The 245,675-nt window shown below is 39.2% G+C and overlaps 2 protein-coding genes and 1 pseudogene across 9 annotated transcripts; 2 read left to right on the top strand and 1 right to left on the bottom strand.

Moving 5' to 3' along the window:
* Positions 1 to 2,942: 2,942 nt before the first annotated feature.
* On the top strand, positions 2,943 to 128,645 carry Akap9 (A-kinase anchoring protein 9). Of its 8 annotated transcripts, XM_027391597.2 has the most exons (50): positions 2,943 to 3,157; positions 9,268 to 9,498; positions 13,895 to 13,942; positions 17,116 to 17,286; positions 18,010 to 18,165; positions 19,456 to 19,653; positions 27,384 to 29,414; positions 35,110 to 35,323; positions 37,429 to 37,508; positions 38,678 to 38,810; positions 39,852 to 39,937; positions 43,509 to 43,620; positions 44,048 to 44,246; positions 44,551 to 44,641; positions 47,162 to 47,254; positions 53,463 to 53,813; positions 54,910 to 55,107; positions 56,075 to 56,215; positions 56,692 to 56,795; positions 59,508 to 59,713; positions 66,594 to 66,823; positions 78,464 to 78,626; positions 79,485 to 79,697; positions 82,778 to 83,010; positions 84,482 to 84,601; positions 88,650 to 88,826; positions 89,416 to 89,520; positions 93,688 to 93,840; positions 94,136 to 94,309; positions 95,677 to 96,738; positions 98,363 to 98,497; positions 98,975 to 99,342; positions 99,940 to 100,043; positions 100,451 to 100,516; positions 100,632 to 100,726; positions 101,872 to 102,063; positions 102,301 to 102,489; positions 108,090 to 108,234; positions 110,165 to 110,378; positions 111,031 to 111,166; positions 114,089 to 114,739; positions 115,146 to 115,357; positions 115,950 to 116,055; positions 117,655 to 117,837; positions 118,672 to 118,872; positions 119,592 to 119,824; positions 124,203 to 124,288; positions 125,439 to 125,565; positions 126,053 to 126,195; positions 128,088 to 128,645. In XM_027391597.2, exons 1-50 carry the CDS (start codon positions 3,110 to 3,112, stop codon positions 128,126 to 128,128), a joined length of 11,148 nt encoding a protein of 3,715 aa, XP_027247398.1. In that variant the 5' UTR covers positions 2,943 to 3,109; the 3' UTR covers positions 128,129 to 128,645. The 8 variants fall into 8 exon arrangements, with proteins under 8 accessions (XP_027247398.1, XP_027247392.1, XP_027247396.1 ...); XM_027391591.2 differs by lacking the exons at positions 98,975 to 99,342; positions 99,940 to 100,043 and having other exon boundaries at positions 2,944 to 3,157; positions 100,453 to 100,516; XM_027391595.2 differs by lacking the exons at positions 9,268 to 9,498; positions 98,975 to 99,342; positions 99,940 to 100,043 and having other exon boundaries at positions 2,944 to 3,157; positions 100,453 to 100,516.
* A 16,880-nt stretch (positions 128,646 to 145,525) lies between these two features.
* On the top strand, positions 145,526 to 146,409 carry LOC107980332 (annotated as a pseudogene).
* Positions 146,410 to 148,813: 2,404 nt separating this feature from the next.
* LOC103164241 (A-kinase anchor protein 9-like) lies at positions 148,814 to 162,983 on the bottom strand. Its single transcript, XM_027391599.2, has 4 exons — positions 162,484 to 162,983; positions 161,845 to 161,896; positions 149,437 to 150,066; positions 148,814 to 149,029 (listed from the first exon to the last, which is right to left on the bottom strand). The coding sequence occupies exons 1-4, from the start codon at positions 162,981 to 162,983 to the stop codon at positions 148,814 to 148,816; spliced, it is 1,398 nt and encodes a 465-aa protein (XP_027247400.2).
* Positions 162,984 to 245,675: the final 82,692 nt, after the last annotated feature.

The raw sequence follows: 245,675 nt of genomic DNA, 5'->3' as shown, positions 1-245,675 counted from the left end.
GATGAAGATTCTATGATGATAATTCAGGTAGTCATCAATCAGATTACAGGGAAAGGCTAGTTCAGGCACCCTCTACACTAATTCTTAGGGTCTTAGCTGGGGCCATCCTTGAGGATTCCTGGGAATTTCATTAGTGCCAGGATTCCTGATAGCCCCACAATGACTCCATCAATCAAGATATCTCTTCCTTGCTCTTGCTTGCTCTCTCTCATGCTCTCTCTCTCTCTCTCTCATGCTCTCTCTCTCTCTCTCCCTCATGCTCTCTCTCTCTCTCTCTCACTCCCCCCCATCTCAACCATCCTGTTCCTTCATGTTGTCCCTCCCCCTCCCCTTCTGTCGACCCTTCCCCTCCATGCTCTCAATTTTCTCAGATCGTGTGGTAATATATTATTTATGATTTATGAAATCTTGCATGAGGATTCAGAAAGCAAAGTGAGCCACAAGCCATATAAACCAGGCACACATATAAACCACACACCCTTAATCCCAGCAGCCAGAAGCTACAAGGTGGTGGTACACACCTTTAATCCTAAAACTCAGGATTAAGAGATAGATGGAACTCTCTGAGTTCAAGGCCACCTAGGGATACATGAGATTGAATCAGTCTAAAAGAGAAACAGTGCTCACGCCTTTAATCCCAGGATTAGGTATGTATATAAGACAGGAGCATTCATTCTCCAGCCATGATGAGGAAAGGCAGTAGGATCAGCCTATTCAGTCTGAGGTAGAGAAAAGAGCTAGTGGCTAGTTACTTTGCTTTTCTGACCTTCAGCTTGAAGTTTGAACTCCAGTATCAGTCTTTGGTTCTTTTATTTTTCATGTAACAAGATCATTTTCATGTATGTAAATACATGATGAGTGTGTGTTCATGATATGGAGAGTGCACATGATGGGGGGAGTCCTGTGTGCTGTGAATATGTTTCTCTTATTGTTGATGAATAAAACTGTTACAGCCAATGGTCAGGAAGGATATTACATAAAGGTCAACTGTCTTATTTAGTCCTTATGCCTTTAGCCTTGAAGGAGAATGAGTAGTTAGGTCATTAGAAGGTTCGGCAGGTATGACTAACTTCCAGGTAGACACCCCAGGTAATCAGGTAACCCAATGTAAAGGAAATTCTAAACAGAATGACATCCAAAGGGACCCTTCACTGTAGCTTCTCTACACAGTAATAGCAGAGACCATGAGACTTTCCCAGTGGCTTCTGATCTCAGAGAAAAGGCTACTGTTCTGATATGGCCTTCAGAATTCAATCTGGCATTCTGTCACCGCTGTGATCTCATGTCTAATCTCCCTCTCATCCATCCCATTCTTGTTTATTTTTGTTTTGTTTTTCGAGACAGAGTTTCTCTGTGTAGCTTTGGAGCCTATCCTGGCACTCTCTCTAGAGACCAGGCTGGCCTTGAACTCACAGAGATCTGCCTGCCTCTGTCTCCTGAGTTTTGGGATTAAAGGCAGTAGTAATTCCATAGACTTGCCCCTCTGATAGATGTCATCGAAGCTGACAATGTGTGATGTGTGTATCTTTTATATATGAAACAGACAGGTAGATGATTGGTGATTACTAACAGGAAATGCGGAAATAATCTTTCAACTTTAGCAGGAGATCATGAACATCTTTTGTCATAAAGAAGGAACAGATTGCAAGTTGACCTCCTGAGCCACTGAGAAAGTTGTGTCCATGAGCAAACGGGAAATCTATCAGCTATTCTGTACTTCTGCCTCCTAGGCAATCAGAATCAACAGATAATCACCCAATCCAGGCAGTTTAGAACACTTCATTCAAGATTTAGATCTATACAGGATGGTGGGTGACTGAGAAAAATCACTCCTTTCCCCACCCCCACTTTCAATTTCTTTTATTGCTATGATGAGTTGTCTAACCTCACATTCTCAATTCCTGCCATGATTACAGGGTAATATAGACTTGATTTAAGTTGGCACAATTATGTTTGACATATAGGCATCTCTAAATCACAGGTACTGGAAACATCATTGGTGTCTGATAGACATAAGGTTTTCCACTTTTTCATATGTATGTCCACTTAACACCACTTTTGTGATTAAATTTATCTTCAGTTTTTACCTGCTAATTTTTCAGTCCAAACGTTAAAACAAAGAAGTGATCAATCTGAGACATACTCCAGGAATGTTTTTTGAGGGAGGAGAAAGGAACGTATTGCTAGAGCAGATGGGGTTGGAATGACAGTAATATTTAATTTATAAGCACAGCTCAACTCAGTCTAACAAGTTTACTGGGCACAAAATTTCACACTAGTCATTTCAGTAAAGAATAGAAGCGACAAGGGTTAGGTTGTTTTCACCAGCCAGGAACAGTCACAAATATGAAACAGCTTGTACCAAAATTCCAGATAAAGTCAGAGAAGAAACCTAGCTGTTTTAAGGCCATTAAAAGCTGGGAAGTGAGTGTAGATGGGTTTGTTCTCAATTTATATTCCGAATTCCAGCTCCTTTAGGAGGAGCATGGTTCCCAAGGAGAAGCCCCCATGGGGGAGGAGTGTCTGTGCCTTGCTTCAGGGAACAAAGAGTTGGGAGAAGGCTGGGGCAGCAGGAGTTGCTCTCCTAGCAGAAGAACTTGGGTGGGCGGGACCGGCTGGGGCCAGAGGGAGGCACTTGGGGTGGGGACAAGGAAAGAGTGGGGTGTCCTCAGGGTTCCCCCTCACCTGGGTTGACAGAACATTGGCACCCGAGTCCCGCCCTCGCCACCATACTCCCCACTGCGGCCTGCCGTCCCTAGGCAGCTGCTACTTTTGAATTTGGAAACCACAGTGCTGTGCTAGAAGCTCCGAGTCCCGGGAGGAGTGGGTGTCGGCTCAGGCCAGAGCCTCAGACCGGGGCGAGCAGGACAGGCGGAGCACCTGCCGAGCCAGGCTCGCAGCTGCGCGGACCGCTCGCCCTCCCCACCGGCCCCGCCCTCCCCGTGTGTTTACGTGGGGACGAAGATGGCGGCGGTGATGGCGGGGCCCGTGAGGCCGGAACGAGCGGTTGGTTAGCGCCGAACTCGCCCCGGGCGGCCGCGGAGCTCGGTCTGCTGGCGTCCGAACAGATCTTTCCTCTCCCCCCGTACCCGCCTGGCCGGCAGACGCGATGGAGGACGAGGAGAGACAGAAGAAGCTGGAAGCCGGCAGGGCGAAGGTAGGAGCCGGCGGCCTGGCCGTCGGGAGGCGGTGTCCGGGGCCGGGGGCGGGGGTGGGAGAGGCTGGGCCTCCGGCCCGCAGGGCAGGGGCTGGGGCTGGGGAGAGCCGCCCCCTGTGGCTGCAGCAGGAGACCCGATGCCTGCACAGCCAGGCTCCTTTCTTTCTCCTGGGTGCCACACAAAACCCTCTCTTAGCCCCGCCGTAAACGGCCAGGAATTGCTTTGCAGCCTCCGCCCTTTCACTTTCTAAAGGGAGTTTTGTGAGTGCTTCGGGCTCTGAGCTTTCTGAGAGGGTGTCTAGGGGCTTCTCTATTCTGGGGGCCACCCGTGCGCTGGTCACCAGCCTGCTGCCCTAGGTGTCAGGGTGGCACTCTTGGGTGTGTGTGATTGGCCTGTGACAGCTGCCTCCCCAAGGCGTGACTTGAGTGTGCCACAAGTGCCAGCTGTGAACTTGGCTGTAGAGGCGTTTTTTAGAAGCGTTTTTTGTTTGTTTTTCTTCTTGTCTTGCATATCTGTGTAGAGGGTCTTTGTCACCTTTTGTAATGTGCGGAATGGAAATTCTGAGCACTGAAAGGTTCTATAACCTAAACAATACCTATAGAATTGGTATTAATGTATTTGTTATGTATTTCATGAGTTCGAGTTCATATGGGCATGCGTGTATGCCAAGGCAAGTGAACAATCCAAAATTATAGGTAGGTGTCCTTCAGTGGGTTCAATGGATATTTGACTCATGAATTGAATGCAGTGATTTCTTTCTGAAATTACCAGTTTGAGTTTAGCTTTTGCCCCCTTGCTCCCTAAAGTGAAGTTACCTTTAAGATATTACATTGTCTTTTTAAATACATAATTGTTAGCATTCATATGTGAGGATAATTAAGTTATGTTTTAAACTGTTATTCCTATTATACTGGCTGGCTTTGTGTCAACTTGACACAAGCTATAGTCATCCAAGAGGAGGGAGCCTCAATTGAGAAAATGTCTCCTTAAGTTCTGGCTATAGGCAAGCCCATAGGGCATTTTCTTAGTGATTGATGGGGGTTGAGCCCAACCCATTGTGAGTAGTGCCACTCTGGGCTGGTAGTCCTTGGTTTTTTAAGAAAGCAGGTTGAGCAAGCCATGTGGAGCAAACCAATAAGCAGCACCAAGGCCCCTTTACCAGCTCCTCCCTTCAGGTTCCCACCCTGCTTGAGTTCCTCCTGGACTTCCTTTGATGAGAACTGTGGTATGGGAATAGAAGCCCAAAAAAGCCTTTCCAAGTTGCTTTGGTCTGGGGGTTTCATCCTAGCAATAGTCACCCTAAGACACCTATGTTCCTATTTTCTTCTCTCACATTAACAGAGGAAAGCAGGTCAGTAATGAATGAAGGGTGATACTGCAGAGATATGGTGGTAGGTGCTCAGGATTAGTTTGTTACAGAGTATGTGCAGTAGCTAACTTTGTATTTCTAGAGTATGGTTAGCTGACTTTCTGATAAGTGCCCACTATGTAAGGTCTAGATTTGAATGTATCTGTGTCGTATTCTATGTATGCAGAGGAACAGGGGAATCAGCATCTTTAGAAGCCCAGCTTTGCTTACCATTGTGCAACCTGAGGGACTGAGCTCTTTCTGTACATCGAAGGAATTGAAGATGAAGTATGCATCTTTTCCAAACATGGAGACTTTGATTAGACAGCATTTTTCCAGCCATTACTCCTACCTCCCCTTCTTTCTTTTTTAGCAGTCTTAGACCATTTGTGAATGTACTTTTTGTTTTCATAGGCAAAGTGTCATGTAAGCCAGGCTGGCCTTGAGCTCCTGCTCCTCCTGGTCTATGCCTTCTCAGTGCTGGGACTATAGATCTGTGCCACCAGGCCCAGTGGATCTCCTTTTCACTTTTGTCTTTCTTAGTCTTTGTGCTTGCTGTCAGTTATGATTGCTTTGGATGTGGTCATCTGACCTTGTCCCTTTCATTTTCCTTTTCTCCTAATTAGCTGTTTTAGACAGCTAAAAAAACCCAGAATATAACTGGGTTTATTAGAGTAGTTCGTGAAAACTCCAAGGAGAACAGAGCCCAGGTAATGAGGAGCCACTGAACAAGGTTGCTTGTAAAAATAGTGGGAACTGTTAAAAAGAATGTGTGTTTGTCATGTCTGCCCCCTGAAAAAGTTCTTTCCAAGTAGGGCATCCATTTTCAGAGAGGTATGTTGCTACCAGAGTAGTAATACATTGAGGCAGGCAGGCACCCGTGTGTGTGAGCGCACGCGTGCGCGCGCGCGCGCGCACACACACACACACACACACACACACACACACACACACACACACAAATACGCATGCACGCTCGAGCGCACATGGTCTCCCTATGAATCCCTGGCTGCCCTGGAACTCACTAGATAGACCAAATTTGTCTCAAGTTGAACAGAGATCCGCCTGCCTCTGCCTCATGAGTGCTGTGAGTGCTGGGATCAAGGGTGTGCATCGCCATAGCCAACCCAACTCATGTTCAAACCTTTATCTTAGATTAATTTTCACAATTTGATGACATAATAGTCCGGCTTAGACTGAAAGGTCCTCATGTCAGGAACTCATATTTTAATTCATGAGCTTTGTTAACCCTTAGTCAACACACCTAAGCCCTAAGCAGATCATAAAGTCTTTCTTAAAATGACATTATAGCAATTAGCATCTTTTCATGTTTCATAGGATGTTCTGAAAATACTTTTTTTTTTTTTTTTTTTTCTGGGAATGATCATTTATGACACCGTAATTCTTGAGTTTAGGAAAACATGATTGTTTAGTCATTTATTCTTGTTCTGGTTATAGTAAGACATTTTCTTGGGATCTGAACCAGTTTTGAAAGACAAATGTATATGGACACAGTATCTTTCCAGTAAATCTTGTAACTATTTCTGTGACTACATATGTTAACATTTTTATAATTGGCTTCTAAATGGCAAACACAGATGGTTGGTGTCTGACTTTCCAGCCTGTTGTAGAATAAATGTTTTCTTAGTGAGTTAAAGTGTATGGTTCCAGTGTCAGGTGGTTATTTAACTGACTAGCTTTTTACTTATCTGTTAATTTACTATTTTCAGGTTTAAAATAAAAGTAAACAATGAAAAGAAACTGGATATATATGTTTTTGTTTTTCTTTCATTTTTAATTAAATAGAATTCTTCCCAGATTGCTTTTGTATATATTATTTTTCTGAGAACTGGAATTTTTATTTTTTTAAGAAAAACGTAAAAAGGGTAATTTCATGTTTTTCATTAATTTAATGAGTAACTGGAATTTTTTTTTTTAATCAAATTCTGAAGCCATGGTACTTGACTTGGTAGAGTTAGGCATGCTTTATGTTATCAAGATGTTTAAGTTACTGCTTAGAGGTGTCTTCCCTAAGTGATGGTTTTCTTCTTTTATTCCACAAACTGAGTACTGTTCTAGTTGTTGTTGAGTATAAAGAATTGAACTAAAGTCCTTGCTGTCATGGAGCCTTCTGCTTAGTTAGCCCCCCACCCCAAGACCTCATATAATCAATTAAAATAATGTTTGTAGTTTTATGTCTTTAGAACTGACCCATTCCAAATGCAGTTGGGGAATCAATTATTGTGCTTGTGTTTGTCCATGTATGTCTTGTCCATTGGATTGAGTAGTGTACACTGTTGCTCTGCATTTCAGTCAAACTCTCCATAATTTGGCGTTTTCGTTTTGCTTTTATCCATGCACTTATACACCTGAATAAACACTAGATAGATGATTTGTATGCACTAAACCAGTTTTTTTGTAGCAAAATCTTAATCCTCAAATTTTCTGTGGGTAATGAGTTTTAATGAGAGATTGATAGTGCAAACAGCTTCTGAAGTATGCTTAAAAGAATACCATTCTTAATATTTTTTGGCAATGCATTCTCCATGAGGGAACTTTTCTTCATATATGGTGAAGAAAAGTGGTTCTATTTACAGCTAGTATTTTAACAGCAATGCAGTCAGTTTATTTTTAAGAATGAATCTTCTACAGAGCACTTTAAGTGTATTGCAGGGGCTTAATACTGTACAAAGAAGCAGCTGACTCTGCACCTGTTTTCAAGCAGACAAGATATAGATAACTGCTGAGTTGCTAAATGACTTGGGGAAACCCTGGTGTAGTGTATTTTTATATTGTATGGCACTAGTAGCTGCTATATGTGATTGCTGAATTAATGTGTTTAAAAAATAGGGCGGCACTATTTATATTCTTCTATAATTGGTAAAGTTTAAAAATACTATATTTCTTCACAGTGTTTGTCACCTATTTTCATAGTAATAACATTATTAGTGCTATTGTGTTGTCAAATTATATAATAATTTACTACCTTTGTAATTTTTTTTTTGTTGTTTTGTTTTTTGAGACAGGGTTTCTCTGTGGCTTTTGGAGGCTGTCCTGGAACTAGCTCTTGTAGACCAGGCTGGTCTCGAACTCACAGAGATCCACCTGCCTCTGCCTCCCCACTGCTGGGATTAAAGGTGTGCGCCATCAACACCCGGTACTATCTTTGTAATTAGTGCAGTTAATAGTTATAGTTTTTTTTTGAAGGTCCTAGTTCTTACTTTTGGCTTTCTTTGGTGTGATTAAAGAACTCAAATTTAAGAAGTGGTGGTAGGTATTTGTTTCAGATAAACTAAATTTTATAAAAAAGGAAATTCAGGCTCAGTATGCTAAGTGCTTGCTTGTGCAAGCGAAGTTCAGGTCCCCAACATCGATATAAGGAGCTAGGCCTGGTTGTGTGAGTCTGTTATCTCATCAAAGGGAGACATAGATGGAGATAGGAAGATGCCTGGAACTTGCTGGCCAGCCTACCTAGCCAAGACTATGAGTTACTTCTTCAGTGGTGAGTGATACAGGATGGTACCTGTAGTCAACCTCTGGCCTCCCATGCACACACTCAGGCAAGCACACCTGCACACACACACACACACACACACACACTACTCACAAACACACTCAGAGAAATTAAATATAGGGGGAAACTGTAGTTCAAGTTGGGAAACACACCAAAGTTGTTATACCTTTTTTTCAAGATTTAATTATGCTGTGAGTATAGTGTTACTAAAATCCAAGCTAGATATAATTCTTGATGGCTGAAGCCTGAGTGAAGCCTGCTGTGTCTGTATTAAGAAGAGGTGTGATGATTTTCTTTTCATAATAATTATACTATGATACTGTTTTATAGCCACTACTCTGTCATAAGTATTGTCATGAGTGGTTTTCATCAATATTTTTAATAAGGGTTCACTATATTTCACCCATCATTGAGTTATATATGGGATGATAATTCGGTCTAGATGGTGGTATTTTATGTGACCTGGCCCCATAATATTAAAGAAGACTTTTACCTTTTACATTTTTCTTTCTACCATGGAAGCTTAAAGTGTTGCTGCTCTTTTATTCCTAAATGTTTTAATACTCATCCATTTCTCTTATGACTTTCATCAGTGTTTAACATTTTAGTGATAGCTGTGTCCTTGTTGGCTACGTTTTAAAAAAGAAACTACAAGTGCAAGAGGTGCCCAGGATTAAACATCTCTTTTATAAACAAATAAGAAAGGTACACTGATGTGGATGGTGAGTAAATTGTATGAATAGGTGGCACTAGGCTATGGGATTCTGGTGGTGATGTGCAAATGATTGAGGGCTAGAAAGCATCAGTCTCTGCAATTTAGTTTATTTCCATTATTTCCTTTATAGATAAGGCTACAAACCACACTTAGAGCTAAATCTTTTGGCGCAAGTCAAAAGTTAAAGTCCCAGAAATCCCCTGAAGGATGATGCACAAGACTTTCTTGAGTGTGTCATGCTTTGAGACATTTGAAAGCCACAGATAATACTCTTGAGTGCCTGCCGCACTCTCCAACTTCTGACTCTGAGCTGATTGTCTTCTTTCAGACATTTTCATTTCTTAGTCCTGATTCAGAAACATCCAGTCCCTGTGCAGTGCAATAGTAATTTCTCTATTAAAGACAGAATGAGTGTCCTTTGTTTTGTCACTCCTTTTTAGTGATAGTTTGAGTTCAATAAAAATGACCCAGAGCTTTAATAATGCTAAAAAAAACTTAGATGATAATGTTGCTTTCTTTTTCCCCCCTATAGCTTGTTGAGTATCGACAAAGAAAAGCCCGACGTGATGGGCAGACTACTAAGAAGACTAAAAAAATTTCAAGCTGTAAACAAGATGAACACAGCTCAAATATTAATGAAGGAACAGATGAGATGTCCATGAATGGTTCTCAAGGTGTAGAATCAGCCGGGAATCCTGATTCCACCATAATGAGAGCTCTTCCCACTGGACAAACAGAGAATCCTAATCAGGTCTTAGTTGAAGTGAGTGCTTCCAGATTTTCAGCATAGTTCTGAGTGGAACACCAGTGAAATGAGAGTGGCCATCAGCACACTGTGTAGTTTAATTGTGACTTTTGTCCCTTCTTTCAAATTTCAGCACTATGGTAGTAGCTAGACCTAAAATATTTAATAACCTGTGAGGGAGCTCTGTGGGCTTCATTCAACAGCTATTTATTGAGCACTCACAATGCAAAGATGAGGAAGGCAGATATATTGAAACCAGTGTACTCCTATCAGACCCATGCCAGCAACAGTACACCTGCTTCTCAAGAGTATGGAGGATGCCAAAGCCTGCCTCGTGTGTGTTACTTGGGTAGCTTTGGAAGGGTAATATCGGAAGGATGAGTGGGAATCAGCTAGAGGTTAACAAAAAAGCAAGGGAAACAACCTCTGTGCAGAAAGAAGAGAATTTGCAAAGATAAAAAGCAGAGTGTTCATCTGGAAACAGGAGATTCGATTTCATATGGATTCCTAAGTGAAAGGGTAGGGTGGGGGTAATTTTCAGGGTTTGGAAATTGTACTCAAGCCAACTCCCATAGAAAGTGCCCAATGAATCCTAATTTTCCAAGCCCCTCTCCCTTGTTTAATGGTACATCTTTCTGAAATGGAACAGTTAGAGTGGATTGAAATTGTTGGTAGGTGATCATTAACCAGGATGAGAAATAGAGGGATGGGTTGCTTAGGAGAGTAGTAGGAGGGTGGATATTAATTTGATTTTATGCTACAGCATATTTATGCAGAATTAAGTTTAGAATAGATGGGGATTAAAGGATATGATAGACTCTGATGACACCCTATGGAAGGGCTCACCATCCAGGGGAGCAGAAAGGATAGGTAGGGTTTTAGTTGGGGTTGGTGGTAGGGTAGGATGGGAGGTAGAAGGGACCTGGGATTGTCATGTAAAACCACCTTGTTTCTAATTCAAATAAAAAAATCTGCAAAAAAAAAAAAAAAAAAAAGGAAGATTAGATGGGGATTGTACTAGTCAGGGGTTCTATTCCTGGAACAAAATATCATCGAGCTGAGGAGGAAATGGTTTATTCGACTTAGGCTTCCACATTGCAGTTCATCACTGAAGGAGGTTAGGACAGAAACTCAAAGAGGACAGGAGCTGATGCAGAGGCCCTGGAGGGGTGGAGCTCACTGGTTTCCTTCCCATGGCTTGCTCAGCCTGTTTTCACATATCAGAAACTTCAGCACATGGGAGACTGAAGCGGGATGTCGTAGTTTCATTTCTGTTATTGTAATAAATACCCCAATAAAAGCAACTTAGGGGAAGAGTTTATTTGGCTTGTGATTCCAGGGTCTAGTCCAGCATTGCAGGGGAGTCAAATTTAAGGTAGCTAATCCTATTGCATCCCACAGCCCAGAGAGAATAAATGTGTGCATCCCTAAGTTTCAGCTCCCTTTCTCCACTCTTAAAAGGTCTAGGATTCAAGCCCAGGGAATAGTGCTACATAGAGTGGGCTCCATCTTTCTACATCAGTTAACCCAATTAAGAAAAAATTCTCACAGGCTCTCCACAGGCCACCCACATGTAGATTGAGTCCTCATTGAGCCTCTCCCAGGTGTTTCTAGGTTGTGTCTAGTTGACAGTTAAAGCTAAATGTCATATGGGAGGAGTGAGGAGGTAGAGGCATGGTTGGGCTGTGGAGTGAGGCTGTGTAGAGGGGGAAGGAGGAGAAAGGGAAGAGGGAGACACACTGAACATATAACTGTATGTCCTGTGGAACAGACATGTGTGATTCACATACAGGCAGCTTTACTTACATGCCTCAGCTGTGTTCTGTAAGGTTATTCCAGTGATGAATTAGTGTACACCATTTTTAGGAACCATTTTTCCTAATGACATCAGGGTGATTCTGTGAGTCACTGGTCCCATTTTGTTAAATGGTTGGTACAAGGCTGGCAAGAAGGCTTAGTGGGTAAAGGCACTTTCTTCACAGGCATGATGACCTGAGTTCAATGCCCAGAACCCATGGAAAGGGGAAAAAAAATGTATTGCCCCAAAATTTCAATTTAACCTCACGTTTGACATGGTGTGCATGCCCCCCCAAGCCTGTCATGCACATACAAGCTAATAAATAAATTAAAATATATAATTAAAATGGCAGTTGTTATACAGTCTTTTTATGTGTATTTATGTTTTCAAGTCTCCTTATTTAGGATATATTGTTAAATCATTAGAATTGTGGTTTGGCTCTCATGTATGTATTGAGTAAGAGGACTTGAAACAGAAACACACATGTCCAGGCACCCTAGAGACCATGCCTGAGCCAAACTTCACTAACTCACTTGTCCTCTTAAGGCACATCACAGCCTTGCTGTTCTCAGAAACATGAGGCAGCACTTCAACTTTATACTAGGGGTCATTTTTAAGCGGTGAAATTACTAATTCAAAAGTGCCAAAATGTGCCACCATGTCCTCTGCAAGGATACTGACTTTACATTGTGAGAAAAAGAACGGAAATTTTGCCCTGTTCTGTGTCATCTAGTATTATCTGTCTTGGGTCACTGTAAATTTTCCCACTTCTTCACATGTCCTCAAATGTCCCAGTAGATGTCATGAAAATTGATTTGTGGGCTAGCAAATAAAATTAAGGAGGTGAGTTTATGAAGAAAAGAGTCTGAATAACAAAATTCAACTATATTCTTATATATAATCTGTAAATATTATCTTGTTTTTTATATCTTGATAGCATTCATGATGTACAAATTTTTAACTTTTGAAAAGCGATATTGAGGGACTCCTGAGTTGATTCAGTCAATTTCTGACTGGACATAATGGCGCAGGTCTCTAATCCCAGAACTAAGAGGCAGAGGCAGGAAGTTCTCTGTGGGTTCCAGGCTAACCTGGCCTATAAAGTGAATTCCAGGACAGTCAGAGCTACATAGTTGTTCGGATAGATGTGATTGATGTAACTTGAGTTTGCTGGTTCTTCCCTGTACTGTGGTGGCATTCCCCCAGTGACATTTTATTCAGTGATTTTGTTGCTGTTAAATTACTTCAGCATTATTTCCTTTATTTATTTGACACATAGCATTTAACATAGCCAATTTTAAGGTTGTGACTGTTATATCCATAATCAAGAGCAGTTTCTCTCTAGGACCATTATTTTTCTTGTGAACAGGCCATACTCTCCCATTCTTTGTGTGCCTTCCAATTTTCAAAACATTATTAGTATATATAATTAGTATTTTGGCAAATATATTTTGGCAACTCTGGCATGGGATTTGGATTTTTTAACATTATAGTATATTAATGTTTGGATTCTTTTCTGTATTTATGATTTTGAATTCAATAACCTCTGTTAGTCTTTGTTCTTTTTTGAGACATGAGTCTATGTAGTCGTAGACATCCTCACAGAGATATACCTGTCTCTGCCTCCCAAGTGCTGGGATTAAAGGTGTGCACCACCATGGCTCTTTAATCATTCTGCTTATTCTTTTCTTTTCCTGCCAGTGTTAAATAATGTTTCTCTAGGAAGAGATTAGGAATTACAGTGATAGTATTTATAAACTCTGTGTTTCATGTAAGAGGTGTGTGTGTGTGTGTGTGTGTGTGTGTGTGTGTGTGTGTGTGTGTGTGTGTGTTGGACACTAAAATAGAAATTAGAAAAATTAAGATTCATTTCTTTATTCCTTACACACTTGAGAGGTGCTCCCAATTCCACTGACCTCATGCCTAAAATGTTGGATAAAGTAAAAATGTTTAATTTTTACTTTCTTATATATATGTATGGATATTTTGCCTATATGGGTTTATGCTTGCTTCCCACAAATGCAGTGCCCATGGAGGCCAGAAGAGAGCATCAGCTCTCTTGGAATTGGGGTTAGAGCTCCTTGTGGGTCACCATATGGGTGCTGAACCCTTCATTGCAAGAATAGCTAGTGCTCTTAACTGCTGAGCCATTTCTCTAGCCTCCAGAAAATGTGTTTAATCAGTGCTTTTCAAGTTGTAAAAGCATTGTAACAACAAAGCGTGTCATATCTCTTTAATTACTTTTAGCATCAAGATCTGAGAATACATTTGAGGAAATGATTCTTCTGATAGTAGCATTTTTGACTCTTTTATTTAGGAGTTATAAAGTTTAGAGAAATCATACTTTGGTGTTTTTGGCTTACAAAGGGGAGGTACTGTGTATAAGAATATGTCCTATTGATATTTTTTATATGGAGAAAAATTTACTGCTTAGACTCTAATTCATAGGTGAAATTTTAGAGCTCTGTATAATTTGTACTAGGTTTTGGTAGTGTATTACCTGGTTTTAGTATCATTGTATATAGTCGTTTTCATTATGCTATGAACAGTAGTTGCTTTGTGGAAGTAAAATATAGAGAAAAGGTGTAATCGTAAATTGTTTTACTTTTCTTTTAGCCTGAAAGTGAAATTTCTATTACAGGAAACCACTGCAGTTCACGAGAGGTAAGATTAACATGTCATAATTTCAAATTTTATAGGTAAAATTGTCATAGCATTAAAATTATTGATGTTTCTTAATTTCTTATACATTTTACATGCTTCTGTTGCACTTCTATAAATATAATAAACTAACAACAGCATAAATAGTTAGCAAACCATAGATACGTTTTACTGCTGCTATTTTTCACAATGCTATCGGATATCTTAACCATTTGGTAGAGTTATCTTTAAATACATAGAGATTCTGGTTAGTTTCTGAGATTTAGATTTCTAGGTAGACGTCCACAGTGAACTGGTTAGTGTCTGGAAGAGGCTGTGGTACTGGGCTACTAGATGGAAGACCACTGTGAAGTGGTTTCATTTATCACAGCAATTATTTTTTGATAATTTGTTTTGAGTAAAGCTCTTGACAAATGTGTGGATTTGCATTAACCATATGGACTTTTGTATTGGTACTAATGCTGTGGTGGTGACTTTAGGTGAGAAACTGTTAAGTGGAGGTGACCTCTTTATGACTTGCCCTCTTTATACAATGGTGATAGCTTTGTGTCCTTTGGCTTACTCTTTTAAATATGATCACCATTTCTTTGGTCCAGAGTTAGAGAACATGAAAACCTTTGTCTTACTCTAAATTACTCTAAATGTGTCAGCAAGTGGTGCATTTCATAAATTTCATTGTGTTATAGGTTTCAAATAGAAAAGAGAAGCATTAGTAATATGGGTTGAACCTTTGATAGGTAATAAATTTAATGTGCATTGGAGCTAATTATATGCTTACTAGTAGACTGACCAGGAAAATATCCAACAATGAATAAATAAATGGATATCTTATTCACACTATGTAAAATTTCCTCTGTGGTCTGTATGGATTTAAAATCACAATCTCTATAAACTACCTTTCAAGAATATATGTTAAAAAAGGATGGGAGAATTGGAGACTTTTAAAGATGAATACAAACTAAAGCTATTCGTGTCAAGCAAGCTAGCAATATAAAAGATACTCTGACAAGTGTCACACACAGAGGACAAGAGACAGTTTCTGTCACAAAAGCACAAGGAAGAGTAAGTAATCATAGAAAGTAGATGAATGGAGGGAAAAAAGGTAAAAAACATTTCTGTCTTACTCTGCAAATCAACAAACCCCTAATATGGAATGGGGGGAGGGGTTGGAAATGCAAAAAGACCAAACCAAAACTTGAAACCAGACAACACTCAACAGAGTCATAGGAAACAGCAAAGTGTTGTCAATAATAGCACTAATTGCAAATAGTCTCTACTTTCTAATTGGTTGAAAAAAAATAAAGAAGAGACAATTGTTTGTTGTCTTCGAAATACATCTCACTGGCAAAGACACACTAGACTGAAAGTGAATGCATCAGAGTCCACATACCAGGTAAGAGGAAGTTTAAAAAACAACACAGGAGTAGGTGTACTCATATCTGATGAAGTGCACTTTATACCAGAGTCAATCAGAAAGGAAAAAGATGGTTGCTGCTTGTTAATAAAGCAAGGATAATCCTTTCTAGTTCTTGCAGCCCTTTCAGTAAGCCTGAGAAAGTGAATTCTACTTAGCATGAGATGGAGACCTTTGAGTGATTGTCCATTTTACATGTTTGATCGTCATTACTGACTTATCCCAACAGGGATCTTTCCTTTACTCATGGAACTCTAATGCTTCTTATTTCTTATGCCTTAGTCAGGGTTGCTATCAGTCAGATGCTGGCAGGTTTTTCCAGGTTGAACTGTGGTAATGTACTGACTCATTCCCAGCCTTCAGTCCTCTGAATTTCATGGAGATGGGCATTGCTGTGACCACGGTTAACATCCTAAACAGTTTAGGAACCATTGCCAAATGTGGTGCGAAAGCATTTATGGAAGCTCTTTAGGTTGAGGCAAACATTTCTGTGATTAGACAATTGGGTTTCGGCTTTTTCACATGCCTGTCTGGCAGCAAGAAAGCAGTTGTGATTGTGAAACACCATGGTGAACAGTGTACTGAAGATCGTTTGCTGGGGGCTCCTTCACTGTGCCTGTACACTGGGCTATCAAAGTGATCTTTCTTTCCTCTTAGAGAATAGCAGACATTTGGAGAGGAGAGGAAAGTCAAAGAGGTGATGCAAAAGCCTTTTCAGGAGCTGGGGAGGTGGTGAAGCTTGAAAGTACTTGCTGTTCAAGCATGAGGTCCTGGATTTGGTTCCTCAGCACCCATGTGAAATCCAGGTGTGATTGTTAGTTTCTGTAATCACAGCTCTGGGGAGATCAAGACAGGAAGATCCCTGGGGTTTGGCTCAGCTAGTTTAGCTGAACCAGTGAGTTCCAGGTTCACACTTCATCTCCCTATCTCAAAATACTAAGGTGGAGAGTGATTTAGAAAGACACCTGACACGGAACTCTGACCTCACATACATACACTGAAAGCCAAAGCAGTCCAATTACCCTTTATAAAGAGAAGCAGTATGAGGGAAATTAGTGGTGATTGGAAGAGAAGAAGGTACATTGTAAGCACTCTGGTGTTTGAGGAATGATTAACCTTTGAACTTATAGTATGTCTTTTTGATGAGTAAAGTGCCTGCCACACAAGCATGAGCTTGGATCCCTAGCACCAACATACAATGTATGAAAATCTGTGTGTGTGTGTGTAGTTCCTACACTGAGGACACAGAGACAGAGGATGCCTAGGGCTAGCTGGCCAGTGAGAGTAGCTGAATTTGTGGTCCCCGGGCTCAGTGAAATGCTGTTGTCAGGTGAATTACATTCAGTTTTAGATCATAATAAATAAATCAAAAAATTATTTTTACACAGACAAATGTCTGCTGTTTTGTGACAAAAACAGCAAAGCCTAAAATTTATTAAGGATTTTTGTATTTAAACTATGTGTGATACTAATATTTTATAGTGTGTAAAGGTCCCCAGCTTAATAACAAAGCTTTCCTGTGGGTACTTCTATTTGCTTTTAGTACTTAATAAAACCAGTTATCTCCTGTTTGTAGTTGCAGAAATCTTGTTTATGCTGTTAAGGTTCTGTCTCATTACTAACAAAGCAGGTTTCTGTACTAATGAACTTACAGGAGGTAGGAATTTTTTGAAATGGACTTTGCTATGGAATCTTAAGTTTTATCCTTCTCCCTGAGGAATATTGCTAGTACTGAATTATTAAAAACTGTGGATTGATTTAGGGAGAAGAATTTGGCCTTGATAATTCTCATTCTGAACAAGGAGCTCTGTGCAGTCAGACTCATGTCGAGATAATGGAAAATGAATTGGCTGGAAAACAGCATGAAATTGAAGAACTAACTCAGCAGCTGGAAGGAATGAGAGCTACCTGTGGGACTGAAGTGCTGCAGAGGGTGCGCTCACCTCCTGGGGCTTTGGTTTGTTATACATGTGAATGGAAGTGTGTGTGCTCTTTACACATGGGGCTTTGCAATGGCAACCTAGGCCAGTGCATAATCTTGTTCTTGTACTTAGATATCATCTAAAAACCATTTAAAATGAGGATTGCAGAAATACAGCTGCAATATTCAGACTTTCAAAATTTAACTGTGTAAAGTAGCTAGAGTGAAATCACTCCTATAAGACAATTATCTTTTTGTCATCAGTCTGAGAGCAAATTTGTGTAAACCACAAAAAGTATGACTTAAACCCATTAAGAATGTCAGTAAGTCCTTGTAAGTCATCTCGCTGGTGACAATGACACCTTCTATGCAGGGAAGTCAAGATGAAGAGGGACACTGATAGAAACGATAGCATACTTCCATTCCATCCTACTAAGAAACAAACTGGGGTTAAACATGTCTGCTGGTGTTGCCTAGAATAAATCGGGGCAAAAGTATAAAGATGCTTCTTCTATAAGAACTCATGGAAAAGTCAACCCAGATATATATATTCTCTTCCTTCCTTAATGCAGATACATGTTTTCAAACTTGTATTTGAAATAGAACTGACTTGGACAGGCCAGTAGCTTTCATGAAAGATTACTTAACTCTGGGGGAAAAAACAAAAACAAAAACAAATAAACAAAAAACCACCTAAAATAGCTAATAATTACAGTTTTCACTGGTTTCTCTTAGTTATATGAATTTGAAGCTGCCATTAAACAACGAGACAGCATCATTACTCAGCTAATAGCTAATTTGCAGCAAGCAAGAAAAGAGAAGGATGAGACAATGAAAGAATTTTTCCAATTGACAGAACAAAGTCAGAAATTACAGATTCAATTCCAGCATGTAAGTATTATGAGTACAACATAGTTTATTTATTTTTTTAACCACAAAAGTGCACTACATTAGTGTACTTAAAAATATTGGTAAATTTGTGTTGTTATAGTAACCAATAATTTTTTTTTTTTGAGATTATCTTTGTGTAGCATCGGAGTCTTTCCTGGAAATCACTATGTAGACCATGCTGGCCTCTTCGCAGAGATCCGCATGCCTCTGCCTTCATAGTCCTGGGATTCAAGGTATACACTGCAACCACTGCACAGCATAACAAAGAAATATTCATATTTCATGAGTGGTTTCCTGCTATTATTTCTATTAAACTTCATATTTCAGTTTTGAAAGTCTACAAAATCTTACCAAGGTGGACTGAATGGATTTTTGCAGACATCACTCTGTAGTTGCATTGGACCTTTTCAATCCTGGCATGGTTTTAATTAGGCTCTAAATGGTAACTGGATCTACACCTTTCATTTACTTTATGTTTACCTTGGAATCCACCCTGGCTACTTTTATGTCAAGCTAGAGTTATCTGAAAGAAGGGAACCTCAATTGAGAAATTGCCTCCATAAGATTAGCCTATAAGACATTTTATTATTTAGTGATTTATGGGAGAGGGAGGGCTTGGCCCAGTATGAGTGGTGCCATCCTGGGGAGGTGGTCCTGTCTTCTCTAAGAAAGCAAGCTGAGCAATCCATGAGGAGCAAGCCACCAAGCAGCAATCCTCCATGGCCTCCTGCCTCCAGGATCCTGCCCTGTTTGAGTTCCTGGCTTGACTTCCTTTGATGATGAACTAAGAAGTGGAAGCATAAGGCAAATCAACCCTCCCCTCCCCAGCTTGCTTTGGCCATGGTGTTTTATCATTCAGCAGTAGAAACTCTGACTAACACGGTATCTGATTGCATTGATCAGAGTTTGATAGCAAGTATCACAAAACAACTTGAAATATCTTAAGCCAGCATCCTGCAGAATTTAGGGGCAGAAATATAATGAAGACTTTGAAAGAGATTGGAACTAGAGTCTGCAAAGTCACCAGGATGCAGCTGTATGTTCCTGTCCTGCTTCTCTTGCCCCTGTGGCCTCAGTCCTATTTCCCTCACTAGACCTGCATTCTCTGAACTATCATTTGAAAGATAATTTCATGGCTCAGTTATTCCAGTCATAGCACCAGCAGATCTCAAACCCCTGAAGTGAAGAGATGTCACAGAGAGCCAGTGTCAGCAGAATAACACTCCAGAAGTCTGTTCAGAAACAGTCACTTCAGCGTTCAGTATGTTGAAGGTTCTTTCTATTTTCAAGTTACAGGCCAGTGAGACATTGCGGAGCAGCACCCACAGCAGCACTGCTGCAGAGCTGGTTCTCGTGAAGCAGCAGCTCCACGCTCAGCAGCAGCAGGTGGAAAAGCAAAACCATCTGTTAAAGAATTATCAGAAAAAGGAGGTGGAATTAAAAAATCAAATCACCTTTTTACGAGAGAAAATTGAAGTATATGAAATGGTAAGGATGTCAGCTAGCTTGTCAGAACTTTGTAATTTTGTTATTGTGCATGTGAATTAGACACTTTTATAATTAAATCAAACTCTTTGAATATAGAAAATAATTTTTTCAAAGTAGTTGAGAATCATACACTAACTGTATATCTTACACTAATATAGTTGTTAAGAGAATACTGCCCACTATTGTATTCCTTAATGTGGTATGCTTTTGTTACCTGAAGTCTCAGTACAACCTAAATTTATAACTCAATTATCTTGTGCCGTGTGAAGTAATCCCATCTTTTTGGCTGTGATACTGAAATTGTCAAAATACTTTTGTCACAAGGTAAAATTCTATAGTTATTACAAAAAATAAATGCAGTTGATTGTTTATGCAAATTATGTTCCACTTCTTGGAAACATTTAGGTATTAGAGTTCTTTGAGTCAGGGGATGACATTATGTATTACATAGACTATGATCTTAAATTCCAAGAACAACTCATCCTGAACGGTTTGCTTTCACTGATTTTCAAATGAGAAATGAAAACTCAAAAGTGATTTGTTGCTGGCTGCTTTACTCCCATACCAGAATTAGGATTCAAATGGCTTGGGGCAGGGCAGAGCTCTTGCACCACACTGCCTTTTCATATGTAAAAAATGCCCTGTAATCCATAGCAAATCAAAAGCACAATCTGATTTTGAGTTGTAGGCTCAGAAAATTCATGTTAGGTATTATGTGGGTCCTGAGCTAGAGCAGAGGTGAATCAGGTTGTTGCAAGTTCAAGAGGCCGTTAAAAAGTTCTAATCTAAGATTATTAGTTTGCAGCCATTAACAATCATGGGGAACTGTGTATATTGGTCCTTTGGATTTTATTTTCTTTCCACGGACAAGTGAACTTAAAAAGACAAATACTTGTTTGGTCGTTCCTTAGTGAGTAGATGGAGGGTGTCAACCTTCAGATGTTGTGCCATTAGACAGAGATGAACTGATTTACGCATATTATTGTAGTGCAGTTTATACCTATGAGCTGCAGTTCTTCAGTCTTGTTTACCACTATTTCCAACATTGTTTTTTTTTTTTCTTAAATTGAGTATTTATATTGTGTATGGTTGGAAGATCCTGCTGCCTCTTGAGTGCTGTGACTATGTATATGCATGCCTGCCTCAGGGTATGGTGTTTCTAGAGGGACCATAATTGTCAAAGGCTGAAGGCACTATGGTGTTTTTCCATGAACTGTGCTTAGAGGGGCACTCTCAGCGCTTCCTTCAGTGGGCTTTCTTCTGTCTGAGCTGTGACATTTTTTTCTTTCAATGTGTTATTCGTTCCTTCAGAATCCCATTGAGCTCTGTTTGCCAAGGACCTTTGTAATATAATTCATCTGCCCATGACCAGTTCTGTATATTTTATTTCATGCTTAGTATTTGGGTCAGAAGCCCACAGAGAAAACTAAATAACAGATCCAAAACTATGCCTAGGCCTCTGCTCCACTTGGTGCTTTGATGTGATTGTGAATTGCCTGTGCTTAATGTATTTGTCTGTGCCCAGCTGTTACCTACAGTGGCATAATTGACCCCAAATGGGAACTGCACAAAAGTTTCTTTTTTGTTCTCAAGTCTGTTTGAGCTGAAATTGCAGTTCCAGCTCCATATGCTGTATTACTACAGTTGTCCTAGATGTCCCTATGTGTCAGACAGTGAAGTGAAGACAGACTCATGGAAATGACTCCTATAACTGGAACATCTTCAGATCACTAGAGTTCATGGGAATTACCTTTAGTTACTTTTAAATTATTTTCTGGGAGTAGTCTGAGAGTGATTAATATTATAATTAGCTGTCAAAAGATTAAATAATTAGGGTATTAGTTAATTTTAAAAGTGAAGCAAAGATTTAGTGGGTTTTTTTCCAAGACTACTCAATGCTTTATTTTCCAATGTATGAATCAATCTTAAATAGTTTTCATATGTTTATGGATAGCTCATTTAATGCTGGTTTTTTTTTTTTTTTGAGTTACAAACAGGATTGAATTACAGGACAATCCCAGTTCCCTTCTCCCTCCCCTCCTCCCCTATCACCCCCCCCAACTAAAACCCTACGTATTGCATATCCTTTCTTCCAATCTATACCTGTCTCAACCTTTCTGCTCCCTCATGACCTCTGCATCCTTCCTCTTCTTCTCTTCTCATTCTAGTTGCTCCCTCTGTTCGCTTCCCATGCTCTCAATTTTCTCAGAGGATCCTGTCCCTTTCCCCTTCTCCAGGGGACAAAGTTTGTCTCTTTTAGGGTTTTCCTTGTTTACTAGTTTCTCTGTCAGTGTGTATTGTAGGCTGGTAATCCCTTACTCTATGTTTAAAATCCACATATGAGTGAGTGCATATCATGTTTGTCTTTTTGTGATTGGGTTACTTTGTTCAGAATGGTTTCTTTGAGTTCCATCCATTTTCCCGAAAATTCAAGATTCCATTGTGTTCTTTTTTTTCTTTTTTCCTGCTGAGTAGTATTCCATTGTGTAAATGTACCACATTTTCTCTATCCATTCTTCAGTTGAGGGGCATCTAGGCTGCTTCCAGGTTCTGGCTATTACAAATAATGCTGCTATGAACATTATTGAACAGTTGTCTTATTGTATGAATGTGCTTCTTTTGGGTATATGCCTAAGAGTGGAATTGCTGGATCTTGTGGTAGACTGATTCCCATTTTCTTGAGGAGTCGCCATACTGATTTCCAAAGTGGCTGTACAAGTTGGCACTCCCACCAGAAGTGGAAAAGTGTTCCTCTTTCTCTACATCCTCTCCAGCATAAACTGTCATTGGTGTTTTTGATTTTAGCCATTCTGACAGGAGTAAGATGGTATCTCAGAGTTGTTTTGATTTGCATTTCCCTGATGGCTAAGGGTGTTGAACACTTCCTTATGTATGTTTCAGCCATTTTAGATTCCTCTATTGAGAATTGTCTATTTAGTTCTGTACCCCTCTTTTTAATTGGATTGTTTGGTGTTTTGGAGATTAGCTTCTTGTGTTCTTTGTATATTTCGGAGATCAGCCCTCTGTCAGATGTGGGTTTGGTGAATATCTTTTCCAGTCTGAGGGCTGCTGTTTTGTCTTGCTGACTGTGTCCTTTGCCTTACAGAAGCTTCTCAGTTTCAGGAGGTCCCATTTATTAATTGTTGATCTCAGTGTCTGTGCTACTGGTGTTATGTTCAGGAAAAGGTCTCCTGTACCAATTAATTCAAGGGTATTTCCCACTTTGTCTTCTAATAGGTTCAGTGTGGCTGCGTTTATGTTGAGGTCTTTGATCCATTTTTACTTAAGTTTTGTGCAAGGCGAAAGGGTTGGGTCTATCTGTAGTCTTCTATATGTTTGCATCCAGTTATGCCAGCAGCATTTGTTGAAGATGTTCTCTTTGTTCCAGAGTATGTATTTGGATTGTTTTCAAAAATCAGGTGTTTGTAGATGTGTGGGTTAATAACAGGTTTTTCAACTCTATTCCATTGGTCTTCCTGTCCATTTTTGTGTCAATACCAAGCTGTTTTCAGGACTATAGCTCTGCAATAGAGCTTGAAGTCAGGGATGGTGATGCCTCCAGAAGTTCCTCTATTGTACAGGGTTGTTTTGGCTATCCTGGGTCTTTTGTTTCTCCATATAAAGTTGAGGATTGTTCTTTCAAGGTCAGTGAAGAATTGTGTTGGGATTTTGATGGGGATTGCATTGAATCTGTAGATTGCTTTTGGCAAGATTGCCATTTTTACTATGTTGATCCTGCCTATCCAAGAGCATGGGGGATCTTTCCATTTTCTGGTATCCTCTTTTATTTCTTTCTTTAGATAGTCAAAATTCTTACAGTACACTTTCACTTTTTTTGGTTAGTGTTACCCCAAGGTATTTTATGTTGTTTGTGGCAATTGTAAAGGATGAGGTTTCTCTGATTTCTTTCTCTACCAATGTGTCATCCGTATATAGTAGGGCTACAGATTTTTTTGAGTTAATCTTGTATCCTGCTACTTTGCTGAAGGTGTTTATCAGCTGTAGGAGTTCCCTGGTAGAGTTTTTCGGGTTACATATGTAGACTATCATTATCATCTGCAAATAGTGAGAGTTTGACTTCTTCCTCTCCGATTTGTATTCCCTTGATCTCCTTTTGTTGTCTTATTGCTCTAGCTAGAACTTCAAGGACAATATTGAAGCAGTATGGAGAGAGTGGACAGCCTTGTCTTGTTCCTGATTTTAGAGGAATTTCATTGAATTTCTCTCCATTTAATTTGATGTTGGCTGTTGGCTTGCTGTATATTGCTTTTATTATGTTGAGGTATGTTCCTGTTATCCCTGATTTCTCCATGTCCTTTATCATGAAGGGGTGTTTGATTTTGTCAAAGGCTTTTTCAGCATCCAGTGAGATTATCATGTTTTTTTTTTTTTTTCCTCAGTCTGTTTATATGATGGAGTACATTGATGGATTTTCTTATGTTGAACCATCCTTGCATCCCTGGGATGAAGCCTCCTTGATCAGGATCTATGATTTCTCTGATGTGGTCTTCGATTTGATTTGCCAGTATTTTATTGAGAATTTTTGCATCAATGTTCATGAGGAATATTGGTCTGTAGTTCTCTTTCTTAGTTTTGTCTCTGTGTGGCTTAGGTTTCAAGGTTATTGAAGCCTCATAAAAAGAGTTTGGTAATGACCCTTCTGCTTCTATTCTGTGGAATACTTTGGGGAGAATTGGTATTAGCTGTGCTTTGAATTTCTGGTAGAATTCTGCACTGAAGCCATCTGGCCCTGGGCTTTTTTTGGTAGGGAGACTTCTGATGACTGCTTCAATTTCATTAGGGGTTATATGTCTACTTAAGTTGCTTATCTCTTCTTGATTTAATTTTGGTAAGTGAAATCTGCCCAGAAAATTGTCCATTTCCTTTAGATTTTCAAATTTTGCGGAATATTGCTTTTCGAAATAGGAACTGATGATTCTCTGGATTTCCTCTGTGTCTGTTGTTGTGTCTCCCTTTTCATTTCTGATTTTATTAATTTGTGTGTTCACTCTTTGTTGTTTGGTAAGTTTAGATAAAGGTTTGTCTATCTTGTTGATTTTCTCAAAGAACTAACTCTTTGTTAATATTGATTCTTTGTATTGTTTTCCTAGTTTCCATTTTATTGATTTCAGCCCTCAAATTGATTATTTCCTGGTGTGTGCTCCTCCGGGGTGTATTGGCTTCTTTGTTTTCTAAAGCTTTCAGTTGTGCTGTTAATTCTCTAGTGTGATTATTCTCCTGTTTCTTCATGTGGGCATTTAGTGCTATGAACTTTCCTCTTAGCACTGCTTTCAGAGTATCCCATAGGTTTGGATATGTTGTGTCCGAATTCTCAGTGAATTTTAGAAAATCTTTAATTTCTTTTTTTATTTCTTCCTGGACCCATGAATTGTGCAATTAGGTTTTTTTTTTTTTTCATTTGCATGTGTTTGTAGGTTTTCTGTAGTTGGTGTTGTTGTTGAATTCTAATTTTAAAGCATGGTGGTCTGATAAGACACAGGGGGTTATTTCAACTTTTTTGTACCTGTTGAGGTTTGCTATGTTGTCAAGTATGTGGATGATTTTAGAGAAGGTTCCATGTGTCGCTGAGAAGAAGGTAAATTGTTTTTTATTTGGATGGAATGTTCTATAGATATCTGTTAAGTCCAATTGCGCCATAACTCCTATTATTTCTTTTGTTTCTTTGTTAAGTTTCTGTCTTGTGTTCCTGTCCAGTGGATAGAGTGGGGTGTTGAAGTCTCCCAATATAAGTGTGTGTGGTTTTTTGTGTGATTTAAGTTTTAGTAATGTTTCTTTTACACACATGGATGCCTTTGTATTTGGGGCATAAATGTTCAGAATCGAGACTTCATCCTGATGGATTTCTACTGTGATGAGTAGGAAGTGACCTTCTTCATCTCTTTTGATTGATTTTAGTTTGAAGTCTAACTTGTTAGATACTAGGATAGCTACCCCAGCTCCTTTCTTGGGTCCATTTGATTGGAAAATCTTTTCCCAACCTTTAATTCTTAGGTACTGTCTGTACTGTTGAGGTGTGTTTCTTGTATGCAGCAAAAGGAAGGAGTCTGTCTCCTTATCCATTCTGCTAGTCTGTGTCTTTTTATAGGGGAGTTAAGACCATTAATGTTGATGGATATTACAGACCATTGATTGTTCATTCTTTTTTGTTTTAGGTTTGGTGATGCTGGCAAGATTATTTGTAGGATTCTATCCCATTTTCTTTTAAGCTGTTGGTAAAGGGGTTATTTATTGCCTATATTTTTCTGGTTTTAGTTAATTTCCTTGGGTTGTAGTTTTCTTTCCAGAACTTTCTGTAGGGCTGGATTGGTGAATATGTATTGTTTGAATCTGGTTTTGTCATGGAATATCTTGTTTTCTCCATCTATATTGATTGAAAACTTTGCTGGATATAGTAGTCTGGGCTGGCATCCATGTTCTCTTAGTGTAGGTAGAATATCTATCCAGGACCTTCTGGCTTTCAGAGTTTCTATTGAAAAGTAAGGTTTGATTCTGATAGGTTTGCCTTTATAGGTTACTTGGCCTTTTTCCTTTGCTGCTCCTAATATTTTCTCTTTGTTCTGTATGTTTGGTATTTTGATTATTATGTGGTGAGGAGACCTTTTTTTTTTTTTGGTTCAGTCTATTTGGGGTTCTGTAGGCTTCTTGTATTTTCATTGGCATGTCTCTCTTAAGGTTGGGAAGGTTTTCTTCTATGATTTTGTTGAATAAGTTTTCTGTGCCTTTGAGTTGGATTTCTTCACCTTCTTCTATGCCTATTATTCTTAGATTTTGTCTTTTCACAGTATCCCATATTTCCTGGATATTTTGTGTTAGGGATTTGTTGGACTTATGATTTTCTTTGGTTGATGAATCTATTTCCGCTAGTGTGTCTTCACCTCCTTAGATTTTCTCTTCCATCTCTTGTATTCTGTTGGTTATGCTTACATCTGTAGTTCCCGATCGTTTATCCAGCTTTTCTATTTCCAGCATTCACTCAGACTGTGCTTTCTTTATTGTCTGTATTTCAGATTTTAGGTCTTGAACTGTTTCTTTGAGAGATTTGTTGATATCTTGTTTTTTTCTTTTTTTTTGGTTTGTTTTTTCTTCCATTTCTTTAAGGGATTTTCTCATGTCCTCTTTGAGGTCCTCTATCATTTTCATGAAGATGTTTTTAAGGTCATTCTCTTCTGGCTCATCAGCATTGTGTTTAGTGGGTTTTTCAATTATTACAGTTATTTATTTGTCTGGAGAGTGAACTCAGGTCATCGGAGCTATCTCATCAGCCTGGCACTCTTTTCTTTTCCTTGTTTCTTTTCTTCATTCTTTTTGGCAGTGCTGGGAGTAGAATCCAGGATCTCATACATGCTAAGCAAATCAGGGTGTATAATTTTAATGTAAAAATTTGTTACATTTTTTTTATCATTTTTAAAGTTTTCATACAAAGTGTTATCATATTCCTTCCTGTTCTCCCAGATTGTCCCCACCTACCTTAGTTAAAATTTTCAATCACAGCAAATGTAATTCAGTATTTCTTCCTAAGAAGGTCTGAATTGCTGTAGACCTCTTGTTTGTAGGTACACAAGTCTTATCTTGGAGACAATTAAGGGGTGGGCCCAATAATTATGTTTTTATATAATGAATTAAAATTTGACTTTCATCTGATTTTTGTCAATGAAGTTAAGCAACAATGTTACCAGAAATTTTTATACTTTCCTTTTTTTCTTTTGAAGGAACAAGATAAAAAATTAGAAAATGCTAATAACAAAATACAAGAAAAGCAGGCAATCATTGAAGCCTTGAACAAAAGAAAAATGGAAGAAGACAAGAAAAGTGGTGCTCTGCAGAATCAGTTAGAAACTGCTGATAAATTAGTAGGAGACTTAAAACAACAGCTTACAGAAATGGACCAAGAGAACCAAAGCTTAAAACTGGAGCTAGCCAGTTGTAAAGAAAAAGAGAACCACTATGTTTCAGAAATTAAACAGTTCATGGGGATAGTTGAAGAACTGCAGCAGAGAAATTACAAAGAAAACCATACAGAGACTGGCATAGTGCAGAGAATGGAGAAAGAAACACAGCGGAAATTAGACCACCTCCAAGCGGAGCTAGATGAGATGTATGGGAAACAGATAGTGCACATGAAGGAAGAATTAATAAAGCAACACAAATCTCAGATAGAGGATCTTAAATCTCAGCATAAAGGAGAAATGGAGAATACTTTAAAGTCATATGCATGTACTACAGTTGGTACGTGCAATATGTATAAAGATTATAAAGAACAGTTAGAGTTATCAAATGTGCAGATAAATGAACTGAATAAAAAATTGCAAGATACTCTTTCTGAAAAGAAGAATCTCAGCGAAGAACTCTGTGTAGTTACGAGAGAAAAATGTGTGCTTCAGACTCAGTTTAATGATCTTTTAGAAGAGTTAAACTTTTTAAGAGACCAGATTCATAGAGCAAGGCAGACAATATCTGAACAAGAAATTAAACTAAATGATGCACGCAAGTCCCTCAGCACAGTTGAAGACTTGAAAGCTGAGATTTCTGCAGCGTCTGACTTCCGGAAGGAGCTGGAGTTAAAACATGAATCAGAAATTACAAATTACAAAATAAAACTTGAAATGCTAGAAAAAGAAAAGAACGAGGTACTAAACAGGATGGCAGAGTCCCAAGAAGCAGAGCTGGAGCGATTGAGAACACAGCTTCTCTTCAGTCATGAAGAAGAACTTTCCAAGTTAAAAGAAGATCTGGAAGTTGAACATCGAATAAATATTGAAAAACTTAAAGATCATTTGGGCATTTACCACAAGCATCAGCTAGACGACTTACAAAATGAAATGAGTAAGAAGATGGAAACTATGCAGTGCGAAAAAGACAACTTGATAAGTAAGCAGAATCAGCTAACTTTAGAAATTTCCGAGCTAAGAGATTTACAGCAGTCACGTTTTGATATGAAATCAGAACAAATGACCCTTCAGATTAATGAACTTAAAAAAGAAATTGATATCCTCAGACTTGAAGGAAAAGAAAAGGGTACGCTTGAACAGGAAATTCAAGAGTTACAACTTAAAACTGAACGACTAGAAAAACAACTGCAGCAAAAAGAGGAGGACCTTCAAGAAAAATGTACACAACTTGAAGCAGAGAATAGCATTCTTAAAGATGAGAAGAAAGTCCTCGAAGACCAGTTGAAATCTTACACTCCTAGTGACCAAGAAGAAAGATTAATTGCCTTAGATTCTAGTGCATACTTGTCAAAAGCTTGTAACTGCCAAAAAGAAATCAATACTCTTAGACAGGAAAAGGATGACCTGAAGCAGCAATGTATTCACCTCAACAAGGAGATCGAAAGGCAAAGGAATACATTTTCCTTTGCTGAAAAGAACTTTGAAGTTAATTATCAAGAGTTACAGGAGGAGTATGCTTGCCTTCTGAGGTCAAGAGATGATTTAGAAGACACCCAAACTAAGCAGGCTTTGGAATATGAAAATAAGCTCAAAGCGCTAACCGAAGAGCTCCATTTGCAGAGAGCAAGCTTGATGATACACAAAGAGAAGCCTTCTGACTTTATTGATGCCAAAGCTTTTATAGTGGAACCGTTGGAAGTCAGGGAGGTAGTTGAAAAAGATACTTCAGACATTAACAAAAGTGGGGGAGAAGAGTTGATGTTGCCAAGAACAACTACTGAAGCAGCTGATGGTATAGTTGAACCATGTGAAAAACTCCAGCAAGAGCTTTTTGCCCTCCAAGCCAAGCAGGTATGTCCATGTGCTCATGGAAAATCATAGTGAAAACACACATTTCACACAACAGTAGTTCCCACTTTCATGAAACAGTAATCCATATCCTTACCAGAAAGTGAAGGTGATCCCTTTCATGGTAGTCTCACTTTTGCAAATCAGTTGTCATTCTTACTTAAATATTGTTGCCTTTCTTTCAATTAATCTCTTATTTTTGCTGCTCAGAAAATAAGCTAAGCTAATCATATTTACATGGTATTTTTTTCTTTGTAAAGAGAAGAGTTAAGAGACTTGGTTTAATTTTTACATTATAATCATTTTGATTTAGCATCCAAGATTATTTTGTACGGTTTTTCATACTGATGTTTTCTAGTATGAAATTTCAAGTTCTCAGAATTCCACTACTGTTTAAAAGAAAAAAAAAAAAACTTAAATTTTCTACTGCTTTATATACTAGTCAGTGGTTATACAATTATATTTCTGGGACGTGGAGCTTAAGCCCTAGAGTTTTCTGTGTCTTATACCTGAATGAGCAAAGCATATTAACTGTCAATGTAAGTCAAAAATTTTAAAAATGTATATAATGTATGTTTTAGTTTCTTTTTGTTGCTTCATTAAAACTGAACAGAAGCAGCTGAGTTATGGAAAGTATTATTTGGCTTGTAAGTATTAATTGGCCACAGTTTATCATTAAGGAAGTGAGGGCAGAAAAATCAATCAGGATTAAAGTATAAAACCTCGGAAGAATGTCACTTGCTACCTTACTCATGGACTCATGCTTAGCTGGCTTTCCTTTGTAGCCTGGGACTACCTGCCCACATAATGGTGCTATTCACAGGGGCTCCTACATCAATTGACAGGCAAGGTGATCACCCACAGATGTGCTCACAGTCCAGTCTGAGCTGAGTATAACTTCAGTTGAGACCTTCTCATCTCTTCTCTGTTGACTCTAGACTGTTGTCAAGTTGACAAGTGATGCTTACTAAGACGATGACCAATAATGAATCAATCCTAATTACTTCTGTTTGTTAAATGCTGATACTAGGAGAAACAGGAGAGTTCTGGTAGGGTATCCACAGTATAAAAATGCTGACTAAAGTTTTATGTGTTTCTCTATTAGCGGAGCAGATTTTTATTGAATCTATTCCAGATATGCATACAGTGGTGAACAAGAGATAAGAGTCCTAGTCTCAGGGAGCATGTGTTCTAGAGGGAGTGTAAGTAATAATGAGAAATGTGTATGGTAGTTAGCAATAGTTTTGAGTCTGTGAAGAAAGAAAAAGGCGGGTGCGGCACAGTGATCAGGAAAGGTGTCTTGGAGGAATTAGAATTAGCCTTTGAACTGAGCTCTGTGTGACAGGGAGGGGCTTGCAATGGGGAAATTATAGCAATTGTAAGGATGCAGGTGAGCTTGAGGGCTAGGATATAGGCTTGTGTAGTTGACTTTGAAAAGAGGCGAAAGGGAAAAGCAGGCTTTGAAAAGGAAGAAAGAATGTGTAAAGCTAGAATTTTATTCTACGTAGGAAGCCATGGGAAGTTTTGTCTTTTATTTCTGATGATTTCCAATCACATTTATGATCTTATGTCAAATATAGAAATAATTTACTTTTACAATAACCTGAATAGAAGCAAGAAATCCAATTACTAATTAATATTTAAACATGTGGAATTGTTTTGAAATTGTGGTATATTGTGTGGTAATTACCCCAAAGGTTTTAAATACCATTTTAATTTTTTAAATAGGAGAGGACCTGATTTCCATTTTTAGCTGCCCTGATCTTGATACTATCTCTCGTTAAATTTAAAATAAACATGGTCTTTGTAGGCTTTCTTTTAAACTGAATAAACACACACACACACACACACACACACACACACACACACACACACACACACACACACGAAGTATAATTTCTGGGTTTTGTTTCATTTTTTTAAGTGTACTTAGCTAGTTTGGCTAGAGGAGAAAGAATAATATCATAGAAAGTCTGACCACTGTTGGCATGTGAAATAGCCAGAGCAGTGGCAGGAATTGATTGTTTCTTATGCTGAGAGACCTTAAAGTGAAGTGTTTGAATTTGAAGAGGCAATGAAGCATAGTAACCCCAGTAGGAACCACTAGTCTGTAGGTCCTAGAGGCCCTGTGTGCTGGACCTGCAGTACTTACAATAAATCTGATGCAAGACAGTAAATTTCTAAAAAGGAAGTAAAGCCCGTTTTTTAAGTGTCAATAGGGAAACAAAAGAGAACTTAACAAGAGGAAGAAGATGAGGCTAACTTTGTCATTTACTGTATGGCATTTTCTACAAGTCCTAACCATTGTAAAGACAAAAAAGATACATGACATCAACGAAGAGAAAGACAGTTAACTGCCATAATTCACAGGTGTAACTTAATAAATTAAGGAAATGAGTTAAAATCCTTAAAGTCAGATAATGTGGAACAAAAAACTTTAATGCCGAAATGTCTGATAGCCTGGGTATGGTGGCGTATACCATAATCTCAGCACTCGGGAGCAGAGGAAGGGGATGGTGAATTCAAGGCCAGACTAAACCACCTAGCAAGACCTCTTCCTAACACAGAAACAAAAAATAGCCCTGCTGAACATGAATGAAGAAGGATGAGTCCTGAATAAATGTAAATTTTCATTTCCGAATGGGAAATATTTAATCTGAAGCATTAGTTTGCTTTATGTCTTTCCAATGCAGTTCATGGTGAAAATATGTTGAAGTTTAATTGGTTTATAGATATCTGTAAGGACAGATGTAGAGGAGGCAAGAATATTTTTAAGCAGACTACATATCACATGACATATAGAGGACAACTTTAGACTTAAGTGCACCAATTTTTTATTCACATGTGTGCCCCACTGAGCATATGTGATGTGTGAATAACCTCAGAAGCCAGAAGAGGGCATCAGAAATCCCCTGAAAATGGAGTTACTGTTGGTTGTGAGGCACCTAAGCTGGAAACTGGGAACTGAACTTGGGTTTCCAGGAAGACAGCCCATGCTCTAAACCACTGAGCTATCTCCCTAGACCTTAAACATTCCAATGTGATAAGCACTGAGAATGAGTTAAGCTATTCAAAAAGATAAAGTAGTATCCAATTGTCCACATTTAAAGGAAGTAGGTAGAAATAAATAGCAAATTTAGAGCAGAAACAAATGGATTCAGATAATCAAAAGGGAAATTTTTGAAGAAGTTTGATCGTTTACCATTTGAAAAGATCAGTAGGTTGCAATTATTAGATCTCTAAGGATATTATCAAGGGTATTATCTAAGGGTATTATCAAGGATATTATCACAAACAAAATGAAGAATGGAAATAAAAACCAAAGTGCAGATTCCACAAGCATTTGAGTACTATAAATAAACTCTATTGATGAAATAGAAGTTACCCAGACTCACTCAAATAGAAATACAAAGCCTTAGTAAGCCAATAAACCATTACAGGATCTGGAACCGTAATCAGTTTTCCTTTTCACCTTTCCAGCTAAAACTGCTGCACCATGACTGTTGTACAAGTGGATGTCACCAACTCTCAGTGGCAAATATAGGTGCTTACTAAAATAGGATCCAAATGAGAATCTGAAAAGCAAGAAAGGAAAGAAAGAGCCCGTGTAAGCTAGTTAGTATCGAGAATTAGATCGGGCAAGAATGGCTCAAGAAAAGAAAATTATAGACTAACCTCACTTATGAATGGGACTGAATTCTTTGAAAAATATTGCCGGGTTATCCCAAGAATGGTTCAGCATCTGAAAATTTTGTTTATTAACCCTCAACATCCATACATAGCAGAAGACAGTCTGAACATTTTAAATTCCATTAGGAAAGAATCCCCAAAAGTTATCAGCTCATTTACAGTTTTAAGTTAATAAAAAGGGTGGGAGAGAGAACTATAGAAAATCAGGAATAGATTTGCTAAGGGCAACTATGGTTTCTAAGGTGGTGCTTAGAAGTATTCCCAGTAAAGACAAGTTGTCAGCTTTGCACTCTAGCAATGTTTTTATAGTTCTTAGCCAGTAATTATAATATGAATAAGAAATGAGAAAGCCCATCAACAAGTGAGACAAAACATTAAATCCTAGACAAGATCTTTGAAACTCACACAAGACTTGAAAGACCTGGTAGACATTGCCATGGTCTGGTCTTTACATTCTTTAGTGTAAAGGGATAACCCAAAGGTGAGACGGGAGGCTGTTCTGGTGAGGTAACATTTGAAAAGAGACTGGAACCAGCAAGCCAAGACAGCAGGGGAAGAGCTCAGAGAATTCAATCAATTGTTCCAAGACAACTGATTTTTGTATTACAGGTGAGAAGTTGGGAAAATTAGATCCTTAACCATTAGGAAAAACTAACTCTAGGTTAGTTGATGTCAGAAAGAAGGATTACAACCTTAAGACTGAAGAAACCTTTAAGTAAAAGAACAGACTGAAAGGAAAGCACTAAGTTTGATCATGTGTCTTTTATGAACAGTACCTAAAACAGGGTATATTATCAGGACCAGACATTTTCCACGTTACAAACAAAGCACTATAAAGATGGTGTAACTACATGAGGAAACACAAAGGATTTAATGAGCCAAAGATGAACAGATATATGTCTCAGATAAGAAACCAAAATGACAACATAGTATTTCAGCCTTACTAATTCTTATGAGTAAAACACCATTTTATCCCCATCACATTGGCAAAGTAACTCTGACAGATACAGATTCAAGGATGTGAACATTCACTTTTTTATTATAATTAAAGTAACGTTCAATTATATTGAACTGAATTGGCAAGATCTACTAAAGTTAAACCTGTGTATATCTATGAACAGCAGTTCCATTCCTGGGTAGATAAGTGTGATCACTGGACAGCTGCAGGACTTGGAAATATGCTAGAACTAGTATTTCTTAGACTTCTGAATCAGAAGTCAGAGGACACATACCATGAACTTGTGTCAGCAGGCATTCCAGATGAGTCTGATACATGCTGGGCAGTTCCCTGTCAAAACATTTACTTCTTTGTTTTAGTTGGATATATGTCATAATTTACTGCCTTTTGATTAAAAGTACCCCAAGTTTACCAATAATCCAGTTGATCTCCAGAAAGGAAAATGGCCCATTTGTGGTTCATTTATAGTACACGGCAATTAAAATAAATTAACCTGTCATCTGTATGGGTTGATTTCAGAACAAATGTGCAAAATAAGTGCCATTTGTATAAATACACAGAAATAGACAATATAATGTGCTATTTACATGTATACTGGGAAATGATAGTAGACACAATCCAAATTTTTGGTCACAGTTATTTGTGGGCAAGGAATAATCATGAATTAATTTTGTCTCTAATGGTTTATTTCTAAATCTAAAGAGATGTAGAGGAAATAGAATAAAAATATCATACTAGGATTTATTAGAGTTTTGAGTATATTGTTTTTATTACATTATTTTCATTTTTAGCATGTAAAATATTATTTAGAAAGTAAAAATCTTGCTAGTTATAATACCTATCCCAATTTACTATTACACTGAGATAATGAATAAATACCTGGGACTCCCTTTCTTGAGAAACAGGTAGGTCAGCCCATGTGGATGAAGACTAAAGCAGACCAGTTCCTTCATGTGAATTTTGCAACTCCTTTGAGGTTCAGTACATGTGAAGAAATAGAAGTTAAATTGTTATTTTTATTTTTCCTACTGTCTGTCTATTCACTTTAAGGATGATTTAAAGCTGCAGATGGAAGCCCAGCGGATATGCCTTTCCCTAGTTTATTCAACTCACGCAGATCAGATTCGTGAATATATGGAAAAGGAAAGAGATGAAGCTCTTTGTAGCCTTAAAGATGAGCTTGTTTCTGCTCAAGAAAGAAAACTGATGGAGCTTCAGAAAATGCACCAGTGCCAGCTTCAGGCACTTCGGAGACAGAAGACAGGTAAACAGCTTCTGACTATATCCATGAAACAAGTGAGCAGTTCTGAAAATGCAAGTCTGTAGTGCTTGTCTTGGGCCCTGTGGGGGTAAGGTGGTTCTACATCTATTCCTGGATTTGTTTATTCATATTGTCTTTGAGGTGTCCAAGAAAGTGACAGTCACTGTATCGTTTTTTTGAATGGAAGTATAATCCATCTGGAAAGTGAGCTGACAACCTGTAAACCCTGCTGAACCATACATGCTGAATCACCAGTAGAGAAACATTAGCACAGCTGTCTAGGGCATATTATAATGATTGGCTACATTATACATGAGGTATACCAGAATAAAAATAATCCAGTTGACCTCTAAGGTGAACACAAAGAATGGGAGAGAAAGGAGAGGAGATTAGTGCTTCCTGTGAAAATAAGGCAGGAGCAATTGGATTAGAAGTTTAGGGATCCAGGGCAGCCTTTAATCCCAATACTCGGGAGGCAGGCGGATCTCTGGGAGTTCAAGGCCATTCTGGTCTACAAAGTGAGTTCCAGGACAGGCTCCAAAGTAATAAAGGGAAACCCTGTCTCAGGTGGGTGGGGGTGGGGGGTGGGGGGTGAGGAGTTAGGGATCCATTTTGAAGAGGTGAAAGTTCAAGTTGTGTAAGAAAGTACCAGCAGACAAGCTGAAGAGCAGCAAGTACCTGATTAGAAGATTTATAAACATGGAAGGAAGCATACTTAAGCTTCCTGCTGCTGATCAGAAGACCTGCTGCAGGGTTTTTAAGTAGAGTAAGCAACAGTGATATTTTTATTTTATATGACCCAGTGTGATTAAGTGAGAGAAAATGAAATAATTTATGGGAAGATCAGTTAAACAACCTTGGCCATAATCCCAATAAAATGCTGAGCTAATTATCCTTGAGACTGGAAAGGGAATGACAGTGGAGTTGAACTCTTAAAGTTAAATGCTATCTTGGCAGTCTATAGCAGCAGTAAGGGGTGGGAGGGGTTGTGAATGACCTTGACATTTCTTACCTATGTAACTGGATAAATGTGGGTTCAGTTAAAAACCGGGGAGCAGACCATAGACAAATAATAAAGTCAGTTTAGAACATTCTAAGTTAAGTATGTGTGCTAACATGAAACAGAAATAGTTGCTACTGAGCTGAAAGGTGAAGTCTAAACCCAGGGCAGACTTTGAAGCTGCAAAGGAGCAATAGAATCACCCTGGAAGTAGAAGATAGAAGCCCTAAGGCCAAGGCCAAGAGTGACATCCAGGAGACAGAGCCTGAGTAGCAAACCTTGATGGATCTGTGGGAAGTACATTGAAGGAGCTATAGTGGAAGGTGGAACCTATTGTGGGGCAGCTATAGTTGAGGATTTGGTAATTTTATCACTCTGGCTTCCTGTCATTTAAACTCCTTTGGTTGCCATATTTACCATTAGGAATGAGGTACTTTTTTAAGTCTCCAGTAGAATTGCTCTGTTGAAAAAAGTAAAGAGTCAATTAAGAAGGATGCACGATTTTCGTTTCAAGACTTCTTTGGTTTTTTAATGTAGTAAAATTTTACTTGTATTTGCATGCATTGTTTGTATTGGTACTGTCTTCATATAGCCTGTCCACTATTTTCTATTGACAGTTGATTATTCTATTAGTAGGTAATAAAGCCGTTTAGTGAGTAATGATCACTGTTTCTGAAAAGAGGAGAAGACAACAAAGTGCACTTTTAAAATGTTTTAATTAATTGATTTTTGTGGCACTAGGAGTGAAACTAGTAGTGCAGGGCTTGCACATACTAGTCAAGGTACCACTGAACTATGTCCCTGTGCAAAAAAAGTCAAGACTCATTTGCAGAAGTTTTATTTGAGGTTTGCAATGATGTATTTATTGGATAAGTATATGGATATATTTCTTGTGTTGGAGTGTAGGTCACTGCTTTATACTCTTTTATAGAATACAGCCAATCTTAGATATTGATCTGAGACAATTACATTGCAGAATGGAAAATAAATTTGGAGGAAATTAAAATGTGTCTTGTTTTAGGGAAGCTTCTAGTGGGAACAGTTAATTCTGACAGTATGGCTTACACATGTACAGTGAATGGCTCACATGTGCTATATCTTCTGCCAGGTGATGGCAAAGAGCCTTTACAGGTGCTCATTGGACGACTTCAAAAGGCAGTGTCTGAGGAGTGCTGCTCTATTTCAAAGGTAAAATGTTACTTTAAAAGTGGTTTAGGACTAGAGGTGCCAAAGTTTAAATTGGTAATGTTTCACTGAGTGGAACCATCCTCCTATGAGGATTTCCCTGAATTTTGTAGGTATGGACTTAAAAAGTATTCCTGAGTTGTAAGCTTTAAATGAACATTTGGCTTTTTTTCTGATAGCCATTTGAGAACAAAAGGTATTAGTACTAGGGATGTGACTCAGTGACTCAGCGCTTGCTTGTGATGTTTAAGGTTTTGGATTCAATCTCTGTCAGCACAGAAAAAGAACAAAGAGTCAGATCAGTTGCATCTCCAGCAGAGCAGACAGCATAAGCATTGCTCTTGTCAGAGACATGCTAGTTAACCTTTCTGGGATGCAGTTTGTTCATTGAGGGTACCATAGGATAAAATGCTATCTTTGTGGCTGCGCTGAGAAGTTAATATGTACAAACACTAACCTACAGTGTGGTTTAACTTTAAAAAATGCAAGAAATAATAGCAATAATAATTGGCTTTTAAACCTTTTAAATCATTGACAGTTATTTCTAGTTGTGTGAGAGACAAAGGTAAAACTGACTTAGTTGTCTTATGAAGTCACGGAACATGAAACAGTATTTTAAATGATTGTGGGGCTATCAGTTGCTCTGCAGAACACTGTGCTGGATATTTCTAACTTTGTGTTTGTACAGGCCACAGGAAATATTATAGAAAGGACACTAGTATAATCTCTCCCTTGATAGATTATCATTTTGCAGAGAGGTGTGGCAGACTTTTTGAATTGTCAGTTTTGAACCTCTCCCCTTGTGATGTTTGCTCCAGGATAGTTGATATAGTCATGAGATATTTGCAAGGTAGAGAGTAGGAGTAGGAACCATGCTAGGGTGTAAACACCTACACTTCATGATATATTCAGTATTAACAGAATGCAGAAAAAAGACGTCATTTTGTGTAATTAAGATTATCAATCTTTTCCTGATAAAAGAATAATTTCATGTCAAAGAGAATCATGATTATTCTGCAGATGTTATATGTGGGGGAAGAGGGAATTAAGGTTCCATTCATACTCTTTTGACCTTTTGCCTTGTTAATGATTTTTTGCCATGTTAATGATGTTTTAATAGTATTTAGAAGAAATCAAAATTTTACTTTAAAATAATTCAATTTTGTTAACAGACTCTAAATACTTTCCTTGATGAACACTATTGTCCTTTAAAATGCGAAATGAATATAGAAGAGAAAGAGAATTCTGGTGTTTACAATGAAATTCCGAGGTTGAAATTACAAGACTATAGATACCAAGTTGAAGGTAAAAAGCTTACCATACTGTTAACACTGTATTTACTTTGCTTAACTTGATTATTTATAAACTTAGCTTTAATCACAACTTGGTTATAGATGGGTTTTCTATCTTAGTATCTTATCTTTAGGCTTGAAATTTATTTATGTAAATTGATGTACACTTTTAGTCTTTATAGTATAACAATCATACTCTGCAGATAATTGAAACATTCTACTTTCCTTGTTTCTTTCTCCTCTATTCCTACTAATTTCTTCATTCTACTTCTTTCTGTTAACGGTTCTAACTGTAGTTTCTTTTAAAGTCTTAAAAAAATACTGAATTTACTAAGTTTAAATTAATGGTTATAATTTTTCTTTTTCTTTTTTCTTTTTTCTTTTCTTTTTTTTTTTTTTTGAGACATGGTTTCTCTATATTATTTAGGAGGCTCTCCTGGAACTCACTCTGTAGATCAGACTGGCCTTGAACTCACAGAGATCCGCCTGCCTCTGCCTCTGGACTGTTGGGATTAAAGGCATGCACCACTAACACCCAGCGAATGGTTTATAATTTTTAAAGTGAATGACAAAAACATTGAGCAGTGAGCTACATTAAGAAATATCCATTGCCAAGGATTGCTCCTACTAGGTGGAGCTCTGTGAGTCCTCCGCCATCCGGTCTGCATAGCGATTCCAGGCCACCCATGGCTAAACAAAGAAAGAAATAATTTTCTTCATATGTGTTGTTAGTTTCTTTTTGTTCTTAGCAAATTGCAACTTGAGTTTGTTGGTGTTCCTTCACAGATGTATGTTCCCAGTATCTTTATTTGTATATGCAATGAGCAACCTGCCAATAAGTAGCTACAGAATGTATCTTGGGATGAAGCTTTCAAGTTAATGTTATACCACTTATTTCACAGTCATCATTTTTTAAAAAGTTTTTATTACTAGATATATGGGTCCTAAACTACCAGATGGTTTTCAAAAGTTACAATTAGGTAAATCATATTTTTTAAAAAGGTAAATTTGTACTGTGAAGTGAAATCATTATAATTGTTTGTTTTTCATCTAGATTTTCAACATAATATGGAAAATTTTCTGAGTAAAGTCAAGGATGAACACAACAAGCTTGTGACACTGCAGATGCACTTAAGGAAGGTCTGTGGGGTAGAAAATATAATGTTTGCATTTATTTTATTATCTGCTCTTCTGTCAGTCAAGAAGATCTAAAATAAGTGAGCATAGAAAAGGCTAGTGGAAATACAGCAACTATTTCCATGTTTATCTTAGAGCATTTGTATCAGTAAGCTGAAGAAACTTCCAGAGAGTATTATGTAACTCTCTGAGATGCTTTTTTAAGTCATGATGGAGTGTACATGAATGTCAAGTATTAAGCAAAGGAAACAGTAGAATTTAATTGTGTAGATACCTTTCCTCTTTTTGTTTACTGACGTTTGATCAAAGGCACTTTGTAGGACAGCTGTCTATCACTGAACTATACCCTCAGCCTGTTACATGTAACATTTCTTAAGGCAATGGTCTGTCTTTATAGTTTAAAGAAGATAATTAGTTGTTTTGCACATAACTTATATTGTTACATAGTATCATCTATGTTGGTTTTCTAATGCTATAGTTAGTTTATAATGTGTTCTTAAAAATCAGGTAAGATGACATGTACAACATAATATAAATTAGTAGTTGTATCACAGAAATAAAGCACATATTGTCAAATTTCTAATTGTCTATTCTAATATTTAAGTTGTAGAAAAATATGGCAAAAGACTCCTTCAATTATTTGAGATAGTTTTTGGCACTCAGTTCTGTTGGAATGTTTAGGTACATTTTCAAGATTTTTAGTTGTACATAGGACTAGGACCCATCACAGCAAAACCAAACAGGACAAAGTCAGCCTTGGAAAGACTTGAAAGGCTGCATGGCCAAAGTCCCAAGAGGAGCAGGTGCACTTGACACACTTTAGTTCTTCCAGTTTGAGTGTAATAACATGTTCACATTGTGTACCAACAGCGCTCCTTTGCCCTGAGGAGTCCAAAGTTTAATATTAAGTGCAGATAAGCAACCTTCACAAGTGTTCACATGGACTAATCCTTAGTGCTTTTCTATGTACACAATGCTTACCCACAGTTAGCTTTCAGGCAGGTATATTAGCATATAGAGCTCTGTGTTAGGTTTCTGAAGTACTGCCAAGAGAAAAGTTCATAAGCAGGCCCTTCTAAAGACAGATATCTAACACTGCTCTCTAAACTGTCCTCTGCACACTGGGTAATGAGTGCTTTTAACACAGCCAGTTAGTTGTGCATTGTATGATGGTTTTGCTCTTTTACTCTTCTGTCTTTTTGCATGGCCCACCATCCAGCTCCCAGATAAATCACAGACTCAGGCTTATTCTTTGTTCTGAGGGTCTGGCCTTACATTGCCTTGTCTGTAGTCCTTTTACCTTTTCCCTCTGGGCTTTTATCTTTCTCACTTCTGTATATCTTACTTTCCTTCTTACTCCATGACTGGGTGGATGGGTGGCAGGGTGGTTGGGTGGCAGGGTGGCTGGGTGGCAGGGTGGCTGGGTAGCTGGGTGGCAGGGTGGCTGGGTAGCTGGGTGGCAGGGTGGCTGGGTAGCTGGGTTCTGATGTCCTCCTCTCCTTTTCCTCTTGCTGCTCCTGTTCCTTTGTTCTCCATTTATGCTCTCTGCCTGCCATGCCCTCCTATCCTGCTCCTGCTTTGCCATTGGCCGTTCAGCTCTTTATTAGGACCACCAGGTGTTTTAGACAGACACAGTGGCTTCACAGAGTTAAACAAATGCAGCATAGACAAAAGTAACACACCTTAGAATAATAATCTAACACAGCTGTGACTTCAGGCCATGCCAGGTCCTTGAGTATCAGGTCAGGACGGCAATACATCAGCATCTCAGCCAGATGAACTGAAACTCTCCCTCCTGGTGTTGTTGAATGATATTCCTTTTTCCTAGTGTTACCCATCCTCCTCCAGTCTTTCCTACTTGTTCCTGTTTCTTGTTCCTGTTGGCTTAAATGTTACTTCCTTGTGTCATCTTCTCTTGCCTTCCTAGGCTTGGACATTTTTCCCTCTGTTCCTCTGAGCTTCTCTTAGCTCAGATACCTGGTTAGCCTTCTTTCTTTCAAAGCTCTCTGTCAAGCATATATTTGCATCATGTTACTTTTCATTTTATTATAACTTTATTCATCTACCAAGACTCTAAATTTTCAAATCAGACAATTCTGTGTTTATTCCTTCCTGTTACCCCAGTACTTGGATTGCACTTGTTAAAGGCTCAGTAGGTATTTATGAATGAATTGAGTAAAGATATAAAATATTAGGCTGTAAATTATGATATTATCTTGTGGTTTTTGTTATTTCCCCTGGGAAGTAATAGATAAGATTCCCCTGTTTAAGTGTCCTCAGCCTGGAGAATGGCTCAGTAAAGTGCTTGCTATGCAAGAAGAGGACCCGAGTTTAATCTTTCCAAACTCATGGCAAAGGTGGCATGTCCTGTAATCCAGTTTGAGGGAGGTAGAGACAGGAGGCTCCCTGGGGCTTGGTGACCAAGCAGTCTGGCCTAATTGAAAAGTTCCAAATGTGTTGAGAAACTGAAAGACGGAAACATCTGCTGATGACTTCCATGCCCATGCACCCCCATATAAATTGCATGTGCACAACCATGTCTGTACACACACATACACCCACAAGCAAGGCAATAGGAAACATTCAGGAGGTAGGCTTGTGGTAGAGGACAGGTAATAAAGAGAGTAGTGACCAATTAAAATAGCCTCCTAGAACATGGTTTTTATCCTGTTACTGACTGGTTTTCATGGCATCCTATATTCCATCTTGACCAGAAAGTCAAGACTCTTTCCCCTTGTAATTTAGATGTACTTTACTTAACTAGCTTTATTTTCCCTTTTCATTCAGTATAAGCCCCTGTCAACAGGTCATTGTTTTTACTCCTTAGAGCATAGGTCTTCTCACAGAGCCTTTCCAGAAAGTCATTGCTGTAAACTGTTAGTGCCCAGGTCAAATCTGGGTTCTTCCCCAGTTGCTCGGATGCACTTCAGTCTCTCTCCCCTCTGAGTCACTGCCATTGTATTCAGGCTTCACAGGTATTGCTTCTTGAAAAGTCTTATTTCTTCAGCTAGTTAATAAACTCTCTGAGGAGATAGATGCAAATATACTCACTTTCTCACTCGTTGTATATGTGTGTGTGTGTGTCTGTGAGTGTGTGTGTGTGGGGGGGGTAGGGGTGGGGGTGGGGTGGGTGTGCCTTTAAGCTGATTTTGTAATCTTCCTCTGCCTTGTCTTAATATTAGACATGCAGATGCAGATTCTTACATTTTTGGACAGTGTGTTTATTGTAATGAGCAGTATACAAATTGTCAGTTACCTGCTTAAACCCATCATCCGGAGGTAAATAAGAATTATGTTGTCAAGTATTGATAATAAAAATTTGTTGCTTGCACTAAAGTTTCAAAGGGCTTTCAGTTTAAATTCCTGTGAAACATTTGTTTCTGGAAAGTGAATGTTCCTCTGGGTATAAAAGAGCTTTCCTAATACAATTTCATTCCCATTATTATGACAGTCACTTGTCAAAAGGAAACAAAGTGTTTGATTGATTCAGAGCAACAAAGTTCTTTAATTGTTTTAATATAGATTTCAAAGTTCAGATTGTATCTTTATATCATCATTCCTTTGTTTCCAATAGATTCATGGACAGCAAACAGATGGTGTGAAACTTGAGTTTCCTGAAGAAAATGTGGCAGAAGAGGAAGCAGGGTCTTTGTCGGTTTGCTCTCAGGCTGGTTTACAGAACACTGGTAAATTTTAAGTGTAGAACATCGTAGTGTACTTTTATACCAGATGTTTACAAATATGTGCTGTTCTTAAAACTCTGTGGTAGTTTGATGACCTTAGGAATTGCATGGTCATCGTGTTCAGTTTTCTCTTCTTTAAAGAGAAAGTCCAGACTCCTCATTTCTTCTGTCCTTTATCATTTCTCACGTTCTATGTTTCTAAATTGTTTCAAATGGAATGATGTAATATTGTTAGATTTAGTGATTCTACAACCAGGAGGATAGAAAAAGTGATCTTGAATCACATTTTTGTTTTTAATGAGAATAAAAGGTTATCACTAAAAGCAAGGTTTTAAAAAATCACAAGCATTTTTGTACACACAAGTAACTCTGCTTTGTCAACAAGAAACTTGGACTAAAGTATGCCTTTGATTCTGTTCCTATGACACAGACATCAGTCCTGAGAGTGAGGTGTCTCCTCTGCCAAAGAGTGAAGAAAGTAAAGAACATGACAAGCAGGTTCAGGGGTCAGAGAGACTCGTGAACACCTTAGAGCAGCAGCTGAAGCCAACTGAAGTGCATTATGGAGCAGAGATCCCATATTTGCAGGGAAGCCTTCAGACCATCCATGGACTGTCAGCACAGCCGAGGTATCCATCTGTGTCCTGTGGGTCATGCATCAGTATATCCAGAGGTTATTTTAGAGGTTATTCTAAGAGTAAAATATAAGTTGATTAGAGTCATAAGATAAATACACAGGAGATGATTCTGTGACCATAGGAACTTTGAGTGCATTTTCATAAAGATGTTATTCTTCAGGATTAAATCAGACAGTGGGTGTACATTTGTTGTGTATTCTTTGCCTCGTCTTCACTACTTTGACATGGTCAATTCCCTAGCAGTGTATGACTCAGAATCCTTAGTAACATCAACCACTGTCTTGTTTATGTTTAGTGTTGATTCGGTTATATTACAAGAATGTGCTGCACAGGAATGTCTTCACTGTGGAAACTGTCTACATGAGCACATTGTCAGCATCACAGAGGTATTACATTTCTTATCTTTAGTTTTAAACATTTAAACACCCTGATTTTTCTTACTATCATTTTTATGAATATGTTTTGCTAACTTATCTACTCAGGAGAAAAGATTTAACATAAAGACTTGCATTTTTTCTTAGCGCAAGAAAAACTAAATAAGAGAGATTTGTTTCTTATCTAAGATTATTACCGATTTTAATTTTTCCTGATTTATTTAATTTTGATTGAAGTATAGTTACATTATCTCCTGTGTTCCTTTTCCATTCTCAGGTCTCCCCCATGTGCCCCACTTACTTCTCAGATTCATGGTCTCTTTTTCTTTATTATTATAACACACACACACACACACACACACACACAAACATACACAGGACTGACTTATGCATTGGAAATCAGTTTCATTGCTTTTCTCTTCCGACTGTGGGAAGCAGACCAGGCTATCTTTTCACCAGTGTTCACGCATCCCCCAGATCTCAGGTTGTGGTGCTTTTGGATGGATCCTCATGTAGCAGAAGTCATATCTTCTATAAAACTCTTGGAACAGTTCATGCCACACAGGGAAATATCTTGGAGCTCCACTCTTCAAATCTCCAGCAGTAGAACTGTGATCTTCATCTTCATTCAGAGAAGATCAAGATCATTGCTCTTTCCAACCTGTTCATCAAGGAGAGATAATAGCTAAATTCTATATGCTCCTGCACTCGTGTGAATCATTTGTTTGGATGAAATTCCCTAAATGGGTGTGGATTGTTGTTCTGTGGGTGACATGGAGGCAGCCTCCAGGGTTAGTGGGAATATGGCTAGCAAGAAAGACAGATGGCAGGCCAAGAGGAAGAATTGTGGTTGTAATGCAAAGAGGAGACCTTCCTTCCTACTGCCAGTGCCTCTCAAGTGCCATCTCTGAAGAAGAGGACCAGGGCCCTAGCTGGACCCAGAGGTCAAGGAGCTCTGACAGTTCCAAAGAAGCTAGAGCAAACCTGTGTGGTACCCCACCCCTGTGGATGTGGTCTAGAAGCTCTGTCATAGTGAGATATCTAAAAACCCACACAATTGAAGTCTAAAACTCAAAGCAAATGTGAGGTCCCTGAGGCTCAGGGAGTGTTGGTCTGTGCTGCGAATTGCTGAGGAACTCTGGACACAGGAAGGAGAAGATGGGGAGACAAAAAGATGCTGTAGACTAACATTGTGGGAGCTGGGGACACTGCAAATGCTGACAAGCACCTTGGCTTGGGTGTCCTCACTGAATACTTTCAGAACTGAGAGACACTTGCCTTTAGAAGAATATCTGGATCATGTGGCTGTCCTGGGTTGAGTGACAAAGTAGCTCATATACAAGATGAGCATCCTGGAAACACTGCTCACTGTGGCCCAGAACCACTGGCTTTACCCCTGTGGCCGACAACCAGGACATCTTGCCCCACTGTGACCATGTATTGCCACTTACATTCCTCCACTTCCTCCTGGCTCCAGCTTCGTGGACCTGGTTTGTGACCTATGTGAATGAGTCAGGGAAGATGATGATAGCTCTAAATTCTTGGGCTGGACAGCTCAGTCATGTCTCAGAACTTTACAATGCTCATCTATCCTGAACACATTAATAACACTGTCTGTATGCAGGGAAAATGAGTAGTGTTCAACATATAGGTAGACCTACCTCACCCATGTGCTCTCAGGCCATGTGCATGGACGAGAGCTCTGTCCCTTCTGAGATGTGCTGGAGATGGTTCAGAACAAGGGGCATCACTAGCATGCTGTTCCCTGGGGCTACTGAGCCCAACTTTGATTGCCTGAAATCCAAGCTAGACAAAAGTTGGAAGAAGCACGAGAACTGGAAGGTGAAGGCGCTATGGGAGAATATCCGTGCAGAGGTCATTGTCTGAATCTCCAAGCCCTGGCAGATAGGATCCTATTGGAGAAGCAGCAGAAGTAGCACATAGAGAAGCTACTTACTTCCCTTGTCCTAGGGCTGTCCTCTAGCCCAAGACAAAGCGAGAGTGATGAAACTCCACAGCAAGTCTGGTGAAGATGAAGAAGGCGTCCTGGACCAGGAGCGCAGCAAACAAGTCAGACAGAGTCTTCAGTAGCAACAGCAGCAGCAGCGGCAAAAAGTATCAAAGCAAAAGAAAGCTAAGCCCACCTGAATGTGAATGTCTGCACTGTGTAGGCTAGTATCCTGAGCCAGAGGCCACAACACCCGAAATGACTCATAAGGACTAGGAGACGGCACTAGCCTAAGGCACTTGCTGAAGACCCTAGCTTGATCCCCAGAAAACACATAGTAGAAGGACAAATCACACTTACACTTGACTTTTATATGCATATAGTGACACCCATGTCTGCCTTCCTCTGCCTCCGGAATGCTAGGATTAAGGCATGTGCCACCACTCCCTGGCTGAAATTTGCCTTTCTCAAAAAAGTATCTGTGAAGTTGCTGTTATTTTAGAAACATTTTTGGATTAAGAGTAAAAGTTGGTGGCAATACCAGTGGCTTAAACAAATATGTCATGTTTTACTTTTTCATTAAGTTTCCAGATGAATTTGAACGAAGTCAAGAAACAAATATGATTAAATTAATGGAAAAACAATATCAAGAGCGATTAGAAGAAGAAGTAGCTAAGGTAGGTGCGTAGTTGATGTAGAAATTGGTCTCTGTTCCCTTGAAGCCTTCACCTGGCAGATTTTAGGTATGTAATACATTTTGTGTCCTAAGTTTCTTATATAGTTTACCTGTAAGTTGTCAGGTAATAGTATCAACTATAGATATTTTAGATATTGCTATGCTCTCGTTCTCTCTCTGTGTCTCTGTCTCCCTTTTTGAGACAAGGTGTTGCTGTTTAGCCCAGGCCAGGTTCAATCAAACTCATCCTCCTCATGCCTCTGCTTCCCAAATTATTACAGGTATGCACCACCACACCTGGCACAATAACTGGTTTTAAGTGGACTACTGTGTAGATATTGTTGGTCTTAACCTGCCTTTTCAAGGAGTTTGGCCATCTTTAAAAATGTTTAACGTCAGGACAGTAACTCAAAGCAGTTACTGTGGTGTGAGATGGTTAGTTGAGGTACTGACAGGATTGCCACTGAGCTTGGTTCCTGGCTGAGTGAAGGAGTTTTAGCAATGTGGTGTTTGCTTGTCTTTGAATCTTCAGTTGCTGTGCTCAGAGCCCATCTTTTAGACTAGAGTGTAAACCACCCTAGGCCACTTTCTAGTTCCATTTATTTTGTCTTATTATTTTCTTTTAGAATACATATATTCATTTGCATTTTAATATTGGAATCATTAAATTTTGAGCTTTTTTCTCCTTTTTAAAAATAACTGTTCCAAAACAACAATCTGAGTGGAGACTACATATTTTTAAAAGGAAGACAATTGATAAAATGTAAAGAAAATACATGACATGTTAGTGTTAGAAGAAGACCTAGGGAAATATTTAAGCTGCGAGGACTCATTTATTCTTTGAGCAGAATTAATAGTTCTTTGAGATGTCAGTGAAATTCTTAGAGAAATGCAAGTCTTCTCTTGTTCTTAATGCCTACAAAGACTCTCAAATAGAGTGTTATATCAGTGGGTCTCAAAGTTAACATGAGAGTTGCTACTGAACATGTTATACTTACGTTACTTAACTTATTAATGTTAGTTTTCTCAATATAAAAAAAGATAATAGCAATTCTCATGAAGATAAAATGAGCCTCTGCATGTAAAGCACCTTCAGTCCATTTGATGCAGAAAGTTCTCAGTTGTAATAGTAGGAAAGAGAAGATGCAGTTTACTTACTGGATGCTGTCTAGAGGAAATCACAAGTCTTTATGGAGTGTTTTCTTTTTCCACAGTGTAGATGCCATAATCACTTTATTACATCAGCATTTGTATTTATCTTTGTTGTCAGACTGATTAGATTTAGAGTCACCTAGGAGGTTGATGAGACAAACCTTTGGGTGTGCCTGTGGATGTTTCCAGAGAGTAGGAGCTGTGGAGACTCTGGATGTAGTCTTGTAGGTTTTAAGCATAGACAGAATAAGAGGTGTAAAAGGAGAAAGCCAACCCAGTGTGTGCATCTCCTGTCTCTGTTTCCATACCCGTTGTGTTTGAAACAACTCTCCTCACATTCATGGCCACCGTGATGGTCCACCCACCCACCTAGAGTCAAGCAGTAATGAACCTAACTCTCTGGAAGTCAGGGTTGAAAGAAATCATTCCTCTTCAGTTTGTGTCTGTCAGGTATAATAGTCACAGCATGGGAAAAGGTCTTGAATACACCTATGTAACTTTTTCTGAAGTATTTTTTGTTTTGTTTGCTTTTTAATTTGCTTCGTGTGTTTAAAGTGGTGGGAATGAACCATGCCCCAGCTCTGTAACTTGTCTTTAGTTCCCTAACCTTTACTTGCATTTTATTTTCTGCTGTTTGAAAGATGTCCTTTTGAAGTTACTTTTCTGATGACCTCTTGGGAATAAGCTTAAACTTTAGAATCTTATTTTTCTTTTGCTCATGAAGTATGTCTCATAGCTATTAAAGTTGACAGTTGTTTTTATGTGAAAACTTTCAAATTATCATTCTGCTTTTTTGTGATCTTCTTGGTTCTGCTAAGAAGGTCCTCTTCAGGTGTTTTGAGGGCATATAATGGTAATGTCTTTGGAAACCTTTCTGTCCATTGCATATCTTGAGACTTTGGAACGTTGATATATTCTGCAAATGTCCCTGCCCTTTTAATGAAAGATTTCCATCATTCTCTATTAAACCATACTGGAACTGTAACAACAGTGAGATACATATTCAATATTTTGCTCTGTTTCCCATATCTTATTGTTTTTTGTTTTGTTTTGTGGTTCTTTCTTTGTTGTTTGTTTGGTAGGGCCTTGTGTACTAAATGAGAACTTAGATTCTCTGTATATCAGAGATGACTATATTTCTGATCCTGTTGTGTCCACTACCTGAGTGCTGAAATTACAGTCATGTGACATCATGTTCAGTTCTTTATGTGCTGTTATGAAATGACAGGCATGTTACAGCATGTGACATCATGCTCAGTTCTTTATGTGATGTTATGAACTGAACCCAGGGCTCCATGCCTATTAGGTAAGTACTACCCAGCTCATTTCATTTCTTCTTTTTGAATCAATCTTTAAATTAGAAATTACTAATTAATTAATTTGGTTTTTTGACATAGGGTTTCTTTGTGTGGCTTGGCTGTCCTGGAACTTGCTCTGTAGACCAGGCTGGCCTGGAACTCACAGAGATCTTCTGCCTCTGCCTCCTGAATGCTAGGATAGAAGGTGTGCGCCACCATCACCTGGCCTCTTTGCCTCTTTTTTTCATTTATAAATTATTTTTCTTTTCCTTTTCTCTGGATTCAATTCAGGGAATTACAGCAAAAGCCACTTTGAAGATCTTGACTATTAGTTAGAAAATGCTGTCTGTATGTTTTGCTAAGTTGTATTATTATTATTTATTAATTTATTATGCTTTTAAATCCCTATGGGACCACAATTTTCCCCTCTCTCCTCTCTTCCCAGTCTTCCCCTCTCTCCTTCAACCCTAATCCGCTCTTCTTCCTCCTTCATTTCTCTTCAGAAAAGGACAGTCGTCTTCGTTCCCGTCCCCATTTTCCCCCCAAATATCTACCAGCCCTGGTATATCAAGTTGGAGTGAGACTAGGCACCTCTTTCCTATTGAGGCTGGATGAGTCAACCTAGCATGAGGAATAGGGTCACAAAAGCAGGTTACAGAGTCAGGGACAGCCCCTGCTTCCACTATTTGGAGTCCCACAAGAAGACCAAACTACATAACTGTAGCATATACAGAGGGCATAGGTGAAGGTGAGGATGTCATTATATCACTAGACCCAAGATAAATGATAAATGGGTGTTTATTGGGGAACAATTACACAGACAAATACAAAGAACTGCTGGAGTGTTTTCCTGCTCTTCCTACCAGATCTGCTGACCCACCAGAAAGAGTGCACTAAAGGAAAGTCATGCCTCAAGCTCCCCTCTTTCTGATTCTGTCTACATGAAGCTACACCCAAAGTGGTGTGGCCACCATGGTTACAGGTCCATAGACCAGATGCATGCAATTCCCCTTTTAGTCTAAAAAGGAAGGCTTTAAGCCTGATGCAAAAACTATATACAATGATAACAAATGTCAATGAAAGGTAAACCTACACTAATTAAAACCTACTATTAGCAAGAGCAACATTAAGCAATAGATATATACTACATGTCCAGTGTACGTGCCCAGTCTCAGGGTAAAGGCATGACAGAGATTACTCTGATAGCTGTCTCAATCTGGAAAGTCTAAACCTTGTCTATCTAAGATAAGAGAGGATATTGCTGTGACTGTCTACTCTTCAATCTCATCAAAGACTTAAGAAGGAAAGTAACAATACTAGGGTAGGCTAGAAGAGCAAGTGTGTGACTTCCAAAGGTGCAAGCAAAGACAGCAGGCTACCTGGACAGTCACTCAAGGTCTCACAGCAATGTTGGGGCGACCAACTATGGCTAAAGCCTAATGCAACAGATGGATGTCTCAGAAGCCAGGAAATTTAAAAAACTGTCTTACCCTGAACTTGGCAAAGTTCAGCGGCTGTCTTTAAGTTTATCTCCTGCTAGCCCAGTTAGGAGAGTGTGTCCAAGGTCAGCAGTTGAGGTGGGGGCAGATCTTTGCCCAGGAGGCCAGTAGCCGAGGAGAGAATGAACTCCATTTGGAATGTCGTGCCCAACATACTGTCAGGAATAGCTCAGTGCTGTCAGCAGCAATTGTATCTCAAGTTAGCAGAGTACTAAATTATTAAGACATTTAAATGCCATATTCTGCAGGTCTTTGAAGTGCTTAAAGATCAAATATCTATGTCTGGCCAACAGGTTGAAGGTGTTTCTGTTATTCTTGGTGGAGCATTACTTCTATTAAAACAGGACTCTCACTTCTGGAGAGCATTGTATCTGGAAAGCAGTAGGCCAGGTAGAACCAGGTTCAAGACAGGAGATTAAATCAAAGTTCATTTGTATGGGCTAGATGACAGTTTTTGAAAGCTAGAAGTCAGGCACAATGGATTCAGACTCCAGGCATAATCTCACGCTGAGTTCATGACAGCCAGCTGTCCTAACCTCCGATGGTCTGTGGACACAGAACTTGATATAAAGCTTTTGAAACACTTGTTTCTCAAAGACTCAAGGCCTTCTCAGATTTTGAAGTACCCGTGCGAGGGGGAAATAGACAGTGATCCAGGGTCATAACTGTAGTGGAATGTCAGAACCTCCTTACCAGTTCATAGAACCAGTTACCCTGCAGCAGGTTGTTTCTTGCAGGGAAGTAAGAAAGGATGTGCATGATATTATAGTTAGACAGACTTCGTCATGGTGCTGCTTAAAATATCATAATGTAACCATGCCAGGGGCAGTGGTACTCTTCTGTAATTCAAGCCGCAGAAGACTGAAGCATTACAAGGCAGAAGCATTACAGGTTCATGGCCAGTTTGGACTACAAAGTAAGTCTGAGGTCTGCCCATGCTACATAACATTATTACAAAAGAAAAAAAAATAGCAAAAAAGTGAAAACCAGTCTTAAGTATTTACCAATCGAGAATTGATTAAAAGAATATATATAATAAATCTCCTTTTGACTCAGAAACATATTTACTATTTATAAGCTATGACCAAGTTATAGTTTAGAATATGATTACATTTTTTGTAGTCAATTTCTTACCTATATCTGTCCATATCTCTACACAAAGAGAAAGAAAAGAGCTTAGAAAAATATTTACTAAAAGTTATAGCAAATTGGTTTGGAAGAAACATTAAAACTTTATTATCCTTTTTTTTTTTAAAAAAAAAAAAAAACCTGAACACTTCTGGCTCTTGTTAAAAAGCTTTTTACTTTTTTTAAATTTAGGAGTACAGAACAATAATTATGTAGATATCCAGTTCATTGCAGAGAGTTTACCCAGGACTTTTTTTTTTTTATAGGATTTCTTTTCATCTAAATCCACGAGGCCAGGCCTTTTGTTTATTATAATAGAGTTTTTTCTTACATAATACATCCTGACTAAGGTTTGTTCCTCCTCTATCCTCCCAGTTGCTCCCCCCCCCACCTTAGATCTACCCCCTTTCTGTCTCTCAGTAGGAAAGAACAGGCTTCTAAGGTAACAACCAAACATAATAAGATAAAACACAAACTAACACATTGAAATTGGACAAAACAAACAAGAAAAAGAACCCAAGAGAGACATAATAATCCTTGAGATCCACTCATTCGGACAGTCAGGATTCCCATGAAAACTCTAAACTAGAAGCCATTTTACATGCAGAGGACCTGTTTGGGTCCTGAGTTCATATGTGCTTTGTTCTTAGTGATTTAGAGGGACTTTTTTTTCTTGGTGTCCTCAGTCCCCTCTGGCTCTTACACCCTTTCTGCCTCCGCTTCAACAGTTTCCCTGAGCACTTAGGGGAGGGATTTGATGGAGACCTCTCATTTAGTACTGAATGTTCCAAAGTGTTTCATTCTCTGCATAATGTCTGGCTGTGGGTCTCTATATGTGTTCCCATCTGCTGCAGGAGGAAGCTTCTCTGATGATGACTGAGCAAGGCACTGATCTATGAGTATAGCAAAATGTCTAGCAGTCATTTTGTAGCTGTAGTTTTTGTTGTTGGTTTTTACCCTAGGTCCTTGGGCTTTTTTACCCTCAGGCTCTTGGTTACCCAAGCATTGTTGGGTATGGTTTGAGGTCACACTTCTTAAAATGTATCCTCTTAAGTAATAATTTCCTTTTTCAGTTCCAGCTGATGTTTAAGAATTGAGTTGATCTTTTTGATTGTTTCTTTTATTCATTTAGGTCATCGTGTCAATGAGTGTAGCATTTGCTCAACAAACGGAACTGTCTAGAATATCCGAGGGGAAAGAGAACTCTATACAATCAGATCAAGCAAGCTCTCTATGTTCTCAAGAACATGCTTTTGATGACGTCACATCACAGGGTCGAGTATATCCGCAGACTCTTTCCAGAGTTGACAAGAATTTTAAAGAACAATTTAAACCACTTAGCAGTGAATTAGAAGAACACAGAAAAGCTCCTTTGTCTAACCATGATGATCTTAATAGTGATATATTAAAGTCAAAGGACCAAGGGCTGAGTGTTTCACAAGAAATATTTTCCAAAGATGAAACACTTACAGTTAAACCATGTGTAAGTATTACTTCTAGGATTTTTTTTAAAAAAGCAAACAATTCATAAAAGCAAAAATGGTTTTTCACTATTAATATATTATCAATAGTGTTGCTTAAGGAAGAAAAAAGTATCAATTTCAGCCTGAGTAGGACTCACATTATTTTAGTTTATTAGTGATAAAGCATATAGTAAAATGACATTAATCCTATTAAACATTGTCTGTAACAGTGAGATGGCTCAGTCCCCAAGCCTGATAGACTGAGTTTAGTCCCTGAGACTCACATGATAAATTGAGAGAACTAACTTCCCCAAGTTGTTCTCTGATATGTGTATACATACACACCTACACCCACCCACCACCCCTACACACACACACCCACACCCACACCCCACACACACACACACACAGAGAGAGAGAGAGAGAGAGAGAGAGAGAGAGAGAGAGAGAGAGATGAAATAAATGATAGGTACTAAAAGTACTGTATTGACTTTTTAAACAATGAAATCTCATAAGTTACAGCTGATTATCCTGTAATGTGGCAATATCTATGACTGAAAGATTTGCTCAGTTACATATAAGAACATATGAGGAAATAGTCATCTATTTAAGAATAATTTAAAACATTTTACTAAATCCTAATTTTCTTTTTCCTTACATATTCACAAATAGATGTATTTCCTCAACATTTTGCTATCTTTTTTGTGACTCAGCAGGATTTATTTATATATTTATCAATACATGTAATATATATTAAATCTATTATATATACACACACACATAAATTCTAAGAAAATGATGCTATGGTCTTGTGGATTTGGCTGCCTGATGGAGTTGTGGCTTCATTAAAAGTAGAGGGAATATTGAATGTCTTTATTATTTTTCCTTGAGAATTATAGTTTAGCTAAACTGACTGATAGATACTTTCCTCCTGTAAAATAACACAGTGCAATAATTAACTTACTACTGTTTTAGAATTGTGATTAAAAGAAATCCCCTTTAAATTCAGGTGCCCTATGGGTTTAGTAGAATTGCTTTCATGTTCGTTGAAAATATCAATAATGGTAAATTTTCACAATTCATGTGTGGTTGAACTTCTTGTTTCTACTTATAAAGATCCATGATGAGGTGTCATACACAGAGACTTGTAAACAGCTGGAAGATATGCGGCAAGAACTTGTACGCCAGTATGAAGAGCACCAGCAGGCAGCAGAACTGTTGAGGCTGGCACACATGAGACAGATGGAGAGGCAGCGAGAAGACCAAGAGCAGCTAGAGGAGGAGGTGAAGAGTCTCAAGGAGCAGTTAGCCCAGGTTGGCACTGAGAATCCCTTTTGTCCCCAACTAAAATAACATTATTTATGTAATCTTTTTTTAAACTTCAAAATTATTTTGCCAGATCTGAAAATAATTAGGAATATTTAACATTAGGATCTCCCCATCAGCCAACAGCTCTTGAGCTCAAGACAAGTCTGACTCTGGTTTGTAGTGTTCATCATTAGGCTTTTTTACATAGCAAAGGATGTGCAATGGACAGCTTGGGCAGTCTGCACTGAGGTGCTTGCTGAGGCAGCTCTCTTCCATAGTCAGGTGACCTCTGAGCCCGCCAGCTAGTAGTCACAGCGCACTTCTGTCTATCTGTAATCCACCTTGCTAATCAATGGGAATCTGGTGTAGCATGTCTCTGGAACTTTGTCTAGGGAAACATATCTGGTTGATTTGAAAAATGAAACATTCTTAACCCTTTCTTGACTATATTTAAAAATTCTTTGGTATTTGGAGCTATATTCTTACTGGTTGCTATGTAAAATATACTTGCAAAATCATTGCAGAAAAGCACATAAGAAAAAATTAAATTTAATTTTGAAAACTAAAAGAAAAAATAGAGAATCACTGACATGGATTCCTTCAGATATAAAATAATGAGAAATTTGGGGTTGGAGCATAAAATATGAATCATTTGAAAAAAATCAGTTTTGCTTTTCTTCATTGTATTTTGTGAATTCAGACTTCTGAATTTCTCAATGCAAATTTGACATATAAGTATTAACTGAAGTGTGTAAATCTCTGAATTTTAGAATTTCAATCAACTTTTTTCTAAAATTTCAAATTTTGCATTGAATTTTGTAATGCCTTTTAACCTCTTATAATGGAATCTTAATCATACATAGTTTGAAAAAAGGACCTTTGGTTCCAAGGGGTTAAAAGAATTCTGCTAATTGTTTCTGTGCTCTTCTCCTATCACCAATAATATTTGCTTACAACCATTTCTCTTATTTAGAGATCTTCAATAAATACTGAAAACGAGGTTTCTGAGAGAGAGAGGGTGCTTTTAGAGGAACTGGAAGCACTAAAGCAGCTGTCTTTAGCTGGAAGAGAGGAGCTGTGTTGTGAGCTGCGCAACAGCAGTACTCAAACACAGGTAGTGTGGACTTTGGCTCATCTAGGAGCAATGGATCAACAATGTAGTAGGCTTTGTTTGTCTTTCTTGTTGGTGTGAGATGTCATTTTTTTATGGGCATTAAGTTTAATGTGTTTGATTGCATCAGTAGAAAGAAGGTCACCTTGCATTGTACTGGTAATTTGATTCTGATATTGCAATAGCAGCAACTGTTGCTCCACTCTAGAACAGCCTAACAAATTTTACTGTCAGCATATACAGCATGCATTCCTTTGAACCCATTCCATTTTTTTCATCTGTGCATTAGAATGTTTTATCTTTTCTAGATAATGCTAATCTCTCCATAGCATAGTTAAACATTATTTCAAGCAGTGTGTACATCACACACAGAGGTTTCTGTTTTGTCTCGTACCAGTATAGAAGTATGACTTGCTGTTTCTAAAATGACAGGTTTTCTCTTTGTCTTGTCCTCTCTGCCTTTACATCAACTTACACAGGATGGAAATGATACTCAAGAAGTTGAGGAGCATACATTAAAAGAAGAGACACTGGAAAGAAAACCTGAAGCTTCAACTCTTGATGTCAGCTTGTCCAATGAAAGGTATGGAGTGTGTACTTGATCAGTAAGGGTTCAATGCTGCTTTCTCTTCAGTAAACACTGTCATACTTTTATCTTGTACCTTTGTGTTTTGTCTTAAAAGTTGTATTATGTATGAAATTTGTCCCTATAGGAAGGGTTGATATTTTTGTTGTTATAGTCTAATTTTTAAAAATCTTTTGCATACACTACAATTTTTATTAGATATTGATCTTGATTCTATTTAGGTATTATTTGAGTATTGGACTTTTCTTGATTAACTTTATTTTTCATAATGCTGTTTGAATACTAACAATAATTTCCTGTTGTGAGTTTTATATCTTGTTTTTTTTCATTAACTTAAAGGACATTCATTTAGTATTAGGTATTTCCTTGAGAAAATAGTACAATAAATATTTCACATATAGATTATTTTTGCACTTGCTGTATAACACATAAGTACTTTTAATTCATATTCAAGTTTTATAGAGGAGTAAATCACCCAATGGTATGAAAAACTGCTCTTTGAAATCACAGAGATTAATATAAAAATGTATTACACTGTATTCTACAAGACTAGATAGCCCATATTAAGTTAAAGACCTTTTTAAAAGTCACAGTGATTTAAATTTTGTTTTATTCAAATGGAAATAATTTATTTAAAATTAGAACTAGTATCCTCACAATTTCTGTGACTGCCAGTGTTCTGTGTCTTCCTCGCCTCTTTCCTCAGCTTGCATGGAGGTTAGACCATCACTATGAAACTCAAAAAGAAAGGCAGTGTATGAAAATTAGAATTACTATGGCAATGTAAAGTGTGTTATTTTGTTTATTTTATATTGCTTTTCACTATTTTATGTATTTTATACACCATGTAATATTTGGATTTAGTAATTTTTATGTAGCTTCATAAAATGAATATTAATTCTTATTTGTTTTAAACTATTATATTACTTTAATCTATTTTAAGTAAAAATAGTTCAATCATGGGATTTGACACTTGAATAAAACTTAAGAAAAAGTTCAGGAAGTAAGAACTTTTACTTCCTGTTATTTGGTCCTATTATTTTTAATACTTTATTTTGTAAGTAGATAACTTGATCTGGGCATAAATACAGAAGCCTGTCTTTCACTTGACACCTCCTAAAGAAAACAACTCCATTTATTACCTCGCCCTAAAATGTGCCTGGGCAACAGACAGCCATTAACCTGGTTGTTGGTGATCTGCAATGTGATGTGGGAAGATAAAACTTTCTTAAGCCAGAGCACCTTCACTTCAGAGTCTGTCATTTGTCCATGTGTGTTAAGTATAAAGTTTGCTAGTATTAGTACATGTGGAGAATTAAGCTGTTGAGATTAATCAGATAATCTTTTCCATCATCATTTATGGAAATACATTTTTTAAACAGTTTTAAAGGTTCATGTTACTCTAAAAAGAAACTTTATAAAAACACTTGGTCCAGGACAATCCTCATTTTTTGTTTTTTAAAAAATGTGTCTATTTATGAGTAAAATAGAGGGAAGGAGGGAATATCTGCAATACAGTTTTAATGATTGGGACATAAAGATGGCTCTGTGGTTAACAGTACTTTAATGCTGTTGCAAAGGACCTGGGTTCAGTTCGCAGATGCCACACTTGGAAGCTCACAGCAGCCTGTGACTCTAGTTCAAAGGTATCCAATGCCATCTTCTGGCTTCTGAGGGCTCCGTCATATGTGTAATGTAAACAACTCACACAGGCACATACATATGTACATAAATAAAAATGAATATAGAAGTCTTATTTTAATTCTAATGATTTTGTCTGAATGCTGAGACATTTCAGAGAAGAGTTAACCAGTAACATGTTTAAAAAAACAACTACAAAAACTTAAAAAGACTGTTCTTAATCTTTTTAAAAAGAAAGACATGATTTATTTCTGTTTAGTTGAAACTTTTCTTCCTCCAATTGTGTGAAATATCTAGTGTTGTGTGAAACTAGGTATAGTTTTGTCTCTAGAAACAAATATAATTGCTTTGGTGTTATCAGGCTGAAATGGCACTGTTGACCTTTAAAATCATGACTGTGTCTGTGCCTATTATGTCTGTTTAAATTTATGCATCCATTCGTCATCATCAAGTTGTAAAAACAGCCACATTTTTATAGTGGGCTTTTTAAAATTATACTTTAAAACATGCTGTTTGTCACATGAAAGGATGACATACAGAATGTCAGTCTGAGTAACCGTGAAAAGTATTACCAGCTGAATACCTTAATGGTTTTTAAATGTAGTCATTAATATAAAATCTTGGTTACTTGATTGGGGGGGTCAATAAAATGCGCACTTAAATAAAAACTTTTGTAATCTGTATAGAACTCCTAGAAGAATACAAATTCTTCTATAATATAATTTTAAAATAAGTTAAAAACTGGAAGAACTTCACTATGGTGCAATTACAGATTATTATATTTTCCAGTTAAAGCATTCTTTTTTTCCTTTTCTTATTCTATTTTGTTGTTGTTGTTTGTTTTTTCAAGACAGGGTTTATCTGTGCAGCCCTGGCTGTCCTGGAACTCGTTCTGTAGACCAGGCTGGCCTTGAACTCAGAGATCTGCCTGCCTCTGCCCTGAGTGCTGGAACTAAAGGCGTGCAACATCACTACCTGACTCTATAAAGCATTCTTGTGGCACAATAGCAGAATGTTTTGTTAAGTTTTTAATTAAGCATTTTATCAAATTATTCTTTTTCTGTACAGACATGCTCTCCTAAAAGCCAATAGTAGACTGCTAAAGATTCTGTTAGAAGTCGCCAAGACAACTGCAGCTGCTGAAGAAACAATTGGATGCCATGTTCTTGGCATTTTGGATAGATCTAGTAAAGTTAAGCCAGCTACCAGCCTGCTTTGGAGATCAGAAGCAGATGTATCTGCAAAGCCTTCTGTTCAAGAAGAAAGTGGAAGAGGTAATGGTTCCATATACTGTTGAAATAATCTGCATCTTCAACATAGGCTCAGTTCAAGGCACTCCCAATGTCTAGAAAAATACATAAGGAAACTAATGGACTGTCCCACATAGAGACCTTAAAGCTGCTCTTCTCAAACAACCTTACTATATAGCTCTTGCAAATGGGTGCCTCGGGGCTGTCACCATCCACATTTGGGGTTCCTCCTCTGTCTGTCTTCTTTTCTACCGATAAAGGATAATCATGCTCACTGCTCAGGGCTCTCACATCCACCTGTAAAATGAAGAGATTTATAGGAATCTAGCACTACTTAGAGGATTGAGACAAGTCTTTATAAAACATGACTTTATCTTGTTTTGGACTGTCCTCTGCTAGGTCCTCTCTGCCTTCTGGAAAGTGTGTCATGTTTGTATTTGGGGACTAAGTTTTGACTTTCTTTCACCATCTTCTTAGTTCTCTGGCTGTGTAGGCTGGGCTCTTCCTTAGGCTTCTTGCCGTCACCTTGCTGACCTCTAGTCTCTCTTATTTTTTCAGTCCCTTCTTCCCTGCTGAAGAAGAATCAGGGACTCAAAAGACAAGAAAGCTTGTCAGGTATAGAGAGATAGGGTCTGAAAACTTGGATTCACAGATCAAATCTAGTTACTCCCAGCACTCAACCTGAGCCCTCTCCCCAGCCAAAGGCAGCTCTTCCTAATGCTGCTTTTTAGGGAGCATTTGGCTTGCTAAGCTATCTGTGGAGAAATGGGAAGAAAACATTCCATTATAGATGGTTTGCTGAATTTCAGTTTGGTCATCAGTGTTATTTCTCAAAGAAAAACTTGATTTAAACTTTAAATAAAATTAACTTAAGAACACTTCAGTTGAGTTCAAAGATTTTTTTTAAATGCCTTTAGTACAGTAAGAATTGAAAATAATAATTTTTAAGCTTTCTTTTTAAGTTCATTCTTTTCATAGTTGGTAGATTTGAGATTAACGTTTTTTTCCTGAGTAATCTCCAGAGCAAAGGGTATTTTTTAATGTGTGTGGATCCTCATGTGTAAAGAAAAAGGTAACATTTAAACATGTAAAAGTCTTTAATGAAATTAAACTTATAAAAACAAAATAAAATGAATTGGTTTTACTTAGCCAGCTAGGGAAGAATTTTACTGTTCTACTAGGAAAGCTGAAACAGGGTTGATGCCTGCACTCAGAAACACCCTGAGGAGTGGATTGCAGATACTTGTGTGTCAGCAGTTGTCAGAGATACTAAAACAGTCAGCAAAGTCATTGGGCTCACCTGCCAAGCGGTTTGCTGGATGTAATAAAAGGGATAAATTGGCAATTTAACTTCAGCACAGAAGATTGTCTTGATGTTTATTTACTTGGAGGATGTAGACCTCAAAGGACATCTTATCCATGAGGGTTCTTAGAAGTTACATCTAATTTTTCCAGTGTAGGTGAAATATTCTTGTGTCCATTAAAAACAAAACAAAACAAAACAAAAAAAAAAACAAAAGAAAACCAACTAGTAGTTATTTCTCAATGATAAGTATCCCAGCTGAATCCTATAGACATGTCTTGAACTTCCATAACTATTATAGAGCATTTTATCCATCATTGCTGCTCTGTAATAATTCAGATTACTAATAGCAGGAAGCACTGGCATTCCCACCAGAGGCAAGATCAAAATATAACTGATATTTTGCTTAAAAACATTTTACATATATCTTAATCAAGTACGTCCTTAAAATGTTATTGAACTGGTAACCAGTTCTAAAAGAATAACACTGCAATATGAGAGGAAATGTATAGAATGTTATTTCAAGGATCATTTTGCTAACATTAGCATCACTGGTTATAAAGTGTGCTCTCCAGTTGACATTTTATGTTTTTATGTTTAGCAATTGCTGTTGACTTGCTAATAATTTGGTATGGCCATCAGTATCATTAAGGGACACTCACAGATCCAGTTTTCATTTTCATGTAAATATTGAATTAAAGTAACTTATGGTTTTAAAATGTTGAATTTTTCATAAACCCCAATAATGTACTGGCTTTAAAATATTATTAATGTGCTCTCTGTGTTAGAATTCATCCTTGCATTTCTTCATATTTTTTAATGGAAGCATTATAAAAGTTAAAACCCTTAAAGGTTTCTTTAATCTTTAAATTTGTCATAACAAAAATTAAGTTTTAATCTGACTATAAAGTGGCTTTTACTCTTCAGTTTTATGTATGGCTTTTTTTTTTTTTTTTTCTTGTAACAAATACTTGTGGCATTTTTTCAATCTTCAAGTCTGAACTTGTTTAGATTTTTAACAGGTATGGACATGCTAACATAAATAATTGATTTGTTAATATTTGCTTGCTTTCGAAAAATAAGCTAGTTTATGAAGTTGAAAGGTAAGGTTAAACTAGTGTGACTTCATTTCAGTCTGAAGGAATAGCAGATCACCTGATAAAATGAGTTCCTACAACTGTGCTGTAAGTTTCCTTTAGCTCTGAGATATCTTAGAGGATAGATGTTCCTCTCTCTACTTCAAAGGCAGCAATGGAAGTTTGTTTTCCATGGCTTCTTTTTGGCTTAGTGCTGTGCTGTAGAATAGTAATAGCTTACTAATAATGAGAAGGCATTCGCTCTTTTACGATTCATCATGTTCTTGAGCAAAGCAATTTAATAACTATCACAGATCTGTCTCCTTCTTCCTTCCTTTTTTTTTTTTTTTTTTTGAAATGCTTTTGCTTTGTGGATTAGCTAGCCTTGAACTCACTATGTGGCCCAGACAAGAACATCTAGGCAGGGTCACCCCTATGCCTGGACTACTACATAGAGGAGACATTTCCTAAAAATTAAAACCAAACCATGAAACAAAAACTCCTAAGTGTTTCATCTTTATCTTTGGGGTACTTTAGTACCTAGTTTTTAAATTACCCATTCCAGAAACACTGGTAGACCATGACTTTTACAATGTGCTTTGTTTTACATGTCCTCTGTGCTTTGTGCCTGAGATTTACTGCCATGTGTGTATAGTGTCTTCAGTCTTTTTCTATGATTGCTCCTCTGACCACAAGTCATGCACTCTTCATACTATTTTGGTATTTGTTTTGTTTTATTTATTTATTTATTTTTTTGCATGTTGGCAGAGTCAATTTCAGCACACTGAAAAGAAAATAGACTAATGCAGGCATTTACCCATCTTAGTAACATTGCCATTCTCAGAGAACCCTAACTAAACCATTAAATCCACACTAGCTTCTCCATGCTGGCCCATTTCTTCAGGTAAAAATTAAAGTTTATTCTTTTTAAATGCTTTCTTTCATCTCAGCTTTGCCTTTCCATTTGACTTTTTTTTCTTTTAATGAACTTCCTTTGTTAGCTTTTGATATGTATGATACTCCTTTTCCTTCTCATTGAATGCTGTCTCTATAACAAATGTGTCCATTTCAAGGTTTCAACTTTCACATTTATAAAAAAGACTTAAAAGTTGCAGACACAAATTTAAAGAATGCTATATGGCTGTACACATCCTGCAATTAGAGATTTTCGTGCCCACAGTTGAGTGTCTCCTGATCTGTTGGTATGTTTCTTAATGATAGCTGTCATTAAGAATTGTCCTAAGTTAAAAACCCAGGGTCATCTGTAACATGAAAAATAAAAGACTCAGAGACTGATATTAGGGCTCAGACATCAAGCTGAAGATCAGAAAAGCAAAGCAGCCAGACACTGGCTCTCACCTCTAGCTCAGGATGAAATGGCTGATCCACATATGAGCTCTTCACCAAGTCTCAAACTGCTGCTTCTCCTCTGTGGCTGGAGAATGAATGAATGCCTCTGTCTTCAGTGTGGCAGGAGAATGAATGAATCATATTGACCTGAAGTCCCTGCTTCTATCTTTTATACCCTTTTAGTACTGGGATTAAAGGTATGAACTATAATTCTCTTTTAGAGTGATTCGGTCTTGTGTAGATCTAGGTGGCTTGGGACTCACAGAGATCTATCCATCTCTTAATCCTGAGTCCTAGGATTAAAGGTGTGTGCCTGGCTTCTATGGCTTGTGACTTTGCTTTCTGAATCCTCAGTCAAGCTTTAATAAATCATAAATAATGTATCATTACAGTCATCTTATAGTTTTTTTCTTGCCTTGCCTTTTCATTCACTCATGTCCAACGTGTGTCCTGTCCCCTGTCCTATTTCACCACTTGTGTCCTTTTACACTGTCGTATTTCATCACTTCTCATTGTGTAGTTGAAACAGTCTTTTATTATCATTATCATTATCATTATTATTATTATTATTATTATTATTATTATTAATTCAAGTTAGGGAACAGGCTTGTTTCACATGTGATTCCCCTCTCCCTCTCCTTCCCCTCACCCCCATTCCTTCTCCCCCATCTCCAACCTACCCCCCACCCCATCCACCCACCACTCCCCAGGCAGGGTAGGGCCCCCAGCTGGGGCTCCAAGTCCACCAAATCTTCCTGTGCTGGGCCTAGGCCCCTCCCCATGTGTCCAGAGACAGAGCGCATCCCTTCAAGAGGGATGGACGGGCTCTCAAAGTACTCCCCACACACCAGGGCAAAACACCAATTCACCTCCGGAGGCTCCCAGGAGTGCAGGGGCCTCTCCATTGGCATCCATGATCAGGGGGCTGGATCAGTCCCGTACTGGCCTCCCAAAGAGAGTCTGGGATCGATATGCTTTCCCTTTTAAACAGCCTTTTAACCAGTCTATTCTTTTCTATAAATTCTTAAAATTTGCTTCCTGCTATAAAAATTTGCTATTATATTCCTATTTAAATATGTGATTAACCCTTCCTAATCTTTAGAAAACCTTCCAAAGTTCCAACAAAATCTAAGATAGATCCAGTCTACTTTCTAGTTATCTTCTTTTAAAATTCACCCCCATCTTATCCCCATTTCTCCATATATTTTTGTTTGTCAAAGACTAGTATTTCCATAATTTCAGAATGTTTTCTTTGCCTCAGATTTATCATATTCTCCAAACCCATGGAAAACAAATGTAACTAGAATGCACTCAGTTTCACAGATTAAGACAGTGTATCGCATAAGTGATTTTATTTCTTCAACATCAAGTAAAATCTCTTGTTCCTATAGCTTCTGCAAAAATATTGTATGTTCCCTAGACAGCTTCATTTGACTTACTGAATGTTACAGTATGTATTGTACTATACTGTTTGCATACTTTGTATACCATTTCTAATCCCAAGATCATCATGAACATATAACACTTTTGAAGTATTTGGTTTTAAGTACATGTATAATATGAAAAAATACTAGTATAGTAGTTGTGCTTTTTAAAATTTTTTTTAAATATGCAAAGTAAAAATTGCACTAGCTCCTATGCCAGTGATTAGAATTATATAAAGTTATGTGTAATAGTAAAATTTAGGGGGCTGTAGAGATGGTTGGGCTGTTAGAGCACTTGCTGTTCCTCTGAGAACTCAGGTTTGGTTCTCAGCACCTACACAGTGGCTCAGAACTTTGTATAGGCACACACATGGTACACACATACATACATGCAGGCAAACTTTATATATATATATATATATATATATATATATATATATATATATATATATATTTTTTAAGGCAGATGTTTAAAATTGTGCCCTAGAATGCACATCTTATAGTTTCCTATTCTAGTTTTGTAATCTGTCACCAATGATCTGTTCAGTAGAGGTTACTAGTAGATGTGGTTAGAAAAGCTGTGTCTGATTTCATGGCTCTAGCATGTTATCCCAGGTGACTGGCAAGCTCTAGGGTGTTGTCCTGGTGAGTGTGGTGAGCTCTAGAGCATGCTGTCCTGGTGAGTGTGACCAGCTCTAGCTCTGATTAACTCTTCCTTATATAAGGAATAATGAATCAATGCTATAAATAAAAATAAAGTATTCTATACTGTTTTCTTCATACCACTGCATATTTAGCACATAACAAAATAGTCTTCATCTATTACATTTTGTCACCAAATTAAATCAAATCAGTCACTCCCTGAATAGGCTCAAAAGTCAAAAGGTCTGGTCTAGATAAATATAAGCACTTGTTCTCTTCTTCATTGTACCTGGACTGCTCCACTGTATAATGAGTTGGGGAATGGGGTATAGTGGTAGATGGTGTGTGCTCAGTCACGTATGTTCATGTGGAAGCCAGAGGTCAACATCAGGGATTTTCCTCAGTCACTCTCCACCTTATTCTTTGAGACAAGGTCTTTCGTTGAACCTGGAGCAGGCCCCAAGAACTCCTGTCTGTGCAGCTCTCTCCCCTCCCTAGAACTAGGGTTACAGGTGTGTTCTACCACACCTGGCTTTTTATGGGTGCTGAGGGTAGAACCCGGGTACTCATGCTCATGTGGCAAGCACTTGATCAATAGAGCTACGTCCCCAGCCCCCTTTCATCTTTGTCATCTTGATGTGTTTACCTTCTCATTACACTGTAAAGTATGAGGAGATGGGAGCCAGGTCTGCTTACTTAAGAGTCCTCATCTCTTTTCAAACACTACTTGATATCATTTGGTTAAATATCTATTTTAAGTCATCTCAAAAGTTTTTTTTTTCTTTATAAGACTGTGAGTATGTCTCAGTACATAGTACACATAACTAAAGAGTTGATCCCCTGCACCAAAAAATAATTTTGCCATCAAAGAAAAGATGCTGACTAACCCAGATATTAATTTCTATGCTCTTATTAGCACAGCACTATCCTTTCCAGCTCTTATGTGCTTTCTAATCAATGCTCCTACTTTGCATATTCATTGTGCTTTTATTTGAAGACCTTGAAATTGTGATGATTCAAGTTTAATTTGATCTGATATCTTCAGTTACTTAATGTTGTAACTTTAAATATTCTGGTTAATTGATGCCTTTAATTTGCTATTATTTTAGTTACGGATGAGTCTGCACCCTCTCTTCCTGGAAGTGCCATAGCAAGAAATGACAGCAACTGGTCAAAAGTAGCTGAAGAAGGAGCAGACCTATCACAGCAATTTTGGACAAGTGGTTTTGCTAGCCCTGAACTAGATCCTGAAAATGTAGAGCTGATGTTGAATGTCAGCTCTCGACTACAAGCAGCAGTTGAAAAACTACTGGAGGCCATAAGTGAAACCAGCAGTCAGGTAACTTGTTACCTTCAAGTCTCTGCTGAGTTTGGTGTGGACTTAATGATTCTCTCCACTATTCCACAGAGTTTTGGTCAGACTTCCTTTTAATGATTGCATGTGTTCAAGCTGGGTCAAGTGGAACAAACTTATAATTCCATCTATTTGACAGGCCTGGGCAGCTTAATAAGACCCTTGGTTTAAAAAAGAAAATGTGTAAAAAACCATCCAGGACTATAATCCAGAGGTCAAGTGCTTACAAAACTTATGCAAGGTACACTCTCCAGTACTGAAAACTAAGTATACAAACAAACAAATAAGTATATCACAGAGATTTTTACTTCACGATTGTTGAAAATGTTCCGTTAAAATCTCTTTGAAAGCTTGTCTGGACTTTCAGTTCTGTAGACTATCCAACATAGTCCCATTACCTTAAACTTGGGATTCCTTTACTTTTTGTTTACATCCATTTTACATATATGAGTAGGTTAGTTTGCCTTAAAGTCTATTTCTGGGTAAGAAACTAGTTTGGGACAGTTCTTTTCTCCCTTTTTTTTTAAATATTTTTTTGTAAATTATTTTTTTATTTAAATTAGAAACAAGCTTATTTTACATGCCAGTAAATCTCATTTCCCTCTCCCTCCCCTCTTCTCCTGCCCCCCCATGTGTCTCCTATCCCAACCCCTTTCTGTTCCCCAGGAAGGGTGAGGCCTTCCATGGCGGGGGGGGGGGGGGGCGGAATCTTCAAAGTCTGTCCTTTTATTTGGATCAGGGCCTAGACTTTCCCCAGCGTGTCTAGTCTGAGAGAGTATCCCTCTATGTGGAGAGGGCTCCCAAAGTTCATTTGTATACTAGGGGTAAATGGTGATCCACTATCTTTGTCTGCATAGATTGTTCAGACCTCCAAACTGACTTTCTCCTTCAGGGGATCTGGAACAGTCCTATGCTGGTTTCCCAGCTGTCAGTCTGGGGTCCATGAGTAAGCCCTTGTTCAGGTCATCTGTTTCTGTGGGTTTCTGCAGCCTGGTCTTGACCCCTTTGCTCATCATTCCTCCCTCTCTGCAACTGGATTCCAGAGTTCAGCTCAGTGTTTAGCTGTGGATGTCTGCTTCTGCTTCCATCAGCTACTGGATGAAGGCTCTAGGATGGCATATAAGGTAGTCATCAATCTCATTATTGAAGAAGGGCATTTAAGGTAGCCTCTCAACTATTGCTTAGATTGTTAGTTGGGGTCATCCTGAACATTTCCTAGTGCCAGAATTCTCTTTAAACCTATACTGGCTCCCTCAATTGTGGTGTCTCTTTTCTTTCCCCCCTCCATTCCTCCCCTGACTAGATCTTCCTGCTCTCTCATGTCTTCCTCTCCTCCCCCCTTCTCCCCTTCTCTTTCTTAAAGTAGTTTTTAAAAATAAAAACCTTTCAAGGATTTTGCTACTGTATTTATAAGTTGGTGTTTTCTGTCTATAATTTTTTATTACACCTTTTATGATCATTGACTCTTAAATTACTATATGTAGAATATTCAAAATCATTTAGTTTTAAAATGAAAATTTACCTATTTTCAAAGTAAATTTATCTTACTTTATCTTAAGACAACTAGAATTTATATCTTTCATTATTGACTACACAGTAAATTAGCATTTTTATTATTGTCTCTACTCAAATCTTAAACCAGATTTTTTGGAACAAGTGGAGAGGTTGAACAGGTGACTCCTGTGTCATTGCTGATGTCTGACTCTTTGATATTCCTTCTCTAAGAAATTATTCAGTATAGCCTGTTCCTATAGTAGAGTAGCTATGGGAGAGCTACTGTGAAATACTGCTATGACTACATTTTAACTCCAGATTCAGTTCCTTTGCGGTTATTTGGTGGTTGTCATTTCTGGGGCCATTCACTGGAGCATAGTCACCTTACCCCTAAAGAGACCACACCCCTAAAGAAAACAGACTCTCCCTCCTAGCAGCCATAAAGTATGACTAGCTCTCATATGCACCTCCCTCATCACTGCAGGACTGTTGACTGGTATGATCTTGTGCAGGCAAGCACAGCTGCTGTGGGTTTATGAGTGCAGTGATCCTGGTATGTTTAGAAGACAGTTTTACCCCATTCCTCCCAAACTCTAGCTCTGACGTCTTTCCACCCCCTCTTCAGGAACACACACAGATTTTTGTATTCACTGTTGGATCTTGCCTATAGTCATGTTACTGTACTGGTCTAATGTTTTGCTTATCCATTTATTTATTCAGAATTTTTCTAAAGTGTGAGCTACCTGTCCTTTTCATTTTTATGCATTTAACCTATTCAGAATTATGGACTTGGGGCTGCTTTATTCTGGGTTATAATTGTATTCCATAGTTCCTTCTTTTATTCCAGCTTTAGCATTGAGAAGTCTTTCAGGTCAGCTTTTGTACTTTTTGAGAATTCTTTCTCTTTTGGACATTTGTCCTATAAGATGCACATGTTTTGTATTTTCTCTGCCCCAAACTGAAAAATGGGTTTCAAAATCCTGGCATCACTGGAAACCTTCCAAGAACCATTTCAGTGAAATAGCAGAAATGAAAGCCTGATTCAAGAGATAGTGAATTGAAATAAAGAAATGAAGAATTGAAGACAAGGAAAAACTAGGTGTGTGATCCAGAAGAAAATTTGTAAAACAGCCCTGTGTTGAAGAGTAATAGATGGTTCTATATCAGATTTTATAAATAGGTGGTGATCACAGGTCAGAGTCCTTTGTGAAATAAATTATTGTAGCTTTTCACTAAAAAAATAGATGTAGGAAGTAACTAAGATATTTTAGCAGGAAAAATCATACCAAATGTATATTTTTGAGAAGTTCCTGCAACAGTAAGTTTTCTAATGAACAGGAAGGTGGTAAGGAAAGAGGAACCAAATGTGGAAAGGTGGGAGACTCAGAACATTCCAGGTGAGAGATGCCAGAGACCAAGTTGGACAGGTGGGATTTGATTTGGAGTGTTTTTAGGAATGGAGTTGAGATTGGTATGATTCATTGATGAAGGTACACTGAAAATGAGGGGCACACCCCAGGCTTGAATACTATGAGGCATGAGAGAAGAGAAGCATGGGTTCCGTTTCACAGAAGCTGTGTTTTAATGCAGGGGTTAAGAAATGTGGGAAATTGTGGATGTTCTCAGACCTCTCATATTCTGAAGATAGTCTGAAGTTTGGAGAGGACTCAATTAGAATTGTCACCATTTCCAGGAGTTTGAAATTATGATTTGCCTTCTTTGTCTGTTTCCATGCCCTCTAGGATCACTCTGATAAAACACACTGTATGCGCTAAGTGTCTGAAATTAAGTTCATCACAAGCTTTATAGTCTTAGAGGAGTTATGAAATGATGGGGGGTGTTGTACTCATAGAATACTAGTATATAAGAAAGAGAAAAAAAGACATGAATCTAGGGTGTGTAAATCTACAGAAGATTTTGAGAATCAGAGGTGAGAAGAGAGCCATAGGAGTAACTTCATAAAAGATCAATGAGGAGTTTCCAAAAGTGTTAGAAACCAAGGAGAAATTAGGGATGCTTTGCACATTCCAGTATGGTTGTCATCAATGACTCTGGTGAGAACAGTTTAATAGAGTGATGCAGGAGAATTAACAGTTCAGACTTTAGTAGTTGGAGAAATAAATCAATCTCATGGCATCTGGTTTTAATGATACTAGAACTGGCATGAGAAGGCAGAGTGGGATTTTTATTTATTTTCAGATTGAAATCAGTTTGATTAGCAGTGACAGTTGCAGGACAGAGCATCAGTTTATATCCAACTCCTTGAGGGTGGGAAGACATGGAGCCCTCAGCACAAGGGGAAAGTATAAGCTCTGTGCCATACCTTGCTTCCATTAAGGACTATTACAGGTGATTATAAGGTGCTAAATTTCATTGTAAAAGTCCAAAAGTTTAAGTAAACATTGAATATTCAAAGTTCATTTGTTCCTCCCCTCCTTACTTCATCTCCTCCCTTCTTCTCTCCTTTTCCTCTTTTCTTCATTTTCTTTCTTAGTGGTCCTATATATTGTATAGTTTTAGTAGAAGAAAGTACATAATGAAACTTTGTACTTAATTTTAAGGTACATCCTGATTTAATAAAAGAACTAGGGGAATATTCCACTAAGTTTCAGGGAAGCAGACAAGTATCTACCTGCATTGTAACCCGTTTTCATAAAGTAGATCATTGTTTGGCTTTATGTATTAAACTTGAAAGGTAATTGACCCACTGGGAAGTCTAAGTCCATGTGTTTATTTTGATGAACTCTCATTTGCTCTCCTGGATCAGCATAAAGCATGTCTGTACTCTGTCCACATGTTTGCTGGGAAAGCCAGCCTGCCTTAGAGTGTGATGGAGATGCTTGGGAACAGTCTCTGGGCTTCTTTGGGAAGGAGCTTTGAGAGTCTGGTCCACAGATGCTTGCCTTTTGAATCAAATAGAAACACAGTTGTCTAGCTTAGGTGATTACATTTCTCATGACTCAGAGGCAGGTTACAGAGTAGACTGAGTGGGGGCATCACCTGTACAGACTGAGGTGACTTGTTCTCACTTTTAAAAATGGTGAACTCCGTGACACCTGCTTCTGTGTTTTCTCAAAGATGAGTCTGAGCATTAAAACAGTCTACTGAGATTTTGATTTGTCATTGTTATGTTTTAAATATAGCTGTCATTTTACCATCAAGAAGTGTTTCCTACTTGTTTGGCTTTGACAGGGCTGGGTAAGGTATTATGCAGTATTTAGTCCTCTCTTAAATAATGTAAATAAATAAAAAGAGTGGCAGACATTTCACAATTTGAAAGCAATAACTTACATAGAAAAAAGTTAAATAGCTTCACATTGTATGAGTATATCGAGAAATTTTTTTTGGGATAATAATCAGCTCTATACTGTAAATTAATAGCATATATGTATTAACTCTTGATCTTCTGGAATTTGGTGGCATGCATAAGTTAATCTGGATATTGATACTTCAAAAAAAATGAAGGTACTTTTTTTAGGACGCAAGGAGATTCCAGACAAGGTTTCTCTGTGTAACTTCTCTGGCTATCCTGGAACTCTCTTTGAAGTCCAGGCTGACCTCAGTATCACAGAGATTCACCTTCCTCTCTCTCCTGAGCATTGGGATTAAAGGTATGCCATCACCACCAGGCATATTTGACCTTTTTTTTTATTTTATTATCATTATTATTGTAAGGACAGTCATGCTTTTTGTATGTAAGTTGAATTATACCAGCATACTGATATTTTTCAGGGTTTTTTTCCCTCTAAATTATCTTGGGATGTGTGTATCAATGTGTTTGTGTGTTGTTTCTTTTTTTTTAAAGTATTATTTGATGTATATAGGTGTTTTGCCTGTACGTATGTGTACAGCATGCTTGCTGGTGTCCATAGAGGCTTAAAGAGGATGTCTTACAGAGTTTTATTTTGTATCAACAGAAGCAACATGTGCCTGCTTCTAAAAATGGGCAAAATCAGTAGAACATATTTTGAACTATTTTGAGGGTCTTCTTCCTGAATGTGAGTTATTAGAGTATATCATCAGTTACTGCACTGTTATTGTCTTAGTCACTGTTCTATTGCTATTAAGAGACACAGTGACCAGGGCAACTCTTGCAAAAGAAAGCATTTAATTGGGGGCTTGCTTACAGTTCCAGAGGCTTAGTCCATTATCAGACATGAGACAGTGCTGGAAAAGTAGCTGTAAACTACATTCTAATCTGCAGGCAGAGAGATCAGAAGAGAGGGAAGGAGGGGGAAAGAGCCCAATCCCAAGAACTTACTTACCCCAACAAGGCCACACCTACTCCAGTAAGGCCACACTTCATATCCTTCTAATCCTTTCAGACAGTTCCACTCAGTGATGAAGAAGCATTCAAATATATGAGCCTATGTGAGTCATTCTTATTCAAACCACCACAGTTATCAAGACCTTTCCTCATGCTGAGTCATCTTACTCTATTAGATATTCTTCTTGTCTCTTGCCAGTGTGCTTAATTCCTGATTTAAATGTTACTATGTATGAAGAATATGTTTTTTATCTACATGGTTTTATTCTTTCTTCAAAAAGGAGAAACAGAATGCTAGATTATCAAAATTAGCTGGTTGCAGAGAAAATTGGGAAAGAATATTTTAAAGGAGAATGTTTATGCTGGACATAATAGAGAGGCTGAGAAAATGCTCAGTGAATAAGAGTATTCTCAGACCCAATCACAAGAACCTGAATTTTCATCTCTAGTGACTCTGTAAACAGCCAGGCATGGCCCCATTCTCCTATAATCCCAGTGCTGGGGAGAGACAGGAGGATTACTAGGGTTTGCTGACTAACCATCATAGCCAAGTTCAGTAAAGACCATCTCAAGTAGTAAGAGAGCAGTGGAGGAGCACACCTGAAGTAGTTCTTCTGGTTTCAAATATTTTTAAATGTAAATTAAATGTAGGGCCAAAGCGATGCTCAGTTTTAAAGCACTTGCCACACAGGTCAGAGTTGAGATCCCCTAGAGTGTGTGTGTGTGGAGGGGGTGGGGGGGATTGGTGGCTGGTCTGTAAATCCAGTCCCAGAAGACAGAGATAGGGAATCCCTAGAGCATACTGGCCAGCAAGACAAGCCACACTGGCACTCTCTGGGTTTGAAGGAGAGACCCTGTCTCAACAGACAGGATGGAAGAGTAATTCAGGGTGGCTCCTGACTTCCACCTGGGGCTTCCACATATAAATGTGCCCCTCCCCTCCCCCACCCCCTCACCCCCACTACACACAAAAAAGTAAAAGTACTTTTAACTGCAGAAGTAGTGGGATTTTTCCCCCATCTTGTATAAATAATAAGACATCTCCAACAACTTGAGGATATAAGCATCTGTAACAAACAAGAGTGCCCAACATGTGGAGATCTTTCTGCTTCACCGCTATCCAACCACAGCCATCACCCTAGGTTCCTGGGGCTTCCGGCTTCCTATGGAAAATCTCTCTCTGTCTCTCTGTCTCTCTGTCTCTCTGTCTCTCTGTCTCTGTCTCTCTGTCTCTGTCTCTCTCTCTCTCTCTCTCTCTCTCTCTCTCTCTCTCTCTCTCCCCTTTCTACTGTTATCCCTCCCTCTCAGATAGATAGATAGATAGATAGATAGATAGATAGATAGATAAATAGATAGTCATGTGTGTAGGGGAGTAGTGATAGTGTTCTGTTTTTGTTTTTCTTGCCCTGTTTGCTAGTTTGCTAGGAAGAATTTGAATGCCAGCACAGACTATGCAATGAGAATGACTATAAAACCAATTTTCATGGCATTACCTGCTTGCTTTAGGATAGGTTTTTCCATTTAGATGAAGATTTTTGTGGGTTTAACATGTTTAGTTACAGAATAGAAAACAAAAGTATCAAAATGAATGTCTGTTATTTAATGCAACTGTCATTGAGAATCTAATTATCAGGTATATTTTTTATGTAAGTTATTTATCTTTTTTATTTTGAGTGGCTGTCTTACTCATCCTTACTTCCATTTTTGGAGCTACCAGAGACTGGCTGTTGATCAAAACTTGGGCTTTAATGTCAGGGCTTACAATCTGCTGTAATTGCTAAGTATTATATATAATACAGCTTCACAAAGGAAAATTTCTTTATCATGCACTCTAGAAACTGAAACTGGGTTGTAACCAAAACATGGATAGGTCAGTGGCTTCTTAAATGTCTTGTTTATAAGGAAATACCAACCAGGCTCTAAATCAGTTTTTAAGTAATATTTTGATATACTTGAATTAGTAATGTGAACACAACCATACTTTCTATTTTATATTCTTCAAGCAACATTTTAGTGGGATGGAAAAACACTAGCTTATCTCCGAAGCATTATAAACTTGTCTAAATACCCTTTTCAAAGCTCTGACATGGAACTTGTATCCTGGTAGGCAGGCTTTTGTGTGGGCGTGCTTCCATTCCACCTGTCCATGTGTCTATAGGTACAGTCTTTAACCACACCCTCTGGCCTCTTACTGAGGGGACACTGACTGAGACCTTTGGCTCAGCATGGTGTTTATTTGAATAGCTCAGTTCAGAGGAGATTTTCCTTGTGAATTGTGAGGCTTGAATAGCAAGAGAAATTCAGCACCACTTCTCAGAAGTGCTACCATGGAGATTTGCAAGCCGACCTTGACTGCCAAGATCTACTTGGAAGGTCTACTTAACCTTAGACACATTGGATACTGAGCACAGTTCTATTGCTTGGCTAATTAGATCTTTATGATTTTATTCTTTCATTTGTCAATGATTTAATTATTTTCATTGGAACTATTTATGTTGTATTTATTATTGGGTTTGTTTCTGTTTTGGTTTTTGACTTGATGGACTTTTGTAGGGGTTGTGTTTTGTTTTGTTATGTAAGTTGAACTGTGTATGAGCTTTTTGTTGTTCAATTTATATGAATTTACTTTTGAATACTAAAAAGAAAATTTTATAGTAGTATAGAATGTCTTAATAAATTAAAAGGAACTTTGTAATGTAGTAAAAATGAAATAAAATAAACTGATGGAATAGAAGAAGCTAGGCAGCCTTATCTAGAATGGATTCTTATAGGACCTATTTGGCTACTGTCCAGCTCAGTGGCCCTTGGTTGGAAGAACAGGAAGGAGACATTTATGAAGTTGAATCTCATGTGCCTTTGCCATATCCTTATCCTCCATCTGAACATTTGGATGAAAATAACTCAATAATTGTCAATATTTCCATTTGTCATTTTATTCACAAAAGAGATGGACACGTCTTAAAACTTCTTTCTAAAATTTCACTACCTACCCCTCCTTATTCAGTAAGTATATATACAATAGTACTTTAGAAATGTAGTAAACTGTAATGAGTAGAAAATCTCTGTGGGGGTTGAATGGAACAGACTCTTGCTTTGCTATAGGTGCTTGTACTGCTCACACACCTGAGGTGGGCAGAAGTGCTAAACTTTTGTTCAATGAACCCCAGCTTCACTGCTTTTCACTTCAGATAGTACAATGAGCTAAATAGTAGATTTCGTCAGTACCAGTCAAGCTATTGAGAAAGATCCTTCCTGTCCTTAAGATTGGGTGTGTCTGTCTGTAATGCTGATCCAAACGTAAAAGAAAAAAAATGGAATAAATGTGTTTGAGAGAATGGCTATTATGCTGCCTAAGACTGCCTAGTGAATGGCTGTGCCTATTGTGGCTTGTTTACAGTCTTATGTCTTATTGGCTGTAGCTTGTATTCTGAATTTTTTAGCAACCCAAGAGACTTGTTTCTGTTTTGGTAAGCTTATTAAGTCTATAAAGAAATAGACTTCAGCTTTTACATGAAATATATTTTGTAAACAGAGTTAAGGTTAAATGCTCGCTGTAAAAATTCCTGCATGTTCAGGATTTCTGGTTCATAGGATCTTTATATATTTTGTGAATGTCCTTTACAGGCGGTTCAGCATTTTTTTTTCAATGACTTGCATGGCTTTAGCTGTAAATCTTAGCTAATATTTAACATGCCATATGGTTTTCAGAATAGTTTTGCTACCTCACCAACAATTTTTAAAGTGACAGAATATTTACTAATGCTTTACCCATAGTGTAATGTGTTTGCTGAAAAGTGAAAGCTCTGAATTTTATTTTACTGTTTTGTAGATTTCATGTTGTTGCACATAGTAGGAATCGGTCATGTCCTACTTGGGTGGGAGAAATTCAAGTGTACATTATTTAGGTAAAAATTTGAAGAGCATCTTTTATCCCAGTCAAGTGTGAAGCCAGTGTGCTATCCTAATTTGTTTCGTAGCTTTATTCAGTTTTATTGCTTCAACTTTTTTGTTTTGCTTTTCTTGTTCTTATTGTAAACTTTTAAGTGTACAGTCATGCTAACCAGCTTAAATTTTGTGAAATGACAGATAAAATTAAGGATTTGGCAATTTACTCACATAAAGCAGGATTTTATTTTATTTAAATTCTTTTTTGAATTTCTGTTGTAAATTTGAAATATGGAAAGAAATGAACCTGTGTTGGTTACAACTCTGAACTCTTAGAGAGTTCACACATTTCATAGGTATCAATTAAGTAATTTACTGGAGAGATTTACATGTGCACATGCAGAAGTGATTGGTACTTTTGGAAATAGCTGTTGCAATTCAATTAAAAAGGGATTTGTGTACAGATGAGTTCATACTTTCTGGCCATGTTTCTTTGCAATCTCCAGAAATGTGTATTTTACATTTAAAAAGAATAAACCTTTTCCCAATTAAAGGTGTTTATATAAAGCTTTATTCTTCTGTGGTGATATATTTTCCATTTCATATGAATTCTTACTGAAATGATGTTTTAAGTAGTATTTTAAACCTCCTATTAAAACAAGAATAGTTGCATGTGGATATTTTGGACATTTATTTAGATCAGAGTTTCAATAACTTTATGGTTAGGGGTCACTGCAACATGAGGGACTATATGACAGGGTAGCAGCATTAGAAAGATTGAGAACCACTGATTTAGAGTGACCTTAAGTTTTAGTGACACTACAGTCTGTGTTTTACTGTAAATATTACTCAGATGTGAAGCACAGAAGTAATATTAAATATTATATATATTAACCATTGTATCAATCTATAATTAATTATATAAAATACATTTAATTATATTAATATATTGTTGGTTTATAATTGTATTTTTATATTTAGAATTATATAGTGATATCTTAATATTAATGTGTTTTATGAGACATTACTTATATTTAAGCTAGAAATCATTTACTATTTTAAATTTAAAACTGAAAACTTGGTAGTTATTATCTTGGAGATTCACAAAGTACATACTTACAGATTCCCAAGACTTGCTGTGACCCTTTTGCAGATATATACAGCTACTTGTTTTTGGAAGCTTCACATTCATACTGACTGAGTCAGGTAACAAGGAAGGCCCTTTAGGGGCCCAGATGACACAAGCAGGGACAATACCTTTCTTCGATTTCACACAGCTGAAACAGGACCCATTTACCTCCTGCTTCCAGTCTGGGCCTCCAGTCTGTTTTGCCATCTTTGCCATCCAGGAATGTGTGTGCTGATAGCATTTGAAGGGTACTGGATTTTTAATTTTTCTGTAGCCTATGGTTTTTCAATAAGTGGAATATCTTCAGAAGCTTTACAGTTATTTTATTATTATTATTTTGGCAAATTCTTTCAGAAGTACAAAGCTTTTATTTAGTAAGCATATATGTTACAGTTTCATTTGTGGCACCCCTGTGATTTTATTTTTCATGACATCTATTAGTCAGTGCAAAAGGAGTTAACAGTCAGGATGTTCAAGGTTTGTCCTGAAACACATAGTTCTCTGGAAGTCTATGGCAAATACAGAGAGCTTTGCTTCACTAGCTCTGCACCTCAATTGTATGATAGAATGTATGTCCACTGACTTTACACATTCTGTAGCCTAACAAAACTGGCATACATATATATATATATATATATATATATAATATATATATATATCTTACAGAAAGTGTGTATCTGGTATGACTTATCCTACCTGCTGTTAACATGTGCTGCAAGTATTTGTCTATAATTTAATAAGATGTCTTTATTTTAGATCTTTTAGTTGATTTTTTTTGATTGTTTATGAAAAATGACACTGATTTTCCAACAATTACCTTCCTGTGTGTTCTCTTGCCTTCCTGGTTTAGCTTGAGCATGCAAAAGCTACACAAACAGAATTGATACATGAGTCATTTAGACAAAAACAAGAGGCAACAGAGTCACTTAGGTGCCTAGAAGAACTGAATGAGCGTCTCCAAGAAGAGTCCAGGACCAGAGAGCAGCTAGCTGTTGAACTCAATAAAGCTGAAAGTAAGTGCCTTGCCTTTGGTCACTGAGATAGGAGAGGTTTCAGTCTTGCAATAGAGACTTTGATGTATAGCCAGGTTTGTAAACCCCCCAGTCTAATTTAAAGTGACCATTGAAAAATAGTTATAGTTTGTCCTCTGAGTTTCCAAAAGCAGTTAAAAACTTGAAGAATGCACACACAAACACACATGCACGTTATAAAAGGAATTTATAGAATTAGATGTAACATTTAAAAATTTAGATGACTCAAAAGTAGATCGTGATGAGACTGAGGTAGTTTCTTCAAAAAGAGCAATATATGACTAAATATGGTATAAGGTCATAATTAAATGTTATTGCAGGCTTTAACCTCTAAAACCCTCTTCTATTCTCTCAGGATGATGAGGGTGCTTGCCTGCTAGAATTGCTTACAGTATCAACTTTCTCTAGTATATTTAAATTCACAAGCATTTGATGTATTTTAGGCTCCTATCTATTTCCCATGTGTTTAATAAACTGAATTACATATGTGTGTTGGGGATTTTAGCAAAGTACTAGACAGTTTAGGGAGATTTCATGTTCATGTACAGTAAACAAGAAAACTTACTGCAACATGACAGTAAAGCTCAGCAGCAGGCTTTTAATAGGACAAAGTGATTGAAAGTTTTGCTACTAGGATGGTTTTATTGTTAATATTAGTATCTGATGGTAAGTTTGGCCCAGATGTACATGTCTGTTATCTCAACACTTAGAAGACTGAGGCAGGAGCATAGAAATGTTGAAGGCTAGCTTAAGGTATACTAGTGAGATGTCTCACACAACAAAGCCTAATGGTTTATTTAAATTAGAAGCAATTCCATTCTCCTACATTGTGTCTTACAGGTATTATTGATGGGTATTCGGATGAAAAAATTATTTTTGAAAGAGAAATTCAGGAAAAATCCTACATAATAGATCATCTAGAGCAGGAGTTGGTACGCGTGAGCAGTAGACTTCAGGAACTAGAGGAAGAGCAGCAGCAGGTGCAGGAGGAGCGGGAGCTGCTGTCCAGGCAAAAGGAGGCGATGAGAGCAGTTGCTGGCCCCGTGGAGCAGCGTACGTACTGAGACTGTGTCATATAGTTCTTCTCCTGGTTTTTTTATTCTTCAGACTCTCATGTGACAGACTATCCTTTTCTGTGCCATTATTTGTATGTTTTATAACAAACTTGGAAAAACATAAGGAAATACACTTTAAAGGCAAATGAATTCTTAGCCATTTTTATGGAATCCTATTTTCTATTCTGCCTTTTAAGGCTTTTAACCATTACCAGTAAAGGGAAGTATTTATTTATGCACAAATGAGTGCATCAAAAAGAAAAAAGCTAAAATTAAGGAGGCAGCATGTTGTGGGAAGAGGTAAAACAGAGTTCTTTTAGTGGGAGAGAGGTCATGAGAATGTGATGAACCCTGATCTGCTGCTGGTCATGAGCAGGTGTAGGCAGTGTGGGCTTGCAAGCCAGAGAGACCCAGAAGACATCTGACATCTCGTTTAGAAGGATTCAAAGATCATTTAACTTCATAATGGCTAATTTTTACATCTTGATTTTAAAGCTTGTTGAGTGACAAATATCTGTCTTGGTGACTATGAACTTTAAATCCTGCTTATCGAACCTTCTTTGATTTTAAATGCACAGTTGGGATCTATAAATATGGAGTTTCTCTAGTTTGATCAACTTAGAAATAAAACCTCCATTTTCTCCCTGAGGCTGGGGGGTGTTCAGATTAGATTGGTACAGGTTTAGGGCTGGAATTGAAGGTTTCAAGGTCTCATGTCATAGATAGAAAATGTGCAAGAGACATGGAACTGTGGGTAAGAGTGACAAGAGATTTCTACCGTGTGCAGGTCTGCATTGTCGTTTTTCGGGAGCAGGAGACATAACTGTAGTTTTGTCTTTACTCTCCTAGGGCCAGTGCATGCTGCAGTTGATGCAGCCCCTGGAGCAGGTGTGTGCACAGTTGCATGCACTGTTGTTGGGTGGTAGACTCACAACTCAAAGTTTGGGTGACCCTTGATTTCCAACTAACATTTCTAATTTATAGTTCTCTGTTGTGTTTCTTTCATTTTCTTTTAACAGAACACAGCTTAATTTACAATAAGAATATGTTTTGATTTGCTATTAACACCTGAGGTTCATAGTTACCATTATCTTATTTCATCTGCTTTTGCACAGAGCCTCAAACCATTGGGGTTTTTCAAAAGAAAACATTGAGTATCTTTAAGAAACAAAGTATTTTTGTTTCTAAAAATTCATTATTATTATTTTTATTTCTTTTTTCTTTTTAAAACAATCTTATTTACATGCCAATCCCAGTTCCCTCCCAGTTCCCTCTACTGCCCATCCTCCCTACCTCATCACCATCTACCCCCAACACCACCCACATCTACTGCTCAGGGAGAGTGAGGCCTCCCATGGGGTATCATCAAAGCCTGTCACATCATTTGGGGCAAGGCCAGGGCCCTGTCCCCTGTATCTCAGCCGAACAAGGTATCCATCTATAGGGAATGGGCTCCAAAAGCCAGTTTATGCTCTAGGGATAATTACTGATTTCACTGCCAGTGGCCCCATAGATTGCCCACATTCAGGAAGCCTGGTTGGTCTTATACAGGTTCCCCAGCTGTCAGTCTGGAGTCAGCTCCTACTCGCTCGGACCAGCTGTTTCTGTGGGTTTCCCCAACATGGTCTTGACCCCTTTGCTCATATAATGGCTCCTCCCTCTCTACAGCTGGACTCCAAGGGTTCGGCTCAGTGCTTAGCTGTGGATCTTTGTATCTACTTCCATCAGTTACTGGATGAAGGCCCTATCATGCCAATGAAGGTAGTCATCTATCTGATTATAGGGGAAGGGCAGTTAAGGTAGCCTCTCCACTATTGCTTAGATTCTTCATTGGGGTCATCCTTGTGGATTCTTGGGAATGTCCCTAGTGCCAGGTTTCTCGATGCCTCATAATGGTTTCTCGATGCCTCATAATGGCTCCCTCTATCAGTTTCTCTTTTCTTGCTCTCCCTCTCTGTCCTTCCCCTGCTGGAGCAAAGGCTTATCTGTTAAAGGCTAAGCTCACAACCGAAAGGAAACAAACTATTTTTGTGTTTGATTGCATTAAGCTCACTCGTCTCTGATGTTTTTCAGAGTTTTCCTTGCAAAAGAGAAAAGTGGGTAAGCTCATGGTATCAAATGGATCAATTTATTTACTAAGAGGCTTTTTGGCTGATTTGTTTTGATATTAACGTATACTAATGGCATTATTTTAGAAAAGATATTTTCTATAGATCCCAGATCTGAATACAGTGTTGGCACATCAATTAGTATAAAAATTCTACAAGGTTCTTTTCTCCTTTTCTTTTTGCTGTCTATACTTTAGCATCTACATTAACCACAGCTAATCCTCAAAGGTCCTTTCTATACCCCAGATATTAATTTTTATACGCAATAGTTCATTTTATCCCCAACTGCTCACATAACAAAGCTGAAGACCATCTTATCAAATGTCACCCAGGAGAAAAGTAGTAGAAGTAGGAAATGAATCTTCCCTTCATGCACTAACTACATAGATTCCCATATATGCTTGTGTTCCCTTGTTGCACTAACATGTAAATATGAAAAGGTAGTTCAGGGATATTGATCTAAGGTAATAAAGCAGAAGACTAATCGGAATTCCTGACTGACATCTCCTTCCTCTTTCTGTTCCCCTTTTCTTGGTTAATGTTTTAACAGTATTTGCTTACTGTACCATTGTGTATGCACATACAGGTGACTTTTGGCTTTGGAATGTATTTAGTTTTGCATATGGTCAAAAATGTGGTTAGTGTTTTATGTTTTAATTCTATTGAACTTTGTTCTCTTCCCAATCATAAGAATATATTATTCTGTATTTACTACATTGTTCTCACAAGGATACATTTTATAATAGGAATTCTTATTTATCTTAATTCTATGTAATAGTAGTTTGCTATCCTTTATAGGGATAAAATAGGTTGATATTTCCAGAAGAAAGTATTTACTTTTTAATGTATTTAAAGTAATTTGCAGCCTTTATTTCATTAAGATAAAGTTTTAAAATATTAGTCCATTACTTCATTATAATAACATTATGAATCATAATTTAACCAAGTATATTCTCACATTTGTAAACAGAATTTCTTCATGAGACAGAAAAATTAATGAAGGAAAAGCTGGAAATTCAGTGCCAAGCTGAAAAAGTACATAACAAACTTCAGAAGCAACTGAAAATTTTAGAAGTAGATGTTGAAGTAAAAACCAGTAAGTTAATAGAAATGGAGCAAGAGAGAAATGCTGAGCTCATAGATCTAAGACAGCAAAACCAAGTACTGGAAAAACAAATGGAAAAACTTAAAAGATTTATTGATGTAAGTAACTTCAGTTTGAGCTCCATTTTGGAACCACATCTTGGTTGTTTGGATGGACAGATATTTGGGTGGACAGACAGATGGGACAGGTAGATAACTGGGTAGTTGGGTGCTTAGGGTGGGTGGCTGGTGACCACTAAGGCTGACACCATCCATGCTTACTTAAAATTCAGGAGTCTTTGCGTCGAGTTCCTAGTAACAAAGCAAATAAGTGTTAATGCATAAGTATTGTAAAAGACAAATTAAAAGTACACATTGTTTGTGAATAACCTTGAGCAGCTCGGTTTTCCAAATTCAAAGTTAAGCTTTTTCTGGCTTTGCTTTTTACTAGTAACCAAAACAGTAAGAGTTAAAACTGATTCCTGCACAGCAGGTAAGCCCAGCTCCCCGTGTTACACATAGCACTGGGACTAGCACAGCTCTCATGCTGCCATGATTCTCACCCAAAATGTCATTGGTTTGAACTTTTCACACAGAACATCTTTAGGGTTTTAGAAGCTAAGTGTAGGTCCATATTTCTGTCCTGCCAAGCAGGTCCCAAATAACCACACACAGACTTATTATTAGTTACCAATACTCAGCCCTACATGGGCTTGTTACTAACTAACTCTTGAAACTTTAATTAACCCATATTTCTACCCTGTGTTCTACCACATTGCTCAGTACCTTTCCTCACTGTGGCATGCTCATCTTGCTTCTCTCCGCATCTGTGGGTGACTCTGCCCTACTTTGTCCCAGAGAGCTCGCTCTCCTGTCCTCAATTTGTGCTCCACCTCTTCCTGCCTAGCTACTGTCCTTTTGGGTCTTTGTTAAACCAATGAGAGCAACACATCTTCATTGTGTACAAAAAGATTATTCCACAACAGCCAGTGATCTTCACTTGTCAGAGAATCAGTAGAATTGGTTTTGTATTTTTAGGTGTAAGTCTAGAATAGCATTAAACAAACTAATTTATATTTCTTAACTGTTCTAACACTGAATTAGCCATAGATTCCTCTTTTGTACAATTTCATCCTGTTCCTATGCTGCATTTGGCATTATTTGAATAAAAAGGATAGTATTGTTGATGATTTTAAATACTCTAGTTTTTGTTTGAAGAGCCCAAATAGGCAATGTACTATAACCCATCTAAGTGTGTTTTCTTCTTAAACCCTTGTGGTTTTAGGTATTCTGTATCAGCACATAATCTTTAAACCTCTAGCTAAAGGGAAATAAGAAATATGGGACCATAAATATCATTTAAATAAATAATAGTGTCATAATTAAGTAAATATTTGATGTTTGTTTTTTAGACAGTCTCACCATGAAGCGCTGCTTAGTGTAGAACTCGTTAGATTAGACTGATGTCAAACTCACAAAATTTGCCCGCCTCTGCCTCCCGATCACTGAGATTAAAGGGGTGCACCACTATTTCCTACTCAGTGTCAACATTGTCATCATTGACATTGCTGTTGTCATTATCCAATTTCAGGAACAGGCAGTTGATAGGGAGCATGAGAGAGATGCTTTCCAATTGGAAATAGAGAAGCTGGAACAGCAGCTTAAGGTTGTACCTCGACTCCAGCCTGTCAGTGAGCAGCAAACCAGAGAGGTAAGAACTCAGTAATAGCATGCCCTCCCTTGTACTTATTTCTCTCTTGAGAGTAAAAGAAGGTATCTTGAAAAACTCAAAAGTGGATTCTTTATATTGTATATCATTGTCAAAAAATTTTTTAAAAGGTATTATATAAATGTAAGGTGCCTGTTAACTATAAAAATGTAGTGTATTGGGCTGAGAGTATGTCTCAGAGTGTTGAACTACCATGTTTGAAGCCCTTTGTTCAAAACCCAGTACTGGCGTGAGGTGGAGGAAGAAGTTTGAAATTTGAAATTACTCCCCTCCATGTATTACTCAATTAAGTAAACTTCTGTGTTCATTTCTCTATTCTCATTCCTGATAAAAGTGATTTGAAGTTTTTTTCTGTCTAGCAAGATGATTCAGTGGGTATACTGGCTAATTTTATATCAACTTGACCACAGCTAGTGTTATTTTAATAGGAGGGAACCTCGGTTGAGAAAATGTGTCCATAAGATCTGGCTGTAAGTCATTTTCTTATGATTGATAGAGGAAAGCCCAGCCCATTGTGGGTGGGGCCCATCCTGCGTTCTATAAGAAAGCAGGCTAAACAAGCCTTGGGAAGGAAGCCATTAAACAGCTCCCCTTCATGGCCTATGCATCAACTCCTGCTTCCAGGTTCCTGCCCTGTTTGAGTTCCTGTACTGATAAGACTGTAATGTGGAAGTATAAGCCACCATCCCCCCACTACCACCCACCCCAGCCCCACTTGTTTTGGTCATGGTATTTCATCACAGCATCAGTCATCATAAGACAGTTGGTAAAGGCTCTTGCGGCCAAGGCAAATAAGCTGTTCTTGGGAAGTTGAAGTAGAGAACTGACTCCTGCAACTGGATCTCTGATTTCACTAAGTGTGCTGTGACACACACATAAAGGATGGCTGAATACAATAAAAGGCCTTTTGTACTCACTCTTTGCCATTTAATCTCCCATTCTCTTTTGAATCTGCTCCAGGGAGGTGTAGGGAGACACCCTAGCCCCACCCCAGGCAACCAGGACAGGTGTGCCGGGACACGCCCCTGAGGGTGGGGTGAGGGGAAGTCTGAGGTGACATAAAGGAGGTTCTTAAAGGGCTGCACGTGGGGACCCCTTCCCTTCTCTCTGGCCTCCCTGCCTTGCTTGGTGGTGGTGTATCTGAATAAAGAAAACCTATACCCTATTGGTTGCTGGACGATCTCTAACAGGGAGGCCTTTAGTTCCTTTGTCTTTGGGTTTTCACCCTCTGCTCCATTTAAAGTGTTGCTGGGAAGATTACCCATTCCCTCTTGAGTTTTATCCTCTGTTCCATTTATAGCATTCCTGTAAAGGTTACGCTAGCATTTCTTGGCTCTCTAGAAATCACTCCTTCCTTTACTTACTCAGCTACACAGAGGCATTCCCTACAGTCTTCTTGAAGGATCTGCAATACACTTGCTCCCTTAGTCTTCTCTGTCATGTGTTTCTCTTCACATGCCACAGTTAGTGATGGAGCACCCCACGACAGAGGCTTAAGTCCCCTTTTCTTTTATGCTTTTATTTTCTTCCCAGCAGTCAAACATACAGCAGTGGCCACGGCTGTGCCCTCACTTCTGACATCTCTTTTGAGCTCCACACTTACTTAACTACTGTTTCCTTTCATTTACCTCAAAAACAATGTAGCCATAGAACAACTTGCCTTTCCCAGAAAATATAAAATACTCCTCTTCATCTCAGTAAGTTTCATATCTTTTACACATTCTCCATTGCTAAAACCTATATTCTTCAAATGTTCTTTTTCTCAGTCAGGTCACTATCCTGTTGGTAGGTCAAATTTGTACTATGTCTGTTTTTTTGTTCATTTTCATACATCCTATTTGTCATGATTATTTGTCTAGATAGCTGTGGTAGCATCCTAACCAACCCGTCCACTACTTTACTTTTTCTCTACTTTCTTCTCGTGTGTGTGTGTGTGTGTGTGTGTGTGTGTGTGTGTGTGTGTGTGTGTGTCTGTGTGTGTGTGTCTGTGTGTCTGTGTGTCTGTGTGTCTGTGTGTCTGTGTGTGTGTGTCTGTGGGCATGTATGTGTTCATGATAGGGGAATGCTGCCACCGTACACATGTGGGATCTCTTCTTGCATTCCAGGATGGAAGTTAGGTCAGTAGGCTTGCACCTGCTGATCCTTCTCACCAACCCTTTCACTTCCACTGTTCCTCTTCCATGTTCAGAAATGTAGCCAGAGCTCTGCTGACTGAATGAGTGCTATGTGAGTGTGGGAAGGCCCCCTATATTGACATAAAGATGGCTTGTCCTGTTAATAGCAAGATTGTACTTGAGGTAAATCAAGCTTTGTTGGAATCATTGCTCATTGAGTACTGGATATGTGACAATGATCAAGTTGTTTAGCCTCCTGAAAAGGTTACATTTTATAGGAGTATTGGCATGGCTTTAGTAGACACTTAGATTTGAGCATGGTGTTAGTATTTCTGGAAATAATTTAATTTTAAAAATTATAATTTCCATGCAGTTGACTTGGTTTCATTTACTTCCCAAGATGTCTAAGGAAATAAACATTAAATACTATGTCTTCTAGAGCACTAGAAAAGGAATATCCACTGTTTGTAGTCATTGCCTCTTATGCCTCTAAATGTATTTTTAGCTTTTGAACAAGTCAAAACTCCAAAGAAGTTTAAACTATAGAACTTAGTGCAGTTATTCTCAACCTTCCTAATGCTGGGATCCTTTAATATAGTTTTTCATGTTGGTGACCCCCAACCATAAAGTTGTTTCATTGCTATTTCATAACTGGAATTTTGCTGCTGTTGTGAATTGTAAGGTAAATGTGTGATATGCATCCCCTGTGGAAGGATCATTCAACCACCAAAGTGGATGGAACCCACAGGTTGAGAACCACAGGCCTAAATGGTCATTTCCTGTGACATAAGTTGCCTTAGCCTGATAAAATTGGTCGTGTCATTATGGAACTTGAGCCATCTGCCAAAGGTGTGCATACCTTCATTTGCTGCCTCCCTAGCTCTCTGATTTTCCTATGATCAGGAATCTGCCTGTAAATGTGTTGTATCATTTCATGACACCTGCTGTGTTGTCTGCCTTCCTGACTTTACTTAGTCCGCCTGTCCTTGCTACTCTTTCCTCAGAAGCTTTATTACTGCCATCTAAGAGCTTAGAGTTAGATTAAGTTTGTTTTTTTTTTTATGTTCTGAGAACAATGTTTGTTATTTTCATAATTTCTTGAAGATGTCTCACTGAAACGTAGTATTCCTCTATTGATTAGAATTACAATTTTTAGTCCTTTGTCCTTGATGAGTATGTCTATAAACTGTCTTATTAATCCTTTGTATATTCTTCCATTGCTATTATGCAACATTGAGGCTCTGTATATCAGCCCTAGAAGACAAATCTCAGAATACTTACTGTTTATTTTGGGCAGAGTAGAAGCATTTAAAGGAATTCCAATTCCTTCATATACTGCTCCTCATCTCTTCTAGCCCATAGAGTGTACAGTCTAACCTTTGCTAAATAACTGTTACAAAATGTAACACATGGAGAACTTAAAGGACATTGTTCTTCACCTAAGAGCTAGTCAAGAAAGCAAGCTGAAAGTCTGTTACCTTTATTACATCATTAGGCTATAGTGTGCTGTGGCTTTAAATAATTCTCATTATTCAAAATGTATTTTCCTTCTTTCTGCCAAGATAAAGCCAGGATGCTCTTAAGATAAACAATTTTTTAGATAACTTCTGTGAAAGCAGTAGTATTTCTTTTTTTACTAGTGTGTCCACTTTCATCAGTATGCAAAATTGTCACTTTTGCTAGAGATGGCCATTGTGATCCTTATTTTAAAATAAGATGAACATATTTTAAAATACCTTCTTTTGTTTTTGGTTCGGAGAATATGGAGGATCAAACCTCAAGGATTTGCATATATTAGGCAAGCAACACTCTACTAGTTGAGATACCTTTTCAAGCCCCAGAGAGCAGCTTTTAAGATATAAAGTGATTCATAATTATGAGTGCCCTACATCTGAAATTTTTCATTACATTTTCAGGTCGAACAGTTAACTGGTCATCTTAAAGAGAAAACAGACAAATGCAGTGAGCTGCTGTTGTGTAAAGAGCAGCTGCAGAGAGATGTGCAGGAGCGGAACGACGAGATAGAGAAGCTGGAGTGCCGAATACGAGCACTGGAACAAGCCCTGATTGCTAATACTGACTCCTTCCCAAAGGTGGGAGGACAAAGTGAACTCCATGGTGTCTTGTTCTAGTGACAGCCACTCTTAGTTACACAAGCCAGTTCTTTTAAGTAAAAGATACGTTACCTTGTAGACATTAGGATAGTGCGTCATTATAACTATTTTTGTTTATTTTCCTTCCAGATGTTGTTTGCATCCCTTCTTTCCTGTAGAGGAAGATTAGTAAGCCAGAAGAGTTAACTACAATATTAACTGTCACTTATGACTATGAGCTAAATTTTAGACTCTTGCCTGGCTCCAAAATAAGATGTAATGAAGTCCATTCCCATTATTCTACAGGAAACCAGCATGAATAGAAGAGTAGAATGAGAAAGCTGGAGGCAGACTGATGGGAAAAGACTTTTGATTTATCTGAGAAATCAGTTTTACATGTCAGCAATTTGTTTTTTATATGAAAAATGCATTCGAGACTGAATACCTGTACCTTTTTGAATATTCTCCAATGTAGCATTTCCTCCTTTTAAATTGAAGAAATAGAATTACTACTAAATAAGTAAAAATATTGCAATGAGTAATCAGTGTAATGTCTGAAGTTTTGAGAAAGTTCTTATGTATTTTTTAGATAAATGACCAGAAGCAGTCTGGAGGTATAGAGGCTAAATCTGAACTGTCTCTGGAAATTCAATTGCAGGCTGAGCGGGATGCTATAGAACGAAAAGAAAAAGAGGTAAGGAGTTTCTTTTTAAATGACAAATGTGTTTTGAATTATTTCACATTAATTACATCAAAAATAACATGTGAACACAATGGCATTATTGTCTGAAAACGAAGTTCAGTGTTTCTTAAGTTCACTGCCTTGAAAACTAACCTTGGAGATAATAAATTGAACAGATAAGCTGATAAAAGGCAGTGTTCATGGAAAGAGGATGAAAAAGGAACCAGTATAGATGGTGTGGACTGAGGGAAGAGGAGAATAGAGAGCTGGTAGTGTGAACCATGGTAAGCTCAAACCTCTCTCTTCTGCTGCCTGTAATATGGGTACTAAGTCCCTGCCACCCTGCTGAGTGTCTTCATCAGCTTGTGTTGTTTTATTATTATCATCATTTAAAATATTTCCTGGAGAAATTATTGCACTATTTCTTAAGTATGGGATTGAAAGAATGGGCTGAAGGTAAACTATCTGCAACTGAGCATGTAGCCTGTTCTTAGAGAGCACTTGCCCAGATTGTGCAAGCACCTAGGATTTCCCAGCGTACAAATAATAACAATAACAGCAACAGGAAGGATAACAGTCCTCCTATTTCTCTGTACCCCCTTATTTGAAGATAATCTCATCCAGGGGAGGAATGGTGGTATCTCCCAGTTGTTCAAGAGGCTGAGGTGGGTGGAAGGGTAGGGGCCAAGAGTTCTCAGTCAGATTGAGCAACATAGCAAGACCCTATCTTAAAAGAGAAAATTCATTATAATTACAAAAGTAAATTGGGCTTCCTACTTCATGTGTAATATATTTAAGCCCCTTTCTTCTGGAATACATCTTAATGATGTAGATAATGACTCTTATTAAAAGTATTTGTGCCGCCATGGTGGGCTTCTTCACTTGGATTCAGTAGAACTCATGCTTGTGCACCAAGTGCTTTACCAGCTGAGCTATTCTCCAGCCTGAATATTGTTCAAATTATAGTTTTTTTTCTCAGTGCAATTTCTCAGGACATTAGTATATTTCCAAACATTTGTTGTGTTCCAATAGTATAGTAGTATCAACACAAGCTTTAAAGGATACAGAAATAATTTAGACATCAGCTGAAGTGATGTTCAGAGAACTCAGAGAGAAAATGGCATCTGTGCAAATGCTTGTAGTGGAAAGGATCCTTTCTAGGACAGGAAGTATTTTTCTTACTGGAACCTAATACAAATAATTATCTGGAAAGTTCTTGTTTATTTTTGGTTTTGATATTTCGTGAAAGCAAAGAACATGCCTTTTATGTGTAATCACTTCTCTTATTACAAGAACTGATGGGGAAGGATTGATCTTGCATTAATTAGAAAGGTTAGTGAAGTTGTGTAGTGGTGGAGGATTAGTCTGGAGTATACAGGACATTGGTTTGGTTTCTGGCACCACAGAAAACCAAATGTCCACCTGGCTTTTGTATGAATGATATGGTCTGAACCTCAGTCTTGCTCTTTCACAGAAAGCACTGTCCTTTTTGTTTAGATGGTGCCTTACTGTGTTGCCTATGCTGAGCCCAAACTCTGCACCTTAGGGGACCTTCCTTATTCTGCCTATACACTTATGGGACTCCAGGCATGTGCCATCTATTTTTAGTAATTTTTAATATACTATAGCTTTACTACTACCTTAATTTCTTGAATTCAGTATTTAATAGATGTCTACTTTTCTCTCCAAATCAATAGTCATCTGGGACTGCTGAAAACCATAGAGAGCATATGTGAACCAGCTCCATTCTCTCCAGATAAGTGCAGAGAGCCACTGCCTTTTAATGAGTGACAAACTGACAGTGTTTACTAACAGTGGCAAGCATTTGGCAGTACCATTCATTGACCTGCAAAAGGAAAACCTCAAAGCACATATTATGAGTAGAGAAGTTTGAGGATTTGCTGTGAAAACTAGGCAGATATTTTTAGATAACTGATACAAAAATATGATGTTTCTGTGGATCAGTTTTAAATGACTTTACTAAGAGCCTAAGTTTGGACAAAAATATCTTTTAAAATTATACTTAAAGTTAAAATAATAGGTTTTTCTAGCTGGGTGTAGTGGTATACACTTTTAATCCCACCGCTTGGGAGGCAGAAGCAGGTGGATCTCTGTGAATTCAAGGCCAGCCTGGTCTATACAGTGAGTTCCAGGACAGTCAAGGCTACATAATGAGATCCTGTCTTGAGGAGTAAAAAGGAAAGAAAAAATAAAGATATTGGGTTTTCTTTGAGGGGAAAAAAAAAAAAAAAAGGTGCCTTCAAAAATTTTATGTCTTGTGTTGCTAATGTGCTTAAAGGCAGTAATAGTAAATAATAGTTAACTTTGTTAGAAACCTAGTGCTAGTAAGGACAGAGGAGTATTTTAAATACTCTTTCCTGGGGTCTTCATTTCACCCATGTGTAAACTGAATCTTAAGAGGAGTTAATACTTAGCATAGAGTATAGCAAATTCTCCCAGATCTCATTGATTTTAACATCCTTGTGATAAAATGTGACCAAACATTAGGAAAGGATTTGGCATGTTGGTGAGAAGCATGAAAACCATAGTGTGGCGTTTGGTGCTATAGGCCAGTGCTTCTGTGTTCTGATGTGCATTTCAGTCTCCAGGGACCTGCTGAAATACCGGCTTTATGTGTAGCATAAGCATCTGCACATCCAGTGTACATATCATGCTGCTAATTCTGCTGCTCCCTAGCTCACCTGAGTAGCAAAGCTTAGGTCAGAGAGGTAAGATTTTGCCTGTAAAATGCCACATCAAGAGGGGGCATGTCATGTAATGTAGGCAGCAGCTTTGAACTTTAATAACTATGTGTGTGTTTTCTAAAATCTTGTTTTACAAGTAGTTGTAGAAGATAGGAATTGTTGTGGGAGACAAGAATAGGCATACATACTAGTGCATAGCCTTGGTAAACGTGATCATAGCTGTTCTCAGCAATAAGCTGATAATCATATCTGCAGAATCACTAAATATATTGAAGTGCCTACAGAATTAAATAGCAGTGTTACAGAAAATATATAGATAGATAAAGTCTTCAACATTAGTTATTAAAAGCAGGATAAATGATAGTTTAGAAAGGAAGACTCCCAAAATCATGCGTTCAAGTTCCAAAGGTGGCTTTGCCATGTAGTATTTGTCCCTCTTCTCTATAATGGGGATGGTACAAAACAGATAGAATGGAGTTTGTGTGTGTGTGTTTGTGACATTGTGTAACTGTATGTGCTCATGGTGGAGCTGCATGTTAAAGGCCGGAGGGCCATCTCAGGTGTCAGTCCTCAGGAGCCATCTACCTCACATTTTGAGACAGAGTCTTTCACTGGCACCTGTGGTTCAACAGTTAGACTAGGCTGCTTGTCAACAAGCCCCAGGAATATTCTTGTCTCCAACTCGACAGTGCTATGATGGCAATCTCATAATACCACACTTGGCTTTTTACATGGGGTGTGGGGGTCAACTCAAGCCACATATTTGCTCATCTGACATCATCCCAGCCTCAGTTTTGGCTACTATTGCTAGTATTGTACTATTTATTGCAATTATTAGGCTGACTTTAAAGCCTTATCTTCTTGGTAATGGGATTCTAGTCCATGCATAAGCAACCATTTACTTCACTTTAAATTGTAAGGCAGTAAACGCCCCAGCTGCCACTTGGCTCTGCTCCTGCACCTCAAGTTGCTCTTAATGTAGCAGCTTTGATTCACTTTAATAGGCATTTGGAAATCCACCATTAAGCATCTATTAAGTAGGTACAGAGTAGTTGGTTAAATGGATGTTACTATTCTCGGTCAAACCCATATACACATAGTCAAAAATAATTTTAAAATCTTTTTTTGGAGTCTGAGGCCAGGTATGGTGACATACACCTTTATTCCCAACACTCAGGAAAGCAGAAGCAAGCAGATATCTCTGAGTTTGAGTCTAACCTGGTCTACATTGCAAGTTCCGGGACAGCCAAGGTTACATAGAAAAACCAAAATAGAAAAATATGGTTTTAGCATGTTTAGGAATTCAGCAGGTAAACACAGCTTAGAAAAGTATTTTCCTTTATTACCATTTACATGTCTTAAACATACATCCTTTGTAAATTAAATACAACTCTTTTCTGTTTGACAGTAGCATTTGTATGATCTGGGTTTTGCATTTTGTTTTTTTCCCCTATTGGGTAACTTTGGTTCAAAGATTTCTAACTTAGAAGAGCAATTAGAGCAATTTCGAGAAGAACTGGAAAATAAGAATGAAGAGGTTCAGGAGCTCCACATGCAGCTAGAAATACAGAGAAAGGAGTCTACCACTCACTTGCAAGAACTGCAGCAAGAAAATAAATTATTTAAGGTAATTAGCTTGTAAAAATAGTTCACACTTTTGATAATTTGTATTTTTCTAAGTATTTGCTAGTAGCAACATTAGTAGGCAAATTAATTTTCATGGGACTTATTTGCTGCTTAAGTTAGATATTTGAATTCATCATAAATGAAAATATTTGGATTGTTTATCAAAATATTTTTGGAATTATTGAAATAGAATATCTTCTTTTATGTCATTATATGCACCTTATGTTTTTGTAAGATTTAATTAAAGGAATGTAATGAAAATGTCGTATAATTGTGACAGTTATTTTTGTCCCTAGGATGAAATTAAAAAACTGGAGTTTTTCCTGAAAGACTATGATCCCCAGTTTTGTCATGATCAGCCCATGTTGCTTGGGGAATTCTCAAAGATAATTCAAGAAAAGGATGACAAAATTGACCGGTTAAATGAACAGCTTATTAAACTTCAGGAGCAAGTTGAAGCAGACAACCAGGTGTGCCCACTTTAAATTTGTTTGTCAGAATTGAGTAAGAGTTTTTGCTTTTTTTTTTTTTTCAGCTTATTTTACTTATTTGTTTTGGGGGTCAGAGCACAACTTGTGGGAGTCATTTCTCCTTATATTCTGAGAGCCACTGATGATGGAGGTTTCTGTTCTGCCTGGTCCTGCTTGTAGCTGTTTAGTACCAAATAAGTACACAGAGGCTTATATTAATTATAAACTGTTGGGCCAATGGCTCAGGCTACTTATTGGCTAACTCTCTCTTAACTAATAAACCATTTCTATTAATTTAAGTATCTCCATGTAGTCTTGGCTTACAGGAGAATACCCAGTGTCCTATCTTCCTGTTAGCTGCATGGCAACTGCTTCCCTGCCTCTTTCCTCCTCCCAGAATTGTAGTCTTGTACCCTCACCTATACTTCCTGCATGGCTACTGGCCAATCAGCATTTATTCATCAACCAATAAGAAAACATGTGTTTACATCATACATAAGGACATCCCCCATCAACCTACAGCTGTACCACTCAGCTTGTCAAGCCTGACAGTGAAAACCCTGGCCCACTAGGCTATCTTAGAGGCTCTACCTAAAATTTAAAACACAAAATAAATTTTCCCTTTCCTGTTGAAGTTTCCTGGGCGCTTGCACCTGAGTGCACAAATGTGTATACCCATGCCTGCATACAAAGTGGCCAGAGCAGGGTGTTGGTAGGTTCTGTTGCTCCTGCCTTACTTGCCTTGAGGCAGGATTTCTCACTGCTCAGCTTTCTGGTCAGTTAGTCTGGTTGACCAATGAGCTCTTAGATTCTGCCTGCCTCGATTTCTTGGAGTTGGAGTCACAGGCTCACATGGCCCTGTCCAGTTTTTCATATGTATGCTGGGACTTTGAACTCCGATTCTCGTTTTTTACAGAATAAGCATGCATAGCCACTGAGTCATCTCCCCTGCCCTTTCCAATGAATTTTAAAAACAAATACCATGGCCAGTGCAATGACTCAGCTGGGGAAGGTGCTTACTAAATATACTAAAATTTCCTCCGTTCAAGTTTTTACCTTTGGCAGCCATTCGCTGTCTCCACTGTTTTAGTATTTCACTCTTTTCAAGAGAATATACTGATACTATTTTTCTATTGGGAAATCAACAACTCAAGTTTGAGCCACTTCATACTTCATAAAACTTCCAGAGTGTAGTTCTAAATAAGAGGAGGCGTCTTGTTGGTTTATATTAAAACGAGCATTCCTATATCAGAGATAGGCTGTTGGTTTGGGACATACTCATCTCCATAAGGCCCTGCCATAAAATAGAATTTCCAAAATGAAATACATATTTATTGTGTATGTGTCTCTTTTTCATTAAATAATAGGCCATTAAAGAAAAAGATGAATGTATAAAGGGACCCGATACCCAAATCCAGTGTTTGATGTATGAGCAAGAATATGTGAAGAAAAATAGAGAGAAAGAAATAGAGCATCTGAAAGGAGTTATTGAAAATTGGCAGCAGGAGTTGGCAGGCATTGAGGAGAAGACAACAGAAATCACATCCCATCCCCCAGACACAGAAAGCCTCCAGTATACACTGGATAATGTGAGAGCTGAAGAAAAGGCTTCAGAACAAAAAGTAGAAGCCGGCAATGAGGAAATGGCCTACACAAAAAATACTGCTAAAGAAGCCAATTTTAAAATGGATCAGATAATGCAAGAACCATGCACACTGAACAAAGAAAACACGAACCAGGAGCAAGTGCACACTGTATCTATGGAAAGTGTTGGCATGGCTGTCGATGAGTGCCAGGCTGACGCACTGCAGCCAGAAGATGTCACTGCTCAGGACTCTTCTAAGCTTCTAAAAACCCTGATTTCTGTCGGATGCCTTAAACAAAACTCCAAAGGTTACAGAAGTCTAGAAACACAGTTACTAGGACTGGAGAGTTCTGTAAAAAGGAAGGATTTAGAACTAATGCAGTGTCATAAACAAATAAAAATCATGCACGAGCAAGGCCAGTCCAAAACAGAAATGCTTCAAAAGAAGATCAAAAATCTTCAGAATTTACTTGAAGAGAAGGTAGCCGCAGCCATCGTTAGTCAAGCACAACTGGAGGCCTTCCAGCAGTTTGTGAAGAACTTACAAGAGAAGAGACCATCAGAACCTGAAAGGACAGATAGGCACAATGTAAATCCTCTGACAGGAGACAACATAGACTCAGACGTCTACACATTAACTGTGCGAATAGCAGAGTTAGAGAACCAAGTAGCTGAAATGCAGTCTAGTTTTATATCAGAAAAACAACATGTGGAAATTACAGAGAAAAAGTGTTGTGATACAGAAAACGTGCTAGAGCTACAGATGCCTCCTGAAGAGGATACCAAGAAAAGACAGGAAGTTGAAGAAAAAGAAGGAAGCCTTCAAGATTTGGATATCTCCGAGGTTAGTTTTCAGTGCGATTTTTTTTTTCACTTAAATGTTCTAGTTAACTCTTTACCTTTGTTCATTAAGTTGATCGATAATTTACTAATAAATCTGGTGTTTAGTTCATATCAAACAACTTATATGTAATGAGACTTCAGGAAAATACACTGTTCCTAAAGGAGAGGCTTCAGTTCATTTGGATTGGGACTTGTGGTTCATGAGTTTTGTGGTACTCGGGCTCAGAAAGCTTTACTTGGAGACAGTGGGGTTACTTCCAGACACAGCCCTCAGTAAGGCACAGTGGTACCTGGAATGGTTATGGTGAAGGCTTTGGGGTGATCCGACTGACTGCCTGAAGCACAGATGCTCACAATTGGTCCCTTGAGACTTAGCTGTGTAATTCTTCCTATGTTAGGCTTTTCATTTGCTGACATATTAGATGCCATTCCCTACACTAGAACAAAAGCTATAGACACAGGTCAAATTATGTTTAACACTGTGTAGTTTTACTATCATTAGAGTAACAAGTGCAAACTATGTTCTGTGGTCTTCAAATATAATTATCAGTTGTGGTAGTAAAGTTATTCACTGAAACAAAAAAATATAAAAATACTACATATAAACTGTATTCTGTCAGACTTGTGTGGGATTTACTGCCTTAGGTTCTTTCTAGTACAGATTCTTTGTCACCATCCCTTTTAAGAAGTGAAAATTTTCACAGCAATGTTCCATTGAGTTAATGTGGGAATGTCATTGGCTCTTGGAAATTGTATACCTGGTGAGATTTCATTGTTCATAGGGGGAAAACAGTGTTGGAGATCTTATTAGGTAAAGATCTGAAACCACAGTTATTTTCTTACTATACAAAAGACAACACAAAGAATTTTAGCTTCTCAGTGTTTTACAAACTAAAGTAACACAAATATGGTATTTATAATATGTAATTTATATTTCAAATGGTAATATTTTCACAAATAGGACTTTTCCTACCAGCACTTGGCACTATTTTATTGTTGGTACTATCTATTAAAATAGTAATAAGACACTGGGCCTTGGTGGCACATGCCTTTAATCCCAGCTTTGATCCCAGCACTCGGAAGGCAGAGGCAGGCGGATCTCTGTGAGTTCGAGACCACCCTGGTCTACAAGAGCTAGTTCCAGGACAGCCTCCAAAGCCACAGAGAAACCCTGTCTCGAAAAAAAACAACAACAACAAAAAATAGTAATAAGACTTTCAATTATAGCATCTAAGAAATATCTTAGTCAAGTCTGGCACTGATTGAGAAACATGATATAAATTTGAATTTTGAATGGCAATAAAGTATGTTAATACACACACACTCACACACTTACACACACACTCACACACACACACACACACACACACACATACACACACACACATCATATATATATTTCTAATGACATGATTTACATTCATTCTCAGGAAATTGATTTTATTATCTTCATAGAAAGTGATGGTTCTGAAAAACATCCTTGCTGATTTTAACAAGCACTGGCATCTTGTCCTCTGATTGGAGGCAGTAATCCTTGGCAAAAGTACATTATAGTGTAGGAGTGCTTTGGACAGCCATGTTTCTCATGGTTTCTGAATGATCATCTCTTTCCAACTCTCACTCAGACAAGTGTTAAGTTGATTCATGCCAGTGGAGACTGTGGATTTTTGGATGAACTTGAAGCTTTTGGAGGCAGATTGGTGTCTCACAAAAAAGGAAACAGTTATAAAGAACAAGCAGAAAACTATGAAGAGCTTTTGGTAAGATGAGCAACACAGCTCCTAATTCATCCAGTTTTACCTATCTTCATTTCCTCTCAGTACATTCCCTAGATGTATGTACCTTAAGCATCAGTGGCAGGGAAAGCCTTTTTGGATTTAAAGAAAAATTCCATTGTTATATTTCTTTACCAGTGCCTCCTTGTTTGGTTTTCCTTGGGAATACTGGTTGAGGGGATGCTTTTTTATACTCTGTGATGGAGGAGAAAGGTGTGTGTTAAACAGAACCAAAGATCCCATGAGAACAAAAACTGATCATACAACTATACTTCTTCCACTGGTCCACTTATTGTGGACAAAAGTGTGTGGAAACTGTGAGGCCTGTGGGTGATTTACCTGTTTCAATGTAAGTGAGCCTTGAAGAATGAACTGTCCTCTGCCTGTATTCATCCTTTGTCCTACATTTGATGCACACAAAACTTCACTGATTTCTTTGCTGTTCTGTTCATTATGCTTTAGATAAAAGAACAACATATAACATCACTCTCAAGAGATTCAAATAAAGTTACTGGTCAGCTCACAAATACCAAAGAGAATTTATTGCACTTGTTAGAAATAGAAAATTGGACTGGAGACAAGCAAACTGGAAAATTCACCACATCAGAGCCAATTCCTGTAGATGGCTGCTCTGGGTTCCAGACAGAGGGAGACAGCATTGGTAGCAGCAGTAATCAGCTCCTCTTTAGACCTCCAGGAGCTCAGATTGACACATGGGCTGAGTGCTCCCCAGAAGTAGTCATGCAAATCATCAGTCAGTTTACTGAAAACATCGAACAAATGAAGGAGGTATATTCTGCAGAAATTTTGGATATGGAATCCAGAATATTTCAGAAGCTGATACTTGTTTTTTTATTATTTCAAATTAGGAACAAGCTTGCTTCACATGTCAATCCCTTCTCCTTCTCCCTCCCCTCCCCCCAGCTCCCCACCAGTCCTCCACCCCATTCCCACTCTGTTCCCCAGGGAGGGTAGGGCCCTCCATGGGAGCTCACCAGAGTTCACCACATAATTCTGGGCTAAGCCTAGGCCCTCCCCCATGTGTCCAGGCCAAGAGAATATCCCTTCACATGGGGATGGACTCTCAAAGTCCCTTATTACACCAGGGGAACATACTGATCCACTACCAGGGGCCCCTAGAGTGCAGAGGCCTCCTCATTGACATCCATGTTCAGGGGTCTGGATCAGTCTCATGTTGGCCTCTCAGACAGCAGTCTGGGGTCCATATGCTCCCCTTGCAGAAGCTGTGACTTTTGTTTTTTTTTTTTGTTTTTTTTTTTTTTTGGTTTTTCGAGACAGGGTTTCTCTGTAGCTTTGGAGCCTATCCTGGAACTTGCTCTGTAGACCAGGCTGGCCTTGAACTCACAGAGATCTGCCTGCCCCTGCCTCCCAAGTTCTGGGATTAAAGGTGTGCGCCACCAATGCCCAGCAGAAGCTGTGACTTTTAAGAGAGGATGTTATGTTGCAATCCAGTTACTGACTAGAGATTGTCATTCTTTAAAGAAAATGACCCAGTGTTTAAAATCTGAACAGATACCTGGTTTTCATAGAATATGTTTTTCAACCTCTTGTCATTTTCCTCTCAATACTGTGAGTGTTTAAGAGAAATTTTTGCATAAGGATCTGAGCAATAATACCCCTTTTCATGGCAAAATTACAATTTGGCATCTTCTTGTTGTGTGGTTGATAATGAAGTTCCTGTGTGGTTCTGGAGCCTGCTGTGATTTAGTAATTCTTGAGTGTTCCTTTCCATGGCAACATCCATGAGGAGGAAAATTACAGTCTTGTTATTTGTGAATTGTGACAGTATGACAGAATAAACTGATGCCTTTGTTTCTTCCTTAACTATATCACAAAATAGATGAATGATTCATTGGGTCTGGTTTTTCCTAAATCCATTTTAAAGTCTTATATTTTCTGTTGTTGTCTCCTTTAATTAGGTGTCCTCCATTCCTGCATTGAAGTATTCTAATGCTCATCAAACCAGAGAAATACGTTCAAGTGGTAAGTTGCCTAATTCTGGAACATTTAAACAAATGGAATAGTATTTGTTTAAAAAGTGTTATTTTGCATGAGCATGCACACGTGTAATTACAGAGGGTTGTTTTCTTAATTTTAGATTCTGAATCTGATTGGGGCCATGGGTTTGACACAGCATCAGAAGGTGGAGAAGAAGGTGAAAGTTCAACTGGAACAGTTCCAAGGGTCGTCAAGGTATTGGCGACAAAACCCCCTTAGTTAGCTTAGCCCATGCCATCCCTGCACTGAACAGGCTAGTCAATTTGAAGTTACAGAGAAAGGTCCTCTTCGAATAAAGAATTGCATAGTTAAAAGTATCCCTGGAGCTCCATAGCTACACAGAGAAACCCTGTCTCGAATAAAGCAAAAAAAAATAAAAAATAAAAAAAGCAAAACAAAACAAAAAACAAAGTATCCCTGGAAACGTTTTTCACTTTATTTATTTAAGTTTCATAAATGTTACAGTAGAATGTTGTAGAATTGATTTTTCTGGAATGTGTCTTGTAGTTAGCCTTCAGTCATATTTTTCCTAACCATGTGATCAAGTCATTTAGGTGCACTCCACTTGCTTGACTTACCTTTAAGAACAACAATGTAATTTAGATTACTATACCTTAACACTTCCCATGTAATCAGTGTTACAAGATAAGCTGCACATGAAGGTTTACTCTTAGACTGTGTTCTCTGTTTCTCCCTTGTAACCCTCTATATGTGTATGCCTCAATATGTGTATGTGTAAGGTATGGTCATGAAGTCTACAATCCCTGGTGGGAGCAAGGATGTTGAACGTAATGAATGGCCCACAAAAATAGCCTGTCAGCTTAGGACAATTCATTTATTTGTGGGTTTGCTTGCTCTTCTGGGTTCATGAAGTCAGATAATCAACTTCTTCTGTTATAAAAGATTTAAGAGAAAGTCCCTTGTTCCTTTCCATACCTCGCTTAATGTGCTGTCCAATAAGTAGAGAGGATGGCTCATTATAAGGGGGATTGGGCTCATTCTTAATTGTATGACACTGAGCTATTCTCTCATATGCAACAGTGTCACAATAACGTCATTTGTATGAAAGTAGTCTCAAGATGCAAGTCATTTCCCACATTATTTCTTTTGGTCAAATCAGTGACTAATCACTAAGTCTAGAATGAATGCAAGCTATAAAAAGACAGTTTTCACCCGCCACTCCACAGCAAGCAGCCATCCAGAAATGTTGGGATCCCATTTCTTGACTACAGTGGTCTTTCTAAATCAATTGAGGTTGATGAATATGTTTGTTTGACTTTGCATGTCTTGTTTTTCAGTCTTTGAAGTCATGATTTTATCTTCAATACTTTATTTTCTAGGGATTATTGAGAGCAGTCCATACTGAGGGCATGCAAATGCTTTCTCTCGCAGACTCTCCTGAGGATGATGGAGAGGACCAGCCTAAACAGAAAGTTTCAGAATCTTGGCTAGAAGAGAGAAAGACTTTCATCTCTACTATCTTATCTCTTAAAGATTTAATTTCCAAAATGCAAGTGCAAAGACAGACTGAGGTATTCAAAGAATATTTTGCTTCTAGATAGTTTTATATATTTTACTGACAATAATAAACCTTACAGAGTAAATTATCTTTTTATATGTGTTTCATGTGAATTATTTTGTTTCTTTCACACCCGAAAATATTCTTTTGAACTTTTGAAAAATTTATTTTGGTTAGCAGACTAGTATTTTGGAATATATCTCAAGCATGCTTATTGAAAAACTGACTTCTCACGTTTTGCACTGTGCAGGTTTCTGGCCAGACTGTGTCACTTGAGAGCCTCCCAGATTGGCGAGGTGAACTTTTGCTTGCCCTTCAGGATGTACTCTTGAAGGAACGGAGTGTATTACTAGCTGCCTTCCGAACAGAGCTGATGTCTTCTGGCACTAAAGACGCTGATGGATTACTGAACTGTTTGCAACAGAGAGTACAAGAACAGGTATCAAAACAAAACTATTTTCAAGAGTATTTTTGAATAGTAAGAAAAAGATGGGTTATTTGTTTTGGAGTGGTAAAGGTTGACATTTAATGGGAACCACTAAGAATGTATAAAGAAAACTATAACTTTATATATTTTACCTTATGCTAGAAAGTAAGAAACACTGAAAATTAATGAGCTAATCACCAAACTTAGGAAGTTAAAAATTGAGGTACAGAACAAACCCAAAGAAAATAGAAGGATAAAGTCACCATGCTCTGGCGCTAGAGAAAATCAGGGGCTAATTTCCTGTAACCTCTAGTCACAGCCTCATTGGCCAGTTAAAGTATGATCTTATTTTCTACGTGTATGTTCATCAGGCTTGCCATCTCTGGACAGAATGCAAACAATTTATACGAGGAAGGGATTAGAGCCAGATTCAGAGAATTTTGTCCATAGTCCTTCTCTCCATACAAGAGCATAATGTCATGGTACCAGCAGCAAGTGACAGATGCTATCACCTCATGGCAGACAAGAGAGAAAGAAAAAGGGGCTAAGGACCAAGTATAACCTACATGTCCAAGGACCTGCTTCCTCCACTGAGGTTCCCTACTCCTAAGGTTTCCAGAACCTTCCAAGATAGGATCTTCTCTGTTAGGGTACCACATGTTCCAAGTGCTCAACACATGAACATGTAAGAAACATTTCACATTGAAGGCAAAACATCAGTCATGTTTAAAGTTACTTTTTCTATTATTGCTTTGCTACTGTTGAACGTACCTAGAACAGTGTAACTTAGGTATAGGTGAGTGTTACCCAAGCACATGTATATATACCACACGTCCCCCAAATTTTTTAAATAATCATTAAATGCCATAAGTCTCTGTCACTCAATTTTAAAGCCACAAAATTAATTTTTTCTTTTTCTTTTTTTTTTTTTTTTAAAAAAAGCTATCAAATTCATGCAAGAGGGTTAGGCAGTGGTGTCAGATGCTTTTAATCCCAGCACTCAGAAGGCAGAGTTAAGTGGATCTCCAAGTTCAAGAACAGCTTGGTCTACAGAGAAAGTTCCAGGAAAGCCAGAGCTACACAGAGAAACCCTTTCTCAAAAAAAAAAAAAAAAAAACCAAACAACAACAAAAACAACAACAAAAAAATTCCTTCACGCTCATTGGCCTTTGTGACACAGCTGAGTTTTCTCTCTTAACCTGAGTTTTTTTAAAGGCTAGGATGTAGTTAAATGATACTTTATGCCTAGTATGATAAAGTCCTGTTCAATTCCCCAGTGTTTGGGGAAAAAAAAAATCAGGAAAATGAAAGCTTGAAAAGACCTCTGCCAGTAACCAAAACCAGTAATTAAAAATCTTATAGCATTAGTGTGCCCAAGTCTTGGCTTTTAAATACAGTCTCCCTTCAAAGGTATTGTAGTTCCTTAGAGACCTGGAGTTTCTGGAGCTGGAACATGGGAAGCACCATGCAAAACCTAGAATCTCCTGCTTTTCAGTAAAGAAATGTTCATAGAATAAAGAGAATGTGTAAAAAAGCTCACAAAAGCATACCTGGAGACTTTCTCACTGGCCAAATTTAGAACATTAAATATTAAACTATCTGAATGAGATAGCACATACCTGTAATCCCTACACTTAAGAGGCAGAGGCAGGCAGATCTCTGAATTCAAGGCTATTAGCCCAGTATTGTTTGATAAAACTTTTCCTGGGAGACCTACACACATACACACACACCCCAAAAGAAAAAAAAGATAAAAAACTAAATGATAGTGATAGATTATATCACAGTAGAATGCTACCTAGTCATTGTTCTAGAAGAAACAATTTAATTAAGTAGTCCTTTATTAAACATTTTTTTAAGTAATAATCAGTGGTAGATGATAAGGTTAGTGTGGAAACATTGTTTGGTGATATTTACATAATTGTGAAATAAGTCTCCAGAAGCTACCTTCTAATACAAAATGGAGAGACCTCACACACAACTCCCAGTCTAGCAGTGACATCAGCTAACTCCTGGTGGGAAAGACAGACTTTTGTGGTGCTAGCATTAAACGTATGAACAGACAGAAAAGCAATGACAGTGAGTACTGATGGACATGTAGAGAAGCAGCCTCAGGCAACAGTGTGGGAAGAGTGTCATAGTAGAGCAGTTCTGGCAGCCTATGAAATTACACATGCTTTTATCATATAGTCTAGCTGTCCCTCACACCACAAGTCAGACAACGATGGAAACTGAAATGTTGATGAGAACCTGTGTGTACACTGGAGAGGTGACTCAGCAGTGAGGAGCCCTTGTTGCTCTTGAAGAGGACCCTGATTCAATTCCCAGCACCCATATGGCTGTCAAGCCATTCATAATTCCAGTTCCAGGGGATCCAGGGACCTCTTCCAACCTCTGCTGGCAACAACCACACATGTAGTACATGTACATACATGCAAGCAAAACATACCCATAAAAGGGAATGAATAAATCATTTTTTAAAAAAATTAAGCTATACATAAGTATTCATAGCAGTTTTATTTGTAATTATTCCCAAACTAGGAACAACCCATTTGTCCTCCAATGGGAAATGAACCAGCTGTGGTATATCCTTTCAATCAATTATAACCTAGTAGGGGCTGGAGAGATAGTTCAGGGGTTAAGAGTTAAAAGTGCTGGCTGTTCTTCCAGAGGACCTGGTTCATTTCCCAGCGTGACAGCTCACAACTGTGTGTGATACCAGTTCCAAGGATTCAGTACCCTCTCTGGCTCTGATCCTACATGTTTGTGGGCACAGATAAGCTCACACAACCACACACATACACTTAAAATAAAAGATAATTTCTAAAAATAAAGAAGAGAATAGAAAAGCAGCTCACTAGCAAAAAAAAAAAAAAAACCAAGTTGTTGGTATTCTCAATATTCTGTATGCCATTTTAAAATAATACAATTTATAGTGATAAAGAACAGATGAGTTGGGCTGGAGAGATGACTTGGAAGTTAAGAGCACTGGCTGTTCTTCCAGAGGTCCTGAGTTCAATTCCCAGCAACCACATGATGGCTCACAAGATTTGGTACTGCCAGAACAGTGTATACATGATATATAAATACATCTTAAAAAAAAAACAAAACAAACAAACAAAAACCCAGATGAGTTCTTGCCAGGATTTGAGGCTGGGGAGAAGCTGTGACATCAAGAAGAGTCTTTGCTGAATTACTTCTGTACCCTGACTATGGCATATGAAATGAATCTCTGTACAAGTGATGCAATTCCATAGTGCTAGATGCCAAGAAAACAACATGCATATAAAAACTAATGGAGTTTAGTAACACTTTCAGCCTCCTTGTTTTAACAGTGTGCTGTTACCGAAATTTTTCAAGGCCCTTTGCTTCAAAAGCTTTCACACAGAGTTCAAAAAGAGACACCACCATGAGTGTAGGATCTAAGTCTGAGGGCTATAGAAAAAGAATCTTCTCACAACATGTTCATTCTATACATGTGTTCTTTATTGTTATCTCTTTACTGTTCTCTATTCTAATTCTTTTGTCCAAATTGTCATTTCTAAACTCTACTTCCAATTCTAATGCTCAATTTCTTCTTCATTTTTCTACTTTTCCTACATTCTTACCTTTAAATTTTTGCCAGCTTCTCTCTCCAGGTACTATCTCTTTCCTCTAGTCTTCCCAAATTTCTCTATCATCAAAGACTTGAAACAAAGGATAAGAATTACAGAGTTAGCTTTTCATTGGTCAGGAGGACATTCCTAGACTAAAGGATAAAGGAAGATCCATTGCCATGGCAACATAAGGTCCCAAGGCCATATGATCAAATCTGTGACCAGACAGGGAGGGTACAGTGCCCAAAAACAACTTAAGAAACAAATCTATTGTTAGTAAACTGGCAGGTGAAGAATAGGGTATGTTTTAAGGTTAATTTGAGGTTAGCTTGAGATACCACTTTCCTATCTGCAGAGACAGAATCCAGGAGGACACTCTTGTTCTCTATCTCTCTGAGAGCTGTGCTTCAACAACTTTAGACATCCTATGATTCTTTTTTTTAATTGCTTATTTATTTATATTTTATTTACATTGATGTTTTACCTGCATGTATGTCTTTATGAGGGTATCAGATCCCCTGGGACAGGAGTTATAGACAGCTGGGAGCTGTCAGATGGGTGCTGGGAATTGAACCTGGGTCTTCTGAAAGAGAAGCCCGTGCTCTTAACCCCTTAACCATTTCTCCATCTCCATCCTATGATTCTTTCTTGGGGGGCGGGGGAGGGTTCGAGACAGGGTTTCTCTGTGGCTTTGGAGGCTGTTCTGGAACTAACTCTTGTAGACCAGGCTGGTCTCGAACTCACAGAGATCTGCCTGATTCTGCCTAACGAGTGCTGAGATTAAAGGCGTGAGCCACCACCGCCTGGCTGCATCCTGTGATTCTTGTCCTTGGGCATCGGTGAATATCTCAAGAGAGGTCGCTTTTCCTGGACATTAACACTGACTAACTGTCTGCCAAGGAAGATAACTGTAGGAGGGCAGACTTCTAAGTTTATACAAAGACCTGGTTGAGAGACTAAGGGTATTGATCATGATTACTTTCTTGCCAGAATCATGCATGTTGGGGGAGTCATCCAGTATACCAATGCATAGGGGAAAATGTGTCCAGTAAATGATAAATAAACAGCTGGAGCTTTTGGAATGAATCCCATCATAGAAAGGGAGCATTATGGCTTCACAGAGAATTTATAGTAAGGACAGTAACTATTTATAAAGCAAATACTCCCACTGCCCTGTGGGCCCCCCTCCATCAAAATGTGTGATCTCAGTGGGTAAGCTTCGTGGTTGGTCAACTGAGCTCTCACTGCATAATCCTGCTGTCTGTAGTATGCTGTTTTCAGTTATGTCAGATGTTATCATTGGAGAAAGCTAGCTGAGGGCATACAAGAGCATTGGCTTAAATTAGTACAAAATAGGATTGTTTGTTTGGGGGGGAGGGCTTAGTTTGTTTGTTTGTTTGTTTGTTTTTTTGATTAAAGAACACAGGACAAATTAGCCTGTACTCTTCAGATGTTTCAAGGTTGCCAAAGACTTACTAGTACACCTTTTCATTTTCCTGGAAAGGATATTGGGTGAAAATTTATGTTAAGTTCCCTATGTTAGATAGCACAGTATGTTCATCACTCTTGCCGAGAGTATTGTGGCTGTGTAGAATGTTTCTGCACCAGCAAGATATCTCAGCAGGTAAGGGTGTTGGCTGCCATGCCTGACAACCTCAGTCTGATCCCTGAAACCCACATGGTGGAAGGAGAAAACCAATCTCCACGGATTGTCCTCTGACTACCACATGCCCAATATGGAGCAGAGGCATGTACACAGACACACCCAATGAGTAAGTAAATAAATAATAAAAACAAGAACATCCCTGCTTTCTAGGAAATGCACAGAAATATTTAGAAATCAAGGCCCATCTGTCTGCAACATACCCTTTTTTTTTTTGGACAAAAAATTGTCAGAAATATTAATGACAAAAATTTAGCGTGTGGGCTCCATTCTTTCTCATCAGACATCCTGGTTGTTACTTCCATTATCTCTACACCTCTCTTCACTTAATGTTTCATTTTCCTTTGTTACAGGGCATTGAGTATCAAACAGCTATGGAGTGTCTCCAGAAAGCAGACAGAAGGAGTTTGTTAGCTGAAAATCAATCATTACATGCTCAGATCAATGGCAGGGAAGTGACTCTGAACAGAGAACAAAAAACTGACACTTCAAGCCAAGGTGTGTGTGTTCCCACTGATGTGATTCCACAGTTAGCTGGAAGCATTCACTTAGTTCCTCTGTGAAACCATTCCTGCTCTGGCACCTTCTCTCATTGCACAAAGGGAGATAATTGTTATTATTACGATCAGGGTTAATAGATGTCAAATTGGTTTTAAACAGCTATATTTTATTTTACATAAACAGGCAGTATGTTGATATGGTTCAGCTCAATGGGTTTATTTTCTTCATTGTAAACTTATTTTTTGAGAAAATTCTCTTAATTCTCAAAGTATATACCTAAAATAAAAGGGAATACACAATAAAAGTAGCTATTTATTTTTAATTCTTTGCTTACAAAAATTTAATGGATGATATCCATATAGAAAATAACAAAATTCAGATGCACAGTATAACAAATTATAAAACGAGTATTTGGGGACATTACTTACCTGTCAAGTGGAACTTGCTTTTATTGCAAAAGCTTGTTACGTTCTCCTCCTTAGAAACTAAGATAATCATTTTCCTGTTTTTTTTTTTTTTTTGCTTGTTTTGTTTTGTTTTGTTTTTGTTTTTAGTTTTCCTACCACTTTATAAATTCTTCGACTTATATGTTTACAAAGTGTTCCTGGGTTGAAACTTGATCAATCTGTGTATATTTTGTGTCTTGTTTCTTCACCTTCTGCCAGGTTTCTACAGCTATCTCTAAGTTAGCTTCTGTTGCTATGAAGAGTTATCTCTTTAACTGTATGTGCAAATTCTATGTCTGAACCTTTAGTTGTTTCTTGTGTTGGAGTCAGAGCTGCTATGAACACTCCTCTGAGATGTCTAATACTCATGAACATCTTCCCAACATCCTAGGAAGTGAATCACTAGGTCATGGGATGTGTATCTTTAATTTATTAGATGGTACCCAATGTTTTACTTCTTATTTGAAAGGTTGTCATGATCCCAGGCTAGCCTCAAGCTTTGTGCAATCAAGGATGATTCCCGATCCTCTTGTGTCTACTCTCCCAATTCCTGGGGTGATAGGTATGCACTACTGTGCCTTGCCCAAAATATTTGGAAAAACAGTCCTATTGGTGTGGCACTCACTAACAAGGTGTGAATGTTCTGTTGCTTAACATCTTTACCAACAGCTGGTATTGTCAGATATGTTGCCAGTCTGCTGGGCGTGCTGGGCACACGTATTGTGGTTTCTTTTCACATGGTTATGAACTAGCTGTGTTTGCTTAAGGGTTACTTTCCCACTTTTCATTAGGACATGCTTGAATCAAGCTTGTTAGAGAGGAGTGTTCATCATGTCTGGTGAGGGCTCTTGCTACATCTTTACTAATTGTGTTTCATACAGCTTTAAAGACAGCACAGGTTTGAAGTCACCCTGTAGGATCTCATTTGTAATTGAAAAGCTGAATCAGAGCTGAGTGTGGTGACTCAAGCCTGTGGTTCCAGGATTTGGGAGAATGAATGAAGTAGGAGCTTTGCAGAGTTTCTGACCAGTCTGGATGGGACTACAGAGTGAGATCTTATCTAAAAGGAAAAGAAAAATAGCATTAATAATTGGATGATTATAGTAATTATCCCATTTGGTATACCTGTAAATATTGGGTATAGCTGTCTGAAACACTATGAATGGTTAGCATTCCAAATATACAAATGCACAAGTTGCTGCCTACAGAATCTTATAAGCATTTAAAGTTGCTTATTTTAAGTCTTGCATCCTTGAATGCATTGTTACATCTTTATTATTCCCCTGTGTTTTTACTTCTGAAGACTTCCTTCATAGCACTCTAAGAAAAAGAAACTATAGAAATTACCTGATTAACGGACTGGGAGCAGTTGATGGTTTCTTTGTAGTAATCTCCTAAATTATGGATGAGTTCTTAGGTGAAAAATATTTACCAATCCACACTTCTGGGCCATCTTCTAACACCTTTCTCACTTCCTGTAGAACTCCTAGACTGCAAAATGCAACAGTCTTGCAAGCTGGAGGTGCAAGTTCAACATGGAGGCAAGAAAGACAGAATGGTTGAGCTGCAGGAACAGCTCAGTTCAGAAAAAATGGTGGTTTCAGAATTAAAAAATGAACTCTCACGGGTACAACTGGAACTAGAAAGCACACTGAAGGCCCAGCATGAGCACCTAAAGGAACTGGAAGTATTCAGGTGTGCCTCTCTGCTTTACTGTGAGGGTCAGAGGAAGAAGTGTGCACAATTGTGCATAACCGTTATGCACATAGCACACACAGCAGCAGCAAGCATGGAGCTTAAATAGCAGAAGAATGAGTACAGCAAAAAACTGATTTTTTTTTTCTAAATTCAAATTGCAATCATTCTGTCCTCCCCTCTGCTATGATTTCTGTTCCAGTCAACAATTATTAGATTGATTTTGGCTTCGATCTTGCTATTTACTAACTTTAAGTGATGTATAATCTCATGCTTCCGTTGGCTAGTAACTGCCAGGTATTGGAATTGAGAATGCATGGGGAAAGAATATGTTCCTGATGTAAATACTGAGATATTCTGCTTCCCAGAGGCATGCTGCAAGTACTCACATTTTTACTTTGGACATTGATTTCACACGCACAAATGCACATGATTTCTATGTGCAGTAAAAGACAAAAGGTGTTAATTAGTATTATCTATTTAGCAGTGAATTGGGTTATTATTTACAATAGTAAATAAATTGCAATATTAGAAATAGCAGTTCATTTGAAGTGCACCAGCCACAACTCTTGACTTGACACACTGTAGTGACTAGTTTATAATATGCCTCAATTATCATCAAAATAATGTTACATTCATTTTCTTTCCTTAGATTAAAAGCAAATGAAGTTCATTTGCTTAGTGATACATTAGCAAGAGAACAGAAGAAATCCCAAGAACTGCAGTATGCCTTGGCAACAGAGAAAGCCAAGTCAGGCCATGATGAAGAACAGGATAAGGAACTTAAGGTATTGTCTTTACATACCTTGGAGAATTGTAACTTATAAGGCTTTCTCCATCCAGTTTTCAGCTTTCTCCCTTTTAAAAGGTGTAAATTATTCACTATGTGTTGAATACTGTTGCAAAATTATCTAGGCCATAGTAGGAAGATGAGTTAATGCTGTGACACTGTGTGTTTCCTTCCCTGAAGTTATTCCCACCAGGGGTTGCAAGGCCCCTTCCCAAGCAGCTGTGTGCTGTGCAGTGCAGATCTCCTCCCTGCCTTTATTTCTGCAGTGCCAGCTTGTGAGCCTGGGAGGCTTCCAAAAGGCTGTCCTTTTGTTTTTGCTTGCAGGTCATTGGGGTTAGAAACTCCTCCTTCCCTGTTATTTTGATTAATAATGCTATGTTAGGGTACTTCTTAAAATAGACTGAGGTTCAGTATTTCTGGATTTAATCTGTTCTCTGGACTGCTTGCTGCTGGCTTTCCTTGCCTTTACATGCCCCACCACTTACCCCCACACACAGACCTCTTTCCGCAGCCACAAAGACGGTGATGAAGACATGTGCTGGGTTTCTCCAGTCAGTCTTGACCTCTACCTTGCTTTGTTTTGTTTCCACAGTATTCTTAGTTGAACTCGGCACCTCTCCCATGCTAGGCAAGCACAGTAGCACCCAAGGTTTCTTTTTCTTTTTCTTTTTCTTTTTTTTTTTTTTTAATTGGTTCAAGTTAGGGAACAAGCTTGTTTCACATGTAAGTCCCTTCTCCCTCTCCCTCCCTTCACTCCCATCCCTCCTCTCTCACCCGAAACCTATCCCCCCCAAACCCCCCGACCCCATCCACCCACCACTCCCCAGGCAGGGTAGGACCCTCAACAGGGGCTCTGCAAAGTCCTCCAAATCTTCCTGTGCTGGGCCTGGGCCCTTCCCCATGTGTCCAGGGCCAGAGTGTATCCCTTCACATGGGATAGCACCCAAGTTTTCTTCCAGCTCCTTTTCATACACTTTCATCCTGAGACAGGTTCTCATGAACTTGCTCAGGCTCTTCGTTCTCCTTTCTCAATTTCCTGAGTAGCTGAGATTACAGGCATGTGCCACCAGCAGTTCCTTGTTTTAAGATGTATTTAGTTTATTTCAGTACATGAGTGTTTAGCTTGCATGTATATCTGTGTCTCATGTTCATGTATTAAATGGAGGAAGTTAGGTAGGTGAAGGCATTGGATCCCCTGGATCTGGAGTTACAGCTGTTTGTGAGCTTCCATGTCAGTTCTGGGAATAGAACCCAGGTCTTCTGGAAGAACAGCCAGTGCTTTTAACCACTGAACCATGTCACCAGCCAACCCTAGCACACTTTTCTTTTTCTTTTTCTTTTTCTTTTTCTTTTTTTTTTCAAAACAGGGTTTCTCTGTAGCTTTGGAGGCTGTCCTGAACTAGCTCTTGTAGACCAGGCTGGCCTCAAACTCACAGAGTTCCGCCTGCCTCTGCCTCCCGAGTGCTGGGATTAAAGGCGTGCGCCACCAACACCCAGCTCCTACCACACTTTTGACTGATTATACATACGCTTGGAGCAAAGTTTCCTCAATGAACATCAGAAAGCAAAGGTGCAACTGTCTTTGATGCTCTATGGACATGTGGTTATTTTGCACCAGGGTCGTCCTTTTGAAAAATCTAAGATGGTACAGTTCATTTTCTATCACATGCTACTAAGAATCCACATTGCAGAAGAAAGAATTGCTATAATTATGCAAGCCAAATCTTAATTGTTTTTGTACACTTTCTTTTTAATCCCTAATTTTTAAATTAATCTTTAAGTAATAGTTTTCAGTAGGGTATTTCATACATGTGTCATTCTTCGTTCTCATTCATTCCCCACCCTCACTGTCTTCTCGTGCTCCCTGGCCAGCCCCAGCTGTTCCTTTCCTCTCCACAGAGTCCTCTTTGTTGTTTTTTGCTTGCTTGTTTGGTTGGTAAGTTGGTTTTTTTGAGACAGGGTTTCTCTGTGTAGGAGCTCTGGCTGTCCTAGAACTCTCTCTGTAGACCAGACTGTCCTTGAACTCGTAGAGCTCCCCCTGCCTCTGCCTCCCAAGTGTGGGGAATGAAGGCGTGGCCACCCCTGCCCAGCCACCCCTCTGTGTTTTAATTTCAGATTCTTTCCATGACCTCACTTCCCTCTCTAAAATGGCTTCCGCCCCTGTGCCAGCAATTTTTCTCTGCTTGTCATGACACTGAAGAATAGGCGTTTTTTTGTGCCTTCATATATAAGTACCTAAAAATTTAAAACTACATTCCATTAATATTTTGAAAGGGTAGCATTAGAACATACGTATTTTAAAGATTGTCATTTGGAAAAATGTATCTGAAAGGTTCAGGTTTTAATTCTGTCTCTTTAAGAGACAGACCTCACCCCCTGACAACAATCAGGGCACGCACAGGGGTGTGCCATCACCACATCACCCACCACAAATGGGTGAAGACTCTGGGCATGCGTGAAACCTCATTGTGCATGTGCAGTCTTCCCTTTAAAAGTTCCAACTTCCCTGCTGCTCTCACTATGTTTCTGCTTCGCTCTCTCTTCTCCCGCCTACATGCTCTCTCTGCCTCTCTATGGCAACCGGCCATGGCAGTCAGTCATTACCCCTGTTCCTTCTCTCTCTTAGTCTCTCTAGTCTCCCGGGCCTAAAATAAACTAGTCAAAATGTCTCATCTTGTGAGGATCTCCTCTTTTTCTTCAAAAACATAACAGTATCTTCTTTATATTTAGCTGGAGAGGATGTGTCTATATTCTTGATGCAAGCAAGCCATTTGGCTATCTAAGCAATTTCCTCTGTCTGCTGGATAACAAGTCTGTCAATTACCAATACTTCCATGTTGCTGAACCAAAGTCATTGTCATACACTTTCACAGTATTTTTAATATTAACATGTTCATCTAAATTACGTTTTCCCTTCCAGGCTCTAAGATCCACTCTAGAAGAACAGAAACAGAGGAACATACACTTAGATGAACTTCTGGGACAACAGAGGCAATTACTAAATGATTTACAGCAACAAATAGAGTCACAGAGAATGTTGTATAATGTGCAGTTAGCAGAAGAACAAGACCGGAACTTAGAGCTTCAGGTTCTTCTGGAGTCTGAAAAAGTTAACATTCAGGAGATGAAGGACACCCTAGACAAGGAGAGGGAGCTGCATAGCAATGGCGGGCAGCCCCAGCCAGCCTTCCCTCCTGAGGAGATACTTCAGGAGTTACAGGGACCATTAGAAGAAAAGCAGAAACACATAATGGAACTGGTAAATGAAAGTCGAAAGTATAAACGGGATTCCTTGCGAGCAAAACAGCAGATGGAAAAGGACAGGCAGGTTCAGCAAAAGACATTGCAGGTGGAAAAAGAAACTAACACCCTTGGCCAGCAGAAAATGGAGGAGCTGCAGAGCAAAGTGGAAGAACTTCAGCGCCAGCTGCAGGAAAAAAGGCACCAAGTACATAAACTAGACCTTGAAGGGAGGAGACTGCAAGGGGTAATGCAGGGATTCCAACAGCAGGAGCTAGAGCAGAAGGGAAAAGAGGAAAGTAGACGACTTCTGTATCAGAATGTTAATGAGGTAAATTTTTGTGTCTCTTACAGTGTGTATGAGGGCAGGAGAGACAGCTCAGTAGGTCAGATCTGCAAGACCTGGGTTCAGTCTCAGACCAATGCCCACAGACCTCCAAATGCACCCTGTGGTGGGACGGGACGGCGGTGGGGGGGGGCACCTGCACACACAAAATGACAACAGGTTTTTTTTAAGTTATGAGTAATTGTAGTATTTTAAGATAACATTGGTATTTTATAATATTTTTAAATTTTAAATATGTTATTGAATTACTTAAATAGTTATGTTCATGTTATCTCAAAAATAGTGTCTATAGAACTTTATTTGAATTTGGATGGTAATTTTGTTCCCTCAAGAAAGAAAATGAAATGATGCTCATTTGTGAGTATTTTCTTTTTCTGTCCAAAATTGCCAGGGAGCTGCTTGGAGTTTTACTGACGACCGAACTAGAAATTGGGTTCTTCAACAGAAAATGGAAGGAGAGAGCAAAGACACAAGCTATGCAAAGTTGATGGAAATGAATAGAAAAAAGGATGACTCTGATAATGACATAGAAATTATCAGACAGAAACTTCAGCATGTGGCTATGAAAATTCAGCAACATATAGCCCAGAAAGCCTGTGACAGGTTAGACTTCTGCCTGCTCTACAGAAATGACACTCTTGACAAGTCAGTCAAGAGTAGGAAAATGCTGGATTTTGTTTTTGTTTTCTTTTGTTCAGACAGCATCTTACCAAGTAGCCCTGGTCCACCTACAATTCACTCTGCATACCCCACTGGCCTCAAACGTGAAGGGAAATTTCCCTGCCTCTGTTTTCTGAGAGTACAGGCCTGTAACACCACACCCATACCAAATAAAAAATATTTTAAAGAATATGTATGTCTACATCACATGATGTTCTTTAGCAGAATTTATACATCTGAAAACAGCTAACGCCTTGAACCAGAAAGGGGCAATATTTAAGAGTAGAGTGAGAAGTGAAACAGTGGCTTTAAGCCTCTGGTGTGTGTTAGTGTCAGAAACAGAGCAGCCCTGGCCACTGGTGTGTGTTAGTGACACAAACAGACTGGCCCTTGACCACTGGTGTCTGTTAGTGACACAGTCAGAGCAGCCCTAAGCTTCTAGTGTCTGTTAGTGACACAGAGCAGCCCTGGCCTCTAGTGTGTGTCGGGAAGTGTTACTGTGAGGTCTGCTTAACTTTTTGTCTTTTTCTTAAAGATTAGAGATTGAAGTATCGGATAAGGATGCTTTAATTTGGGTTCAAGAAAGAATTGATCGGATTATTTTTCGAGTACAGAGACTAAGGGACCAACAAGAAGATGAGGTAAGATGTTTTTCAAGTTCTTTGTAGACAGCACAAAAAATGAAATGAAATTATGAATTGTTTAAAAGTTGGTAGACTATTTTATAAGAGTTTTGATTATATTTGTTTGTACGGTGTTTCTCTTTCCCCCAACAATAAGAAATGAAAGTTGGAGAGGAATTACCATTCATTGCTGTTGCTGTATAATTAACCTCTTTTATAGAGACCAGGCTTCTTGAGAAAGTGGCCTGGCTTCCCTGTCCTTCCACCCATGAGCTCAAATTCAGTCCTGTTGGCATCTTCACGGGTGACTGTTCCGCCGCACCTTTTCACTCCCTCTTACATTGTACTTTTGACACTTTTGACTTCTTCAGGAAGTATTTCTCTTTTTTGTTTGGATGGGTTTTGTTTTGTTTTTTCCAAGACAGGTTTCTCTGTGTAATCCTGACTAGCATGTACACCAGGCTGGGCTCGAACTCACAGAGATCTGCACACCTCTTCCTCTGGAATGCTGGGATTAAAGGCGTGCTCCACCAAGGCCAGCTGTGTTTCACCCTGTTAAACCCGTTTTCCTTGTCTTGTGTGTCAGTGCTTTTGCTTCAGCTGCTCTCAGCAGGTCTGTCTGCCTAGCCTGCTTCTGTGCACATCTGCTTTTCTCTACAACTGTGAACCCTCCCACTTCCCACGGCATGAGCTCTAGCTGCCCTTGTTGAGCACCTGCTGTTTTCCAAGTGCTGCTTGGGGTCCTGGGATTCAGTGGACAAAGTGACAAGAATCTGGCCCTTGTGCACTTCCTGTCTACTGGACTGTTCTGGTGTAGGCCGTTTACCTGTGGCCCAGGCTTATATTTTCAATTAGCTACTGGACGTCTTTGGGTAAATGTTCCTAGTAGTGACCCCTTAGGAGCCTCACAGACACAATCAAACCTAAACACTGTCTTCTGTCCTACCTCTCTTCCTCGTACCCCTTCTTCTGGTTATGGTATAACCCAGTTTGGAAAGCTGGAAGTCACCATAGACCATGTTCCTTCACTCTTACCTGTACATGTAAGCAGTGATAAGCCATGTAAATGTCCACTCATGTGCCCTTTACTCCCCTTCCCTGGTCACTGCCTCACCATCTCTTATGTAAACTGTTACAACTTCCTATCTGTGCTGCCAGGCACCATGGATGCGCACCTTCCCTAAGCTGTTCTACCTTGCACACTGCTGCCAAAGTACGTGTACTCTTGAAAACACGTACAATTTGTTTGTGGTAACCTCTCCTAAAGTCATCCTTGGCTTGCTGTTGCCTTGTTTAGGTCTGTCCTCATAATTGCAGCAACATTTAGTGTGACCAAGCACCTGCTGGCTCTTTGAGAGCAGCAGTCTTCCATGACTTTTGCACTTTGTATGTGCTGTTCCTGCTTCCTGTGCAGTCTCTGGCTGTTCTCCTGCCTGGCATCCTCTGTGTGCTTCTCCTGCTTCCTCTGCCCTCCCAGCTGTTCTCCTGCCTGGTGGGTTTCTACTATTACCAAGTGCCAGTTCATGGGCTCTGTTTCTGTCAGCACCTGTTTACTGTAACATGAGGTACTCATGATCATGTGTATCTGTATAACTTTGTGTCATTTTGTTTTTCCAGCACAGCTTAGTGTCCTCCAGTTCCTCTTGTGGCTCTTTAATAGAAATGGCTTTGAAACAGAATTCTGAACTAACAGGACATATTAACCAACTAACTGAGGAAAAGAATCACTTACGAAACATTATCATGCAACTGGAAGAACAGATAAAGTTTTATCAGCAGACAAGAGCTGGTAGAAGTTGTGTAAGTTTGTTTTTAGAATTTATTCAAAGTTTTTCTCTTTAGTTCTACTTTTAACCATAGTATAAAAATGCCATGTATTTCTCTAATTAGGATATGTGGAAAGTATTATATATGATGACAATAATAAAAAAGTAACTATGAATAAGGGACGCTTCTTTCCATACATACTCTGCATTATATACAAACAGAATGCTCATCTGCATCCAGCTCTGTCCATTAGGCAACCAAGTCATATTCAATCTAAGATCTAAAAATGTCTGTGTTGCCTGAAAGCAGGCACAGTTAAAGAGATGTCCAAATGTAAATACTGATTATTGTCTCTTCAGTTACTAGTTACTAGGTTTATGACCAAGTGGCAGATGATGTTATTCTGGGCAGGGTATCACTTGCCTTTAATCCCAGCACTCAGGAGGCAAAGACAGACAGATCTCTGTGAATTCAGAGCTAGTCTGGTCTACATTATCAAATCTCTGACTCATGAGTAAGACCCTTTCTTAAAAAAAAAAAGTTAAATTATGTATTTCAGGATAATAACTTACTCTCTGAATTCAAATTTGTTTTTAAAACTGCAAAGAAAAGGGATAGTCTCTATATTTAGCCTTCTATTTAAAGATAGAAGAGGCTGTCAAAACAGCCACATAGCCAAGTAAACAACTTGTTCCTATGGCTACCCTGAGAGTCACTTACACATATCCTTGCTGGCTTCTGTCACTGCACTCGTAGAGAGATTCAACAGACTGTGAGCTTCCTGATGTGTTAGAAGCCAAGGCTGGGAAATTCATTGTGATTTAGTTCAATCATCTTGAAAATGTGTGACAGGCCATGTCTGTGCAGTCCTCTAGGTTTTCACTTGATGGTGGTGCTAACGTCAAGGACATCATTGCTTCAGAAAAAGAAGTCTGGAACAAAGAGAAGTTGACTCTTCAGAAATCCCTGAAAAGGGCCGAAGCAAAAGTGTGCGAACTAAAGGCAGAACTGAGAAATGATGCCTTACATCACCATCAGAGCCCTGACTCTGAGAACGCTGTCTTCAAGGTACACGTATCCCTCTTGCTGACCCTGACCGAACAGACCACAGAAGCACAGTTGCTTCTCAAACTTTATCCCTAGGCAGCTCTTTTCAATCTGCTATGATTACAATGTCTGCCCGATCACAGATCTGTAGAGAGGAGTACCCAGAATTGCAACACATTGAACTCTGTTTTTCTTGCTGTCAGCGGTGTGACCCTATTCCCCAGAGTCCTGTATCCTATTAGACAAACAGCAGTATTCTCTTTCATCTCCTAAGAAAAACGTGTGACTGTCCATGGAAGAGCATCATGCCCTGTGAGTGGCCTCTCCAATGCTGAGAATGAAGGCAATAGTAACGCTGCCTTCATCAGTTAACCTAAAGTCCAAAGTGGAAAGGAAAAAAAGTTGCTGGAGTGGACATACAGGGATGGAAAACATTAACTTATTTAAGAACCTAAATGGAATAGTGACTGTAATTCTAAAAATCAAAGTCAGTATTTAAAAAATGTACACATTAATGGCCAAAATGTTTGCAATACATTTGAGTAAACGGGCTAGCCCCAAATAATTACAAAGCATAACTGGTATTAGAAATTGTACGTGAAAGGCTGCTTCTGTCTCCTGTCAGCTTGGCTGTCACCGTAGTTGAAAGCCTAGGGCCTAACACTTGTTTTCTTTTTCATCTCTAGAAAACATCTCAAATGACTTCTCTAATGTCCTTATCTTCCCTTCTTTAAATATAGAAAATTTATGGAAAATACTTAAGAGCTGAAAGTTTCCGAAAAGCTCTTATATTTCAGAAGAAATACCTGCTGCTGCTCCTGGGAAGATTCCAGGAGTGCGAAGATGCCACTATGGGGCTGCTTGCCCGCATGGAAGGATACCCAGGCTTGAGAGACCATGAGATGGTCCCCGGCCGCACAGAAGGACTCACCAGGTTTCGAACCGCCATTAGAGTGTCTATCGCAATTACTAGGTAAAGTTGTGAAGAAAGCTCATTTCAGTCATAAGCCGTGTAAGAGGACTCGTGTGAAGAAGACACTGTAGACACCTGCTTATTTCTTCCTAGGTTTTCACCCTTGCAGCGGAATCTTTCCCTAGAAAGTGTCTTTTTTAGGTCTTAGTAGCTGATGACTCCAGGCCATATTGTTAAAAACAAACAAACAAAAACCTCAAATAAACCTAGCCCACACGCATAGTTCATAAAAGGGGAAAGATGTTTTTGAAAAATGAATTGATGTATTTATTTTCTTCCTTGTTGAAATCTGTCACTACACAGTGCCGAGCTAAGGAAGGAAGGCCAGGCTAGGAACTTGGCACCTGCCCTGCATGTGGCTGCAGTAGAGTGATGTCCCCAACTGTTCACCACTCCTGGCCTGTTGAAGTCTTGGTCTTGGCTTCTCCCTGGGTCCCTTCCCTTTTGTTTCTCCACAGCCAGAGTCTCTAGAAGTTTTGGTTTGTAAAAAGTTCTGCAGTCAGGTGATGTCATATGCCACTCCAGGGGGCGTGGCTGGTTTTCCTTTTCTTTTCTTCGTTACTCTTTTTTTTAATTTTTATGGTTATTCATGTTGTAATGGTGTATGTATATCACATGTGTGCCTGGAGTCTGTGGAGTCCAGAAGAGACTGTCCGGTCCCCTGGGACTGGGGTTAGAGTCCTTTGTGAGCCACCATATGGGTGCTGGGAATCAGGGACTCCTCTGGAGAACAGCCAGTGCTTCTAAGCACTGAGCCATCTCTCCAGCCCTTACTTGATTTTCTTTGGAAAATAAGGCACAGGTTTTTAACTGGAAGCCATTCAGGGATTACTGTCAAGAAACTTTGTTCCCAGATGAAGCAGAAAGAGGTTGCAAGCTGAGGGAGGCTCAGCCTCTGTCTGCTCCAGCAGCTCTACAGAGGAGCTAGGGTTTATCTTACTGCTGGCTTCGGACCTGCCTGCCTCTTCCAGTCCTCACTGTAGGTTTTTGGCTTCTCATTCCCTTCATCAGCTTGTATAGGATAAGTTGGGTGGTAAGCATAGTGGAATACATTAATGAAGACAGCACTGCCTAATGGCCGCTCCCTTTCTACTGGGTCAGAGTAGAATGCATGGAACGTACAGACACTACATGGTCTTCTGAGGTGACAGGAGTTAGCCTGTTATGCAGAGAAATGCCATAAGGCTCCATGAAGGAAGGAAGCTACTGTCAAGCTCTCACCTCCCCTCTTTAGGGGTGTGATTTGAGATGGGGTCTCACTAAGTCACTGGAAGTCACTCTGTATTCCAGGCTGGCCCCAAAGTCTCAGAGATCCCCTGCCTCTGCCTCCCAAGTGCTGGGATTAAAGGTGTGTGTCACGAAGCCTGGCATATCCCTCCCCTTTTGCCCTGCAGTAGGTTTGTTGTCTTTTGATGCTCCTTAAACTGGACCCTGAAATTGGCATTAAGAATTTTTTTTTCATTTTTAAGTATTTTTATTTCATTTTACATTCCAACCACAGTTCTCCCTACCATTCTTCTTCCCACACCCCTTACCTCCCCCTTAGCCCACCCCCAGTCCACTCTTCCTCACAGGTAAGGGCTCCTATGATGAGTCAACATAGTCTGGCACAATGGGTTAGGTCAAGTCCAGGCCCCTCTCCCATGCATCAAGACTGAGCATGGCCTCCCACCATAGGGAATGAGTTCCAACAAGCTAGCTCCTGTACCAGGTTTGTGTCATGGGCCTACTGCCAGAGACCCCTCTGATAGTCCAAGCTTCACAACTTTCTCCCACATACAGAGGGTCTAGTTCGGTCCCTTGGAGTCTCCACAGTTGTGGGTCTAGAGTTGATGAGTTTCTGTAAGCTTGGTTCAGCTATCTCTATAGATTTCTCCATCATGATCTTGACCTCCCTTGTTCATATATTCCCTCCTCTCTCTCTTCGACTGGATTTCCAGAGCTCTGCCTCGTTCTTGGTTGGGGTTCTCTGTGTCTGATTCCATCAATTACTAGATGAGAACTTGATACAACTTTAAGGTCAATTTTGTGATATGTATGTCTCCTCTTGTTTAGGTATTCTGTTTTCACAGATCTTTTAAAATGATATACATAATTAAATAAGGTTATATACTTGCCTATGATAGTCAGAACTTATAATTAGGTTAGATAGGTTTTCTAGATTTACAGAGATGTATTTGAGATGGTTAGCTATTATTCTTCAAACCTTTCAAAGACCTACAGAATATGGCATTTAAATGGTTTAGGGTTTTTCTTGGCAGTGAGACACAACTGCTCCTGGCACACCAATTACATCAGAAAGGAGGATGGGCATTGAAGAAACTCATGGAGTTTGCTTTCAACATGGCAAGATTAGCCATTTGGGCAAGAAACTGCTCTTGCTTGGACTGTATGTTGATGTATAAACTGGACATGCAGGACCCACAAGAAAATGACTGCTGAACTTATAAAACAAGACAGTACTGAAGAGTTCCTGTTAAAATGGAGAAGTGTGCTAGACACACTGTGGCCTATAGGCTAAAGATGGATGCCCCAACGTTACAGAGGAACTTTGGGTGACTGTCCAGGTAGCGAGATGTCCTGTCAATTCTAGAGTTTATATATTATCCTTCTGTGGTCTTTGATGAAGTTGAAGACAGATAGTTATGTTTATAGTTTTCTTCATTTATTATAAAAGATAAGTTATCTTTCTCTTCATCTAGATAGAAAAGGGGAGATGATGGGGAAAGAACTTCTGTGTATGATTGATGAATAAGGTTCTGTTTGGCCAATGAGACAGCAGGTTAGACAGGACTAGGAGTCAAAGAGGATTCTAGGAAATGTAGTAGAGAAGTGGTGTTCCAGGCAGGAAGTGACATAGCAAGGGGACTCATATTTAAGCAAGGAGAAACAGGAAGTGTCTTTCTTCCCCTCTGGTCTTCCTCCAGTGGCACAATGTGATCCACCGGCAAGGAGACACGCCAATAAGTTGTCCGATAAGATAAGTCTTATAAAATATATAGATTTTTGATAATTAAGACTGAGCTAACAGATGAGAAATCCTAGTCATTGGCCAAGCAGCATTTGTACCTAATATGTCTCTGTATTATTTTGTCCATCCACGCAGCGAGCAGAACTCGGGCGGCTGGTGGAGACCGCCCACGTGGTGGTAGGGCTCTCGGCTTTGGTGGAAAGATTTATTGTAACAAGAGCTCTGAGATGATAGTTGGGGTATTCATCAATCTGATTATAGGGGTAGGCCAGTTCAGGCATTTCTCTACTATTGCTAGAAGTCTTAGCTGGGGTTCTTCTTGTGGATTCTTGGGAGTTACCCTAGTACCAGGTTTCTCCCTAAGCCCATAGTGGCTCTGTCTATTAAGATAGCTCTTTCATTGCTCTTCTGCTGTATCCCTCCCTGCCTAGGCCATCTCATTCCCTCCAATATTTATAACAGCATTATTCGTAATAGGCAGAACCTAGAAACAACCTAGATGCCCCTCAACCGATCAATGGATAAAGAAAATGTGTTACATTTACACAGTGGAGTACTACTCAGTGATAAAATATTGATGACCTCATGAAATTTTCAGGCTAATGGATGGAACTAAAAAATCCATCCTGAATGAGGTAACACAGACTCAGGAAGACAAACACCATATAACTCACTCATAAGTGGATATTAGATGTAAAGCAAAGGATAACCAGACTAAAGGCCAGAGCTGCAGAAAAGCTAGGTAACGAGGAGGACCCTAAGAGGGATACATGGATCCCTGGGAAGGAAAATAGATGATATCTATGAGGCAAACTGGGAGTGAGTGGGGCCATAAGGGGGAGGGGTGGGGAGATGAGAACGGGAGGGAATGAGATGGCATTAACAAATTAAAACTGGTCCTCCAAAAAGTTCCACAGTCCAGGAGAGAATGGGCAGTCAGCAGGGAATTGCGCAGGCTGGTGGACTCCCCATTCCTTGTGGAACCACCACTATTATTAGTGCTCACAGGGTCTAACACTCCCCATTTCCCTGGCCTCTTCTCCCTGCCTGTGGAGATTTGCTCTTTTCCCTCATCTTCCTGACTCTACTTTTTCCCCCTCTTTCTTTTACCCTTCATCCTTGCTTTCCCCACTGTTTCCCTGTCCACTTTTGCTCTTGATCTTCTGTCCCACTTTTGTGGCCATGTTAGAGACATTGGCTGCTTGGGGAGTGAGGCAAGCTCACAGCTCTGCCCTGTGCTTGGCGACTTGGCCATAAGTCAGTGGAGTATGTGCAGGCTAGCTGAGGCAGTTATGTGACTGTGGTGAAACGTGGTCATAATTACATGGCATAATTTTGTGAATGTTTATATTTATATTAATATTTATACAACCGTGCTTTGAGGTTTTATCTTGGGGTCTCTTTTAGAATGAAATATTTGGTTCGGCGGTGGCATCGTGTCAAAAGTTCTGGTCCCATCAATATTAACAGGGATGATTTTGGATTGAGTCCAGGTAAGGTCAAAATGGCATAGTTTCTATGTATGTCTCTGAAATTGCTATATGTGTAGCAGTGGTCAAATGACTAATTCTAATGCTGATGTTGTCCAAAGACCTTGAGCATTGTTTGAGCAATTTTAAGAATTTGAGACTGATTTGTGGAACACTTAGACTGCACCAAGCCCAGTTTTGTCTTCATGGATTCTTCCAGGCCTGTGACAGGCAGTTACTGTTGCTTATACTGAGCCAGGGAGAACACATGCCATTTGCCTCAGGTTTTCCATCAGGGAAATAGTGGAGCCAGGGCTGGAGAGAGTTGCTGTTGGTCATGTGGAAGAATTGTGGTTTGAAGTTTTTACAACTTAGCATTATGTTTCTGTGCTTACATGGCTACGTAATAATGGGAACTTTAAATTCCTTCTCTCTACAACTAGATCTTAGTAGGAAAATGTTAGGGCAGGAACAATTCAAGGAATAAGGAGGCCAAAAACTGGAGTGTACAGAATAGAGGACACACTGTGATGTCAGTGTCATCCATATCCAGGTGTCCTGACTGGGGAGCCTCAGGAAAAGGAAGTATGTCTGGTGCCCTGAGAGGATTTTGCGACAGCCTTACACTGAGATGAACTCTTTACCATAGTCAGTTGTGGTGGCACAAACAAAGTTAGCAAAGCTCAATTTCATGGTTTGTTTGTTTATTTGTGTGTTTTTTCTGGTTCTATTTTGTTTGTTTCCAATAAACTTAGAATAATGAGGATAAGACTTGGCTACATTATTGTAGTGTTTTATCCACATCATCTCCACACACACACACCCAAAAAGCACACACACTCAGAAATCCTTCCCCTTTTGATCTTGTTACAACTGAAGCATTTTACAAAAAAAAAAAAAAAAAAAAAAAAAAAAAAAAAAAAAAAAAAAAAAAAAAAACATTCCAGTGAGTTTATTTTCTTTGAAGCATAGCTCTTAAGTCATGTTTGAAGGTAAACGTAAAACCACTGAAAGGCTCTTTGGTTTGTTCTGTTCTCTTTTAGCAAGAATGGAAACTAGCTGTAAGTAGTATATAGTGTCACATACTGTTCCTTTAAACCCTAACTGCTTTTATATCTATCCCCCAAGGCTTGGTACTCTTTCCTTTACGGTGATATATTTTGGGTTTCTTTAGGTGTTGAAAAGACTGATCCACTTTATCACTCTACCAGTGGACTGGAACTGTGTGAAGATCCAAGACACATGACATGCCGCTCAAGATCTGACCTAGATTTCCCTAGGTCTCCCTTATCATTCAATAGGTAAGAATGTATAGAACCTGGCTGGAGTAGATACAGTAATGTTTCAGAGAGGAGTGAACTCTGTTAGGACTTAGGAGTGCTTTGCATTATGACAGCTAGACATATTTATTTATATGTCGTTTCTGTCTTAAAGCTTAGAGTCAGAGCTACTTTTTAATTTCTAAATGGTTTCTAAAGGCACAGGAAATATATGCTATAGTTATAATGCATGCTATAGTTAGACACTGGAAATGCATTGACCACCATCCACTATTAGAAAATTGTATATGCATGAAAAGATGGTTTCTGCAGGCTTGATACTGGGCCTTCTGACAATGGCATCTCTGAATTTTCTCAATAGAAAATTCAGAGTTACTTCTTTCTTGTCCTCTGTTTAGAAGTCTGGGAGTGTAGATCAGGCAATGTAGAGATCCAGAAAGAGGCAGGCTGGCAACTTAGCTGCTTTGTTTCTGGCAAATTGGATTCCTGAACATACTCTAATCCATAGGTACCCAGGGACTCTTGCTGATTTCAATCCTGTGTCCTTGACCTCCCCTCAACTCCAGCATTACAATCCTGGCAGAACTCTGACAGATTATGTCACCCAGATGGACGCACTGCAAAGACGACTTGGGTCTACTTCACAGTCAGGTGCTGAATTTTCTGTGGTGGCTTTGTGAGACTCTAACTCCTCAACATGTTCCTTTGGGTTAATCAAATCTTGTAGCTCCATGCATAAGTTCCCAGGTTGTCCCAGCTTAAACTCTGACCAGCAGAGAACTGGCTCTTTATTACTCCCGTTCTCTACCAGCAACCCCTGACAGAAAGATTTGGTGCTGTCTTCGTTTGGGTTAGACAAGATGTATGATGCAGCCGGGCGTTGGTGGTGCACGTCCTTAATCCCAGCACTCGGGAGGCAGAGGCAGGCAGATTTCTGTGAGTTTTCGACCAGCCTGGTCTCCAGAGGGAGTGCCAGGATAGCCTCCAAAGCTACACAGAGAAAACCTGTCTCGAAAAACCAAAAAAAAAAAAAAAAAAAAATGCATGATGCACACTGCAAGGTACTCTGAGGCTTAGGCCCACAGCAGAACCTGTAAGGTGCAGAAGGCAGAGCAAGCCCTGCCTTAAGCAAGTAATAAAGCCACTGTCCCATTCTGATCATCCTTCTACATGTCATTTAAACAAACCATCCCTGGTAAGACACTATAGCATCATCTTTTCGCTCCTCAAATGTTCAGTGTCATACATTCCATAAAGATGGACTTTAAAGGGCCAGAGAAATGGCTTAGCAGGTAAAGACCCCAGCCTCCACACCTGAGCACCTGAGTTCAATCACTAGGACCCACAAGGTAGGAAGGAGAGAAACAACTCCCACAAGCTGCCCTCTGCCCCTCATTGTGAGATATTATCTACACATACAGATAAAATGTCATTTTTAAGAGATTTTTACAGATAGACTTTGTAAGAATCATCTTTTATTCTTCTTCAGAACTATACAAAAAGTATCATACTTCATATAGAGGCAGAATCCATTCATCATGGGAAAACTTCCTGTCTTCCTTCACTCACTGCTGTCCCAAAGACTGAGTCATTTTAGCTTAAGTTATTGTGCTAGCAGTCCACTTGGATGTTTTGTTTTTAATTATGTCTGTGTATCACATGCATGCCAGGTACGTGCAGAGGCCAGAAGAGGACGTGATCCTTTAGGACTGGAGTTTATGATGATTTTGAGCTGCCATATAGGTGCTGGGAACCAAATCCAGGTCCTCAGAAGAGCAGCCAGTGCTTTTCTAAGCCATGTCTCCAGCCCCTGATCATTTTCAAGATCTCTCTTTCTGTGAATACCACATACTGAGGACTGCAATTATCTAAAGTTAGTTTAGCCCTCTATTCAAGAAGTCATTTGTTTAGCCCAAGCAACCTTCAGCACAGTCATAAAACATATTAACATTGTCTCAACTCCCTTGCTGCAGGACCAGTCATGGTGACTTCTAAATGTAGTCAGCCTCTTAGAACTAAGTTCAAGTTATGGGGTCTGAAGAAATGGCTCTTTGCGAAAGGACACACACTGTTGTTCTAGAGGACCTGTGGCTGCTCCCTAGCACCCAGAGTCAAATAGCTCACAACTCTCTTGTCACTCTAACTTCAGGGGATCCAGTGCTTTAGGGCATCCTTGAACTGTACTCACTAGTACACATGTGCACAGAGGCACACACACAAGCACACAAATCTTTAAGAAGAAAAATTGAAGCTCAGGTCTGAAGACACTGGGTTTGTTTTCGTTGTTTTACATTTATGTGTGTGTGCACATCTGTGTAACAGCATGCCTGTGACATTGAAAAAACTTGCAGAAATCAGTTCTGTCTTTCCACTATGTGGATTCCAGGGATCAAACTCTGATTGTCAGGCTTGGCACCACCTTGGTCATTGAAGCATCTCACTGTCCCCAACATTTTGAGATGGTTTTAAACAGATTATCTGCATTTGTGAACTGACTGTCCTGACAAAGGAACAATCTAACTGTCTTGTTTTTTTACTTACAGGTTCACCTGCTTTGCAGTTTCATACTGGCATGAGGAGATAATCCTCAATTTCATTCTGGCATGAGGAGATAATCTTCTGAAAAAAAGTATTAATTGAATTTCAAATAGATTCCCTTTTGTAAGTCAATGGCTCTTTTGTGCTTTTTTATTGTGAATATTCAATGGGACCAATACAAACACAGCTTATGATTGTATACAAATCCTTGCCAGCACATAAAGACAAACTGGAGTTTGTGTATATGAGCATTGTGTGTCCATGCACAATAATCATTAAGTTACATGTATATTTGTGGAATGCTAATTTAAATGATTAAATTATAAGTATGAGATGGGTGAAAAGATTAAACTTTTTCAAATGATGCTGCTAGATGTGTAGCGTGCAGTGTCCTGCGCTTTTCCTACAAGGCTAAATGTTTCTGCCTAATATATTTGCTGCTGGTGATGAAGACAGAACACATCACTTGTAGACACCTATTTTTGTATAATGGTAGAAGTTTGAACTTTACTGGGGTATTTTGTCAAGTACTGAAATAAAAATGACTTCACCATTTAACCATACTGTATTTGAACCTTCTTCATTTTCATCTAAGCCACAGCTCATCTCATGGTACACAGCAAGATCCAGTAGTGGGTTTCTTTCTGCCTCCATTACAGAACATTTCAGTGTGTCTTTGTATGAACTATCATAAGTGTTTTCAACTCTTAAGTTGGCATTCTCGTGATTAGTCCTTATTTCCTTACATTTAGTGGTCTTGTGTCCACAGAAGCCTCCTCACAAATCTAGACACGGAAAGCAGCTCAAAAAAATATTAAATTATACCAATAAGATCCCTACTAAAACAGCATTGACTAAAATGGCAGTGCTATTGTTTATATCCAGAAGATATTGTTTCACTCTCAATGGTCTTTGATTTATAGGGAACACAATCATAAAGCTGTACATTGCTGGGAATTTCTAATTAATATTATTTCCTGTATTAGCAACTCAGCTTTCTAGAAGATAGCAAAGTTATTCTAGAACAACTACTTTGAGGGGAAAGTTGTGCATTAAAACCTTCTAAAGCTAATACAGTTGCCAAGTCAAGGCAATTCTATAGGGAAAAGGCAGGGGACAAGTGCTTGCAGGCTGAATCCACCACACCACTGGATGGACCCTCAACCCTCCCATGGCCTTAGGCCTCTGCTCTGTTATTGTCAGTTGGTCTGTGATCAAAACCTACATCTGTTGAATTCTAGTACTTGGGCTCTTTATTTAATTCTCAGCACTGAGAATATGCCAAAGTCTAAAACTAGTCAGTAAACAGGCCAGATTTACTCAAGGGTCACAACTCTGCCACAAATCAAAGTCTAGAACCCTTCTCAGACTAATAAAGACAAAATATCTAGATTTGCAAAGAAAATCAACTGTAGAGAAACAGTCAACAAGCTTTAATAAAGGCTGTGATCTAATGCCATGCAGATGCATCTGTGATCTAGAAGTGGTCTCCTAACTACCATAGCAAAAGAGAGAAAAGCACACTTTGAGAGTTTAGCACCTGTTGTGAAAATACCTGATTTCTCATGGGGAGCTGATAATGCTATTGACTTACCTAAATTCATAGTTGAAGGCAATACCAATGGGAACCTAATTCATACAAATAGTATGTAAGTTTCCAAATTCTCAGATCATTCGAACTCCACATGCTGAAGCACACACTTCCCATCCACGAATAGACTAGCGAAGTTTATCTCATAGAGAATTTTAATTTGAAACCTTTAACAGCAGAGATTTGGGCCTTGATACAAAGGCTTCAAGCCTCTTAAAACTGTAACATACTTTGGGGGTAAAAAACTGTTATTTGGGGGAGGGTGTTGTTGGTTTTTTGTTTTGTTTTCTGTTTGTTTGTTTGTTTGTTTGGAGACAGTGTTGCTATGTAGCCTAGGTTGGCCTCAAATTCAAAATCCTCCTGCCTCAGCCTTGAGTGCTAGAATTACAGCATTACACACGTCAACAGAGTCATCTTGACTCCTCAAGTGCAGGCAATGAGCATGTCACACAGTTGGGCCCATGGGTACCATCTGTTAGGTTCAGGATCCTGAACACAGCCCCCAAAGAACACAGCCACTTCTCATCCCAAGCTAAAGCTTAGAAGTCACTGGTCTTATGATCTTACGCTTTTAAAACCGTAGTAATTGAAACTTCCTAACTGTATTCTGGAAAGGACACATTTGTAGTAAATATTTTTTTTGCCAAACAAAAAACAAAATTGAACCTGGCTTTTCACCATGCTTGCATAACCCATTAAACATTTATTTGTGGGAGCCACATTTAAGGGAGCCACTTACATTGATCCATATTCAAGAGAAGTCTGGCTTAAATAAAAAGTTAAAGAACTGTTAATAGTCACAAAGAAGTATCCTAACTGAATCAACAAAGAAGTGAAAACTGCTGATAACTTTGAAGTATTTGTAAACAAATAACAAGGAAAGACAGAGCAGTGGGTGGGGAGAGATGCAGCTACAAGCCAGCGAATGCAAGAAACTTCTACAAGGAAGAAGCAAGAAAGCTTCAAAACCTCCAGAAAGAGTATGGCCCCTGCCAACATCTTGATTTCAGACACTGTCTCCAGAACTGCAAGGTGACAATATTGTTTGTCAGTCCCCAGATTATGTTAGCTGTAGAAACTCTAAAATACAGATGAGGAAAGCCAAGACTGTGATAGGACTGACTATCTACAGGACATTACAAGAATTTAACAATGGAAGCTGCTCAGAAATGGAATATGTTGCTACATAAGGTACAGGAGCAGTTCAGTACATGAAAGCAGTGGACACAGACACCAGTTTAGTGATGCCTCCTCTCTCATTACAAAAGCTGAACTGCTGAGCTAATGGCACATTCAATTGCTAATCTATAATCCTTTGCATCTTATGTTAAGTGTATTAGATAATGATCTGAAGTTCAAGGTCTTCATAAGTTTGGAACTAATAAAAGGACATGGGTCAGAAAGCAATGGCGCACTATACAAAGATTTACTCTTAGATTTATGACATATTCCATTTTACAAAGAAAGATTCTGTTCCCAAAAATGTGCAGTCCTTCCCCCAGAAAGAGAAAGATCTCTCTTTCCTCTTCCTCATCTTCCTCCTCTTCCTCTATTCTCCACCCTCCCACGCCCCTCTCTGTCCTTCTCTCTTCTCTCTCTGGTAAATGAATTTCAGGATGGTTTATTGAAAAAGGACAGATATGTTACAGAAGCAAACACTTCAACCAGAAATGCAATCAGTCATCTCATTAGCTCCAAATGGTACATAGGCAAATTTGTCTCTCCTCATGCTGGGTTATCCTGTAAGTAGCAGTCAGGGTTAAAGTCCAAACTCTCTACCCAGGAGTTTTTCAGTCTTTGAATGACAGTAGGAGAAAAATGTGCATGTTATCCTGGAGGAATGGTGTAACCTGCCACAGTCTACAAAGTGAGAAAGACCACATTTCATTAGAGAATGTTTCAACATGGTACCAAACAAGGCACTCATCAGTGTCTATGTGAACTATACTTATGTTTCAAACCTGTCTAGGTGATAAACCACATAAATTATCTTAAAATGATTTACAAGTGGGCCAATAATGAAAATAATTATACACACAAACCCAGCTCAAGGCAGAGTAGAATTTCAAAATCCTTTCCTAATATTACCTACCAAATTTATACCTAGAGTTTTTTACAAAATACCATACAATGTTTAATGCCAACAAAGAAATGAACCTCTAATATTTAAATTTTTCAATTGTTAAATTAAAATGAATAACATAATTACAATTAGACTTACATGTTTACTACCCGTAAGTATGCAACAATTTTCATGCATTTATAATAACAGTTTTTACTTTTATAACTTGAAATATTCTCTCTGACACTGGGCCCTAGGCAGGAAAATCTATCTAAGACTTACCTGAGGGGTCCTGGCCATTCTCATCATAGTCACTGTAAGAGGTCTCAGTCTTAATGTTTCTTTTAAGCATTGATCAAGTTAATTCAGATCCTTCAGCTTAAAAAAAAAAAAGGATCAAGGATCATTTCTGGTTCTCCACACACAAATCTCCACCACACCTCCCCAGCAGGATGAAATTATTTTAATATCCTAGTTAGTGTGAGAATAAAAGAGCAGTGGAAACTGGTTCATGATGCCTGAGATGGCCACTCATGGTTTTAACACCCACTCAGTAGGAAAAGGGGGGGCAAGATATCAGTAAAGGGACCAATTCACTCTTTGAAAAATAGATTGTCAAAAATCAGTGTCTAACGTTTTCAGAGAAATTAGAGAATATTTGATGTTTGAGACAAATTAGACGTATAACAATCTACCACAAGTACCTTATTGAAGGTGGGGATAATGAGTTCACTAGACCCACAAAAAATGATAAACAGGTGTTTTATTGGGGCACAACTTACATAGATAATAATAGAGAACCGCCAAGGGAGGCCTTTCTCTGCCCTTCTAATCTGATCCCGAACCCAAGAGAGAGTGAAAACCAGAGAGAAACCCCACCTCAAGCTTCCATCTTTCCAATTCCATCCACACCTGAAGCCACATCCAAAGGGGTGTGGCTACTGTTACAGGCTCACAGGCAAGACACCACTACAATTCTCCTTTTAATCTACAGAAGGTTTTAAGCGTGATGCAAAAACTATATACAATAACAAATATCAAGTATATTCCAGGAAAAGGAAAGGTAAACACACAAATTAAGAGCTACTACCAACAAGAGCAACATTGAGCAGTAGACATATGCTACATGTCCAGTATCAGGGTAAAGGCATGACAGAGATTACTCCCATAGCAGTCCTAATCTGGAAAGTCTAAGTTTGGGTATCTAAGATAAGAGAGGATATAGCTATGACTATCTAGTCTTCAATCTCATCAAAGACCTGAGGAGGCAAATAACAATACTAGGGAAGGCAGGAAGTGTGAGCATGTGACTTCCTAAAGGTGCAAGTGAAGACAGAAACACTAGGCTACCTGGACAGTCACCCAAGTTCTCCCAGCAACCTTGGTGCGACCAACTTTGGCTAAATCCTAAAGTAACAGATGGACCATCTCAGAAGGAGGGAAATTTAAAAACTGTCTTACCCTGACTTGGCAAGATTCAGCAGTTGTCTTTAAGTTATCTCCTGCTAGCCTAGTTAGGACATTAGTCAGCAGTTGAGGTGGGACAGTTCTTTGCCCAAGGGGCCAGTAGCCAAGGAGAGGACAAACTCCAGATGGAATGTCATCGGTGCCCAACATACTCTCAGGAATAGCACGGTGTTATCCTGTCAGGAGCAATTGTGTCCCATGTCAATGAAGTACTAAACTATTAAAACATTTAAATGTCATATTCTGCAGGATTTGAAGAGTTTGAAGATCAAATATCTATGTCTGACTAACCTCATAGGCATAAGAAGCATGGGTAACTGTAATCTGTTATTCTCAGAAACATAATTGCTCAATGGCTGAAGCTTCCCAAAATAATTTAGTAAGGACAATGACTCAAAAGATGTAACTACACACACACACACACACACACACACACACACACACACACACACACACACCAATCAACAACAGAGGTAGAACTGAAATGTCTTGACCAGAGGTAGAACTGTAAAGTGCAACATGGTAAAATATCCTATATTGCATCAATATAAATGATACATACATAAAGATAGTTTACATTTGTGTGCAAAACATTGTCCACTGAAAGAAGACCCTACACAGTCAACATACAAGAATCTAACAATGTAAGTTATCTACAGCTAATAGTTGCTAAAATTAGTTTTCACAAGAAGATATGTTAATCTACCTTTGTCTCATCCCAACCATACCCTTCCCACCCATACACTTAAACTTTTCTAAAAGAGATACCGGAGTCTGATCATCATCTTCCATACCTAACCCTACACAACTTAAAACCAAACCTAAGCAGGTGATAATTACCCTTTTTTTTTTTCAGGGATGAAGGAAAAAGTCAAAATACCCTTTAAGCCAACAGTAGAGAAAGGGGGTAATTCCTTAGAATTACTTCCTGCTGTAATTGGGTGACAGTGACTCTTCGGGATCCTGTAGGAAAAAAAAAAAAGAAATGATTAACTCTCAAGAGGACTAGGTGTAACATTTGTAGCTAGTGGCTGAGTGGCAGGTGATGCTTATCTGAAGTTCTTATCTGAAGTTCTGGCCAGAATGTTATAAGGAGGTAGACCATCTCAGCGAGCTAATCTGGAATTGTCTACAGCAGTATTAGCTCCAAACTGGTCATAGAGTGGTGTTTACTGGTTCAAAGACATCAAGTGGAATCAATGAAGTGGGGACCCAGATTTTGTTTTCTTCTGTCTTACACCTTTTTGATATGAGACAGAAACTCTGAATTTTATTTTAACAGCATGCTTGAATTTAGAAAAGGAGAGCCAAATCCAACTCTGAAGCCAGCATTGGTTTTACATGAATTGGGACTACAAGTGTACTGGGAAGTAAGGAGATATAGACTTCTGGTAGAGGGATTTGACTATGAATAGATATTGGTACCATAAGTCAGATTCTTCTTTGTCTGATGACTCTTTCTGGATAGCTATCCTTTCTTATTTAGGCATCTACATATCCAGTGCCTTTTGGCTTCCATGTCTTCATGACTGGAAGATAAGGTTTCTTTAGCAATCTTAAGTTTTCTCACATTGGACAATCTCAAAAAGTTATATACTTCAGGGCTCATTTTATATAACATTCTCAAAGTCATCAAGAGTAGAGAACAGATTAGTGGATGGATGACAAGAGTTATAGGCTGTGGTGCTATGTTATAGTAAAAAAAAGTAATCCTTGTTACTGCAATAGTCTTCATCTCTGTTATGATGAGGGACAATAAACACTAACAAAATCTATAACTAATTATAAGGACAAAATCAGTGTTTGTAAAATTAGTGAATTTGAATAGCATCAGGAGATCATAACTTAGAAAGTGTGTGTTCTCTAAACTAATGTTGAAATGTGCTCCCCAATGAGGTAGCATTAGCATACCAAACCTTTGGGAGGCCATTGCATCATGACAGTAATGATTAGATCAGACGTTCCAATGTTGGTGTTGGTGTGTGTGTGTGTGTGTGTGTGTGTGTGTGTGTGTGTGTGTATTAGGTCAGTCTTCTTTTTTACCATGTGAGACACAGTTTATCCTTAATCAGAAAGCAATTCCTCACACAATACTAATATACTGCTGGCTACTTGACCATGGATTTGCAGCATCCAGAACTGTGAGAAATAAATATATGTTTTCATAAACCTCCTGGTTTGTGACATCGTGTGATTCTTCAGGGTATGAATGTTATCTTTCTGGCTGTGATTTTGTTAGGATGTGACATGATACCTTTAGGGGAAGTAGGTAATACTCTGAGGAACATATACTATTCCTTACAACTCTTAAAATAGTTTTATTTTTTAACTCTCTACATGCTGTATGGAGGAATTAGTATTCAGTATGAAATATTCAGACTTACTGGGTCCCTGAGTGTCTGCTAGGACAGGTGATGAAGGAATGAGGAGTCATCAGGTTTCTTTTCAGATCTTCACTTATCAGGAGAGGAAAACTGATATGATTAGAAGACTATGGTGATGAATGCAGTATTGTTTGGTTGACTTTGTCTTTTGCCTCCCACTTAATCAGTACCATAGATGAATGAATGAAAATTAAAGTATCAGTCATTTGCCTGTAGGGGACAGTAGTAAGTAGGATGTCGTTGTGAGAATTCTAAGCACAGGATGGATAAGATGAATTGCATGAGCATTAAAGTAATAAAAGAGCTAGTTCCTGTGTGCTAAGAAAAACTTTAAACATACCAGAGTTTGCTAGTATTGCCTTTAAATTTTGCAACCTGTCTAAAATGTTTTTTCATTACCGTTTTTAATTCATAGAAGTTAAGCAGTTTGTTCAATTAAATAAAGCCAGTAAGTCACTTTCTAGGCAGGAATTTGAATCTTTAATTCAAATTTAATTTTTTTCTTTGCAGATTTTTTTATTTGAATTAGAAACAAGATTGTTTTACATGACAATCCCAGGTCCCTTCTCCCTCCCATTCTCCCCGACCACCATCCCCCCAACTAAAACATACTTATCACATATCTTTCTGCTCCCCCTGGATGGTGAGGCCTTCCATGGGGGGTCATCAGGTCTATCATATTCTTTGGGTTAGGGCCTAAGCCCACCCCCATGTGTCTTGGCTCAGGGAGTATTCCTCTATGTGGAATGGGCTCCCAAAGTCCATTCCTATGCTAGGGATAAGTACTGAATTACTACAGCAGGTCCCGTAGATTTCCGAGGTTTCCTCACTGAAACCCATGTTCCTGGATCAGTCTGGATCAGTCCCATGCTGGTATCCCAACTATCAGTCTGGGGAGCAAGAGCTCCCCAGTGTTCAAGTCAGCTGTTTCTGTGGGTTTCACCAGCCTAGTCTGGACCCCTTTGCTCTTTACTCATCCTTCTCTGCATCTGGATTCCAGTTCAGTTCAGTGATTAGTTGTGGGTGTCTGCTTCTACTTCCACCAGCTGCTAGATGAGGGCTATAGGATGGCATATAAGTTAGTCATCGATGTCATTATCAGGGTAGGCCATTTAAGGTAGCCTCTCCTCTGTTGCTTAGATTGTTATCGTGTGTCATCTTTGTATATCTCCAGACATTTCCTTAGCACCTGATTTCTCTGTAAACCAAAAATGTCTCCCTCTATTATGATATCTCCTTTCTTGTTATCATCTCTTCTTCCCCTGACTCAACCTTTCTGCTCCCTCATGTCCTCTGCAGAGCTCCTCTTCTCCCCTTCTCATTCTCCTAGCTCCCTCCCCACTCTTCCTGTGCTCCCAATTTGCTGAGCAAATCTGGACCCTTTCTCCTTCTCCAGGGGACCATGTATATCTCTCTTAGGGTCCTCCTTGTTTATTAGTGTCTTTGGCAGTGTGGATTGTAGCCTGGTAATCCTTTACTCTATGTCTTAAATCCACATATGAGTGAGTACATACCATTTTTGTCCTTTTGCAATTGGGTTACCTCACTCAGAATGGTTTCTTCTAGTTCCATCCATTTTCCTGCAAATTTCAAGATTCCATTGTTTTTTTTTTTTTTTTCCGCTGAGTAGTACTCCATTGTGTAAATGTACCACATTTTCTCTATCCATTCTTTGGTTGAGGGGCATCTAGGCTGCTTCCAGTTTCTGGCTATTACAAATAGTGCTGCTATGAACATCGTTGAACAGATGTCTTTGTTGTATGACTGTGTTTCTTTTGGGTATATGCTTAAGAGTGGAATTGCTGGATCTTGTGGTAGACTGATTCCCATTTTCTTGAGGAGTTGCCATAATGATTTCCAAAGTGGCGTACAAGTTGGCACTCCCATCAGCAGTGGAGAAGTGTTCCCCTTTCTCCACATCTTCTCCAGCATGAACTGTCATTGGTGTTTTTGATTTTGGCCTTTCTGACAGGAGTAAGATGGTATCTCAGAGTAGTTTTGATTTGCATTTCCCTGATGGCTAAGGATGTTGAACACTTTCTTATATGTCTTTCTGTCCCAATCTACAGGACATCAACCTGGGGCAAGAGAGTCAGAGATAGGGAATGGGGACAAGAGACGCAGAAAGAATGACCACAAGACAGGATTCTGATCAAGTGGCAAATTTTACTTCTCTCAGGCTACCTTATATAGTCAGCAGAGAAGGATATGGGGAGTGGCAGAATGGGTTGTTTGTGCACCAGGTGTTAGTATAGGCAGGATATTAGGAAGCCACAAAGAGGATGTTTGACAAGGTAAAGAGGTCCAGGAAGTGGTTGCCTAGGTGACTGAGCCTGTGGGTGGAGGACTGGGTTAAGTTGTTTCTTTTCTTGAGCTGAGGTTCTAAGGAGCTGCTATGTAAAGGTTAATATACAACCATGTGGCTGGCCAAGCATGGCTTAAGAACTCATGCCCAGCCCTGAGATTTGGCTCCCAACATCTTTCAGCCATTTTAGATTCCTCTACTGAGAATTGTTTATTTAGTTCTGTACCCCACTTTTTAGTTGGATTGTTTAGTGTTTTGGAGACTAGCTTCTTGAGTTCTTTGTATAATTTGGAAATCAGCCCTATGTCAGATGTGGGTTTGGTGAATATCTTTTCCCAGTCTGTGGGCTGCCGCTCTGTCTTGCTGACTGTGTCCTTTGCCTTACAGATACTTCTCAGTTTCAGGAGGTCCCTTTTATCAATTGTTGCTCTCAGTGTCTGTGCTACTGGTGTAATGTTCAGGAATTGGTCTCCTGTACCAATTAATTCAAGGGTATTTCCCACTTTGTCTTCTAATAGGCTCAGTATGGCTGGATTTATGTTGAGGTCTTTGGTCCATTTTGACTTAAATTTTGTGCAGGGTGATAGGCTTGGGTCTATCTGCAGTCTACTGCAAGTCCCCATCCATTTGTTGAAGATGTTCTCTTTGTTCCAGTGTATATATTTGGATTGTTTTTCAAAAGTCAGGTGGTCATAGGTGTGTGGGTTAATATCAGGGTTTTCAACTCTATTCCATTGGTCTACCTGTCTATTTTTGTGCCAATACCAAGCTGTTTTCAGGACTATAGCTCTGCAATAGAGCTTGAAGTCAGGGCTGGTGATGCCTCCAGAAGTTCCTTTATGGTACAGGGTTGTTTTGGCTATCCTGGGTCTTTTGTTTGTGCATATAAAGTTTTGAAAGAATTGTAAGAATTCTTTCAAAGAATTTATAAAGAATTTGAAAGAATTGTTCTTTCAAGGTCTGTGAAGAATAGTGTTGGGATTTTGATGGGGATTACATTGAATCTGTAGATTGCTTTTGGCAAGATTGCCATTTTTACTATGTTGATCCTACCTATCCAAGAGCATGGGAGATCTTTCCATTTTCTGGTATCTTCTTTAATTTCTTTCTTTAGAGACTCAAAATTCTTACAGTACAGGTCTTTCACTTTTTTGGTTAGTGTTACCCCAAGGTATTTTATTGTTGTTTGTGGCAATTGTAAAGGGTGATGTTTCTCTGATTTCTTTCTCCACCAATGAGTCATCCGTATATAGTAGGGCTACAGATTTTTTTGAGTTAATCTTGTATCCTGCCACTTTGCTGAAGGTGTTTATCAGCTGTAGGAGTTCACTGGTAGAGTTTTTCGAGTCACTTATGTAGACTATCATATCATCTGCAAATAGTGAGAGTTTGACTTCTTCCTTTCTGATTTGTATTACCTTGATCTCCATTTGTTGTCTTATTGCTCTAGCTAGAACTTCAAGGACAATACTGAAGAGGTATGGAGAGAGTGGACAGCCTTGTCTTGTCCCTGATTTTAGAGGAATTACATTGAGTTTCTCTCCATTTAATTTGATGTTGGCTGTTGGCTTGCTGTATATTGCTTTTATTATGTTGAGGTATGTTCCTGTTATCCCTGATTTCTCCAAGACTGTTATCATTATGGGATGTTGGATTTTGTCAAAGACTTTTTCAGCATCTAGTGAGATGATCATGTGGGTTTTTTCCCCCTCAGTCTGCTTATATGGTGGATTACATTGATGGATTCTCGTATGTTGAACCATCTTTGCATCCCTGGGATGAAGCCTACTTTATCATGGTGGATGATTTCTCTGATGTGTTCTTGGATTTGATTTGCCAGTATTTCATTGAGAATTTTTGCATCAATGTTCATGAGGGATATTGGTCTGTAGTTCTTTTTCTTAGTTGTGTCTTTGTGTGGCTTGGTTATCAACGTTATTGAACCTTCATAAAAAGAGTTTGGTAATGACCCTTCTGCTTCTATTGTGTGGAATACTTTGAGGAGAATTGGTATTAGCTGTTCCTTGAATTTCTGGTAGAATTCTGCAATGAAGCCTTCTGGCCCTGGGCCTTTTTGGTTGAGAGACTTCTGATGACTGCTTCAATTTCATTAGGGGTTATATGTCTATTTTAGTTGCTTATCTGTTCTCGATTTAATTTTGGTAAATGAAATCTGTCCAGAAAATTGTTCATTTCCTTTAGATTTTTGAATTTTGAGGAATATAGGTTTTCATGGTATGATCTGATGATTCTCTGGATTTCCTCTGTGTCTGTTGTTATGTCCCCCTTTTCGTTGCTGATTTTTATTGATTTGCATGTTCACTCTCTGCTTTTTGGTACGTTGGATTAAGGTTTGTCTGTCTTGTGATTTTCTAGAAGAACCAACTCTTCATTATATTGATTCTTTGTGTTGTTATCCTGGTTTCCATTTTATTGATTTCAGCCCTCAATTTGATTATTTCCTTGTGTCTAGTCCTCCAGCGTGTATTGGTTACTTTGTGTTCTAAAGCTTTCAGTTGTGCTGTTAATTTTCTATAATGTTATTATTCTCCTGTTTCTTCATGTGGGCACCTAGCACTATGAACTTTCCTCTTAGCACTGCTTTCAAAGTGTCCCATAGGTTTGAGTATGTTTTGTCTGCATTCTCATTGAATTCTAGGAAATCTTTAATTTCTTTTTCTATTTCTTACTTGACCCAGGAATTGTGCAGTTGGTTGTTACTTAATTTCCATGAGTTTGTAGGTTTTCTGTAATTTGTGTTGTTGTTGAATTCTAACTTTAAAGCATGGTTGTCTGATAAGATACAGGGGTTATTTTCAATTTTTTTGTACCTGTTGAGGTTTGCTATGTTGCCAAGTATGTGGTCAACTTTAGAGAAGGTGCCATGTGGTGCTAAAGAAGGTAAATTGTATTTGGATGAAATGTTCTATGGATATCTGTTAAGTCCAATTGGGCCATAACTTTGATTAGTTCCTTTGTTTCTTTGTTAAGTTTCTGTCTGGTGTTCCTGTCCAGTGGTGAGAGTGGGGTGTTGAAGTCTCCCACTATTGTAGGGAGCCGTCCCTGCATTCTCCATTACAAGATGGTGCCTGCATCCGGCAGGCACTGAATGTAAACAAGATTATTGCGCAGGCGCTGGGTAATTTTCCATTCCTTGATCTCTGCCTATTCCGTGGCGTCATATGGCCTGATGAGCTACAGCCAATCATAGGGTGACACGTCCCAGGCGGCGGCTGCCAGCCTTTATTAGGGGACGGGATTCTTGGCTCGGGGTCTCCGCTCTGGTAAGCTTATGCTCTCCTCTCAAGACGCATTAAAGCTTTACTGCAGAAGGATCCAAATGTCCTCTGTGGTTCTTGCCGGCGGGACTATCGCGCGGGACACACTATAAGTGTGTGCAGTTTTATGTGTGATTTGAGTTTTAGGAATGTTTCTTTTACAAACGTGGATGCCTTCGTATTTGGGGCATAAATGTTCAGAATTGAGAATTCATCCTGATGGATCTCCTGTGATGAGTAGGAAGTGACCTCCTTCATCTCTTTTGATTGATTTTAGTTTAAAGTGCAATTTGTTGGATATTAGGATTGCTACTCCTGCTTGTTTCTTGGGTCTATTTCATTGGAAAATATTTTCCCAACCTTTAATTCTTAGGTACTGCCTGTTTTTGAAGTTGAGGTGTGTTTCTTGTATGCAGCAGAAGGATGGATTCTGTCTTCTTATCCATTCTGCTAATCTGTGTCTTTTTATAGGAGAGTTAAGGCAATTAATGTGGAGGGATATTAATGACCCTTGATTGTTCATTCTTGTTTGTTTTTATTTGGTGATGGTGGCAAAATTATGGGTGGGATTCTATCCCTTTTTCCTTTTGGCTGTTGGTAAAGTGGGGTTATCTATATATTTTTTTGGCCTATATTTTTCTGGTTGTAGTTAATTTCCTTGGGTTGAAGTTTTCCTTCCAGAACTTTCTGTAGGGCTGGATTGGTGGATATGTATTGTTTTAGTCTGGTTTTGTCATGGAGTATATTGTTTTCTCCATCTATATTGATTGAAAGCTTTGCTGGGTATAGTAGTCTGGGCTGGCATCCATGGTCTCTTAGTGTAGGTAGAATATCTTTCCAGGACCTTCTGGCTTTCAGAGTTTCCATGGAAAAGTCAGGTGTAATCCTGATAGCTTTGCCTTTATATGTTACTTGACCTTTTTCCTTTGCTGCTCTTAATATTTTCTCTTTATTCTGTATGTTTTGTGTTTTGATTATTATGTGTCGAGGAGACCTTTTTATTGGTTCAGTCTGTTTGGTGTTCTGTAGGCTTGTTGTGTTTTCATTGGTATGTCTTTCTTTAGGTTGGGAAAGTTTTCTTCTATGATTTTGTTGAATATGTTTTCTGTGTCTTTGAGTTGGATTTCTTTACCTTCTTCTATACTTATTATTCTTGGCTTTGGTCTTTTCATAAGTATCCCATATTTCCTGGATATTTTGTGTTAGGAATTTGTTGGACTTAAGATTTTCTTTGGTTGATGAGTCTATTTCTCCTAGTGTTTCTTCAACTCCTGTGATTCTCTCTTCCATCTCTTGTATTCTGTCGGCTGTGCTTACATCTGTAGTTCCTGATCATTTACCTAGCTTTTGTATTTGCAGCATTCCCTCAGATTGTGCTTTCTTTATTGTCTCTATTTCAGATTTTAGGTCTTGAACTGTTTCCTTGAGAGATTTGTTGTTATCTTGTATTTTTGGTTTGTTTTTTCTTCCATTTCTTTAAGGGATTTTCTCATGTCCTCTTTGAGGTCCTCTATCAATTTCATGAAGTTGTTTTTAAGGTCATTCTCTTCTTCCTTATCTACATTTTGATGTTCTGGTCTTGCTGGTGTATGGTTCCTAGTCTCCGGTGGTGTCATACTGGGTTTTCTGTTGTTGAATGTGCTTTTACATTGTCCTCTTCTCATCCTTTCTTCTGGTGGGTGTAGCTGGAGTCTCTTCCTCTTCTGGTGGGTATGGGACCAACGTTCCCTTCTGGTAGATGCAAACAGTTCCAATACTCTGATGTCTATCCTCTTGTCGTCACCTTTACCAGGGCCTTGGCAGTGTCCAGGTGTGCTGGATCCCACTGCCGAGTTCGGATCCGGTGAGCAGGCCCCTGGTGTCAGATGTTTCTGGGCAGGGTCGCTTAAATTTAATTTAATTTAATTTAATAAATTTAATTAAATTTAATTTAATTCTTAAATTTTCTCTGTGCTTTGAGAAGTGTTTGAGGAGGGCAGATCACAACACCCTCCTAAATTGTAAAAGGTTATATTATCTAAGGCTTCTCATGTAGTTAAATGCTACCTGTATGTTTCTATTTATTCTCCCAGAGGGGAATGGTAAAATGTCTGTTTCACTTGCTTGTCCCATCTTCACAGGGTAGCATGCTAATATTGGTATTTAATACCCATGTCTCTTACTTGAATGTCATGCCTTCATGTTACCATGTTGACATCTTTTTATTTGTATTAGGTTCTTTTTTTTTTTAATAGTGACTGGCAGCTAGTCCCCTCCTTTCTATTTGCTAGTTTTCAACTTGGCAAGCATTCTTACCTAGCTGATACAAACAAATACATAGCATGTGTCTAAACTTCCATGTTACATTAGCCGAAGCTTCATGACCTCCCTGCATTGGAATTCCTAAACCTCCCCATGTAAGCAAACACAACAAACAAACTGTCCATCTTGACAGACAATCCCACAAATTATTGGGGCTGCTAGGTTCTCTTTGAGCATCCATTTAAAGTTGACACATCATGCCTATGATCTCTTGGAAGTCAATTTCTTTACAGTACATCACAATCCATTTACTTCCCAAACCAAGGACAATCAAGCAAAGCCTTGGCCAGCAATTTTTTGTAGAAGTAAGGCTGCTGTTCCTAATGAGCCAACATGAACCTCACTTTTCCAACAATCTTAATGGTTTTGCTGATAATGATATTTCAGATTTAATTTTCAGAGACAATTTTAAACAGGAAACTCTCTACATCTTATTCCATATCCGTCAAAATGCAGTCTGAGGCCTGAATAGTAGGTCCCATATAAACACTAAAAATGTGGGTGGTAGCAGGGAATGCTTATGTGATGGCATTCTCTGTTGAATCAGTAAATTTTTCTTATCCTTTGCTGCTCTAAAGTAACTACCCTAGATGCAGATTTAACTTGTCTCCACTCCCGCCATCTAGTGGCTATGGATGGTAAAAGCTTGGTTTTAAGGAAGACACCTAATTAATGACTGGGGGCCGGGTACATGAAGACCAAAATCGGTTGGCTACTCCAGTTTTCCTGTTTCTCCTCACATCACTCACCCTTAACCGGGACACCTTTTCCTCCTTTGGTCATTTTAGATATGCGCAGGGATGCACAAAAAGTATGAAGAGACACACACTCTCAGAGACACGCCCCGGCACTCTGACATTTAAAAAAGGGTCTAAATTCTCTGCTTATTTACAAAGGATGGGGGGAAAGGAATTGTGGCAAGACCTAGCCAAGGAGACGTGTCTGTCTTTTTCAGTGAGTTGGGTGGGTAATAAATATATTAACCTCAGGAACGTTAACATCTGTTTGGACAAAAATAAATTTTTAAAAATTGAAGAAAGAGGAATCACTTAAATATTCTGCCGTGGAGCTTTGCAGGTCTTGCTATCCACTGGCCCCCAGAAGGCAAGCAATTCCTTTCATCCCGCTCCGCTCACCCTCCTTCCTAGCTGTCTCTGAAATATTTTAGCCCCCCTTTCCCACGCTCATCTGGTACCGGGGCTCCAAAGGCAGCACTAAGCCACCGGTCCCCTTCCCCCTCTCCTCCACCAAACAGCAAGGCAAGAGCCTTGAAGCTTCTCTTTTTTCATCTGGGGCTCGCTCATCCCTGGGGCAGAACCACCTGGATGCTCGCCCTTAGTGACAGTTGATGCTGCCTTTCCTACCTTGCGTGGGAGGGGGTGGTGTGCATGCGGCTCTTGCTCTCTTCCCTGCTTATTTATCCATCGCATAGGCAGAGCTGCGCAGAGCCCATGGGAGATGCGGGACCACTTACATGCGGGGAAGCAGCGAGCAGCCCTCTGGCTCCCTGCACCGCCCACAGCCTCCTGTCTCCACGCCCGGACGCCGGCCCGCTGGCTCCTCGTCCTCGGCCGCAGCCGCCGCCTCTGCACCCCAACAGCCTGGCAGACCCGGGCCCCTGCAGCCCCACTGCCCAGAAGTCCCAGCACCCCGCATTTCCCGTACCCAGCAATCCCGGCACCCCGCAGCCTTGAAATCCGGGCACCCTGCAGGCCAGGCACCCCGCAGCCCCGCAGTTCCCCGACTGGGGAGGAACAGTTCCTCCCCAGCACTGTTTTGAACTTGTTGCTGTTGTTGGCTCTGCATGCCTTCACCTGGCTTTTGGGAAGGTGAAAAGGAGGAAGGCATGGAGTTTGGGGCAAGTGGGTGGAGAGCTCGCGAGAGAGCTTCATTTATACTCCCCTGGTGCCTGGGATCAGGCTGCTAGGGAGCCGCTGGCTCCCCTTTCCTTTTCTGGGTGCAAGACAAAGTTGCATCTCTGTGCAACTCATCCCCAGTGCGCACTTTGCCAGGTATGTACTGCAGGGCAAGGAGCTTTCTGCTGGGTGGCAGGTGATGCTGCCTCCTTGGTGGTGGCAGCTGCCAGCCCCTGGGCTGTATAACTGTCACACTGCACCTGAGCTGAACTTGAACAGAGATGAAGGGGCCATCTGGCAAATGCTCTTGACTGGTGCAGAGGGTGACTGTGGACAAGGGCCAGAAAGAGCTCTAGACCGCCGCCCTCCGCGGGGAGCCCTGCACTGCTGTTATGAGGAGTACATAGACATCAGGTGGCAGAATGAAGAGTGCCTGCAGGATGATGCAGACACTGACAACACAGGAGAGAGTGTGCTGCTCACCATGCTAGACACAGAGTCTGGTGGGCTTTTGAGAACTCTCACACTAGCACCATGACCCTGGTGTTCTGCTCTGTGACTGGGTTCTTCATTGCAATCTCAGTCATTGCAAATGTGGTGGAAACAGTTCCATGAGGGTCTAGCCCAGGCCACAAAAAAGAACTGCCTAGTAGGGAATGGTATGCAGTGGCCTTCTTCTGCTTGGATACCGCCTGTGTCATGATCTTACTGTTGAGTACTTATTCCGCCTAGCTGAACCACCCAGCCATTACCATTTTGTGCTTAGTGTCATGAGTACCATTAATGTTGTGGCCATCCTGCCCGATTACATTGGGCTGGTCATGACAGCCTTTGTCACACTCCCAGTCTTTCAATCTTCAGGATCTTTAAGTTTTCCCGGTTCTTCCGAGGCCTGCGCATCCTAGGGTACACACTGAAGAACTGCCCCTCGGAATTGGGCTTCCTGCTCTTCTTTCTCACTATGGCTATCATCAGTTTTCCTAGGTTACGTTTTACACACGGAACAAGGTCATCAGCAAGCAAGTTCACCATCATCCCTGCAGCCTTCTGGACACCATCCTCACCATGACAACACAGGGGTAGATGCCATTGTAGGAAATGGGATGGAGACTGGACATGGGTGGGTTGATTCTGAATCTGTTAAGGCTTCCTGATACTTGAGAGTGGCTACATTTTTCTCTTAGTGGATTTATGAAAGCACTAAAGATTTGGAAAAATTATTTGCATCTGTGCAATGGGTATGCCCAAAAGATAGAAAGTACCAGGGAGCTTATTAAGTATTAATACCAGAAAGTGACGACTATGGAATTAACAGACTAATTAACGGATACAGATGGCATGTGTTTTCAACCTAAGAACCCTATCTTATTATATTTATAAAACTTGTACATATGATTATCAAAATAGTTTATAATGTATCAGTAGGTCATCATTTTTGTTTTCATTATGGCTAAAAGGTTATATATAGAGAATATTAAATCTGAAAGTGGTCAATTATACAAAATGTAATGTTTGAAAGTCTAGGTTTGCCCCCTTCCCCTCACTTTTCTTTTTAAAGAAGCATATGGCTCTCATCTCTACAGTTTTCAGAAGCTATGGGTCCCATCAGGCAAAGAGTCTACAGATTGTCCATCAAATACACAAGGATGACAGAAAGGTGTCCCTGAGATTAACGGTTACCATAGGCCAGTTGCTGTGTAGAATTATGTCTCCTAGAATTCTTTCCTTCATCCTTTCATTTGGGGCATGAAGTTTTACAAAACAAAGGAATATAATCTGAATCTGTGGTTTCTGCTATGGAGTTTTAAGGATAGAATTAAGATTATGTAGACGTTATAAGAAGAATTATGGGAAATGATTGTTATTCAAACTGCAGAAAAGTAGTAGCATTTGGCACAGTAGGAAAACTAATAAAATAAATGGAAGGAGCTGGTTAGTTTTGTGAGTTCTTAGATAATCCTTGCAGAGACACAGGTGCTCTTTCTTGAGCTCTGTGCTACATTTCTTGCCTAGGTAATGAGCCTAAGAAGAATTAGGGAATGGCTATAAGAAAAAAAGTTATTCCCAAGGATGTGTTTAAGTTTGTGTTTCTGTCTCATTTAATAGGCTTCTTCAAATGACATTGTGGTTAAAGTAAATGTAATTTTATTGGACACATTGTGATGACCAAAATTTCTCATGTCATATGGCCAACCGGTGAAATAGGTCTCTTTAAGACGAATGTTTGCCTGAATTAATGAAGCAACTAGCTAAAGTAAAATATATTATTTTGTATTTTGATGGGATCTCAAGAGTCATTGAGGGTGTACTGATGGATTTTTAAGACACAAATGAGTGAAATCTGCATCCTTTTGTTTTGATTTCCCTTTACTCTGTTGGTTGTTTTGTGATAGATAGGAGAGAATGTGAAACACATTAGCATTACAAGTGCTTACCTTTCTCACACAGGGATATTGCTTCTTTTTTCTCCTTTCCTTCTTTTTTTTCTTTTTTGTCTTCTCTTTGTGTTATGTGGAGTCATGAAAGGACAATCAGTGTGAAACTGTCATGATTTCACATTGTGATTTCAGTCATGCTTTGTAATCACGGTATTTTATCTTAAGTGTGAGCTTTTCAGAAATGCCACACAGCCTCTTTTAGTCCCATACAGAAAACAACTTTGTTTTTTAGATTAAAGAGGTGGAGCAGACCAGAAAAAGGAATTTCTGAACTTCTTGAACTTCATAGTATGAGCAATATGATTACCAAACATGACTGAAATCACAAATGCTCCTAACATGATAGTAAGTCCTCAAGTGCTTCCTGTGCAACCTGGGAGCTCTTCCAATTCACAAGTCAGGAGCATGAAGCAAACCTGTAAGCTGAGCCTCAACTCCACAGGACCAATTTCATGAAACAACTTCTGATTGTCATTAGAGAACACTTAGAAATTTCCTAAAATTGGCACTATGCAAGCACTGCCACCTCACCAAAACATATCAACTGGATATGATCTCCCAACCCTGACCAGAGAGGAGCTGCTTGTTCTTTCTGGGCTCAGTCCCTTCAAAGCAATGGAGTTTGCAAAATGGAAAGGGGAGTGCAGGGTAGTGAGGAGAGGGAGGTAGTCCCTGGCCCTGTGTCAGTCAAGATAAAATACTGTGATTTTTTAAAGTATAGGCAATATATTTTGAGTTATGATAATTTGGAAGAAGTTAAAAAGTTGATATAATCACTGGAAACACTACAGTAGATTTACAACTTTGAATTGGAGGGGTCAGTGGAGACCATGGGAGGCTGGGAGGGTAGGGGAATGGGGAGATGGATATGTACATAAGAGTGCTTCTAAAATAAATAAAAATGTTTTAAAAAAAGATTGAATTCTAGGTCAGGCAGGGCTACATAGTAAGATGCTGTCTGTACAAAAGAAAAACGAAGAGGAAATCCAGCATTTTCCTACTCTTGCCTGACCTGCCAAGAGTGTCATTTCTATACAGTGGGCAGAAGTCTACCCTGTCACAGGCTTTCTGGGCTGTAGTTGTTGAATTTTCGTAGCCACATGCTGAAGTTTCTGTCTGATAATTTCTACTTCATTATCAGAGTCATCCTTTTCTCTATTCATTTCCATCAACTTTGCATAGCTTGTGTCTTTGCTCTCTCCTTCCATTTTCTGTTGAAGAACCCAATTTCTAGTTCGGTCGTCAGTAAAACTCCAAGCAGCTCCCTGGCAATTTTGGACAGAAAAAGAAAATACTCACAAATGAGCATCATTTCATTTTCTTTCTTGAGGGAACAAAATTACCATCCAAATTCAAATAAAGTTCTATAGATACTATTTTTGAGATGACATGAACATTACTATTTAAGTAATTCAATAACATATTTAAAATTTAAAAATATTGTAAAATACCAATGTTATCTTAAAATACTACAATTACTCATAACTTAAAAAAAACCTGTTGTCATTTTGTGTGTGCAGGTGCCCCCCCCCCACCGCCGTCCCGTCCCACCACAGGGTGCATTTGGAGGTCTGTGGGCATTGGTCTGAGACTGAACCCAGGTCTTGCAGATCTGACCTACTGAGCTGTCTCTCCTGCCCTCATACACACTGTAAGAGACACAAAAATTTACCTCATTAACATTCTGATACAGAAGTCGTCTACTTTCCTCTTTTCCCTTCTGCTCTAGCTCCTGCTGTTGGAATCCCTGCATTACCCCTTGCAGTCTCCTCCCTTCAAGGTCTAGTTTATGTACTTGGTGCCTTTTTTCCTGCAGCTGGCACTGAAGCTCTTCCACTTTGCTCTGCAGCTCCTCCATTTTCTGCTGGCCAAGGGTGTTAGCTTCTTTTTCCACCTGCAATGTCTTTTGCTGAACCTGCCTGCCCTTTTCCATCTGCTGTTTTGCTCGCAAGGAAACCCATTTATACTTTTGACTTTCATTTACCAGTTCCATTATGTGTTTCTGCTTTTCTTCTAATGGTCCCTCAGGAGGGAAGGCTGGCTGGGGCTGCCCGCCATTGCTATGCAGCTCCCTCTCCTTGTCTAGGGTGTCCTTCATCTCCTGAATCTTAACTTTTTCAGACTCCAGAAGAACCTGAAGCTCTAAGTTCTGGCCTTGTTCTTCTGCTAACTGCACATTATACAACATTCTCTGTGACTCTGTTTGTTGCTGTAAATCATTTAGTAATTGCCTCTGTTGTCCCAGAAGTTCATCTAAGTGTATGTTCCTCTGTTTCTGTTCTTCTAGAGTGGATCTTAGAGACTGAAAGGGAAAATGTAATTTAGATGAACATGTTAATATTAAAAATACTGTGAAAGTGTATGACAATGACTTTGGTTACAGCAACATGGAAGTATTTGGTAATTGACGTGAAGGGACCAGCTCCCTATTTTGGCAGCCATAACAGCTGAACATGTGCTTTTCTGACCTTGCCTTTGTCACTAGGAGGTGAAATGCCTGCCTTGGGCAAGGAACCATTCAGAAGTTAGCTGGTGGTAGTGTGCTTTATGGTTCTGGGTGTGCTTTACGGACAAGTGCACTGCAATGATGCGCAGAGCATAGCAACCACCCTGGGAAGGCCTATGGGCCATAACAACCAGTTGACCAATTAACACAGGGCAAACCCTCCAAGCCTGGAGGCACACCAATCCTGAGCTTGTGTGTACCCCTAGACACTCCCCTTATTCTGCCCTATAAGATCTCTATACAGACTTCCCGGGGGTCTTTCAGATGACAGACTTGTTATCCAGCAGACAGTGGGAATTGCTTAGATAGCCAAATGGCTTGCTTACATCAAGGATATAAATAAACCTTCTCCAGCTAAATATAAATCAGATGCATTTCTACAAATGACAATCTTTAAAATAAGTATGTTCATATGCTACCCTTTCAATATATTAATGGAATGTAGTTTTAAATTTTTAGGTACTTATATATAAAGGCAAAAGAAAATGCCTATTCTTCAGTGTCATGACAAGCAGAGAAAAATTGCTGGCACAGGAGTGGAAGCCATTTTAGAGAGGGAAGTGAGGTCATGGAAAGAATCTGAAATTAAAACACAGAGGGGTGGCTGGGCAGGGGTGGCCACGCCTTCATTCCCCACACTTGGGAGGCAGAGGCAGGGGGAGCTCTACAAGTTCAAGGACAGTCTGGTCTACAGAGCGAGTTCTAGGACAGCCAGAGCTCCCACACAGAGAAACCCTGTCTCAAAAAACCAACTTACCAACCAAACAAGCAAACGAAAAACAACAAAGAGGACTCTGTGGAAAGGAAAGGAACAGCTGGGGCTGGCCAGGGAGCATGAGAAGACAGTGAGGGTGGGGAATGAATGAGAACGAAGAATGACACATGTATGAAATATCCTACTGAAAACTATTACTTAAAGATTAATTTAAAAATTAGGGATTAAAAAGGAAGTGTACAAAACAATTAAGATTTGGCTTGCATAATTATAGCAATTCTTTCTTCTGCAATGTGGATTCTTAGTAGCATGTGATAGAAAATGAACTGTACCATCTTAGATTTTTCAAAAGGACGACTCTAGTGCAAAATAGCCAGATGTCCATAGAGCATCTAAGATAGCTGCACCTTTGCTTTCTGATGTTCATTGAGGAAACTTTGCTCCAAGCGTATGTATAATCAGTCAAAAGTGTGGTAGGAGCCGGGCGTTGGTGGCGCATGTCTTTAATCCCAGCACTCGGGAGGCAGAGGCAGGCGGATCTCTGTGAGTTCGAGGCCAGCCTGGTCTATAAGAGCTAGTTCAGGACAGCCTCCAAAGCCACAGAGAAACCCTGTCTCAAAAAAACCAAAAATAAAATAAAATAAAATAAAATAAAATAAAAAGTGTGCTAGGTTAGCTGGAGACATGGTTCAGTGGTTAAAAGCACTGGCTGTTCTTCCAGAGGACCTGGGTTCTATTCCCAGAACTGACATGGATGCTTACAAACAGCTGTAATCCAGATCCAGGGAATCCAATGCCATCACCTGACCTCCTCTATTTAATGCATGAACATGGGGCACAGATATACATGCAAGCTAAACACTCATGTACTGAAATAAACTAAATACATCTTAAAACAAGGAACTGCTGGGCTTGGTGGCACATGCCTGTAATCTCAGCTACTCAGGAAACTGAGAAAGGAGAACGAAGAGCCTGAGCAATTTCATGAGAACCTGTCTCAGGATGCAAGTGTAGGAAAAGGAGCTGGAAGCAAATGTGGGTGCTACCGTGCTTGCCTAGCATGGGAGAGGTGCTGAGTACAACTGAGAATACTGTGGAAACGAAACAAAGCAAGGTATCACTAAGCAAATGAACTTCATTTGCTTTTAGTCTAAGTAAGGAATGACATGAATGTAACATTATTTTGATGATAATTGACGCATACACAGTGTGTCAAGTCAAGGGTTGTGGCTGGTGCACTTCAAATGAACTGCTATTTCTAATAGTGCAAATTATTTACTATTGTAAATAATAACCCAATTCACTGCCAAATAGATAATACTAATTAACACCTTTTGTCTTTTACTGCACATAGAAATCATGTGCATTTGTGCGTGTGAAATCAATGTCCAAAGTAAAAATGTGAGTACTTGCAGCATGCCTCTGGGAAGCAGAATATCTCAGTATTTACATCAGGAACATATTCTTTCCCCATGCATTCTCAATTCCAATACCTGGCAGTTACTAGCCAACGGAAGCATGAGATTATACATCACTTAAAGTTAGTCAATAGCAAGATCAAAGCCAAAATCAATCTAATAATTGTTGACTGGAACAGAAATCTTAGCAGAGGGGAGGACAGAATGATTGCAATTTGAATTTAGAAAAAAAAATCAGTTTTTTGCTGTACTCATTCTTCTGCTATTTAAGCTCCATGCTTGCTGCTGCTGTGTGTGCTATGTGCATAACGGTTATGCACAATTGTGCACACTTCTTCCTCTGACCCTCACAGTAAAGCAGAGAGGCACACCTGAATACTTCCAGTTCCTTTAGGTGCTCATGCTGGGCTTTCAGTGTGCTTTCTAGCTCCAGTTGTATCTGTGAAAGTTCATTTTTTAATCCTGAAACCACCATTTTTCCTGATCTGAGTTCTTCCTGCAACTCAGCCATTCTGTCTTTCCTGCCACTGTGTGACCTCTGTGGGATAACCAGCCTCAATTGGCGTTAAGTGACAGCAGGACCAGACAGAGAGTAAAAACATGCATAGTACGTATTTCCTGGCAGTCATCCTGGGTCTGCCAGAAGGCCTTGACGACAGCAGCCGAGTCAGATGAGAGATGAAATGGACCTATGGACAGCGACCACATCATCTCAGCAGATGCCAGCTCCATGGATCTCCTCTGGGGCGGGCTGGGTTGGTTCCTTGCCTACTCCCCCCCCACTGGCCACGAAAAGCCACATGCACTAGGGATACATACCAGATCCACTGCCAGTGGCCCCATAGACTGCACAGGCCCCCTGACTGACACCCATGTTCAGGGGGCCTCTTTTGGTCTTATGCTGGTTCTGCAGCTGTCAGACTGGGGTCACTGAGCTCCCTTTTACTCAGACCAGCTGTTTTTGTGGGGTTTTCTAACATGTATGTTCTTGACCCCTTTGCTCATCACTCCTACGTCTCTATAACTGGATTCCAAGAGTTCGGCTCATTGCTCAGCTGTGTGTGTCTGCTTCTGCTTCCATCAGCTATTAGATGAAGGCTCTATGATGGCAATTAAGGTAGTCAATAATCTCATTGTAGTGGAAAGGGCATTTTAGGTAGCCTCTCCACAACTGCTTAGATTCTTAGTTGTGGTCATCCTTGTGGATCCATGAACATTTCCCTAGTGCCTGATTTCTCTTTAAACTTATAATGGCTCCCTCTATAAAGGTATATTTTTCTTCTTCTCCTCTGATCTTCCCTGGAGGGATAACACAGCTGGCAAAGGCTAGGCTAAAAGCCAAAAATATGAGCTGGACTTCTTTACGTTCTTCTATATCCAATACTCTTAAGTTTGATCTCTTCACGGTGTCCCACATTTCCTAGATATTTTGTGTCAAGAATTTGTTGGAGTTAACGTTTTCTTTGGTCAATGAATCTATTTCCTCTAATGTATCTTAGACACCTATGATTCTCTCTTCATCTCTTGTATTCTGTTTGTTATGCTTCCATCTATAGCTCCTGATCCTTTACCCAGACTTTCCATTTCCAGCATTCCCTCAGTTTGTGCTTTCTTTATTGCCTCTATTTCAGTTTTTAAGCCTTGAACTCTTGGAATGGTTTCCTCGGTTTTTCTTGACTTCCCTTGCTTTCTTTAAGGGATCTGTTGATTTCTTCTATTTTTTTGTTTTTTCTTTTCCTCTATATCTTTAAGGGAGTTTGTCATTTCCTCTTTAAGGGCCTGTATCAGCTTCATAAAGTTATTCTTAAGGTTGTTTTCTTCTGCTTCATCTGCATTTGGATGTTCAGGTCTCAATGGTAAACAACCCCTTAGCATCTGGTGTTATCATATTGCTTTTTATGTTGTTGAATATGTTCTTATCCTGTCATCTACCCATCTCTTCATCCAGTGGATGCAGGTAGGTTCTGTGATTCAGGGAGTCTTTCTTCCTCCAATTCGTGTAGGTGGGGCCTGTGGCTTTAGTGGTCACTCTTACTCTCCTAGTGGGGGCATGGCCAAGGCTTACCATAATGAAAATATCTGACATTTTCATTTTTCTTAAAATGTTTAGAAATTGCTTCTCTGATCAGAGTAGCATCATAACCTTCAATCCAATATCAGCCATATTTCTAATCCATTCATCTATTGTTGCTGATCTTGCCTTTAAAGGCACAATCACCCTTTTACATTCTGAATTACCATTTTCAAGAGCCAAGGATTGTATTAATATTTCCCTGGCTTCTGGATGTGATACTGTTCTATTTACAGCTGAAGTCAATTTTTGCAAAAAAATTTGTGAATGCTTCTTTTGGACTTTGTACCATTTTAGTAAATGACCCAAACATCCTTCCTGATTCTTCAACCTTGTCCCAAGCATTGAAAGCAGCTAAATGACACAAGGCCAAGGTACGATTGTTAAATACACTGCCTTTGCAATCAACATATTGGCCCTCACCTAATAATAACTGGTCTTGGGAAATATCGATACCTCTCACCCTATTTCATTGTTCTATGGCCCTAGATTCCTCTTCCTACCATGTTCTCCTCTGTAACTGAGGACCAGATTCCAATAGTGCTTTGACCAGATCTTTTCGTGTGTTGGGGATGATTCTGTTCTGAGTTGCCCATGGATTTAACATCTGCTTCACATTGGGTGAATGCATACCATATGAAATGCCCACTTCCTTTAATCTCCTCTAATCTAATATTTGTATAGGTTTCCATTTAACTTCTCCATAATGTTGGAGGTACCTGTTGTCTGTTGGTAGTTCTTATATAATTTTTGAATACATTTAAGTTCGTTTTCAAACAATTTTGGACTGTCCTATTTCAGTTTCATTCTTTTCTCAATTCCTCTGCCTGCATCTGAGTATTTTTCTTTTTTCATTGATGAGTCTTTCTAAGTCCTGTATCTTATTAATCAACTTTTCATGTTTGAAACAAAAATCCACTGTGACTATTGTTATTATACTAATTACCAGACTCATAGTACTTATAATCATTATTATATTAATCTCAGGCATGCCATTCATCTTTCCATTTTCTGCTTCTATTTTCAACCCATCTCAAGTAGCACTATACAGAATCCTAATTCCTGCATTGTGATATTTCCCATCCTTACTGTGGGGAAGTTTTACTCTCTCCAATTCACCTGACTATTCAGATTGTCCACAGGAGTGGAAGCAGGGCTGTACAGAGAACCTTGCACTGACCATGGGAAGTGCTAGGGGACCTGGGGTGTGTGGCTACAGCAGAGGTGGGAGGCCCTTAGGTGGTAGAGCAGAGATGAGGTGATTAGTTTTTTGGGGGTGTTGCTCTTGGAAGAAACTGAGATAGTTCTTATAGGATGTTCAGGTTCCTTAAGAGGGATTTGTTACCCTGGGGATGTAGCTCAGTGGTAGAGGACTTGTCGAGAGATGTTCAAAGCCCTGTGTTCTAAACCCCATATGATATGAAAAATGTGGGTTTTTTTTAAATGAAAGAGTGAATTGGTCCCATTGAGGGATTATGGTTTCCTATATTCCCATGTGATCACTTCCTCGTATATGTGCTCCAGGCAGGATTTTATCTTCCTTATGTGATGTAGTCAGAAGGACCACTAAAAGAGCCAATGACATAATATTTGGATATTCAGCCTCCAAAACTGTGGGCCAAACAAATTTCATTTCTTTATGAGGTTTCCAACCTCATATATTCCTGTAGAGTAGTAGCAAAAAAATAAAAATAAACACCAATGGACAGGTGTTTAGGAAAACCCTTTTCACCATGCTGGCACACATTCAAGTATTTGGGAGACTGAGACACAAGGATTAGGAATTCAAGGCTATCTTCAGTGACATCATGCATTCAAAGCCTATCAAACACACGAGACCCTATTTTAATAAAGAAGGTAGGTCCTTTGCCTAATATAATAATTATACAGAGGGCAGAAGAAGGGGACAAGGAAATGAGCTACTTAGTTATCTGAAAAAAGAGCAATCCAGGAAGTTATGGTAGCAAGTGCTAAGACACTGAAGTAATTAACATTCTAGACAATGGCTAAGAAAGCCAGTGTGGCTGAAGCAGGTGGATGACAGAATATGTAACATAGAGACAATTCAGAAGACCTCATGAGGGTGCTTTTGCTCTGAATGGTTTATGTCTTAGTTAGCTTTGTCTACTTGACATAGCCTAGAGTCATCTGAGAAGAGCAATTGGGTTGTGGCATGTGTATAGGAGATTTTCTTAGTGTTAATTGATGTAGAAGGGCCCAGACCTGTGAACGGCATCATCTTTAGGCACACAATCCTGGGCTGGATATGAAAGCTAGTTAAGCATGAGGAACTCAGAGAGCAGACCTGCTGACAGTGTTCCTTGATGGTTTCTACTTTAAGTTCCTGCTTAAGTTTCACCACGTTAAGGTCCCAAGTAACACACAGAGACGTATATTAGGTACAAATGCTGCTTGGCCAATTCACTAGGATTTCTTATATGCTAGCTCAGTCTTAATTATCAACCATAACCACAAGACTTATCTTATGGAGGATGCTGGTGTTAAGCATCCTCTCTTGCCGGCGGATCACATGGCGACTGCAGAACAGAGAGTAGGAGGAAGAGCAAGAACAAAGAGGAAGACTTCCTGTTTGTCCCTGCTTAAATGTGAGTCTGCCTGCTATAGCACTTCCTGCCTGGATCTCTTTACTACGTTTTCTAGAATCCTCCTGGACTCCTAGTCCCACATATCTTGCTTTTGGCCACAGTACTTTATTTATCAACCAATAAGACAACTGTATACACAGAAGGACCTCCCCCAACATATCATCTCCTCTTTCCTGTCTAAATAAAAAGATAACTTATCTTTTATAATTACTGAAGAAAACTATAACCATAACTATCTGTCTTCAACTTCATCAAAGACCACAGAATTTTAATACATAAACTCTAGAATTGACAGATATATCTTGCTACCTGGACAGTCACCCAAAGTTCCTCTGTAATGTTGGGGCATCCATCTTCAGCCCATAGGCCACTTCTGGCCTATGGCACACTTCTCCATTTTGGCAGGAACCTTTCAGGACTGCTCATCTTGTTTTGTAAGTTCAGCAGTCACTTTCTTGTGATTCCTGCATGTCCAGTTTATACAGCAACAGTCTAGGCAAGAGTAGTTTCTTGCCCAAATGGCTAATCTTGCCATGTTGAAAGCAAACTCCATGAGTTTCTTTGATGCCCGTCTTCTTTTCTGACGTAATTGGTGTGCCAGGAGCAGTTGTGTCTCACTGTCATGAAAAACCCTAAACCATTTAAAATGTCATATTCTGTAGGTCTTTGAAAGGTTTGAAGAATAGCTACCCATCTCAAATACATCTCTGTATATCCAGAAAACCTAACTAACCTAATTATAAGTTCTGACTATTATAGGTGACTATAATCTGTATTTAATTATGCATATCACAAAATTGACCTTAAATTTGTATCAATAAATGAAAATCCATACCAATGTAAAGTATTCATCTCCATATCCTATTCCCCTTTTTTTCCTTTAAAAAGAGATTGACTGTGATCATTGCCATTTATAACCAACTCCATTTAAATGAAAACAAACATTTATAAACAATATTTGTGAATTTGGGTGTCGTTCATTCCAAACTGCTTCCTGCTGGTTGGGCGTGTTGTCCATACCATGGGGATCATGATAAAACACAGAAATCTAACCATAGTTATCTATGGCTGCTTCATCTCAGCTGTTGTGGATATAGGATCAGTTGGGCAACTGCTTCAGGGGGTTGACCAAACCGTATTAGTCTGGAAGGAATCTATAGCTTTATATTTTCTATGAAAACACAAGCAGAAATTCTTTTTCCAATTAGCCTGTCTTTAGACTTAAATTTTGAAGACAAAGCATTTTTAAAATATATAAATTGGATTAATTTAGCAGCATTGATAATCTAATGTATTGTAGCAGCTCTTGCTCTTTCCTCAGCAATTAATTTAAAGACAACAATGCAGCATATAGTATCCAGACTCTGAGTATTTTCCATATTTATGTGGCATTTTTATTATTCTATTTCTTTTACTTCCTTTTCTTTTTTCCTGAGACAGGGTTTCTCTTCTGGAGTGCTGGGATTAAAGGCATGTGCCACCACACCCAGCTACTCTTATTTCCTTCTGTTTCTTTTTCTCTCACAAGCCTACATATATTTTTAAACACAGTGTAAACCTTTAGAGGTTTTTCTTCATCTGAATCTGTCTTTACTGTAAATCTTTACCTTTTTCTGGCCACAATCTTTTAATTGTTAAACAATACCACCAAAATTAAAGCAGCTGCTTTCTTAGCTGCTGTCTTTCCCAGATGGTGGAGGTATGTTTACCTTCAGCTCTGAGAGCTTTACTCACTGCCTTGGTCTATGCTGCCACCAAGGAGCATGCTGCCGGCTTGGAGATGTGGTCACTACCACTGCCAGCTGCATGGGGCATGAACCTACAACCCTGAGATTGAGTCTCATGCTCTACCAACTGAGCTTGCCGTTTATGCTGAGTCAGGAAACCTCCCTTAAGGGAGCTGCTAGAGTCTCTAGCAAAACAGAGATCACCAGAGAAAATGCTGCTAACAAGAAGTCATGATTGTCTCTGTTCTTTTGCTGCTAAAATCCCTTTTTAAGTTTTTGTGAAGTTTACATGGAAGTTCGTAACATTACCACCAACTGCCTGGGTTATGCCTCTGCTTGACTAGTGGCGGGAAGGCAGCTTGCAGGGACTGGTGGCTTGAGGCAGTGAGAGTGCAGAATCCTAACTCCTAGAACTTTGAAGGTTGCAGGCCATCTTGGGAGTGCAGAGTCCAACCCCCAAGAGCTCGGGATGGCATGATCCTGAGCACATGGAAACTGCTCCAGTGCCGCCCAGAAGCTCAACAGGGCAAGCTGTGGCTACAGGTTCACAGCTTCCTCTGGGAACCTCGAGATTTGGGGTTATCCCACTCCTGACACCATTCTGTAATGATAAGTCTTTGATCGCTGCCATGTGGGTACACAGAATAACACACAGTCTTATAATAGTTTACAATGCTGCTGGCCAAAGACTAGGATTTCTCATCTGCTAGCTCAGTCTTATCACCCATAACTATTAATTTAAAGACTTATCTTATGGAGATGCCAGCAGCAGGTGTCTTCTCTTGCCTGGATCACGTGGCGGCTCCAGAACAGAGAGGAAGAGGAAGAGCAAGAGAGCGATTTCCTGCTTATATTATGAGTTTGCCTGCTATGTCACTTCCTGCCTGGATCTCTTTACTACGTTTTCCAGATTCCTCCTTGACTCCTAGTCCCATCTATCTTGCTTTCCTATTGGCCAACAGTACTTTATTTATCAACCAATAAGACAAACATATACACAAAAGGACCTCCCCCATTATAGACTCATTTCTTTCTTTTGCTTTTTTTATTCTGTTTTGTTGAGACAAAATTTCTCTGTGTAGCTTTGGAGCCTGTCCTGGAAGTCTCTCTGTAGACCAGAGTGGCCTCAAACTCACAGAGATCCACCTGCCTCTGCCTCCTGAGTACTAGGAGTAAAGGCTTCACTACCACCGGCAGCTCATTTGTTTCTTTTTTTAAAAGAGAGGTTGTTTTTCATTTTCTTAATTTTGGCTTTTTAAAACAAAAATATTTATAGACCTTCACAATGGTAAGTTATATTTATAGTTTCTTAGATGAAACTATGTAGGGATAAATAATTTATATAATTTTGTCCGTTTCAAAAATGCAATATAGTATATGTGTGATGTATTCATGAGATTTCTTTAAAAAAAAAAAACAAAATAAAACACACCATGATCACTTTTGGCAATGGAGGATTTGTGCAAGCCTGTGGTGTGATGTAAGCTGTCCAAAGATATTATCTTTGTAGCTATAGAGTTACTCAAGGTACTTGCAAGAAGAAAGGAAATATAACAGGCAGGTCTCATGGGAAAGGGGAATCATCCTAAAGTCTAATGACTGGAATTCATTTAATTCATGAGACATGCTGTTTTCCAAGAAGGAGAGGATGTGATTGGGATTGTATTCCTCTTCAAACTGGAACTAAAATGGCTTGAATTTTGTGCTGGTCTAACTCTGAGATGTATCTTCTTTGCATAGCTAGTCTTTACAAGAGTCTGAATACTTATAGGTCAGCAAGATTGATTTCTCTCAAAACCACCAGTAGCCATAGCACCATTCAGCAGATTTCCTAGCAAGAGTAACACAAAATACTTCTATTTAGAATAAATGTATTTTATTCTGAATATAAAGCCTACAAGGGCCTTTGTCACAACTATTTGGGAGCTGAGTTTATATGCTGTGACTACTTAATGGTATAAACATCCTTGGAGACCTGAATTTTGTGTTCACATATTCTATTTGTCAGTAACTAGATGCACTGTCTTGAAGTATTGGCCTATAATTTCATCCTTTGTAATAGTAGCACCACCTTAAATTTCTCTGATTTCCGTTACATTATATGCCACTTTGACTGATATAGGTCAGTTTTATGTCTCTATTTTTACAGGGCTTTCATTTTGAAACTTAAACAAAGTCACCCCATTTTATTGAAGACATTATGTAAATACATATTTAGTCCATTGAAACTCTACTGTTGACGCTGCAGAGGTGGCTCAGTGGGGAAAGTGACTGCCACACAAGGGTGAGGACCAGAGTTTGCATACCAGGTGTATTAACATTGAGCAGGCATAGCAACATGCCTGGAATCCCAAAACTCAGGAGGCAACAATGGGTGGGACCTGTGGAGCAACTGGCTAGCAACATGACCTAAAGGAGTTCTTGTTACTCTTGGAAGTTTCAGGTTGCCAAGGGATGATGCATCTCCTCCTTTATGACATAACCTCAGTGTGAGGGATAAATACCCTGACCTAGGGGAACTGTTTAGTTATTGCTGGACGCAGACTAGTTTTAAGCTTCCGGTGATGGCTACCCTTTCAAAGAATAATGTAAAGAATATTGCATAAAGGTAGGCTGTCTTATTTAGTCCTTATGCCTTTAGCCTTGAAGGGGAATGAGTAGTTAGGTCACTAGAAGGTTCCGTAGGTAGGACTAATTTCTAGGTAGACACCCAGGTCCAGTTAATCAGGTGACCCAATGTAAAGGAAATTCAAAACGACTTCCAAACAGACCCTTCACTGTAGCTTCTCTATATAATAATGGCAGAGACCATGAAACTTTCCCAGTGGCTTCTGGTCTCATTTAGAGAAAAGGGCACCGTTCTGACAATGGCCTTCAGAATTCAGTCTGGCCTTCTGTCACTCCTGTGATTTCATGTCTAAACTCCCTCTCGTCCATCCCATTCTTATTTAGCCATCTTTGTGTAGCGCTCTCCCTTTAGGACACCACTCACACTGTACTTTGGATCTGTTGCTGACCTCAGTCCCACTCAGCTCACCACTTCATCCTTTTCAAGCCTTTGCTGAAATACTATCTTCTCAGCAAAGGACCTGAGTGGAAAATTACACGTAGGAATAAAGGAAGTTGGCATGAGGGTACAATTGAGCAGGTGTCATAAGAAACAGCAGTAATTCCACAGACTTGCCCTGATAATAGATGTCATCACAGGTGACAATGTGCGATATGTGTATCTTTTATATATGAAATAGACAGGTTTATGATTGGTGATTACTAACGGGAAATGCGGAAATAATCTTTCAACTTTAGCAGGCGATCATAAAGAAACCTGGGGCAGCAGGAATTGTTCTCCTAGAAGGAGAACTTGGGTGGGCGGGACGGGCTGGGGCCAGAGGGAGACACTTGGGGTGGAGATAAGGAAAGAGTGTGGTGTCCTCAGGGTTCCCCCTCACCTGGGTTGATAGACCCTAGTGCAGGTCCATTCCTTGCCATGGCACTCCCCACAGCGGCTTGTTGTCTCCAGGCAGCTGCTGCTGTTAAACTTGGAAACCACTGTGCTGTGCTAGAAGCTCCGAGTCCCGGGAGGAGTGGGTTCGGGCTCAGGCCAGAGCCTCAGACCCGGGAGAGCCAGGAGGGAAGGCGGGGGTGGGGGGGGGGGTGGCAGAGGGGGAGTGGGCACCTTCCGAGCCAGACTCGCAGCTGTGCTGACCGCTCGCGCTCCCCGAGTGTGAGTTTGGGGACGAAGATGGCGGCGGCGATGGCGGAGCCCATGGGGACAGCAGGAGCGGCCGGTAAGTGCTGAGCTCGCCCCGGGCGGCTCCGGCCGCGGAGCTCGGTCTGCTGGCGTCTGAACAGATCTTTCCTCCTCCCCCCACCCCCCCCCTTCCCCGCCTGGCCGGCAGACGCGATGGAGGAGGAGGACAGACGGAGGAAGATTGAATACCGCGGGGCCAAGGTAGGAGCCGGCGTCCTGGCCGTCGGGAGGCGGGGCTGGGGCGGGCCTCCGGGAGGGGAGAGGCGGGCCGGGGCCTCGGGGAGGGGAGAGGCGGGCCCGCAGGGCAGGGGCTGGGGCTGGGGATAGCCGCCCCCTTTGGCTGTAGCAGGAGACCCAATGTCTGCACAGCCAGGCTCCTTTCTTTCTCCTGGGTGCCACAAAAAACCCTCTCTTAGCCCCGCCATAAAAGGCCAGGGAATTGATTTGCAGCCTCCGCCCTTTCACTTTCTAAAGGGAGTTTTGTGAGTGCTTCAGGCTCTGAGCTTTCTGAGTGGGTGTCTAGGGGCTTCTCTATTCTGGGGGCCACCGGTGTGCTGGTCACCAGCCTGCTGCCTTTAGGTGTCAGGGTGGCACTCTTGGGTGTGTGTGATTGGCCTGTGACAGCTGATTCCCCAAGGGGTGACTTGAGTGTGCCACAAGTGCCAGCTGTGAACTAGGCTGTAGGGGCGTTTTTTAGAAGCTTTTTTCTCCTCCTCCTCCTGCTCCTCCTCCTCCTCCTCTTCCTCCCCCCTTCTCTCCCTCCTTCTTCATCTCTGCCTCTTCCTCCTCCTCCTCCTCCTTCTCCTCCTCCTCCTTCTCTTGTATATTTCTATAGATGGTCTTGCCATGGCAGGTGACCTTTTCCAGTGTGTGGAATGGAACTTCAGAGCACCCAAAGGTGCTATAAATTAAACTGCACCTGTAGAATTGCTGTTATGTATTTGGTGACTTAAATTTTACAGGGCATGCGTGACCAGCAAGACCTGTAAACAATCCAGAATTCTATGTAGATATCCTTCAGTGGGCTGAATGAATAATTTCACATATGAATTGAATGTCATGTTTTTTTTTTTTCTGAAATTACCTCTTTGAGCTCATTTTTGCCGTCCTTTCTTCCTAAAATGAAGTTACCTTTGAGATATTATGTTGTCATAGGTGGGGACAATTAAGTTATGTTTGAAACTGTTATTCCAATTGTACTGCCTGGCTTTGTGTCAACTTGACACAAGCTACAGTCATCCAAGAGGAGGGAGTCTCAATTGAGAAAATGTCTCCTTGAGTTCTGGCTATAGGCAAGCACATAGGGCATTTTCTTAGTGATTGATGGGGGTGAGCCCAGCCCATTGTGGGTGGTGCCACTCTGGGCTGATGGTCCTGGGTTGTTTAAGAAAGCAGGTTGAGCAAGCCATGTGGAGCAAACCAATAAGCAGCACCAAGGCCCCTTCACCAGCTCCTCCCTTCAGATTCCTGACCTGTTTGAGTAACTCCTGACTTCCTTTGACTAGAATTGTGCTATGGGAATAGAAGCCCAATAAAGCCTTTCCAAGTTGCTTTGGTCTGGGGGTTTCATCCTAGCAATAGTCACCCTAACTAAGACACCTATGTTCCTTTTTTTCTAATCTCACATTAACAGAGGAAAGCAGGTCAGTAATGAATGAAGGGTGATACTGCAGAGATATGGTGGTAGGTGCTCAGGATTAGTTTGTTACAGAGTATGTGAAGTAGCTAACTTTGTATTTCTAGAATATGGTTAGCTGACTTTCGATAAGTGCCTTCTATGTAAGGTCTAGATTTGAATGTGTCTGTGTCACATTCTATATATGCGGAGGAATAGGGGAATCAGCATCTTTAAAAGCCCAGCTTTGCTTACCATTGTGCAACCTGAGGGACTGAGCTCTTTCTGTACATCGAAGGAATTGAAGATGGAGTATGCATCCTTTCCAAACATGGAGACTTGGATTAGACAGCATTTTTCCTGCCATTACTCTCACCTCCCCTTCTTTCTTTTTTTGAAGTCTTAGACCATATTCCAGGGTAGCCTTGAGCTCAATGTGTAATCCAAACTGGCTTCAGAATAGGACGGTTCTCCTGTACTGGATTTAAGTTGGTGTAAATCATTTCATAACATGACTATAATATATAATCAAGAGCTGTTTCTAAAATGGTCATTTTTTGTGTTCTGTATAAATTGTTAGTGGAACAACTTGCTAAACAATTAACCAAGAAAGATTTCTTTGAAGGCTCTAGGTTTTCGTTTTGGTTTCCTTCGGTGTGATTAAAGAGCTCAAATTTAAGTAGTGGTAGTGAGTATTTGTTTCATAGAAAATAAATTATATAAAAAGGGAAATCCAGGATGTTGAGATGGCTCAGTATGCAAAATGCTTGCTTGTGCAAGCAAAGTTCAGGTTCCCAACATCCATCGCCAGGCCTGGTGATGTGAGTCTGTAATCTCATCAAAGGGAGACATAGATGGAGACAGGAAGATGCCTGGAACTTGCTGGCCAGCCTACCTAGCCAAGACTATGAATTACTACTTCAGTGGTGAGGGATACAGGATGGTACCTGCAGTCAACCTCTGGCCTCCCATGCACAAACTCAGTCAAGCACACCTGCACACACATGTACACACACACACACACACACACACACACACACACACACACACACACACACACACTACTCACGAGCATATTCACAGAAATTTCATATAGGGGAAAACACCTATATGGAGTTTAATTAGGGAAACACACCAAAGATTTATACATTTTTTTTTAAGATTTGATTATGGCTGTATGTATGGTGTTACTAAAATCCAAGCTAGTTATAATTCTAGATGGTTGAAGCCTGAGTGAAGCCTGCTGTGTCTGTATTAAGAAGAGGATTTTATGATTTTCTTTTCATAACTATTATACTGAGATACTGTTTTTTAGTCACTACTCTGTCATTAGTACCGTCATTAGTGGTTGGCATCTATTTTTCATTAGAGTTCCCTATACTTCACCCATCATTGAGACTTATGTGGGATGATAATTCTGACTAGATGATGCTATTTTATGTGTCTTGGTCCAATGGTAGACACATTGTATGATATTAAAGAAGTCTCTGACCTTTTACATTATTCTTTCTGCCATGGCAGCTGAAAGTGTTTGCTGCTCTTTTATCCCCTAATGTTTTAATAGTCATCCACTTCTTTCATAACTTTCATTAGTATTTAACATTTTAGTGATAGCTGTGTCCTTGTTTTAATTTTTGTTGGCTAACTTTTTAAAAAGAAACCACAGGTGTAAGAGGTACCAAAGATTAAACATCTCTTTGAAAAACAAATTAAGAAAGGTACACTGATGTGGATGGTGAGTAAATTGTATGAATAGGAGGCACTAGGCTATGGGATTCTGGTGGTGATATGCAAATGATTGAGGTCTAGAAAGCATCAGTCCTATAATTTAGATTATTTCCATTATTTCCTTTATATATAAGGCTACAAACCACACATAGAGATAAAGCTTTTGGTGCAGGCTAATTATCTTTAGTGTAAAGTTAAAAATCCCAGAAAACCCATGAAGGATGATGCACATGACCTCGTGTGTGTCATGCTCTGAGACATTTGAAAGCCACAGATAATACTCTGAGTGCCTGCCGCACTCTCCAACTTCTGACTCTGAGCTGTTTGTCTTCTTTCAGACATTTTCATTTCTTAGTCCTGACTCAGAAACATCCAGTCTCTGTGCAGTGCAATAGTAACTTCTCTATTAAAGACAGGATGAGCATCCTTTATTTTGTCACTCCTTTTTAGTGATATTTGAGTATAATAAAATGATCTGGAGCATTGATAATACTAAAAAAACTAAGATGATAATGCTGCTTTCTCCCTACCCCCCCATAGTTTGCTCTGTATCGACAAAGAAATGCCCAGTGTGTTGGGCAGACTACTAAGACCAAAAAAACTTCAAGCTGTAAACAAGATGAACACAGCTCAAATATTAATGAAGGAACAGATAAGATGTTCAAGAATGATTGTGAAGGTACAGACCCTGAATGGACTCCTGATGCCACTGAAATGAGAGTTCTGGCCAGTGGCCAAACAGAGAATCCTAATAAGGTCTTGGTTGAGGTGAGTGCTTCCAGATTTTCAGCATAGTTCTGAGTGTAACTTCAGTGTAATGAGAGTGGCCATCAGCACACTGCAGTTTAATTATGACTTTTGTCCCTTCTTGAAAATTTCAGCAGTATGGTAGTAGCTAGACCTAAAATATTTAATAACCTATGAGGGAGCTCTGTGGACTTCAATCAACAGCTATTTATTGATCACTCACAATGCAAAGATGAGGAAGGCAGATATATTGAAACCAGTGTACTCCTATCAGACCCATGCCAGCATCAGTGTACCTGCTTCTCAAGAGTACAGAGGATGCCAAAGCCAGCCTTGTGTGTGTTCCTTGGGTAGCTTTGGAAGGGTAATATTGGAAGGATGAGTGGGAATCAGCTAGCGGTTAACAAAAAAACAAGGGAAGCAACCTCTGTACAGAAAGAAGAGCATTTGCAAAGATAAAAAGCAGTGTGCTGTATCATCTGGAAACAGGAGATTCGATTTCATATGGATTCCAAAGTGAAGAGGTAGGGTGGGGGTAATTTTGAGGGTTTGGAAATTGTACTCAGGCCAACTCCCATAGAAAGTGCCCAATGAATCCTAATTTCCTGAGTCCCTCCCCCTTGTTTCATGGTGCAACTTTCTGAAATGGTGGAATTAGAGTGGATTGAAATTGTTGGTGGGTGATTGGCTCACTAACCAGGACGAGAAATAGAGGGATATGTTGCTCAGGAGAGTATTAGGAGGGAGAATATTATTGTAATTTTGTGCTACAGCATATGCATGTAGAAATAAGGTTAGAATAGCTAGGGATTTTACCAGTCGGGTTTCTATCGCTGGCGACAAAATACCATGCCCCAAAAGCAAGGTGAGGAGGATAGGGTTTATTTGACTTAAGCTTCTGCATTGCTGTTCATCACTGAAGGAGGTTAGGATAGGAAAACAAAGAGGACAGGAGCTGATGCAGAGGCCCTGGAGGGGTGGAGCTTACTGGTTTTCTTCCCATGGCTTGCTCAGATTGTTTTCACATATCAGAAACTTCAGCACATGGGAGAATGAAGTGCGACGTCATAGTTTCATTTCTGTTATTGTAATTAATACCCCAATAAAAGCAACTTAGGGGAAGAGTTTATTTGACTTCTGATCCCAGGTTCTAGTCCAGCATTGCAGGGGAGTCAAGCTCAAGGTAGCTAATCCTATTGCATCCCACAACCCAGAGAGAATAAATGTGTGCATCCCTAAGTTTCAGCTCCCTTTCTCCACTCTTAAAAGGTCTAGGATTCAAGCCCAGGGAATAGTGCTACATAGAGTGGGCTCCATCTTTTTACATCAGTTAACCCAATTAAGAAAAAATTCTCACAGGCTCTCCACAGGTCACCCACATGTAGGTTGAGTCCTCATTGAGCCTCTCCTAGGTGTTTCTAGGATGTGTCTAGTTGACAGTTAAAGCTAAATGTCATATGGGATGAGTGAGGAGGTAGAGGCATGGTTGGGCTGTGGAGTGAGGCTGTGTAGAGGGGTAAGGAGGAGAAAGGGAAGAGGGAGACACATTGAACATATAAATTTATGTCCTGTGGAACAGGCATGTGTGCTTCACATACAGGCAGCTTTACTTACATGCCTCAGCTGTATTCTGTAAAGTTATTCCAGTGATGAATTAGTGTACACAGAACCATTTTTCCTAAGGAAATCAGGGCTAGATTCTGTGAGTCATTGGTTCCATTTTGTTAAACGGTTGGTACAAGGCTGGCAAGAAGGCTTAGTGGGTAAAGGCTCTTTCTTCGCAGGCATGGTGACCTGAGTTCAATGCCCAGAACCCATGGAAAGGGGAAAGAAAATCTATTCCCCCAAATTTTCTTAACCTCACATTTGACATAGTGTGCACATACAAATTAATAAATAAATTAGAACATATAATTAAAATGACAGTTGTTACACAGTCTTTTTATGTGTATTTATATTTCAAATCTCCTTATTTAGGATATATTGTTAAATCACTAGCAGTGAGGTTTGGCTAACATGTATGTATTTAGTAGAGGACTTGAAACAGAAACAGACACATGTCCAGACGCACTAGAGACCATGCCTGAGCCGAACTTCACTAACTCACCTGTCCTCTTAAGGCACATCACAGCCTTGCTGTTTTCAGAAACACAAGGCAGCACTTCAACTTTATACTAGTGGTCATTTTTAAGCAGTGAAATTACTAATTCAAAAGTGCCAAAATGTGCCACCATGTACTCTGCAAGGATACTGACTTTACATTGTGAGAAAAAGAATGGAAATGTTGCCCTGTTCTGTGTCATCTAGTATTATGTACCTTGGAACACTGTAACTTTTCCTAGTTCTGCTCATGTCCTCAAGTGACCCAGTAGATGTCATGAAAATTGATTTGTGGGCTAGCAAATAAGTTTTATTAAGGAGGTGAGTTCATGAGGGAAAGAGTCTGAATAACAAAAATCAACTATATTCTTATGTATAATCTGTAATTATTATCTTTTTTATCTTGATAGTTTTCTTTGATGTACTAAATTTTTAACTTTTGAAAAGCAATGCAGTGATGTTTTACTCAGGCTTTTTGTTGCTGTTGTATTACTTCAGCATTATTTTCTTTATTCATTTGACAGAAAGCATTTAACATAAACAATTTTAAGGTTGCGGCTGTTATATCCATAATCAAGAGCAGTTTCTCTCTATTGACCATAATTTTCCTTGTGAAGAAGTAATACTCTCCCATTCTCTATGTTCCTTGCAATTTTCAAAACATTATTAGTATTATGGCAACTCTGGCATGAGATTTGGTTTCAAGATGGATTTTTTTAACACTATAATATATTGATATTCAGATTCTTTGATGTATCATCATTTTGAATGCAATAACTGTTGTTAATCTTTTTTTTGAGACATGTGTCTCTCTATGTAGTCCTAGACATCCTTGCAGATAACCACCTGCCTCTACCTCCCAAGTACTGGGATTAAAGGTGGATACCATCATGACTGGTAAATCATTCTGTTTATTCTGTTTGGGGGGTTATTGAAAGCTTTTCAAGGTCAGCTTCTAAAATGTTCCCCCAGGCTTCAAAAAATGAGCCACAATTAACTGGAGGAGCTAAAATCCGAGGGAAAAAAGAATCTACTTACAAACATGATCTTTCTATCCATGTGTCCTCTTCCTCCTCCCTCCTCCTTCTCCTCCTCTGCCACCTCCTGCCTCTTCCTTCTCTTTCTCTCCCCAGTTCTTTGGGGGGGTATACATATACATGTTTGCAACAGTAATTCTTTTTGTAATACAATACGAGCCTTGAATTTCTCAAGGTCAGCAAGTCAGTTAATATTTACACACAGAGCAATAAACTAAACCTTTAGGAAGCCTTTAGAACCAGTTGCTTAGGGTTGTAAGTCAAGAAGAGGGAATTTTACTTCCCACAAAATATAAAACCTGGTAGCTTCCAGTGCTCTGGCCTCTGTAGTGGGACAGTAATTCAGGAAAGTTTACTTTTCCCTGAGGATGAACAAAGGGGCTGATTACCCTTTATCTTCTCAGGGGAAATAGGAAGGAACAGTAAATGTCTAAGCTAAAATCTTGAATTAATAAACTAAGATATTTGAGAATCTTTTAGTGCAGGGTTCCTTTAGGTTATTACTTCTCTATCTGCCAGGCCGTGCTTATTTTTTCTATCCATCTAGGCATCTATGAATCAACATCTTTGAGTATGTAGTAATTCTATGTCCTTGGATATCTGGGAATGTCTTAGATGGAATGCTTTTGCCTGGGCCCTAAATTCTGAAAAAGTGCCTGTCAATAAGGATAATCACAGGAAGGCAGATATCTGCAATGACAATGGAGAAGGAAACAAGGACTGTATTGTGGGAAACTGGGCTCACACATAGCTAAGGAATATAATTGGTAAACTTGAACTGCTTTGGAAGAAATTGTTCCCAGTAAATGACTAGATAGTGTAAACTGTGATAAGTAAATCCAAGTTTGTTACAGAAAGGAATAAGCTACAGGAAGAATCTGTAGCAATAAACAGCCACTTTTATTCATAAGACTATAACACCAAAAACATCTTTAATATTGGTTTAATCCAACAGAAGAATTCTTAATTATCCTGTGTTGTTTCATGATATGATGGCTTTATAATTCCTGTGTGCTCTTGCAGCTTGTAGCAGGGGGCTTTTTTTTTTGAGACAGGGATTTTCTGTGTGGTCCTGGCTTTGCTGGACCTTGCTCTGTATAACATGCTGGCCTTGAACTCACAGAGATCCACTTGCCTCTACCTCTCTAGTGCTGGGATTAAAGCAATACATCACCAACCAGATAGTCTATTTTTAGTGCCAGATTTTAATATAGAATGTGTACCTATTTGTCATATGGAGGGATTGTGTCCCAGAAATCTTTGGATTTAGAAAAGAACCTCATGGGCTGGGGACCTGAGTTTAGTTCCTAGAATTCCCATTAAAATTTTGAGAATAGTGGCTTACATTCATAATCCCAGTGCTAGGGAGATGGATAGAAGGATTCCTGAGGCTCAGTGGTCACCTAGTTTCACCTACTTAGTGAGTTCAGGTCAGTGAGAGACCTTGTCTCAAGGTAGATCAGCAGCCATATAGAGGATGATACTGGAAGTAGTCTTCTGGCCTTCATGTGTGTTCACATATGCACACGCATACATGCACTAACTAACATACTAACTAACTAAATCTGTGAGTGGAACCTCATGCGTTAGGAAGCAGAGATACAGGACTTTAGACTAGAGAGAAGTTCATTTCTTTTCCTGCCAGCAGTCACTACTTCTTGGGAAGGCCATTGCAGAACTTGATCTTGAAAGTTAAATAATGCTTATGTAGGAATAGATGATAGTATTTATAAACTCTCTGAGTTTCATGTTTGAGTTGTGTGTGTGTGTGTGTGTGTGTGGTGTGGTGTGTGTGTGTGTGTGTGTGTGTGTGTGTGTGTGTGTGTGTGTGTATGTGTGTTGGACAGTGAAAACAGAAATTAGAAAAATAAGGATTTAATTCTTTATTCTATTTTCTACTTCACACTTGAGAGGAGCTTTGAATGCCACTGACCTCAAGCCTAAAATCTGGGATAAAGCAAAAATCTTTATTTTTACTTTATTATTTTATATGTATGATTATTTTGGCTATAGGTGTTTATGCTTGCTTGCCACAAATGCAGTGCCCATGGAGGCCAGAAGAGAGCATCAGCTCCCTTGGAACTGGGGTTAGAGCTCCTTGTGGGTCACCATATGGGTGCTAAACCTTTCATTGCAAGAGCATCTAGTGCTCTTAACTGTTGAGCCATTTCTCTAGCCTCGAGAAAATATGTTTAATCAGTGCTTTTCAAGTTGTAAAAGCATTGTAACAACAAAGGGTGTCATATCTCTTTAATTACTTTTAGCATCAAGATCTGAGAATACATTTGAGGAAATGATTCTTCTGATAGTAGCACTTAGAATTCTTTTACTTAGGAGTTATAAAGTTTAGAGAAATCATACTTTGGTGTTTTGACTTACAAAGGGTAGATTCTGTGTGTATGAACATGTCCTCTTGATTTTTTAATATGGAGAAAAATTACTGCTTTGAATCTAATTCATAGGTGAAATTTTAGAGATCTGAATAATTTGTATTGGGTTTTCGTAGTGTATTGCCTGGTTTTAGTGACATTGTATATAGTCATTTTCATTATGCTATGAACAGTAGTTGCTTTGTGGAAGTAAAATATGGGGAAAAGGCATAACTGTAAATTGTTTTACTTTTATCCTGAAAGTGAAATTTGTATTACAGCAAACCTCTGTACTTCAGGAGAGGTAAAATTAACATATCATAATTTCAAATGATATAGGTAAAAATAGTCATTTTATAACACTAAAATTATTGATTGTTGGTACTTTGTTTCTTGTACATTTTACAGACTTCTGTTGCATTTCCATAAACAGAAAACAATGGCAACAGAATAAATGGTTAGCATACCATAGATATGTTCTACTGCTGCTATTTTTCACAATGCTAGCTGATGCATTAACCATTTCATAGATTTATCTTCAAATGCATAGAGATTATGACTAGTTTCTGGGAAAGGCTTTAATACTGGGTTTCTAGGTAGAAGGCCATGGTGAACTAGTTAGCATCCAGGAGAGGCTCTGGTACTGAGTTTCTGGAAGGAAGACCACTGAGAACTGATCTCATTTAGCATACCTATTTTTTTCTGATAATTTGTATTGAGTAAAGCTTTTCACAAATGTGTGGATTTGCATTAACCATATGGACTTCTTTTTATTCGCACTAATGCTGTGGTGGTGACTTTAGGTGAGAAACTGTTAAGTGGAAGTGATCTCTTTATGACTTGCCTGCTTCATATGATGGTGATAGTTTTGTGTCATTTGCCTTAGTCTTTAAAATATGATCACTATTTCTTTGGTTCAGAGTTAGAGAACGTGAAAACGTTTCTCTTACTCTAAATGAGTCAGCAATTAGTATAGTTCATTAACTTCAGTGTGTTGCAGGTTTCAAATAAAAAGAGAACCATTTATGCTTAAATTAATATAACACAATTTTATATTAGTAATATGGGTTGAACCTTTGATAGGTAATAAATTTAATATACCTTGGAGCTAATTATATACGTGCTAGTAGGCTTACCAGGAAAATAACCAACAATGGATGAATAAATGGATATCTCATTCACACTATGTAAAAGTTCCTCTGTGGTCAGTATGGATTTAAAATCACAACTTTTAAAAACTACCATTCGAGAATACTATGCTAAAAAAGGATGGAAGATTTTGAGACTTTTAAAGATGAGTACAAGATAAAGCCATTCGTGTCAAGCAAGTTAGCAATACTCTGACAAGTGTCACCAACAGAGGACAAGAGAGACAGTCTCAGTCACAAAAGCACAGGGAAGAATAAGTAATCATAGAAAGTTGATGAACGAAGGAAAAATAGGTAAAAACCATTTCTGTCCTGCTCTGCAAATCAACAAACCCCTAATATGGAATTGGGAGTGGGGGCCTGGAGATGCAAAAAACTAAACCAAACCAAGAAAACTTGAAACCAGAAACCAACAGAGTTAGAGCAAATAGCAAAGTGTTGTCAATAATAGCACTAATTATAAATAGTCTCTACTTTCAAATTAAAAGAAAAAATTGGCTGGCTGAAAAAATATAGAAGAGACAAATGTTTGTTGTCTGTGAAAAATACATCTTAATGGCAAAAACACACTAGACTGAGAGTGAATGCATCAGAGTCCACATACCAGGTAAAAGGAAGCTTAAAAAACAACACAGGGATAGGTGTACTCATATCTGATGAAGTGCACTTTATACTAGACTCAATCAGAAAGGATAAAGCAGGTTGCTGCATATTCTTGCAGCCCTTTCAGAGGGTGAATGCTATGTAGCATGAGATACAGATCCTTGAGTAATTGCCCATGTTTGATCATCAACACTGACTTATCCCAACATGGATCTTTCCTTCACTCATGGATCTCTAATGCTTCTGATGCCTTAGTCAGGGTTGCTATCAGTCAGATGCTGGCAGGTTTTTCCAGGTTGAACTGTGGTAATGTACTGACTCATTCCCATCCTTCAGTCCTCTGAATTTCATGGAGATGGGCATTGCTGTGATCACGGTTAACATCCTATACAGTCTAGGAACCATTGCCAAATGTGGTGCTAAAGCATTTATGGAAGCTCTTTAGGTTGGGACAAACATTTCTATGATTAGACAATTGGGTTTCGGCTTTTTCACATGCCTGTCTGGCAGCAAGAAAGCAGTTGTGATTGTGAAACACCATGATGAACAGTGTACTAAAGATCATTTGCTGGGGGCTCCTTCACTGTGCCTGTACTCTGGGCTATCAAAGTGATCTTTCTTTCATCTTAGAGAATAGCAGACAGATGGAGAGGAGAGGAAAGCCAAAAAGGTGATGCTTTTAAAAAGGTCTTCAGGGGCTGGGGAGGTGGTGAAGCTCTAAAGTTCTTGTTGTTCAAACATGAAGTCCCGGATTTGGTTCCTCAGCTCCCATGTGAAATCCAGGTGTGATTGTTAGTTTCTGTAATCACAGCACTGGGGAGGACAAGACAGGAGGATCTCTGGGGCTTTGGCTCAGCCAGTCTAGCTGAACCAGTGAGTTCCAGGTTCATATTTCAGCTCCCAATCTCCAAATACTATGATGGAGAGTGATTGAGAAAGACACCTGACATTGAACTCTGACCTCACATACAAACACTAAAACCATAGCAGTCCAATTACCCTTTATATGGAGAAGCAGTATGAGGGAAATTAGTGGTGATTGGAAGAGACAAAGGGACATTGTAAGCACTCTGGTGTTTGAGGAATGATTGACCTTTGAACTTATTGCATGTCTTTTTTATGAGTAAAGTGCTTGCCACACAAGCATGAGCTTGGATCCCTAGCACCCACATACAAAGTATGAAAGTGTGTGTGTGTGTGTGTGTGTGTGTGTGTGTGTGTGTGTGTGTGTGTGTGTGTGTAGTTCCTGCACTGGGGAGCCAAGACATAGGATGCCTAGGGCTAGCTGGCCAGTGAGTGTAGCTAAGTTTGTGGCCCCAGGCTCTGTGAAATACTGTTGTCAGATGAATTACATTCAGTTTAAGATCATAATAAATGAATCAAGAAACTGGTTTTATTTTATTTTCATACAGATAAATGGCTGCTACTTTTTGACAAAATCAGGGACGCCTACAAATTTATTAAGGACATACCGTATTCAAACTACATATGGTACTAATGTTTTATACTGTGTAATGTTGCCCAACTTACTAACTGCACTTCCCCCATCAACTAACAAAGTTTCCTGCATGTACTTCTATTTATTTTTTAATACTTAACAAAACTAGTTATCTCCTCTTTGTAGTGCAGAAATCCTGTTTATGTTGTTAAGATTCTATCCTCATTACTAATAAAGCAGGTTTCTGTACTAATAAACTTGCAGGAGGTAGGAATGCTTTAAAATAGACTTTGCCTTGGAATTTTAAGTTTCATCCCTGTCCCTGAGGAATGTTAAAAGCCATGGATTGCTTTAGGAAAAGAATTTGGCCTTGATAGTTCTCATTCTGAACAAGCAGCTCATTGCAGTCAGATCCATGTAGAGATGATGGAAAATTAATTGGCTGGAAAACAGCATGAGATTGAAGAACTTACTCAACAACTGGAAGGAATGAGAGCTACCTGTGTGAGTTGCAGAGGTTGCCCTCACCTCCTGTGGCTTTGGTTTGTTATACATGTGAATGGAAATGTATGTGCTCTTTACACATGGGGCTTTGCAATGGCACCCTATGTCTTTTCATAATTTTTGTTCTTGTATAGAAAGCATAAACAAGCCCATTTAAAATGAGGATTGCAGAAACACAGCAGCAATATTCAGACTTTGGAAATTTGACTGTGTAAAGTAGCTAGAGTGAAATGACTCCTGTAAGACAGATGTCTTTTTTGTCATCAGTCTGAGAGAATATTGGTATAAACTACAAAAATTATGACTTAAACCCAAAAAGAATGTCAGCAAGTGCTGTAAGTCATCTCCCTGGTCACAGTGAAACCTTCTATGCAGGGAAGTCAAGATGAAGAGGGACACTGATAGAAACGATGGCATACTTCCATTCCATCCTCCTCAGAAACAAGCTGGGGTTAAATGTGTCTTCTGGTGTTGCCTAGAATAAATCGAGGCACTCCAAACTATAAAGATGCTTCTTCTATAAGAACACATGGAAAAATCAACCCAAATATATTGTCTTCCTTCCTTAATGCAGATACATGTTTTCAAAGTCAAATTTGAAATAGAACTGATTTGGACAGGCTAGCAGCTTTCATGGAAGATTACTTAACTGTGAAAAAGCTAATATTTACACTTTTCACTGGTTTCTCTTAGTCATATGAATTTGAAGCTTCCATTAAACAACGAGACAGCATCATTACTCAGCTAACTGCTTGTTTACAGAAATCAAGAAAAGAGACGGATCAAATCTTGAAAGAATTTTTCCAATTGACAGAAAGAAGTGAGAAAGTACAAATTCAAGACCAGAATGTAAGTATTATGAGTACTACAACATTTGTTGTTGTTTTATATTTTTGTATTTTTATTTCTTTTTTATTGGTTTTTTGAGACAGGGTTTCTCTGTGGTTTTGGAGGCTGTACTGGAACTAGCTCTTGTAGACCAGGATGGTCTGGCAATCACAGAGATCAGTCTGCCTCTGCCTCCCTAGTGCAGCTATTAAAGGCAGGCACCACCAAGACCCAGCATTTTCTTAGTTTTTAATCAATGAATTATGTACTTTTTCATATTCCAGGAGAAATCCAAATGGATTATGAAGCCATTTGTTGCTTTTTGTGTACTAAAAAATACTTTAGTGTATGACTTTAGCATACTGAAAACACTAGCAAATCTGTGTTCATGTTAGTAAGCAAAAATTGTTTGTTTGTTTGAGACAGATTTTCTCTGTATTGCTTCTGAGCCTTTTCTGGAAACTCATTATGTAGACCAGGCTGGCCTTCTTACAGAGATCCTCCTGCTTCTGCCTCCCTAGTCCTGGGAATAAAGGTGTTTGCTGCTACCACTGCAGAGCAAAACCAAAAATTGTAATTCATATTTCATGAGTGATTTTCTGCTATTATTTATGTTAAATTTCCTATTTCAGTTTTGAAAGTCTACAAAATCTTACCAAGGTAAACTGAATGGATTTTTGCAGATACCATTCTGTAGTTGCATTGGACCTTATCAATCCTGGCATGGTTTTAATTAGGCTCTAAATGGTAACTAGATCTACAAGTTTCATTTACTTTATGTTTACCTTGGGAATCCACCCGGGCAAGTTTTATGTTAAGCTAGAGTTATCTAAGAGAAGGGAACCACAATTGAGAAATTGCCTCCATAAGGTTGGCCTATGAGACATTTTATTATTTAGTGATTGGTGGGAGAGGGAGGGCTCAGCCCATTATGAGTGGTGCCATCCTGGGGAGGTGGTCCTGTCTTCTCTAAGAAAGCAGGCTGAGCAAACCATGAGGAGCAAGCCACCAGCAGCAATCCTCCATGGCTTCTATGTCAGCTCCTGCCTCCAGGTTCCTGCCCTGTTTGAGTTCCTAGGTTGACTTGCTTTGATGATGAACTATGAAGTGGAAGCATAAGGCAAATCAACCCTCCCCTCCCCAATTTGCTTTGGCCATGGTGTTTAATCATTCAGCAGTAGGAACCCTGACTAACACGGTATCTGATTGCATTGATGAGAGTTTGATAGCAAGTATCACAAAACAACTTGAAATTTCTTAAGCCAGAGAGTTCAATGTAAGTAACAGGTGTCCTGCAGAATTTAGGGGCAGAAATATAATGAAGACTTCGAAAGAGATTGGAACTAGCGTCTGCAAAGTCGCCAGGATGCAGGAGTATGTTCCTGCCCCACTCCTCTTGCCCCTGTGGCCTCAGTCCTATTTCCCTCACTAGACCTGCTTTCTCTGAACTATCATTTGAAAGATAATTTCATGGCTCAGTCAGTCCAGTCATAACACCAGCAGATCTCAAGCCCCTGAAGGGAAGAGATGTCACAGAGAGCCATTGTCACCAGAATAAGACTCCAGAAGCCTGTTCAGAAACAGTCACTTCAGCGTTCAGTATGTTGAAGGTTCTTTCTATTTTCAACTTTCAGGCCAGTGAGACACTGCAGCGCAGCCCCCACAGCAGCGCTGCTGCAGAGCTGGCTCTCCTGAAGCAGCAAGTCCACGAACAGCAGCAGGAGCTGGAACAGCAATACCATCTGTTAAAGGATTATCAGAAAAAGAAGGAGGAATTGAAAAATGAAATCACCATTTTACAAGAGAAAATTGAAATATATGACATGGTAAAGTTAGATGTCAGCTGGCTTGTCACAGCTTTGTATTTTTCTTATTCATGTGTCTTATGCATGTGAAATAGAAACTTTTATAATTAAGCCAAACTCTTTGTATATAGAAACTAATTTATTTCAAAAGCAATTGAGAATCTCATACTAACTGTATATGTCACACCAATGTAGTTGATAAGAGAGTACTGCCCACTATTGTGTTCCTTAGAATGGTATGCATGTGTTACCTGAAGTCTCAGTAGAACCTAAACTTATAACTCAAATATCTATCCTGTGCCATCTGAAGTATTCCCATCTATTGTGGCTCTGATACTGAACTGTGAAAATACTTTTGCCACAAGGTAAAATTCTGTAGACCTATTACAAAATATAAATGCAGTTGATTGTTTATGCAAATTATGTTCTACTTCTTGGATACATTTAGGTATTAGAGTTCTTTGGGGCAGGGGATGGCATTATGTATCACATAGGCTATAATCTTAAATTCTAAGAACAACTCATCCTGAACATTTTGCTTTCACTGATTTTGAAGTGAGAAATGAAAACTCCAATGTGATTTGCTGTTGGCTGCTTTACTCCCATACCAGAATTAGGATTCAAATGGCTTGGGGCAGGGCAGAGCTCTTGCACCACACTGCCTCTTCATATATAAAAAATGCCCTATAATCCATAGCAAATCAAAAGCACAATCTGATTTTGAGATGTAGGCTCAGAAAATTCATGTTAGGAATTATGTGAGTCCTGAGCTAGAGCAGAAGTGAATCAGGTTATTCCAAGTTCAAGAGGGTGTTTAAAAGTTCAAATGTAATATTAGTAGTTTGCAACCATTATCAATCATGGGGAACTGTGTATATTGGGTCCTTTGGATTTTATTTTCTTTCCACGGACAAGTGAACTTAAAAAGACAAATACTATTTTGGACATTCCTTAGTGAGCAGATGGCAGTTGTCAGCCTTCAGACGTTGTGCCATTAGACTGAGATGATCTGATTTATGCATATTATTGTAGTGCAGTGTGTACCTATGAGCTGCAGTTCTTCAGTCCTGTTTACCACAATTTCCAACATCCTTTTTTCTTTTAAATTGAGTATTTATATTGAGTATGGTTGGATGATCCTGCTGCCTCTTGAGTGCTGTGACTATGTATATGCATGACTGACTCAGGGAATGATGTTTCTAGAGGCTGAAGGCACTTTGGTGTTTTTCCATGAACTGTGCTTAGAGGGGTACTCTCAGCACTTCTTTCAGAGGGCTTTCTTCTGTCTGAGCTTTGACATTTTTTTCTTTCAATGTGTTATACATTCCTTCAGAATCCCGTTCTGTTTGCTAAGGACCTTTGTAATATAACTCACCTGCCTATGGCCAGTTGTTGATTTTATTTCATGCTGAGTATTTGGGTCTGAAGCCTACCGAGAAAACTAAATAACAGATCCAAAACTTCGCCTAGGCCTCTGCTCCACTTGGTGCTTTGATGTGACTGTGATATGCCTGTCCTTGGTGTGTTTGTTTGGGCTGAGCTGTTACCTACAGTGGCATAATTGACCCCAAAGGGGAACTGCACGAAAGTTTCTTTTCTGTTCTCAAGTCTCTGTTTGAGCTGAAATTGCAGTTCCAGCTCCATATGCTGTATGTACTACAGTTGTCCTAGATGTCCCTTATGTGCCAGACAGTGAAATGAAGACAGACTCATGGAAATGTCTCCTATAACTGGAACATCTTCAGATCACTAGAGTTCCTGGGAATAATCTGAACTTACTTTTAAATCATTTTCTGGGAGTAAGTAATCTGAGAGTGATTAATATTATAATTAGCTATCAATGATTAAATAATTGGGATATCAATCAGTTAATTTTAAAAGAGAAGATTTAATGGGTTAGCAAAAGTTTAGTGTTTTTTTTTTAAATTATTACACTAATTTATTTGCCTGAATAGTGAACTCAGGTCATCAGAGCCATCTCATCAGCCTGCCAGTCTTTTCTTTTCCTTGTTTCTTTTCTTCATTCTTTTTGGCAGTGCTGGGAGTAGAACCCAGGATCTAATGCATGCTAAGCCAATCAGGGTGTATAGTTACAATACACAAGGTGTATAGTTAAAATTTTGTTACATTTTTTATCTTTTTAAAAATTTTCATGCAATATATTATTATCATATTCTTTTCTGTTCTCCCAGTTTGTCCCCAACTACCTTAATTAAAAATTTTTACTGCAGCAAATGTAATTCAGTATTTCTTCCTAAGAAGGTCTGAGCTGCTCTAGAACTCTTGTTTGCTCCTAAGTGTCCAGGTACACAAATCTTATCACGTGGACAGTCGAGGGGTGGGCATAACAATTACTTTTTATAGAATGATGTAAAAATGTGACTTTCATCTGCCTTTTGTTAATAAAGTTAAGCAACAGAGTTACAAGAAATTGTTATACTTTCCTTCTTTTTCTTCTGAAGGAACAAGATAAAAAATTAGAACATGCCAATGACACCTTAAGAGAAAAGCAGGCCATCATTGACGATTTACATGAAAGAAAAACAGAAGAAGAAAAGAAATCTGCTATATTGCACAATCAGCTAGAATCAATTGATAAATTAGTAGCAGACTTAAAAGAACAGCTTACAGAAAGGGACCAAGAGAACCAAAGCTTAAAACTGGAGCTAGCCAGTTCTAAAGAAAAAGAGAACCACTGCCTTTTAGAAATTAAACAGTTCATGGGTATAGTTGAAGAACTACAGCAGAAAAATTACAATGATATCCTTATAGACACTGGCACAGAGCAGAGCACCAAGAGAGAAGCAAGGAGGAAATTAGATCACCTCCAAGTGGAGCTAGATGAAATGTATGGAAGAGAAATAATGCATATGAAGGAAGAATTAATACAACAACATGAATCTCAGTTAGAGGATCTTCAATCCCACCATAAAGATGAAATGGAAACTGCCTTGGCATCATATGCAAGTACTGCAGTCAATATGTGCAATCTGTATAAACAGTATAAAGAACAGCTAGACATATTCAAAATGGTAATAAGGGGACAGAATATAAAATTGCAAGATACTATTTCTCAAAAGGAGAACCTTAGCAAAGAGCTCTTGGTAGTTAAGAGAGAGCAACATGTGCTTCAGTCACAGTACAATAATCTTTTAGAAGAATACAACATTTTGAGACAGCAGACCACTAGAGATCAGGAAAACATAGTTGAGCCAGAAAGTAAACTAAATGATACACGCAATTCCCTTCACGTAGTGGCAGACTTGAAAGCCAAGATTACAGCTGTGTCTGAATTACGGAAAAAGATCGAGTGTAAACATCGATCGGCAGAAATCACAAGCTGCCAAATAAAACTTGAAATGCTAGAAAAAGAAAAGAATGAGATACTAAAGAGGATGTCAGAGTCCCAAGAAATGCAAATGCAGCAATTGAGAAAGCATCTCCTCATTAGTCAGGAAGAAGCTCTTTGCAAAGCCAATGAAGATCTAGAAGTTGAACATCGAACAAATATTGAAAAACTTAAAGATAATTTGGCCGTTCACCACAAGCATCAGATAGAAGAGTTAGAAAATGAAATTAATAAGAAAATAGAAATGATGCAATGTGAAAAAGAAAACTTGACAAGTAAGCATAGTCAGCCAACTTACAAATTTCTGAACTAAGAGATTTACAGCCGTTAGGTATTGATTTGAAATCAGAACAAATGACCCTTCAGATTAATGAGCTTAAGAAAGAAATTGATATCCTCAACTCGAAGAAAAGGAAAAGTGTAAGCTTGAACAGGAAATTCAGGAGTTACAACTTAAAACTGAACGACTAGAAAAACTGCAGCCGTCATTGGTGTTTTTGATGTTAGCCATTCTGATAGGTGTAAGATGGATCTCAGAGTGGTTTTGATTTGCATTTCCCTGATAACTAAGGATGCCAAACATCTTCTTAAGTGTCTTTCTGCCATTTGAGATTGTTGTGTTGAGAATTCTATGTTTAGTTTGTACTCCATTTTTTAATTAGATAATTTCATAGTTTGATTTCTAGTTTCTTGAGATCTTTGGAGATCAGTCTGATGCAGGGTTGGTGAAGATCTTTTCCCATTCTGTAGGGAGCTGTTTTGTCTTGTTGATGGTGTTCTTTGCTCTACAGAAGCTTCTCAATTTAAGGAGGTTGCATGTATTAATTGTTACTCTCAGAGTTTGTGCTACTGTTGTTCTACTTACGAAGTGGTCTCCTGTGCCTATGTGTTCAGATGTATTTCCCACTTTCTCTTCTATGAGTTTCAGTGTGGACTGATTCCATTTGGACTTGAGTTTTGTGCATGGCGATAGATATGAATCTATTTGCAATCTTCTGCATGTTGACTGCCAGTCATACCAGCACCATTTGTTGAATATGTTTTGTTTTTTTCCAGTTTTTATGTTTAGCTTCTTAGTCAAAACTTAGGTGCTCATAGGTGTGTGGGTTGATATTGTCCTCTTTGATTCAATTCCATTGGTCCACCTGTCTGTTTTTGTGCCAATACCAAGCTGTTTTCATTACTGTAGATGTACAGTGGAGCTTGAAGTCAGGGATGGTGATGCCCCCAGATCATTGTACAGGATTGTTTTGGATATCCTGTTTATTTTGTTTTTCATATGAAGTGGAGTATTTTTCTTTCTAGGTCTGGGAAGAATTGTGCTGGGATTTTGATGGGTATTGCATTGAATCTGTAGATTGCTTTTGGCAAGTTTGCCATTTTTGCTATGTTGATCCTATCTATCCAAGAGCACGGGAGATCTTTCCATTTTCTGATATCTTGTTTAATTTCATTCTTTAAAGACTTGACGTTCTCGTCATACAGGTCTTTCACTTACTTGGTTAGTTACCCCAAGATATTTTATGTTATTTGTGGCTATTGTGGAGGGTGATGTTTCTCTGATTTCTTTCTCAGGCAGTTTGTCATCTGTATATAGGATGGCTACTGATTTTTTGAGTTAATCTTGTATTCTGCTACATTACTGCAGGCGTTTATCAGTTGTAGTAGTGCTCTGTTAGAATTTTGGGGGTCACTTATGTATACGATAATCTCATCAGCAAATATCAAGAATTTGACTTCTTCTTTTCCAATTGTGTCTATTGGACCTCCTTTTGTTGTCTTATTACCTTAGCTAGAACCTCGAGTACTATGTTGAATGGATATGGAGAGTGCACAGCCTTGTCTTGTCCCTGATTTCAGTGGGATTGCTTTGAGTTTCTCTCCATTTATTTGGATGTTGGGTATTGGGTTACTGTATATTGGCTTTTTCAAGTTTAGATATTTACCATTAGGGATGGGATACTTTTTAAGTCTCTAGTAGAATTGCTTTGCTGAAGAAAGTCAGATTTCAAGAGTCACTTAAAAACGGATGCCAGGTTTTCATTTCAAGACTTCTTTGGTTTTTTAATTTGGTAAGATTTTTACTTGTATTTGCATGCATTGTTTATGTTGATACGGTCTTCTGATAGCCTGTGCAGTGTTTCCTATTGATAGTTGATTATTCTACTAGTAGGTAATAAAGCAGTTTGGTGAGTAATGATCACTGTTTCTGAAAAGAGGAGAACAGAATTAATTTTTAAAAGTTTTAATTAATTAATTAATTGATTTTTGTGGCACTAGGGCTCAAACCCTGGGTTTGCAAATACTAGTCAAGGTACCCTACCACTGAACTACGTACTTGTGCAAAAAAAGTGAAGACTCATTTGTGGAAGTTTTGTTTGAGGTTTGCAATGATGTATTTAATGGAAAAGTATATGGATGTATTTCTTGTTTTGGAGGGTTGGTCACTGCTTTATACTCTTTTATAGAATAGAAATTGCCAGCCTTAGTTATTGACCTGAGATAGTTACATTTCACAATGGAAAATAAATTAGGAAGAAATTAAAATGTGTCTTGTTTTAGGGAAGCTTCTAGTTGGAACAGTTAACTCTGACAGTATCGCTTACACATGTACAGTGAATGGCTCACATGTGCTATATCTTCTGCCAGGTCATGACAAAGAGCCTTTACAGGTGCTCATTGGACGACTTCAGAAGGCAGTTTCTGAGGAGTGCCGCTTCATTTCAAAGGTAAAATGTTACTTTAAAAGAAGTTTAGGACAAAAGCTACCAAAGTTTAAATTGATGATGTTTCACTTTGCAGAACCATCCACCCATGTGGATTTTCCTGGATCTCTTAGGTATATAACTGGACTTAAAAGTATTCCTGAGATGTAAGCTTTAAATGAATATTTGGCCTTTTTTTCTGATAGCCACTTGGGAAAAAAAGGAATTAGTGCTAGGGATGTGACTCAGTGACTCAGCGCTTGCCTGTGATGTTTAAGGTCTTAGACTCAATTGTCAGAACAGAAAAAGAACAAAGAGACTTATCAGTTACATAAGCAGAGCAGAGCAGACGGCATAAACATTGCTTTTGTCAGAGACGTGCTAGTTAGCCATCCTGGGACGCAGTTTGGTCATTGAGGGTGCCATGGAATAAAATGCTATTTTTGTGGATGTGCTGAGAAGTTAATATGTACAATCACTAACCAACAGTGTGCTTTAACTTTAAAAAATGCAAGAAATAATAGCAATAAACAATTGACTTTAAATCTCTCAAATCATTGATAGTATTTCCAGTTATGTGAGAGGCAAAGGTAAAGTTGATTTAGTTGTTTTATCAAGTCATGGAACATGAAATGATATTTTAAATTATTGTGGGGCTATCAGTTGCTCTGCAGAGCACTGTGCTGGATATTTCTAACTTTGTGTTTGTGCAGGCCACAGGAAATATGCTTGCATATTATAGAAAGGCCACTAGTATAATCTTTCCTTTGATAGATCATCATTTTGCAGAGAGGTGTGGCAGGCCTCTCGAATTGTCAGTTTTGAACCTCTTCCCTTGTGATGTTTGCTCCAGGATAGTTGATATAATCATGAGATATTTGCAAGGTAGAGAGTAGGAGTAGTAACCATGCTAGGGTGTAAACACCTACAATTCATGATATATTCAATATTAACAGAAAACAGAAAAAGACATAATTTTGTGTAATCAAAATTATTAATCTTTTCCTGATAAAAGAATAATTTCATGTCAAAGAGAATCATGATTACTCTGCAGATGTTATTTATATGTGGGGGAAGAGAGAATTAAGGTTCCATTCATACTCTTTTGACCTTATGCCTTTATGTTAATGATGTTTTAATAGTACATAGAATAAATCAAAATTTTAACTTAAAATAATTCAATTTTGTTAGCAGAATATGCATGTCTTTCTTGACGAAGAAAGTTATTGTCCTTTAAAATGTGAAATGAATATAGAAGACACAGAGAATTTTGGTATATGCCATGGAATTTTAAGGTGTAACTTGGAAGAGTATAGAGACCAAGTTGAAGGTAACTTACCATACTGTTAAACAGTATTTACTTGGCTTAAGTCAATTGCTTATAAACTTAGCATTAATAACACCTTAATTACAGATAAGTTTTCTATTGTAGCATCTTATCTTTTATGTAAATTGATGTACACTTTCAGTCTTTATAGTGTAACGATCATACTATGCAGACAATTGAAACGTTCTACCTTTCCTTGTTTCTTTCTCCTCTGTTTCTCCATTCCCACCTATTTCTTCATTCTACTTCTTTCTGTTAATAGTTCGAACTGTAGATCCTTTTAAAATCTTAATTTTTTTACTGAGTTTACTAAGTTTAAATTAATGGTTTATAATTTTTTTATTTTATTTTTTCTAACTCATCAAATAAGGGGCATTTTTTTTCTTACAGAAAATGCAGTGTATATAAATTTGGCAATCTAAAAGTACTGACAGGATTTCACTAATTAATGACTACAATCAAATAGCATTTTCATGTTTTTGCCAACAGTACAGAGTATATGTTCCAATAAAGTATCACACACCACAGCAGTGCACACACATGTACAGCACAATATTTAGTGATGTCATAGAAAGGCACATGTAATTGACATAAATTATCTAATCACTCATCTGTACAAAAGTACATATACTGGATGGAGTCATTCTTTCTAATGACTGTTATTAACATCTCATTGCTATATATCTATGTATATCCATGGCCAATTCTTTAAGATGGATTTCTTTGGAATGGCTGTAGTAAATGAATGTCTTGGGAGTTTAGATAAATTATAGAGGAAAAAATACAAATTATGACAAATGCTGATTTTTCATAGCTGTAGCTATTTGTGCCAAACAAAAACACACATGAATGGTTTTTTTCCATGCTTACATGGATACTAGGCATGCCCAGCATCTCCCTTCCTATTTTTCTTGTTCTTGTTCCTTGATGTATAGGAGTCTTCAATTTTTTTTAAAAAAAATTATTTATTAGTTCTAGTTAGGGAACAAGCTTGTTTCACATGTAAGTCCCTTCTCCCTCTCCCACCCCTCACCCATCCTCCTTCCCCACCCCCAGCCTACCCCCACCCCATCCACCCACCACTCCTCAGGCAGGGTAGGACCCTCAATAGGGGCTCTGAAAAGTCCCCCAAATCTTCCTTTGCTGGTCCTGGACCCTTCCCCATGTGTCCAGTGCCAGAGTGTATCCCTTCACCTGGGATGGGCTCTCAAAGTCCCTTCTTGCACCAGGGAAAAATCCTAATCCACCACCAGAGGCTCCCTGGAGTGCAGAGGCCTCCTTATTGACATCCATGTTCAGGGGTCTGGATCAGTCTTGTACTTGGGTCGATGTGCTCTCCCTTGTTCAGGCCAACTGTTCCTGTGGGTTTCTCCAACCTGACAGAGTCCTTCACTCTTCATTCCTCCCTCTCTTCAACTAAATTCAAGATTTCAACTCAGTGTATATCTGTGGATGTCTGTCTCTGCTTCCATCAGCCACTGGATGAGGGCTCTAGGATGGCATAAAGAGACGTCATCAATCTCATTTGAGGGGAAGGGCTTTTAGGTTATCTTCTCCACCATTGCCTTGATTGTCAGATCGTGTCATCCTTGTAGGTCTCTGGAGATCTCCCTGGTTCCAAATCTCTTCTTGGACCTATAGTGGCTCCCTCTGATATGGTATCTCTCATCCTGCTCTCTCTCCTCTATTCTTCCCCCAACTCAATATTTCTGCCCCTCCATTTCCTCTCCTCTACTCCTCTTCTCTTGCTCTTATTGTAGCAGCTCCCTCCCCCATACCCTCATGCTCCCAATTAGTTCAGGAGTTCATGCCACTTCCATTCCTGGGGACCATTTATCCCTTAGAGTCCTTCATGTTTCCTAGTTTCTTTGGTGAAGAGGATTATAGGCTGGTAATCCTTTGCTCTATGTCTAAAATTCATATATGAGTGAGTACATACCATGTTTGTCTTTTTGTGACTGGGTTACCTCACTCAGGATGGTTTCTTCTAGTTCCATCCATTTGCCTGCGAATTTCAAGATTCCATTGCTTTTTTCTGCTGAGTAGTACTCCATTGTATAAATGTACCACATTTTCTCAATCCATTCTTCAGTTGAGGGGCATCTAGGTTGCTTCCAGGTTCTGGCTATTACAAACAATGCTGCTATGAACATGGTCCCCAGGAATGGAAGTGGCATGAACTCCTGAACTAATTGGGAGCATGAGGGTAGGGGAGAGGGAACTGCTATGAACATGGTTGAACATTTGTCCTTGTTGTATGAACATGCACTATTTGGGTATATACCCAAGAAAGGAATGGCTGGATCTTGAGGTAGACTGATTCCCATTTTTCTGAGCAACTGCCATACTGATTTCCAGAGTGGTCTTACAAGTTCACACTCCCACCAGCAATGGAGGAATGTTCCTTTTTCTCCACATCCTCTCCAGCATAGATTGTCATTGGTATTTTTGATTTTAGCCATTCTGACAGGTGTGAGGTGGTATCTCAGAGTTGTTTTGAGTTGCATTTCCCTGATGGCCTATGATTTTGAGCACTTTCTTAACTGTCTTTCAGCCATTTCAGATTCCTCTGTTGAAAATTCTCTATTTAGTTCTGCACCCCACTTTTTAATTTCATTGTTTGGTGTTTTGGTGGCTAGTTTCTTGAGCTCCTTATATATTTTGGAAATCAGTCCTCTGTCAGATATGGGATCAGTGAAGATCTTTTCCCATTCTGTGGGTGGTCGTTTTGTCCTACTGACTGTTTCCTTTGCCTTGCAGAAGCTTCTCAGTTTCAGGAGGTCCCATTTATTAATTGCAGACCTCAATGTCTGTGCTACTGGCGTAATGTTCAGGAAGCAGTCTCCTGTGCCAATTTGTTCAAGAGTAATTCCCATTTTCTCTTCTAGAAGATTTAGTGTGGCTGGCTTTATGCTGAGATCTTTAATTCATTTGCACTTGTTTTGTGCATGGTGACAGGTATGGATCTATCTGCAATTTTCTGCATGTCCGAATCCAATTGTACCAGCACCATTTGTTGAAAATGCTATCTTTTTTCCTTTGTATATTTTTAGCACCTTTGTCAGAAAAAAGGTATTCATAGGAGCATGGGTCAATATCAGGGTTTTCAATTTGATTCCATTGGTCTATCTGTCTATTTTTGTGCCAATACCAAGCTGTTTTCAGAACTATGGCTCTATAGTAGAGCTTGAAGTCAGGGATGGTGATGCCTCCAGAAGATCCTTTATTGTAAAGAGTTGTTTTGGCTATCCTGGGTTTTTTATTTTTCCATATAAAGTTGAGTATTGTTCTTTCAATGTCTGTGAAAAACTGTGTTGGGATTTTGATGGGGATTGCGTTGAATCTGTAGATTGCTTTTGGCAGGATTGCCATTTTTACTATCCAAGAGCATGGGAGATCTTTCCATTTTCTGGTATCTTCTTTAATTTCTTTCTTTAAAGTCTCAAAGTTCTTATTGTACAGGTCTTTCACTTTTTTGGTTAGTGTTACCCCAAGATATTTTATGTTGCTTGTGGATATTGTGAAAGGTGATGTTTCCCTGATTTCTTTCTCATTGGATTTATCATCTGTATATAGTAGGGCTACTCATTTTTTGAGTTAATTTTGTATCCTGCTACCTTGCTGAAGGTGTTTATCAGCTGTAAGAGTTCCCTGGTAGAGTTTTTCGGGTCACTAATGTAGACTATCATGTCATCTGCAAATAATGAAAGTTTGACTTCATCCTTTCCGATTTGTATCCCTTTGATCCCCTTTTCTTGTCTTATTGCTCTAGCCAGAACTTCAAGTACAATATTGAAGAGATATGGAGAGAGTGGACAGCCTTGTCTTGTTCCTGATTTTAGAGGAAACGCTTTGAGTTTCTCTCCATTTAGTTTGATGTTGGCTATTGGTTTGGTGTATATTGCGTTTATCATGTTTAGATATGTTCCTGTTATTCCTGTTCTCTCCAAGATCTTTATCATGAAGGGATGTTGGATTTTGTCAAAGGCTTTTTCAGCATCTAGTGAGATGATCATGTGGTTTTTCTTTTTCAGTTTGTTTATATGGTGGATTACATTGATGGATTTTCTTATGTTGAACCATCCTTGCATCCCTGGGATGAAGCCTACTTGATCATGGTGGATGATTTTTCTGATATGCTCTTGGATTCGGTTCGCCAATATTTTATTGAGTATTTTAGCATCGATCTTCACAAGGGATATCAGTCTGTAGTTCTCTTTCTTAGTCATATCTTTGTGTGGCTTGGGTATCAAAGTGATTGTAGCCTCGTAGAAAGAGTTGGGCAATATCCCATCTGCTTCTATTGTGCGGAACAGTTTGAGGAGTACTGGAATTAGCTCTTGTTTGAATTTCTGGTAGAATTCTTCAGTGAAGCCATCTGGCCCTGGGCTTTTTTTTTGGTTGGGAGGCTTTTGATAACTGCTTCTATTTCATTATGGGTTATAGGTCGATGTAAACTGTTTATCTGATCTTGATTTAATTTTGGTAAGTGATATTTATCCAGAAAGCTGTTCATTTCCTTTAGATTTTGAATTTTGTGGAGTACAGCTTTTCAAATTATAATCTGAAGATTCTCTGGATTTCCTCAGTGTCTGTTGTTATATCCCCCTTTTCATTTCTGGTTTTGTTAATTAGCATGCTCTCTCTCTGCCTTTTGTTTAGTTTGGCTAGAATTTTGTCTATCTTATTGATCTTCTCAAAGAACCAACTCTTTGTTTCATTGATTCTTTGTACTGTTTTCCTAGTTTCTACTTTGTTGATTTCGGCTCTCAGTTGATTTTTTCCTGGCGTCTACTCCTCCTTGGTGTGTTTGCTTCTTTTTGCTCTAGAGCTTTCAATTGTTCTGTCAATTCTCTAATGTGACTTTCCTCCGGTTTCTTCATGTGGGCACTTAGTGCTATGAACTTCCCTCTTAGCACTGCTTTCAGAGTGTCCCATAAGTTTGGATATGTTGTGTCTACATTCTCATTAAATTCTAGGAAGTCTTTAATTTCTTTTTCATATCTTCCTCAACCCAGGAATGGTGCAATTGGATGTTATTCATTTTCCACGGGAATGTAGGTTTTCTGCAATTCGTATTGCTGTTGAATTCTAGCTTTAATGCATGTTGGTCTAATAAGATACAGGGGGTTATTTCAATTCGTTTGTAACTGTGGAGGTTTACTTTGCTGCCAACTATGTGGTCAATTTTTGAGAGTGTTCCATGTGGCACTGAGAAGAAGGTATATTCTTTTGTGTTTGGATGGAATGTTCTATAGATATCAGTTAAACCCAGTTGGTTCATAACTTCTGTCAGATCCTTTGTTTCTTCATTAAGTTTCTGTCTGGTGGTCTTGTCTAGTGGTGTAAGGGGGGTGTTGAATTCTCCTAATATAAGGGTGTGTGGTTTTATGTGTGGTTTGAGCTTTAGTAATGTTTCTTTTACAAATGTGGGTGCTTTCGTATTTGGGGCATAGATGTTCAGGATTGAGACTTCATCTTGATGGACTTTTCCTGTGATGAGTATGAAATGCCCTTCTTCATGTCTTTTGATTGCTTTTAGTTTAAAGTCTAATTTGTTAGATGTTAGGATTGCTACACCAGCTTGTTTCTTGAGCCCATTTGATTGGAAAAAATTTTTTTCCCATCCTTTTACTCTGAGGTATCGCCTGTCTTTGAAGTTGAGGTGTTTCTTGTAAACAGCAGAAGGATGGATTCTGTCTTCGTATCCATTCTGTTAGCCTATATCTTTTTATGGGTAAGTTAAGACCATTGACATTTAGGGATATTAATGTCCATTGTTCATTGGTTCTTCTTTGTTTTGGATTTATTGTTGGTGGTATCATTGCATGTGGATTTTGCCCTCCTGTTTCTTTTTTGTGTTTGGTAAAATTAGATTATCTATTGCCAGTGTTTTTGTGAGTGTAGTTATGTTCGTTGGGTTGGAGTTTTCCTTCCAGAGCCTTCTGTAGTGCTGGATTTGTGGATATGTATTGTTTAAATCTGTTTTTGTCATGGAATATCTTGTTTTCTCCATCTATAATGATTGAAAGTTTTTCTGGGTACAGTAGTCTGGGTTGACATCCATGCTCCCTTAGTGCTTGTAGGGTATTTTTCCAAGACCTTCTGGCTTTCAGAGTTTTCATTGAGAAGTCGGGTGTGATTCTGATTGGTTTGCCTTTATTTGTTACTTGGCCTTTTCCCTTTGCTGCTCTTAATATTTTCTCTTTATTCTGTATATTTGGTGTTTTGATTATTATGTGTCAGGGGGACTTCTTTTTGTGTTCTAGTTTGTTTGGTGTCCTGTAAGCTTCTTGTACTTTCATAGGCATATCCTTCTGTAGGTTGGCGAAGTTTTCTTCTATGATTTTGTTGAATATGTTTTCTGCACCTTTGAGCAGTGTTTCTTTACCTTCTTCTACACCTATTATTCTCAGGTTTGGTCTTTTTACAGTGTCCCATATTTCCTGGATATTTTGTGTTAGGGATTTGTTGGACTTGAGGTTTTCTTTGGTTGATGAATGTATATCCTCTAGCGAGTCTTCAATAGCTGAGATTCTCTCTTCCATCTCTTGAATTCTATTGGTTATACCCACATCTTTAGTTCCTGATCGTTTATCCAGCCTTTCCGTTTCCAGCATCGCCTCATTCTGTGTTTTCTTTATTGTGTCTATTTCAGCTTTCATGCTTTGAACTGTTTCAAGAACTTCCTTCACTTGTTTGGATGTTTTTTCTTGGGTTCCTTTAGATTCTTTAAGAGATTTGTTTATTTCTTGAATTTTTTGGTTTGTCTTTTCCTCCATTTCGTGTAATTTTTTGTTTGCTTTTTCTTCTAATTCTTTAATGGATTTTCTTGTTTCCTTTTTAAAGGTCTCTATCATCTTGCTGAGATAATTTTTGAGGTCCATCTCATCTTCATGCTCTGTGTTGGGCTTTTCAGATCTTGCTGGAGTGGAGTCCCTAGATTCTGGTGGTGTCATATTGGTCTTTCTGTTGTTGAGTGAATCCTAATTCTGTCTTCTTATTCTGTCTTCTTTCCATATCTTCTTTTAGTGGGTGCAGGTGGGGTTTCTCTATCTCCTCTTGTGACCCAGTGGTGTGTGGGGGCCAGGAATTCAATGTCTACAACTCTGGATGGTCTTGTCTCTCCTGGTGGTCTCCTCACTCTATGTGGATCGGTTGGCGGAAAGGGGATGGAAGAGTGGGGTGCTACCAGAATCAGGGAGCAGGGAGCTCCTCCCTGCCTGGGTGTGTCTACCCCAAGCCAGCAGGCGCAGGCAGGGTTGGGGGGTGGTCGGGGTGAGTATGTTTTGGGTGGGAGTTGGGTAAGGTCAGAGACTCACTCACCTAGTTCCTGGGTCAGTCAGCAGAATGGAAGAGTCTGGTTTATAATTTTTAAAGTGAATGACAAAAACATTGAGGAGTGATCTACATTAAGAAACCTCCTTTGTCAGGTATGGTGGCCCATGCTCAGGGACAGAGGCAGGAGGAGCTCTGTGAGTCCTCTGCCATGGGATCTGCATAGCAATTCCAGGCCACCCACGGCTAAACAAAGAAAGAGATAAATTTCTTCATTCGTGGTTTTATATTGTTTTGTTCTTAACAAATTACAACTTGAATTTGTTGGTGTTCCTTCACAGATGTATTTTCCCAGTACATTTATTTGCATAGGTAAGAGCAACCCACCAATAATTAGCTACAGAATGTATGTTGGTATGAAGTTTTCATTATAATGTTATACAACTTATTTCACAGTCATGACTTTTTAAAAATTTTTATTGCTAGATACATGGGTTTTATTACTACCAGATGATTTTCTAAAGTTGTAATTAGGTAAATTATAAGTTTTAAAAAATTAAATATATATGATGAAGTGAAATGATTGTATTTGCTTGTTTTTCATCCAGAGTTTAAAGACAACATTGTAAACCTTCTGAGTACAATCAAGGATATCCACAACAAATTTGTGATACTGCAGATGCAGTTAAGGGAGGTCTGTGGCATAGAAAATATTGTATTTGCTTTTATTTTATTATCTGCTGTTCTGTCAGTCAAGAAGATCTAAAATAAGTAAACATAGAAAGGGCTAATGGAAATACAGTAACCATTTATATGTTTTTCTTAGCGCATCTGCATCAGTAAGCTGAAGAAATTTACAGAGAGTATTATGTAACTCTCTGAGTTGGTTTTTAAAGTCATGATGGAGTGTACATGAATGTCAAATATTAAGCAAAGGAAACAGTAGTATTTAATTGTGTAGATACCCTTCCTTTTTTTGTTTACTGGAGCTTGAACAAAGGCACTCTGTAGGGCAGCTGTCTATCACTGAACTATACCCTCAGCCTGTTACATGTAACATTTCTTAAGGCGATGGGTCTGTCTTTATAGTTTAAAGAAGATAATTAGTTGTTTTGCATATAACTCATATATATATGATACTATATATATATGTAATGTATATAGTATCATCTGTGTCAGTTTTCTTCTGCTATACTTAATTTATAACATGTTCTTAAAAATCAGGTAAGATGACATGTACAACATAATATAACTTAGTAGAGGTATCACAGAAATAAAGCACATTTTGTCAAATTTCTAATTGTCTATTTTAATTTTCATGGTGTAGAAAAATATGGCAAAAGACTCCTTCAATTATTTGAGATAGTTTTTGGCACCCAGTTCTGTTGGAATGTTTAGGTACATTTTCAAGATTTTTAGCTGTACATAGGACTAGGACACATCACAGCAAAACCAAACAGGACAAAGTCAGCCTTGGAAAGACTTGAAAGGCTGCATGGCCAAAGTCCCAAGAGGAGCAGGTGCACTTGACACACTTTAGTTCTTCCAGTTTGAGTGTAATAACATGTTCACATTGTGTACCAACAGCGCTCCTTTGCCCTGAGGAGTCCAAAGTTTAATATCAAGTGCAGATAAGCAACCTTCACAAGTGTTCACATGGACTGATCCTTAGTGCTTTTCTATGCACACAATGCTTACCCACAGTTAGCTTTCAGGCAGGTATATTAGCATATAGAGCTCTGTGTTAGGTTTCTGAAGTACTGCCAAGAGAAAAGTTCATAAGCAGGCCCTTCTAAAGACAGATATCTAACACTGCTCTCTAAACTGTCCTCTGCACATTGGGTAATGAGTGCTTTTAACACAGCCAGTTAGTTGTGCATTGTATGATGGTTTTGCTCTTTTACTCTTCTGTCTTTTTGCATGGCCCACCATCCAGCTCCCAAATAAATCACAGACTCAGGCTTATTCTTTGTTCTGAGGGTCTGGCCTTACATTGCCTTGTCTGTAGTCCTTTTACCTGTTCCCTCTGGGCTTTTATCTTTCTCACTTCTGCATATCTTACTTTCCTTCTTACTCCATGGCTGGGTGTCTGGGTGGCAGGGTTTCTGGGTATCTGTGTGACTGGGCAGCTGGGTCCTGATATCCACCTCTCCTTGTCTTCTTGCTGCTCCTGTCCCTCTTTCTCCATTTATGCTCTCTGCCTGTCATGCCCTCTTATCTTTGCTCCTGCTTTGCTATTGGCCTTTCTGCTCTTTATTAGGACCACCAGGTGTTTTATATAGACACAGTAACATGGCTTCACAGAGTTAAACAAATGCAGCATAGACAAAAGTAAAACACCTTAGAATAATAATCTACCACAGCTGTGACTGCAGCCATGCCAGGTCCTTGAGCATCAGGTCAGGACTGCAATATATCAGCATCTCAGCCAGATGAATTGAAACTCTCCCTCCTGGTGTTGTTGAATGATATTCCTTTTTCCTAGTGTTACCCATCATCTTCCAGTCTTTACTACTTGTTCCTGTTGGTTTAAATGTTACTTCCTTGTGTCATCTTCCCTTAACTTCCTAGTCTTGGACATTTTTTCCTCTCTTCCTCTGAGCTTCTCTTAGCCCAGATAACTGGTTAGCCTTCTTTCTTTCATGTTTCAATGGTCTCTGTTATACATCTATTTGTATCTCAATACTTTTCATTTTATTAGAATTGTTTATTTATCTACCTCTTCCACAGACTCCATATATATATGTACAAATTTTATTTAAATTAGAAACAATCTTGTTTTACATGTCAATCCTAGTTCCCTCTCCCTCCCTCTCTCCGGAGCTCCCCAGAGACCATCTATCTCATTCCCTTTCTGCTCCCCACGGAGGGTGGGGCCTTCCATGGGGATCTTCAAAATCTAAGACTCCAAACTTTAAAGTCAGAGAATTCTGTGTTCATTCCTTCCTGACTTGGATTGCACATGGTAAAGCCTCAGTAGTTATTTAGAAAAGAATTGAGTAAAGAAATAAAAATATTAGGCTGCAAATTATGATATTATCTGGTGGTTTTTTATTATTTCCCCTGGGAAGTAATAGGTAAGATTCCCCTGTTTAAGTGTCCTCAGCCTTGAGAATGGCTCAGTAAAGGGTTTTCTATGTAAGAAGAGGACCCAAATTTCATCCTTCCAAGCTCATGGCAAAGGTGGCATGTCCTGTAATCCCAGTTTGAGGGAGGTAGAGACAGGGGGAATCCCCGGGGCTTGCTGACCAACCAGTCTAGCCTAATTGAAAAGTTCCAAATGTGTTGAGAAACTGAAAGAGGAAAACATCTGCTGTTGACTTCTGACTTCCAGGCCCATGCACCCCCATGTAAATTGTATATGTACAACCATGCCTGTACACACAAAACACTCACAACTAAGGCAATAGGAAACATTCAGGAGGTAGCCACGTGGTAGAGGACATCTAATAGAGTAGTGACCAATTAAAATAACCTCCTAGAAAATGGTTTTTATCCTGTTACTGACTGGTTTTCATGGCATCCTATATTCCATCTTGACCAGAAAGTCAAGACTCTTTCCCCTTGTAGTTTAGATGTACTTTACTTAACTAGCTTTATTTTCCCTTTTCATTCAGTATAAGCCCCTGTCAACAGGTCATTGTTTTTACTCCTTAGAGCATAGGTCTTCTCACAGAGCCTTTCCAGAAAGTCATTGCTACAAACTGTTAGTGCCCAGGTCAAATCTGGGTTCTTCCCCAGTTGCTCGGATGCGCTTCAGTCTCTCTCCCCTCTGAGTCACTGCCATTGTATTCAGACTTCAAAGCTATTCCTTCTAGAAAAGTCTTATTTCCTCAGCTAGTTAATGAACTCCCTGAGGACATAGATGCATAGATGCTCTCTCTCTCTCTCTCTCTCTCTCTCTCTCTCTCTCTCTCTCCCTCTCCTGGTCCTGTGTGTGTGTGTGTGTGTGTGTGTGTGTGTGTGTGTGTGTGTGTGTGAACCTTTAAGCTAATTTTGATTTTGTAATCTTCCTCTGCCTCAAGTAGGAAAGTCTTAATGTTGGACATGCAGCTGCAGATTCCTAAATTTTTGGACAGTGTGTTTATTGTAATGAGCAGTACACTACTTATCAATTACCTGCTTAAACTTATCACCCAGAGGTAATTAAAAATTACATTGTCAAGTATTGATAATAAAAATGTTTTTGCTTGTAGTAAAGTTTCAAAGGGTGTTCAGTTTAAGTTTCTGTGAAACATTTGTTTCTGGAAAGTGAACGTTCCTCTGAATATAAAAGAACATTGCTAATACAATTTATTGCCATGAGTATGACAGTGAGTCACTTGTCAAAAGGAAACAAACTGATTTATTGATTCAGGGCAACACAATTGCAGGGGATTAAAACCAAGCTCAATATAAAGTTCTTCAGTTGTTTTAATATATATTTCAAAGTTTGGATTGTATATTTATGTTATTGTTCTTCTGTTTTCAATAGTTTCACAGACAGCAAAGAGATGGAGTGAAACTTGAGTTTCTTGAAAATGTGGCAGAAGAGGAAGCAGGATTTTTGTCGGTTTCCTCTCAGGCTGGTTTACAGAACACTGGTAAATTTTAAGTGTAGAACATGTAACAGTACTTTTATACCAAATGTTTATAAACATGTACTTTTCTTAAAACTCTGTGGTAATTTGATGACCTTGGGAATTGCATGGTCATTGTGTTCAGTTTTCCCCTCTTTAAAGAGAAAGTCCAGACTCCTCATATCTTCTGTCCTTTTTCAATTATCATGTTCTATGTTTCTAAATTGTTTCTAATTGAATGATGTAAAATTGTTAGATTTAGTGATTCTACAACCAGGAGGATAAAAAAGTGATCTTGAATCAGTTTGTTTTTAATGAGAATAAAAAGTTATCACTAAAAGCATGTTTTTAAAAAACCGTAAGTATTTTCATACACACAAGTAATTCTGCTTTGTCACCAAGAAACTTGGACCAAAGTGTGCCATTGATTCTGTTCCTATGACACAGACATCAGTTCTGAGAGGGAGGTGTCTCCTCTGCCAAAGAGTGAAGAAAGTAAAGAACATGACAAGCAGGTTCAGGGGTCAGAGAGCCTCGTGAACACCTTAGAGCAGCAGCTGAAGCCAACTGAAGTGCATTATGGAGCAGAGATCCCACGTTTGCAGGGAAGCCTTCAGACCATCCATGGACTGTCAGCACAGCCGAGGTATCCATCTGTGTCCTGTGGGTCATGCATCAGTATATCCGGAGAGGTTATTTTAAGAGTAAAATATAAGCTGATTAGAGACATAAGATAAATACACAGGAGATGATTCTGTGACCATAGGAATTTTTCATGCATTTTCATAAAGTTGTTATTCTTCAGGATTAAATCAAACAGTGGGTGTACATTTGTTGTGTATTCTTTGCCTCATTTTCACTACTTTGACATGGCCAATGTATGATAGGTTATTCCCTTGGATTTCTTTCACTTTGTGATGGAATGCTGACATTCAGCAATGCCTAAAGTAAACGTGCATCTTTTCAAAGTGTGCCTTTCTTAGCTCTCTCCATCTGCCTTGACTCCTTCTCTTTCCCTCATTCCTGTCTTCTAATCTGTGACAAATTCCTCTTTTCTCTTCCTTCACAGGATATGGGACCCTCACCATTCCTCACTACCCAGTAGTCCCTGCTCTTTCATGTTTACTAATTACTCTAATTCTTCCTTAGAGTCTGTTCTTTATACAGTCAACAGAGCCAGCACATTGCCTCTTAGACTTTCAGACAGACCACCTTACTCCAGTGTTGTTCTGTCCTGCACAATAGGTCCTTGTGACCTCCTTGACTCTTCTCACATACTCAACCATCACTGTTCTCAGACTAAGCAACCTCCTTGGAGTCCTTGAATGTATCAGTCTGCTTCTGCATTAGGATTTTGCCTGACACTTCCCTCTACCTGTAATGCATTCAGCACTTCTTGGCATGTCCAACACCCTCACCTCCTTTGATTACTCACTTATGAACATTGTCATGAGGGCATTTTGGTCACCCTAAATGAATTAGTATTGACTGATGAAGAAACATAAACCTGTAGGAGGAAGTGGGATTCTTGGGTTATATAGTAGTTGATTTATTGTAAGGATTTGTAATTCCTTGCACATAGTAGGAGTTTAGTCTCACCTTGATGAATGTTTTACAATTTACTTTAGAAGTGTATGAACCTGTAACTAGTGTTATGAAAATGGCAGGTTTCTTCTGACTTTGACTACTCTGCTGTTCTAGGACTTATGTATTCATAGGCACTTGTCAGTGGAACCCCCGCACGGTTTTTCAGTAGTGGTGGAAGACAGTGAATCTCTGAAAGCAGTCTTAGTCTTCTTTTCTTCAAGAGCTCTATGTAGGCTTTGGAGCTGCTCCCTCATTTTGGCAATGCTGTAAAGAACCAGTACTTCTCAGAAATTCCCATACATCAGAAACAACAGAGATTTTTCAGTTTGGGTTATACTTTTAAAATATGTATCATAAGAAATTATTTGATTGTAACTTTGGAGTCAGACTCAAAGCAAATGTTCACAATTTTGTGTATTTTTCAAGATAACTAATGTACCCAGCCCATGGATTGACATTTAGAAACCACTTCTGTAGTCTTTTTGAGCAAGAATTCTCTGTTTACCAGTCAGTGTATTTCAAACAGTCTTGTATTGGTGATTAATTAGTGATTAATCTTTAATTGGTGACACTTTCTCCAGTGTGTGAAGACAAGGTGGCTTTGGTGGGGGTGTGACCTTAGAACGTAAAAAAAACTGGCTTGTTTTTTCTGCTTTTGGTCTGGTACCAGCTTATTGGCTTCTCTTACATTTGTAATTAAGAGCTTACTATCCTCTTCACACAGACTTGGAATAGTTGGAGAAAAACAGAATATTCATTTAACAAATATTTAGTTACATCACATCAGAACCTTCCTAGAGAAATATTTGAGATTGAAATATCCATGTAGTTTAGAACAATTTGACCTCTGCAATAACTTTTGGGTGTCTCTCTGATCATGAATAAATTGCAGTACTTCTAAAAGTAACAGAGACAATAATAATCTTCCTTAGGATTGTGAGGATTAGAGTAAGCAGATATTGTGAAGAGTATTGTGTAGATACTGTGGAAGTATGATTAGATTTACAATGAAATTTAAAAGTTTGTACACAGCAAAAGAAACTGTCAGCAGAGCAAGAATGTAGGCAACAGAATGGAGAAATCTTTGCCTTTGGGGGCTAATATCCAGCATTGAGAAATAACAATTTAACACCCAAACTGCCAGTTAAGAAATAGGTTAGTGAAATTAATAAATAGTTCTCCAAAGAAGAAACAGAAATGATCAATAAGTATTTTTAAAAATTAGTGCACATCCTTATCTTTAGGGAAGTAGAAATTGATGAGATTCCAGCTCACCCCAGTCATAATGGCTAAAATCAGGAAATCAAATGACAACCAATGTCCCCATGGAGGTGGGAAAAGAGGAACTTTAAGTCACTGATGGTGGGAATGCAAACTAGTACAACCAGTATGGAATTCAATACAACCAATGCCAGCCTGGAGGTGGGAAAAGAGGAAACTTCAGTCCCTCATGGTGGGAATGCAATCTAGTACAACCACTATGGAACTCAATACAGAGGTCTCTTAGAAAATTAAAAATAGAGCTACTGTGTGACCCAGTTACAGCAATCATGGGCCTCCACCCAAAGGACTCCTTTTCCTACTTCACATCCATGTTTATGGTTCCCCTAACCACAGTAGCAAATAGTTCAGTCAACATAGATGTCTACCACCAGATGATTGGGTAATCAAAATGTGCAGCATATTTAACATTGAAATTTGGTAAGTTGTAGAAAAATTAAAATTTGTGAGATAGTTTATGAAACTGGAAAGTATACTAGTAAGCAAAGTCATCCAAACTCATTAAGACAAAATGTTCTCCCTGGTATGCAAATGTAAGCTTGTAATGGTCATGAGTGTGTGTGTGTGTGTGTGTGTGTGTGTGTGTGTGTGTGTGTGTGTGTGTGTGTGTGTGTATGAAGGAGATAGTGTGTGTGTGTGTGTGTGTGTATGAAGGAGATAGTGTGTGTGAGTGTGTGTATGTGTTTCTGTGTGAGAAAGACAGAGAATAGAAGAAAGAGAGAGACTGAGAGTGGAAGAGAGAAAGAGAGAGAGACTGAGAGAGAGAGAGAGAGAGAGAGAGAGAGAGAGAGAGAGAGAGAGGGGAGGGGAGAGAAAGTAGAGAAAGGAAGACAGAGAGGAGAGAGAGTGTAAATGATGTAAGGCCTAAAAGGTGTGTCTGGCCAGTCAGTGATGGCACACTCCTTTTATCCCAGCATTTGGGATGCAGATGCAGGAGGATCTCAGTGAGTTCAAGGCCATCCTGGTCTACAGAGAGAGAGAGTTCCTGGACAGCCAGGACTATTATACAGTGAAACCCTGTCTCAAACTCCTACCCTATCCCTCCCCCAAATAGAGTCTGATAGCAAAATGAGTTACTGGTGAAGATGGAGAAGATTCAAAGGAAATCATTGTGACTTGTAAGCAGAAAGGAAATGAGGAGGGGAAAGGGCTTAAATGGAAGGTGAGGACATAGTAAAGCTAATGAGGAGAATCTGCTAAAATATATTTTGCTAGGAAGTGCCGTAGTGGTACCAAATGCCTTAAATATACTAAGTTAAAAATTATTTTTTCAAAACTGAATAGATGTATATAAAGTGGCTTTTCTTGGGCATTTCAATGTAATTATGAATCTAGCATCATTCACAAGTAATCATTAGAAGTTAATAATGGCTGGGTCTATAAGCTCCTGACATAAGGAAAGTTCTGGAAATTTAATGGCTTGTTCATGTAACACTTTCATTGCACATTGCTGTAATGTTGCCTACTAGAATACCAGTAAAATAGAATAAGGGATGATAACAGATACATGTGGTAGACATGTTATTGGAAGTATAGAGAACATACTATGACCCTTGTTTTTTGGTAGATAATGTAGAACTTGACTTCATTTATGTAAAGGATGAAACCAGATAGGAAGGAACCCATAGACACATCAGGTCAAAAGGGTACCAGTGAATTCACTGTTAACCTATCTGGTCTTTTTCAATTTGGGATAAACACCAATAAAACCTACAGAATGAAGTCATTGCCCATGAAGTGTCAGGATTTCAGGTATTGCACTTAACTGCAATAAGGATTTTATCATAGAGAAATAAGAATGCAAGCATCAAGATATCTTTGTAATATTTGATATTGTAGCATTGTTTGTTTTACTGAATATTTAAAAAGGGCTAGATGCCATCAGAAGCTATGTGATGAAGCTAGACAATGACTTCATTTATATATGTTCAGTTTTGGAACAAAATGTGAGAGAGAACAGGAGGAAGAAAAGAATAGCAGAAAAAAGGTGGAAATTGGAAAATAAAAATGTAGAATTGAACAAAGAAGGCAGTGTGGATATGCATGAATGGGGAGTGTGTAATTATATTTCTCAAAAATGAAAATTACAGTTTTCTAAATTTTTCTTCTCCTGTGTTCCTAAATGTTCATGTTGCTTTATTTTTTATTATGGGTATTAAGCAGCTTAGAAAAAAACATAAATTAATAAATGCTTGTAGAACAATGTAAAATAGACAGTTATGCTGAAGACTATATGAAGAATAGATTAAAAACAGCAAAGTCCAAAAATCACTATGTAAGTGGAAACCTTGTCTTCCTGTCCCTGTACTTCATTCCCACTGATGGTGATCATTCTTATTGTTGTTTATTTATTTATTTATTTATTTATTTATTTATTTATTTATCTTGTGTGTGTAATATGTTTTTATAAAATTGAGATTTTGGGGGTCTTTTTAATGAGATAATGTATGTTTAATAATTTTATAAAACTAATGCCCATATGCATATCTTAATATACTTTATAAAATGGTGTACAGTTTATCTGTTGATCTGCAAAAATAATCTTTTCATTACATTACTTCTAAATATAAAAGTTAGGCAAAAATGCAACTTATGTTACAATATCTGTAAGTCATTTTTTGTTTCCTGCTTTCCCACTATATTTATCTATGCTATAAACTGTGTAAAATGACTCAGAATCCTTAGTAACATCAACCACTGTCTTTTGTTTATGTTTAGTGTTGATTCAGTTATATTACAAGAATGTGCTGCACAGGAATGTCTTCACTATGGAAACTGTCTACATAAGCACATTGTCAGCATCACAGAGGTATTACATTTCTTCTCTTTAGTTTTAAACATTTAAATACCCTGATTTTTCTTACTATCATTTTTTTGAATATGTTTTGCTAACTATCTACTCAGGAGAAAAGATTAACATAAAGACTTGCATTTTTTCTTAGCACAAGAAAAACTAAATAAGAGAGCTTTGTTTCTTATCTAAGATTATTACCGATTTTAATTTTTCCTGATTTATTTAATTTTGATTGAAGTATAGTTACATTATCTCCTGTGTTCCTTTTCCATTCTCAGGTCTCCCCCATGTGCCCCACTTACTTCTCAGATTCATGGTCTCTTTTTCTTTATTATTATAACACACACACACACACACACACACACACACACACACACACACACACACAAACATACACAGGACTGACTTATGCATTGGAAATCAGTTTCATTGCTTTTCTCTTCCGACTGTGGGAAGCAGACCAGGCTATCTTTTCACCAGTGTTCACGCATCCCCCAGATCTCAGGTTGTGGTGCTTTTGGATGGATCCTCATGTAGCAGAAGTCATATCTTCTATAAAACTCTTGGAACAGTTCATGCCACACAGGGAAATATCTTGGAGCTCCACTCTTCAAATCTCCAGCAGTAGAACTGTGATCTTCATCTTCATTCAGAGAAGATCAAGATCATTGCTCTTTCCAATCTGTTCATCAAGGAGAGATAATAGCTAAATTCTATATGCTCCTGCACTCGTGTGAATCATTTGTTTGGATGAAATTCCCTAAATGGGTGTGGATTGTTGTTCTGTGGGTGACATGGAGGCAGCCTCCAGGGTTAGTGGGAATATGGCTTGCAAGAAAGACAGATGGCAGGCCAAGAGGAAGAATTGTGGTTGTAATGCAAAGAGGAGACCTTCCTTCCTACTGCCAGTGCCTCTCAAGTGCCATCTCTGAAGAAGAGGACCAGGGCCCTAGCTCGACCCAGAGGTCAAGGAGCTCTGACAGTTCCAAAGAAGCTAGAGCAAACCTGTGTGGTACCCCACCCCTGTGGATGTGGTCTAGAAGCTCTGTCATAGTGAGATATCTAAAAACCCAAACAATTGAAGTCTAAAACTCAAAGCAAATGTGAGGTGCCTGAGGCTCAGGGAGTGTTGGTCTGTGCTGCGAATTGCTGAGGAACTCTGGACACAGGAAGGAAAAGATGGGGAGATAAAAAGATGCTGTAGACTAACATTGTGGGAGCTGTGGACACTGCAAATGCTGACAAGCACCTTGGCTTGGGTGTCCTCACTGAATACTTTCAGAACTGAGAGACACTTGCCTTTAGAAGAATATCTGGATCATGTGGCTGTCCTGGGTTGAGTGACAAAGTAGCTCATATACAAGATGAGCATCCTGGAAACACTGCTCACTGTGGCCCAGAACCACTGGCTTTACCCCTGTGGCCGACAACCAGGACATCTTGCCCCACTGTGACCATGTATTGCCACTTACATTCCTCCACTTCCTCCTGGCTCCAGCTTCGTGGACCTGGTTTGTGACCTATGTGAATGAGTCAGGGAAGATGATGACAGCTCTAAATTCTTGGGCTGGACAGCTCAGTCATGTCTCAGAACTTTACAATGCTCATCTATCCTGAACACATTAATAACACTGTCTGTATGCAGGGAAAATGAGTAGTGTTCAACATATAGGTAGACCTACCTCACCCATGTGCTCTCAGGCCATGTGCATGGACGAGAGTTCTGTCCCTTCTGAGATGTGCCGGAGATGGTTCAGAACAAGGGGCATCACTAGCATGCTATTCCCTGGGGCTACTGAGCCCAACTTTGATTGCCTGAAGTCCAAGCTAGACAAAAGTTGGAAGAAGCACGAGAACTGGAAGGTGAAGGCACTATGGGAGAATATACGTGCAGAGCTCATTGTCTGAATCTTCATGCCCTGGCAGATAGGATCCCATTGGAGAAGCAGCAGAAGTAGCACATAGAGAAGCTACTTACTTCCCTTGTCCTAAGGCTGTCCTTCAGCCCAAGCCAAAGCGGGAGGGATGAAACTTCACAGCAATTCTGCTGAAGATGAAGAAGGTGTCCTGGACCAGGAGCACAGCAATCAAGCCAGAGTCTTCAGCAGCAGCAGCAGCAGCAGCAGCAGCAGCAGCAGCAGCAGCAGCAGCAGCAGCAGCAAGAATCAAAGCAAGAGAAAGCTAAGCCCACCTGACTGTGAATGTCTGTCTGCACTGGGAAGGCTAGTATCCTGAGCCAGAGGCAACAACACCTGAAATGACTCATAAGGATAGCACAGCAGCCTAAGGCACTTGCTGAAGACCCTAGTTTGATCCCCAGAAAACACCTAGTAGAAGGACAAATCACACTTACACAGATTGCATGTTTGACCTTTATATGCATACAGTGACACACATGTGCACACATATTGACAAAATGAATAAATGTACAAGAACACATTAAAAACAAAACTGAGCTGGGCATTGGTGGTGCACTCCTTTAATCTCAGCACTTGGGAGGCAGAGGCAGGAGGCAGAGGCAGAGGCAGAGGCAGAGGCAGAGGCAGAGGCAGAGAGGCAGAGAGAGGCAGAGAGAGGCAGAGAGAGGCAGAGAGAGGCAGAGAGAGGCAGAGAGAGGCAGAGAGGCAGAGAGAGGCAGAGAGAGGCAGAGAGGCAGAGAGGCAGAGAGGCAGAGGCAGAGGCAGAGGGAGGCAGAGGCAGGTGGATCTCTCTGTGTTCAAGGCCAGCCTGGTCTACAGAGTGAGTTCTAGGACCATCTCCAAAGCAATACAGAGAAACCCTGTGTCAAAAAACCAAAGACAAACAAACAAACAAAAACCAAACATACAAAACTGACACATTAAAAAAGAAATTCACATATAAATTATGGCATTATAGCCCAGAGACCTAGAATAGAACCAAATATGGTGGGCGAAAAGAAATACTATTTAATTAATTCTTTTCTCTTTTCACATCTTGCTATAATGGTATATATTCCTGATGACTGCCTAGAACATTACCAAATCCTTTCATTCTAGGCTAGACCTAAGAGGTCTCTAATCTGGTGTAGTCATAAGGTTGTTGGGACAGAAATGGAACACGATAAATAAAAGATCCAGCAACCAATATTGGAGTTCAATCTTCATACTGAAGATCAGAAAAGCAAAGCAGCTGGTCACTGTCTCTTACTCTACCTCAGAATGAAAGGTGATTCTGGCTCCACCAAACCTCAGACTGTAACCTCTCCTCAGCATGGCTAGAGAATCCTGAGACTTTCATATCTCCCTATCCTATGTTTGTCTGGAGAATGAAACCAGATACTGACTACTGAAAACCCTGGTCCTATCTTTTATGCCCCTATAGTGCTGGGATTAAAGGCATGTGATCCCAAATGCTGAGATCATCTATGTGTGAGCTGTTTCTCTTGGCAGTGGATCAATTTTGTGTAGTCAGTGTGGCCTTGAACTAATAGAGATCATCTACCTTTTATCCTGTGTTGTGTGATTAAAGGTGTGTGCGTTGCTTCTATGGCTTGTGGCTGATTTTGTTTTCTGAATCCTCAGGCAAGCTATAACAAATAATAAATAATATATCACCACAAATGTGTTTAAGAGAATGGCTATTATGCTGCCTAAGACTGCCTAGTGAATTGCTGTGCCAGTTAGGGCTTGTTTGTAATCTTAAGCCTTATTGGCTATAGATTGTATTCTGAATGCTTTAACAACCCAAGATACTTGGTTCTGTTTCAATAAGCTTATTAATTCTATAGAAAAATAACTTTTCAGCTTTTGCATGAAATATATCTTGTTAACTCTGCTAAGGTTGAATGTTCATTGTAAAATTGTCTGCTTGTTCAGAGTTTCCAGTTGCTGGGATCTTTAAATGGCTTGTGAACATTTTTACAGGCTATCCAGCACTTTTTTTTTAATGACTTGTATGGCTTTAGCTATAAATCTTAGCTAATATTTAACATGTCAGATGATTTTCAGAATAGTTTTGCTACCTCACCAATGACATTTTTAAAGTGACAGAATATTTACTAATGCTTTACCCATAGTGTAATGTGTTTGTTGAAAAGTGAAAGCTCTGAATTTTATTTTACTTTTTTTGTAGATTTCATGTTGTTGCACATAGTAGGAATCAGTCACGCCCTACTTGGGTGGGAGAAATTCAAGTGTACATTATTTAGGTAAAAATTTGAAGAGCATCTTTTATCCCAGTCAAGTGTGAAGCCAGTGTGCTATCTTAATTTGTTTCATAGCTTTATTCAGTTTTATTGCTTCAACTTTTTTGTTTTGCTTTTCTTGTTCTTTTGATGAATTTTAAGTGTACTGTCATGCTAACTAGCTTAAATCTTGTGAAATGACAGATAAAATTAAGGGTTTGGAAATTTACTCATATAAAGCAGGGTTTATTTTGTTTTAAATCCTTTTTTGAATTTCTGTTGTAAACCTGAAATACGGAAAGAAATCCACCTTTGTTGGTTACGGCTCTGAACTTTTTTAGAGAGGTCACACATTTTGTAGATAGCAATTAAGTAATTTCCTGGAGAGATATACATATACATTTGCAGGAGTGATTGGTGCTTTTGGAAATAGCTGTTGCAATTCAATTAAAAAGGGGATTTGTGTACGGATGAGTTCATACTTTCTGGCCAGGTTTCTTTGCAATCCCTATAAATGTGTATTTTACATTCAAAAAGAATAAATCCTTTTCCCAATTAAAGGTGTTTCTATAAAAGCTTTATTCTTTTATGGTGATATATTTTCCATTTCATATGAATTTTTATTGAAATAATGTTTTAAGTGATATTTTAAACATCTTATTAAAACAATAGTTGCATGTGGGTATTTTGGACACTTATTTAGATCAGTGGTTTGATAACTTTATGATTAGAGGTCAGTGCAACAAGAGGAACTATATTACAGGGTAGCAGCATTAGAGAGGTTGAGGACCACTGATTTAGTGTGACCATAAGGTTTAGTGACACTACAGTCTGTTTTACTGTAAATAGTATTCAGATGTGAAGCACAGAAGTAATATTAAGTTTCATGAATATTAATATCACATATTAATCAGTACATCAATATATTGCCAATATAAGTAATTATACAATTCATTAATTAATTATAATTCATTCTGGCTGTTAACTTCTTTAGTACTGACTGTACTTTGTGGTAGACTAATAAATGGCTTCACAAAGAAAATCACAGGGGTGCCACAAATGAAACTGTAACACACAATTATTAAGTAAAAGCTTTGTACTTCTGAAAGAATTTGTAAAAAAAAAAAAAAAAAACTTTAAAACTTCTGAAAATATTCCACTTACTAAAAAACCATAGGCTATAGAAACATTAAAAATCCAGTACCCACCAGGCGTTGCTGGAGACCGCCTTTAATCCCAGCACTTGGGAGGCAGAAGCAGGCGGATCTCTATGAGTTCGAGGCCAGCCTGGTCTCCAGAGTGAGTGCCAGGATAGGCTCCAAAGCAACACAGAGAAACCATGTCTCGAAAAACAAAAAAAAAAAAAAAAAAAAAAAACCCTTCAAATGCTATCAGCACACACATTCCTGGATGGTGAAGATGGCAAAACAGACTGGAGGCCCAGATTGGAAGCAGGAGGTAAATGGGTCACTGCTCCTGGTTCGGCTGTGTGAAATCAAAGAAAGGTATTGTCCCTGCTTGTCCTGCTTATGTCATCTGGGCATTCCTTGTTACCTGTCTCAGTCAGTATGAATCTGAAGCTTCCAAAATCAAGTAGCTGTATGTATCTGCAAAAGGGTCACAGAAAGTCTTGGGAATCTGTAAGTATGTACTTTGTGCATCTCCAAGATATAACTACCAAGTTGTACTTCTACCTGAATAAAGGTGTGTTCAATGCTCTTAAAAAAACTACCAAGTTTTAAATTTAAAATATAAGTAAATATAATGGTTTCCAGCTTAGATATATGTAATGTCTCATGAGACACATTAATATTATCATCTAAGTATATAATTCTAAACGTAATATAAAACATAATTCTAAACAGCTAATATATTAATATAATTATTTGTATCATAATTATATGTTACACAGACAGAATTGATGCATGAATCATGTAGAGAGAACCAAGAGACGACAGAATCATTGAGGTGCCTAGAAGACCTGAATAAGCACCCAAAGCAAGAGTCCATGGCCAAAGAGCAGCTAGCTGTTGATCTCAATAAAGCTGAAAGTAAGTGCTTTGCCTTTGGTCACTGAGACAAGAGAGGTTTCAGTCTTAAAATAGAGACTTTGATGTACAGCCAGGTTTCTAAACCCCCAGTTTAATTTAAAATGACCATTGAAAAATAGTTATAGTTTGTATCTGAGTTTTCCTAAGCAATTAAAAAATTGAAGAATGCACACACTAACACACATGAATGTTATAAGAGGAATTTATAGAATTAGAGGTAACATTTAAAATTTAGATGATTCAAAAGTAGATGGTGGTGAGTCTGAGGTAGTTTCTTCAAAATGAGAAAACTACAGCTAAAGCTGTTGTTTGTATGGTTAAATAATAATAATTTATTAAACAATAATAATTAAATGTTATTGCAGACTTCAACCTCTAAAACCATCTTTTATTCTCTCAGGCAGTTGAGGGTGCTTGCCTTCTAGATTTGCTTACAATATCAACCTTCTTTAGTATATTTAAAATGTGACTAAATTCACAAGCATTTGGTGTATTTTAGGTTTCCAGTATCTTATCTATTTTCATGTGTTTTATAAACTGTATTACATATGTGTGTTGGGTACTTTAGTATAGCAAAGTACTAGACAGTTCAGGGAGATTTCATGTTCATGTACAGTAGGCAAGAAAACTTACTGCAACATGACAGTAAAGCTCGGCAGCAGGCTTTTAATAGGACAAAATGATTAAAAGTTTTGCTACTTGGATGGTTTTATTGTTAGTATTATCGTCTGGTGGTAAGTTTGGCCTAGATGTACACATCTGTTATCTCAACACTTAGAAGACTGAGGCAGGAGCATTGCAATGTTCAAAGCTAACTTATGGTATGTTAGTGAGACCCCATCTCAAAAAACAAAGCCTTATGTTGAATTTAAATTAGAAGCAATTCCATTCCCCTACATTCTGTCTTACAGGAATTATTGATGGGTATTCGGATGAAAAAATTATATTTGAAGGAGAAATTCAGGAAAAAAACCTGCATAATAGGTCATCTAGAGCAGGAGTTGTTAAGACTTCCAGAACTAGAGGAAGAGCAGCAGCAGGTGCAGGAGAAGCGAGAGCTGCTGTCCCGGCAGAAGGAGGCGATGAGAGCAGTGGCTGGCCCCGTGGAGCAGTGTACGAACTGAGACTTTGTGTCATATAGTTCTTCTCCTGGTTTTATTCTTCAGATGCTCATGTGACAGACCTCTTCAGTGCCATTATTTGTATGTTTTATAAATAAAATTGGAAAAACATAAGGAAATACACTTTGAAGGCAAATGAATTCTCAGCCATTTTTATGGAGTCCTATTTTCTATCCTTCCTTTTAAGGCTTTTAACCATTACAAGAAAAGGGAAGTATTTATTTATGCGCAAATATGTGTATCAAAAAGGAAAAGGCTAAAATTAACGAGGCAGCATGTTGTGGAAAGGGGTAAAACAGAGTTCTTTTAGTGGGAGAGAGGTCATGAGAACGTGGTGAACCTTGATCATGAGCAGGTGTAGGCAGTGTGGGCTTGCAAGCCAGAGAGACCCAGAAGACATCTGACATCTCGTTTAGAAGGATTCAAAGATCATTTAACTTCATAATGGCTAATTTTTACATCTTGATTTTAAAGCTTGTGGACTGACAAATATCTGTCTTGGTGACTATGAACTTTAAATCCTGCTTATCGAACCTTCTTTTCTTTTCTTTATTTATTTTGGTTTTTTTTCTTTTGTTAATTTTTTTTTTTTTTGCCGGGCATTGGTGGCACACGCCTTTAATCCCAGCAGTGGGGAGGCAGAGGCAGGCAGATCTCTGTGAGTTCGAGACCAGCCTGGTCTCCAGAGCTAGTGCCAGGAATAGGCTCCAAAGCTACACAGAGAAACCCTGTTTCGAAAAAACCAAAGAAAAAAATTAATACTTCAAATTAGGAACAAGCTTGTTTCACATATGAATCCCTTCTCCCTCTCCCTTCCCTAACCCGCACCCTTCTGCCCCCACCCCCGACCTTCCCCCCACCCCATCCACCCTCCACTCCCTAGGCATGGTAGGGCCCTCAATGGGGGCTCTGCAAAGTCCACCACATCATCCTGGGCCAGGCCTAGGCGCTCCCCCATGTGTCCAGGCCAAGAGTTCATCTCTTCACGTGGGATGGGCTCTCAAAATCCCTTCTTGCATCAGGGAAAAACACTAATCCACTACCAAGGTCTCCTAGAGTGCAGAGGCCTCCTCATTGACATTCAGGGGTCTGGATCAGTCCTGTACTGGCCTCCCAGACAGCAGTCTGGGGTCAATGTGCTCCCCCCTTTTCAGGCCAGGTGTTTCTGTGCGGTTCACCAGCCTGGTACCCACCCCTTCGATCTTCATCCCGCCCTCTCTGCAACTAAGTTCCAGAGTTCAGTTCAGTGTGTATCTGTGGATGTCTGCCTCTGCTTCTATCAGCCACTGGATGAGGGCTCTAGGATGGCATAAAAAGTAGTCATCAATCTCATTTCAGGGGAATGGCGTTTAGGTTATCCTCTCCACCATTGCCTGGATTGTCAGTTTGTGTCATCCTTGTAGGTCTCTAGAAATCTCCCTAGTGCCAGATCTCTCCTCGGACCTATAATGGCTCCCTCTAATATAGTATCTCTCATCCTGCTCTCCTCTATTCTTGCCCCAACTCAGTATTTCTGCTCCTCCATTTCCTCCTCTTCTCCTCCTCTCATTCTGGCAGCTCCCTCTCCCCAACCCTCATGCTCCCAATTAGCTCAGAATTTCATGCCCCTTCCGATTCCTGGGGTCCATGCATGTTTCCCTTAGAGTCCTTCATGTTTCCTAGTTTCTTTCGTGAAGAGAGAGGATTGTAGGCTGGTAACCCTTTGCTCTATGTCTAAAATTTATATATGAGTGAGAACATACCATGTTTGTTTTTTTGTGACTGGGTTACCTCACTCAGGATGGTTTCTTCTAGTTCGATCCATTTGCCTGCGAATTCAAGATTCCAATGTTTTTTTCTGCTGAGTAGTACTCCATTGTATAAATGTACCACATTTTCTCTATCCATTCTTCAGTTGAGGGGTATCTAGGTTACTTCCAGGTTCTAGCTATTAAAAACAATGCTGCTATGAACATGGTTGAGAATATGTCCTTGTTGATTGAACGTGCATTATTTTTGGTATATGCCCAAGAGAAGAATTGCTGGATCTTTTTTCCCCTTATTTTTTATGTTTTTATTTCAATTAGAAATAGGATTGATTTACATGAAAATTCCAGTTCCTTCTCCCACCCCTCCACCTACCACCACCCCCAACTAAAACCCTATCTATCACATATCCTTTCTCCTCCCCCTGGATGGTGAGGCCTTCCATAGGGTGTCATCAGAGTCTATTGTATCCTTTGGGATAGGGCCTAGGCCAACCCCTGTGTATGTTGGCTCAGGGAGTATTCCTCTATATGGAATGGGCTTCCAAAGTCCACACCTATGGTAGGGATAAGTACTGAACTACTACAGGAGTTCCTGTAGATTTCCGATGTTTCCTCATAGGAACTTATGTTCCTCGGGTCTGGATCAGTACCATGCTGGTATTCCGGCTATCAGTCTGGAGAGCAAGAGTTCCCTGATGTTCAGGTAAGCTGTTTCTGTGGGTTTCACCAGCCTGGTCTGGACACCTGTGCTCTTCACTCATCCTACTCTGAATCTGGGTTCCAGTTCAGTTTGGTAATTAGTTGTGGGTGACTGCTTCTACTTCCACCAGCTCCTGGATGAAGGCTATAGGATGGCATATAAGTTAGTCATCAATGTCATTATCAGGGTAGGCCATTTAAGGTAGCCTCTCCTCTGTTGCTTAGATTGTTATGGGGTATCATCTTTGTAGATCTCCAGACATTTCCCTAGCACCTGATTTCTCTGTACACCAAAAATGTCTTCCTCTATTATGATATCTCCAATCTTGTTATCATCTATTCCTCGCCTCACTCAACGTTTCTGCTCCCTCATGTCCTCTGCAGCGCTCCTCTTCTCACCTTCTCATTCTCCTAGCTCCCCACTCCACTCTTCCTGTGCTCCCAATTTGCTCAGCAAATCTGGACCCTTTCTCCTTCTCCAGGGGACCATGTATATCTCTCTCAGGGTCCTCCTTGTTTATTAGCTTCTTTGGCAGTGTGGATTTTAGCCTGGTAATCCTTTACTCTATGTCTAAAATCCACATATGTGTGAGTATATACCATGTTTGTCTTTTTGCAGTTAGGTTACCTCACTCAGAATGGTTTCTTCTAGATCCATCCATTTTCCTGCAAATTTCAAGATTCCATTGTTTTTACCACTGAGTAGTACTCCACTGTGTAAATGTACCACATTTTCTCTTATCCATTCTTCGGTTGAGGGAGATCTAGGCTCCTTCCAGTTCTTGGCTATTACAAATAGTGCTGCTATGAACATCGTTGAACAGATATCTTTGTTGTATGAATGTGCTTCTTTTGTGTATATGCCTAAGAGTGGAATTGCTGGATCTTGTGGTAGACTCATTCCCATTTTCTTGAGGAGTTGCCATACTGATTTCCAAAGTGGCTGTACAAGTTGGCACTCCCACCAGCAGTGGAGAAGTGTTCCCCTTTCTTGACATCCTCTCCAGCATAAAATGTCATTTGTGTTTTTGATTTTAGCCATTCTGACAGGAGTAAGATGGTGTATCAGAGTTGTTTTCATTTGCATTTCCCTGGTGACTAAGGATGTTGACACTTTCTTATGTGTGTTTCAGCCATTTTAGACTCTTTTATTCAGAATTGTCTATTTAGTTCTGTATCACATTTTTTAATTGGATTGTTTGGTGTTTTGGAGGCTAGCTTCTTGAGTTCCTTGTATATTTTGGAGATCAGCCCTCTGTCAGATGTGGGGTTGGTGAATATCTTTTCCCAGACTGTGGGCTGCCATTTTGTCTTACTGACTGTCTCCTTTGCCTTACAAAAGCTTCTCAGTTTCAAGAGGTCCCATTTATCAATTGTTACTCTCAGTGTCTGTGCTACTAGTGTAATGTTCAGGAAGCAGTCTCCTGCACTAATTAATTCAAGGGTTTTTCCCACTTTGTCTTCTAATAGGTTCAGTGTAGCTGGATTTATGTTGAGGTCTTTGATCCATTTTGACTTAAATTTTGTGCAAGGCGATAGGCTTGGGTCTAACTGCAGTCCTCTACATGTCTGCAACCAGTTATGCCAGGACCATTTGTTGAAGTGTTCTCTTTGTTCTATCGAATAACTTTGGATTGTTTATCAAAAATCAGGTGTTTGTATGTGTGTGGGTTAATATCAGGGTTTTCAACTCTATTCCATTGGTCTACTAGTCTATTTTTGTGCCAATACCAAGCTGTTTTCAGGACGATAGCTCTGTAATAGAGTTTGAAGTCAGGGATGGTATACCTCCAAAAGTTCTTCTATTGTACATGGTTATTTTGGCTATCCTGAGTCTTTTGTTTCTCCATATAAAGTTGAGAATTGTTCTTTCAAGGTCTGTGAAGAATTGTGTTGGGATTTTGATGGGTTTGCATTGAATCTATAGATTGCTTTTGGCAAGATTGCCATTTTTACTATGTTGATCCTACCTGTCCAAGAGCATGGGATATCTTTCCATTTTCTGGTATCTTCTTTAATTTCTTTCTTTAGAGACTCAAAATTCTTATGGTACAGGTCTTTCACATTTTTGGTTAGTGTTACCCCAAGGTATTTTATGTTGTTTGTGGCAATTGTAAAGGGTGAGGTTTCTCTGATTTCTTTCTCCACCAATGTGTCATTGATATATGGTAGGGCTACAGATTTTTTTGAGTTAATCTTGTATCCTACCACTTTGCTGAAGGTGTTTATCAGCTGTAGGAGTTTCCTGTTAAAGTTTTTCGGGTCACTTATTTAGACTATCATATCGTCTGCAAATAGTGAGAGTTTGGCTTCTTCCTTTCTGATTTGTATTCCCTTGATCTTCTTTTGTTGTCTTATTGCTCTAGCTAGAACTTCAAGGACAATATTGAAGTGGTATGGAGAGAGTGGATAGCCTTGACTTGTCCCCGATTTTAGAGCAATTGCACTGAGTTTCTCTCCATTTAATTTGATGTAGCTGTTCGCTTGCTGTGTATTGCTTTTATTATGTTGAGGTATGTTCCTGTTATCCTGTTTCTCCAATACCTTTATCATGAAGGTATGTTGGATTTTGTCAAAGGCTTTTTCAGTATCTAGTGAGATGATCATGTGCTTTTTTTTTCCCTCAGTCAGTTTATATGGTGAATCACATTGATGGATTTTCATATGTTGAACAATCCTTGCATCACTGGGATGAAGCCTACTTGATCATTGTGGATAATTTCTATTATGTGTTCTTGGATTCGATTTGCCAGTATTTATGGAGAATTTTCACATCAATGTTCATGAGGGATATTGGTCTGTAGTTCTCTTTCTTAGTTGTGTCTTTGTGTGGCTTAGGTATCAAGGTTATTGTAGCCTCCTAAAAAGAGTTTGGCAATGTCCCTTCTGTTTCTATTGTGTGGAACAATTTGAAGAGTATTGGCATTAGCTCTTCTTTGAATTTCTTATAGAATTCTGCAGTGAATCCATCTGGCCCAGGCTTTTTTTTGGTTGGGAGACTTTTAATGACTGCTTCTATTTCCTTAAAGGTTATAGGTATGTTTACGTTGCTTATCTGTTCTTGATTCAATTTTGGTAACTGATAACTGTCCAGAAAATTGTCCATTTCCTTTAAATTTTGTGTTTTACAGGTTTTCAAAGTATGACCTGAAGATTCTCTGGATTTCCTCAGTGTCCGTTGTTATGTCCCCCATTTCATTTCTGATTCTGTTAATTTGCATGTTCTGTCTCTGCCTTTTGGTTAGTTTGGATAATGGTTTTTCTATCTTGTTGATTTTCTCAAAGAACGAACTCTTTGTTATATTGATTCTTTGAATTGTTCTTTGTTTCAACTTTATTGATTTCTGCACTCAGTTTGATTATTTCCTGGTGTCTGCTCCTCTGGGGTGACTTTGATTCCATTTTTTGCTAGAGCTTTCAACTGTGATGTCAAATCTCTGGTGTGGCTATTCTCTAGTTTCTTCATGTAAGCACTTAGAGCTATGAACTTTCCTCTTAGTACCGCTTTCAAAGTGTCCCATAAGTTTGGGTATGTTGTGTGAACATTTTCATTGACTTCTAGGAAGTCTTTAATTTCTTTATGTCTTCCTTGACTCAGGAATGTTGCAATTTCATGTTGTTCAGTTTCCATGAGTTGGTAGGTTTTCTGCACTTTGATTTGTTTTTGATTTCTAATTTTAAAGCATGGTGGTCTGATCAGACACAGGGGATTATTCCATAATTTTTGTACCTGTTGAGGTTTGCTATGTTGTCGAATATGTGGTCGATTTTTGAAGTCTATCTTGTTAGATACAAGGATAGCTACCCCAGCTCATTTCTTGGGTCCATTTGATTGGAGTATCTTTTCCCAACCCCTTACTCTGAGGTAATGTCTGTCTTTGAATTCAAGGTGTGATTCTTGTTTGCAGCAGAAGGATAGATTCTATTTTCGTATCCAATCTGTTAGCCTGTGTCTTTTTATAGGCGAGTTAAGAACATTAATATTGAGGGAAATTAAGTTCCATTCAGTGTTTATTCTTGTTTGTTTTTGGTTTGTTGTTGGTACTGGTATTATATGTGGATTTACCCTGCCTTTTATTTTGTGTTTTTGTAGAGTGGGAATGTTTATGTGAGTGTAGTTAATTTCCTTAGGTTGGAGTTTTCCTTCCAGTGCTTTCTGTGGGGCTGGATTGGTGGTTACATATTGTTTAAATCTGGTTTTGTCACGGAATATCTTGTTTTCTCCATCTATAGTGATTGAAAGCTTTGCTGGGTATAGTAGTCTGGGCTGGCATCCATGTTCTCTCAGAGTTGGTAGAATATCTATCCAGGTCCTTCTAGCTTTCAGAGTTTCCATGGAGAAGTCTGGTGTAATTCTGATAGGTTTGCCTTTATATGTTACTTGGCCTTTTTCCCTTGCTGCTCTTAATATTTTTTATTTATTCTGTATGTTTGGAGTTTTAATTATCATGTGACGAGGGGACTTTCTTTCGTGGTCCACTCTATTTGGCGTTCTGTAGGCTTCTTGTACTTTCATTGACATGTCTTTCTTTAGGTTGGGAAAGTTTTCTTCTATGATTTTGTTGAATATGTTTTCTGCATCTTTGAGTTGGGTTTCTTTTCCTTCTTCTATGCCTATTATCCTTAGGTTTGGTCTTTTCACAGTGTCTCAAATTTCCTGAATATTTTGTGTTATGGGTTTGTTAGACTTCAGATTTTCTTTGCTTGACGAGATTATTTCCTCTAGTTTGTCTTCAGCATCTGAGATTCTGTCTTCCATCTCTGGTATTCTATTGGTTATGTTTGCATCTGTGGTTTCTGATTGTTTACTAAGCTTTTCCACTTCCAGCATTCCCTCAGTTTGTGTTTTCTTTATTGTCTCTAATTCAGTTTTCAGGTCCTGAACTGTTTCCTTCAGGTGTTTAATTGTATTTTCTTGGCTTTTTTGGCTTTCCTTGATTTCTTGCATCTTTTCATTCATCTTTTCTTTCATTTCTCTGAAGGATTTTCTGATTTCCTCTCTCAGGTTCTCTATCATCTGCATGAAGTTGTTTTTAAGGTTGCTCTCTTCTGCTTCTTCTGTGTTGGGATGTTCATGTCTTGTTGGTGTAGAGTCCCTAGGCTCTGGTGGTGTCATATTGGTTTTCCTGTTGTTGGATGTGTTCTTTGTATTTATTTATTTATTTATTTATTTATTTATTTATTTATTTATTTTTGTTTGTTTTCGAGACATGGTTTCTCTGTGTAGCTTTGGAGCCTATCCTGGCACTCACTCTGTAGACCAGGCTCGCCTCAAACTCACAGAGATCCACCTGCCTTGGCCTCCTGAGTGCTGGGATTAAACGCATGTGCAACCAACACCCGGCCTGATGTTTTCTTATCAATATAAGTAGTCTTCCCATCACTTCTTCCAGTGGGTATAGGTGGTGTCACTTCCTTTCCTGGTGTGTATGGGTCTGGTGTTCTCTTCAGGTGTGTGCATTTGGCTTCAATACTCCGATGGGTCTCAAGTTGGGTGCAGGCAGGTCTGAGGCACTCGCTCTCCAGATGGGTGAGAGTAACACTGGTGCAGAGATGTCAGCAGAATCTGGGTTGCTTGGTCCTCAGGGGTCGAGTTGTCCTGTCTACAGACCCTGCAGTGGGATTTGCCAGGGTGGGCAGGCAGAAGCTGGGCCCAAGGCAGGGGCCAAAGCAGCTCACCTCTGCACTCTCTGCACTCTGTGTTGGCTGGAATAGCCCAGCGATCTCAGCAGAGTTAGGATTCCAGCGATTTGCTGGATCTTGAGGAAGACTGATTCCTATTTTTCTGAGCAAACGCCATACTGATTTCCAAAGTGGTCCTAAAAGTTCACACTCCGGCTGGGCATTGGTGGCACATGCCTTTAATCCCAGCACTTGGGAGGTAGAGGCAGGCAGATAAAAAAAAAAGTTCGCACTCACACCAGCAATGGAGGAATGTTCCTTTTTCTCCACATCTTCTCCAGCATAGATTGTCATTGGTATTTTTGATTTTAGCCATTCTGACAGGTGTGAGGTGGTACCTCAGAGTTGTTTTCAGTTGCATTTCTCTGATGGCCACAGATTTTGAGCACTTTCTTAAGTGTCTTTCAGCCATTTCAGATTCCTCTGTTGAGAATTCTCTATTTAGTTCTGCACCCCACTTTTTAATTTCATTGTTTGGTGTTTTGGTGGCTAGTTTCTTAAGTTCATTGTATATTTTGGAGGTCAGCTCTCTGTCAGATGAGGGTGACGTTTGCTCAGATCGTTACCCATTCGGTGGGCTGCCATTATGTCTTACTGACTGTGTCCTTTGCCTTACAGAAGCTTCTCAGTTTCAGGAGGTCCCATTTATTTATTGAAGATCTCAATGTCTGTGCTACTGGTGTGACGTTCAGGAAGCCCTCTCCTGTGCCAATTTGTTCAAGGGTATCTCCCACTTTCTCTTCTAGAAGATTCAGAGTGGGTGGATTTATGTTGAGATCTTTGATCCATTTGCACTTAAGTTTTGTGTATGGTGACAGATATGGATCTATCTGCAATCTTCTGCATGTCCGAATCCAGTTGAGCCAGCACCATTTGTTGAAGATGCTATCTTTCTTCCATTGCATAGATTTAGCATCTTTGTCAAAAATCAGGTGTTTATACTTGTGTGGGTTAATATTAGGGTTTTCAATTAGATTCCATTGGTCTGTCTATTTTTGTGCCAATACCAAGCTGTTTTCAAAACTATGGCTCTATAATAGAGCTCAAAGTCACGGATGGTGATGCCGCCAGAAGATCCTTTATTGTACAGCGTTGTTTTGGCTATCCTGCGTTTTTTGTTTTTCCATATAAAGTTGAGTATTGTTCTTTCAAGTTCTGTGAAGACCTGTGTTGGGATTTTGATGGGGAATACATTGACTCTGTAGATTACTTTTGGCAAGATTGACATTTTACTGTGTTGATTCTATCCATCCAAGAGCATGGGATATCTTTCCATTTTCAGGTATCTTCTTTAATTTCTTTCTTTAAAGACTCAAAATTCTTACTGTACAGGTCTTTCATTTTTTTGTTATCGTTACCCCAAGATATTTTATGTTGCCTGTGGATATTGTGAAAGGTGATGTTTCTCTGATTTCTTTCTCATTGGATTTACATCTGTATATAATAGGTCTACCGATTTTTTTGAGTTAATTTTGTATCCTGCTACTTTGCTGAAAGTGTTTATCAGCTGTAGGAGTTCCCTGTTACAGTTTTTCAGGTCACATATGTGGACTATCATATCATCTGCAAATAGTGAAAGTTTAACTTCTTCCTTTCCAATTTGTATCCATTTAATATACTTTTCTTGTCTTACTGTTCTACCTAGAATTTCAAGTAAAGTATTGAGGAGATATAGAGAGAGTGGGCAGCCTTGTCTTGTTCCTGATTTGAGAGGAATCACTTTGAGTTTCTCTCCATTTAGTTTGATGTTGGCTTTTGGTTTGGTGTATATTGCTTTTATCATGTTTAGATATGTTCCTGTTATTCCAGTTCTCTCCAAGATCTTTATCTTGAAGGGATGTTGGATTTTGTCAAAGGCTTTTTCACTATCTAGTGAGATGATCATGTGGTTTTTCTTTTTCTGTTTGTTTATATGGTGGATTACATTGATGGATTTTCTTATGTTGAACCATCCTTGCATCCCTGGGATGAAGATTACTTGTCATGGTGGATGATTTTTCTGATATGTTCTTGGATTTGATTCGCCAATATTTTCTTGAGTATTTTTGCATCAAGGTTCATGAGGGATATTGCTCTGTAGTTTTCTTTTTTGGTTGTATCTTTGTGTGGCTTGGTTATCAAAGTGATTATAGCCTTGTAAAAGGAGTTTGGCAATGCCCTTCTGCTTCTATTATGTGGAACAATTTGAGGAGTACTGGTATTATCTCTACTTTGAATTTCTGGTAGAATTCTGCAGTCAATCATCTGGCCCTGCATTTTTTTTTTTTTTTTTGGTTGGAAAGCTTTTGATGACTGCTTCTATTTCATTAGGGGATATAGGTTGATTTAAACTGCTTATCTGTTTTTAGTTTAATTTTTGTAAGTGATATCTATCCAGGAAACTGTCCATTTTCTTTAGATTTTTGAATTTTTTGGAGTACAGGTTTTCAAAGTATGATCTGACGATTCTCTGGATTTCCTCAGTGTCAGTTGTTATATCCCCCTTTTTGTTTCTGATTTTGTTAATTAGCATGTACTCTCTGCCTTTTGGTTAGTTTGAATAGAGGTTTGTCTATCTTGTTGATCTTCTCAAAGAACCAACTCTTTTTTCCTAGTTTCTACTTTATTGATTTCTGCCCTCAGTTTGATTATTTCCTGGCATCTACTCCTCCATAGTAAGTTTGCTTCTTTTTGCTCTAAAACGTTCAGTTCTGTCAATTCTCTCATGTGACTAGTCTCCAGTTTCTTCATGTTGGCACTTAGTGTTGCTCTTAGCACACAGTGCTAAGAGCAAAGTTCACAACACTAAGTTTGGGTATGTTGTGTCTACATTCTCATTAAATTCTTGGAAGTGTTTAATTTCTTTTTTATTTCTTCCTCAACCCAGGAATGGTGCATTTTGGTGTTATTCAATTTCCACGAGTTTGTAGTTTTTCTGCAATTTGTATTGCAGTTGAATTCTAGCTTTAAAACATTGTGATCTGATAAGATACAGGGGGTTATTTCAATTCTTTTGTATCTGTGGAGGTTTGCTTTGTTGCCAACTATGTGGTCAATTTTAGAGAAGGTGTCATGTGGTGCTGTGAATAAGGTATATTCTTTTGTGTTCAGATGGAATGTTCTATCGATATCTGTTAAACCCAATTGGTTCATAAATTCTGTTAAATCCTTTGTTTCTTTGTTAATTTTCTGTCTGGTTTCTTGTCTAGTGCTGAACGTGGGGTGATTGAATGGCATTGTCCAATTCTTCAACCCTATCCTGGGTATTTTGCACCTTAGCATCTAGTTGCTGGGTAACATTGCCTATCTGAGTTTATAGCTTGCTACAGATATTCTTTAGCTCATCATGGTCTTCTGACAGCCTCGCCTCTAAGGCCTCAGACATGGAGGATCTCTCTGTGTTTATCTTATCATAAATATGCTGCATCTCATCTTGGGTAACAGCCAGCTCTGTCTTTAGCATATTGGACACAGAACCAAGCTTATCATCCAATTTCTGCTCACTTGTTGCACAATTGTGGTCTGACCTAATCTGTTCTCCAAAACCTCATTGCAGAAAGCTGTTATTTCCTGCAAGCAGGTGGTGAGGTTATCTCTGTCCCTGTTCCTGAGCCCTCTGGCTAGTAATATTATCTGTACCCACAAGCTAACTGCCATTATGGCATATAGGCCAGTAATTGGCAAATTAGCATCCTCCTCAAACATTGAATCCACGTAATAAACAAAAATATTACCAATTTTAGCAAATGATAAATATTCCACCATAATTTTACCTGATTTCTACTCTGGATGCAGTAACTATCTTTGACCAGCAGGTGACACAGGCGTTCAGCTACTCAGCGCGGCGTTTGGCAGCAGTGGTCAGTCATCGGTGGAGAGAAGTCACAAAAGCGGCTGTGCTTATCTTAGAGAGTATATGGCCTTGTGACTGCAACCACTGAAAGAGATGCAGCTTTACCATAGCAGTGGCCAGGGGAAGCAGCTGCTGAAAGCAGAGGCCTACTGACTCTAGGCAGCTAGAAACTGTCTCCAAGCTGGGTGGATGGTGCTGAGCAGCTCAGCTGCAGCAGGAATGCACTTGTGTGGCCCAGCAGGTCGACTGGGGGCTTTCCTGGCCTAGGCTGCAGGCCGGGTTGAACCCACAGCCTGTCCCAAATGGGGTGTAGGTTTCCAATATCCTGCTCCTGCAACCAGGTATAGTGGGAAATTACCAATACAGAGCCAAGTAGAAATATAAGGGTATTTAATAGGGAAAAGCCTTACTTACAGAGCGACCTAGCCAGCTGGCATGGCAGCAGTCTGTCCAGCAAGCCGAAAAGGTGACAACTGAAAGTGAAACCCAGCCAACTGAAACTCTACGTCACTATGACCACGCCCTCCCAGGCATGGCCAGGCAGACCTGTAGCCAGCCCCTAAGCAGGTGTGGCTACAGGTTCCCCTACATGGGTGGACTCAGGCAGAAGCAAGCAGAGGTTGATGGGTGATGTTGGGGGAACAGAGCAGTGCCCAGACTCACCTGAGGCTTGGGCACCTACTGCAGGTCAGAGGGCAGAGTGTAGAACCTTCTTTGATTTTTAAATGCACAGTTGGGATCTATAAATATGGAGTTTCTCTAGTTTGATCAACTTAGAAATAAAACCTCCATTTTCTCCCTGGGGGTGGGGGGTGTTCAGATTAGTTTGGTACAGGTTTAGGGCTGGAATTGAAGGTTTCAAGGTCTCATGTCATAGATAGAAAATGTGCAAGAGACATGGAACTGTGGGTAAGAGTGACAAGAGATTTCTACCGTGTGCAGGTCTGCATTGTTGTATTTCAGGAGCAGGAGACATAACTGTAGTTTTGTCTTTACTCTCCTAGGGCCAGTGCATGCTGCAGTTGATGCAGCCCCTGGAGCAGGTGTGTGCACAGTTGCATGCACTGCTGTTGGGTGGTAGACTCACAACTCAAAGTTTGGGTGACCCTTGATTTCCAACTAACATTTCTAATTTATAGTTCTCTGTTGTGTTTCTTTCATTTTCTTTTAACAGAACATAGCTTAATTTACAATAAGAATATGTTTTGATTTGCTATTAACACCTGAGGTTCATAGTTACCATTATCTTATTTCATCTGCTTTTGCACAGAGCCCCAAACCATTGGGTTTTTTTTTAAAGAAAATGTTGAGTATCTTTAGAAACAAAGTATTTTTTTATCTTTTTTCTAAAAATCCATTTTCTCGTTTCTTTTTTCTTTTTAAAACAATCTTATTTACATACCAATACAAGTTACCTCTACTACCCATCCTCCCAATCTCATCTCTATCTCCCCTCCTACCCTACCCCCATCTACTGCTCAGAGGGAGTGAGGCCTCCCATAAGGAATCACCGAAGTCTGTCACATCACTTGGGGCAGGGCCAAGATCCTCTCTCCTGTGTCTCACCCAAGCAAGGAATCCCTAGGGAATGGGCCCCCAAAAGCCCATTCATGCACTAGGGATAATTACTGATTTCATTGCCAGTGGCCCCATAGACTGCTCAAACCCCCCAACTTTCATCCACATTCAGGAAGCCTGGTTGGTCTTATACAGGTTCCCCAGCTGTCAGTCTGGAGTCAGCTCCTACCCGCTCGGACCAGCTGTTTCTGTGGGTTTCCTCAACATGGTCTTGACCCCTTTGCTCATATTATCGCTCCTCCCTCTCTACAGCTGGACTCTAAGGGTTCGGCTCAGTGCTTAGCTGTGGATCTTTGTATCTGCTTCCATCAGTTACTGGATGAAGGCCCTATCATGCCAAAGAAGGTAGTCATCTATCTGATTATAGGGGAAGGACAGTTAAGGTAGCCTCTCCACTATTGCTTAGGTTCTTCATCGGGGTCATCCTTGTGGATTCTTGGGAATGTCCCTAGTGCCAGGTTTCTCGATGCCTCCTAATGGCTCCCTCTATCAGTTTCTCTTTCCTTGCTCTCCCTCTCTGTCCTTCCCCCACTGGAGCAAAGACTTATCTGTTAAAGGCTAAGCTCACAACTGAAAAGAAACAAACTATTTTTGTTTTTGAATACATTAAGCTCTCTAGTCTCTGATGTTTTTCAGAGTTTTCCTTGCAAAATAGAAAAGTTGGTAAGCGCATGGTATCAAATGGATCAATTTATTTACTAAGAGGCTTTTTGGCTGATTTGCCTTAATATTAACATATACCAATGGCATTATTTTAGAAAAGATATTTTCTATAGATCCCAGATCTGAATACAGTGTTGGCACATCAGTTGTATAAAAATTCTACAAGGTTATTTTCTCTTTTTCTTTTTGTTGTCTATACTTGAGCACCTACATTAACCACAGCTAACTCTCAAAGGTCCTTTCTATACCCCAGACACTAATTTTTACATGCATTAGTTCATTTCATTCCCAATTGCTCACATAACAAAACTGAAGACCATCTTATCAAATGTCTCACAGGAGAAAAGTAGTAGAAGTAGGAAATGAATCTTCCCTTCATGCACTAACCACATAGATCCCCATATATGCTTGTGTTCACTTGTTGCACTAACATATAAACATGAAAAGGAGTTCAGGGATATAGATCTAATGTAATAAAGAATAAGACTAATCGGAAATCCTGACTGTCATCTCCTTCCTCTTTCTGTTAAAGATTTACAGTATTTGCTTACTATATATATTATATATGCATCTAAAGTTGACCTTTGGCTTTGGAATCAACTTAGTTTTGACTATTTCAAAATGTCAGAATTTTATGATTTAAATCAAATTAACTCTGTTCTTTTTCATCACAAAATGTATTATTCTGTATTTACTACATTGTTCTCACAAACATATCTTTTTAATAGGAATTCTCATTTTTGTTAATTCTATATACTAGTAGTTTTCTTTTTTGTATAAGAGTAAAATATTTTGATATTCCCAGGAGGAAGTATTTCCTTTTTAATGTATTTAAAGTAATTCTCAGCCTTTATTTCATGAAGATAAAATTTAAAAATAGTAGTCCATGACTTCATTCTAATATCATTATGAATCATATTTTAACCAAGTGCCTAACCACATTTGTAAACAGTAGTTCTACAGGAGACAGATAAACTAAGGATGGAAAACCCTGAAATACAGTACCAACCTGAAAAAGTACATAATGAGCTTCGGAAGCAACTGCAACTTTTAGAAGTAGAGGTTGACAAACAAATCAGTAAATTAATACAAATGGAGCAAGAGAGAAATGCCAAATTAGTAGATCTAAGGTTGCAAAACCAAGTCCTGGAAAAACTTCAAAGATTTATTGATGTAAGTATCTTCAGCTTGAGCTCCATTTTGAAACCACATCTTGGGTGTTTGGATGGACAGACGTTTGGGTGGACAGACGGATGGATAGACAGATGGGACAGGTAGATAAGTGGGTAGTGGGAGGGATGGGGTAGGTGGCTGGATGACCCCTAATGCTGAGGGTATAGCTCAGTGACACCATCCATTGCTTAGAATTCAGGAGTCTTAGTGTTGAATTCCTAGTAACAAAACACTTAAGTATTTAATGCATAAGTATTGTAAAAGGCAAATTAAAAATATACATGGTTTGTGAATAACCCTGAGCAGTTTGGTTTTCCAAATTCAAAGTTAAGCTTTTTCTGGCTTTGCTCTTTACTAGTAGCCAAAACAGTAAGACTTAAAACTGGGAATCCGTCCCTGAGGACCCTGGGATCCTGTCTCTGCTGAGTTCACTGGGCCATTCTGGCCCCCACAGAGTGCAGAGAGTCCAGAGGTGAGCTGATTTGGCTCCTAACTTGGGCTCCACTTCCACCTGCCCACTCTGGCAAATCCCACCCGGGGATCTGCAAGCTGACTGAAGCGGTCGCTGAGGACGCTGGGATCCTGTCTCTGCTGAGATCCCTGGGCCATTCCGGCCCCCACAGTGTGCAGAGAGTGCAGAGGTGAGCTTATTTGGCCCCTAACTTGGGCACAACTTCCGCCTGCTCACCTTGACAAACCCTGCCTAGGTATCTTCCACAGGACAACTCGACCCCTGAGGACCAAACAACCCAGAGTCTGCTGACATCTCTGCACCCGTGCTGCTCTCACCCACCTGGAGAGCAAGTGACTCAGACCTGCCTGCACCCAACTTGAAACCCATCATAGTATCAAAGTCAATTGCACACACCTGAAGAGGACACAGCACCCATACACACCACGAAAGGAAGTGACACCAACTGTACTCACTGGAACAAGAGATGGGAAGACGACAATATAAGAACACATCCAACAACAGGAAAATCAATATGACACCACCAGAGTCTAGGGACTCTACACCAGCAAGACATGAACATCCCAACACAGAAGAAGCAGAAGAGAGCAACCTTAAAATAACTTCGTGGAGATGATAGAGAACCTAAAAGAGGAAATCAAAAAATCCTTCAGAGAAATGGACAAGACAAGGCTGTCCACTCTCTCCATACCACTTCAATATTGTCCTTGAAGTCCTAGGTAGAGCAATAAGACAACAAGATGATATCAAGGGAATACAAATCGGAAAGGAAGAAGCCAAACTCTCACTATTTGCAGACGATATGATAGTCTACATTAGTGACCCAAAAAACTCTACCAGGGAACTCCTAAAGCTGATAAACACCTTAAGTAAAGTGGCAGGATACAAGATTAACTCAAAAAAATCTGTAGCCCTCCTATACACTGATGATACATTGGTGGAGAAAGAAATCAGAGAAACATCACCCTTTACAATTGCCACAAACAACATAAAATACCTTGGGGTAACACTAACCAAAAATGTGAAAGACCTGTACCATAAGAATTTTCAGTCTCCAAAGAAAGAAATTAAAGAAGATACCAGAAAATGGAAAGATATCCCATGCTCTTGGATAGGTAGGATCAACATAGTAAAAATGGCAGTCTTGCCAAAAGCAATCTATAGATTCAATGCAAACCCATCAAAATCCCAACACAATTCTTCCAGACCTTGAAAGAACAATTCTCAACTTTATATGGAGAAACAAAAGACCCAGGATAGCAAAAGCAACTCTATACCCTATACAATAAAGGAACTTCTAGAGGCATCACCATCCCTGACTTCAAGCTCTATTATAGAGCTATAGTCCTGAAAGCAGCTTGGTATTGGCACAAAAATAGACTGGTAGACCAATGGAATAGAATTGAAAACCCTGACATTACCCCACACACCTATGAACACCTGATTTTTGACAAACAATCCAAATTTATATGATGGAACAAAGAGAACATCTTCAACAAATGGTCCTGGCATAACTGGTTGCAGACATGTAGAGGACTGCAGTTAGACCCAAGCCTATCGCCTTGCACAAAATTTAAGTCAAAATGGATCAAAGATCTCAATATAAATCCAGCTACACTGAACCTATTAGAAGACAAAGTAGGAAATACCCTTGAATTAATCGGTACAGGAGACTGCTTCCTGAACATTACACCAGGAGCACAGACACTTTTATCAACAATTGATAAATGGGACCTACTGAAACTGAGAAGCTTCTGTAAGGCAAAGGAGATGCTCAGCAATACAAAATGGCAGCCCACAGTCTGGGAAAAGATATTCACCAACCCCACATCTGACAGAGGGCTGATCTCCAAAATATACAAGGAACTCAAGAAGCTAGCCTCCAAAACACCAAACAATCCAATTAAAAATGTGATACAGAACTAAATAGACAATTCTGAATAAAAGAGTCTAAAATGGCTGAAACACACATAAGAAAGTGTTCTACATCCTTAGTCACCAGGGAAATGCAAATCAAAACAACTCTGAGATACCATCTTACTCCTGTCAGAATGGCCAAAATCAAAAGCACCAATGAGAGTTCATGTTGGAGAGGATATGGAGAAAGGGGAACACTCCTCCACTGCTGGTGGGAGTGCCAACTTGTACAGCCACTTTGGAAATCAGTATGTTGACTACTCAAGAAAATGGGAATGAGTCTACCACAAGATCCAGCAATTCCACTCTTAGGCATATACTCAAAAGAAGCACATTCATACAACAAAGACATATGTTCAACGATGTTCATAGCAGCACTATTTGTAATAGCCAGAAATTGGAAGCAGCCTAGATGCCCCTCAATGGAAGAATGGATAGAGAAAATGTGGTACATTTACACAATGGAGTACTATTCAGCAGAAAAAAAACAATGGAATCTTGAAATTTGCAGGAAAATGGATGGATCTAGAAGAAACCATTCTGAGTGAGGTAACCCAATCGCAAAAAGACAAACATGGTATGTACTCACTCATATGCGGATTTTAGACATAGAGTAAGGATTACCAGCCTACAATCCACACTGCCAATGAAGCTAATAAACCTGGAGGTCCCTAAGAGAGACATACATGGTCTCCTGGAGAAGGGGAGAGGCTCAAGATCTGCTGAGCAAATTGGGAGCACGGGAAGAGGGGAGAGTGAGCTAGGAGAATGAGGAGAGTGGAAGAGGGATGCCGAGGACATGAGGGAGCAGAAAATATGAGTCAGGGGAAGAATACATGATAAGAAGAATGGAGATAACATAATAGAGGGAGACACTTTTGGTTTACAGAGAAATCAGGCACTAGGGAAATGTCTGGAGATCTACAAAGATGATACCTGCTAACTATCTCAGCAACAGAGGAGAGGCTACCTCAAATGCCCTCCCCTATTATGAGATTGATGACAGACTTATATGCCCTCATTCAGCAGCTGGTGGAAGTAGAAGCAGACACTCATAACTAATCACCGATCTGAACTGGAACCCAGATGCAGATACCTGGAATACCAACATGGGACTGATCCAGACCCAAGGAACATGGGTTTCTGCGAGGAAACCTCAGAAATCTATAGGACCTCCTGTAGAAGCCCAGTATTTATCCCTAGCATATGTGTGGACTTTGGGAGCCCATTCCACATAGAGGAATACTCCCTGAGCCAAGAAACATGGGGGTGGGCCTAGGCCCTACCCCAAAGGAAATGTAAGACTCTGATGACACCCTATGGAAGGCCTCACCATCCAGGGGGAGCAGAGAAGATATGTGACAGATAAGGTTTTGGGGGGGTAGGGGAGGACGAGTGGGAGAAGGGAAATGGGATTGTCATGTAAAACAATCCTGTTCCTAATTCAAATAAAAAAAAGTGGGAAAAAAAGAGTTAAAACTGCTTCCTGCACAGGAGGTAAGCACAGCTCCCAGTGTTGCACATAGCACTGGGACTAGCACAGCTCTGATGCTGCCATGGTTCTTGCCCAAAATGTCATTGGTTTGAACTTTTCACACAGAACATCTTTAGGGTTTTATAAGCTAGGCATAGGTCGATATTTCTGTCCTGCCATGTAGGTCCAAAAAAACCACACACAGACTTATTATTAATTATCAATACTCAACACTACTTAGGCTTGTTACTAACTAGCTCTTAAAACTTCAATGAACCCATTTTCTTTTTTATGGTTGTATTTTTTCTCAATTTTTAAATTTAAATTATAAACAAGATTGTTTTACATGTCAAGCCCAGTTTCCTCCCTCTTCCCTCCTCCCCTGCCCCCCAGTACAACCCTATCTATCCCATACCATTTCTGCTCCCCAGGGAGAGCGAGGCCTTCCATGGGGTCTTTAGAGTCTATCATAGCTTTTGGGATAAGGCCTAGGCCCAGCCCTGTGTGTCTAGGTTGAGGGAGTATCCCTCTATGTAGAATGGGTGCCCAAAGTCCATTCCTACACTAGGGATAAGTACTGATCTACTACAAGAGGCCCCTTAGATTTCCAAGGCCTCCTCACTAACACCCACATTCAAGGAGTCTGGTTTCCCAGCTATCAGTCTGGGGACTAAGAGCTGCTCCTTGTTCAGGTCAGCTGTTTCTGTGGGGTTCTCTAGCCTGGTCTTGATGCCTTTGCTTATCACTCCTCCAGTTCAGTTCAGTGTTTAGCTGTGGGTGTCTGCTTCTACTTCTACCAGCTGCTTGATGAAGGCTCTAGGATGGCATATAAGGTAGTGGTCAATCTAATTATCAGGAGCCTCTCCTCTGTTGCTTCTGTTGTTAGTTGGTGTCATCCTTGTAGATCTCTGGACATTTACCTAGTGCCTGATTTCTCTTTAAACCTATGGTGTCTCCCTTTCTAATTTTTCTCTCTATTCTCCCCCCTACACAACCTTCCTTGCTTCCTCATATCCTATGCATCCCTCCTCTTCTTCCCTTCTCATTCTCCTAGCTCCCTCTCCCCTACCCCATGCTCCCAATTTGCTCAGAAGATCTTGTCCCTTTGCCATTCTCGGTGGGACCATGTATGTCTCTCTTAGGGTCCTCCTTGTTTACTAGCTTCTCTGATGGTGTGGATTATAGTCTGGTAATCCTTTGCTCTATGTTTAAAATCCATATATGAGCCAGTGCATACCATGTTTGTGTTTTTGTGACTGGGTTACCTCCCACAGAATGTTTTTTTTTCTGGTTCCATCTATTTTCCTGCGAATTTCAAGATTCCATTTTTTTCTGCTGAGTAGTACTCCATTGTGTAAATGTACCACAGTTTCTTTATTCATTCTTCAGTTGAGGGGCATCTAGGCTGCTTCCAATTTCTGGCTATTACAAATACTGCTGCTATGAACATCGTTGAATAGATGTGCTTCTTTTGGGTATATGCCTAAGAGTGGAATTGCTGGATCTTTTGGTAGACTCATTCCCATTTTCCTGAGGAACTGCCATACTGATTTCTAAAGTGGCTGTATGAGTTGGCACTCCCACCAGCAGTGGAGGAGTGTTCCCCTTTCTCCACATCCTTCCAGCATAACCTGTCATTGGTGGTTTTGATTTTAGCCATTCTAACAGGAGTAAGATGGTATCTCAGAGTGGTTTTGATTTACATTTCCCTGATTATTAAAAATCTTGAGCACTTTCTTACAGGTCTTTCAACCATTTTAGATTCCTCTCTTGGGAATTGACTCTTTAGTTCTGTACTCCTCTTTTTAATTGGATTATTTGGTGTTTTGGAAATTAGCTTCTTGAGTTCTTTGTAAATTTTGGAGATCAGCCCTCTGTCAGATATGGGTTGGTGAATATCTTTTCCCTTTCTTGGGCTGCCATTTTGTCTTGTTGACTGTGTCCTTTGCCTTACAGAAGCTTCTCAGTTTCAGGAGGTCCCATTTATAAATTGTCAATCTCAGTGTTTGTGCTACAGGTGTAATATTCAGTAAGCTGTCTCCTGTACCAATTCCTTCAGGGGTACTTCTTACTTTCTCTTTTAAGGGGTTCAGTGTAGCTGGATTTATTTTGAGGTCTTTGATCCAATTGGACTTAAGTTTTGTGCCTGTTGATAGACATGGATGTATCTGAATTCTTATATACGTCAGCATCCAGTTATGCCAGCACCATTTGTTGAAGATGCTTTCTTTATTCCATTGTATATCTTTAGCTTCTTTGTGAAAGATCATGTGTTTGTATGTATGTGGGTTAATATCAGGGTTTTTAATTTTATTCTATTGGTCTACCTGTCTATTTTTGTGCCAATACCAAGCTGTTTTCAGGACTATGGCTCTGGAATAGAGCCTGAAGTCAGGGATGGTGATGCCTCTGGAAGTTACTTTATAGTACAGTGTTGTTTTGGCTTTCCTGAGTCTTTTCTTTCTCCATATAAAGTTGGATATTGTTTTTTCAAGGTCTGTGAAGAATTGTGCTGTAACCCATATTTCTTCCCTGTGTTCTACCACATTGCTCAGTACCTTTCCTTACTGCGGCATGCTTATCTTGCTTCTCTCTGCATCTGTGGGTGACTCTGCTCTACTTCCTCCCAGAAAGCTTTCTCCCTTGTCCTCAATTTGTGCTCCTCCTTTTCCTGCCTAGCTACTGTCCTTTTGGGTCTTTGTTAAACCAACAAGAGCCACACATCTTCCTTGTGTACAAAAAGATTATTCTACAACAGCCGATCATCTTCACTTATCAGAGAATCAGTAGATTTTTTGTATTTTTAGGTATAAGTCTTGAATACCATTAAACAAACTAATTTATACTTCTTACCTGTTCTAATACTGAATTAGTGGTATATTTCTCCTTTGTACAAATTCATCTTGTTCTTATGCTACATTTGATAGTACTCTAATACTCAAGTTTTTGTTGAAGAGCACAAGTTGGCAATGTACTATAACCCCTCAAAATGTGTTTCTTCATACACCCTTGTGCTTTTAGGGACAATAAATGTCAATTAAAAATAATAATGTCATAAGTAACATTTTATGTATGCCCCACTCCCTTATACTCATTTGTATCTTGAGTGTAAAACAAGGTATCTTGAAAAACTCTAGGTGGATTCTTTCTATTGTATGTATTGTATTCACTGATTTTTTTGCTGTTCTGTTCATTATGCTTTAGATAAAAGAACAACATATAACATAATTCTCAAGAGATTCAGATATAGTTACAGGTCAGCTCACAAATACTGAAGAGAATTTATTGCACTTGTTAGAAATAGAAAACTGGACTGGTGACGAGCAAACTGGAAAATTTACCACATCAGAGCCAATTCCTGTAGATGGCTGCTCTGGGTCCTAGACAGAGGGAGACAGCATTGGTAGCAGCAGTAATCAGCTCCTTTTTAGACCTCCAGGAGCTCAGATTGACACATGGGCTGAGTTCTCCCCAGAAGTAGTCATGCAAATCATCAGTCAGTTTACTGAAAACATTTGAACAAATACAGGAGATACATTCTGCAGAAGTTTCGGATATGGAATCCAGACATATTTCAGAAGCTGAGTCTTTTAAGAGAGAATGTTATTAGCAATTCAGTTACTGACTAAAGGTTGCCATTCTTTAAATAAAAGTGACCCAGTGTTTAAAATCTAAATACATACCTTGTTTTCATAGAATATGTTTTTCAACCACCTGTCATTTTCCTCTCAATACTGTGAGTGTTTAGGAGAAATTTTTCATGGCATAATTACATGGCATAATTACAATTTAGCATCCTGTTGTGAGTTAGATAATGAAGTTCCTGTGTGGTTCTGGAGCCTGCTGTGTTTTCATAATTCATGAGTGTTCCTTTCTATGGCAACATCCATGAGGAGGAATACTTCAGACTTGTTATTTGTGAATTGTGGCAGTATGACAGAATAAACTGATGTCTTTGTTTCCCCCTTAACTATATCACAAAATAGATGAATTATTCATTGGCTGTGGATTTTTCTAAATCAGTTTTAAAGTCTTATATTTTCTGTTGATGTCTACTTTAATTAGGTGTCCCCCATTCCTGGATTGACATATTCTAATTCTCAGCAAAGCAGACAAAGGTGTTCAAGTGGTAAGCTGCATAATTTTGGAATATTTAAACAAATATTTAAACAAAGCAGAAATAGTATTTGTTTAGTGTTACTTTGCCTGTGCATGCACATGTGTAATTACATGCTATCTTAATTTCAGATTCTGAGTCTGATGAGGACCATATGTTTGAGATGGCATCAGGCAGTGGAGAAGAAAGGGAATGTTTAACTGGTATGGTACTAACGGTAGTCAAGGTACTGGCGACAAAACCTCCTTAGTTAGCTTAGCCAGTGTCATCCTGCACTGAATAGGGTAGTCAGTTTGAAGTTGCATAGGAAGGTCCTCTTAGAAAAAAGAATTGCATAGTTGAAAGTATTCCTGGAAATGTTTTTCTCTTTATTTAAGTTTCATAGATTTACAGTAGAATGCTGTAGAAATGATTTTTCTGGAATGCCTCTTGTAGCTTGTCTTTAGTTATATTTTTCCTAACCATGTGACCAAGCCAGCTGAGGGGATACAAGAGATTGTTTGTTTTGGGGGGCAACCATGTGACCAAGCTAGCTGAGGGGATACAAGAGATTGTTTTGGGGGGCTTTATTATTTTTTTTTGATTAAAGAACACAGGACAAATTAGCCTGTTCTCTGCAGATATTTCAAGGTTGCCAAAGACTTTCTAATACCACTTTTCATTTTCCTTGTAAGGACATTTGGTGAAAATTTATGGAAGTTCCCTATGTTAGGTAGCGTAGTATATTTATCACTCTTGCCGAGAGTACTGTGGCTGTGTAGAATGTTTCTGCACCAGAGAGATATCTCAACAGGTAAGGGCATTGGCTGCCAAGCCTGACAACCTCAGTCTGACCCTTGAAACCTACATAGTGGGAGGAGAAAACCAATCCCTACAGATTGTCTTCTGATTATAACATGCCCACTGTGGAGAAGAAGCATGTACACAGACACACCCAACGAGCAAGTAAATAAATGGTAAAAACAAGAACATCTCTGTTTTCTAGGAAATACACAGCAGTATTTAGAAATTAAGGCCCATCTGTTTGCAACAGACCCTCACAGATTTTTTTTTGGACAAAAAAATTTTGAAAAATTTTAATGACAAAAATTTACCACTGGGTGGTGATGGCACATGCCTTTAATCCCAGCACTTGGGAGGCAGAGGCAGGTGCATCTTTGAGTTCAAGGCCAGCCTGGTCTACAAGAGCTAGTTCCAGGACAGCTAGATCTACACAGAGAAACCCTGTCTTGAAAAGAAAATTACCATGTGCATTCCATTCTTTCTCATTCAGACTTCCTGGTTGTTAATTCCATTGTGTCTCTACATCTCTCTTCACTTAATTTTTGTTACAGGGTACTGAATGTCCAACTGCTGTGGAATGTCTCCAGAATGTAGAGAGAAGGATTGTATTAGCTCAAAATAATGGCAGGGAGGAGACCAGGACCAGAGAAGAAATGGACACTTCAAGACAAAGTGTATGCATGCCCCCTGATGGGAATCTGTAGTCAGCTGGAAGCATTTAGTTTGTTGCTCCCTAAAAATGTTTCACTCAGGGAAATTATTTCATTTCATAAAGGAGATAATCGATATTATTACTATTGAAGGAACCAGATCCCCATTTCCATTTCGGCAGCCATAACAGTCTAACACTTGCTTGCCTGACCTTTCCTTGGTCACTAGGAGGTCAGATGCCTGCCTCATGGCAAGGAACCAATCAGAAGTTAGCTGGTAGTGCTATGCTTTATGGCTCTGGGTGTTGCTTTACAGACAAGTGCATAGCAACAACATGCAGAGCATAGAAACTGTCCTGGGAGGGCCTATGGGCCATAACAACCAGTTGACCAATCAACACAGGGAAAGCCTGGAGGCACACCAATCCCGAGCCTGTGAGTCCCCCTAGACACTCCCCTTACACTGCCCTATAAGATCTCTATGCCGTGGTTTCTTGGCGTCTTTCCCAGCCATCCGCCATGGAGGATGGATGAAAGGTCCGAGCTAACATGGGGTTAGCTCATTAAACAACTGCAATAAAACCTCTTGCATCAAGTTTTCGACTCCACCTGGTGATTGGGGTGGCCTCGGTCCTGGGCTGAGAGCCTGGGAGCCTGGGCCTCTGGGGGTCTTTCACTATCAGGGTTAAGAGTTGTCAAATTAGCTTTAAATAGTTGTATTTCATTTTAAATAAACAGGCAGCACATTGATATGGTTCAGTTCTTTGAGTTTTTATTCATCATGAAGCATTTTTTTTTTTTTTAGAAAAGTCTTTTGATCCTCTCAAGATGTCTACATATATAAAGGGGAATCCACAATATAAAAAAAAAGCTGCTTATTTTTAATCCTTTGATTACAAAAAAGGTGATGTGTAGTATCCATAGAGAAAATTACAAAATTCAGATGCACAGTATAACAAATTATAAAATGAGTATGTGGGGACATTACTTACCTGTCAAGTGGAACTTGCCGTTATCCCAAAATCCCAAAAGCTTGTCACGTTCTCCTCCTTAGAATCTAAGGTAATCATTTTCCTGTTTTTTTTTAATCTTTAGTTTTCCTCCACTTTATAAATTCTTATAAGCATGTTTACAAAGCGTTCCTGGGTTGGAACTTTATCAATCTGTGTGTTTTGTGTCTTGTTTCTTCACCTTTATATGACATTCTTCCAGGTTTCTACAGCTATCTGTAAGTTAGCTTCTGTTGCTATGGAGAATTATCTCTTTAACTTTATGTGAAAATTCTGTGTCTGAACCTTTGCTTGCTTCTTGTGTTAGCTTTTGGAGTTAGAGCTGCTACAAACACTCCTCTGAGATGTCTAATACTCATGAACATCTTCCCAACCTCCTAGAAAGTGAATCACTAGGTCATGGGATGTGTATCTTTAATTTATTAGATGATACCCAATGTTTTACTTTTTATTTGAGAGATTGTCCTGACCCCAGGCTAGCCTCAAGCTTTGTATAATCAAGGATGATCTTGAGTTCCTGATCCTCTTGTGTCTACTCTACCAATGCCTGGGTTGATAGGTATGCACTACGGTGCCTTGCTCAAAATATTTGGATAAAGCAGTCCTATTGGTGTGACACTCATTAACAAGGTGTGAGTGTTCTGTTGCTTAACATCTTTACCAACAGCTGGTATTGTCAGACATGTTGCCAGTCTTCTGGGTGTGCTGGGCACAAATATTATGCTTCCTTTTCACATGTTTATGGATTAGCTGGATTTTACTTCTGTGTGTTCTTAAGGGTTACTTTCCCACTTTTCATTAGGACATGCTTGAATCAAGCTTGTTAGAGAGGAGTGTTCATCATGTCTGGTGAGGACTCCTTACTAATTGTGTTTCATACACCTTTAAAGACAGCACAGGTTTGAAGTTACCATGTAGGATCTCATTTGTAATTGAAAAGCTGAATCAGAACTGGGTGTGGTGACTCAAGCCTGTGGTCCCAGGATTTGAGAGACTGAATGAAGTAGGAGCTTTGCAGAGTTTCTGACCAGTCTGGGTGGGGCTACAGAGTGAGATCTTATCTAAAAGGAAAAGAAAAATAGCATTAATAATTGGATGATTATAGTAATTATCCCATTTGGTATACCTGTAAATATTGTGTATGGCTATCTGAAACACTATGAATGCTTGGCATTCCAAATATACAAATACACAAGTTACTGCCTACAGAATATTATGAGCATTTAAAGTTGCTTATTTTAAGTTTTGCATCCATGAATGCATTGTTACATCTTTGTTATTCCCCTGTGTTTTTACTTCTGAAGACTTCCTTCATGGCACTCTAAGAAAAAGAAACTTCATAGAAATTACCTGTTTGAAGGACTTGGAGCAGTTATTATTTTTTTGTTTGTTTGGTTTTGGTTTGGGTTCTTTTGTAGTAATTTCCTGAATTATGGATAAATTCTTAGGTGCAAAATACTTAACACATGATTTGCTTGGCCATCCTCTAATTCCTGTTTTGTTTTCTGTGCAACTACTGTTCTGCAATATGCAGCAGTCTTGCATGCTGGAGTTGCAAGGTTGTTGCAGGGTCACAATGGGTGTCCCTAGGGGATGTTGTAAAGTCTGTGTAGGAACAATACAGGTACCAGGAACAAGGGGAAACAATACACTTGGAATATTTCAGGAAAGGGTAAGCCTTATAAAGCCTGTATCCTGCCACAAAGGAGAGCCACTTAGCTGGCATCTACTGATGTGATGTGGTGGCTGTCCATAGGTCCACGTCATCTCTTGTCAGACTAGGCTGCTGTTGGGAATGCCCTGTGACACACCAGGCTGCCTGTTAGGAGATGTCTGCTACTCATGCTCTTACTATTGGTCTGGGCCAGCTGTCAGGAAATATCTACTACACATGCTCTTACTACCAGTCTAGGCTGGCTGGATCTTAGGCCCAGTGAGTTTAGTTACTCCACAAACCTTGAACATGTCACAGTCACATCTCATGAGGATTCACATAAATGTGACCTTGTGGAACAAGTACCATCCATAAGCACTCTTTAGTATTTCTTATTTTTAGGAAATGTGGTTATCAAGTCATGGTCTGAGGTTTCTGCCATCTTCCTGTAACATTGTTTCAAGTTAAAATTTCAAATGACACATCACTCCATCTGCTTCGAGTTGATTTCACCTAAAGCTTTGGCAGTGAGCTTATTCCTTATCCTCTGAAATCTATACACACAGAAGTGGCCCACGTACACAAATAGCACCTGGTCTTTGAAGAGTTGTAAACTTGCAAACCTAGACTCTCTGGCAGCAGTCTTCCTGGAGAAATGTGGGCTTCTGAAGTTAATACCTAGACACTGTATTCTCTACCATCTGCCAACTACCAATATTTCCCTGAAACAATTTCTAACTCAAAAGCTTGGCTTCCAAGAAGTCCCGTAAAAGCATATCCAATCAAAACACTTACAACCTGTTTTAATGCCAATAGATTTGCTAAAAATCACTGCAGTAATAAGACCTTAAAATCAAACTGGCTTCCAGAATTACACACTTAACAAGCAGTACAAAACAGCTTTTGAAAGTTGTTTTATAAGCTTCATCCTCTCAAGCTGCAGCTTTCAGTCATAAACTCACACTGGTTCCTTGTTCCTTTTCCATTGATGAGGTCAAATTCTTATGAATGAACCATAGGAGACCAAATTGTCTTAATTTAAACATAGGAAACATTTCTCTCCAATACAGTGATAACATCCTGTTTAAAAGAAAAAAGTTTTCATTAGAATACATTTCAAATTCTTAACTCTTTCACCAGGAGTGCTATTTGTTTTAGACGAGCAGGAGATGGGCAACAGTGGAATAGAAGGATGGCAACAGGTACATAAAGTGAGACTGTAAATCATTCTGAAGCTCAGCTATTTCCAGTGTTAGAGGAAAATGGTGATTGTGATGGCAGTTTTTGAAACTGAGTATTCAGTTTCAAAATGTCGACACTAATGGGGTCGACATAAAGAAGGTTCAAATCATGAGATGGTAAGCTACCTTGTGTATATATGTGTAGAATATCAGTCCCAAGAGAACTCTAGTGTTAAATCAGAGGGAACCTATCAGTCAACACTCCAAATATCCACTATAATGATAACAGAAGGGGATTTAATACACCCCAAATAACATCTAAACTGAAACCAAAATCTGCAAATACAGAAGCTGAGAATTATAAAATGCACAGGGAAACAAGTCCAGAGCAACCTAAACCATAGACTACACTTAAGAATTTAAATTGTCTTGGCATTGGTGGTGCACACCTTTAATCCCAGCACTCAGGAGGCAGAGGCAGGCAGATCTCTGTGAATTCAAGGCCAGCCCGGTCTCCAGATCGAGTGCCAGCATAGGCTCCAAAGCTACACAGAGAAACACTTTCTCGAAAAACCAAAAAACCAAAAAGAATTTAAATTGATTTCAAATTGGATCACATGATTAAAAGTCCAGGAACTAGTGCAGTGTGCTACTAGATAAGGATGAAGAAATAGATCAAAGGGATAGACCCCAGAGCCCAGAAATAATCTGATGGCTCTCTGGTTATCATCAAAGTTCCTCAGAGCAAACTGACAAAATGCTGCAGCAACAAGACACTAAAATGTGGGTGTAAAGACACTAAGAATCACCAAGTTCATACCTTTCTGGCATCAAAATAAGTCAAGACAATCTTAGATCATCTAAAGTCATTAAGGTTTAGTAAAGAAATCACATTCCTGACATGAGGCTGGGTAAAGAAAATGGCCATGAATGTTGTTTTAGGTTGAGATTTTTGGCTGGGCCTAGGGCTGTGGTACATGATTTTAATTACAGCACTCAGGAAGAAGAGGCAGGTCAGTCTCCATAAATTAGATGTCAACCTGATCTGCAGATTCAGTCCCAGGCCATGGAAGGGTACATAGCATGACACTTTCTCAAAACGTAAATTAAGGAAAAGAAAAAAAAATGGGATATTTTTGTAGTAAACACTTTTTGCTAAAGAAAAAACACAATTGAACATGGCTTATCACCATGCTTGCATAGCCCATTAAGCATTTATCTGTGGGAGCCACTTAGTCCATATTTAAGATAAGTCTGGCTTAAAGTAAAAAGTTAAAGAACTTAATAGTCACAAAGAAATATCCTAACTGAATTAACAAAAGAAGTGAAAAATGCTGATCACTAAGAATATTACATAAAATGTATTTATAAACAAATAACAAGGAAAGACAGAGCAGTGACTGGAGTGAGATTCAGCCTCAAGCCAAGGGCTCCCAGTAATTTCTACAACAAGGAAGAGGCAAGAAAGCTTCAAAACCTTCAGAAAGAGTATGTTCCTGCCAACACCTTGATTTCAGACAACTGGCCCCCAGAACTACAAGGTGACAATCTTGTTTTTCTGTCCCCAGATTATGTTAGCTGGAGAAACTCTAAAATACTAACAGATGAAGAAAAGCCAACACTGTGCTTAGGACTGTCTTTCGACAGATCATTACAAGAATTTAATAATGGAAGCTGTCCAGAAATGGAATATGTTGCTACATAAGGTACAGGAGCAGTTCAGTACATGAAAGCAGTGGAGACAGACACAAGTTTAGTGATGCCTCCTCTCTCATTACAGAAGCTGAAATGTTGGGCTAATGGCACATTCAATTGCTAATCTATAATCCTTTGTATCTTATGTTAAGTGTATTAGATAATGATCTGAAGTTCAAGGTCTTCATAAGTTTGGAACTAATAAAAGGACATGGGTCAGAGAGCAATGGAGCACTATACAAAGATTTACTCTTAGATTTATGAAATATTCTATTTTACAAAGATTCTGTTCCCCAAAATGTACAGTCCTTTCCCCAGGAGGAGAAAGATCTCTCTCTCCTCTTTCTTATCTTCCTCCTCTTCCTCTATCCTCCATGCCCCCTCTCTCCTTCTCCTTTCTTTCTCTGGTAAATGAATTTCAGGATGGTTTATTGAAGAAGGACAGATATGTTACAGAAGCAAACACTTCAACCAAAAATGCAATCAGTCATCTCATTACCTCCAAATGGCACATAGGCAAACTTCTCTCCTCATGCTGGGTTATCCTGTAAGTAGTGGTCAGGGTTAAATTCCAAACTCTTTACCCAGGAGTTTTTTAGTCTTTGAATGACAGTAGGAGAAAAACATACCTGATGTCATGGAGGAATGGTATACCCTGCCACAGTCCACAAAGTGAGAAAGAACACATTTCATTAGAGAATGTTTCAACATGGTACCAAACAAGGCACTAATCTGTGTCTTTGTGAACTATACTTATGTTTTAAACCTGTCTAGGTGATAAACCACATAAATTGTGTTAAAGTGATTTATAAGTAGGTCAATATACTGGTCTATAAGTACACATACAAACCCAGCTCAAGGCAGAGTAAAATTTCAAAATCCTTTTCTAATATTACCTACCTAATTTATACCTACATTTTAAAACAAAATACCATATTATGTTTAATGCCAAGAAAAATGAGCTTCTAATGTTTAAAAACTTAAATTGTTAAATTAAAATGAATAACATAATTACAATTAGACTTACATGTTTACTATCTGAAAGTATGCAACAATTTCCATGCATTTAAAATAATGACAGTTTTTCCTTTTATATCTTAAAATATTCTTTTAAACTGATCCATTGGCAGGGAAATCTACCCTGGACTTACCTGAGAGGTCCTGGCCATTTTCATCATGGTCTTTATAAGAGGTGTAAATCAGTCTTAGTGTTTTTTTTTATGCATCAATCAAGCACATTTAGATTCTTCAGCTTAACAAAATAGGATCAAGGATCATTTCTGGTTACTCCCTACATAAATATCTACCACACCTCAACAGAAGGAGGGAATCATTTTAATATCGTAGTTATGGAATATAGAATGGAGACCCTAATCATAAAGCTGGGGAAACAGCATTGGACCAAACCAAACCCTCTGAATGTGGATACCAGCTAGAAGACCAAGACAGTCTATGGCTCCTCTGACAGCAGATCCAGACTTTATCCCTAGAGCACAAATGGACTTTGGCAGCGCATTCCCTATGGAGGGATACTATTACAGCTGAGATACAGCAAGGAGGGTCTAGGCCCTCCCCCAAACAATATGACAAACTTTGTAGGTTCTTGATAGAGGGCTTCATTATCCCTGGAGAGGATCGGTGGGGGGGGTGGAGGTGGGGAGGGGGTTGGGTGGAGATCATGGGAGGAGGGGAGGGTGAGGGAATGGAGGGATGGATATGTGAATATGAGTAATTAAAAATAATTTAAAAATGGAAAAAATATCCTAGTTAGTGTTAGAATAAAAAGGTAGTGGAAACTGGTTCATGATGACTGGGATGGCCACTCATGGTTTTAACACAAACTCAGTAGGAAAAGGTGGGGGAGCAATTTATCAGAAAGCAGGTCAATTATATTGGTTAGGGACCAATAAAATTCACTCTTTGAAAAACAGATTGAGGGATGGAGAGGTGGCTCAGTGGTTAACAGCATTTGGTGCTCTTCCAGGGGACCTGGGTTCAATTACCAGCACCTTCATGGCAGCTCACAACTGTCTATAACTCCTGTTCCAGGGGATCCAACATCCTCACAAGACATATATGCAAGCAAAGCAACAATGTATATAAAATATAAATAAATACATTTAAAAAAGGAAAAAAGATTGCCATAAGTCAGAATCTAAATTTTTCAGAGAAATTAGACAATATTTGATGTTCCAGACAAATTAGACATATAAAAATCTACCACAAGTACTTTCATGAAGGTGGGGATAATGAGTTCACTAGACCCAACATCAATGATAAATAGGTGTTTTATTGGGGAACAACTTACACAGATAGTAATAAAAGGTTGGAGGGAGGAAAAAGAAGGGAGACATGGTGTGGTTGTACTTTCAAAGGAGAAAACAATGCATGGATAAAAAATACAGAAAATTTGAATAAGATCATCAAAGCCAATTCCTCAATAAGTATTAAAGGCTGGTTGCTCCTTGAATCCTTATCACCAAACTCCTGCTAAGGTCAGTGGGAGAACTATCACCTGCATTTCACAAAATGGGCAAGAAGGAGAGTTCATATACATAGCAGAACAAACCTTAATAAGCTCTCTCAATTAGTATTTACCTAAGGGACTGGAACAACTGTAATGGAAAACCTGCTTAATAACATGCATTAAGTAACCAATTTTCTTTATTTAAATAGAAACCTAACACAGGCTTTGTAAAAACATTTATATACTATCATTTTACAAACTGAGATAATATAAGGTTTGTTTTTACTAACCATATTTAAGTATTGCATTTTTCTGCTTTTTTAATAGTTCTATTTTGAGCAATATATTTAAAGTGACCACATGATTTTACAAAAAAATGAAGCAAGTGCATTTCATTCAAGAATGGTTTGCAAGATTACATCAAATACCATATCAAGTGAATTATATTGGAAAGTTTCTAGCAGAACACAGCTACTTGGATGAAAAATTCTTGTCCTTCTAAGACCTCTTCAAGGTTTTGTATGCCCTACAAACTATTTGACCCAGTTCATGTTGTACCATGTTGCATATGACCCTTTGAAGAATGTGTTCTTTTCTAGTTTAGATAAAAGAACTGAGCTTCTCAGCACTCTGTCTGTCCCTTCCCCTAGGTACTCAATTCTTATGGCACTAGAATGATTCCATAGCAATTATTCCCAAGGCTATGCTACAGATCTTTAGAGGGCATTTACCTAGTGTTCTCATTTTCTTCCTCATCTCTAACACAATGTCAGATAAGAAAACACTAAAATAAAATGCACTAACAATATTAATTTGGGTTAACGCAGAATTCTATTTTCTCCATATATTTTATTCTTTCTCTATCAAGCACAATTAAGATAGACTGAACTTCAGTAACTAGAATAATGGTGCATCTAATGACCAGCTTGTCATGAAAGATTAATAAAAACAATGTGTCAACAACTGACTTTTCCCTTCTAATTTGGCTTCTCTTTCATCTTTTTTCCTGGCTCATATGTAAAAATATACCAAAGTTAATGTAGCTAAGAATGTGTTTATAACAAAATCATATTTATAATGACATTGTTAAGTATAATGGTTTATGAAAATGTCATGTATTTAGTATATATATGCAGTTCAATGTGTTAGGACACAGGGTTGCAATTTTGAAACTCTTATGAGGAAGAAATCAGTTGACATGTTGCTCTAATTCTGTGTTTAGAAAATTTGTTAGCCTTCTGAAGCATGGCTTAAACTTTTATAGCTGATTATCAGTGCATGTGTGTGCATGTATGTTACTGTATGCAGGTGTAGTGTGTGTATACCACAGCACGTGTGTAGAGATCAAAGCAAACAGCAGGATTGGTCCTCACCTTCCACCTTGTTTGAGACATGGTATCTTGTTCACAGTGGAATACAGAAGGCTAGATGTAATGTGTGTTTGTAGATGTTCCCTCTCCATATCCCATGACATTGTAGGAGTGATGGGATGGCAGAGGTGTGCTGCCATGGTTTCACATGGGTTCTGACCATCTGAACACAGGTCTGTACACTTGTGTGGCAAGTGCTTTATCCACCAAGGCATATCACCAACCACAGAGTATTGTTTTAATAAACAACATAGAATTTTTCAGTGGCTAGTTGTTGGGGCCATGGCAAAAGTAACATTGGACCTGAAAGAGACTTGGGCAGAAGCTGCCAGCATAACCTATTATGATTAAAAGAATAGCTGCCTTCAATCCTTTCCTCCCTGATACATAACATTTGGGCCCAAAAAGTAGCTTATAGAAGTAAAGATACATTTCGTGGTCAGGTTACCTAGCAACCCTTCCCCCCTTTCTAACTCACTATCTAACACCTGCACCCTGCGACCTTGGTAACAGCCCGCACTCTCAAGGACACACACACACTGGGACATCCTTCAGCCTGGTTATCAGGCTAGCCTCAAACGACCTCTCCCTTCCTGCCAAGCTCCCCACTTGGCACCCCTATATAAGATCCCTGTGAAAAATAAAAATTTGCAGCTTGGTCAGAAACCTGTCTTGCTGTCATTCTTTGTTCCCCCTGACCCTTCCGTTCCAGGTTCTTTGGTGGACTGCAGCACTTCGGGGTGGGAGCTCGCGTGATTCCCCACAGGTCGGGGCAGCTAGTTTTCAATCAACAGTGTAGATTGCAGAGCAAAGGAAAAATTTGAGAACTTTTCA

This window comes from Cricetulus griseus, assembly GCF_003668045.3.
Source record: "Cricetulus griseus strain 17A/GY chromosome 1 unlocalized genomic scaffold, alternate assembly CriGri-PICRH-1.0 chr1_0, whole genome shotgun sequence".
Classification (NCBI taxonomy): domain Eukaryota; kingdom Metazoa; phylum Chordata; class Mammalia; order Rodentia; family Cricetidae; genus Cricetulus; species Cricetulus griseus.
Note: the sequence above shows the minus strand (reverse complement) of the source record. Positions and strands in the feature narration are given on the sequence as shown.

Coding starts and splice junctions, on each gene's coding strand:
- Akap9 (XM_027391597.2), top strand. CDS start 3,110: ATGGAGGACGAGGAGAGACAGAAGAAGCTGGAAGCCGGCAGGGCGAAG. Junction 115,358..115,949: donor GCCCAGAAAGCCTGTGACAG/GTTAGACTTCTG, acceptor TTTTTCTTAAAG/ATTAGAGATTGAAGTATCGG. Junction 126,196..128,087: donor TGGGTCTACTTCACAGTCAG/GTGCTGAATTTT, acceptor TTTTACTTACAG/GTTCACCTGCTTTGCAGTTT.
- LOC103164241 (XM_027391599.2), bottom strand. CDS start 162,983: ATGGCGGGGCTAAGAGAGGGTTTTTTGTGGCACCCAGGAGAAAGAAAG. Junction 161,897..162,483: donor CTGCGAGTCTGGCTCGGAAG/GTGCCCACTCCC, acceptor TTTTCCACTCAG/GTCCTTTGCTGAGAAGATAG. Junction 149,030..149,436: donor TGTATCAGAATGTTAATGAG/GTAAATTTTTGT, acceptor CAAAATTGCCAG/GGAGCTGCTTGGAGTTTTAC.